At 41.1% G+C, this 212,356-nt stretch overlaps 19 protein-coding genes and 3 long non-coding RNA genes across 41 annotated transcripts; 11 read left to right on the top strand and 11 right to left on the bottom strand.

Moving 5' to 3' along the window:
- Window positions 1-9,118: 9,118 nt before the first annotated feature.
- pfkfb3 (6-phosphofructo-2-kinase/fructose-2,6-biphosphatase 3) lies at window positions 9,119-17,123 on the bottom strand. 3 transcript variants are annotated; one of them, XM_077543214.1, is made up of 15 exons: window positions 16,848-17,123; window positions 15,469-15,597; window positions 15,303-15,399; window positions 15,157-15,223; window positions 15,010-15,084; window positions 14,876-14,932; window positions 14,674-14,798; window positions 14,327-14,534; window positions 14,101-14,247; window positions 13,926-14,030; window positions 12,858-12,987; window positions 12,639-12,766; window positions 12,379-12,567; window positions 12,188-12,210; window positions 9,119-10,185 (listed from the first exon to the last, which is right to left on the bottom strand). In XM_077543214.1, the coding sequence occupies exons 1-15, from the start codon at window positions 16,924-16,926 to the stop codon at window positions 10,179-10,181; spliced, it is 1,566 nt and encodes a 521-aa protein (XP_077399340.1). In that variant the 5' UTR covers window positions 16,927-17,123; the 3' UTR covers window positions 9,119-10,178. The 3 variants fall into 3 exon arrangements, with proteins under 3 accessions (XP_077399340.1, XP_077399341.1, XP_077399339.1); XM_077543215.1 differs by having other exon boundaries at window positions 9,119-11,639; XM_077543213.1 differs by lacking the exon at window positions 12,188-12,210.
- A 1,363-nt stretch (window positions 17,124-18,486) lies between these two features.
- On the bottom strand, window positions 18,487-24,732 carry rbm17 (RNA binding motif protein 17). Of its 2 annotated transcripts, none has more exons than XM_077543218.1 (13): window positions 24,611-24,732; window positions 22,989-23,120; window positions 22,778-22,894; window positions 22,549-22,715; window positions 22,334-22,446; window positions 22,152-22,202; window positions 20,693-20,831; window positions 20,464-20,615; window positions 20,318-20,362; window positions 19,879-19,952; window positions 19,682-19,780; window positions 19,537-19,609; window positions 18,487-18,724 (listed from the first exon to the last, which is right to left on the bottom strand). In XM_077543218.1, exons 2-13 carry the CDS (start codon window positions 23,109-23,111, stop codon window positions 18,627-18,629), a joined length of 1,251 nt encoding a protein of 416 aa, XP_077399344.1. In that variant the 5' UTR covers window positions 23,112-23,120; window positions 24,611-24,732; the 3' UTR covers window positions 18,487-18,626. The 2 variants fall into 2 exon arrangements, with proteins under 2 accessions (XP_077399344.1, XP_077399342.1); XM_077543216.1 differs by lacking the exon at window positions 24,611-24,732 and adding an exon at window positions 23,927-24,079.
- il15ra (interleukin 15 receptor subunit alpha) lies at window positions 24,337-32,804 on the top strand. Of its 5 annotated transcripts, none has more exons than XM_077543220.1 (6): window positions 24,337-24,736; window positions 25,944-26,144; window positions 26,239-26,283; window positions 26,586-26,639; window positions 27,626-27,710; window positions 28,070-32,804. In XM_077543220.1, exons 1-6 carry the CDS (start codon window positions 24,658-24,660, stop codon window positions 28,143-28,145), a joined length of 540 nt encoding a protein of 179 aa, XP_077399346.1. In that variant the 5' UTR covers window positions 24,337-24,657; the 3' UTR covers window positions 28,146-32,804. The 5 variants fall into 5 exon arrangements, with proteins under 5 accessions (XP_077399346.1, XP_077399349.1, XP_077399348.1 ...); XM_077543219.1 differs by having other exon boundaries at window positions 24,340-24,736; window positions 26,236-26,283; XM_077543223.1 differs by lacking the exon at window positions 27,626-27,710 and having other exon boundaries at window positions 26,236-26,283.
- A 515-nt stretch (window positions 32,805-33,319) lies between these two features.
- On the bottom strand, window positions 33,320-45,145 carry fbxo18 (F-box DNA helicase 1). 2 transcript variants are annotated; one of them, XM_077543212.1, is made up of 21 exons: window positions 44,893-45,145; window positions 44,674-44,817; window positions 43,919-44,292; window positions 43,118-43,254; window positions 42,895-43,042; window positions 42,637-42,818; window positions 41,493-41,567; window positions 41,180-41,271; window positions 40,934-41,102; window positions 40,643-40,856; window positions 40,293-40,380; window positions 40,133-40,228; window positions 39,905-40,041; window positions 39,641-39,737; window positions 39,405-39,571; window positions 36,960-37,032; window positions 36,685-36,879; window positions 36,483-36,611; window positions 36,248-36,354; window positions 36,037-36,171; window positions 33,320-35,879 (listed from the first exon to the last, which is right to left on the bottom strand). In XM_077543212.1, exons 1-21 carry the CDS (start codon window positions 44,909-44,911, stop codon window positions 35,718-35,720), a joined length of 2,940 nt encoding a protein of 979 aa, XP_077399338.1. In that variant the 5' UTR covers window positions 44,912-45,145; the 3' UTR covers window positions 33,320-35,717. The 2 variants fall into 2 exon arrangements, with proteins under 2 accessions (XP_077399338.1, XP_077399337.1); XM_077543211.1 differs by having other exon boundaries at window positions 44,671-44,817.
- Window positions 42,417-43,057, top strand: LOC144034465 (uncharacterized). Its single transcript, XR_013288222.1, has 3 exons — window positions 42,417-42,596; window positions 42,678-42,837; window positions 42,907-43,057. It is a non-coding gene; the product is annotated as an uncharacterized LOC144034465 (long non-coding RNA).
- A 540-nt stretch (window positions 45,146-45,685) lies between the features above and the next one.
- On the bottom strand, window positions 45,686-48,480 carry nudt5 (nudix (nucleoside diphosphate linked moiety X)-type motif 5). Its single transcript, XM_077543752.1, is given in 9 exon segments — window positions 45,686-46,457; window positions 46,724-46,777; window positions 47,105-47,236; window positions 47,325-47,420; window positions 47,539-47,646; window positions 47,743-47,795; window positions 47,880-47,947; window positions 48,102-48,166; window positions 48,367-48,480. Coding segments are annotated over 8 exon segments (678 nt in total). The 5' UTR covers window positions 48,159-48,166; window positions 48,367-48,480; the 3' UTR covers window positions 45,686-46,347.
- A 412-nt stretch (window positions 48,481-48,892) lies between these two features.
- On the top strand, window positions 48,893-53,655 carry cdc123 (cell division cycle 123 homolog (S. cerevisiae)). 2 transcript variants are annotated; one of them, XM_077543751.1, is made up of 13 exons: window positions 48,893-49,164; window positions 49,343-49,414; window positions 49,519-49,579; window positions 49,799-49,831; window positions 49,911-50,006; window positions 50,091-50,197; window positions 50,279-50,330; window positions 50,429-50,504; window positions 51,690-51,812; window positions 51,893-51,921; window positions 52,009-52,113; window positions 52,179-52,316; window positions 53,213-53,655. In XM_077543751.1, the coding sequence occupies exons 1-13, from the start codon at window positions 49,052-49,054 to the stop codon at window positions 53,255-53,257; spliced, it is 1,050 nt and encodes a 349-aa protein (XP_077399877.1). In that variant the 5' UTR covers window positions 48,893-49,051; the 3' UTR covers window positions 53,258-53,655. The 2 variants fall into 2 exon arrangements, with proteins under 2 accessions (XP_077399877.1, XP_077399876.1); XM_077543750.1 differs by having other exon boundaries at window positions 48,896-49,164; window positions 53,210-53,655.
- Window positions 53,656-53,803: 148 nt separating this feature from the next.
- Window positions 53,804-84,318, top strand: camk1da (calcium/calmodulin-dependent protein kinase 1Da). The gene is made up of 11 exons (XM_077543749.1): window positions 53,804-56,261; window positions 70,667-70,798; window positions 72,278-72,352; window positions 75,984-76,122; window positions 76,406-76,532; window positions 78,072-78,147; window positions 81,422-81,534; window positions 81,665-81,743; window positions 81,877-81,964; window positions 82,070-82,295; window positions 83,209-84,318. The coding sequence occupies exons 1-11, from the start codon at window positions 56,164-56,166 to the stop codon at window positions 83,331-83,333; spliced, it is 1,278 nt and encodes a 425-aa protein (XP_077399875.1). The 5' UTR covers window positions 53,804-56,163; the 3' UTR covers window positions 83,334-84,318.
- A 4,878-nt stretch (window positions 84,319-89,196) lies between these two features.
- On the bottom strand, window positions 89,197-94,667 carry ccdc3a (coiled-coil domain containing 3a). 2 transcript variants are annotated; one of them, XR_013288283.1, is made up of 4 exons: window positions 92,660-94,667; window positions 92,221-92,398; window positions 90,074-90,476; window positions 89,197-89,995 (listed from the first exon to the last, which is right to left on the bottom strand). XR_013288283.1 is itself a non-coding variant. In XM_077543822.1 (3 exons), exons 1-3 carry the CDS (start codon window positions 93,064-93,066, stop codon window positions 90,171-90,173), a joined length of 891 nt encoding a protein of 296 aa, XP_077399948.1. In that variant the 5' UTR covers window positions 93,067-94,397; the 3' UTR covers window positions 89,197-90,170. The 2 variants fall into 2 exon arrangements, 1 of the variants encoding a protein (XP_077399948.1); XM_077543822.1 differs by having other exon boundaries at window positions 89,197-90,476; window positions 92,660-94,397.
- Window positions 94,473-102,191, top strand: optn (optineurin). 2 transcript variants are annotated; one of them, XM_077543819.1, is made up of 13 exons: window positions 94,473-94,736; window positions 95,800-95,932; window positions 96,005-96,213; window positions 96,336-96,497; window positions 96,855-97,033; window positions 98,103-98,199; window positions 98,320-98,429; window positions 98,508-98,657; window positions 98,738-98,822; window positions 99,806-99,964; window positions 100,578-100,720; window positions 101,045-101,118; window positions 101,207-102,191. In XM_077543819.1, the coding sequence occupies exons 2-13, from the start codon at window positions 95,809-95,811 to the stop codon at window positions 101,317-101,319; spliced, it is 1,605 nt and encodes a 534-aa protein (XP_077399945.1). In that variant the 5' UTR covers window positions 94,473-94,736; window positions 95,800-95,808; the 3' UTR covers window positions 101,320-102,191. The 2 variants fall into 2 exon arrangements, with proteins under 2 accessions (XP_077399945.1, XP_077399944.1); XM_077543818.1 differs by lacking the exon at window positions 94,473-94,736 and adding an exon at window positions 94,785-94,936.
- LOC144034776 (calcium-responsive transcription factor-like) lies at window positions 102,019-104,249 on the bottom strand. Its single transcript, XM_077543820.1, has 4 exons — window positions 104,137-104,249; window positions 102,807-103,794; window positions 102,487-102,746; window positions 102,019-102,154 (listed from the first exon to the last, which is right to left on the bottom strand). Exons 2-4 carry the CDS (start codon window positions 103,791-103,793, stop codon window positions 102,121-102,123), a joined length of 1,281 nt encoding a protein of 426 aa, XP_077399946.1. The 5' UTR covers window position 103,794; window positions 104,137-104,249; the 3' UTR covers window positions 102,019-102,120.
- Window positions 104,250-104,501: 252 nt separating this feature from the next.
- mcm10 (minichromosome maintenance 10 replication initiation factor) lies at window positions 104,502-112,130 on the top strand. Of its 2 annotated transcripts, XM_077543817.1 has the most exons (18): window positions 104,502-104,675; window positions 104,857-104,898; window positions 105,250-105,513; window positions 105,612-105,812; window positions 105,966-106,106; window positions 106,183-106,381; window positions 106,464-106,629; window positions 106,714-106,881; window positions 107,088-107,204; window positions 108,028-108,218; window positions 108,294-108,388; window positions 108,539-108,646; window positions 108,716-109,174; window positions 110,321-110,448; window positions 111,063-111,176; window positions 111,301-111,446; window positions 111,677-111,719; window positions 111,949-112,130. In XM_077543817.1, the coding sequence occupies exons 2-18, from the start codon at window positions 104,892-104,894 to the stop codon at window positions 112,030-112,032; spliced, it is 2,631 nt and encodes an 876-aa protein (XP_077399943.1). In that variant the 5' UTR covers window positions 104,502-104,675; window positions 104,857-104,891; the 3' UTR covers window positions 112,033-112,130. The 2 variants fall into 2 exon arrangements, with proteins under 2 accessions (XP_077399943.1, XP_077399942.1); XM_077543816.1 differs by having other exon boundaries at window positions 108,539-109,174.
- Window positions 112,131-112,136: 6 nt separating this feature from the next.
- Window positions 112,137-115,604, bottom strand: ucmaa (upper zone of growth plate and cartilage matrix associated a). Of its 2 annotated transcripts, none has more exons than XM_077543824.1 (5): window positions 115,447-115,604; window positions 114,212-114,262; window positions 114,047-114,139; window positions 113,643-113,741; window positions 112,137-112,269 (listed from the first exon to the last, which is right to left on the bottom strand). In XM_077543824.1, exons 1-5 carry the CDS (start codon window positions 115,502-115,504, stop codon window positions 112,241-112,243), a joined length of 330 nt encoding a protein of 109 aa, XP_077399950.1. In that variant the 5' UTR covers window positions 115,505-115,604; the 3' UTR covers window positions 112,137-112,240. The 2 variants fall into 2 exon arrangements, with proteins under 2 accessions (XP_077399950.1, XP_077399949.1); XM_077543823.1 differs by lacking the exon at window positions 112,137-112,269 and adding an exon at window positions 113,060-113,232.
- A 146-nt stretch (window positions 115,605-115,750) lies between these two features.
- phyh (phytanoyl-CoA 2-hydroxylase) lies at window positions 115,751-119,260 on the bottom strand. Its single transcript, XM_077543821.1, has 9 exons — window positions 119,085-119,260; window positions 118,484-118,533; window positions 118,253-118,363; window positions 117,999-118,167; window positions 117,839-117,920; window positions 117,581-117,762; window positions 117,305-117,454; window positions 117,011-117,145; window positions 115,751-116,276 (listed from the first exon to the last, which is right to left on the bottom strand). Exons 1-9 carry the CDS (start codon window positions 119,148-119,150, stop codon window positions 116,223-116,225), a joined length of 999 nt encoding a protein of 332 aa, XP_077399947.1. The 5' UTR covers window positions 119,151-119,260; the 3' UTR covers window positions 115,751-116,222.
- A 668-nt stretch (window positions 119,261-119,928) lies between these two features.
- On the top strand, window positions 119,929-152,283 carry cdk17 (cyclin dependent kinase 17). Of its 2 annotated transcripts, none has more exons than XM_077543587.1 (17): window positions 119,929-120,248; window positions 131,698-131,842; window positions 136,396-136,560; window positions 142,494-142,627; window positions 143,942-144,067; window positions 145,415-145,471; window positions 145,573-145,687; window positions 145,879-145,973; window positions 146,061-146,123; window positions 146,238-146,361; window positions 147,081-147,201; window positions 147,299-147,396; window positions 147,486-147,591; window positions 147,942-147,984; window positions 148,566-148,656; window positions 149,262-149,339; window positions 149,422-152,283. In XM_077543587.1, exons 2-17 carry the CDS (start codon window positions 131,716-131,718, stop codon window positions 149,460-149,462), a joined length of 1,584 nt encoding a protein of 527 aa, XP_077399713.1. In that variant the 5' UTR covers window positions 119,929-120,248; window positions 131,698-131,715; the 3' UTR covers window positions 149,463-152,283. The 2 variants fall into 2 exon arrangements, with proteins under 2 accessions (XP_077399713.1, XP_077399714.1); XM_077543588.1 differs by lacking the exon at window positions 119,929-120,248 and adding an exon at window positions 129,340-130,058.
- Window positions 152,237-158,605, bottom strand: elk3 (ETS transcription factor ELK3). 2 transcript variants are annotated; one of them, XM_077543589.1, is made up of 5 exons: window positions 158,363-158,605; window positions 154,253-154,471; window positions 153,620-154,177; window positions 152,841-152,960; window positions 152,237-152,767 (listed from the first exon to the last, which is right to left on the bottom strand). In XM_077543589.1, the coding sequence occupies exons 2-5, from the start codon at window positions 154,457-154,459 to the stop codon at window positions 152,675-152,677; spliced, it is 978 nt and encodes a 325-aa protein (XP_077399715.1). In that variant the 5' UTR covers window positions 154,460-154,471; window positions 158,363-158,605; the 3' UTR covers window positions 152,237-152,674. The 2 variants fall into 2 exon arrangements, with proteins under 2 accessions (XP_077399715.1, XP_077399716.1); XM_077543590.1 differs by lacking the exon at window positions 158,363-158,605 and having other exon boundaries at window positions 154,253-155,617.
- LOC144034661 (uncharacterized) lies at window positions 152,815-153,698 on the top strand. Its single transcript, XR_013288261.1, has 4 exons — window positions 152,815-152,992; window positions 153,092-153,198; window positions 153,300-153,453; window positions 153,557-153,698. It is a non-coding gene; the product is annotated as an uncharacterized LOC144034661 (long non-coding RNA).
- A 1,662-nt stretch (window positions 158,606-160,267) lies between the features above and the next one.
- On the top strand, window positions 160,268-161,474 carry LOC144034695 (uncharacterized). Its single transcript, XR_013288267.1, has 2 exons — window positions 160,268-160,606; window positions 160,859-161,474. It is a non-coding gene; the product is annotated as an uncharacterized LOC144034695 (long non-coding RNA).
- A 175-nt stretch (window positions 161,475-161,649) lies between these two features.
- On the top strand, window positions 161,650-167,683 carry LOC144034693 (uncharacterized). 2 transcript variants are annotated; one of them, XM_077543643.1, is made up of 2 exons: window positions 161,650-161,814; window positions 164,923-167,683. In XM_077543643.1, exon 2 carries the CDS (start codon window positions 165,408-165,410, stop codon window positions 167,412-167,414), a length of 2,007 nt encoding a protein of 668 aa, XP_077399769.1. In that variant the 5' UTR covers window positions 161,650-161,814; window positions 164,923-165,407; the 3' UTR covers window positions 167,415-167,683. The 2 variants fall into 2 exon arrangements, with proteins under 2 accessions (XP_077399769.1, XP_077399768.1); XM_077543642.1 differs by having other exon boundaries at window positions 161,688-161,814; window positions 164,918-167,683.
- A 1,489-nt stretch (window positions 167,684-169,172) lies between these two features.
- LOC144034692 (diacylglycerol kinase delta) lies at window positions 169,173-195,433 on the bottom strand. 2 transcript variants are annotated; one of them, XM_077543640.1, is made up of 32 exons: window positions 195,378-195,433; window positions 190,722-190,936; window positions 190,207-190,354; window positions 189,619-189,723; window positions 181,817-181,927; window positions 181,665-181,745; window positions 181,486-181,590; window positions 179,888-180,020; window positions 179,719-179,825; window positions 179,506-179,631; window positions 179,116-179,218; window positions 178,886-179,045; window positions 178,698-178,806; window positions 177,745-177,884; window positions 177,552-177,639; window positions 177,382-177,473; window positions 177,208-177,307; window positions 176,342-176,407; window positions 176,095-176,266; window positions 175,910-176,017; window positions 174,949-175,033; window positions 174,765-174,872; window positions 174,576-174,672; window positions 174,394-174,501; window positions 174,202-174,315; window positions 173,956-174,090; window positions 173,588-173,751; window positions 173,395-173,500; window positions 172,325-172,414; window positions 172,132-172,245; window positions 171,945-172,053; window positions 169,173-170,724 (listed from the first exon to the last, which is right to left on the bottom strand). In XM_077543640.1, the coding sequence occupies exons 1-32, from the start codon at window positions 195,396-195,398 to the stop codon at window positions 170,672-170,674; spliced, it is 3,573 nt and encodes a 1,190-aa protein (XP_077399766.1). In that variant the 5' UTR covers window positions 195,399-195,433; the 3' UTR covers window positions 169,173-170,671. The 2 variants fall into 2 exon arrangements, with proteins under 2 accessions (XP_077399766.1, XP_077399767.1); XM_077543641.1 differs by lacking the exons at window positions 189,619-189,723; window positions 190,207-190,354; window positions 190,722-190,936; window positions 195,378-195,433 and adding an exon at window positions 182,426-182,782.
- A 1,880-nt stretch (window positions 195,434-197,313) lies between these two features.
- gpr185b (G protein-coupled receptor 185 b) lies at window positions 197,314-201,126 on the top strand. 2 transcript variants are annotated; one of them, XM_077543645.1, is made up of 2 exons: window positions 197,314-197,597; window positions 198,356-201,126. In XM_077543645.1, the coding sequence occupies exons 1-2, from the start codon at window positions 197,591-197,593 to the stop codon at window positions 199,423-199,425; spliced, it is 1,077 nt and encodes a 358-aa protein (XP_077399771.1). In that variant the 5' UTR covers window positions 197,314-197,590; the 3' UTR covers window positions 199,426-201,126. The 2 variants fall into 2 exon arrangements, with proteins under 2 accessions (XP_077399771.1, XP_077399770.1); XM_077543644.1 differs by lacking the exon at window positions 197,314-197,597 and adding an exon at window positions 197,937-198,165.
- A 2,258-nt stretch (window positions 201,127-203,384) lies between these two features.
- Window positions 203,385-211,927, bottom strand: LOC144035479 (actin-binding protein WASF3). 2 transcript variants are annotated; one of them, XM_077545201.1, is made up of 11 exons: window positions 211,718-211,927; window positions 210,084-210,217; window positions 209,511-209,645; window positions 208,431-208,584; window positions 208,242-208,359; window positions 207,792-207,860; window positions 207,454-207,501; window positions 207,220-207,353; window positions 205,821-206,105; window positions 205,338-205,756; window positions 203,385-205,228 (listed from the first exon to the last, which is right to left on the bottom strand). In XM_077545201.1, the coding sequence occupies exons 2-11, from the start codon at window positions 210,214-210,216 to the stop codon at window positions 205,071-205,073; spliced, it is 1,653 nt and encodes a 550-aa protein (XP_077401327.1). In that variant the 5' UTR covers window position 210,217; window positions 211,718-211,927; the 3' UTR covers window positions 203,385-205,070. The 2 variants fall into 2 exon arrangements, with proteins under 2 accessions (XP_077401327.1, XP_077401328.1); XM_077545202.1 differs by lacking the exon at window positions 207,792-207,860.
- Window positions 211,928-212,356: the final 429 nt, after the last annotated feature.

Here is a 212,356-nt window from a genome sequence, read left to right on the forward strand (position 1 = left end):
AAAAGATTCTTAAAAAATTAGGGGCGTCAGCCAATTACAACTTTTAATTGTAATTAATCGCATGTCTTCACTAGTTATTTTTATTATTTAAAAAAAGAAATGATTAAAAAATTAGGGGTGTCAGGCGATTAAAATTTGTAATCGTAATCTATCGCATGACTTCACAAGTTAGTTAACTCACGATTAATCACAAATTTTATATCTGTTCTAAATGTACAATAAAACAAAATTTCTAGGTTTTCATACTCTTGTTAACAAAAGTGGGGGGGAAACGAATAGAAATAGTTCAAATGAATTTTTGACGTCTATAGCCGTCAATGGCATCTCACTTGATTACATGGAGGTCACTGAGAGTCCGAGCTACAATAAAACTTTATTCATCTAATTCCCTAATCGTGGCATGACCTTGAGGGATAATTACTGAACCGACTGTTATGATTTGATACTTGCGGTTACAACAGGACATAAATGACACACAGTCAGTGTGTTATATGACTATATTGCTCTGCGCATAACATTGACTCATCATAATCCTCAAAATTCATTCATCAATTCAAGTCATCAAAGTCAATTTAGTGCTGAATTTCCTAGAATATGGCAAGTTCAATGTCATTTGGAATGTACGCTTAATTGGCAGTAATACAAAAAAAAGTTGTTGTTTTTTTTACCTTTTCAGCATATATCCAGAAGAGGGCGCAATTTCCTTTTATATTAATTGGGGGCACTAAAGTGGAACGCAGGAGTTTCCTTCCCTTCCCGTCACGTGAGTGTCTGACTCATTCATACTGTACGTGTTTGTAGTAAAAGTGAGTCACCTTTAAAATATTCACAAGCATGTATTATTTTCACGGAAAACTAGTATGAAATCACATGACAGGAGGCTTGCAGTGCAGATTATAAATGGGCACGACGATCTCAGCACTAGACACTCAGACTAAGAGATTAACCAGAATGCTCTGCAGATTCACACGCAGACAACCACTGGGTCACGGCTAGCGTGCACTTCCTGACCTCTGCGGTGCTCCTAATCTGTAGGTTGGGTGGACACATACTTTAGTCGTGGTGAATGAGTTGAAAGAAAAAAAGAAAAAGAGGTGGCAGATGTTGTGCTGTGTCACAGTACATCCTGCTGTGCATTCGCTATATCATCTCAACTGGTCGGGATCAAAAAGTGGGTCGCGGAGAGATAGTAAAAATTGGGTAGATCTGTAAACAAATACAGTGCAGCTCAACATCTGACTACAGATGTCCTGGCTATGTTTAAAAATATGATCTACTCATGTTTTGAAAGGCTGTTTTTTGAATAAACAATAGTTTTGCTTCATCATTTCTATTAAATCAGGTGGTTAGTTGGTAGTAATAGGAAAATGCCCCTACCATATGCTTAAACTCATTTGCAAATGACTTATCACGTTGAAAGTATCACATGTTAAATAGACAAGAAAGAGCCATATTTGCTTACATATTTGCTCCAAGCGATTACTCGATTATTAAAATAGGTTGTTTATTAATTTGGTAAATCGATTAATTTTGACAGCTCTAGTTACTACAAACAGGCTGTTTCCCCTCTGATTTAACTCATTTTTATCATCGTTGTGGACCTTTTAAACTAACAAGTATCTCTTTGTTTTAGTGACTCCAGTTCTGAAAAGCAACAGTTGTGTTTACAGTATAATTTCCCAGCTGTCAAGTGAAGAAGTACACTTTGGCGTAAGCCGAGATGTTTACCCGCAACACCAGGAACTCTGCCACATTCAGTTCTGTGAGTGTCATCACATCATAATTCACCGTAGCCGAGAATATTGCAACGCTTTTGTGAAGCAATCGCATTTTTTTGCTCCTCTGACGTGAGTAGCGTGGAAAGAGTGGAGGTCAAGTCTGGTGTCGGGCCATTGTGGTGTCAAAATGTGACTGATTCAGTTCAACAAATCATTTGAGTGCTTTAAACAACGCGCCACAGCAGGAAGCCATTTTGGGTCGTTTTCTGTTCACCTCAACTGCAAACTTTTGGACGGCATTCTTTTCATAGTATCATCAGATCTTCTCCTAAATCTATATTTTTGTCATATTTTGATTTCTGCTAGCAGTCCTATACCATGGAAGCTGCTAGGCAAGGGCCCCGTGAAAATGCATTGTCATATCTAACGCAAGAAGTCCATTCTACTTAACATTACACCTGCCGTACCAAAAGGCCAAATTTCGCTGATCCTGTTTTTAAACACCAAGCAATCCAAATATCCAAATTGAGCCTTGCGGTTAAGACGTTGGGCAGCGGGACTGCGTGTTCCTGAGCGCTTTCGTAAGCTCATTAGTCGACAGCCTGCAGAGTAAACAGCGAGACACTGTTTGTACACAGAGCAAACAGGTGACACAATTGGCCCCGCGCTTGATTTGGACCGATGACATAAGCCTTGCTCCTCTGCCAACCTGATTCACCCCGCCGTCCCGCCGCAGCCAGGCTGCTTGTATTTATAGAAAGTGCTTCGGGGTCGACTAGTGGGGAACTGTTTGATTATCCTCATGGACAGTGTTTCTCAACCTTTATTGAGCCAAGGCGCTTACTCGGCATTGGAAAAATTGCACTACCAAGCAAAAATTTTACTAAAAGTACACTGAACTGATGCTGCTGATCTCATCACAATTTACTCACAAACGTATTTAACCACCTTCAAAACGTTCTCGAAAATACTTGTGAGTACATTCGAATGTACTTGTGGGCTAAATGCTACAAACATAGCATCATTTTTCCCGTAATGCCACATGGTATTACTTACACAAGTCAATACAGACGCTCCCCTACTTACGAACATTCGAGTTCCGAACAACGGTACATACGAACATGTCTGCGCGTACAGTATGTCGAAAAATGTTCGGAAAGAGATGCTGTAAGTTAGATTTTGTATTGCGCGTAGTGCTTCTTTCCGCCGCTAATACCGACGATTGGCGCTGTGAGAGCTCATTGGAGGCTGAGCAACGTGTCGAGGAGGAGGAGGAAGAAACGCCGGTCCCCATGAAGCAGGAAATAACTTTTGAAGCCGATTCCAGCGACGACGAAGAATCTCTCATGATATAAAATCCCCCTCTTCCTCCTCCTCCATCATCTCCTTAAGCATCGAGTACATCTTCCAAAAGTAAGTTAAACTTCATTTTATTTATCTTATTACGTACATGTACATACTGTGTGTGTCTCTCGCTCTCTCTCTCTCTAACATACGTAGTACAGTACAGTACTGTACGTATTCTCTCCATTTTATTAAAAGTTTTTTTCAGTACAAACCAATGCAGGTTACTTGTACAAGCCTTAAACATACTTATATAAACCTTCAATATACTTATATAGGCTTTAAACATAAATTATAATACAAAATATAGCACTGAAGCAACTTACGAACAAATTCACCTTACGAACGATCGTCCGGAACGTAACTCGTTCGTAAGGTGGGGAGCGTCTGTACTCTGTGTGTAACGTGGGTACAAAATCCAGCCTATTGTGGGGTGTACACTCTTGACTCTCTATGATCTCTGGCACGTTCTGCCGCGTTCAGTCATGTGACGGCATGTACCACTAAGAGCCGCCGGTGGGCAGGAGTGCGGAAGTAACCAGGGAACGCGAGGTGGAATGTTTGTTGCTGCTCGATCTGTTTTTTTTTTATAAAGTTTCCGTCTTGAATATTACTGCATTATAAGAAAAAAAAACTAAATTATGCGCTAGACAATAATGATATATCATAAAAGTTACTAATGAACATTTTTTTACTTCATTTTCAAACATATTGCTATAATGTGTCCCAAATGCTTAAAAAAGTGTTTGTTTTTCCACTTGTGCATTCAAGTCACACCCGTGGCATTATGGGAAAATATGCTATGTTTGTAGCATTTAGCCAAATGTACATTTGAACATGCTCACGAATGTTCGAATGTACTCGACAGTCAAAAATATTTACGCCACATTGGCAGTTCCACGCTTTCATACTTTTATGCAAAAATGGGTTAAATATTTTGGCCCAGCAGATTGCGTTGAAGATGCGATTGGGGCGGACTGAATAGCTAAATCTGGTCGTTATATTTGGCAGAAAATTTTATGTAACATTCTTAGAAAATGACCTCATCAGTATAAGTAGTTTTTTTTCTAACCCCTTGTTTGACCTAAATCTTTGCCCAACGTGCGAGGTCAAATTCTCCATTGGATGGGTTACTTTTGAACCAGCAGTTTTAAAAGTGTACCATTCTGTCACAACACGATTAGCAAAAATGGTTGTTTGTACTGGCTGCCATTACAGTAATAGATGACTTTTGAAGGGATACTCGTTGAGCCATTTTCAGCAATAAAAAGTTCATATTTTTGTCTAGAATTAATTTGATCACTTTGAAGAAAAAAGCATGTGAAAAAAGTTCCCCAAAGTACAGAAACATTTAAGGTCTTTTCCCTCGGCCAATATTCGAACCTTCTGCAAAGGTCAGTGGAAATAAAGTTTTTGTATAATCCGCTTTTAGTTACACACTTACAAAAGAGTGAGTGGCACAATAGCAGCACAATCAGTGAACTTTCAGTGCCCTGACAAAACATTACCCTGTCCCAGTGTGTGCACAATGGAGCCAAATTCAATTCATTCCAGTGTTTTTCCCTCTTGTTCACATTGTCCTGTCCCAACTACAACCCTTGTTTGTTTTTGTGACATCAAAGGCTTTATTGCTACTGATGATCCCTAGCCACGAGGAAGTGGTGCAACTTTCCATTGTCCCTCTTATCACTTGTTGGGAAAGCTCTGTTAAAGGTGACTTCCAAGCAAAGTAGTAATATTTGTAAGTATTCTTCCATTAACTCATTCCATCCCAGCCATTTTCACTTAAGCAACCCCCTTTGGCTGTTCTACTGGATTTTGACTATGCAAGCCCACAGAATATTGTGTTCTATTGCTATAAAAGCATGGACCCTACCCAAAAGAAAGATTAGAGTCTCTTCTTTCATCGGGAAAAAAAAAGTATATTTCTATCTGTTTCTGTTTTGCAGCAATTAGCATTAGAATATAGCAATAATATAAGTTTCATCATTATTCATAAATTTGTCTAGAACTGTGGGGAAATAAGCTTGTTTGCAACATGGCCGTGGTTGATGTCTTATACTCTGCTGCCACCTGCTGGCCGTTTTTGTAATAACTACCATTGCTTCAACCGTTTTGTGCAGTTCAGAGGCTGCATCAAAGCCGTCTGTATGTTCTAGCATTAAAAAAAAAAAATCTGGAAAAAACATAAAAATATGTCTTTGGGACACTTAAAACATTTAAAATAGAACGTATTTATACGTTTTGGGAGCAAATGGGTTAACAAGGAAACTCCTTAAATGGATTGTAGCATAGGTTTTATTCCTAAAAAGAACCACATGAACTTGTGTGGCATGTTTCGTTTTTTAAATATTTTCAACAAATGTTTTAAGATGTTAACAGCTTTTGAAATCTATTCGAATTTTCATTCGCATGTGAACATGAACACCCTTTTTGTGAGCACTTGCTACATTCACACTTTCTTTCCCGCGTTAAAGGAAGTGTCATCATGTTGTTGTTCAGAACGTTGGGCCTTTTGTTTTGGTTTCTTCCCTCGACTCTGTCTCGCTCGTGTTCCCTATTTTAAACGTACGTGAGCGTCCGCATGTGAGGTTGTTTATTCCCAGTGAGGGAAGGATGGAGGTTCAAGTGGATTTCATTTAGCATGTCCACTTTTCTCTCTCCTCCTTTACCTTCTCATTTCCTCGTCCCCTTCATCCTCCTCCCCATCCTGATGTTAGCGTGTCCACAACGCCGACCTATCTTATTAGTCAATTAACTTTGTGAGGATTTAGGAAGAGTCAGGACAGCGATATAACAGGAAGTAAGCTGCTGTTGTCTAATTAACTCATTCACTGCCATTGACGATTATAGACGTCAAATATTCATTTTAACTATTTCTCTTAGTTTAACTTTTTTTTCCCCACTTTTGTTAACAAGAATATGAAAAAGGATCATTTTTTATTGTACATTTAGAACAGATATACAAAATTGTGATTAATCATGAGTTAACTCGTGAAGTCATGTAATTAATTCAGATTTTTTTTAAATAATTGCCCGACGCTCCTAATTTTTAATAATCTTTCCTTTTTTTTTAATTACGTCAGGCGATTACATATTTTAATTGTAATTAATCACATGACTTCAATAGTTAACTCACATTTAATCATACATTTTATATCTGTTCTAAATGTACAATAAAAAAAACTTTTCTAGGTTTTCATACTCTTGTTAACAAAAGTAGGGGAAAAAATGTTAAACTAATAGAAATAGTTCAAATGAATTTTTGACGTCAATAGCCGTCAATGGCAGTAAATGACTTAATAATGTGAAGGCAGCTCTAATGCACTTGGACACCTTCCTCATTGTCTTTCTTTTTCATTCCAGTGACTGTATTGATTGCCAAGTGTCCCTCAGCAAAGTCACTATAGTGCACACTACATTCCATATGACTGCAGCATTTGCAATTTCCTTAACGTATAGCACATAAACAACCAGAGTCAGGAGAATGGCAAGTTGACACACAACAATAAAGATGACTCACATGCAGGGTGACTCATCAAGACGAGCTTTTGTGCCTTTTGTGTCAGTGGCATAACTGTGCAGCGGAATGCCATCAAAGGGTCTTTTATTTCAGAGGCGGTGTAATCGGGGATATTTAATCCGCTCCACTCTGTCCATGAAGGACTTATCCTCGCCATTCACAGGAAAATCTCTCCATCAATAGCCTGTGCACACAAAGAACGAGCAATTTCACCCTTTTGCATGAAGAATGGAGGTAATGGTGTTGCAAAACTGAACATATACAAACATAGTACGTATGTTAAGCATACTATAAGTAAATACACTTAACACCTTGTTTTCAGTAGTGGACTTTTTTTTTGTTGGACTTTTTTTTTTTTTTTAAGGTTAGCGCACACATCCATATAATAACGTCGTAAAATTGCGAAAATTGTGCATACCGACATTGCTGAAATCGCGGGTATCGCTGTTTACTCATGTGACTTTATGTATTTGAAATAGGTCAAAAGAGTTCATTCATGTGTGTGTGTTTGTGTGCAAGTGGACAAGATGACTTCAGGCTCGCCAGGGTCACGTGCACGGCTAATAAGGAAGAGCTTACGAGACGAAAGAGGCCAAGCAACTGAGTCATGATAAAGGACAGCAAGACTTGATCGAGGCTACTAAAGTTTGCAAAATGCCGTCGTCGTTTTTTGGCAAAATGCAGATGGATGTTTGAGGTGTGGAACCCTGCGGGACATCTTTATGACTTGAACCCTCAAAAAGATTGAGAACACCGGGCCACTTCGTCAGCGCGGCATTAAGGCTGCTATTTGTGGAGTGGCTGGCTTAGCGCCGCTCGCTAACGCCGGCTCCACGTTTTGCTATTCAAATGCCTGACGCAGCAGCTTCTCTGTGAAAGCAACAGCAATGTGTGCCACAAAACATAGACTGCACATCCATCACATAAGGCAGATGGACAACAAATGTTGCAGAATAATGAAAAACATAAACAAAGTAAAATACTATATGAAAATATTGTTTATAAAAAAGGCTTGCAAGTCTGTAGAGGAAAAAAATATGTCATAATTTCGCTAACTAACTTTAGCATGGCTACACAAGTTTGTTTTTGTTTTGTTTTTTCATTTCTGCAGCACAAAAAAAAACACTTGTGAAATACTGGAGGCAATAGAAATGCTGTCATGTGGTGAGAAATGAGCCGCAGTAGTGATGTCACCAGTAGTGAAATGTGTACGTGTGTGCGTGTGATGGAGGAGCCCGGGTGGGAGGGGGAAACGGAACCTGATGGCAGTCACGTAGATATTCAATGTAACCAGGGAGATGCCACATTTGCCTGCATGATGTTGTGCTGTCTCCCTTTAGGTGTTGAGTGATTGGGATGAAGACAGAAATCAAATGAAAATTCTCAGCCAAGTTATATTTATATTAGTGCTGTCAAAGTTAAAGCGTTAATTGGTTAAATAATCACAAAAAATTATCGCATTAATCATGAATTAATACAGATTAATCGCACTATTAATTAATTTTTTTATTAATTTTGACAGTGGATGGCGATGTTTAAGGTTGTGTTTGAGCAATAAACATAATTTCATGCATTAAAGTAAAGCATTTAATCAATGTTTGCGTATCACATTTAGAATATTTGTTCATGTCAAATTATCAGGGTATTTTTTTTCCATTTTAAATTATGCAAATAATTAACTGATTAAGAAAAGAGGAGGATGAGCATGTGCAGTGGATCAAAAAAATCTTGAAGACGTCCTCATGACATTAAATGTCAACAGAATTAACACACAACCGGTGCTCTTCAAATTTGGCGGGGAAAAAATGTTGATTTAAAAAAAAGCCTTTTTTATTAGGCGATTAATCGTGATTAATCAATTTAAATGATATATATAAAATATGAATATCATTTTTTTGTTGTTGCAGTAATAGACCGATAGTTTTATAAGGTTTTTCTTTTTCTTTTTTTTGGGGAGGGCTGATACCCATTCTGAGTATTAGTCGTCAAGGAGACCGATAACTAATATTTCGAGCCAATATTCATTTGCCATAACAGAGAAAATATTAACGTTAGAATGGAGAGAAAAAAATGCCATTAAGCATGCTTGTTAAAACGTTTCAAATGTTCCACTTGTTGAAGGATTTTTAATATAATATAAATTGTATAATAAAATAAATAAATAAAAGGTTCCCTGAGGTTAACAAAGTTAAATTGATCCTGTAGCCTTCAGATCTGTAAAAAAAGAAAAAGAAAAAAAGAAGCCAATTATCAGCTACGATAATCAACCCGGTCGATGATCGGCCTATCCCTATTTTCTAGTATTAGATAATCCACACTCTGAAATTGTAATACAGTAAACCATAATGGAGAAAGTTTTTATCTTCCACACTGATGTAACTTCACTGCAACATCCTGAATTGCACCAATCATTTTATCAACACACACGGTCAAAGGTGGGTGACTCACCAAGTGTGGGAATGAGTGTGTTGTGGACACTATGTGAGCAGGCACCATAAAAGCTATTCGCAATAGAAAGGACATTGACAAAGTGTACTTTTAGTAGTTTTATTGGTCCAACAGATGCAAAATTAAGTATGCCATTTCCTGCATTAGAGCCCATCTGTGTGTCAAAAACTACATACAAATAAATAAGAAACATAATAAAACAGTAACAAAAAATAAACACTTCAAGTATATTGTACTAACATGCCAACAAAATATGCGAGAAGCAGTTTTTCTCTACACAAACCCTGCTTGCTCTCTAAGTCCCACCATTAGTACAAAAACATAAAATGACACATTTTCATTCAAATTCTCCCAAGAAAGTCAGCAGTCTTTCATCCATCTCAACTTTCCGGTGCTCATATTTACAAACATATTATTAACAGCACGCTTTGTTATCAGAAAAATAGAAGTGCTTACAATTACAAACGCCAAAGATTAAAACATTTCCCCAACAGCGGCAAGACCCTGTTTCATTCGACGTGTTTAGTAGTAACGAGCTAAATGAACACTATGAAGAGATACTCATCTGAATATGTGACGATATGACATGTCGTGAAAAACGTAACCGGAGAAAGTAATAGGCTTGCAAAACAAGCGCTACAGGCACTCTACGGCGAACGAGCCATCGCCCTCCGTTCAAGTGAAGCAGCTTGTATTGAAGCACATTCAAGACACTGACACAACAATTCAATATCCAAATGTGCAAAATAATTCAACACTTTGGCTCCGCCTTTACACCCACGTGAAAAAACGTGAAAAATTCCAGTGTAAAATAAATACAATCCAATAAAAGTCTCCAGTGTGAACTATAGCGAGACTGAATAGATGAGTCACAATTTGCTTACAAATTCGCAAGTCCCAGTAGAAATATCTTGAAGGAAGGCATGAAAGTGAAGATGAGTTTTGCTTTGAAATGACATCTTTGGATAGAAAAAAAGACAGAAATCAAAATAAAGTGGGGATGGGGAAGATGATGTCATCGTTTCGATTTGAAAAGGCTTTTTGTAGAAGAACTTTCATTGTGTCGAAGTTTTGAGTGAAAGGGCGCCGGATGGAGCGTCATTGCATTGCTGCTTCGTGACCGGCAGGGCGCCAGGAGTGTCTCCTCAGGTTCTGCGAACACACACACACAAACAAACACGACGCCAATGTTAACACTCAAGTTCACCCTCCATATAATGTTTGGTAAATGCATAGCAACGAGACAAACGGCTGTGTACGCACAAAACCGTCGCGTGTCACTAATGCCTACAAACTACAAGTTACATCATCTGCCGGTATTTTTACACGGTGTCAACACTTTGAACGAGTGAGCTGACCCCCTCATATTCCTCGGGTAATTGTGAATGGAGGGGACTTGCATGCCCTCGCAGCAACAGCACTTAATGAGTGGCTCCTTGTTTTGCTTAATTGTGCATCTTAGAGACGACACCATGGTATTTTAAGCCCTTCCACAGTTAACCATAGACATATAATGATGAAATCTTACCTTTGACACAATCGCGATGTAATTTATTCTGAAATATGAGTTATTTCGGTGGCTATTTGTCTTACCCGGAAGTCAAACGCTCGTTTCAGTAAAACCCCGCCCCTCCCCTGTGGCTGCCGCGCCCCTCTCATGACGTCATCCGAGCTTGCGGCTTCGCGCAACGCCCACGAAAAATACAGATCTCTGCTTTTGGTCACGCAAGCCATCCATTTTTGAATAAACATTTGAAACAAAATCGTGGAAGAGGAGGAGAGCAGAGAGTTGAGAGGAAAGAAGGAGGAGAAGGAAAATAAAAAAGAAGCACCAAACACACAAGCCCTATTGCTTATGTGGCGAGCTCACTATCCACTACAGTCTACACCATCCATTCATTCAAATTTATCAGCGCAAATGTTTTACTAGTAGTTTACACCAGTGTTAGCCAATGGATTTTAAGACAGCCAATTGCCATTTCATTGCACTTTGACGTTGCAAATGTGAAGAATAATGAATTGCTTTGAATTCATTTGGACACAATGTTTATTGATAAAGGCTACTTTTGTCATTATCCCATGGAGGGAGGTCTCAGAGAAAGTGGGCGTGCGTTTAGTGCGGAGGTGGGGCCGCACGCAATGACGTCAAACCGTGCCAACGGCTCGTTTTCTCAGGTTGGGAGGGGCTGGTGCTTGGAGAGCAGAATAACCTAGAATTTTTCATACAGGGGCAAATGGAGGAAAACACAACTTTGGTCATGTTTTTGGTGAGGAATTAGCATTTTGGCGTGGCTAAAAGCGCCAAAAAGTTGATTTTTCATGTTGCAGTCCCTTTAAGTGTTGAAATATGCATAAAACTACTTATCTAGGGTTGAATCGCACTAGCCTAGCATGGACAAAAATCTAGGCTATACAACAAACAGACTTTGAGGTGAACTCGATGCAGTTTTCACATCTTTAATACTTTTAGCGTACTGTGAAATCATCTTTTAGCTAATGTAGCAGCTCTGGGGAGAGGTGGGGGTGGGGCTAAGAATCAACATCAAAGCTAACTGCTTTGAAAGACTACCAGCGAAACCACTTCCAGGTAGTGGCGGATGCTTCGTCTTTTTAAACACACAAAATAAACCCAATACCAAGATGAGCGGGGAGTTAGCGCATCTGACTTCGACAAGAGCGTTGCAAAAGTGACAACATTGATGAGCATGAGAAGAACATGATGTCTAAACTTTCACTGCCAGGAAGCAGCTCTCCACTTTCATTAACGTCAGTGAAAGTAATGGTTGATAGCGTAAGAAATACAGCAATTCGACAAGTGAAAGAGAAATGGGTCTTTTAGTGTAAAACAACTCATAAACATTGGTCAGATCCTATACTTGGGTGCTTTTGTATAAAACAACCCAGAAAATTGGGTCAAATTGACCCATAAAGTGTATCGGTCCATTTTTGATCCATAATTGGGCTACTTTTGACTCAACAATTTCTAGAGTGAAGGAAGTCCCAGCTCCTAAAATTCGCAATTTAGTCTGAGTTGAGTCAAATCATGCAACATGAGTCCTCCACCTCTGTGTACAGTATTCATAATGCATACTTGTCATAAAGTCAATCAACATTTTTGCAATCAATCACACTAAGTAGCCATATGAATACTTACAGGCAAACTTTGCCCAGCCAGTGCTGCAAAGGTGCAGAGCAGGAGAAGGCAGCACAGGAAAAGAGGATGTGTCATAAGTAAGTGAGAAAACATGCAATCTACTTGCAACTACATATAACCTGATATGATGTTAAAAACTGACATGTGACCGTGACTGATTTGTGCGTGTGTGTGTGTTTATTGGGACCGACCTGGCTGGCCAGTGTTAGCGGAAGGTGCGACGGGCTGCAGAGTGCCAACGAAGCCACCGAATGGGGGAGCTCCTGGATGGGAGCCTCATCCAAGTCGTCGATGCGAGGTTTCTTGATGTTTGTCTCCGGGCTGGTCAGAGGCGTCACGCTGTTCCTCCGGATCAAGCTTCCGGGACACCTCTTCACCTCCTGTGCACAATCACAATTATACATAATGTTCAATGGTAATACTGATCAGTCAGTACTTGATGAGGCCTTACCTCTGGTCTGTCTCTGTGAGTGTTCACAGCTTCCACATTCAAAGAGATGGACTCGACTTTGCACCCGTAGGCCACAGGGGTGAGCTTCAGCACAGTATGAAGGGGACACTTCAGGTAGGGCATCTCATCTGCAAGATTGAAAAACACATTCATGGTGATGCCACATGCCAGATGATGATGATGATGATGATGAGGTAACTATGTAGGTGGTGTGCCCACCTGCGCTTTTATCCAGGAAGTAAGCCAGGAGGCAGCGCATGACGGCCTGGTGGCAGATGACCAGCACGTTCTCCTGACGCTCCAACTCCATGATGACCGGCTCCACCCTCTGGACCAGGTCCTGGTAGGACTATAGTCAACACAATTTTCATTGAATCTCATCTCAGGTTATGCAAGCAGTGAGTGTAGATTTAGTTTAGTTTTAGCTTCTTCTTTTTTAGCTTAGTGTAAAATAGTTGTGCAGGAGGGAAAAGGTGGGAGATTAATGCATTTCTATTATATTGTATACACTCTGAAAACAGTTGGGTCAAAAATAACCCAAATTGGGACAAAAAGGAACCGATCCAACATTTTGGGTTACATGCTGTATTCAATTAACCCAAAAAGTGAAGTAATAAAATGATTTTTTGGGGGGTGGCTTTGCCACTGGTGTGTGAATGGCTGAATGTGAGGCTATGTAAAGCGCTTTGGGCAATACATATAGCTAAAAAAGCGCTATAAATAGCAGTTCATTCCATTAATTTGACCCAACTTTTTGGGTTAAGTGAATAACATAGAAACAGCCCCAAAAAATTGGGTTGTTTGTAGGTTATTAATTTTTAAATTGACCCAACTTTTTGGATTAAAAAGTTGGTTGGGATCATTTTTGACCCAGTTCAATTGGGTTATTCAATTAACCCAAAAAGTTGGGTGAAATGAATAACCCACAAACAACCCCAAAAAATTGGGTCGCTTTGTGGGTTATTGATTTTATTTGTCCCAACTTTTTGGGTTAAATAGCTCAAAAATTGGGTCGGAACTGTCGGATTATTATTATTTTTACTTTATTCAATTGGGTTATTTAATTAACCCAAAAAGCTGGGTCAAATGAATAACTCACAAAGCAACCCCCCAGCAATTGAGTTGCTTTTTGGTTTATTCATTTTTGGGGTTGTTTTGTGGGTTATTTATTTGACCCAACTTTTTGGGTTAAATAACAAAAGAAAGTTGGGTCGGTCCATTCTAGACCCATTTTGTGTTATTTTTGCCCCAACTGTTTTTAGAGTGTATGAGTACGTGGAGGCGTACCTCTCCAGCAGGGTAGCGGTAGTAATATTTATCCTCATCCCTCAAGGCAAACTCCTCAGGGAATTTCTCCTTAATCTCATCGTACGTCATCTCCTCACACACACCCTAAAAGTTCAAAGTAGAATATTTGCGCAGGGCAAAGAGGAAAAAAAAAAATCCAGAGAGTGACACCCACTGCGTCAATTTCATTGAGGGCCTTCCACTGTTCGTACGGGACCCCCAGGTGCTCGGCTGTCTGGATGCTGCAGCACAACTGGCTGGTCCAGACCTTCAAATCCTTCAGCTGCTGCTCCCTTACGAATCCAGTCAAGGCGGTAGAAAACTACAATGGAGAGCGCACAACATTCAGCGCCTGATTTCTACTAACGTGGCACTCGATCTTCAGACCCCGCCCCATTAACCTGTCTGCCCCTCGGTGATAGGCCGGCGTCGCCCCCCAGCCGCCCCTCCAGGTTGTCTGTGCTTTCTCCGTGTCGACACAGGTAGATGGTGCGCGGCTGGACGTGGATGTTCATCAGGTAGTAGACGATCTTGCTCTGGGTGTGATCCTGGATGCGGTTGACCAGGAAGCGGCGGCCCACGTCTATCACCTTGATGAAGGAGAGGTCCCTGCAGGTAGAGAATCGGATTAACTTGACTTTTTCATATTGTTTGAGAAATAAATACGCGCCAAGGTACTTTGAAGTGAAAATAGCGATAAAGTATATCGTGTTGATGATGAGGACTGAGTGGATATCCCGATTCTTGCCTGTCGTATTGATCAGGGTTCAGAGGCTGGTAGCTGGCTTTGTAACATTCGATCCGCCTTTGGAAATCCAACATGGCATCCGTTTTGTTGCAATCTTTGTAATCTGGACAGGAAACCTTCACTTCCTGGAAGAAGGTCAGAGAAAAAAAAAATCCCCAAATGATCAGTGAGTGATCAGTTGCATGTGAGGTTTGTAACTCACCATGATATTTGATGCAATGACGCTCGGGTCATCACAGACGGACTCGATGAAAAAGATCTGGAAAGAAAAAGAGCAAATGTGGTCGCTGTAACGCCGAACCCACGAGCGACGCGGTTGCCATAGTGACCACATACCCTGAAGCCATTCTCGACACCAAACTGAAGGATGAGCCCTCGCCTGGCCCTCGTCGTGTTGGTCGCGTCGAACACCTGCCGTAGAAATGCCGTCTTAGTCTGTTTTCTCGGTTGGATTTAACCGCTGATGCATGATGGGAAATTTACCGCAACTTGGCCTCCCTCGTCTTGCAAGTAGGACTTGACGTCCCTCAAGGCTGCTAAGGCACATTGTCTGAAGGACAAAAACGGTTGTTAGTTGTTTTTTATCATTAACCCTCTATATTGTATTTTACACGTGCGTGTCCACTTACTCCCTGATCTTGACGGCACACTCGTTGTCCGACTTAAAGAAATCATAGGAGCTGTAGTTTTTGACCGCCTCCCTGCGGTACTCCCCCACGTTGAAGACTGCGGGCGGCAAACGTAATTGTGAGAAGACACTTTACGGCACTTTTAATCCATCGGCGGCGCGCATACCTTTGGTGGGCATGCCGATCCAGTTGAGGTAGCGTGTGAGTTTCTTGGACATGTACGTCTTGCCCCGAGCCGGCAGCCCCACCATCACGATGACGGTAGGGGGGTTGGCGATGTGGGGGGCGCCGCCCGCTGTAGGGACAACGTTCTGATTTAAATGCAACGACATTGAACCGAGCATTGGATTTACATTACACCAATGACCCACTTTTTTCCACGGCACCCGGGCATGAATTGTTTCCACTTGCCCTGCAACCAATATGTTACGCTTACTCAGCATTTCTTTATGTCACATAAAATCAACTTCAAGTTCTACCGTCACCGTAATCTTGTTTCCATAACACTCAAACCACATGACCGGAAAAAAAGAGATTAAGGCCGGTAATTGACAGTCAGACATCGTCAGTGGCTCTGTCTCACCTTTTACATGAACACCACCTATATTTGTGTTGCTTTGTGCATAAAATATCTTAAATTATTTATATGTATTTTGCACATGATAGAAAAAGGAAATAACAATGTTATTATTCAACACAAGTTTTTTTTCCTACTCTTCTGCAATTTACTTGAGCAGTGGCAAAAATGCAAAGCCTCTTATGGGGAAAATTAAAAAATTTTGGGCGAAAATAAATAAATAAATTTGTGAATGTGAAAGAGAACTCCACCAATCGAGAATTATAATGCTTCATTCCTTCTTTTCTAATGTCGAGTTGCACAGGTGAGGCAAGACTGGATTGACCACACAATTGCCTTCCACCGGGCGTCTTTCTCGGTATACAGGACAACGTGGAAATGATCCCGTGCTTGTCATCTGAGTCACTTTTTGGAAAAATAGTCACTATAGAAGCTTTTGAAGATTCGCCAAATATAGGCAACACTGACTCTACTTTTTTAGAGTAGCCTACTGTGTTGCAAAGACACGCTTTGAGCATAGGAGGCTGTTTAAAAAGAATACCCCCCCCCCCCTCCGTACCACCTTATTCCCACATCAGTGTCGCGCCATATACACGCGTTGCCCACCGACCAATAAAAGGCCGTTTCTTTAGCAGCATCCCACGCCGGGTTGCGGCGCAATGCGGTTGCCATGGCGACCTGTGTCTAGTCACGCACCGGTCGAGGCGTGCCGCGCATGCCTTTGTAGGACAAGTGCACTCAGCTACCGCGCTTTTGCCACTTACAACCAACCCACAATCACAGTTAGTAGACGTAAATTATAATTGTAGATAAAATAAGAACAGTTCAAATCAACGCATATTCTCTCAAATGGGGGGCGGTGTCGTCGACAATGGAGCTTGAGAGCACAGTACACCACAGAGGTCATAGAACGATATACACTACTCATTTTAAAATACATGTATTATATCAATAATAACGTATTTTACCTCTACGGGGTGCTGGCTTATCATCTTTGGTAGGCACCCAGATCTTTTGGATCCTGTTCTGGGTTAGCTCTCTGGGCATTCCTTGAAGACTTGGGGAAAGTCGCACACGATCAGTGGGAAGCACTGCGATTCAAACGCACCACCACCAAATTAGAAAATATATTTAAAAAAAAAAATCTTTCTTTTTTCTTTTTTTTTGCCTGAGCAAGAAAAACGATCGAGCCCGGCTGAGTGTCGGCTGAGTGTTGAGTAGAACTAATCTGCCGGTCTGCGGCGTACATCCGCTATTTAACCCCGCCCGGTGGCGCGGCAACGTGACTGGGATGACGACACATTGCCTCAACATCATTCGGGGAGGACTTGGCCCTAGCGGCACTACCTAGTGGTCACTTATAATCATTACTCCTAGAACATGAGTAGTGCAAAAATATATTTTTTAGTATGACGAGGGCAGTCGGCTACCATAAATGTTTCTCATGAATCACTTAATTGGTAGAGTAATGCAAATAGCAATAAATAAAAGATAATTATTTGAATAAAGTGGCAATATTTAAATATAACTTTCTATTAGGGAATGTTTGAGTCACGAATAATGAAGTCTCATTTTAAAACAATAATAATGATAGTAAGAATGTTCCCTATCACACCTGTTGTCATGTAATCATGCCCTTCTCTATTTTTAGTTATTTTCTCCCTGCCTTTTAGGATTCTTGAGTAAAACATGTAGATTGGCACTTGTTTACTGCTCAGGCTTGTACCACTTAGTCATAGTGGATGTAGTTACAAAAATACCAGTTCTGTACAAGCCTCAGGAAACAAGATCTCTCCTGGTGTAAACATATTTTTATTCATTACAAATTAAAGACATATGAACTCAGGAGAAGTTCACTGCCAGCTAAAAACTATTGTAACGTTTCTGTGTGTTTTCACATATCTTACTAGACTTTGCTACGTTGTATTAAGTCAAAATATGAGTTGCTCATCCTAAATTAAGTGACCCTAGTTTAAGATATGAATTATGACCTCTTCATCCAGTCTCATGTCTCACAGGTTGGTATGTGGGTCAGTTTAAAAGCAGCCAATCGCAAAACAGCCATGGGCCACACACGTTCACAACACGTTCTAACACGGCAGTTCAAAACAAACCTGCTATTTATGCCAACATTTATGATGTGTAGTCAGTGATTATCTTTTTTTACGTGTACTGAAAGTGAGCCAGGTGGATGATTGTGGCTCATTTATTTGGCACGTTTGTCAGCTCAGATGTACCCCACAGAAAAGTGTTGGTAAATTTTTCAATCAGGTTTGTGATTTATTAATTTTTTTTATCTGGAAAGAGCAAATGACTTAAAGAATAAAGCGTCCCAAACGGGATACTTCTCATTTCTCCATCCAATTTGTTTCTGAATTAAAAGGTACTCTGGTGGGATTCCTTCTCCCTGACGTCTTGCCACACAAAACCCCCAGAGGCCCCCAGCACTTACATAAGTTCTGAATGAGGCTGAGGCTCTGTTCCATAATGCACTTGGGGGGGGGACAAAGTTAAAATTCTCTGCCCCTTGGAGACGCTAGTGCGGCAGGGAAAAGAAGGTTTCTTGGAAAGAGTGTACTACTATTGCAAGACAAAACAAAAGAAAAATGAATTTCAACCCTTTATTCTTTAGAGGAAAAGGTATTTCTCATCTCCACATGACAACAAAAACCTACACATAATTCATACAAAAAACAAGAAAATTTGAAAGGGGTGTATGTACATGACAGGAAATGACGGCCTCATGACTACTCGCCCAGGTTAAAAACACGAAATTTGTCTTGATCGTAGAAGCAGGCCTTGACGACCCGTCCGCCGAAATAACGTCCGTTCAGATCCACCACAGCTGCGGAAAACAGAAGGCAACGGTCAAACCTCGTCAAGGTAAATCAAACAACGCTTTAAATCAGCCATTTGCAAACAATTTGCTGTGAGAAAATTATCGAATTTCACTTTACGGGTCTGGAAGTTCTCATTTATTGATGAAAAATAATACATCTTTTGTCATCTATCTATGCCAGAAATATATAGTGCATTACTTTGATTGCAGAAGACAACATTCAGATGCGTATACACCTTTTACCATTTATATAATAGAATATTGATTTATAGCCTGTTTGAACTAAGATTATAATGAAATGCAACTCAAATGTGCTTAGGCAGTGCTTCTAAGTACCACTAGAGGGAGCCTGCATACCACTACACTTTTGAGAGTCGCTGCTTTCATGTCAGCTATCATACAAAATCGACATTTACATACTTTGACAAGATTCAAAAAGCTCTCTTTCTAAATCTATTAGCTACCTCAACTGTTCTAAAGATACATCATTATAAGTAAGAATTATGATTGGAGGTTGTTGTTTTTTTTTGCCCGCCCTGCTTCGCCAGTGTTGTGATGTAAGACCGATTCTGTTTCGGTCCCGCTGGGAGACTGGACTGGGTTGCTGGGCCACATCTGATATAACACCACAGGGAGCCCAGTCTCACCTGGTTTCTGATCTGGGCCAACCCAATTACAAAGCAACACACTTCACCCCACGATAATAGAGCAGTTATACAACGGTAGTAGGAAAATCATGCAATTAGATAATCAAATGAATGTGATCTCATAGCTGCAATTCATCTCAAGTATTAGATAAGGCTCAATGAGATCCGAACCTTTGATAGCTGACTCCACTCTTTCAAACTCCAGAAATATTCGGACAGCTTCATCATCGGGTACTTCGGCAATCTGGAAAGAGCGTGTTGAGTCGGGGTTAACATTAAGACTGCATTCAGGCCGATTTGACCTTTTGCCGCTCACCTCGAAAATGACACATTTAATCACTTTGCCGTATTTCTCGCACTCTTCTTTGGTCTCCCCTTCCAAGTCCTCGTCCACCTCTCCTCGGCCCACCATGTTCTAAAACGCAGGGGCCGAAAGGTTCAACGCTCACAAAACCCAACAAATGAGTCCACCTCAATGTTTGGTCGTGAAATTTCGTAACGTGACAAACGTACCCTCAGCAGGACCACTTTGGTGGGGGTTTTGAGGATCTCTGTGAGCGGGTTAGCGTCAGACTTCTTGGAATCCGCTGCAGTGGAGAAAACATTTAGCAACAACTCCATGGTGCAACCAAAAGGTTTGTAACAAAGAAAAAAAAAGATGTGTTGTATCAAACTGTATTGTTAGAGTGCAGGCATGTAACGCAATACAGCTATAATTTAATCTGGAGAAATTTCTATGGAGTTCGTGCGATGTGTGTTGTAATACTTTTCCCCCCTCTCTAAAGAAAAACATCACACAAAAGCACCACTGTAGTGTATATGGGGGTCAGCTTACACTTGAAATCTCGAGAGAATAAATATTTAAGCAACGAGGATAGGCACAAAAAAAAGTGCAGTCAATTGTATTTATTTTAATTTATGTGTGTGTGTCTATTGTACAGGGTGGTCTAACCTGCTCCTCCGGAAGTCTCAGGGGCAACTGGCAGCGGGGCCCCTGCTACTCAGGACGACACAATACAAAGTAGATGCATTCAAAAAAATAGTCAAACGCACATGAAAAAGTATCACAGCATCAAAATCCTTCATGGATCGCCTTACGTTTTTCCGCCGCGTCCCCGATGATAATCTTGCCTCCTCTTTTGCTCGTCTTCTCCACAGACAGCGCCGTGCTGAGCCCCTGTTCGTGCTTGCCGAGACCCTGACCCTCTTTGAAGCCGTACTTCTGCATGATTTTGTGTGCCACCGTACCTCTGCAGGAACAGGTACGTTTGCATTAGGTGGACGAACGCTGTCTTAGAAATGCAGAAAGTTAAGGCGTCTCGCTCACCCCATGTTAGCCAGGAAGGAACTGGTTGGTCCGGGCGGGGAACGCGGACGGTCCGAGTCCTCGTACATGGGCGGGGGGATGGCGGCCTTTGAGCCTCTGGTAGGACGACCTTCATCCTCGTATGGGAATGCCGATGAGCCTTGTGCATGTAAATCAGGGATGGGAAACTTAAATGATGTCGTGGGCTAAACTTTTTCATCAGTGCTACTTGGGGAGCCACAAAGGGACGTGCACTTCCAAACCAGATGTATGACAAAAATTACATTTTAAATATGGACTAAATACATGCTGAACCGCACACCAACATTAAGTGTACAAACTCATTTTGTTAATTTATTTTATATATATATATATATATATATATATATATATATATATATATATATATATATATATATATATATATATATATATATATATATATATATATATAAACTCATTTATTTCACAAAATCAACTCACTTAAAATGTTAATATCATTGGAGGTACTATGTTTGTACTGCAAGTTAATACAAAGTTAAAAACTATCATTTGTCTTAAGATGTGAGCTAGTGTGAGATGGTAGTCTTCTAAGAGTCTTTTCCAAATCTTCAGGGGATAGAAACCAGGGTGACTCGTGAATAATGAAAATGTGCATAAAATTGATGGCTATTGAAATGCTTTGGCGGCTGATAAAAAGCCCCCCCCCCACCCCACACACACACACACACACACAAACACCCCAAAAATATATATATTTTTAAATAAAAAATAAAAAAAATAAAAATAAAATAACATTTAAAAAAGATGATAAACCTCCAATATTTTTCCACCTCAAAAAATTGGCTTTCTTATCCTTTAAATGAACAAGTATTCATTGCATTGGAGGAAAAATGTTTAATTCAAACAAATTTCTCCTTGATACTGACAATTCCCCCCTCTGGTGGACAAACTGAGCTATTACGTTCAGAATCAGATTTATGTTAAAAGGAACCCCGACGGTCAAGACAAGTTTGCTCTATAATATTGCTCATAGTTATCTTGGCAACAACCAAATAAATAATATAGAGCAAACTTGTCATTACAATTGGGGTTCCTTTTAACAGGTTGCAAGTGAACATTATGATGTGATGTCTTAGTGATTTTTCAAAATTATTTATGAACCATGTTATCTATTAGAGGCCATACAGGACATAATTTAAGATTACCTCTGACTCATACACACGCAACTGAAACGCACACACACTTTTGCACACAATTTGTTGAAATGCATACATAATCACACTGAAATGTACTTAGACATACTGAAATACTCATAACATTGAAATAAGTATTTCAGTAGTGTGTGTAAGAACTACTCATTTTTTTCACTTTAATACACTACTGAGACATTCTCTCTCATGCACACATAACCGAAATGCACAGATATCGGATGTGTGAGAGTCTTTCAGAAGTGAACGTGACGGCCCATCATACTCACCATCTCTGTCCACAAGTGATGAAGGCGGAGCAATGGCAGCACCACCCATACCTAAGAAAACAGACACACACAAATGAACAGTCATTCTACTAGATTTCCACACAAATACACCGTTAAGTAAGTATTTTATAGATTTGTTTTGGTTATATAGATGATAGAAGACAAGCCACAAAAATGCTCACTTCGTTTTCGTCGCTCCTTCTCATAATCTTCCTCCTCCTCAGAATCCTCCTCTGCTGTTGGGAATCTTGAGAAGCCGCTTGGGGCTCCTCCTTCATGTCTGTCTTTCCTTTTCCTGGTGGGGAAAGGGTTGAAATAGGTGTTAGTGATAAAACCACCACCAAAAAAAAAACTTGTGAATACATTTTATATCTTCACAAGATATGATTTGGTATACTTTTCTCTGTCCTCAATCTCCTTCTGGCGCTCCTGCTCCCTCTGCCGCTGTCTATCCTCCCTGTGCCGCTTCATCACCTTCTCATAGTCGTTGGGAAACATGGGGTCGTACTCATCGGCGAGCGGGATCAGCACATCTCCGGAGGAGAAGCCGATGGGTGCGGCCTCCTGTGATATTTATTGTAGGTTCAATGGGGATGCTTACCAATTAAATAAAATGTGATGCAGACCTTGAGCCCAACAGCGACATGAGGAGGAGGGTCTGGGATTTGTCTGTCTTCGCTGGGACCTCCTCGCTTTAGATCAATGACAGGAGCTAAAACGGTAGTCTGCTTCGTCCGATGGGTCTGCACACAAGAACGTATTTAGCAACACAGTCATAAATACCAGTGGTACCTGAGCCTCATTTTAGACTACACCAACGGATGTGCTTATTCGTACCTTGGCTTGGGTCAGAGCTGCTTTCTTCACTTTAAGTTGGGATTGCAGCAGCTTGAAGTTTTTGGACCATCCTTCGGTCTTGGTGTCACTCGCACCCACGCCGAGGTCATCATACAGCGACATTACGGTTACCTGCAAAAAAAAGAGAAGAAGTTTGATTTCAGTCTATTTGGACCCGGTTTATTATAGTTTGGGAATTTTTCATTTTAATTAGTTTTTATTTTGTTTTGAGTTTTTAAATTTTGTTAGTTTTAATTAGTTTCAAGGTGGTTCTGTTAGTTTTTATTAGTTTCAGTTATTTCATAAATGCTTATTTTTAGTTAGTTTCAGTATTAGTTAAAAAGAAAAAAAGTGCGCAATATTTAAAAAACACCATGGGGGGTGGGGGGGGGGGGTTGACAACGTCAACTGAAGGTGCTTTTCTATTAGCTGCTGCTAGATGATGGCACTTTTGTGTGGCACACTTTCAAATGTCCTTATTCCGGTTAATATCAAAATAAAACTACTTAAAATCACATTTAAAATCATCCCCAAAGGCTCACGCATTAAATTTATTACCAAAGACTAAAACGAAAGACATTTTTGCTATAATTATAGTTAGTTATAGTTAGTAATGTAAACATAAAATGTAGTTTCAGTTAGTTTTCGTTTTTTAAAAAGCATTTTCGTTTTTATTGTATTTTGTAACGATTTTTTTATTGATTTGGAAACAATTTTCTCAAAGCGGATCCTATACATATTACACAAGTGGTCGCCAATAGCTAACTGGTCAGGGTTGTAATGAAGCGGATTACCTTTTGTTGCCACACAATTTCAGTGATTTGAAACCTAACAGGCCATGAGAAATTAGCTAAACATAGCATGCTAGAGTGGCTGGTCACTGCCATGCAGCTGATATAGAATACAAAATCATAGTTCGTAATGAATGTTAAACTCACCAGTTTTAGAGTTATGCTGATATGAATTGGATGAAATTGTTTATTTTAGCTGCACATTGAACAAAAAGCCATGTTCTAGCAGAACGGAAGCAAAAACCTTACTGAGAGCGACAGTCAACGACACGTCGTGACGTTTTGTTGTTGTAATTTTGTTGTTGCTTTTTCTACTTGTCGCGCCACCTAGCGCCCGGATGACTCCAAGATGATGTTAGTATTGTGCTACATTCGGGGAAAGTGGGAAGTCGGATTTCTTTATACAATGAAGTGAGCACGGAACTCGTACGTCCGAGTTGCGAAGTCGGGAAAAAAGGAGCCCGACGTGACTCAACATTGGCGAGCCCCATGGAGACTGAAAACAGACAGTGATTGGCAAAACGTAATATACACGACTTTAAACAGATATTAATTTATTTATTTATGTACTGATACTTTAATTAGTTATTTATTTGCAATAGGCTCACGTAACACAATATAATTTGGAATGACTGCGTTAACCAGAACAACAAACAATTTATCGCATTCAGCCATCTTTGTTGTTTACGTTTGCCTCGAACACTTTGAGGTCGGAAGTGGGAGAATCCAAGTCGGATATTTCCAACTTCCCACCTTCCTCGAATGCAGCATTAGGAGGATCTGCACTTTCGTGGTTGAGTAAAAGTGAAAGTTAATAGGATGGGTTCTTACTGGCAGCCAAACTCGGTTGTGATTTCCCGTCGAACTGGAGCTGTCAGATGGCTCTGGGATCACGTTTGCTAGCAGTTTGTGTCTCGATGGCGTGTGTGCTGAGCGCGGCGCGTTGCTCCGACGGCGGTAAGCGCCCAAAAACTCGCGAAGCTCCCACTTTTTTCTATCGTTTTATTTTTAGAAGTTTATTTGTACGTACTGTATTTTATTTATTAGGCTACTATGGGTCTTGCCTATTCATAGATTGTTGCTGTCTAAACGGAGTAGCCAATAACAAACACGTACAAGTACTCACTTTGTACTCAAGTAGACTACACGTGCTTTTTAAAATAATAATATAACAAATAAAGGACCCGTTGTAGAAGTAGCAAATTAACTTAAAAATCTAAGCGCAAGTGTGAAATACATTTTTAGAATCAGAATGCCTTTATTGTCATTGTGAATAAATTAATAAATACAACGAAATTAGAGCGCCGCTCAATTAAAGCCAATGTTTTGTCTGTTTGATTGTTGTTTGCTGTTTGATTTTTTACCATAATTAATCAATACGGCTTTTGATAGTGATGAAATATGCATGGAAACGCAAAAAAAAAGAAAATAAGACCAAAAACAGCAACAATTAGTGATACACTGAGATGTTTTTTATTTTTATTTTTATTTTATCCAGAGACAGATAATCGACATTTGGAGTTTATTTTTATTTGTGGTAAAAGTGATAATGGTTACAAAATTTTGAGTAATACTAAGGAAAAGTACTTTTGTAATACACTTAAATGCAAAATTAAAATGAAACTGATTAATCGATTGTCTAATCGATAGATTATATTCGATAGTGACAGCACTAATGGATAGCTGAATTTGGAATGCTGGAACCTGTAGCCAACAAGATCAAACAAAGCCAGGAATGGGGAATATGTTGCTTTACCAAATCTTTTGCAGAGACAAGAAACACAAAAAAACAAGCCTATTTTGACAACGCAAGCAGTACAAAGTACATGTAACTGTTTTTGAATGTAGGGAGTAAATAAGTAAGTAAAATAAAGTTTTGCGTTGCATCTTTTCTAACTGTGCGTGTGCTGCCTGCTTGTACTGCAACGATAATGCCATTATTCTTGCATTTGTTTTCTTAGCATACCTTGTTTAACACGCTCAAAACTCAAATTATATAATTTTCTTTTAGTTTTCTCAGTTTCCCGTTTTCTTGACTACCAATTTTAGTGCATTGTTGCTTTTCCCCCCCCCCCCCCCCCCCATCTTCCTGGTTAGGTTGCTGGTTTATTCATAATTCCTCCCAGTATGTTTGATTATCCTAAAGTGTGCAAATTAATTTCAGGCCAAAGTGAATGTCCGTGCTCGGGAATCCCTCGGTGGCCTCGGACCGAGCCTCCGCCGCAAGACTGCCACCAGCTGAACAGGACGTTCCGCTACACCTGCATCAAAGGTTACGTGAGGACGGCCGGCACGTCCAACCTCATCAAGTGCAACCCCGGCACCTCACGGTGGTCCAATCCCCATCCCACATTCGAATGTAAACGTAAGTCTTTACACTTTGTCTTTGAATGTGAATAGCTCATGTGGGTGTTGAAGTCACGCGATCCACGAAACAAAAATGATTGTGTTTCCAGCAGACCCCAGAGGAGGTGCCGCACACGCATCCAACAGCACCGACGCAGGTATTGTACACATGCTGCCAATGGACTATATGCCACGGAGGAGGCGGGACTCCCGACTTCCGGGTTTTCACCCATCAATTTTGTTTCCGGCGTGTGGGCCGCGTCCCAGTACTTGCGCTTCCGCCAGATAGCCGAGATGCTCTCCCACCGATGAGCGGGAGCGTGCGGTTGAGGGGCGCAGGAATGGGGGTGCGAGTGTTGGAACGCGGCCAGCAGTGGCCGGAAACGGCGCTGATGTGTAAAACCCATACATGTTGCCCTGTGACTTTAGTTTGATGACTTTCAACGTGTCCATACTGTAGACGCTGTCACCACGAGTGACGCTTCGCTTTCACAAAGCAGCTCTTTCACGAGTGGTGAGTTTGCTCTCTATTATTGTTCTAGATTCCAAGTTGTTAATTGCCAGCAGTTGGCATTCTGTTGTTGGGAATGTCTCGCTCAAGAAATTGCATTCTGCGATTAATCGGCCGTCGATTGTAATCGGCCGATTATTGCCCTTTAAACATCAGCTAAAACAATTGGCCATTTGGGTCAAATGAGCCATTATTTTCCCTTTAACGTTATCATCGGAAAAAAACAAAGTTTCCGACGCTGTGAAAGTACCCTGAATGCACCATTTTGTTTGCGTAGCATTAGCAACTAGCAAATGTGTAGCATATGTTATTCTGTTGCCCCTCAAGCATCCTTTAAGCTGTTTAATGAGATCCCAGTTGGAGTTAAATGTAAAACTAAACACAAAACTTGAAGAATTACATCTACTATATATTTAAATACAAAACATGCTTTGTTTTAAAAACATCGCTAGCCTAGCGCCAATGCTAAAAGCGAAGGGAGGATCCCATTCAAATGCTAGGAGGAAGTTAGCATCGACTTTGGGAGTGTTTTCCCTTCAAATAACGAATATTCACACACAAATGCTGTGGGAACACAAACCCACAGATAAGATAACACTATACAAAAGCACAGGTTCTTCCCAATGTGTGAAAAACTAGTTATTTTAATACAATTCAATCGCAATGCTCTTTTGTATTAATTTTAAGTGTGTGCACCATGGATGCATTAAATTAATTTTATGCATCGGTATTTTTTTCTGCCAACAATCGTTATTGGCATCGGCCTCAAAAAATGCATATCTGTCGGGCCCTACTGGCATTGCCAGGCAAGCAGCTTTTCAATTTAAAATTGTGAATAACTGCTTGTGGCTAATTGGTCTTCTCATGCCTCATAAAGTGTCGTTAATGCTCGCAAGCCGAAGAAGCTGAGCGTGCTTGTCATATTGTAGGTTTACTGTAACTGGTTGGAGGTCATTTTTTCCCCCCTAATAAGTCGTTGTCTCCGGCAGGATCTGGAATCTTCACAATCACAATCGTCTGTAGCATCTTGGGAGCCGTTGTGCTCATCGGATTTGGCCTCCTCCTTTGTAAAATGTAAGCCAAAAGAGTAAAGCATTGTACACTGTTGACGACAAAATGGCGTTGTCCCACTCACTGCGGATCACTTTTTTCCCCCAAATTTTGCTCTTACATCTATTTGTCATTTGCAATTTTTTTTTTCTGCTGAAAAATGATTCATTCGAACGTTCTTTGAACTATTACTCACACAACAGCTCGGTATTTAAATGTTAGAACAAGGCTGTAATGACAAAATGTTTGGGGGGGGGGGGGGCAAAGCCCTATTTTTATGATTCTCTTTGGATGCCTTGCAGTTGCCATTAAGGGGGGAACAGTTGTTACTCTTGCCTGTTGCGAAATATCCAATAGCGTCATCCTTCCTTTTGCTTCTTCAGGAGGTGCAAGCCAGCCAGCCGTCCGTTGCAGACAGCAGCAGAAGGCCTTCCTCTGAACGAAGCCACGTCACGTTGAAAAGCAGGTAGTAAACAAGTGTTGAGTAAAACGTGAAAAGTTAGCACATACAAAAAGAAGGCGGCAGCCGCGACCGTCTCGTCTCTTTGTACCGTGAATGTAAATTGGGTCCGAAGTGTCGACGGCTTGGCTAAAACTTGCAGTGAGAAAGCACCGATAAGAAGATATTTCCTCATGCTTCTCACCCAACTGCAGCCTATAAAGACCCACGTAGTCACTCCGCAAGCTGTGAGCAACCGGGTCACATTCCCAACACATTTAAGTGTTATGTCACTAAATATTTACTGAAAGTTGTCAGTTGTGATGCAACAGTGTTGCAAGCACTCCTTTTTTTTTTTTTAAAGTCTGTTTAAACACGTTTTTACATACATTGGTGCCTTGAGATAAAGATTGAATTTGTTCCCTGACCGCTCTCAAAACACTCACATCGCAAATCATCGTTTGCCGTTGACATGAATGGAAAAGTTATTAATCCGTTGACACTGAACTGAAAGGAACTATCTGGTGTTTGTGAACAACACCTAGCGAGGCTTTCATTTCCATCATACATTTTTTTAGGGAATTTTTATAGATATAAAAAAAACATTTGATACTATAGATCATTCTATACTAATGAATACATTATAAAGATATGGCATAAGAGGTTTGGCATATAAATGGATGGAAAGTTATTTAGATAATAGATATCAGTACTTACAGTTTAACAATATACAATCAAAACACTTGAAGATTACTCATGGAGTCGCCCAAGGGTCTGTGCTAGGCCCCAAATGATTTATATTGTATATAAATGATATCTGTTGTGTCTCAAAAATGTCTTATCCGCCGATGACACAACTCTCTACTGTTCAGGAGAGAACCTGAAGCAGCTTCTGACTACTGTGGACAATGAACTAAACACATTTAAAAAAAAAAAAATAAATAAATAAATTGCTTTGATGTGAACAAATTATCACTAAACTTAAATAAAACAAAGCTTATAGTTTTTGGCACTAGACAAAACACACAACAGGTCAAAATGATGGTAAATTCAATAGAAAGAGTGTATGAAAATACATTTCTTGGAGTACTTATTGATGAAAAATTATGTTGGAAGTCACACAGATAATGTCAAAAGGAAAATGTCAAAAATTATAGGGATACGCTCTAAAACTAAGGATGTCCTAAATAAGAAACCATTATACACATTATATTGTTCATTATTATTACCATATCTGACCTATTGTGTGGAAATCTAGGGAAACGCATATAAAACAAATACCAATCCTGTTTTCAAACTGCAAAAAAAGAGCCATAAGAATTATAAATCGATCAAAATATACACAACCAACTCATTCTTTATCTATTAAAACAAATACAATGAAATTCTACGACTTCGTTGAATTTAAAATAGGTACAAATAATGTATAAAGTACACACACAATCTACTCTGCCACAGTACTCAGAAGCTGTTTGAAATTAGAGCGAGTCCTTATAACATAAGGGGTGTCTACCCAAAAAATTAAAACAAGAACAAATACTAAGCAAAGGTGTGTTTCTGTAAAAGCTGTTCATTTGTGGAAGGATTTTGGAACTGACCTGAAAAGATGTCAGTCACTTGCTGAATTAAAAAAAATTGTTTAAAAACAAAGTATTTTTTTTTTTTTACTGCATCAGTCATGAGCTGTTAAAAATGTATATATGCTGTAATTTGTTTGGATGTATCGGTATGGGTATAAAGAAAATTGTATATGTGAGTATGAGGATATGATTTATAAATGTATTACAGTATATGTCTATGAATTGTGCGGGCAAATGTGGGCATGTTAAAGTGCCCTTGTATATATGATTAGGTTTATACATTTCCTTTTGTTGAAATACATGACCTTATCATTTTATCAACATAAAACGAATAAGGGGTAGGACTAGATACGTTTTTTGGACATAACTCTTTTCTTTCTTCCTATTCTTGTTTTCTGTTTTTTTCTACAATTTATATTTTAGACTTGTAATGTGTTTTCTTTGTGGTTATATGTTTTTTTTTTTTTTTTAACATCAAGTTTGAAAAGGCTACAGCAACAATGGAGGCTCAACCTCAACCAGTTATGCTATTTTGGAACGACTTGAAACAAAGGCTCATTTGGATGGACACAGATTCCAATGTGGAGATTTGTTGAAGTGAAGTTGGTTGAATTTGGAGCGCTCTTTGGACAGTTCTATCAGCTGACTAGATTTATTAAAGAGCTATCACAACAAATCAGGTCAGATGGTGTCAATGATCAACAGTTGCTTTGACACAAAGGCTGATGTGGTCAGAAACTATCCGTGTGAAGCTGACGCGGCAGCCCTGTTGCCGAAAGCCAAGATCAATGTCGAAGCACTGGAACGAACGGCAAGCTACACACGGAGTAGCCGTATCGATACAGTAAGCGGAGTGCAGGAGTTACGTCGTTTCGACTTTACGGCGCCCGTGCCTCGTCCCTCGTCCATAGCATCTTCTTTTTCGTCAAATTTCCACAGTAATTACACCGTTTTAAAGTTATTTAAAGTCATTTAAAGTTGTGTTGTTGTTACCTCCAGCAACGGACGTCTACCGAGCAGGCCTGCTCGCCATCGGGCGCATCACATGTCCGTGTTTAAGTTTGAATTAGCTCCGCTATGCCGTCAGTCAGCAATGAATGTCCGTGCGGAAACACGAAATATTGGTCCCGGCTTTTCCGGGTCGTGAAAGATATTATAACATTTTTAATACCTAATTTCATATATCAACTATTGTTACACATTATGAACATTCCAATTCTTTATATTTGTCGAAATATTTCGTGTCCTGTGCAGAGCAGATGGTGTTGATTTCGGTATAATCTGACCTAAACTGGGTCATACTATTTAGTCTAAAAAAGTTCCTTCTCAGCGCTTTGTGCGAAAACACATTTCGGTCTTGAAAACAAAATTTGCTTTGAAATAACACACACACACACTCTTTACTTTCTTCATCAGTCACGGCCACCGTAAATTTGGTTCAACTTGTTTGTGAGATTTTGCTATGGGAAAATCCTTCAACTATATAACACATTCTGTCTCAAAAACATCCACCTGACCTTGTTTACGCCATCTGCTCACGGAAAAGTACCAGAGAGTATGTTTAGTCTACAAATGAAAAGGAGGAGGTCTTTTTAACTATAAGAAGCTATTGTACACGTAGAAGAGCACATTTGACGCTCTGAAATCCCACGTTTTTTAAGTGATGTAATCGGAAGCTGTTATCTGTCCAGAGATTCTCTGTTTTTTATTAAATCATTTTTGCAAAGGTGTATTTTTCTTGCATTAAACCTATCTTCAATTTTGGAACACGCAAAGAAAACAAAATTCCTTTATTCCTCCTTCAGTCGCGCAAATATGTTTTGTTTTTTTTTGGATTACTGTACAAAGTTTTTTTTATGTAAATATCGACTTTAATGGTGAAATCCGACTTAAGTCGAAATTCGTAGGAACGGAACTCGGTCGTAACTCGAGGAACGAACTAAGGAGTAGAACAGAAATGACTTAACAGTGAACACGCTATGCTTACAGCAAAAAAAAAAAAGGGAAAAATTTGAAATTGGCAACTAGATTTGAATCTGAAAAGGAAACTCTTCAAGAGACTTACTTGTCTACTCACACATGTAAACAGGTTATTCTGAATCTTTCAGAAACCAGAATTTTGACCATAACCTGAATATTGACGGCATGTAAATATAGTCTGCGACAGCCAGTATTGACAGTTTTTAAAACCATAGTAAACCATCAAACCGGGTAATCGGCCCATGCCTGCCTGTGAGTATTGCGATTTTATGTATGTATGGTCAAATATGTGTTGCAACCCAATAGATGCAATTCATTAGCACTCTATGCAATTTCACATTAGGTGTTAGCACTACCATAAAGTGAGCGGACAGAAAGGCTAAGGTATGTGGTTGTTTTAAATACCTGCTTACTAATCCCTTCTCCCCCAAAACAAAACAAATCACCTGAACAACGGCTCATTTCTCGGAAAACTCATATGTTGAGTCACTTGTATCTTAAGGCACCACTGTATTGAATTGTACCGAATTCTCTTTGTGACCCTGATGGTTATTTCCCCCAACCTCTAAACCTGATCATTCTAAAATGAATTCCTGGTGTTGTTTCAAAAAACTTTTCATCAGTTTTTTTTTCTTGAACTAGTAGCCATGTAGCAGTCCATCACTGTGCACTTTTCATAGGCACATGTATATTTTTTTATACATTGTTTTATTACTTCAAAATGCCGCTCAATATGCTTGTACTTTTTGTAACTTGATACTAGTCTACGCCAGTGCAAACTACACCCATAATAAACATGCGATAAATTCTTCTGGAATATCTACATTGTTATCTTTGTTTCGGCTCTGAGAGGTTTTTCCTGTCCAGATGTTATCTGACGATGGATGTCCCAGTGGAATGCATTATAATCAACAATTTATGCAACACGTCTGGACAGAATTCCCTCTCATAAGTAGATATTTTATTCATCCTGTGAGGAAAATTAAGTGGTGCTTTTAGAGCAGCTGCATTCTGTCACTGTATTAGTATTGTATCGGTAGGAATTTACATCACTGATCTGTATATTTTCATAGACTGTACAATTTTGTTATAGAAAATAAACAATTTTTCCAATTTTGACATTGTCTTGTTTGTTTGTAGGGTCATATAATCCTTGTCTTTTACAACTTATTTCACATTAAATAATCAGATGAATACCAATTTAAAAAAGTTTACCTCATGACGTGGTCTATTTGAGACGGCGCAAAAGGGGGGTGACCCTAGAAAACTTTTTGTTGTAATAGAATCAACTAATTGCACATCCACTACTGTAGGTGGCAGTGGCGCTACGATTGAAAGTGCACAAGGAGTATTAGCTCCTCGGCAGAGGCGTACTTAAAGCATGATGCTATTTATAATCGCAGCAGAGAGTTGGGTGGGCGCAAAATATTTTCTTCCTCCTTGTGTGTGTGGGGGGGGTAACAAAAAAAAATGTGTATCGTAGTGGCTACTCAAGATCACACCCACAATGTGGTCTCGACCAATCAAGAGGTAGGAGTGAGGAGGGATCGTTTTTCCAGCTACTGGACAGTAATGACCATACAGTGTACCTAATAAAGTGGCCCTAGGGACCACAATCATGACATCACAACTGATCAGGAGGTGGTGGTGATTTTCCCATTTATTGAAGTGACCATCCCAGGCCACACCCACAATGGCATCTCGACCAATAATCAGTTGGAGGTAGTGAAGAAAGTGGTAATTGTAAATAAGAACACTTTTTTTTTTTAATTATTATTGTTTATGTACACCCGGCAGTTCCAACCAATCAGTTTGTTGCTGCCATCTTGTGGCAGCTTGGTGTATGGAAACACAAAAATAAAACGATGCGTTTACTGTTTTGTATATAGTGGTACCTTGGCTCACGAACTTAATTGGTTCCCACAGAGAGTATGTGAGCCGAAAAGTTTGTCTTCCAAACAAGTATTTCCCATAGGAAACCATTGAAATGAGAATAATCCGTTCCCAGGTCCCCATAAAACACAATTTTCTACTAAAAAAGCCTTAAAACTACACAAAATATACCTTATTTTATGTATAATAAATGTGCTATTGTATTGTAATTAAAGAAATACACTGTACTGTATAATAAAGTGTTTTTATTTGCAAAACTTGCAACTTGCCTTTGTGATGGTACAGTAGTTGAAGGCTTGATGGAATGGAGTTGGAGGAGGAGGGAGGGAGGGAGTTACTGTTTGGAAGGAGAGTGCTCCGGTGTGGCTTCTCTTCTTTGCTTCTTAGGAGACTCTTTATCCTTGTTGCTGACTAAAAACCTCTTAATTGACACCTGTTGCTTTCTGAGTTGTAAGGTCTTACGAAACTGAGGCATCACATTATCATTCATCATGTTGATGATTCTCATAGCCAGTCTTTTCTGAATGGTACTGTTCGATAAAAGCCTGCACATCACTCCACTTAGTTAACATGGTCTTGATGCTCTCACTTGATGCTGCAGCCATCTCCTCCTCCTCGTCCTCACATGACAACTCCTGAATGGCTTCCTTCTGCTTGTCCTCTTGAAGGCGAATCAAATCCTGTGTTGAGGACCTCATTATGAACTTCCAGGTTGCCTCTTGATGATATCCGAGTGAAGTTGCCGTGCTTTCTCGGCGATAATACCCGGGACGCTAAGTCACACAAACGCACACCTCGTTCGTGTTTTTCGATGATCTCCTTCTTCTGCTCGACCGTAATTTTCTTTAATGTCTTCTTAGGCTTAACACTAGCCTGTGGTGGGGTCTTTTTCGGTTCCATGATAGCAAAAGTACACTCCAAAATGGTCCATAATGTCTACCAAACACAAACCACGTCCGCACTGAAAGAAAGGGGGTGACGAACTGGGACGCCGTGAGCGTGCGTCAGCTTCTCGTGATTTCTCGTGTCGCGTTATTTGGTTCGTCCGCCGAAAACTAGTTCGTCAGCTAAGACTATATGCTCGCGAATTTAATGTTCGTGAGGCGAAAAGTTCGTGAGCTGAAGCGTTCGTGAGCCGAGGTACCACTAAATGACTGTACAGACGCTCCCCAACTTACGAACGAGTTACGTTCCGAGCGATCGTTCGTAAGGTGAATTTGTTCGTAAGTTGCTTCAGTGCTATATTTTGTATTATAATTTATGTTTAAAGAGAATACGTACAGTACGGTACTACGTATGTTAGAGAGAGAGAGCGAGAGACACACACAGTATGTACATGTACGTAATAAGATAAATAAAATGAAGTTTAACTTACTTTTGGAAGATGTACTCGATGCTTAAGGATTTGATGGAGGAGGAGGAAGAGGAGGATTTTATATCATGAGAGGTTCTTCGTCGTCGTTGGAATGGCCTTCAAAAGTTACTTCCTCCTCCGTAACTTCAATGTAGGAAGAAGTTGAGGGTCGCGGAGAAGAAGATGAGGGTTGATGAGTATCTTCCTTGGAGGATTTACTAGAAACTGGCCGAAAGAAGCGATCTAACTACGATTGCACAGTTTTCTTCTTTTTTCATCATAAATGATGCGGTAGCACTGTATGGCATCATTCAATTGATTTGCAACCTTTGTGCAACGTTCAATATTTGGGTCTTGCTGCTCGAAGAGTGCGATGGCTTTATCTATGAGCGACCCTCCTCCTCGACACGTTGCTGAGCCTCCAATGCTGGGTGAGCTCTCACAACGCCAAGCGTCGGTATTAGCGGCGGAAAGAAGCACTACAGTACTCGGAAAAAGGTGCGCAATAAAAAATCTAACTTACAGCATCTCTTTCCGAACATTTTTTGACATGCGCGCATGCACGCAGACATGTTCGTATGTACCGTTGTTCGTAACTCGAATGTTCGTAAGTAGGGGAGCGTCTGTACTTTTTTTCTCCTTTCAGTCATTTCACATCAGACTATTCAATCCCAAGTTTTTTTCTTTTCTCCAAACCAGGAGCTTTGTGTAAAACTTTCTCTCCACTGACAACCCAACAGCAAAGGTGCTTCCTTTAAAATGAATACCCAACCAGTGCGTTCCAATCAGAACGGTGCCTGGAAAATGACGTGCAATAAATGCTGGTCGAAGCGCTCTGGAACTTCAGCCATGGAGAGCACGTCGTCAGTCATGAGGTAAGCGATGGGGCCCAAGCGAGTCCAAACGCACCTCTCGCAAAGTGTGCCCTCGTTAGACAGGCCAGTTGTCTGGATGGAGTCAAAAGGTAGACATAAAAATCACACCTAAATAAATGTTTGAAAACAAACTCAACTGTATTTAGGCAGTTATTCTTTTTTTTGTCTGCAGCTCCATACACAAAGGTTGGGAAAACCCAGTTTTTGAAAAGTTGCTGAACATCCTCACATATGTCATCTGTCTTTTGCACATCATGAAAGCAGCACCGGGCGTGATGCAGTTGGGACAGTCGGAAATGAGGCACGGTGGCGTCTCGCCAGCTTTCATCGGGGCGCTGGGGATCACTGGCTTCAAGAAGTATTCCTGTTGATGATAAGGTAAATACATGACTTTTACATCAACTGTGTGTAGCATGTGCGAGCGTGTGATCATGTCCTACGCCAGTCTGGCTGATGATGCGGCGGATGCTCCTAGTGATGATCAGCGTTGTTTTAGCGCGTGTAACCGCCACATAGAGCAGGTTCCATTCATCGTGGGGGATTTTAGCTAAGAATTAGAAATAGGATCAAAAGTCAAATACGGTGGTACCTTGAGCTACAATTTGTATTTGTTTTGTGATTCAAAGAGGAAAAAAAAAAAAAAAACATTTTTAATGCAAAAACGCAAACACTCACAAAAAGAAAAGTCGTCGACAAAGTGGTGCATGTTGTGTCTGGAGTAGGGAACGTTGACAAAGTCGTCACTGACCATCACAATTTCAAATTCCAGGCCTTTAGCTTTGTGGACGGTACCAAGTATGAAGTCTTTAAAGGAATTAGAAAACATTCATGAACTTTAATGGAGTTTTTTTCTCTCCTAATATTCAAAAGTGCAAACCTGCTTTTCCAGCATTGTCCTCAGAGTGCCTCCTCAGACGCTTCACCAGATCGGGGATGCGATTTTTGTATTTGGCTACAATCGTGAGCTTAGCGTCCAGGTCGCGGTCTAAGGTATGATGGGCGTAGCTCTTCAGGGCCTCAATGGAGTTTTGTTTGATCTTTGCAAACGATGCAATCAGGTGGTCCCTGATCACTGATAAGGAGAACGACAATCATTTCAAAGTGATTCCTTAGCTAGTGAGAAGTGAGCAAAATGGTGTGCGTGAGACTCACGTTTGCGATTTTCTTTGTCTTCCATTAGGTACCAAATGTCCTTGATCTTATTCAAACCAATGTTGTCCACACCCTGTGAAGTGAAAAACATCCACTGTCAACATGTCAGTGTTTTGTTTTTTTGTTTTAAATGTATTTGACACTTTCTGGGCAGTTTTTTTTATTTATTTCTGCTATAGCTCAGTGCATGACAAGGGTGGGCAAAGTATGGCTGGTGGACCACAAATGGAAAGCACTATTCTTTAATCTGGCCCAAGAGCTGCATTTAGGCACCCCCCCCCCAAAAAAAAAAATGTGGTTAATTAAAAAGTATTTATTCATTTTATATGTATGTTTAATTCATTTTATTAACAATAGATTGCCACATTGTAAGTAATGTTTGTCAAATAAACAATTTTGTACATGCATGTAATGTGTTAATTAGGATAAAGTAATGAAAATAATTATTTTATTAAAATTAACTATTTTATATAAAATACCGAAATATTAGTAAATATACTGTACTTTTGTGTTATTAAATAACTGACTAATTTATTACAATTATATAATTTTAATAAAATATTTTATTAAAATATACATTTTTACATAAAATAAAAAATGTACTTATTTTATTAACGACAAGGTAGTTTATACATTTTACATCCACATTTAACTCTTTGACTGCCAGACGTTTTCAGAAACAGGATGTCGCCAGTGCCAGACGATTTAAGCATTTTGACTGATCTTTCAAGGTCCACAGAAAATGTTGTGTTTGGACTATGGAAACACACATACTACTAATGAAAGATTGAACTCTCATCTTTCATCAGAAAAAAAAAGTTTGTTTCTACCTTATTCCGTTCTTCAGTAATCAACAATAGAAAATGGTTAGTTTCACCGAAATGCTCTGTTTTGAAACAAAAAGCGGAGAAAAGCTTTTTGTGAAACAATGTTATTTCATGCACTCTAGTGAATTCTACACTTCTTTTTGTCCATGAATGATGCCACAAACACTTAAATAGTGCTTTACTTCTGTAAAACGCTATCACCAACAATGAAAAAGTGTTTTTTGGTTGCAAAATACGTTTATTTCCATTCAACAGTGTAACAATTTGACAAAACAATTTCGCAAACTATTTACAAATGTGTGCAACTGTGGTACTATTTACAATTATGTGGATGTTTCAAATACAGTTTTTCTTTTTGTAACGCTCCCATGCGTGCAAGGAGACGCAGCAGGATTTGCACAACAGATTAGTTTCACTTGCGATGGCTCCTTCCGCGTGCAGACGTTACACTTTCTTGACGGCCTTTTTTTCCGGGGAATAGCAAGTAGCAGACTGTACCCACTCCTCCGATGAATATGCATTGGACTCGGGGCACTCTTCGTCGTCCGATTGAACGTCCGCCTGAGCGTGCTCGGTTGTGCTCCGCGTTTTCCGGTGTTAGCATCGCTAGCCCGTGAACCTTTATGACGTCGTCATAGCCGCCGCGTCAGCGCTTCCAACTTCGGCGTCAACCTCGGAGTCACCATCATCATCATCGATGATGATCATCGTCGTCATCAATGTGCTCTTTAGCGTTGGTCGATGCTTTTCGTCTTTGAAAAAAACTGCTCGAGCGTGAGCTGCTTGCAACCGGTCGCCATGTTCTCTTCCCTTCCCCAGCCATTGTCCCCTCTAGCTCCGCCTCACGTCTTCTACTGACGCCTACCCAATCTTGTCAAAAGAGAGTCATTGCTGCCATCTAGGGGCCAAAAATAGTCATTAGGCTAACTAGATCTGCTTGAAACTTTCACCGCAGCTGGCCAAGGCTTTCCTCCACCCATTCCCCCCCCCCCCAAAAAAATTAAATAAATAAATAAATAAATAAAAAATTGGAGAACGTCTTTTAACGTCCTTGGCGGCCCTCCGTAGGTTTTTACTAAACGTCATTTAACGTTTTTGGCAGTCAAAGAGTTAAGTTGTTTTTTTAAAAACAAATTTATTGCAAATAAAATGGAACAAAACAGTGCACTACATTATAGTAGCACTTTCATATAAACATTTTTAACAATTATATTAAACATTTGGTAACTTAATTACCGGTATGAGTAAATTACTTCAAAATGACAATAGATTTTTAAAATCATGCTTAACTTTTTTTAAAATAGAATTTATGATGAATACACATTTCATCCATTACTGTACTTTGACCTCATATAAAAATGACCTGTCCATTTTGAAAATCCAAAGTTTGTGCCTAAGGACAACACAAATTTCCTTAAAACCCGAAGTCCGGGATGTTGAGTGGTCCTTATTGAGGCATTTTAATTCAATGCTTTCTTCTTCCTGTATTATATAAATGCCTGTATCATCCATCATAGCTTTACTGCAAAAAAAAGTAAATCAAATAATATTCAATCGGGAAGGTTTTAATGTTGGAAAAAATAATCGGACGAATGGAGTGTGTAGCCAAGAGACTCACGCCTACGAAGTGGATGCTGCACTCCGTGTTGGCCTCAATCAGCCGCACGGCTTCGCTGAACACGCCAAAATTGCACCTGAACAAGATAGCAGTGTTTCCTTTGCTGGGGCTCTTGCCGTTGGTCACATCCTGTTGGGCCTGGGCCGATTTCCCATCAAACACACTCCCTACGAAACGTGGAAGGGAACAGGTTAACGTATGTTGGAGAGAAGATTGTTTTAGCTTTCGCTGTTTACCTTTCTGCCTTCCTCCAACTAGAATTTTGTGGACTTGCTTGCACACTGTCAGGATGCTGGCACCCACGTAGGCGATCTCAGCGCCAAAGCGGAAACTCTGAACAATAAAAGAAGACTTAGAGTGGCATGAAAAAGTGTTCACCCCTTTCCCGATTTATCGTGCATCAACATTTAGAATCTCACCAATACAACCCAACACAATTTCTAAAGGGTGATTTTTATTTTTTATAAAAAGGGAGAGAAAAAGCCAAAACCTGTGCAAACCTGTGTTAGGTAGTAGATGTGTGTATGCTCTACAGTCTGCAATGCATTAATGGCACCTCTGAAGGTGTAAATTTGCTGGTGGGGATCTCCGACCAGAATTTTGCCGCATCTCTGTATCAATAGCACGTCCATGATGGCTAAGGAAGACAGCAGGAGAGAAAGTGAATGAGAGCAACACCAACAACAATGAACAAAAGGGCAGAATTAACGCAAGACTGAGGAACGCACTCGGAGTGCAATCCTGGGCTTCGTCGATGAAAATGACATCATATTGGTCGGACAGGCGGACCTTTGGCTTTTGCAGCTGCCATAACTTTAGGTAACCTGTAGGAGAAAATACAAGCTTTTAAAATGTTCGTATCGCTCGCATAATAAGTCGCTGAGTTACCATCGTGAGTCATGTTATATCCTTTTACGTCCGTCTCATTGAGGTCCTTCATTTTCATCCAAATGTCCCGTGCATCTCGGACATACAACTACAGATACAAAAGGATGAGTTTGAACGTGTGTGTGTTTTTAACAGCTGTTTAAATGATATAACTGTAGGGTATTGAAATCATACATTTTGGTTCAAATGCAGGAAATAGTCATTCTGTACGGGATTTTCATTCGAATGGGCTGCTTGGCTGCTGGTAATCATTACTTTTTTTCTTAAAAAAAAAAAGCTGAACTCTTTCAACCTATAGCGGGTGTGTCTTGCTATCTTAACTAGCTTACAGAGTTTTGTGCTGCACTCACCTGTTTGTCATCTTCGTTTATGGACGTCTTGAGGCCTTGAAGACTCACTTGTGCGCTTGGCACATGGCTTACGTTGATGGTTTCGTCAACCGAAGCCATGAAGCTGTTGAGGGTCATGGCTACCACTTTGGCCTTGGCGTACCCGCCTCGGCCTTCGGGGAGGACCGTGTTGATGGAAAATGAACTCAGATTAAAGGTGAGCTTCTTTTGGTATCTGGGTCACAGAAAAAAAAGAGATGTCAATATCTGAAGTGCGTATGAGTTGGACATTTTATTGTGCACGCTTCTCACAATTTGCCAATGTCTCTATAAGCCAGCGAGTGGACAGTTTTGCAGTCCACGTTCGGCGGGAAACGTTGCAAAGCCTCGCGAGCCACCGACTTATTGAAGGCGACGTACAAGAAGCGGAGGTGCAGCCGCTGCGCTGCGTACTTGATCAGCGTGGTCGTTTTCCCCGTACCTTCAATGCAAAAGGTATGCGAGCTGGCAGCGGATTTGGATTGTTCTCCAAATGTTGAGTGTGAATTTTCACCGTACCTGCAAAAGCAACAATCTTCACCAAGTGGTCTTTCTGAATGTCGTGGCTGAGGATGTGCAGCTGTTCGGAGGTCATCTTCATGCGCGAGCCACTGGCGGGAACACAAAAAGATGCCAGATCATTTCTTGACCGCTAAGGGACGTTTAGTTTGCATATCCAAATCACAAAGCTTAAAAGGAAACATGGTCAATAAGATATTCAGTCAGTCTCGCAATTGCTTAATTGAGGACTCATTGCAAACTATTTGGCCAATAATTCATAGCCGTATGATGTATAAGAAGAACATGTTAAAATGTAAAGTGATGATCTCACCTGTCTTCTGAGGAGCTAACAGAAAAGGGGCCGTTCTCCCTCAGATGAAGAACATAATAGATGTTGTAATGCAACCTGGAATAGAAAGCCAACCCAATTTTTTTTTAAAGGAAATATATTTGACCTTTTTTCCCCACAATTTAAAAGTTACCAGGTATTAATAAAATATATTTACTGTACTACTTTCTATACCCCCCCACTGCCCCAAAAAAATTGAATCAATAGTAAACCCAAAATATTTGTATGCAAACAATTAAAAAGTCAATTGTCCATAATACTGTATGCACCCGATTAAGATGGAAAAAAGATTCCCGATAAATAGATTCGGCAGCAGGCCTCACCTCCAGTGTTGTCACGATACCCAAATTTTGACTTTGATACTATAACTGCATAAAATACCTCGATACCGGTACTGAAACGGTACCTCGACAAAACTCTACAACATCAGCAAAAGCAGCAAAATTCAAACTTGACAAAAGAACTTCAAATAATTTTTTTATTATTATTAATTCAAAATATTGGTATGTATACATGTTAATTTATGCGCATACTGTATATATTTATGTTTATCTGTATGTGCTTGCACATTGCATGCCATATTTTTGAAGTACTGTATTTGACTGCATTTGATGTCATCCATTTTGAATATTGGCAATACAGTGGCACTCAATGTAACGTTGCTTGAGTGTGCGTGCATGTCTCTGCTCTTCTCCATTTCGCTCCCAATTAGTCGAATGCTTAATCAATTACTACAAACTGGGAAGAAAATAATTCACACTCCACTTATTTTTAAGGGAAATGTCAGAAATGCATCACAACCTGTTTCCGTTGCTGTCAGTCGTCTGAGCTTTTTCTATGCAGTACTGTGATTTCCTACTGTGTGCCTGTTCATTGAACGCACCTTGAGTCCACTGCAAGAATGATTGCTGCTTTTTGCTTTTTTTAACATTTGCTCTTGTTACAAAACGTTTCTAAAACTGAAAATTGAAAACCACACGTGTGTTCTTCATGTGTTTGCCGGGCTTTCTCGTATTTATTTATTTTTCTAAGTACCGGCACCAAGAAAAAATGATACCGAGCCGTTTTTGACGCCAAAACATCAAGGTACGGTACTGGTACCGGTATCCTGTGCAACACTACTCACCTCTCGCTAATTTTAATTTTGTGCCTCACGACCCCGAGCAGCACCATTGCCATGTGACTGAGGTACTCGGTGACGGCGCTGTACGACATGCAGTCGTTTAGCAACGTCACCAAAGCCTGCACGTCGTCGACGCTCTCACTGAGGAGTAATATCACCGCCATGGCTGCAAACGGGTTGGGGCCCTTCGGGGATCAAACACATGTAAGGCTTGGAGACAACGCGCGTACTATAGAAATTGTGCGAGTGTGTAAACTGAACCTCGATTTCCAGATTTTGGCACTTGGGAACATTCCGAATGCATAATCTGATGGAGGCTTCCGCATGAAGAAAAAAGCGATGTTTCTTCACACACTCCAGAACCGCCGTCGGATTCACCCTCTCGCCGAACTTATGCTGCGCCATTAAACTGTTCTCGAACAAAGAGCCTCTGTTGATGTTTGGAAAGCAGGCCACACACACCCTATTTAGCAGAATCACTTACACAACGAGGTTTCGGATGCCGTGCTGATACATTTTTGGCTTTATGATGCCGCTGCTGAGCAATGAGGAGGTGACCTCCACCAAGGTGGCCTCTTCCTGCATCATGTAGCGATAGTACCGTTTCTTGAAGGGCATAAACTGAAGAAGAAGAAAAAAAACAATCCTTTATATGGTGCACAGACTGTAAGTTGAAAAGGCTGGTCAAAAGGTAGGTCTACTTTTTAGGATAGTGCAATAAGAGGAAGGTAGCATGGAAGGAAAGCCGATATGGAAGGTTAGCATGGAAGGAAGGATGCAAGGAAGAGTCTTTCGGAATGCCAAACATCAGTCGTTAAGACGCAGAGAGGCCTCTGTCCTTCAGGTGTGTAACCAACATCATTTTACAAATTAATAGAATATTAATGAGGGAGTTTCCACCCAACAACTTGACGGACTTGTACTGCATTCCAAAAGTGTAAATCCACATTGGAGCCTAAATAGTTGACTTCCCACATCAAAATTAGGAAGAAAAGTTCTTTTTTTTTTTTTTAAGAAAGGGATGAAGTAAGGATCAAAAAGAAAAAAAGGGAGGACATAAAGATGGTATGGATGGAGAAAAAAGTGAGGGATGAAAGGAGGGAGAAAGATCAAAGGGCAGGAGGGATGACAGATGAACAAAGGGAGGAATAAAGGATGATTACTTTTTTTTTTACCAAATAAAACCATAAATGCAATAAAATTTAAAATGGAGTGCACTTTTTATCTACTCCATACGCCAACTTTTGTCCCACCCAGTTCAGCTGAAGGCTTTGTGGTATGTCACCTTGTCATCCTCAATCATGTTGCGCCAGCGATGGCACACAAGTCCAGCGCTCCGGTACATATCGCGAGCAGGTAGGAGGCCGAGGACCTGCCTGAGCACCTCCTCCGGGAGGTCGTCAATACAACCCTGAGGCTGCAGCAGGTCCTTGCTGCAGCCCAGGAGGCCGTAGGCAGCATCTGGCAGGGCCTCCACCTCTGACTCCTCGTGCACCAACTTCTCACTGCAGTCAAACTCGTCTTTAAACATGTCGGCCGTAACTCCCTCTAAGTAGTCAATGTCCTTGTTTTCAGGCTCCTCCTCAAGGTCGAAGGGAAACGAGTCTTCATCGTCCTCACCCAAATTGACCGCGTCTTCTGCTTCGCCATTGAGACCATCTATGCATGTGGAGAAACAGTTTTCCGCATTGAAGGTGACGCATCAGAAATGTTTCTCCTCCCAACCCTTTTCACCGTTATGCCATAACAGTCTTTGATAAAGGTTGATGTTAAATGTTCATTTATACACTTCATTAATCATTTCTATTTATTTCACACAATGTATGTATGTTAACAAACTTTCTGGAACAGATTAATCACGAGAACCGAGATTCTCTATATTGATTCAAGACGTTAATACCTGCATGTTGGTGATTCTGAGATGAGTGACTAAAAATGTGTCACCTCGTTTTCATGATTTATTTTTCTTTTAGACGTGCCTGTAAGTATACAAGAACTGGAGATATTGAAAAAAGGGTGTAAATGTAATGTAATCACCACATTTCCGTCTCTTGGTAGTCCTTGGATTCAGACTGGAAGCGCTGCTCCGGCTACTGGTTAAGTTTTGGGGGTTGGTGAGGGCTTCAAAACCCGCTTCACTTTTTTCTAGATCGTCCGCATTTAAATGCCTCCTCTTGGCCCTCCCTTAGAATAAATTCATAACAAATTAAAAACAAAACCGTAATAACAATAGCCATTCGACTTGGGTTGGGGACATACCTTTTACGGCCACTTCCATATTATTTTCTTGTGTTCAGCATGTAAGGTACCTGTATTTGACTGGGCTCCTTCACCCAAACGTCAACATTTGGTGCTAAAACTATTGAAAGTTGGGAGCTAAAGGTTTGCATTCGCTTACAACACAAACTTTAACTGAGTCGCTCACTTGCTTCAAGTATTTAACTCTAAATACTTGTTGGTAAAATGCTTTCGCACTGAGTTAATTTCAAGATCAAACGAAGAGTTGTTTAGGCGGAAATGACATCGTGGAGGCGATTGGGAGCTTTTGTTTTTGCTTTGATACATGTTAGTGCCTCCATGTGGAGGGAAGGTGTAACAATTCTATCGGTGTGTTGATTCAAATTATATATTGTTCGTAATTTCGTTTTATTGGAAATAAAACAAATACTCGTATTATTATAATTGGTTGGCCAATTAAATAAGCGAAAATATACATTTAACATTTTTAAATTTTAAAGAGTTAAATTGGGTTATATATTGAAAATAAAACGCACAAGTAAAATAATTTAGATTTGTTACAATCACACACTGTAACTGTATTTTAAAACGAAATAACATAAAAAAAGAAAAGAGAAAAAAAAGATATTTAAAATTAATCATTAAAATTACACATTTTTAGACATCAATAAGTCCGGAATATAAAATTGACAAACTTTTTGGGAACATTTTCTTCCAAGCAATTTATATTTATATTGACATTAACATAGTTAAACATGCTCTTGGATTGTATACTGTATACCTATATATTTTCTAATAAAAGATTCACACAAGATCACACGGGTAGTAACACATTTATTAATTTGTCAGAAAATTCTAGTGCCTGGACTAAGTACAGCATCAATATTGGAATGATGGCCTCAAAACAAGGCAGGAGGCACAGCATGGATTGCTTAGCAGTATTTTTTTTGTCCTTACAGTAGAGTTGAAATAGAGAGAATGAAACCCCAGATACATGTAAACGTTAATAGATTAACTAACATAATTGTAATATTAGATTAAAAACAAACTGCGTTAACCACACAGCAATGAAGCATCCACTAAAATTTGGAAACCGGCCCACAAAACCAGCCCCTCAAAAAGCTTTTACCAATTAGTTTTCAACAGTGTTTGACATACATGTCCTACTAAGTTAGTACCAATATGTTAGCGCATGTTAATTAATGCATTACAGTCACAAAACATAACTTGGCACATTACTAGAATGTTGTAAAACCTGAAACATGATCTTGACCATATTTCCTATGGATGTGACTATGAAATTAGACACACAGACATGATATGTGGGATCCAAACAATGACACCTAAAAAAATTGTTGTAGGCTTATTTGGACTTGGAATGTCACCTTGGAAAATTGAAAATCATCGCATCATGTAATTTAAAATGGTCTTAATCGTTCGGTTCGATGTAAAAATACTATTTCAGCCCCTGTTGTTTCACTGCTTGAGCACGGGGAGCTCCCTCGGCTTGAAAAATGCCTGCACCATCCCCATGGCGAAAATGTAAACCTTGGCATCCACCACAATGTCTTCTTTCTTCAGGAGCTCTACAGAATGAAACACAGTCAAAGGCTTATTAAACAATTTATTTGAGATGTAGAGTACACAAGTCAGTAGCGAAAATCCGCAAATAATCGATGCCACCATCACCAAATTATCTAGAGATGCCACAGGGTAGCGCCAAAGCAATACTTTTACATTAGACATGGCTTTGGCTTAAGTATAAAAACAGCAAATAGAAAAAATAGACAAAGTATTCCGTAAATAGGTGAATTCACAAGTAGCCAGTACACAAGAACCATAAAGATCTTACCATCTATTTTCGTCTGAAATTCATCAAGAGGTAAAAGGATGACTTCCACAAATTCTGGAAAAAAGGCCAATGTTATCTAATTCATTTAGTGGGAGCATTATTTTTGAAAATATATCAGACTCAACTTACCCCCATCACCTGAAGAGAAACACAAAAGAAAAAATAGTTTTATACAGTTTGTTTGACAGTTTTAGTCATATCAACTTAAGTTGCATTCAGGTGATTCTGGAGCCAGAAAATAAAAGTTGAATTTTGGATACGTTTTAGGACCTTCAGATATCGTGTTGTTGTTTTGTCTAGCCTGTGCTTTGGAATTGGACAGCTCTGTGGTCATGTGTGCTGCATTATTAAGTGTCACATGCAAAGCGTGTGTGTTCAAACATGAAAACAAAACTTCTCACTCTCCCTCACCCAGCTGCTGTGTCGGGTTGATGTTCTCCATTTCATCACCATTGATGTTGACCATGACAATCTGGGTGGTGCAGTTGGACAGGCCGGGGTCCAAGCAAGTCACTGGATTAAACAACAACAAAATGTGTTTCCAGAGCACAGAATTTGTACCCCACCAAGTTCGCCAAAGTTTGTGAATATGAAACAACACCTGGCGTCACTCCGACAACTTCGCCTTTGTAGCCCGTTTCTTCCTTTAGCTCTCTCAGTGCCGCCGTTGCGGCGCTCTCACCCTCATCGATCAAACCTGAGCAGAGACACAAATACAACTTCACAACTATTCAACTTCTATTTAACACTTGTACTGTTCAGGTCAACGTGTTTTGACATTTGACAGCAATATTTTTTTTGAAAGGTTTCCTCACCTGCAGGAAACTCCAGAGTGAAGCATCCCAACGGTGGACGAAACTGCTTCACCATCACCACGCAGTCTCTGTGCAGCGTCCTCTTCAGCAGCGCGATGATGCCTACACCTGCAGACACATCTTGTTCAAGAAGGAATTCTATCCACTGGGTTTTAAACAAAAGGCTTGAGAACCCGATGTGACCGGTGCTGTGGTAAAAAGTACCATCTGCATCTGTGTTGGTTTGCCTAGTTGTCCTCCTCACAGTCTCCCAGATCCTGGTAGACAAAAAAACAAAACAGGGACATGACTACAAGACATGATTGATTCTTTATGTCGTGGCACAAAAAAATATATCATACCTGGTGCTTCCAGTAGGGTCTACATATGTGGTCTTCTCCAGCGTCACCCATCTCCCTGATGCTACGAGCTGTGACAAAAAGACAAGTTTGTCCCCTATATTTTTCGAGTGATCCGAAACGCAACTGATGCGTTTACGTCCCAATGCACGTACATTATCTTCAGAAAGATCTGACCCACTCATGGGATGTGACCACTCATTAACAATTCGTAATAAAACATACCTCTTCTTTCACGACGTGTGGCGCGGTCGTTTCTTTGGAATCCTCAGTGTGGTTCATTGTATTTTCTGAAAAATGAACAATTCAAGCCACCATTTCGATTAAGCCGTTGGATCTTTCTGTTCAGGAGTTATATTCAGGAGAATAACATTGTTGCGTCGACATATACTGGTATATCTAAGCTTTACGCAGAAAAACAAGTTAACGGCGTGTCAATTTCTAACTTTGAACAGTTATGTGAATTTGGAAGTGTGTAAATTTGACTCACGTGAAAACACCAACCGAGCCGAAGAAGACAATGACGTAGTTGAGTGCTCGCTCTGTTAGTACTTCCGGGTACCCCAAACGCCACCCGAATCTCAAACAAGTATCCAGTCTGGTCAAATCATTTGATTCAATAATTTGATGTTTAAATAATTATTATTTTTTATGTGTCTGTGTCGTCAAAGTAAAAAAAAAAAATCGCAATTGGTTTTGTGTTTTTTGAAGCTGAGATAGAATACCGGAGACATTCTACAAAAAAAGATTATTGTGTTGTCCCTCGTGAATGTCTACTAAAACAACATCTAAATTATTCACCCGAAACATTTTATTGATACATTAATTGTCCACATAGGTAACCTTTATGACCAAGTCTTTAATCACTGTTATTTCACTGCAAAACTCAACCGTGGAGTTAGGATATTGATTTTTGACTCAATGTGACGGAAGGGACACACTAACTATGCCTCATCTTAATCGAGGGAACGTTTCTGAAGATATGTGTTACACTAAAAAAGCTCCCCGGTTCAATTCAAAACATTCCTTGTTATTGCAATTTAGTAGTCGTTTTTTTTAAATACCAGAATTGTTAAACACATAAATATTACCTAATATAATAGGAGTTAACTCATCATTTGCTTTATAATGACAAAGGAAAAAATGTACACTACTCAAGAAGTGTTCGGAAGATAATGACTGACGGACGTTATTTCGCTACGGGAAATTGCAGCATGAAGAAGGAGCAAGTTGCTCATTGTCAGTTTTCCGTTTGGTATCCGATATTCAAGCAACATACAATTAAAAGGTAACAAGCTTTTTTATGTGTGTAAATATAACTTTATTTCTGCCATCTTTTTTTCTTGACTATAGCCAACTATAACATAATCTCCGGTCACCATGTTTAGTGTTGCTACTGTGCCATCTTGCTTCCACTTCTTTAATTCTTGTTAGTTATGTCCCTCATTGTGTATTTATTTTTGCAGTCTCATCCTTCCATTGCCTCAAAATGTAACAGATTACTTACTGGACGATGGGACACTGGTAGTCTCTGGGAGGTATGTGAAGCAACACACACCTAAAGCAAAACGGATTTGTTTATTCTAATAAATTGACTGTTTTTCCCCCCCCACACACACACACACACACGCACACACACAAGTGACCACATAACACAGCAGACTCACATTAACAACGATTCGGATGCTGAGGAAGATATTCAGGTAAGGGAAACTGACATTTAAAATGTATTAATTATGATAATAGAAATTCAAGTCACTGTTGCCAATTCAGCCATTTGGTCACTAATTTTAGGGACTGTTCTGGCAACTCTGATTATAAATCCAAAGTGCCCAGCTCTACTACAATGTCTAGCACCAGTGGATTTGTGATGTTTTGACATAGCAGCCTTGTAACATTTCCTTTCCTCCACACTCCTATAGTGGTCAGATGATGAAACAACCACCACAGTCACAGTAAGCAACTAAAACTTAATTTACACACATTTTTATGATGAAAATTGCACAACTTCATCCCTATTTGTGTGTCCACCAGGCTCCCGAATTCCCAGAATTCACAGCCAAGGTGCTGGAGGCGGTAAATTCTCTGGGTGGTCGTGTTTTTCCCAAACTCAACTGGAGTGCTCCAAGTGTAAGAACAAAACAACATTATATTGAAGACATAAGTGTAAAAAAAAAAGTGGCTGTCAGTTGTAATATTGTGTGTCCATTTTAGGACGCTAACTGGATTGCGCTGAACAGCTCCCTTCAGTGCCAGAGTCTGAGCGAAATATTTCTCCTCTTCAAAAGCTCTGACTTCATCACCCGTGACCTCACGCAGCCGTAAGCACAAGCATTAGCTTTTATAGAAGACCTATAAAGCTGAAAGTTTTTTTTGTCTTTATCATTCTCATTTGTGCACAGATTCCTTCACTGCAATGACCAGGATTCCCCTGATCCTGTTATCAATTATGAGGTATTAAAAAAGTAGTATGGTGGAATGAAATGAAGTGGAGTGTGCTTTTTTTCTTTTCTTTTTAATGTTCTGTGTTTTCTCTTCTCTCCTCTCCTTAGCTGATCCTGAGAAAGTGGAGCGAGCTGATCCCTGGCGGAGAGTTCCGCTGTTTTGTTAAGGAGAATAAACTAATTGGTACGACCAGTTGCATGCTTCCTCTCGCAGCATTATACATTTGTCATAGTTATCATTAGGGGTGTGAATTGCCTAGTACCAGGCGATTCAATTCGTATCACGATTCATAGGTCACGATTCGATTTGAAACCGATTAATCCCGATTTGAATCTATAAATTGATTATCACGATTTTTTTTTTTAACTCAAATTTAGAAAATACTAATCAGTAAACTTGTACATGTACACTGCATTTAACAAACAGGTTGCAGTCTGTTTCATATTTGAACAGCACTGAAATAAAATATTAAGGCTTAATGTTCCATTAATATAACATTCTTCCATGCTTAATGTGTGAATCCTAACCCTAAGTAAGACGTTTTGTTGAATATTTCCAGAACAAATTGATGTTTAAAAATCGATTCGGTCGCATATCAAATTGATTCGAGAATTGCGTGCTGTAATATCGCGATATATTACCGAATCGATTTTTTCTAACACCCCTAGTTATCATGCATACTGTACCTTTTATGTTGTTTTTCTACTAAACACATGAGATTATAGACCAATTCCTCCCCTCTCAATCTGTGATAACACGAAAAGTAATTTATAAAGTGTCTTGTATTTAAAAGAACATTTCAAAGTTCGACATGGCTAAAAGGAGCAAAACCTAAATAAACAATAAGATCTAAAAAAGGACAAGAAAATCTATTATTAAAAAAAACACTAGAATATATGACAGACCAATAGGTGGCGCCATAAGACCTTAAATTAAAGCCATTAATTTTCCACCCTGGACTACATATTTCCTATTGTTAAGTTGTATTTATCTAATTTTGCCTGTGGATGAATAGTCAAAATATATGTTACACGTGTATGTTTTGTAATTTTTGTGATGTAATTTTGTATGTGGGCTATTTGGCCAATCAGTTTGAGTAGAAAAATGTGTTTGCGGGGGCATGTCCCTAACACAGCTGTTTCTTTATTTTATATATATATATATATATATATATATATATATATATATGCACATATTTTATGTATTTTTGCTTGTGGATGAACATATAGTATTTATTTCATATAAAATTTTGCATGTGGATAAACTGCCAAAAACCACAGAGAAAAAAATGTTAGTAGATTTCATATCATGTTTAATGTGTTAGTATAGACATTAATTAGTTACTTCTTTGTTTCTATGCGTTGCCAGCAATCAGCCAAAGAGACTACACTCAGTATTATCCGCACATCTTGAAGCAGGAGGACCCCATCGTTCATGCCATCCACCACTTTTTTAGCCAGCACATCCAGTATAACTTCTTGGATGAGGACTGTGAGTTTCTATTTTTTGCCTCATCAACTTTTGATATCGAGAATTTGTGAACTGTATTGACTTGTGTATCTATTTTACAGTTGTGTTGGATGTCTACAGGGATAGCCAGGTAAACACGAGACATTTGTGATAACATAAGACAAAAAACAGTCTCATGCTGTTGTTTTCCCCCATTTATTGTCTGACCATTTGCAAGGGGAGGGTGTGGCTCATTGATCTGAACCCATTCGGCGAGGTCACTGACTCCCTTCTGTTCAGCTGGGAGGAGCTGACGTCCGGTGGGGAAATCGCCCAGCGGCAGGTTAGACACGGGACACTTGTACCGTGATCCCCATCGCCATACAAACGCGCTGACGTGTGTTGCAGGACGGGCCGGCTTTCCGCTACACCACCAGCGAGGTGACGGTGCAGCCCAGTCCTTGCTTGAGCTACCGAATCCCACGGGACTTTGTGGACCTCTCCGCTGGGGAGGACGCTTACAAGCTCATCGACTTCCTCAAGCTGGTGAGTGGATTTACCGAAAGAGAGCAGCACACTCAACATCATGTTATCACAGATTGCATTTTACAGACAGGTCATTTAATCACCTGTAATCATGGAGAGAGAGAGAGAGAGAGAAAAAATCACATGCATCCTGACTTGTACTTGCACGCTCTGTTCAGACCAATATGGGCACCTTGTTTCTCCATCCAAACTTGTTCAAGTGGAATAAAAAAAATAAAAACTACAGGCGAAATGCTCAAATTCAACCCTTTATTTATAATTTAAACAAAATAAAAGGGGATAGGAGAAAGTATAGTGTTAGTTATGCAAATAGGATCAAATTAAGTTAAATGTACTTTTTTAAAGAAGGAAATGTTTATTTTAAACATTTTATTTTTGGGAGGGAAAAAAATCACTTCAGAACACGCTGGCAGAGTTCTCACACCCCCTCACACCTGCACATCTAGTTTTTAGCCATTGTCATCTTTAGATGAGAATGTATAGGTAAATATTGCATTTTTATAGAGTAAATGTCCAGCTTTATTCTTTTATTTTTGCATACATTTTGGGACAGAGTTGGTGGATTGAAAAATTACGTGTTTTTTTAAGGAAACTTAGATTACTGTTAAAAATAAAAATAAAAATCACAGTTGTTGTACCCCTGTATACAGTATATCCATCATATTCATCACCAAGGAATAAAAAAAAAAATGCATTTGGCGCACCCCCTGTATATAACCAATAAAGGTATCATGCCTATTTAAATGACGATGTGTCTTTAATAATTTAATAATTTAATTTTGTCATAGAAACATTCATATTCAACCTTTTCTTTTCTTTTTCTTTTTTTAAAAACAACGCACACTCAACACCTCAGTGATGTCTTGACTAAATGACCGTCTCTAACCCAACAGCAGAAAAGCCAACAGGAGGACGAAGAGGATGAGGAGGCGCCTCAATGACTTTCATGTACCCTCCATAAAATGACTCGACAACCTCCCCCCATCTTGTGTCCTGAAGCAATCTATGTGGAGATTCACATGTGACAAAAGAGAATTAGTAGGATTACGGTACATAATGTCATGTTTTTGTTTTTCTAATGCACAGACCCAGCATGAGTGCACCAATGTGTTCTAAGTCTTTAACAAAGTTCTTTATTTAACATTAAGCTCTCACACAGTCACCTTTAATGCTTCTTTGCCGCCGTCCTCCCGTTCGTCCCGGCCAATTTAGTCTGAGCACTCCTGACACACTCATTGCCTCTATCCCCCCCACCCCTTTACGTCTGCTGTTTTCCCATCATGCATCTCTGTAGACCACGGCCCTACGGAACCCCATTAAACTTCTTGTCATATATCGACTGAGCTGTCACGTCTGGTGGATGCCGCCAAACTAGCACATTAGGAATTGATTGTGCTTTTACGTAACAACTCCAATTACGCCACAAGCTAAATGAGCTCCAAGCGGCCCTCTTTAATTTGTGTTGTGTAGTGTGTGTGCGCGAATGTGTAGTCCCCCAACCTCGCTTCCACCCCCCCCCCCCCCCCAGCTGGATTGAAATAGCAATTACAGGAGTGTAGAAAAATCTGACGAGGTGGGAGTTATAGTTAAAGATCCAGAGTGTGGAAAATGCTGCAGGTTTATCATCGTTATGGGCTGCAGGCAAACATACGGCCGCAATGTCGCACTTGGTTCGTACTGAATTTGTTTGATTAGTGATATGAGCATTCATAACACAATCATTAGATCAAGTACATAAATGAATTGTCCAAGGGAACAAAAGGCAAAACAAATTGTCTTTTGTGATAACAGGGAGGGACCAGTTTAATGACTTAAAAGCTGAAACAAAAACAGCGTATATATTTAACTCTTTGACTGCCAAAAACGTTAAATAACGTTTAGTAAAATCCTATGGAGGAGTGCCAAAGACGTTAAAAGACGTTTGTTTCAAAACAGGTGAAACTCACCATTTTCTATTGTTGATTACTGAAAAACGTAATAAGGTAGAAACAAACTTTTTTTTCTGATGAAAGATGAGAGTCCAATCTTTCATTTGGTAGTATGTGTGTTTCCATAATCCAAACACATAATTTTCTATGGACCTTGAAAGATCAGTCAAAATGCTTAAAATCGGCTGGCACCCACGGCATCCCTTTTCTGAAAACGTCTGGCAGTCAAAGAGTTAAGTACTAAAGCAATGCAAAGACTTCCCAGGTTGAATTTCGCTTCTCCCCAAGCTTGTTTCTCAGCCGAGATGTATCACTTTAACGCAGAGGTGACAGAATCACCATGAAAACACAGTCCAGTGTGTCTCATCATCAAGGGTGAGTACCTTTACTCTATTTTAATTTTGTTCTCCAGTGGTTAGCATCTATGTTCACTTTTATGACACAAGGTGAAAATGTGACTTTAAAAGCAAGCTTCACAATGCCAACACGGCACAATTTGCTGACTCAAAAGTGGAAACAGGAGGGGGAGGGGGGTGAAGAGCCAGAGGTGTTTTCCTTGGCTTCAACTGAGAAAGGGCTGCAGTGCTTTGCAGCCAGAATACTCATGAGCAGCCAGGACTGCGCCTCACCCCCACTACTATCTTCACTGCCTGTGTCCATGCAAGTATTAAGGCCAGTGTGTGTTGTTGTCGTCGTACAGCCCGAGATGACCTCTACAGCTGTCAGACTGAGGATGAGAGCTCCCCCCACCCTCAGTGTGCGAACAGTAATGTAGTAATCTAGTTGGGACTATGCTGACGCAAATGACAGGAGGAATATTGTTTGCTGTTTTATTGTGCTGCATTGCTAAAACTGGAAAGGCGCTAACAGCTTTTCAATTAATCTCCAGGTGACAGCATTTCTCCCATCAAGTTTGACAGAGGCGCTGAGGCAAATACAGGAAAATGCAGGGACTTCCTTTCAAAATAAAAGTCAGACGAAAAACTGATCACGACTTACTGTCTCATGTCTATTTTAAGTCAAATTTTATTGTCAATGGCACATTTAATTTTAAGAACAAATGGGCAAGGTCATTTGTAGATGATGAATTAAGTTAAAATGTGTAAAATAATATATGCATCAATGACTTTTATTGATATTGTTTCACACAAAGTCCCTGCGCTCTGAGGAATTACAGGTCAAGTTTCAGCATTAAAATTGATTTTAGATTGACCAGTGTGTGATAAATTAAGGAAAATGGTGGTCTGTGAAGCCGCATTTCGTAAAGTACAGTGATTGAAAAGCCATGTGGAATTTCTCTGAACAGTGAAAATGTAAAATACAAATATAATGATTAAAAGGAAATCACATTGATGTTTTGGAAGGGGAAAAAAAACAAGTGTAAAACAATTTTTCTTTTTTATGCTTTCATTGTTGTCTGAAACTGGTTAAGATTGAGCTAAGCATCCGTTTATTCATGTTAGACATGCCATGTACACATTGTGAAAAAATGTGTAGTTGATAATTTGATAGAGGTACTTGTTAACGTACTGTGTGTATGGAAAACGAACAGTAAGTAAAGATTACCACGTTTCAAGTTGATAATTACAAACTCCTCTGTGTTCTTATTTTAAAGGTCACAACAGGAAGTGGATGTACATCCGGATATTTGACAGCCTGCTGGGGACAAGAGGAGGCGGGAGAGGGAGGGAGGGAGGTAGAGAGAGAGAGCAAAGAAGAGGAGGAGGGAGAGAAGAGGAGCAGGGCCAGGGACACGGCAACTTGCTGGAGGACTCACATGGTCCTGCCGCAGCTGAGCTCTCACTACCGGGACAGCGCTCACAAAACTCGGAACCATCACCCTTTGTTGTTTTCATTTGTATTCTTTTTTTGTGCCCACATCCCTCCTTCCCCCACCCCCCGCGGTATTGAGCAACACCATGGCCCGGGAGAACGGAGACACCAGCGGGGGGGAGACGTGGAAGAAGCAGGTCGACGACATCAAGAAGATGTTTGATTTGAAGGAAGTCCTCGGGACGTGAGTACAACCAACTTTGACCGCCCTTGGCATTCCACGAGCATCCATGCTAGTGTCCAAACAAAGTGACTTTGCGGTGACATCATTTTACTTTAGCACTGGACCGTCAAATACTGTCATTTGGGATAATGATCTACAGTTGCGGAGGCTTGACAGGTGTAATTAATTACTGTCACAGTCCAATTAACATCATTGCAGTAATCGCTCATTTACATGACAATAATATTTTCTGTAATTTTATGGAAATCATAGAAGGGGTGCGACCAAAAGCTAACATGATTCTGATATTAATATTTCTGTTTTTGGTTACTAATTTGGATGATGATTAAAATTCATTGTGTGTTACATGGTAATGTATTATACCTAGGAAGTGGAATATTATGTGTTTAGTTTGGTGTTTGTCCTAAAAATGTATAGTTAATATTATTTAGGTTTTATTATAGACGGATATAGATATGTATTTTACAGTACTGTATTGTGCAAATGTCTTAGGCCACCATTACGTTTTTTGCTTTAGTGATACCTTATTGATCATATGGGATGAATTATTAGCACCGGTAAATAAAAACAATTCATAGAGCTATGCATTTGTGTTTGTTTATCCTTCTGTCTTTGTTCGCAGGCTACTTTCTTGTTAATGGCAAATGGGTAACAGAAATGATTCTTGAGGTTCAACAGTTCGAGTGCTATATTATATTGAACACCGACTTTACAACTCATGCTGACAACTGTGGACAAGGCCCGTAAAACAAAGCCAATGGTGGCCTAAGACATTTGCACAATAACACATAGGTCAGCACAATGGTAGAGTGGTTAGTTAGTACGTCTGGCTCACAGTTCAAAGGTTCGATGTTCTTTAAACCTCCCCAAAACTCTCATGTTAGGTAAACAGAAGATCCTCAATTTTTCCAAGCATTATACAAAATGGGTGGACAGAGGGGAAACAACATCTATTAATATCCATAATATTAATTGCATATCATTCATTCTTGGGAATGTAATAGTTGTTGACATATTTTGAACATTTTATTTGTCGGTGAATGCGTTGTATAGTATTCTTAATGACAAAATTCACTCATGCACACTCATGCAACTGTGTTTATTTTATTGAAAAAGAAGCTCTACTGTTAGGCTTTTTAAAAATGTGTGCATTAAATACCTCTTATTTTGTGTGTGCTGTTACCATCATCTTTTGCCACTTTTGGGCACATTTCTCAGTAATCCCTGTGGGAGGGATTCTTGTTGATGACAGCAACGTTTTAACAAACTGAAGAAAGACGCTCTCTCAGCGCCAGCGACAGTTTTTTTGTCGCGCTTACACATTTTTTTCCCACTTGGATTGACACTTGACACGTGTTTTGAGAGGAATGTTTTCTCCTCTTTTTCCTCTGCTTCCGTTTTTCCTGCCGCCAGACTCCTCATAATCCAGTCAGTCAGTCGCAGTCTTTTTTCCTGCGACGAGTTTGGACGGCAGCCTGGAGACGCAGCAGGAGGGGAACATGGACGTACGGGTAGGATGCAGATTGGGATTAACAGTGTCGGGATTTAGAGGGACTACAACCTGAATAGAAGACGAAGACTTGGGCAAATTTTGTAATGAGTTCAAACGGACACCAGGTTACAGTACACTTTAGACATATTGTTGAGCTAATGCAGAATAGAACATGGCCCAGAGTCCAAATCACCTCTGCTGTAGCCACACATTAAGCAAAAAGTGCTGCTAGTTTTGATGAGTGATTTTTGATTAGCAACAGAAATTAGCAGTTTTCCAAAGGTGGTGGTTAATTGGATAGCCAGACATAACAAATAACTATGACAATTCATTGTGACCAGCAGCTTGTGCTGGTGTTGGCGCATTATTTGATGAGCATTTCCTGTCAATTAAACAAGACAGGATGTGATGTCACCCATTTTATCCCATCCTGCTTGACTCCCCACTGGGTCGCACTGCCCTTGGCATAATGACTGCGTGTGTGCATCTCCAGTGAAGTCTGCCATGGGATCATTTGTTTTCTAGTTTCTAACAGCAAGGTTATTAATTATAAATAAGTTAAAAAAAAATACCTGAAATTTAAAATTGAAAAGCCTTTTTGTAAATTAATTAAAATAAAATGTAGTGTTTAAAAAAAGATGAATTAAACTCTCATATTATTCAAATTTTCCACATGCTAAAATAGTTCTCAAATGTGTAAAAGAAATGTCTAAATGAATATTATATTATGAATAACACAAATGTGCACATTTAGGCCACTTAGCGGTCGCAACGTGCAAGCCGCCTCGTCGATACCACTTAGCTGCCGGTTACCATCACAAAGTTACGTCAACTCTGTGGCGATTTGCCTGTCACGGACGGCTAAATAACCACCGCGGATTGTATCTTGGCATAACAATACGCGACCAATATTATCCAACCACCGTTTGCTTTATCATATCTGACCTCAAGTCAGAACAACCTCCACACGACAAATGTAGCTCCCACTTTAATACAGTATAAGGTATGATATGGCACGTCTCTAATTGAAAGGATAGGAAGGAACTCCGATCCATTATGTTTTAACGAGTTGCAAATCCAGCTCTGAACAGGCTTTCACTAACAAAACAGTCCTTCGAGGAATGCTGTCTGTGGGTACACGTCATTCAAAAAGAAAATTAATACACTGTCTCCTCAAAGACTCGGACGAAGGAAGCAACCAGTTCTTCTTGATCGTTGTTTTTGCCCGTTTTTTGCTCATTTTAGAAAGGAGGAGAAAGCTAAAGACGTTGCGGACAGACTTTTTTCATACTTGGTTGGATTGTAGACAGGCCGGGGATGCACATTATTGATAGAAAACCCCAATCAAGTGCATTTTCATACTATGAGACCTTTAAACTAACATAATTAGAGCAAAAATGTCCTTCGTTTTCATCTTTGTCAATTGATTTCATGCATGAGCTTTTGGGATTGATTGCAAATGTTTTTAGTTTAGTATTGCTGTACAGAAAATTCAGTTTTAGCAGTTGTTTGGGAATTGTAGTTTACTTCTTTATCTCACAATAGTTATTGTGACCTTTTTTTTTAAATCATGCACTCAACTCTTTAAAAAAAAAAAAATAATAAAAATAATAAAAACAAAAGTGAAAGGAGGCATTTTGTGGGGGGGGGAAAGACAACTAACAAACCTGCTCTAAGGACAATTTAAAACTAACTGAATTTGAAAAACAAAAATCAACACCAAATCTAAAAACCGTGGTAACCATAATGATTTTTTTTTTAAACTATTCTAGTGAGGATGATCGATACAGAAAATGGATGGATGGATATCTTACGCACTGTGGTACATTTGTGTGCTTGCATGACTTTAATGGGGTGTGGTCTAGCGAGTGACATCAGCAGATTGGAGTCAGTCAAGTTGGCTAATTGCATTTAATACTTTTGCCCCATTCCTTAAACATCTGAAAGTGTGTTTACTGCTGTAGTGCTTCTTCTCCCATTTAACGAGTCGAGAGTGGCGGTACCACTATATTAGCTTCTTCTTTGTAATATGTTTGTTTGCATGAGACTCTTTTTGGGTGTCATCTTACCCTCGTGGGTGTGTATGCCGCTGTCCTTTGCTCCTCAATAATTCAATACTTGGGTTCTTGTTTTTTGTGTCTCACCTGCACCGCTCAGCAGGAGGCGTGAGAGGAGGACAGAGGTCTAAAAAAAAGAATGCGCAGGTTGGCTAGGTTTTCCTACTATTTTCCATGTAACAGGTGCAGCCAAATGTCAGCGGATAACAAGGAAAGAGCAGGAAAATGAAAGAGGAAAGACAAAGTGGAATGTGCGATAGCGCTGATGGTGATGCATTGTGGGAATGTTATCGTGCCACCCAGGGCACGCTGCCCTTAATTGATGCTCTAATTCCCATCTACTGGCTCTGTTCCCACCTCTCTTTCTGGGACTGCAGAGTACCCACCCACACCCACACTGCCTCTAGGTCTAGCTCTTTTCATATGCTTGTTTTGGAAAATAACAATCATGGATTAACACGGCTAAAATCCGACCGTCGACAGCTGCTTGTCTCTAAAAACACCTTGATGCTCACGGCACTGGATTGTTTTTTGACTAAATGTGAACATTTAGGAAATGCATCATGTCATTGTGGCGGCCGTGGCTCAGAGTGTAGAGACGGTCGTTCAGTAACCAGAAGGTCGGCTGTTCGATTCCCGAGTCATGTGCCGTTGTGTCCTTGGGCACTCACACTGGTGTATGGAAGGTGCGAATATTTGGTGGTGGTCGGAGGGGCCGTAGGCGCACACTGGCAGCCACACTTCCGTCAACCTGCCCCAGGGCAGCTGTGGCTACTTAATTAGCTTACCGCCGCCACAGTGTAAATGTGTGAGCGCACAAATAATGCAACCACTGTGAAGCATCTTTGAGTGTCCAAAAAAGCTCTCTATAAATCTAATGCATTATTATTATTATCAATGAGATGTCCCCATGATGATACAAACACGTGTGTGTGTGTGTGTGTGTGTGTGTGTACTTGTACATACCACATTGTGAGGACCAAGATACTTCTTTAACCAACAGATTGAGGACATTTTTATGAAGTGAGGACATTTTGGCTGGCCCTCACAACTCAAGACCTCTTTTTGAGGGTCAAGACTTGGTTTTAGAGTTAAGGGTTTGAATTGGGTTATGGTTGAGGTTAGGGTAAGGAATAGGGGTAGGCAATCTTTTTGATGGTTAGGGGAAGGGGCTAGGAAATGCATTATGTCTATGGATGTCCTCACAATTACATAAGTAAGTGTGTGTGTGCGCGCAGTAATACTCACGTTCACACGCGTATGTGTGTGTGTGACATGCGTCTGCGCGCGCTTTAGTGGTCAAAGTGACAATTATGACAAAATGTGTTTTGTTTTTTATCATAATTTGATTTGCTTATTGCACACTATTGCTTTTATTGTCCATAGAGGGCATAACAAATAAATAAATACATAAAAACTATAGCTAGGTTTGATGCACCTGAACATTTTGAGTGGTTGAAGGTAAATGGCTAAAATACCGTGAGAGGGGTGGGGTTGTGCGGTTTTCCCCCCGGATGATGTTAAAAAAGCATCAGAGCATCAGTGTGACTTTGCCCTCTTGGAACATGCCACTTCATACACATTACACCTACCAGCTGTCGAGACCTCACTCAGAACTAAATGTGTTGAAGGCAAGATTACTGTTTTGCATGCACGCAGGTCGGCGTTCTGAGGGTCTCGCTTCGCAGATTGACACGTGCGTCCCAGCGCTTTAATAACCATAAACTAAAGTCCATTATCGGATGGCGCCACTATTTTAAGCCTCTGAGCAATCACATCCAGCTCGTAATGGCCTTCCAGCTAAAAGCTTGCAGACAACTCTGGGCCGAGGTTGGTTAAGAACACTTTGTGTTTTTTCAACAAACAAAAAAAACGTTTTTCAACAAACTGAACGCGTTTTTCACTCATATAGTCATCAGTACCTTTTAAAATGGGGCAAAAAGTGACGCGACAGAAACGGGACTTTGGTCTTTGGGGTTTTCCCATCGCAGGTTCATTACTTGAGCCCCGCTGCTTTGTTTCACAGCAAAGTGATAATAGAATATCCGAGAATGTGAAGAACAAGGTCTACTTTCTTATCCTCACACTAGTACAAAAGATTATATGCGGTTATAATGAACATAACTTTTTATCTGGGCAAAGGCATACATTCTTCTAAGAATCACATCTGATTCTCAACTGGCACAACTTGTTCTCTTCTCCTGCTGTGTCACTTCAGGAGACAATACAACAACAAAAAAAAACGTCCAGGCTGAAGGTTTCGTCCATCCATCTTCCCTCAGGCACAGATAAAGGACATGAAATTTGATTGAGATTGCATCGCTGTGTTGGCTGTAGGAGCAACTGTTTAGATTTGGTTTCAATGATGTTGCACAATCTCACGGCGTCTTGATGATATCGGCTGTTCTTGAGGGAAATCAGAGCTGCGGTTTTCATGGTGCAGTATTTCACTTTCTTGTGGAACCGAGATAACGACTTATCGGTTAGCTTTTCTTAAGTGAAAAGATGTGTGGAATTTAAGTAAACCATATAGCCCAATTCCAGTTTCTCAAACTTATCATACTTAGTATAAGCAGAATAACGTAATAATTTATTCCAATTCCAAGCGTATTTTACTGCCAAAGCTATGCAGTTTTCTATCGGCTGGTGTAATTCCAGCCTTTCTACAGTAGAATTTTATTCCCTGCTCCAAAGGACTGTAATTGTGTGCCTGCTATCAGTAAGTCAGCATGCAGGTACTTGTCTGTTTTTGTCTCTTGTGAGATAAAGATGCATCATCCTTTGTTGTTTAGTTGGCAGAAAACACTGGCCGTGTAGATGCGGTGTGAATGTGAATGTGTTTTTTTCCCCCTCAAGCATTGCACGCTACGTGTCCTAGAACAGTCAAATTAACACAAAGCGGCTACTGTATGTTTGTTTCACAAAATTACATTGAAGTCAGATTTTTTGTTTGTTTCCAAGTTGACTGAGGAGCAAATTTCAATCTTTCAAAGTGACCTGACATGATGAAGATCAGAGCAAAGTTTTCATTCAATTACTTTTCAATTTATAAAAAGTTTTTTTTTTTTTTTTTTAATTTAGAAATCCACCTGCGGGAAAGAGCTGAGCAGGAGAAACACAAATGCACTAACAATTCCATTCCTGCTATTTCCTCACCTCTACTTGCTAATTTTTTTTAGATCACACCACTGAGATAAGTACGATGATGTACTAGGGCCATGTATCAATATTTGTTGTTTTTATATTTGCGACATTCTAAAGTGTCAAATTTGCGAGGGAAAAAAACTCACATTACATTATAAAGTGGCAAATTTGTGAGTTTTTTTTGTCCAAATATTTAGTCCTGGGGATTGCTGTTGTAACAGCCTCGCCGGCATTTCCCATACAATTATGAATGATGGCCACTTTTAATTTAGGCGGTGTAGTTTCACGGCTTGCTGCCACACACTTTGTCTTGTGGACAGGCAATTTAAGGAAGACTACACACATACATTGAAGGATTTAGGGGCACTCTCACATACGCATACTTTAAATATAGGCACACATGCGATACTCTGCTAAGACCCGCACTGCGGTGTGACACACTGACTCTTTGGAACGTAGGGTATACATTCTGTATTATGTGTGACAGAAAAAACACATAATTCAAAATAATTTATTTTAACATCAGAATTGTCACCTTTCAGTGCCCATGCAAGACTCTTCCAAACCTTTCTGTGCATTGATCTTACTTTGGCGACTCTGTCTGCCCCCGGCCTTCCTGCCTCGTTGTTCTACCGCAAATCCCCTCAGTCTTCTGCCTTCCGCCATCTTCAAACTATCTGGACTTTGAAGCTAACTGAAGTTAAATAGAGCATACAACAATACTCGGGCATAGATTATCTCTGCTGTGTGGGAACAAGTTGCCAACAAGTTGCCATATTCGATGTTAGCGATGATCATCGAGCCAAGATGCATGTTGACGTTTGGGCTGGAATACTCATGTAACACTTGTTGTATTATGTGTGTGAAATGGTGCAATCTGATTGGAATTTTTACACTGGTTGGTATATCAAAGCATAAGCAAGTATGAGCGTGTTCGATTCTGCTGTAAGCAATGCGACACAATCACTTCTATCTTGATTGTAACCTACATTGAGAGTAGGAGTTGCATATTGTGGTCTGTTTTTGAAATGAAAGGGACGTGCAGTGTAGCAGCTTGTCGTTTGTTTGACCAGTCTGCTGTGGTTTGCTTCCAAATCTCAGACTCTGCATGGGTCTTTTGCAGTTTGATAACATTTGTTGCATCTGCTAATGGAGCCAACATTCTCGCATAGGGCAGATTGTTTTACATACATCCCAGGACCAGACACAGATTGAATCCCAAAAGCCCTTTGTGCCATTAAGTAAGATTTCAAATCACTTATTCTTTTGTAAATGGTGATATGGATATTTCTATTAAACTCCACCCTGCAGTGTCAATTACGATTATGTGGTCAAAGATGGTGTTGATGATTAAAAACGGGCTCTCCTCAGATTGAATCAGAACCGGCAGTGTGTTATTACTCCCAGGGAAACCTGTGTGACCGACATTGTCAATTCTTTTCGTGTCAATGTGGCTTTCTCAACGCTACAGGTCGTCTCATTATGGTCGGGCCACATCTGGTCATCATCACAGGAATTGTCAATTCCCACATGTCTAGACATGCCTTGTTTTGATCTTCACATTATACTGCATTTTAAATTGGCTTTAATCGCAAATTTAAAAACAACAAGAAGCATTTAAAGCCACAAAGAGGCTCTTTTAATGAAAAATCTTAATTCTAAAATGACACAATTTACACTTGCATGATGATAAATGTAAACACAAGGGAAGCCTCCTAACACCCTGTGGCGGTTCGGGTTGTTGCCATGGCAAATTCACACGCGACTGCGTTTGGCTATGTGTGATACAAACACATAATGCAGACAATGAGCACCATCGTTCTTTCATGCAGTCGGCTCACTTTTCCATCAATGAACGCTGAGCTGTGCCATGATCTGATTGGTTTCTAAGCAGTTTGAGGCACTAGGGAATACAAATGATATCTCTTTTGATCTGGCAATTACTTGAACAACTTGTTTAATGAGATTGCCATATTTTCTCAACTGTGCTTTTCTTCTTGTTTGTCGCTAGCTGTCCAATGCATCGTTCATCCATTTCATATATCCTCGACACGCGGTGGCCTGCCAGGATTCTGCCATGCGTGCGTGGTCCTTGTTTTTCTGTTAATGTTTAATTTTGTCCCACAGAGCTCCGCATGCATGTTCCATCTGCTGCGACATTTGCTGGTAAGAGTCGAGCCCGTTCTGGCCGCCCCATATGGGCAATGGCTCCAATTACGCACTTTGAGACCACCTCTCTGCCAATTGTGCAGATTTGTTTTAGAATTACTCAGAAGCGAGTGCAGGCATTTTCTTTCGGCAAGTTCTGTCGTCTTCATCTCTTGCCATTGGAGCCACAGTGAGCATACAGACTATAATTGGCTCTTAATTGCTGCCGTGGCAACAGTGCTATTTAAGCCTATGAGCTGTGTGAATGTGCCTATAGTGCAAAAAGGAGGAAAAGCGACACGGGGCTGTTTACTCTCTTTCCCTCATTTCACTTTCCATGTGAATGTTTTTACTAATGGAGTGTGTGTGTGTGTGTGTGTGTGTGTGTGTGTGAGTGTGTAAGACGTGTTTGTTGTCTTCTTTTTATGCCCCATTGCCGCTGTAATAGAATCTTCACCCATCACGCCAAGCCTCCTGTTGCCATAGTGATTCAGCAAAGCATTTTTTCCACATGTGGTTGAAACCCCACAACAAACCCTTAAAAGGGTTCTAAATAGAGTTGCAAGATGAAAAAAACAAACATTTTGACAGTCAATTGTTGGGCTCATATTGACAAACACATCACAGGTATGGTCTTGGGATGTGGGAGGAAACCACAGAAGATGTCCGCCAGACGATAACACATTTAATGCACCTACAAGCAAAACTATAATTGTATGAACTTGTATCCGAATGTGTCCAATTGTGTATTAAATGATTTAATCTGTTGGCTTTGCATCGCTGTAGAATTGTATCTTTGATTCTACAGTAATGATGCAATGCTGATTGCGCTGACTGAATTGTGGTAGATCAGTAAGAAATGATAAGGTTTCCGTGTACTCAAATAGTTGCGTCCTTGTTTTGCCGGCACTCATCCTGCCTTGCATCACATTCATGAAAGGGTGAGCACGTCAGCATTTCAATGAGCGTAATGTAACTGCTGCATAATGGAACAATAGCCTTTATTTGACTTGAAAATATTCATTGAAAATATAAAAGCAACGTCATCCTCTCCCTGCGCACAAAGCCTCGTTTCATTCTTCTCATCTCTCCGCCTCATTCATCCACTCCATCTTTGCGCACGTGTGTGTGTCTGTGTCATCAAGACAATGCAACACAGTTGAAGCATTTTACATTGTATTCACATGAAATCAAAGGAGCATGTGTGTGCGCATGCCAATGACGTCAGTAGCGTGTTATCTCCGGCTGTGTCCTGTCTTTATTGAGCCCTTTGCGCGCATGTGCGTGCGTTGGCATATGTGTGTCCATTCAGAGGCAACTGCCACCTCTTTGATTAAACTCCCTTCGGCATGTGTTTTTTCTTCATCCATTCATTCGAGTTCAAAATTCCGTGTTGCTTGAACACATTGAAATGACCAGCACCGCTCATATTGTTACATAATTTAACTGGTTGCTAACATGCAAGTGTGCAAATCCCCCAAAGAAAGAAATTGTCTGAGAGATTTTGTTCAAATAAAGTGAAACTCATGACCTGAGGAAGTAATATTACTAGCCGTGTAACAACGAGAAAAAAAGATGAGTTGTGGGTTTTTGTACACAGCAGTGCGCAACCACACACTTGCTTTTCAAAGGCATCCTCTGAGCTTTGTTGTAGCATGAAGAGATTACACGCTTACCTGTGATCTGGGAGTCGATTTTCAGATATGTAGCAGTCTTTTTTTCTTTTTTTTTCAATTAATAATAATCGAGCTGAGGTTGTTAGGATCAAGTACTCCGATGTACCAAAATGCTCTTGCGCTCATTTTGAGGACAAAGGGTTGGTCAGTGCAATCAAATAACACAATGTGCAGCTTGTTCAGCTATTATTTAACTTATTTTTTGTGGCTATGTCAAACTTCCACCATCATAAAAATGGCAATAGTTAAAGGATTGTTTTAATGTACTTAACTAGCTGACATTTGTTTCTGTAAGAAGTTGATGAGTGCACATTTCCAGGTGACTGTATTGTCAGTCATCCTTTTTAAAACGAGAGGCAGCTGTCAGTCTCCATGTTAAATGTGTCACCTTGTCCTTCTATTTGAGTGCCTCCCTAGCGAGCGCTCTCGTTTGCCGAACGCACACTAACTGCACATACACACACGGAAGGAGGTAGTGGAGCTGAACCGACACAATTACACCAGTTCAAATGAGAGGAAATGCGGTTGTCGTTGCTGCAGGGACCACCGACGCGCACCGTGGTTGAGCCGCCAGCTCGCCGTTCCAATCAATCACTCCCATAAGGCCTTTGGGGTTGGGGCGAGGTTATTTTATGGATGATATTTTCTTGCTCTTGTGGTCGTAACGGTGCTGCACGTGTGTGTTTATGAGTTTGTGTTTTACGGCTGCGCGCTATCTACATTTTTAGTGCATCCTTTCTCTCTCTCTTCTGACCTTTTTCCGCATTACACTGAGCTTGACATTTTATTCAATGAGCGTTCTCATCAATCCAGGGCAAATTATATTAGGAGCATTTCTATGGATCAGCTCTTATCCTTACCCATGGTTACAGACATAGGGATATAGTGGAGACTCGGCTTCTTTCTCTCATTCTGAGTAATAGTAGTTGTTCTTTACAGAGGATAAAGAATAAATGCCTGCGAGTATTGTCATGCTGTCTGTCACACTGGTTGTGGGTTGTGTTCAAAGTCATTGCTTAAAGGATAAGAACTCAAAGCCACTCAAGTCAAGCCAAGTCATCTTTATTTATATAGCGCTTTCAAACAGCCTTAGCTGTCACAAAGCGCCTTACAAAAACAGTTGAGGAACAAACCCACAACTTTGAAGGACAGCCAATCGACTCCCTGAGCCATGCAGCTCCTACTGTGGGTTAACATATCACTCGTGTCAGCTGGAATCTTCGTAACTCCAAGACCAAAAACCTTTTGGATATAAGCAAAGAGTAGGCGTGGCATAGCTCAGGAGTAGTAGAGTGGCAGTCTTCCGAACTAAAGGTTGTGAGTTTGTTCCTCAACCCTTGCATAACTTTTTTTTTTTAATAAATTAGTAAAATTTAGTCAAAAGCTCTCCTTGCAATCCTTAGAATTTCTGAGTGAAAAATCTTTAATAACAGGTTTTTTTTTCATGGGATAGGCAAACTCTCTTGTACACACTAAAATACTTTGAATAAAATTTACTCTTCCTTATTTACTCTCTTCCGAGTGTAAATTTTACTCTGTACCACAATTATAACTCTGTTTAGAGTAAAAATTACTCTGCAGAATTTACTACATGCTAATTGTTAGCCTATGGAGTTTTCCATGTATGTTGGCATTAAGGCTGTCGCTTTAAACACACTGTGTAATTATCTTTGTATGCACGTGCTGTAAAACGTCCCTTTGTGTCTTTATAATAGATGCTCATTTATGCGTGGGCCAGTGGCTTGAATATATGAAAAGCCTCAAGTACACCCATGTGCAGCTACAGCACAAACACTACATCCCACGCACTTGTTTTGTCTGGATTTGACGTCACCAACAACCACAACAACAACCGTTATCGGTGCGGGCAGGTGTTGCTTTCCCATGTGTGTGCGCGGTTGACAGACAGTCCCAGTGCAAGGCCCATTATCAGGGGCAACCGGCAGCATGATCACATGAGGTGAGAAGCAAAGAGGCAAGGGAAGGAGCGAGAAGAGGAGGTGAAGGTGACATGAGAACGAGGTAGCGTGAGAAAAACATCGAGAGGCAAGCCGGGCAAGAAACCTTCTGTTTTCCTTCTCTCTGTATGTGAGTGTGTATGTACTTTTATTTTTTTTATATGTATAGAAAAGAGATGCAACATGTAGAAAAGAGGAGGCTTTTCAGATTCTGGGCTTTTTTAGGCACATACACTAATGAGCGACGAGCAAACAACACATACCAGTATTTTCACTCCCAAATGACTCAATGACTGAATGAGATGTCACAAGTATGAGTTTGTTAAACCATTTAGTCAAAGTCAAACTGAACACAAATGTATTCATAGGTGTTTCTATGTGAGTTTTGGGCTGGATTTTTCTTGTTTTGGCACACACATTATTTAGAAAAAAAAAACTTGACAATTAGTGTTGTTCCGATACTGTTTTTGGGCCCCCGATACCCAGTTTCCCAGTATCGGCCGATACCCAGTTTCCCAGTATCGGCCGATACCTAGTTATTATTTTTTTCCAACATAAAAAAGCTGCCCGGTCATTGGTTCATAGCATTTAAGGACAAATAGGATATTTTGGCTTGGCATGCAATGAACCCGTCACACATCAGTGAATGTCGTGCACAAGCAAGACACAAGATGCTGCATCCAAAGTCCTTTATTAGCGTAGGAAATAATGGTATCGGCATTGTACTGGTTAGTACTTGCCGATGCCGATACCACTGTTTTAATACAGTATTGGTATCGGAACAACACTAGTAAAAAACAATGTCTTTGTCTCTGATCAATAGACGTGCTCCATTTTCGATAGAATATTTATTTGTTAGAGATTCTTAGAGAGTTAGTTAAAATCTGCTTGTTATTATTAATATCCTATTGATTAATCGAGGAATCAGATAATAACAGACTTTGAATTATTAAACAACCAAATGTGCAAGGGAGTTGTAAGAATATTTTTTTTTGCCCACTTGAATTTGACATCCTCACTTTCCAACCTATATAAGTACAGTATGTGTGCCTTTTAAAAGGTGCGACCTGGCCTGGTGAGTGATGTGGGAGTCAGTGAATGACAGTGTAGAGTTGGCTGTTGTGAGCTCAGGTTAGCGGCTGAATGTCAACAGGCTAACAATTAGCATGTGGAAAAATTATTAAGTATGACTTCAATCCAATGGACACTGTGCAACTATGGATTATTATTTTTTTAGGTTTGAATTCATACAATTCAAACAAACATTTATTCTGCTGTACCTGTACACAGAAAGTGATGCTGAAAGACAAACGTGTTGATGAAGATAACTGTTGAATATTGAAGAGTTAAGGATGGGAAGATGTTTAGCATTTTGGCAAATTGTTGACGCTAAAGGCCGCTGTGTTGATCCTGGTAGATGATCTCACGATGGGCTCATCTTCATTCATCACGCTGCTTGTTTTTCTGACACGGCACACACTTCCCCGAACACGCATGCAAAAATGTTTGAATTTGAATTTCAGTTAATTTGCCTTTAATATTTGTGTCATGGATATTTTAACTTTGCATCAGTGGAAGAATGCCTCCAGTGAATCAGTAATTAAAATGCTAATTTCCCTCTTTAGAAGCGGTTCCACTCACTTTGTTCCTCCGGCCCAGTTAAAGAAGTTTTGAGAGCTGTGCTCAATCATAGCGGTAACCACGACGACACTTTCTGTAAACCAATTCAAATTGCATACAGTTCTACTCAGCCACAAAATGAGATACACTTGCGCAAATAATAAACCTTATCATCGCTGTGCCTTTACAAAGGAAATAGTTTTTTTTTTGTTATTGTCTTGTATCCAACTAGACACAGTTGACATTTTGGTTCCTTATTTAAGCGACATGAGAAAATCCTGAATTTCGATCTCTGTCTGTGTCTTTTCAGAGGAGCCTTTTCCGAGGTGGTCCTGGCCCAGGAGAAGCTGACTAGTCGGATGTTTGCGGTGAAGTGCATCCCGAAAAAGGCTCTGAAGGGGAAAGAGAGCAGCATTGAGAACGAGATTGCCGTGTTGAGGAAGTGAGAGCAGTGCCACTCACTCACACACACAAACACACACACACACACTGGTGTGAGCCATCTATTTCATGGTTACTGGGGCAACTATGCATCTCTATCTCTCTCTCTTTGCCATGCATCATGAGCCCCTCAATAAGCCACCCCCAGGTCATGATCCAAATCCCATCTCGCGCACACTGTATCTTCCAATAGTCAAATTTGTCACCACTAAAACATCTATCAACTAGAATGGATTGACACTGCTTTGTGAAAGCTTATGAATTCATATTTCATCCTTCTTATTGAACATTATGAAATGACATCAGTCTTTTATGTGGAAATGTTTTCTTTGTTTCTGTTACAACGCTTCTGTGACAAATACTGGGACAGCTGATGCTTGTCGTATATTTGCTGATACTTTTTCAAATGATGTGAACATCAACGTTGTCTTTCATTTAATTGGCTCCATTTTTCGAGCCATGTAGATGTCAATTCGCTAATGCAGTGCTTCCTAATCTTCATGGAACCCAAAAGAGAGAGATTCAAACCCAACCACTCAACCACCCTACATACATTATTTGTGACAAAATAATGAGCAATGAACTTTGGCAAATTTCTTGGAGCACACTGGTTGCGAATTACTGCACGTATGGTTCAAATGCATTATTTTGCTGGCTACTGCTCATTTTTGAATGCATCAAAGGTAATATATTGTATCTCATTAGATTGTACAGGGCTGCAGCTACACATAATAGAGCACCCTTTGTAAAAAAAAAAAAAATAAAATAAAAAAAGAGATCACAAATCAACTCATACGGGAACAAACGACTCGTTCCCGATTCACAGTTACAAAACAGAATTGCATGATTGAAAACGGCTTGATGGTGTGAAGCTGTAGCATCTGCGAAGGGCTCTTTTGCAAGCACTCTGCCATTATCCCTCACTAGTCCTTAAAGACACACACTCACATTATCGCAGTCTAACCTGTACACCTTTGTGTGCACGCGTCTACTACCAATGAGTCACATCACGGCACTCTGCTTTATCGCCGGCTTGCCAACGCAGCGCTCATGCACTCATAATGACGCTTATATCCTCACCTGGGCACCTACTGGGAATGCCTTTGAGTGGAAAGGACAGACCTGCGGGGATTTATGGCTGCTCCCAAAGCAACCTCCCCACACCTAATCAGTTGCGTTCAAGGTATTAGGATAATGCATGCACACACTTGCATAGGGAGAGACTTCTGCCCTCACTATAGAGAAATCAGGAAAGAAGTGACTTGAGCTAGAGAGGTAAATGGAGGGTGAAAAAAAGATGTCAAGGAAGCCACTCTGTCCAAATAGCTTTACATTATTTAGTCTTAAGTCCATTAATGCAGCAGAATCGTAATGGCAAACCTTATTGCCTCATTTAGTTGCATTAGTGCGTGACTGAATTTGATTAAAGATGCGGCCCAGCTCTGCAATAACACATTTAACTCTTGGTTTGTCTTTACAGGATTAAGCATGAAAATATTGTGGCACTGGAGGACATCTACGAGAGTCCGGATCACCTCTATCTCATTATGCAACTGTGAGTCGAACTGGTGAAATATTTGCAATTATAACTGATAAACAGCTATAGAACAAGTCCTAAATGGCTGCATTTCATATAGCAAAATGGGCTTGTACATGGTTCACCCATAGGCGGCCTACTGACCTCCTCTCGGGGCTTATATAAGAGGAAACGCTGGTCTGGCAACGTTCAGTCAAGTTCAGTGGAAGTGATGGTGGAGGATTACACAACCGTGGCGCTATTTGTGGCTCCATGTCAATAGATTAGTGCTCATGTTTGGGGCTTCTTGATTGCGATGATCAAAATACAGGAGGCAAGATATTTGATTTGAAATGGAAATTGCGTAAAAGATGAAAATCGTTTATATAAAAGGCTTCATTATTGTGTTATGTCTCTTGGGTAAATCCACAATCATTTATTACGACCTTGTGATTTGACAAATTACGCCCAGCAGTTGCTTTGTTTAACAATTCATTGCCCATATTCAAATATTAATGTTAGTTAATTTCTTATGGCATTGATTCATTTTGCATTATTTTTTACCCCCTCCCGACATTGCTTGCAGTAAATACTGTATCTGGCAAAGGTAAAACAGGATGCTCTTAATTTAAATCCCTCTGTTGGCCAGACTACACTGAGTTTCCTGTTGTCATCAATAAGCCAATTAACAAAACACTTGTGTTTGCTGCCCGCCTCTCCCAGCAATCCTCCCAATAGACTTTAACCCCATTAGGTTTGACATCTTGTTGGCGAAAAAGTTTAGATTACGTCCTCTGGAACAGTTTTGAGCTTTCCATTATCCACAGTTTCTGTTGTCACTCGGCCTTTTGAAAGCAAAAGAGAGTGAAATGGTTTCAGATGAGCCGAGACGTTCCTTTGGGAAGACCCAACCGCTTCTTTGTCCACATGCACCTCTATCAGCATTTCTCTCCTTTATGTCTCCGTCTGCCTCCGTCTCCTTTTGTCCTTCCTCTCTTTCGCCATCCCTTCACACCTCATTTCCATCACCATCACCTTTTGCCCTCCACCTGCTCACATGGAGTTCAGTTTGCTTCTTCTTTTTTTTTTCCACCCTTCCTCCCTCCAGCAAGGCCATTTGCCAGGTCAGTGCACACCACTGACCATGTTTACAAGGTCAAAGGTAGCATCTGAAATGTAACCGCTAAAATAAATTGTGAATTTAAGCACGGACTTACTAACTTGCAAATAGAACCCTTCATATTAACACATACTTCCCGTTTGAGACGCTTGCAGCTTTCACTGCACGTCTTTGCTCGAGCAGAAAGAAAAAAAGAAAAAAAAAATTGAGTTAGTCCAAATCCCATTTGTTGAGGCTTTTCGTGCCGCAGGCTGCACTCTGCTATAACACCAAAACAACCAGCATAAAGCATTTGTGTCATAGTTTCAGACTGACAGAAAACGGTCTTATTCAAGCCAACGTACTGTACACTAAAGGAATACAAGCCCTTTGAAAGCACATTAAACGCAATAGCAAGTTTTAGTTAGACTCACTTGGTTGTGAATTACAATTATTTTAATCAAAAATGTTGTTTTTCATTGGTGTGTATTATTTAAACAAGATACATTTTTGTGTTCACATTGATACATTTTATTTTGTGAGGGTATTTTTCTGCCGTATTACATGCCAAAATAAAAGGAAACTATACTGCTCTTAGTGTAGTCGTTTAAATTAGTGTGGCTAAAGTTGAAGCTTGCATAACAGTGCTCTTCTCACCTAATTTGTTTGAAATTGAGTCGGGAAGGAGGAGTCGTTTTGTTTTTACAGTGAGTCGTAGCGTGGCAGATCAATGCCGTATGACAGCGTTTGCTTTGTTTCCGACTCAGCTTATGTAAGCACCGACACCGCGGGGAAGGCAATCAGTCCTTGCTGCTATGAAAATCGATGACATCGAGTGCAGGGAAACTACTGATGTTTTTATGTGTGACAAATTACATCTTTGTAAAGGACAAATTGTTTACAAAGTAGTAGAGTAAGTTGTTGCGACACAGAAGCTGAACAAGCTAACTACTTTATCATCAACATAGTAAATTATGTCTAATAGTATTTATATTACTTGTTTGACAACATTTACACACATTTCTGGCAATGATGTCACCGCATGACTTCCAAGCACTTCCTAAGTGTTAAATCCGATTGCCCCAAATGTAAACATTTACTGCTCATAGCCCCCAGGCGTCATATTTGCAGGATATCTGGGTTAGCATCAGCTGTGATGTGCCAATGTTGTAGTTTGCTGTTTTCTGCATTTTGGGGCATTTTGTGACAGCATTCTCTAACATTTTGACACTTTATTGTTCTTAATCAGTCAGACAATGGATGCATTCAAGCAGATGGGAGTTACGAATACTTCTTTGGAAAAGTGACACGTTGACAGCATTCAATTGGTAGCTTAGCAGAAGGTTGAAAAATTTGTTAAAAACAAAATGCCACTATAGATGAGGGATTTGTTGAATGATTATACTTATTACAATATTGGGCATTCACTTTCTCTGTAACGGGTTACCCTCTAAACATCTTTATCTTTCACAAATTAAGTCTTTAATACAATTAGTGCACTTATAGTAGAAGATCAAACAAGTCCTCCCCAGGATTTATAATTGCCATACATTACCGCCTCACGTTTGCTGAGGTGCTAGTACAATATTTTGTTAACATTGAATGTGATGTGCTCTGCTTGGGTCACTGTTCGCAACACTGAAATTCCTTTTGAAATGACTTCCCATTCTGCTTCTGCCGATAAATAAGAAATATTCTTTCAAAGTGAGCGGAATCGCAAGCAGCCTCTGACCACAGTCCCCATTGTGTGCACACAAAAACATAAAAAAGAAATTTCTGATGAGAAAAATCCAACAGTAAAAGCAATTTCTCTTCTTTGTTGGAACACAACTAGAAAAAAAGACAATGGAGGTTTTTCCCTTCCTTGTCTATGTGATGAAAACTTTCGACTTCTCTTGAAATTGCTCACTTCATTGTACAATAGATACTTTAACACTGTGCCAACTTTGTAATATTTGCTGTCTAGTGTGTCAGAATTATTTAGTAGTTGCAGGGGATCCCCCCCCCCCCCACGCCACAGTTTATTATAATAATAAATCATCTATAAAACTGTAATCAGATTTTCACTTTATGAGATTGAATTGTCCAGCAGGGGGAGCTGCTTGCCTGCTGATACCGACTTAGTGTGAACTCTAGTCCTGTTTAGTTGAACACAAAGCTATTATTCTCTTGTATGAATGGCAACAGTAGGATACACAGGTTAATTGTGTTAAAGGTGTCTTCTACCATTAAGTGAAAGAACATTTAATTGCTCTGCTTGCAATTACATGTTGCTGGCATAGATGGATGGTCAAAGATACATAATTTGTAGTAAATAAATAATGATTTTGGACTAATTAAGTGAAATTGGACATTTCATGTCGTTTGGATGTTACAAATAAAATTGCCCTATTTGGTTATTTCTTGAGGGGTTTGTGGCATCTTAGCAATGGTAAGGAAATAAAATGCACCACATTTGGTCCACGTGCACAAACATTTTACCTGATCTTGTGTATTATTATCAGATGCTTTTCCAGTGTGTACACTGTGCATATATGCTGATAGTCATCGATACACACTTAAATTGTGCAGGGTGTCCGGCGGTGAGCTGTTTGACAGAATTGTGGAAAAAGGCTTCTACACCGAGAAAGATGCGAGCACGCTCATCCGACAAGTCCTGGATGCTGTGAACTATCTGCACAATCTGGGAATCGTGCACCGAGACCTCAAGGTAGGCAGCACGCGCATAAACACGCTCTATCGCTTGCTCTCACCTCTTAAATGCGTTTTGTTTTTAGATTTAGTGCTGCAATAATGGCAGTGGCTTTTCACAATGCAATAGTGCACTGCGGGGTCAGTGTGGTGCGTGCTGCCGACTTAGTAGTCACACGAAGCTCAATCTGACCAGATGCGTCTTTAATTCCCATTACTTAACCAGCTGTGATTTTGTTTTTAACTAAAAAAAAAATACACTTGGTCAATCAATATCTTCTTGGTCTGTCTTTCTCCTGTAGCCGGAGAACCTGCTGTATTTTAATCCCCATGATGGTTCGAAGATCATGATCAGCGACTTTGGTCTTTCCAAGATGGAGGGCAGCGGCAATGTCATGTCTACTGCCTGCGGCACACCAGGTTATGTCGGTAGGTTACAGTGTCCATAAGTTTTGGCAGTGCATGTATTGTGGATGCTCAAGTGTCAATGTAAATTTTTCTTGGGATGGTCACGTTTCCCCAGCACACATGAACAATTCAATGAGCGCATGTTGTGTCCGTCTGACACCAGGCAGCTTTATGCAGGTTGGGTCATCGATGTTTTGTGTGCGTGTGTGCGCGTGCCTGCGTGTGCGCGCGCGAACTCATAATATTAATCAGCCACTGTAACAGACTCGTCCTCCTCACTTCCCCATTCAGTCAACATCAAGAGTTTGTGTGTGTGTATTTACGTCTGTTGTAACAAAAGACAGATGTTCAACACACTTGTCCACACAAACAATTGCAACTTGTTGACACGCAATTTCAAGTCTCTTTTTTCATTTAAATTTCTACCAGTTCACAACATGTTATTTAATTTGCGCATACACAAAGCCTACTTACCCTCTATTTAACTTATTAAACTTACACACACACACAAAACTTGGTCACATGCATCTAATAATGCAACAGTCAATAAACCAAAAACCCACCAGGCCAGATCTTAATGATAAAGAGCAAAGTGCAAAATATTTGCGTCATTGCCAAGCTAATGTTTTGGAGATCCTGTTTCCTCCGGTAACATAATCTCATCTCATTACTGTGCAAATGAGGTCCTTAATGCTCAATTTAGAGTGCCCTTAATAAGCATTGAGAATAGTGTGCTTCACTTCACACCACAAGGATCTATACAAGTACCATTGTTTAACATAGTCCGGTATTATTATAGCATGGAAGAGGATTTAAATATAGCGCATTTGTATAGAGTACATAAATGTAATAATCCCTGTGCTAATCTTATTCTAAAATACAGAGAACCAGACATAATGAACCTCACATGTTGGAATCGCGCAAAAGCAGCAGACATTCACAACATCACAATGACTCATGGTCTTACTATAAACAAGTACTCTCTGATTCAGTACATGTGTACAAGCGGTATATTTTGACCCATGTTTATTTTTTATTTTTTTATGTAGCGGATATTAAAAAGTTCCCCCACCCCTGTTCAAAAGACTGTTTTTTGTGATTAAAAAAAAGAGCCCAAGCTAAATCATTTCAAAACTTTTTCCACCCTTCTTTTGACTTTTATGTCCACATTTTGGATGTCAAATAAATGTCTACGTAGCCTTGTATGTGTGAGGTCAAAGTTATTCTAAAACGTGTTTCCTCATCCAGGGCTTGTTCAAGAGATGTGTTTCTCATTCGAAATAGCAGGTCTCTCTGTGTTCGCAACACTTGGGGACAATGATTTTTCTCGTCAGGTTTTATCGGACAGATACCATACCTTTCCCACCATTACATAGTGTGCAGCCTTTTAAAAACAGCTGAAGTTTCACAGAAAAAAAAAACCTCCCACTCCTACTTTAACATCTCCCTCAAGCACTGGCTTTAATGGTACATAAACAAGCACAAAGCTCCTGTAAAAGGGACTTATCGTAATTAAGAAGCTTTAGTTGCCAAAAGCTTACTCTTGTCTGTCTGTTTTAGCGCCAGAAGTTCTTGCCCAGAAGCCCTACAGCAAGGCAGTGGACTGCTGGTCCATTGGAGTGATCGCATATATTCTGTAAGTCATACATTTCTACAAACAGTCATACAAACGCTATGGAAAGTAGTTATTTGTACAACATCTTTACTCTTCATTCTATACGGACCGTGGTTGAGAGTAAGCTTCATGTTGAGTCAAACAGGTGTTCTCGGTGCCCATAATTAGCATAATGGACCATTTATTTTCATCAACTGTGCTGCGGAAAATGTCCAATTTCACTTCACTGGTGTGAAAACTTTTAGCTATCAACTGCAAATAATGTGTCTTTGTTCATCTTTTTATGTCAATGATGTACAGTGAACTGCTCCACTAGGTACAATTAACTAAACGGTTGCCTTTCATACTACAAAATGGTAGCCTTAAAGCTGCAATATGAAACTTTTTTTCCCCCAAACATAACTTTACAATAAGCTTTTTATTTTACCATTTATGACTGAAATGCCTTCTTATTAGTAGATTAACACCTTAGCTGTTCACAATGGGCACTCCTGCAAGCCTCTGGCCAATAGTTTTCAGACTGGATTCGGGTTCGAATTTATCGCACCCTGTCTGTGGATAGTGTGTATGTGAAGAACGGAATGTACAGTTACATTTTTCCTCAGCAGGTGGCAGTAGAGATTCGAAATGGAATATTCTACATTCAGTCGTTTTAAATTTGAAATAATTACTATCTCACTTTTTTGACTAATCCACTTAAAGTATGTGTTGAAACTCAACTTTGTGTTTATCGATAAGTAGCATGAAAATGTCATTAAATGCCACTCTGTCCAATCACGTTTATTAGCTGATGTGCGTGCTGGGTGCACTGATGATGAGGAGGATGGTAATGTTGCTAGGCGCCGTCATCAGAACCAGATGCGGCTCTATGCGATGCCCTTATATGGAAATGGAGCCAGACATATTGTTCTGCTTGTTTTGTATTGTGCTTGACCCTTCCCTCGCCAATTCACCTCTGATTTCCTCACACACACACTCATGCAGGTGTTTGCGTATGTTACTGAAAAAAAATGTGAACTTAAGTGTCCTGTGGTTCCTTTCACCTTTTGTGGCATTTGTTTGCTTTCGGCCCCAATTACAGATTTCACTATCTGTAATCCTTCAGAGATGTGTGTTATGTCTACATCGAGACCCCACTGTTGTCCGTCCGTGTGTTCGCCGCTCGACTAGGGTTCAGAGGTCAGAAGGTCGAGGTCAGCAGCAGGTTAATGGGACGAAGAGTGTGAGAGATGGCCTCAAAGGACACACACACAGATTTGTGAAGTGCTTGTGAGTGCGTGTGTCGGTGCTCAAAGAGAAAGAGCGGCTCCCCGCTGACAATTTGCACAATTAGTCTGGCGATTTAGACCTTGTTAGCTTTTAGCTGCTGCTCAGGTGGAAAGATCACATCAGGTAATCAGCCATGATAATCACCCGGGATTTTGTGGCCGCATTGTCTTGGATCGTTGGTGGGCGACAGCCAAACATTACGTGATAAAGAAAAGAAATAAGACAGCAAAACATCTTTCCTTCTTTTCTACTTCTTGGTGTGCACATTTTGAAAGCTTTCAGTCAGCTTGACATGACCATTCGGAGTTTATCACCTTAGGAGAAAGCAAAAACACAAATCATGGAAAGTCTTTTTCCCTCGCAGCAGGCAGCACCTTGACTCCTGTCTCCTTCATATTATTTTCTTGCGTGTGTGTGTGTGTGTGTGTGTGTATCGATGGGGAACGGCATTTTAATGAGTCTTTAGGAAAATCTCAGTGCATCCAGAACTTTAGTAATGAGGTGCAGATGATGTTTTGTTGGATCGGCATTAATTACAATGGGAGATTGAGGCCATTTGTCTTCAACACTCCAAATCTCATGTCAGCTTGATGGCAAGGGTGCAAGTGCTGTGAAATCACTCCAAAAAGAGCGCTGTAAAAATGATGAGACAAAGTTTATTTTGCAATTAAATGAATGGTCTGTATTAAATAGGCCTGAACAGTATTGCACAGAATCTAATTGTGTCCCCCCCCTCACAATTTTGATTGCATTTTAATATGTGATCATTTTTTTAAGGTCCTTTTGTCATGTATTTTTTTTTAACAAATGCAAACAAAAAATTCATCTGTATTACAATAAACAATATCAGATTTATTATAAATAACTGTTTTGTTTAGGTTTACACAAACAAACAAAAAGGCAATTGGATTAATATGAAAGACTTGAGTTGTTAAGATAAACACTTTGACTTGCAGTCTTTTAACTCTTTTACTGCCAAACGTTATCCAAAAAACAATGCCAGTTGATTTCGAGCATTTTAGCTCATCTTCCAAGGCAAACTGAATATTGTGTACTTGGACTACACTCACAAACATGCTGAAAGAAAGAAAAAGTATGTTTCTACCTTATTTCGTTCTTTACTAATCACCGTTTGGAAATAGGTAATTGGAGTGACATTGAGCGAAAATGGAAAAGATAAGGAGAAAAAAAGCTTTTTTGTTTTCACTGGAACTTACTAAGAGTCCAGCGGCATGCTACGCGCTGTAGCTTCTTGCTAGCTATCCCGCTAGCCTACAACCATAATGTGAGTTACACCTTCCAAACAAATCTTCCTCCCACCAATTCACTATTCAAACATCATACACAACATATACACGGCTAAATTTGTGACTGGGATTAAAGTTCATTTTGCAGTTGATGTCACACATCGTCATCCTCATTGGATGACTATCTATCTGTATCTATCTGTCTGTCTGACTATCTATCTATCTATCTATCTATCTAACTGTGAGGTGTGGTTGCTTTCAGAGACAGTTCGGAAACAGCATATAACCTTCAATCAATGAATAGCCTGCGTGCTTTTTAATTACACAAGGATTTTTGCTATTTGTAGGCTGCCCGGGTCCCTATCACCCGCAAATAGCAGGGACACATTGTATAGAATATATATTGTGGTGATATTTATTTGTATTTTGTCTTCATGAGCATATTCAATATCGGAGTAATCTAAAAGTAATCCAGTTACATTACTTTAATATTATGGTACTTGGATTACGCTACTATTTACATTTTTCGGCAGGTAACTTGTAACTGTAATGGATTACATTTTAAAAGTAACCCTCCCAGCCCTGTATGCAATAAAACAGCACAATCTGGCGTCCCATCATTCATTTAGCAACGTTCGGAATATTTCCTTCCCTGGCGCTAAATTAACCTAATGGAAGTACTCAATTTAAATGATGTCAGATTAAAGTGTAATCACATTTACGCGTTGATGAATTCTAAATTGAAAGAACGAGTGAATGACAAAGCTTCCTGTCCTCAGGTTGTGTGGGTATCCTCCCTTTTACGACGAGAATGACTCCAAGCTGTTTGAACAAATCCTCAAAGCCGACTACGAGTTTGACGCACCGTACTGGGACGACATATCCAACTCTGGTGAGCCTTCCTTCGCATCTCTTCTTGCTTACAATATACTTATAGGCATGCAAAGAATGAATTGTGACTGATAAGTGAATAAAAAAAACATCATGTAACATTACATTACAAATGTAATAATATTTTCCAGCCAAGGATTTCATTAGCAACCTAATGGAAAAAGATCCAGCCAATCGGTTCACCTGCGAACAGGCTCTCCGACATCCCTGGTGAGCAACACACGCTTAGCACACGCACACACGCAGAGTGATACAAGCAAAGGCAGGCTGACATAAAGACATCAAATCAATGGAGATATTGATTCAGTCATGAGTGCCAACAAACTTTGCGCTTGTGTGCCAGGATCGCCGGGGATACAGCTCTGTGCAAGAACATCCACGAGTCTGTCAGCCGGCAAATTAGGAAAAACTTTGCCAAGAGCAAATGGAGGGTAAACTGGTTTCCCGCAGTCACTTCAGATTATTTAGTGCGACTCCATCAGTGATTGTTTGCGCTGGTGAAGATGGATCACATGTTCCTTCTCTGCCCTCTCCAGCAAGCCTTCAATGCCACGGTGGTGGTTCGCCACATGAGGCGGCTGCAGCTTGGCAGCAGCATGGGGAGCAGCGTGGACGCTTCCAACCCCCCCGCCAGGCCGAGCCAGAAGCTGGCGCAGGGTCCGAGCCAGACGGACCGGAACAGGCCGGCTTCCAGCCAGAGCGCCGGCTCAGCCGCGAGCCAGACTTCAGCTTTTGACAACGTAGCAGCGCCACGCAAGGAATGTGAGTAGCACGTAACCAACGCCAGTGGCGCATTTCAACCATTTTCAACATTGATTGAACACTGATTTACCACATAAACAATTTCAATCTACACTTGTAGCCCTTACTATCGCTAAAAAAACAATTCTTGTTAACTGGAAAAATAAACAAACTCTGAATATCGACCAATGGTCTAACCTCCTCATAAATCACATTTTAATGGAAAAAATATCTGCCTCAAATAAAAACCAAATATCAAAATTTATAGAAACATGGTCTACGTATATAGAATTTTTTAACCTAATTCTGGTTACTTAATTCTGTCTGTTAGCGAGAGCCACCACATCGTGATAACTTACATTGATGTTTCTGCATTTGGCAATTTATTATTATATTATATTATTAGTATGGGATTTTTTTTAATGGGCTTTAGGTGAACTGATGAATACACACACGCTCGCACGCACGCACGCACACACACACACACACGCATATACACATACTCACCCACATACAAAAAAAAAGTATATATATATATATATATGTGTGTATATGCATATATATATGTATATGTATTTAAAAAAAAAAGAAAAAAAACATTTATTAAAAATTTTTTAATTGATTTGTTGTTTTTTAAAAAAAAAAAAAAAAAAAAAGGAGAGCAATGATGATGTCAAATCGAATGAACAATACTGAGCTCTTCTGTAAAAAAAAAAAAAAAAAAGAAAATATACAAATTTATGAATGGCATCATAACACATTTGTGCCGCTTTAATCCTTGGCATTGATGTTACATTTAGCTATTGAGTGTTATTTATGAATTTAATTAAATGCCACGTGCATTTAGAACACAGGCACTTATTTTAAGCCATGATTGTACTACTAAATTCAACTGTGACAAATTGTGCCCATTCGTCTGACTTGGCTCCTGCAGGTGTCCCCACGCCAGCCACTCCCTGCAGCCTGGCCTCCGCGGCCGCTTCTCCCGCGGCGGGGGCCGAGCTGAGCCGACCACACCCCTCGGCGGGGCCCGCCCCCGTGCTCGCGGAGACCAAGTGACGCCAGGTGTCGCGTGGGACCAGCTGGGAGGCCACGGCGCTGTGAGACCAGCTGGGAGGCCACGGCGCTGTGAGGTGGATGCACGCAAGGAGATGAAGGAGAGAAGGAGAGGAAGAGGATGGCCCCTTAACTTTTTCACACGTGTCCCACCACCCCCACCACCATCGTGTCCTCTTCCTCTTCCTCTTCCTCCCCCTCAGCTGGTTCCTTGCCCTGCTCCGAGAAGAGCAGAGGACCTTTGTTTGTAATCACACAGCACCACAGCCAATCACCAATCTGCCCCCCCCCACACACACACACCCATTGCCGGGATCCATGACATCACTGACTCTGGCAGAGTTTGTTTGTGAGCTGCCTGGCGCTGAATGACATGAATCAATGTCAACTTCCCTCCTCAATATCATCTCTCCTTCAACAATGTAATTGACTTTACGTTTGTTTATTTCTGTTCAACTTGGGATTGACTGGCAACTGGAATGTTTTTCTGTCTTCATTTAAAGGTGGTATGTGTGCTTTTTTTTAAAAGGCCGTCATTGTCAAATTCGCAGGATTTCTCTAAACAAAAGACCACAATCAAGATCGGTCGCCACTACCTCATGCTAATTACCAGCTTTCGAGTCAAAAAAGCTTCTCCCTAAATGGAGTCCACTTGGTTTCCCATAATCCACTGCTGGCTTTGTGTGCTTCATCCTGGCATCCCTGCTTATTTGCTTTGACTGGTATTTCATTCACATTTGAAACGCTACAGATAGCACCTTTTGAGATCTTTTTCTTGTGGGCTTGTCCGTGCTGTGTGTGTTTGCGATTCAAGAAGTGCTTTTAAAGTACCATATGACTGTTGAGAGAGGGAAAAATATGAGTTAGTGCTTTCTCTATTTTGCACAGTGAAAGTCCAGATATGTTCTCCAACGCAGATTTAACGCAACCCACTGATGTTTATCAGACAGGAAGAAGAGATTGTATTAAACATTGTACTTCGTTATTATACCTGTGTTGCTTTAATCATTTTCTGAATGTTGCCCTTGAGTGGATTCATAAAAGGTCAATATGGAACACTCAGAAATGTACTCTACATGGACAAAAGTGTTGAACCCTAAAAAAATTCTAAAAACTAAACAAAAGCCAAGCATTTATGAAAAAATAGAAATGGATAAAAATGAGCAAAAAATTTGAACTAACTGGATTTAAAGGGGAAGCCACGTCAAAAAAAATTGGGGGGAGAATCTGTTCTTATTCTTATTAATATTACAAGTGTGGAATATGAATGAAGCATAAAAAAAGAGCCCTTTATATTCACCTCAGGTGGTGGCCATTTTGCAACGTCACTGCAAGTGGCAAAATGGCCGCCCCTAAGATGAATAAATACAGGTGGATTTTGCTGCTTAATTCATTTTCCCCATAGACACAATATTAATCAGAATGAATTATTATTTTAATTATTGTAAAGAAATTTTTTGGCTGGCCCTCTCTTTTCATAAACAAAGTCCACACCACTCCATATTTTCTTCTATTTCACTTCCCATTGATGTGACTCAGATGTGTCCCAATACTTTGGTCCGTTTTACGTACATATTGGGCATGTTTGTAAGGACACTCCTGTTTTCCCCACACAATTTCCTCAATATTCGTTTTGCCTTGGGATTGTCCAAATTTGAAAAAGCCTTGCTGCTGTTTGTTGCCGCTCTCTATCAAAGCCATGATGTCGTCGTGCGCCGTCAAGCTGCACCCAGTTCGGTCGTGCTCAGGGAAAACGGCAGCTGTACCATGTGCTGGCGACCCACCGCTTTTTTTGTTTCACTTTCACTCCTAAAGCTTGTTTGCATAGTTTGGCCCCATTGGCTCTTTTCTTTTTCTTTTTTTTTTTTGTAATAATTATGGCAGCCCACTGCAGTTACAAACAGTGTTTTTGCTGCTAGGCAGATTAGTTTTAAAGGAGAAGCTAACCCAAAAGTTGTTTTAATAAGTTCTAAGAATAACATTCTGATAAATATTACATTTATGGAATATGAGTTAAGCAGCAAAATCCCCCTGTGTGTATCCATCTCAGGGGGCGGCCATTTTGACACTTGCTGTTGACTGAAAATGGACATCACAGTTGCCCAAGGCTCAGGCAACGACCAATCACAGCTGAGCTTTTGAATGTGGTGCGACCAACTCAGAAAACAGGTGAGCCGTGATTGGTTGTTGCCTTGAGCGCCTGTGAAGTCGTTTCGAGTCGACAGCAAGTGGCAAAATGGCCGTTCTCTGAGATGGGAAAAAATGCTGTGTTTACACTAACGGGGGCGCATAGAACATATTATTGTAAAGATCATTTTTGGGTTGATTTCTCTTTTAACCCCTGGGCGTTATTTTATTTTGAAATGGCTTGGTCAGAACCAACAAAAAGCCAAAATTTGGTCAAATAACGCCCAGGGGTTAATCATATTGTGCTAAGCTAGACTTGTGGTTAAACAGATGTAATGCTGCATTCAAGACTGCTGGAAAGTTGGAAATACTGACTTTCCAACTTTCCATTTAAAACCATTTTTTTTAGTACTCTGCATTCCATTTTTGTTGTTGTTGATTGTGTCAGTGGCGATAATGGCGGCACAAGCACAGCAGCACAATGTCGGCGCACTCTCACACATATCAGATTGTCATTGGATGCTATCCCTTTATCGTGAATATGTAGCCAAAGACCAGAGCGAAGAATATGATGTGAATTCACACTTGAGGCTCGGCAGAATTAGACGAGAAAGTTAGGATACTTTGATACATTTTGTATAATTTGATATGGTCGTTATTGTTAGTTGCAATCTGCTGCCGAATGTTTAAATATGACCGTCAATCCATTTTGAATGGACAACACACTGCAAAAGGTGTAATGTTTTGTCTCCTGTCGGTTGTGTTCTGCCGGTGACATGCTTTGTGAGCTTTTAATCGCTGTAAGTATTTATGCACATGTTATTTCAAAGCCACCGCATGGAGGACAAACTGTATATTCCCTGAACCGACGTTGTCCTGTGTACCTTCCCCGTTATTTTAGCGTGTCTTTAGATGCATGTTGTCTTAGTGAACTGTCTTGACAAAGTCTGTGTATTTTTTATTTATTTATTCAAATGTGAGTGTGTCAAAGTATCAGTTGAATCTCCAGAGTTTATTCTTCTCCAAACATGAGCACCGTTTTTAGAGTTCCGTGTTTTACTCAGAGGAAACTAAGCGTCATAAAAATAAAAAAATAAAGATATAAAGGGCTTAATCGGATAAATCATGATAACCCTGTATGCTGTACATATTGAGATTGATTGCTATGCATTTTAAAAATTCAGTTGCAGTATTTTTTTTTTTTCACGAAAAGTATATTCATGGGAATCTTGTACAGGAAGGAAGATAAATCTATATTAATTCTCAACCATTGTTGACCATTTCAATAATGTGATTGATGAATGTGCTGAACTGCGGGCAGATGCTTAATGATCGTAAACCTCTGGGCTTCTGTGTCTTTACTTTGTAAATGTTAAAGATGATTGTGTGCATAGATTGTGAATATAAATGAATTGTTTTCAAGATATTTACAAATGTTTTGCTGTTCTGGCTTGAGGGAATGGATGAGCGATTGCGTGTGCACTTCCGGGTCTTGATTGTGTTGTCTTTGGAATGTTCCGACATGGGGGAATAAAAGACCATTTCAGTGTCAGTGAACAACATTTAATGATCTCAGGCTTACGTTTTTGCCATTTTTCAAGGAAGAAATCCAAAGCTGTGACAACTCTGAAACACACTGTTACGGAATTCAAGTGGCTGTCATTGACTTCAAAGTATCATGTCAGTAAATGTGTTGTGTAAAAATGAACCGATTCTAGCACCTGAACTTTTTTGGGGTCACAGAATGGAGTTTCAGTTCTACAAACGAATCTATGTTGTGAACGTGTCATTAGTTTTGACTGCTAAGGGTCTGCAAATGTTCGATTTGGTGCAATCGCATCCTTTCAATCGAAACCAATTTTCCAATTCAAATTGGGTTTTATTCCATCCACAGTACCGTATCACGACTCATCCATTTTTTTCTAAGCCATCATTTTTGGGGCGAGTTCAGTGTACTTTAAATGGGAAAACTATCTTGTGAATGCTTGAATGACACCAGAAATGTTTACAATGTGTTAAAAAAAAGTGTGTTTTAATAAGTTGGTTTGCCTTATTGGTTTAGCTAAAAAGGAACCCCGACTGCCATGACAAGTTTGCGCTATATTATTTATTTATGATTGATTTAAAGAAACGACATTCAAAATTGTCATTATAATCGGGGTTCCTTTCCAAATAATTTGATCATTTTCTTCAAGAACCAAAATAAATATGTAACTTAACATACCCCGACTTAGGCCTGAATCCGAAGGCCTCGTTTGTAAGACTGCAACTCTTAGCGCCGTGCTTGTAATCGTGACCCAGTGTCTCCCCTCTCAGCCTTGCGTGTTGACCCTCGCCCATCTGGTGCCCCCCCGTCACGCTCAACAACTTCTCGTAACGGGCACCGCCTACCGCTCTGATGCTTCTGACTTTGTATGTCCATGGGGCTTGTATATCGGATGCCTTCGACAATCATGTGCACATATCAGAGTTACCATGACGACACAGGCTGGAATGTCTTTTGTTCTTTTTTTCCTGGAATAAATCCTCAATGATCACTAAAAACATCTGTTTGTTGTTTTTGTATTGTTTTGTTTTTTTGTATGCATCTTCACACCTACTTTTACTACCTGTTTGATACTGTTCTAATTGTGTTTTTTTTTTGTTTTTTTTTACCAGCTCCGTGCATTGGCAATAAGGCCAAGTTTACCATCACAATTGCTGAATAGAGCGTATAAGGTATTTGGTGTAAAACAGATGTTGAGCAGACAAAAGACAGATGCTGCAAACTCTCAAGGCAATTGTTACCTTTATTGGCTCAAGTTGGAATTGTGGATTGGAAGCCTGCAAACACACTGTTTGCAGATGGTGCTTAGTATAAATTCTTGACTAATTGCAGTTTGAATATTTTGCTTACACTTAAAAGAACTGTTTTTGAAAAGTTCAGTAGGAGTTCATGTTCAATTCCTTTTTTGATTCATTGTAAACTGATAGTTTTGAAATTTAAAAATGCCGTAAAGGCTGAAATTTGCATCATGTTTGCTGCCTATTCATTTATTAGCTGACTTTAAAAGTGAATTTCACTGCAAACTTACCTGTGGGAATTTTTTGACATCCCGCCATATGTTTTCTCTATCTTCTAAACCTAATCCTCAATTGTTACGGTGCTTCCGATGGCTTCATATGTCGGTGAATGATTTACAAATCTTGCAGATTTTTTTTATTTATTTTTGCCTGCAGGTTACGCTTGGAAAAAAAAGGAAGACGATCCCCTTTCCCTCCAGGGTGTTTGCGATGCGGAGGTGACGTGTTTTCCCTGCATTACAAATGTCCTCGGCCGGAGCAGGATTTTCAGTCAATGTTTCAGTTCACTGCATAATGCATGATTATTTCCACCCCGGCTTTCGGTTATAACACTCAAATCGCTCGCTCTCCATCCAAGCCGAATTAGAAGGAATATTTCAGTGATGGCCTGCTGTTCTTGTCCCCTCACAAACACATTCCATTCACTTGATGAAGCAGACATGCACACCAGTCCTCTCCCCAGATACTCCACACATTAGAGCGTATCGTCTGACCTACAATTCCCTTCACACGTGCGGGGCGCCTAATAATGTAGGGCTAATCAAATTAGCGCTAGAGCTAAGCATTTTTAAGTGTTTTTTTTTCTTTCTAAAACTACTGTTTTAGTAGCCTATATTTACTATATAGTAGCATGTAGAGCACTTTTTGTAACAAAATTCTAAAGTCACGACCACAGTGTTAGTCCATATGCGATTTTATAGTATCAAAAAAAATTCACATTCCATCCAGCTTATTTTTCACTAGTCAAAATCGGAATGAAAACATCATGATATGTTGCAGCCAATGAGATTGCTGGACCAACTGACAAAAGATTTCATTCGGCGAGACATTGGTTATAAAAAAAAAAGGTCAAACATTCTATGAGCAGGGTTGATTGGAATCATACATAAGAGCATTTTGAATACCTTTAAATGCCAGCAAAGCCCGTTGATTGTAAACTTCCCATAATATGACGTCAAATACAATATTTGCAGAAGTGCATGTTGCAACTAGGAGCTTGATTTGTGCTCTTTCCACTCTTAGACAATCAGGCGCAGGCTGTTTATGGCGAAACGCAGGCAGTGACACAAACCTGGTTTCCCACCCAGACTGTGAAATTGTGCCGTAAAATTCTAAGTGACTGTTTACACAGAACCTCAAGTCAACCGCATTCCAAGCTGACCCACTCACCCGTCTGGTTGGACTCGAGATGCACGAGGAAGGCCTTGACACTGCAACTCCATCGGAAAGAGGCGGGCACAACTACTTTTCATTCTTTTTCAGGACGTCTGTTTTTGTGATTTTTGGGTTGAGACCAACTTTGTGTTATTGTAATCCAGTCTACCTACAACAACTTATATTTTTCTTCCTTGCAATTGTATTGAGTCCCATCATTTGCGTTTCTTTTTGCTGCACTGCTTCCAAAGGATGATTTTTTTTTTTTTTGGTCCAATCAGATTCGTGTTGCCATGCCAATCTAATCTGCCCAGGATGTGCTGCCAAGTAGAACATTTTGGTCATAAAATTAGTAATTGCCCGCCATTTTAGGGTATTTTGATATTTTCAAAACCCACCTCAGACCATAAAGAAGCTCTATGAGTTTTTTTGTCCATCAAGACCGCCCAGCAGTCTCTCACAGTCCACTTCGACAAGCAGATTGACTTGCTCCTTTCAGAGTTGCATTCTCTGACGCAGGGCCGAGCCGGCGTATCTCCCCGGCGGAGGTTCTTCCTGTGTGATGGTGTTGAGGTGATGGCCGGTTTGGCGCTCGGCCGCCTTGAGCCTCGCCAGCAGGTCCTGCGCCTCCTGCTCGGCCTTGCGGGCGGCTTTGCGGGCGTTCCTCAGGGAGCGCTTCACCTTGCGGACGCGCCCCTTCAGCTGCTTGTTCCTGCGCTCGGCGGCGGCCAGGCGCTCCCGCAGCTGGCGGCCTCGCTCCTCCTCGTCGAACAGCGCCGCCTGCACGGACGAGCACAGCAGCTGGAGGGGGGAAGAAGGTGAGCATGTTATCATTCGTCTGTATTAATTAAAAAACTAAAAAGCACAACGAACAGCCCCCCCCAAAAAAAGCCCCCCAGCCAGACTAACTATACTGATTGATAAATAATTGAACTGAAACATTTTATGCAAAATTTAATTGTTCGATTTTCTTACACGGTCTTTCTTATAGGGTCCTAAGAAGGCGCTCTGCGGGATACCCAAAACATGCACACACGCACATCTGTCAAAACATCCGTGTATTACCTGCCAGCTGTTAAAGCATCATCTGTAAAAACAGCGTTTAAAGGCACACATGCACTGCAAAAGTACAACATTCAATTTCAAGAAGCTGTGACACGTCTTCTCTAACATCATCCGTGTAAAAATTAAAAAAAAGACGGAACATTTTAAACGACTAGTCTTTAAATCTACATTGATCGGATCTTCAGTGTGCACTGAAGTAATGACTTTTAATAAAGTAGCTGGAAATGCACCTACTTATTCATCCTGGCCTGAAGTGTAAAGTGTAAAATCCCTTATCTACTTTTTGGCGGATCGACTACCTTTCAAGCTTCTCAATGTCCACATAAAATATTTATCACAGTCATAAAACATTTTTCTAGCTTGAGAACTCCCCGCAAAGTCCGTAAACAGTTAAATGTTAATGTGCTGATTAAGGACTATTGTTGCAAATTAGCTCTGACTTTTCCATTATTGCTTTCTCGTGCATATGAAATGACGTGCCTTAAAGGGATTGGGAAAACAGTGGCTTATCTTTCAGGAGGAAGATTACATCTAACAAAAGCTTAATGAAGGGTTTTGAAAGTGGAGGGAAACTCTTGTGTGACCTTCAGGGGGTGTCTGTTTCCCACGGGGGTGGAACAACAACACCCCCACAAACAAATTTAAGGGGCTCAATTATGTCTTGAAAGCTTCAAGAGTCAACAGGGGGGATGAAGAAGCTTTCTACATTTTGGAAACTGCATGCCAAGAGGGGATGAAAATTCTAGTTCTCCGAAAAGGGCCTTCATAAATTCCCCGGGAACAAGCTTTTGTTTCTCCATGTTTCTTTTTTCCCCCTCCATGATAGAATAAACTGCACTTGCGCATCCTATACAGTAGGTGGCAGTGGCACTCTCATTGTCACATAGTAGGAGGCGTTTTTGTTTTCTTTAAGGTTAAGGATATATTGTTACACAGGGATGTACTTACATCAATTTTATAGAGAAACAATGCTATTATAGTTGTGTTGGAGAGTTGCGGGGGCACAAAATATTTTCTTCAACAGAAAATAAGCGTGGTACTATTTTCAACTGATCAATAAAGAAGCAAAGGTTGCTATAGCAACAAACCACACAAAATGACATATGCAAGTACAGGAGCGGAGTTGGGGGTGGGGGGGGGGCGGGGCATTCACCCCACAGCAAGTAAAACAATTCTTTATTTTTAACGTGTCTTGATATGTTTTTCCGAACTGACCATTAACGCACCATGAACAGCCTGCAGACAACCAATCAGAAAGCAGATGACAGGTGACAAAATGTTGAGCTAACTTATTAGCCTTGCGAGAGGCAAAAAACAAACACAAAAAAAAACCTGCATGGATGTTTCCAAACAAGTTATTTATGCCAAATTTGAAGTTTGTAAACTTGCTTGTTTACTATTCTCATTCTAGAAACAACCCCAATCCTTAGTTTCTCTTGATCAATTGGTCCCCACATCACTGAAACATTTCACGCCCTACCCTGCTGTCTTCCGCAGTGTCCCACTCGGGGCTGAAGGAGTGGAACGGCTGGCTCCCCTGAGTGCAGTTGGAGAACTGGAAGAGGCTGGAGAAGGTGCGCCGGTTCTCTGGCGTGTCGGGGAAGATGGCATCCTGTAAGTTGACTCCGTGGGGCAGGATGTTGTAGTTCTCATCCATCCTGGGGGAGATATTGTGAAAGGATGTCCGGTGGGATACATGAAATCATCAAGCATGTCATGTTGATAGTGGAAGCAGTGTACATCATTATTGAATTTACAAGTTCCTTATTAATCACGTCTCACGTCACAAATACTTTGGTTGAGTAGAAAATAATTCCTTAAGATCGTGACTCATGAGGGGCTGCTTTGAAGAATTTTTCGGCACTCAAAACCTTTGACAACACTCCATGCAAACACAAATGCATGACGTTGGAGAATACCTGAGGAAGAAGAAATAGGAATAGTTCTCCATCACCGTGTGAGACTGACAGGAGAGGTAGCCCAGGCCGGTGAAATTGAGCCGGGACCCCGCCGGGACCTCCAGCATGCTCCCCCAGGCTTGATCGCACAGCAGCTCCACCTCCGCCGAGTACAGCAGGCCTTCCTCGGCACCCTCGTACCCGTAACCGAATCCGACGGGCAGCGAGTTGTACAAGCTGTGGACCCCACCGCCCAGGGGCTCCCGGTAGATGGCTAGAACTCGCGCGTACACTATAATCTCGGCCAGCTCCGCGCGGCATCCCTCGCTCAGTGGCCTCCACTCGGACGGCAGCTGACAGCCATGCGTCAAATTGTCCCGGTGCGTAAAGATACCAAGCAGTGCAAGGAGAATAACCGTGAAAGTCATCACGGACCCTGGACTGATCCAATTGCAATTCGATTTACAATTTGACAATAACAAACACCAAAAGTCGCAATCTTAAATTGCTCAGCTCCATAAATTAGAAAAGTTGCATCGAAAGTGCAATGAACCTGCCCCTTTACTGCAAAAGTTTGCCAGCACTATTCCAAAGCGTTCTTCACGTCTCCTCCTTCAAGAGCTCTGCAGGGAGCCCCTGTGCTGCATTTAAGGACTCCTGGAAAAGTAGGTTAAGTGATTTACAGTATTGTGCGCGGATTGGTGCGTTCGTTCAGTGACAACTATTCCACATTTGAATAACTCACTAAACTTTTCTATGCAAGGTTCCATATTGATTGATTATATCCATCCACTCCATTATCGGAACCGATTATATATTTTTAACTATACAGAATAAGCCAAAAGTAGAAATGCACTTTTTTATTTATTTTTTATTATTATTTTTTAATCATTCTATTAGGCCTAATCAAAATGTCCTCACATTACGTTTCAAGAACACAACTCCAAAGTAATTCCTATCTAGAACATTTTATATAAAAAATTCCAAGGTGGGCTCTTTTAAGTTCTGGTAGTCAAAATAGGGCAGGTGTTAGGGTTTCAAAATGGAGGTTCTGATTGACTCCCACCTTTTATCTCTTTTCCTTCCTATCTGGCTTTCTTCCTGATTTAATTAAATAAGTTATTTTAAAAAAGTGTATACGGTAGCTACTTTTGGCCAGCGACTGTGTATTATTACTATACTCACTTGAAATGAGTATCTATCTCCAAGACCTATATTAATTAACCTTGTATTTGGCTTGAAATGTGTTGCAGTTCAGTGTACAACACTGCCCTCTGGTGGATTTTAAATTGAATATCAACATGGTTGGATAAAGGCTGCCATTTATTTCAATGTGTTTTTAAATTACCCTCTTGGGGAATCTTGACACAATATGCAGTGGGTTAAATTAAAGTTTTAAGCGGGCCTGGTTGAACATTTTACATTCTGTATCACATACAGAATTGTACTAGACATATCCACAGCTAGTATACATACAAGGAACCCTTACGACGTTGTTCCGTTTTAATGACAGCGACTGTATCCGAATTTGTACGTCGTCTATCACTAACCGACGCTAACGTAATAGAAGGCATCTTTTGGTAAACATATTAAATATTTGCGCGAATAGTTCATAGCGCGGCGTTAGGGATTGTCGTAAAGCGAGGAGCCACTGTATGGGGTAGATGCCACGGACTTCCGACTTCCGGGTTTTAGACATCAACGCCGTATCCGGCCACTGCTGGCCGCGGTCCAACACTTGCACCCCCACCCCCGCGCCTCCCAACCGCGAGCTCTCCCTCATGACGGGAGGGCGTCTCGGCTATCTGAAATGCTTCGGACACTGAGACAGACACTACACTCTCCCAGTCTCGCACTTATCGACGGAGTACTGAGACGTTGCCCACACGTCGCAAACCAGAAACGGAAACAAAGTTAATGCGTGAAAACCCGGAAGTCGGAAATCCCGCATCCTCCGTGGCATATAGTCCATTAAATTTGTCAATGCAGTTGGCAGCTTCTTTGTCAAGGAAATAGTTCAGCAAGTACACGTTGCTTATAACAGGGAAGCCAGACAAAGCCGTTTTCAGAATAAAGGGCTCCGGTGTTCTCACTCCAGGTTCGTTGATCTGTTTTTATCTTATTTTGAAGTCTCAAACCAGAAGTTGTTTGCTTTCAGCATTGAACTTGGTAGTTAACCCAGAACCAGAAGCAGACATTGCAAGGATCAAAATAATCCAACTCTTCTCTAACCTCAGGCTCAAGTGTTGATTACTTGTGTTCGAAACGTCCGAAATTGCGTTCTGGGTCACACTGGAGGTCAGTTTTAAGTTCATTTAATGTTTTGTTGTGACGCAGTTCGACCGAAATGTGTTGAAGTGACTGGTACATTTAAAAGCGAAGTTGGCTTGTCGTTTATTATGGAACGAAACAGAAAGTAGATGGATAATGTTGTAGTACATGGTTCGTCCAAAACTATGGGAATTCACTCCTCACCGCAATGAAAACAACTCATATTGAAAAGTAGTACAGTAAGAATTACTGATGAAGCTAAACACAGTGGCATTTTAAATCTAAACACGCACATCAAAACGTCTCAGAGTAAATACGACATGAATTTATTACAACATAAAACTGCCACTGTGGATGTGCTTTATTTACTCTTAAAACACTTTTCAAGGCAGCAACTGCTCAAATTTGTTACGTGGACCTCCGGACATGTGGCCTGCTGACGAGTTAATACCATTTTCAAAGAGCCTAGTTTCCTTGTTGCAGCATGCCCTGAAATCCTGAGTCACGTCAGGCTTTGTAATTACAATTCCCACAATACCCTGTGATCAATTAATAAACTCAACTACCACAGTGGGAAATGCAAAACCCCAAAAATACTATTAAAAAAGCAATTCCACTTCAAACCAGTATAACTATCTACCTCTATTACCTATTACAGTATCACTTGAAAGGCTCGCAAACTCAAAGGAATTTTCAAATTTTGCGACTTTATCATACATTATATCACACAATATTGTGATATGATGTTTGTTTACTTTGAAATTAACTGGCTGTCAATCCCTTCGCTACCCTAATTCCAACACTTAAAAAAAAATAAAAAATAAATTATATATATATATATATATATATATATACTGTATATATTATAAAGACAACATTGTCTTATTTAGTCTCTCAGAATGATGGCATCAGGTGGTCCCTTAATGAATGGGGACATCGCTCGCCCCCCCACTTTGGTGGTAACACCCGAGGAGGCTTTACTCCAGATGAAGGTTCTTATCCAGGAAAATCGCAACCTGAAAGGTGAGAGAAAGTTGTGGGCTCGCTATTGTTAACTTATTATTGGTAAACCATTAACTTCACCTGCTCTTACAGAGGCTCTGCGTCAGACCAACCTGACGATGAAAGAGCGTTTTGAGGAGCTGTCCTTGTGGCGCGAGAAGCAGCGAGTGGAGCATATCTTCCTGGAGAACAAGCTTGGGGAGGCCCGGGTCCAAGTGGACGTACTGGCTGTTGAAAACCAAGAAATGAGTCAGAAACTGGCGCAGGCATCAAAGTCAGTCGGGGCTTTGGATGGCTCACAGGTGAGTGAACAGGCTCTCCTTTCCCACATGTGAGGGCATTACATTTAGTAGTTCTGCTGTACAAAATGAAAAAAATGCTTAAACCGCAGATTAACAAGGAGCATTCAACATGTCATTTCCAGGTCGCGACTTCTAGTCACAGCGCCGAAATGGACGCCCTGCGTGCTCAGGTGAGCCGACTGCAGGCCGAGAAGAACGACCTGGTGGCTCTCAACTCTGAGTTGCAGCTGAAGGCCAACCAGAACTCCCGTGAGGACTCCTTCATCGAGATCATCAATATGTCTGTGAGGAGAAAAAAAAAACCCTGAAGGCACCTTAGCCATGTTTAATATTCAAGCTGTGATCCATATTATAGTTTTTTCTCAATGTCAGAGCAATAACTGAGTTGCTTTTGATATAAGATTATAAAATAAGATATAATATATATGATGATGACAAGTTAGAATTTTCAAGATTTGAATATCAATGGAGGTTTGGAATTTTGAATGTTCAAATGTTCAAGAAAATACCACATTGTTGTCAAAAAAAAAAAATCATAAATTAATATTTCTTTAGGTCTTAAACGTTAGGCACCCTGAATCAGGGTTCGGGCATATCCTGCTAATTTTTGTCTTTTTTCTTTTCATCAACTGCCTTTTCAGGACGAAGGCGGCGTCAGCATGAAGGGCGCCTGCGAGAGTAGCAAACGTCCCGACGCGAACATGATGGCGTCCCGTCTGGACAGCGAGGAGGTGACCGTCAGCCACCTGCTGCAGTCCCTCAGGAACGAGACCCAGCGAGCCGAGCGGCTGCAGGCTGAGCTGCAAGCTACCATTGACATGTAAAGCGCTCGGCGTTGTTTCCAGCATTTTTTCATTTTATAAACTGTGTCCCATTAACCACCAACGAATCTTCACATTGGACTATAGCTATGCTACGCGTATTTTTCATAAGTTTCTGAGTTTTTTTTCTTGCAAATCTGCCACTTTATAAACTATAGCAAAATATATATAAACATCATTGACGTTACATTTTAAAAGTTTTTTTTTTTTTTTTTGCAATTTATAACATCAATAAAACACTTTTTTGTTTTAATGAAAAATAGGGCTGAGCAATTAATCTAAATTCAATTACAATTTCAATTAATACACTCTACAATTACTTTTAAAATAAAAAAGGTGCAAATATATAAATGTAAGCAACTCAAAATTAGAATAATAATAAAATATTATTATTCTAATTTTGAGTTGTTTACATTTATATATTTGCACCTTTTTTATTTTAAAATGACGAATAAATCTTGTCTGGTCCAAAAGGAACTTGCATAATTGTAGTGTTTCAAAGAAATATATTTGTCTTAATATTTTTCACATGTTTAAACATGTTCTTTGTTTTGTCCCAAAAAACAAATGATTGTCTAATCGTGATTGCCATCATTACCAAATTAATCATAATTAATATTTTCTTCATAATCGAGCAGCTCTAATGAAAAATCTTGCAACAAATTTTCATTTAACTTACTAATGTATAGAAAATAATTTCATACAGTATATCAATAATTTCATATAAGCCAAAGTCATTTTTTTCAGATTTTTCTGAAAACACAAAACAATTGAACCAATTGCATCATGAGATGATTTATGCAAAAAAAAAAAAATTTAGCAAAAAAAGGACTTTGGCAATTACGATATTTAAAAATAAGGTAGGTGATAGATAGGAAACTAAAAAAATCCCAAATAGCTGAATTTGTGAATGCCATGGGCAGTATGTGGGTGTTCACTATATATTGTAACATTCAATATTTGTTCATTGGTATTTTAAAATTTTTTTAAATCACGGTGTTTCCACATTTTGACCTTCTGGTGCGGACCATCTTCCAGTGTCCTCAATGTTTTTTGCACTCTTATCAGGACAAGAGCAATGGAGGAAAGAAGAAGTCTGCATGTTGCCGCAACAACACAGACCAGCATGACAGAAGAGATCAGAGACAATGTGGAGGAGGACCAGGTACTTACTGTATGTTTGTGTGTGTGAGTAAATTCCCGCAACATACCTGATCAATTCTCACAACACAATGGTTGCGAATCACTTCTCTAAACTGTCTGGAATGTTTGTCTTGCGTTCCAGATGGCATCCGAGTTCCTCAAATCGCAGATGATGACAGTGTTTAAAGAGATGCAGCAGGCCCAGAGCAAGCTGGACGAAGCAGAAGGCATGAAGAAGAACCTGCAGGACCGGTTTGTTGGCAAATGCCTTTAACGAAAGCTCACGTTTAGTCGGGATGGCACTACAGCGCTGCAACTTGGCTCTCCTAGATGTCGCGAGTTGGAGAACGACGTGGCCACTCTGAAGGCCCTGCTGGAAGATACACAGGCAGTCAAATTGGAGAACGAACAGCTGAAGCTGCAGCTCAACAGCATGCAAGCAGAGAGTTTAATCGTGCAGATGAAGGCTGGGGAGGAGAGGTCTGTGAACGCACGTATTCGCGCACAGGGATTCTGCATGTTATTGCAATCAGACTTAACAAATGCTGTGCTCATCTCAGGAGCAACCTCGCCCAGCTGAAGGACGCCTACACCAAATTGTTTGATGACTACAATGAGCTCCATGAAGAGAGGAACAGGAGAGAGGTATGAATGTAAAACATTTTTCACTGGTTTCCCCCATTAAGTAAAAGCATTCCGAGACATTGGGGCCTCTCATAAGCATTTAACTCATTCTCTGCCATAAATTCATTTTAAAAAAGGTAATTAAAAATTAGGGGCAGCAGGCAATACATTTTTTTATTGTAATTAATCGCATGACTTCACTAGTTAACTCACGATTAATCACAAATTTTATATTTGTTCTAAATGTACAATAATTTTTTTTTTCATATTCTTATTAACAAAAGTGGAAAAAATGTTCAACTAATATAAATAGTTCAAATTAATTTTTGACGTTTATAGCCGTCAATGGCATCTAAAATCCAGTTGGAGGTTTAAAATGATCGATTCTGGTCTTGCATACACGGCAACATTTCTATTTTCATCCATTTCCTATATACCCTTTGTCCTCATTACGATCCCGGGGTATGCTGGAGCCTATCCCAGAGCATCTACACTCGCATTCACTGTAATGGATAGATAGTTAAGAGTCTGCACTTAACCTAACATGCTTGTTTTTAGAATGTCGGGTGAAGCACAGATTATAATTTTTTTGTGTAGAATCAAATAAGATTAGTCAATTTGTATCTGATAAAGACTACAAGTTAACATTTTAACTATAAGTTAAGTTTAACACAACACCTTCCCACAATTGTAGTCTAAGATAATTAAATAATCGCTAAAATCACTTTTTTTTTGTTTTGTTACATTCTCATTGATTAGCACGTTGCTACCAGCTGAAGCCATCAAATTATGTACCCCCACTCCCCCGACAACATATAAAGCTTTAATCTTTCACAAAAGCTTCCCAAACTCTTATTTCCATGGTCCAACAGCTATGAATTTTTTTGTACAAAACAGGCCCAATCAAACAGTTTTTGTTGTTGTCTGAAAAACAGTACAGATGAGTCTTAGGGCAACTACATTTGCGGGGGTTATTAATCATTCAGTCACCCTTGGTGCTGCAGGCTGTGCTGGTGGAAAGAAAGGTAGTGGACGATCTTCAAGGTCAGCTGAGCGCCGCCGAGAAGGCCTTGGCCACCAAGCAGGAGAACATCGACAGCCTGAAGCAGGAGATTTTCGAGAAGGAGAAGGAGCTGGAGACCATCTCTGTTTTGGAGGCACAGGTTGGTGCTCATGCCTTAATGAAACTTTTTTTTTTTGGGGCATTATAAAACTATTGGAAATAAGAAAATGAGCATGTTTTTTAATGTAATTTTCCGTAAAACACAAATTACTAGTAGTAAAAGTTTTTTTTTATTGGATTAACTAATTGGCTAATTTATTTAAAGTTAATTATCAATATTGTAATAAAAATAATATGTAACATTAATATTAATTAATCTGTATTTTCAATAAAATTATTTATAAAAAATATAAATGATCATTTTAAAATGCCATAATGTTTGTGTATGAAATGTTAATGTGGCATTTTAATATTATTATAAAATTGGCATTTTGAGTAAAATAATCACAATGACATAAAAAATGCTGATAAACTATTAAAAAAAAACGGAAATAAATGGCTAGAGAATTAGAATTAAATTACAAATAAAAAATTTAAAACATGAGAATTATTATTTTATTATACCACATTTTTCTTTTGACCAGACTAATCTTGAATAAAAATCAAACGTGGCTCAAGACACAAACGTTTGCCCAGCCCCACTCTTCAGTATGATACTGAGTAACAAAGTGGAGTTTATGTGTTTGAAATCTGGTGTTTGCCCCTCTCCGCAGGCCCAAGTCTACTGCTCTGATTTCTACGCGGAGAGGGCGGCGAGGGAGAAACTGCACGAGGAGAGGGAGCGTCTGGCTGTTCAGATGGAGTACGTGAAGAAGCAGAACAACCATCTGCAGGAGCAGATCAACTCAATGAGCCGGTATGCCCAAAGACCGAAACACAGCAGCAGAACTGTAGCTAGCAGTCAATGAATGGAAAATGGCTACAAACAGGAAATTAAATGACCTCTCAAGTGTTGTCAGGTAACTTGATGAACCAAATATGTGTTTTAATGGCCACAGAGGAGTACGCAAGAAGCAAAACTGTCATAGCTTATCACGAGTGTCCCTTTTGCTGAAAATAATTCCTTGTTGAGGAATATGCATCTCAGATATGCTCAGGATTCATCTGTTCATTGCTGCCTCCCACTAAAGGCAACGTTACGTTTCCTCACCTCTCTGGAATTTTCTGTGCGCGTCCACAGGCAGAGTTTGAGTGACATGCAAAGGAGACATGTGGCAAATCCAAACACACAAGGTGCAGCTTTTGTTTCAAGAGGTATGTTTTTATTTATTGGTCACGGTGATGCTTAAAAGCAACATTCTGGGAGAAGCTACTGTCCACTCAGCAGTTTTCTGTCTTGCAGGCACTGACTGGCGGAATCAGGGCGGTATTCCTGATCACATCTGTCCAAAGTGCGACGAAATGCTGCCAGATCTCGATTCCCTGCAGATCCACATCATGGACTGTATCAACTAGCCCCTCGTCACTCGTGATTAATAGTATTAGATGTATTCGCACTTTAATCTGAGTCTTCCTCTGGTTGTACCTACACTCCTGTGATGAGATTATAAATTTGTTTCATATGCAAGAGTTAATATACTTTTTGTTTAAATCATTCACTGCCATTGACGGCTATAGACGTCAAAGATGTATGTGAACTATTTCTATTAGTTGAACATTTTTTCCACTTTTGTTAACAAGAGTATGAAAACCTAGAAAAAAATGATTGTATATTTAGAACAGATATAAAATTTGTGAAGTCAAAATGTAATCCCCAGACGCTCCTAATTCTTAATAATCTTTTCTTCTTTCTTTAAAAAAAAATAAATAAATAAAAATTAAAGAAAAAAAAAGATTATTAAAAATTAGGGGCGTCAGGCGATTAAATTTTTTAATCATAATTAATTGCACGACTTCACTAGTTAACCAATCAATTGATTTCCTAAATTTTTAAAGGAAAAAAAGACAATAAAAAAATTCCAAGTTAAGCAAAAAAATGAAAGGGGACAAACTTGTTTTCTAGATTTTCATACTCTTAACTAAAGTGGGAAAAAATGTTAAACTAATAGAAGTAGTTAGAATGAATTTTTGACGTCTATATGAATGAGTTAATGTCATTTCACAGTTTGTGTGAGTCAAGACAAGCTGAGAAACATTAAGACACTTGGGGCTTTTGTATTGGGTATTTTTTCTCAGAGATGTGTCATCTGGCACATATTACAAGCAGATATTTAATTTTAGGAAGCTCAAACCTTGACAACTTGTTTGCCCGGCACACTACTCTTGCAGGAAGTAAGTTGACTGCATTGTTCTGTAAATTTAAATAAATAAATGTAATCAGGTCACAATGTTTCATTATGATTAATGAGAGCATGTCAGTGCATTTCAAAATGATTTAATCTTGTCCTAACTTGCTATTCCAGCGAAACTATTTGTGACACAATGGCAATCATAACCAAATGATAACAAAAACATATTTCTACATTCCCGTCAATGTTTTTCTGGATTTGAGGTTTACTTCAACAGAGTGCGCTCATCGGTCACAAAAATAAAATAAAATATATATATACAGTATACATCAAAATAAACATTCAAATCCAGTAGTCGTAAGACAGTTAATTTTAGTCTTGTAGTGTCACGTACATGCACAATTGATTATCCACTGTTGACATCGTTGCCTGTGAAAAAGCGGACGTCTCTGTGCTGCTCTCTTTCTGCTTTGGCGTGTGTCTCTGCTCTGCTAGGTTAGCAACAAACTGATCGTGGAGAGTCTTGATGGCCGCCTTGAGCTCAGCCAGCGGGACAGTGTCATTGCAATCGTTGGATGACATCCACATGGCGTTGAGTTCCTCGTGCAGCTCCATTCTTGCTTTCCAGACAGCTTCATCTCCGTAGCTTGTCAACTGTAAAACAAAAAATGCATTAAATTGAATCGCACGCACAATTCAGCTCATTTAACTTACTGTCAACGATTGATGAGGATCTTGGTTATATGATGTGTCAAGTAAGAGAGTTGTAGGCGTGATGTCATCAGTTTTCTGCCCATTTACAGCTTGCTGTTTCACTTTGGCTTTATAGACATGATTGGCTATGTCCTTAAGCGTGGGATAATATGCCCGGTGCTGCTCATCTGGTGCTACTACATCAGACATTTTGGTTTGAACGTTGTGCCTGAGGACTGCCTGCACGTCCCTCGTGGCGGTGATGCCCTCTTCAACAAGCTGCTCGATCCACTGGATGATCTGCGGATGGAGCGGCTGGGCTTCAGTTTGGCCGCACGCCAAGTGTTCGGTGTGCGCTCGCTGGAGAGGGATGCTGATGTAAAACCGGCTCTCCATAGTCACTTCCTTCCCTGCCTCCAAGTCCTGCAGCAGCCTCTCTTTGGCTTTGGTTTGCCAAATTGTCACACACTTCTTCACCGTCACAACGTACTCGGGCAACCTGCAGATGTGCCAAACTGATATTTTTGCTTGGCATCCTTTCTTTTTGGTGACGCCAGTGGAAAGTCTCTTTTTGGGCATCTTCTGTAGTGCGCAGGATACCGTCCTTTCATAATCGCTTCTCATATTCTCATCAGAATGTGTTGTTTCGATATCGCTCTTTCTTCTATGTTCCCTTTTAGGTCCATACTGGCACTCCAGCGTCTTCATGCCACCGTATGTGAAGGGAACGCCATCGTCTGTGATGCGTGGGCTGATGGTCCTGCAGAAGGCGAAAGAGCGAGTGCAGAACTTCTTATTCTTACATTTGAGCGGATCAAACTGCAATGACGAGGAGCGGCGGGTGCAGAATGTCGTTTTAGTAGCTCTTCTGTACAGTTCCAGGATATTGTCTACACTTGACTCAGTAGTCACAAAGCCGTGGATGTAGTCCCCATCTTTGCTGTAGTCCTGAAGAAAATCCTGCCATTTGACAACACTAAGAACCGGATCGTCATCGCCTTCCTCCATACTGTGAAGACAAATTCCAGTTTCACGTTAATTCTCAATATTTTACCATCTTTAACCTGTTATTGACTTTACACGCCCCTTAATCTCATGGTGAATGCGGCAAAGAGGTGAAGAACAAGCTGCCCCAAGCTTGTTGGGGCAGGTGGATGAAAGTCAGGGGTGTTATGTGACAGAAGAGTCCCTGGTTGGATGAAGGGGAAAGTTTACAAGAAAGTGATGAGGCAGGCAATGATGTACAGATTGGAAAATGAAAAGATTGACACGCTGTGGCGACCCCTAACGGGGCAAGACGAAATGAAAGATTATACATTTCTCTTAATACTGCATTAAAGTTATTTCTTACCCATATAATTCCTTGTGAACAGTAACACCGCCCTCCAAAAATTATGTCAATTCCGATTATATAGGGAAACATGAACGCAAAACATGAAGCTTTTTCTACTCTGCAGGACCTCTGTAATAGGGTCCGCCTACTTTGGTGTCAGAAAATCTGCCGCTCTTTGCGTTTAAGATAAAAAAAAAATTGTGCCATTAAAATGCTTATCCTCCCTCCCATTCACTTAGTGTGTTTTATTTTGTAGTTAAAAAATTGCCTTTACTAATAAGTAAATCCAAAGTAAATACGTTTTACACTCAGGCACATATGAGACACCTATAAGGGATTTTAACAACACAGCGGGGTCCTCTGTTTAGCGCCAGTTTGGATTTTTCTCCCTCGCTTTGGGGAGGATAGCAGCTAAAAGATGCTGTGTTAAACGAATAAATACAGTACTCATATTTATTCGTATTAATGATCAAATCGTAAAATATCGAAACTAAATACATTTGAATTCTTTTTTATTCAATAGAAGACACGCAACGTGTAAATTTGGCCCTTTGCTGGTAAGTCTTTTACTCCATAACGGTCAGAGCAGCTGGATTTAGTGTACTGACTGTATTGTGACTTTCAAAGTAGTATTCGCGACTCTTAATGATGGTTTTAAAATGTGTTCTATCCTATACTGCACTTGAAGCGTTGACTGCCATTTACACTGATGTGATGAGTGTCTGTGTCATTCTGTAGCTTGGCAGCTGTACCCAGGTCGACTCTGCTCTATAATGGATTGTAAGTAGTTTTTATTTTATTTGTATTTTTTCATGACTTATTCCACGTTCCAAAGACCTACATGTCAGGTTTACTGAAAACTCTAAATTGTCCATAGGTGTGACCGTGAGTGAGAAATGTTTGAAGACTATAATTGTCTATAGGTGTAAGTGAGCAGTGTTGTATGTCAATGTCCTGCGATTGGCTGGCGATCAGTCCAGGTTGTACCTCACCTTTCACCAAAAATCAGATGGGATAGGCTCCAGCTCACCTTTAACCCTAATGAAGACAAGTGGCATAGAAAATAGATGTATAACACCTCAACAGTGTGTTGAGCAGTAATTAATTTACAGTACATTACTCTCTGTTCAGGTGAAGACGATCTGGACATTTTGGCAGCCCTAATGGCAGAGAATGAGGGCTGTAGAGAGGAGCTGCAGCAGGTAGATGACATGGATAGCCTGTTTGACAATGACGGCACGGACGAATATGACGAAAGACGACATGTGGAGCCGGAGGAAGACTTGTCGGAGCTTTTTGGAGATGTAGATGATATTGAAAAAGAAGAGCAAGTGGCTAAGGAAAGTAAAAGCAAAGCCAGTGACAGTCTTAACAGGTCTCAAGAGGAGCTACAAGGTTTGTATCTGTGCTGTTGCTCACGGGACACACTTTAGGTTGACGTTTTATTGATTCATAACATAGTTATTCATAACATTTCCTTCCATCCTGTTCAGAGGAGTTGAGGCAGATGCAGGAGAAAATGCAGACATTGCAGAGGCAGCTAGAGGCAAGCCAGGGTGCTTCCTGCTCCTCATCCTCGGTGAAATCATCAGAGAACTCACCCGCTCTGAAGCCGTCACCTGCCAGCCAGGCCGCTGCCAAGCGTATCCCCGTGAAGCCAGCTGCTGTGACACAAAATATAAGCAATCAGTCAGGTAAAAAAGATTCACAGTCACAGAAGGAGATTACAAAATGTGCTAATATAGTGCTCACCCGCTCTGTCACAGTTCATCGTCATACTTGCTTACTGTAATGCCCTCACGTGAGAAAGGAGTCATGCATAACAGTCTGTTTCATTTTATTATCAGGGACATCATCGTCCAATTCAGCCAGAGCAGGAAGTCAGAAGGTGCAGGAGTCCTGTGATTTTATCTCCGAGCTGAGCAACGCTGACTCTTTTAAACGCAAACCCAGAATGGCACACCAAAACAAACACAGCACTTCACCAGGTAAATGCATCACATGATTGAACATCCCATCGTTGGAGTGTCTCATTCATCTGCATATTTTTTTTTTTAATATCAGAAGCCAGAGTACCATTGGTAGAGATTAAGATGGGAAGCTCCTTCCTGCCCGTGGAAAGAACAAGCAAGCCGGCCACTTCTCAGCGCCCATCTACAAGCTTTCAAAGCAGACTCCGCTCGACTTCTTCAGTGGGACCGCCTAAACTGGACTCTTTTCCTAAAGATGTGGCTATGGAGAAATACTCCGGATTGCGGCTCAGGTCAGGATTTAGTGTGTATGTGTTTTTTTTTGTTCTCAGGGAAGTGTGCGTTATAAAATCTGATGTTTTGTGTATGTTTCAGAAAGCCGCTTGTTTCATCCAGCGATATGGACCGCAAGATGGCCGACCGCCGCCTGATCCGCCTGTCACAGGTGCCGGAGCGCCTGCAACGCGAGAAGCTGGAGGACAGCGACTGGGTGACGTTTGGTGTGCTGGTCAGCAAGGCAACACCGCAAAGCAGCAACAGTGTAAATATCTGCCGCCACTTCCCTGAGATTAGATCCAATGATGTGTTCTCAATATTTTATCTTGTGACATCTCTGTCTATGAAGGGTAAAACATTTAGCATCTGGAAGTTGAACGACCTCCACAATCTGGATGTGTTTGTGTCGCTCTTGCTATTCGGCGATGTCCACAAGGAGCACTGGAAGACTGAAACGGGCACTGTAATCGGAATCCTCAACCCCAACTCCATGAAACAAAAAGACGGATATGACGGGGTGAGCACATGGCAAACTTGAATAAAATGGCCATAGTAGGGTTTATTTCTTATCAAGGCTTCATTTATTTCCATATAGCAATCAAGTTATGTTCCTTGTCACCTCCGTACCATTTGACTCGAGGCAGTTTGTTGATGTTTTACATTTTAGAGAATTGTCATGATGACATTTTGAAATGAAAAAAGCTTGTATATTGTGACATGCAGGTCAGTTTGACAGTGGATCACCCACAGAAGGTGTTGCTGATGGGTGAAGCTCAAGATTACAGCACATGCAAAGCCATGAAGAAAAATGGAGACCCCTGCTCTCAGCTTGTTAACATGGTAATACTGTCAATTACTGGCCCTAATATATGAAAGAAAGGCTGACAAGATAATGACCAGTTCTGCTCATTAGTAATCAGACCCAGGTCCTATAATATTTATTGCAATCTTTTTGACAACCCCCCCCCCCCCGAAAATTAGTTATATAAAAATTCATTATTAATTTTTAAATAATTAAATAATTGCTAGTAGATTGATTCGTTTTAATTGGTAAAATACACATATTTGTAATCCTACTAATATATGTTTTGTTTCCATAAATAAAATGGTTAATTTTAGTGATGTAACCTGTAAATAATATAACTAGAAATTTAAATACATTATTTTTATTGTTAAAATCAGCTATTTCACATATACATTTAAGAATGTTTTATTTATGTAATAAATTAATTGTATAATCATTTGTAAATAAATTAACGGAATATTTTATTATTAAAATACACAATTTTAACCATGAATTCAAAATGTATTGATTTATTTTAATACATAATTGGTAGGTCAATTGTTAAATTAATTTTAAATAATGACAAAAAGGAGAATGAATTGAAAATAATTTGCAAATTGTATTTATTTTCTATTATTGTATTTATATTTTAATTATATTTATTTGAGGATCCTTTGTACAGCACTGATTTGCATAAATGAACTATTTTACATGAATATTTAACATATTTACTGGTAAATCTTTTGATTAATTCATAATTACAATAACGATAAATATTACAATAGAAAATATAGTGAATTATTGTATTTTTCAAATCAGCTATGACATAGGAAATTCTTTTGAGCTAATGTCCATTTGCATGCTTTTTCCTGTGTTCAGTATGAGTGCCAGTACTGCCAATATCACGTCAAGGCCCAGTACACGAAGATGAGCTCTAAGAGGTCGGAGCTGCAGTCGTCGTTCTCTGGAAAGGCGCCCAACAAGGTGAAGGGCGTCAGTCTCCGGGAGCGCATCTGTCAGGACGGCTTCCATTACGGCGGCGTCTCGTCGGCCGCCTGTGCAGCGTCACTGTGAGTCCAACGACGGCTTCTGCTCGCAAGTGACATTTGGAGACATTTCCCTAAGTACGTCCAAATGTGTTGCAGAACTGCATCCAAACCCAAAAAAACAGGACAGACAACTTTGGACAAGCTCTTTGTGAAAGGTTCCGCTCGTCACATCCTTCAGGCTAAAATGCTTGGTAAGGTCGGCTGCAGCTTCAATAATGCATACGGTCAAAAGACACTTCATTCAATCTTTTGTACACCAACTATGGGAACATTTAAACATTTGTAAATAAAAATAAAGCAAAGTGGAACTGTAATGTTGAGAAACCGTTTCTTTTTTGTAGCAATGAAGTCTGGTGAAGTTTCAAATTGTTCCAATGAATTCAAGAGTTTGATGTCAGTGCCGTCACCGGGAGCTCTGCAGCTAAAGAAGCACCTGACAAAGCCACCAGGTACGCAACCTAGACAAATGCGTCTCATCATGTGGACTCAATCCACTGACTTTTTGTCTTCTCCGTCAGACTCCAAAGACCCACAGGGAGCTCCTTTTCAGTCCATCTCAGCGTCAGACCTTCTAAAGCAGCAGAAACAGAAGCAGAGGGAGTTCCTGCTGAACCGCCAACGTAGGGTGGTGGGCAACCAGGCGGCCGAGGTGCCAAAGTCAACCGCGTCCTCGTTACTGGCATCCCCCAAAGCAGCTCCCGGCGTCCCCAAGACCACCCAAAGCCCCGCGATGCCGCAAACCCCCACGCTGGGCCGAGGCTTCTCAAAGGGCGAGGACGTCCTCTTCTTCGACGCCAGCCCGCCTCTCGTGCCGGCCGCCGCCCTGAGCCTGTCCGCTGGCAAGCGAGCAGCTCTGAAGAAGCTGAAAGCGAAGGGGATGGCGCTGGAGAAGGAAGACCCCAACGCTGTCAAGAGGAAGAGGACGAGCAGCAGCGAAATCAGCGCCCGTGTAGAGAAGAGTCTCACCTCACCCGACGGTATCCACACTACAATGAAACCCTTTTTCACTTTAAATTACACAATAATAATAAAAGTTACCTTTTTAAAAAAAAAAAAAATTCAATTTAAACATTGGTGCACTCGGTATTATTGTAGCTATCAATCACACAAAAAATTATTTCTCCAATGGGATTAATTATCACTGAATTAATACATTACAGTGATCCTCTGTTTCATATGGAACTTCCATTATGTATGGTAAATGGTACTTAATTTATATATGTAATAAAATAAAATAAAATATATTTATAAAAAAAATTTTTTTCATGGAAATTAAAATTGTACACACGTTTTTTTATGTAGTGCAGTGAATTTTTTTTGTTAGAATTAAAAATGATACCCACAAAGCATTAAACAGTAAACCCCTGTTTTAATTTTAATTAACATTTATAATCAAAATAAAATTACAAAAAAAAAAAAAATCCCAGATCCAATTACATACTTAGATACAATGGAATCCCTATTTTAAAGTTAACCACAAAAATGTTTTAATTGATTGTTTATATATATTTAAAAATATATATATATATTTAAACTTACAGTAAAATATATGTATCTATATATTTTACAGTAAAATATATCTATATATTTTACAGTAAAATATATCTATATATTTTACAGTATTAAATATATCTATATATTTTACAGTATTAAATATATATATATATTTTACTGTAAGTTAAAAAAAATAATATATATTTTTTTTACTGTAAGTAAAAAAAAACAACTTACTGTCCATGATGTAGGCAGACTACAAGTAGGAAGTTGTAAATTGTTTTACCACGCTTCAAGCACATTCAAATTTTCAAAATGTACTCCAACGTATTCAAACAAACTAAAGTATTCCTTAGCGCCTCACTCTCTCGCTCACGTAGAGGCAAAATGCTATTTTTTTGATATTTTAACAAGCACGGAGCAACATCACATACAAACAGAATACAACAATACTTGCAGCCATATACTGGATTCTCTGTGCTGTGTGGGAACAACGAGTTTAATTGGGGACCGTCTCTGCCTCTTCTTTCTCCCAGCAGACGTCAGTTATGCCTGGCATATTGCTACACTATATTATATTGTTAACACTGTGTGTTTAATATCCTCCATGCTTTAATTGTCCTCCGTAGCCGAGTCTGGGGATGCTGATGTTGAGCCGGCTGAGAAGAAAAAGCGAGATGAACTTAGCTACATTCAGTCGGAGGAGTTTCAAAAGATCCTCAACGCCAAATCTCTCCATGGCGCCGCCCTACAGGCGGTACGACGCACTCAACACGTCCACAAACGTTACACGCCGAGGTTTATTGCATGAATGCATTCAAACAACAAAACAGTCGAGTGAATGAGGGAATTCAACAAAAAAGTTCCTCATTTTTTACATTCCAACTTCAAATTGTTCAGCTCATTCAGGACATCTTGGGAACTATTTTTCACGTTCCCAAAATGTCTTTTTGTCACATTTTAATGCATTTTACATATTTATACCCACCTTCCATATTTTTGACCGATTTAAACTTTTAACTGTTCACCTTATTCAATACATGCTAATGCTATTCAAAAATGAAAAGATACATTTACACTGCAATTTTTGACTGACAGGATCAAACTTTTAGGAGATTTCTCAACTTCTCACATTTTACTAATAACATTCCACAATTAAGACCTATTTTACATATTTACCTCCTTTGACTGATTCAAACCATTCCGACTTCAAGTCTCACATTCTTGCATTTTAGCAATGCAACTATTTCCACAGCATTTTCCGTTTAGCCCAAAGCTCTTCAGCATTCACACAATTTCTACACAAATTGCTTTCTCCGGTTGTTCTGTGGTTTGTCTAACTTCAACATTTATTTTTGCTGGCCCTCCCAGGCTGAGTATCAGCTGCAAGAGCAATACTTTGACCAACTGGTGAAGAAGGAGCAGATGGAGGAGAAAATGAAAGGCATCCGGGAAATGAAGTGCCGTGCTGTTTCCTGTAAAAAGGTATTTTCCGTTTTGACCTCTATGTTGTGATAAGTGAATAAATACCTAAAAAAAAAAGGCGGCCAGCATCTTCCTGGCTTGACCAAGGCTGTGCTTCATGAGTTCTTGTTTCCTTGCCGTGTAGTGTGACTACACGTATTTTAAGCCGGCGGATCGCTGCGTGGGCGAGAATCACCCTCTTCACTGGCACGACGCCGTCAAACGTTTCTTCAAGTGTCCTTGCGGACAGAGAGCCATCGCCCTTGACCGGCTGCCGCACAAACACTGCAGGTAGGACGCAATGTAAATTTTTTTGGTGACTTCCATAGTCACCAAAAAAATTATTTCCTTGAAATTAATCAGTTTAAATTTTGCCAACATGTCAATTGTGGTGACTTATTTTATTTTTTTTGCCCGGTGGTATGTGCAGTTTTAAATAGAAAAGAGTTTTGAATGCTGGAAGGAGGTGTGATGCTCGAAATATGCTAATATTTTCACTTTCCATTTGTTTTCCTTTCCAGTAATTGCGGTCTGTTTAAGTGGCAGCGTGATGGAATGCTGAAGGTAAAATTTCTTCCTGGTTCATTCGAACCCTTCATTATCTAAAGGCATCCAATACAAGCTGTGCAATCCAGCCTTTATGAAGATGGTGATCTTCAGACCGTGAAGTCAGCATCATTATTCAAGTTATCGCTTGTTTGGGATGTCTGCAGATTATGTCGGTGTTCTTTCCGTCTGCATTTGGGAGAAAGCCGAAATGAAATTGCCTTTTCTTATCCCCCCCCCCCCGTAGGAGAAAACAGGACCAAAGATTGGCGGAGAGCTTCTGAAGCCACGAGGGGAAGAGCATGGAAGGTTCCTCAACAGTGCAATGTAGAACCAGTTTTTTTTGTTTTTATTAATAGTAATGTTTTTCAGTAAGTGATCATGTAGTCAAACATGCGATTTGTGAGAAATTAAAAGGAATCATTTACATTTCCATGACACATCAGTTCTGTCCATATTGCATACATCACTGGAAGGAAAATCTCTAAATATGGGAAGATATTAAATAATAGTCTGCATCTTACTTGATTATTTGACTTTTAGGGTGTTCCTTGGAATATTGTTTTCCCTGTGAGACAGAAACACAGAAGGAAATACTTGACTATGATTTTGTCATAATAGAGACCAAGAATTTAGCAGCTGGCCTGAGAGGATCTCCTCATGTGAAATCTTAGAATTTGGAAGAACATCTATTTAAGGTTGCTAATTCGTTAAATGTTGTCATCTTTCAGTTGGCTATTTAAGAACTGTTAAGTTAACCACTTTTCCCTCTACAAGCATATGAAATAAAAAAAAAAACAAAAAAAAACACATCTCTAATCTAATCCTCTCCAGGTGTTGGGGCTCACGCCAACCTTGAAGTCTCAGGTGGTATCTCAGCACTTTTTAATGGACATCAGTTTATAGCAATTACAGAGAGCTCTTTGGCATTTCTCCCCCGAGTTTTCCGATCTGGAAATGATTCCAGCCTGATGACTTGTGCAGCTCACCTCCTCTTCGCTTTTTATTCCATCCCACCCTGCCTTCCATTTGAATATTCCAAATTCCTGACAGTTGCTGTGGTGTGGTAAAGACATCAGCGGTGCAAACTATCCAGGAAACTCATCTTTGTGAGGCTGCCAATAAATTAAAAGTCCATTGAAGCCGCCGCCGCCGCTTTCCCTCTCGGAAAATCAAGTTCAATATGAATAAAGATTTAACTAGTTGTTACAAATGCCTCCGGGTAACAATAATAGTAACCTTTTATTACGCTCGTACGTGCATGGAAAAAGGCGGTTCAAACAAGAATGCTTTACATTGTGATTCCTTTATTATTTTTTTAAGTGTACAATGTAAAAAAGAAAAATAATAATGGACAATGCTGATGCTTGATTTTTTTTCTTCTATTTAGGACATTTGAAGCTATATTTAAAATATACGGTCCACTTTAGCTTTGAACACACTTAGTGAAACCAGTGATATCGAGGGTAAAGCCCATCGTAGTGGTACTCTCGAACCTGCTCGTGTTTCTCCCTCGTCCTTTCCCGTTGCTCTGTGCAGTTAAAAGGGGGAAAGTCATTCAAATTAGTCAAACGTACTGACAAGATTTCATCAAATGAACTGATATCGCAATTAATTTTGAAAAAAGGAAGGCCGGATTTAAAAAAAAATATGGTACAAGGACGATGATGCTTATTTTGTATTAAATGTATTAGAAACTATTGTACTTTTTTAAAGCAATATTTAGACTCCATGAAGTGTATTATGCTTTTGTAAAGTAGGACTTGGACGATTTTGAAAAATAATCCATCCATCCATTTTCCAATATTTTCTCATTATTTTTCCAAGACACGACATCAGTTTTATTATATGTACAGTAAATGTTTGGTCTTATAGGTTCCAAATTGTACTGCCATGATGGGAGTCTCTCAGGATCCATAAAATGTGTGACTGAGCGTTTACCGGTACGATCCTCTTCGGCGTAGTTCTCATACTCGTTGCGTTTCTCCTCGTTGTGCTCTCTCCGGCGCTCCGAGTTTGCCCGATGCACCCTCTGCTCAGCTGGGAACACATGGCGACCAAGCGTGTTGTATGTCATTGGCATTATAGTGCTCCACACTATCCCGTGACTCCTTCTGCTTGTGTGTGTGTGTGATGAATATTCAAGGGGGCTTCTGTTGCATGACACAATACTTGATTGACTTAGCAGCCATCGCTGATATTTTTGACTACCTATCATCCTCGCTGTCCTGTTTTCACCTCAAGGTCTGCTGGCTTCCAACATGACCTCAATACACCATACTGGATATAACTAATATTTTGCTTCTCCTGTTTTGTAGCAAGTGTCCCTGGATGGTACGACTCACCTAGCTGCTCGTAGTATCTCACTGAGCGGCGACTGCGGCGTTTGAAAAAGGTAGTAGCATCCGTCTCAGGCATGAACACGGGTCGCCTGGCCTCTGAGGGGTCAGAGTTCAGCACTTGAATGTTAGCCACAGTTGCGTGTCAGGATTATGTGATGCGAGTATCACCTTTGACGTCTGCAGGTTTCGGGTTGGCCGCACTTTCACCGACACTGGAAACTAAAAAAGAAATATTGTATACTCTGTATATTCATAAGTAAATAATGTATTTTTGTTCATCTATCTACAGTATTGCTTTCTAATGTATGTGCCTTGGCTCAGTTTAAGGCAGGGATGTGATTTTTCCGCTAATTCGCGGAATTCCGCTTTTTTTATCTCCAAAAATAAAAATTTAAAATTTCCGTTTTTTTTTTTTTTTTTTTGTAGTTCATTGTGTATGCACATGACTCCGACAGATAACATCTTCTGCTATAACAAAGACATTTGTGGTATGTTCTAATATGAGTTACTTTTTTATTTGGTCATGGTACAATTATTTGTTCATGAAATTTGAACTCTTCAACATTATTTATGTGTTAACTTAGTAATCACATTAGTTAGATATGATGATATTCTCAGTGATAGTTTTTAAAAGCAAAGGCAGTCCAATGTTTTTGAATGTGACTGATTTTGAGTTGACTAAAACTGCCATTTTATATGGGATAGTTTAATATACATTGAACATTTATGCTGTTGTTTTGTCTATTTCCTTGTCATGTGAGTGCATTGAAAGTACTAAAAAACACGGAAAACCCATGAGTTCCGCCTTGTCCCCCCACCAGGGCACTGCCCTGGACCTAGCTGGGTGCCGGCGGCCCCCAGACCCCCGGCTTTTCAGATAATTTCACTTTGGTCAAATCACATCCCTGGGTTAAGGTTGCATTGCACTTTGTTTTTATTTTGTCTTATTAGATTTGAAGTTAACCAGAAGAAGCTGCTTCATGTAATCAGTTCATGTCTTTAGATGTGGTGAAGCAGCATGTGGCTCAACGATAGCTAGTTAAGCTGCGAGAACTTTGTACAACAGTGATATCGGACAGAAAGTCTTTTTAACCCTGCAGAGCAAAATGTGATTTAAATTTCATTAATTAATTTAATATTTAAAAATTTTTTTTTAATTTATTTATTAATTAATTTTAAATTATCGGTAAAACTGAGCCTCAGAGGATGAAGAATGAATTGACCTTTTGAACTATGCTTGCTTATAAATACTCCATATTCGCATCAAGCCTGAAACACAAAAAGACACCTTGAGAGTAAGATTTTTTTTTCTTCCCAAATATATTTTGTCAGCCGCTCTGAATTCTCAACTGAATGATCTTGTTCCCACACCAACAAACAACCCACTCACAGAGGGTACTTACAAGTGAGGATGAGGAGGGTGGTGAGGCAAGCCAGAGCGAAGACTGGACTTGGAGACATCTTGGAGAGCAGCTACAGACTGCCGACAGAACTTCACAGCACTTCGTTTCACTCCGATGTGTGCACAAAAAGTAAGAAGAGCGGACGAGGCGAGGGAGGAAGAGTGGGAGGAGACAAAGTAAGTGAGGAGGGAGTGGAAATTACTAAAATGAAGAACTGGGTGCAATTTTAGCAGAGCTAGTATCTTTTGAGGCAGCTCTGTAAAATATGAATTATGTTGAAATTAAACAACGCAAATGACAATGATTCAAGCAGCAATTCCATAGTTTATTACTAATTAAAACATTATTCTTGGTAAAAACAGTTAGTATACATTCATCACATAAAAAGTGTCCCTTAAATCCAGTTGTAAGGCAGTTTGATTACAACGATTGGTTTCAAGTAATATATTTTCCCACTTGCATATTGTCTTTTTTTTCCCTCCCAGAAGCAACATACCACCGACCATCTTTTTCAAACCCGTAAGTGCACAAATTATAACTTTTTATGTGCTCTAAAAGGACAGAACCAAAGTGTGCTATTTAGTGCTACGGCAAGCCAAAATTGACACTGCAGTCTGTAATTATTGAATTATTTGTGGAAGATTATTTGACAAAGAAAATAAATGATTTTATCTTCATCCATTAGCCTTTAAGCTCAGTGATTAAAGTCAAGTGAACGCATCCCGTTGCTTCTTATATTATCCCAATTTTCCTCAGTTGTCTTTTGTCAGCTCGTCTTATAGCACGCATCTCTCGCCCTGCACCAGGCGGCCTCGGAAAGCCCATGTGTCCTGCAGGGGGAGACAAATTAGTTGTCATTAAAAAAAAAAAAATGCTTCCAGTACTATATTTACACACAATATTGTAGCCATAAATTACGGAAGCGTATTGCATTTAGTTGAAAAAAAAAGTCTTTTTCTGACAATTATTTGGGGGGAGCTTTGTTTTTTTGAGTATGTTTTTCTGTTTTATTGAATATTTTTTCCCTATTTTTTTTTAGCATTTTTTTCCAATTAAAAAAATTTTATTTTCCTGTTTTTCAGAATTTTTTTCTTCCTCTTTTTCGGAGTAATTTTTCACTGTTTTATAAAATAATTATTTTTCTGTTTTTCTGAATTTTTTTTTTAAAAGGGTTTTCACTCAGAGATTAGAGAACAAACCACAATACAGTATACACATTCATTCCTTTATTGAGAGCCAGTAAGTAAACATGACCATCTTATTGCATATGGAGGCATGCGGGAAAGTGTCCGCTTCCGCTATTAGCGAGTCTGCAACAAGTCACTTGACGTTAAGAGGTAAAAAAAAATACTTAAAATAATATATATATATCCCCCCCGCCTGTTTTTTAAAATATTTTTTCCCCGTTTTTTATAAATATCAAAAAACAAAGCTCCCCCAAAAAATTTGTACGAAAAACAGGAGGGTTTTTTTTTTTTCCAAGTGAATGCAATACACTTCCGTAATAAATCAATCCATGTCTGGTACTATTTTCAGAACAGTGTAACAGAAATGATGGAATTACCTGGAAGGTGATATCGACAACCCCAGGATACTTTCTGGATGCGAGCTCCTTCACTTCATTCTCAATATTTTCCTGCGTGGTTCCTTTCACGTCGATGTAATAACAGTCGGAACTGGCGTAGTGACAGGAGATGGCCTGAAAAACAGGAATGTAATAAGAGCACAGGCACCAAAATCCACGTCCAGGAATTAGAGATTTACAATGTAATAAATGTGGTTGTCCGGCCCACTTGACCTTTTTCAGGGTATTAGTTGTCAGGACTTGAGAGGAAATGCATTCTGAGCAGTGAAGTACCTTACGGAATCCTTGCGTTTGATTCATTCCAGAACCGTGGATCAGCAACGGGTGGAAGAAGACCGTGTCCCCCTTCTCCATCTCCAGATGCACCCTGGGGTGTTGCGGGTTGTAGTCGCGCACGCCGTGGTACATCTTGTTCACTCCACCCTAAACATTGTGTCAGTTAGGAAATTCACTCGTTTCCTTCCATCCATCCTACTTCCTCTTGCATCTTTTCCTCATTTCCTTCCTTCAAGAAATGTATTTACAAAACCCGCTTTTGGCCCACCTTACCTCCCACTCTGGGTAGTCGTGCTCCTTGAGCGTGCCCGTGTGCGTTCCCGGCAGGACCACCAGGCATCCGTTCTGCCTGTTCACCCGCTCCAACGCCGTCCAGGAGCAGACAATCCGGTCAGCTGGTCGGAACGGGAAGTAATGCAGATCCTGATGCATCGGGTGGCGGGATGTTTTCTTTCCTGCAAACACAGACCCCCAAATGAGCCTTTTTGTAACCCCCCCATTGCGGTTGTAACTTCAGCAGCATCCTGATACCTGCATCGGGAGGCTTGTTGATGAGCATGGTGTGCATAGCCATGATGTTCGGTCCAGTGAAGCAACCCACATACTTCAGGATCTGATGAGGCAGAATTAAGGTCAGCTTTAACTTCTTGGTTACTGTTAGAGGTGCAGTGTTAAAGAATGCGGTTCTTACCTGTGGTAAGGTGCAGTACCGGAAAAGTTCGGGATCCTCCTGGAAGTCTTGGAGTTTGGTGACGGCTTTCTGATCTGGAACAAACTCGGACTTGGCGATGGCGATGTCTCTCATTACCACCAGACCGGGAACGTTGACTTCCTTTTGACAAATGCGTTCAAACTCTTTCCTGAGGACAGAAATACCGTACGTAGGTAATTAACTCCATGTCGTGCATAATTTTGATTCCTGACGTTTAAGTTGCAATCGGTCACCTGAACAAGTCGATGTCCTCATCAGCCACAAGATTCCTGACAACGAAGAACCCATTTTGCTCATAGAAGAGCCGCTCTTCTGGCTTCAGCAGGTCATTGTCGAGCGTGTATCTGACAAAGTAAAGCAATGAGAATAGATTTGATCAGTTGCTGAGTGACAAAGCTGTCATGTATAAAGTGTACAAATGATGAGAAATGGACTCCCAGCTAAATCAAAAGGTGCTTCCTTACCTCAGGTTGTGGGGGTGATGGGTGGAGGTTGGAGCCGATGTCGGTTTTGCCTGGTGGAGCTCGTGTTAAGGATGATAGCAAACATATTAACTTTTCATGTAACTTTTTTTGAACGGTGCATCAAGTGATGGAGGATCGTTCTGTATTTTTCCCATGATGCATTTGGACATCACTGTTGCAGATCAGACGCACCTGTCTTGTTGCAACACACAGCACAGCAACAAAATGTTTTGTTGGTCAAACGTTGCAACGGGTGTTTATCTAATACCCTACTTGAGACTAGAATAACAAACTAAAACATAAACCCGTACAAAAAACATTTGACTTTGCAATAAAGCGTTGAGTTGGCTGGTAAGCTAGTACTACTGCGTGCATAGCTCTGGCACTTGTCGGGATAAATTGATAATTATGTTTAATTATGCAGTAAAAATAAATAAGAAATATCGTTACGCGCAACCGTTAAACGGTCATCCAGGTGGCCTAGTTGTCTCCGGTGGGACCCCGGCCTGTGCTGCCTACGCAGTCCGCCGCTCGGTGCACAGCTCTCGGCTACAAGATGGTGGTCGTCACCCGGTTGTAAAGATCCAACAAATTAGGATACGACCACAGCGGAGGACCGATCGAAATGTCCGATCATCAATTTGAGCCTTTCCGCTGCTCGCGACATTGTTCGGCCCGTGAAAAGGCGCTGTTGGCCCGTCACTTTTGGACAATCGCCAGCAACATTATGGATGTAGGTCAAAGAGCAAAGTAACGAAACACGTCATGTTTTTTTGGGTGTGAAAGTACTCTTTATATTTCAACAAAATGAAATATCGCACATTTACAAACAGTTATAGCAATATTATTTACATCGCATCTTCATTAATTGAACCGAATTCTACCAATGGTCTGCGAAACTGTATTAGAGTATAATTTACTGTAGTGTTTCCATTTTTCCACAAGAGGGCGCCCTATTATCAACAACTGAAGACTGCTTGCGTTTGACAATTTGTTTATTAAATTGTCAGTGTTCAGGTGATTGCATGCTATGGGGGATCATTAGTCCTCATGTGAAAATCGCGAAACTGTTTGTGGATCTGAAAAACACATGTGAACATTTTAATTTGTGTGAATATTTTTGAGACAAATCTCTCCCCATATAGTCGTGGAAATGATCCAATAATACTAAACTGTCTAATTGAGATTTATACGTAACATAATAGGTTAGTCACAGTCTTTGTCAAATGGAAATAGAAAACCAACAAAAGGGTCGGTTACTGTATGTAATACTTGTGTATTTTGTTACATTTTAATATAACAAAAATAATTCATTAAAAGCGAAGGTTTCACGATCGCGATAAACCATGGACTTTTATTCTCTCCTAGTCCTAACTAACCGGACGCTGTTGTACTTTTTATTTTTTACTCAAACAGGAAGTTGCTTTAGTATTGTGTACAGCATGATGGCAACCAGCTTGATTGCACCCCTCCCGTCCCCACAGTCGGTTGTGGAACTGGAGAGATCCTTCTCTAGACTCTTTAATCTGCTCCCGCAGCAACAAAAACAGCATTTTGGAGGGGTTCGCTCAGTCACTCTTTGCCTCGTCCCTTCTTTGCGTTTCTGAAGGCGTTGTTTCATTTCTTTACCAGAACGATTGGAACCGGAACCGAGCGGGAGCTGTGTTTTTCGGTCTACTTCTGTGGGCGGATACAGCGGAGGAGGGCATCCGGGCCTTGCAGCTCCGGAGGGTCCGCTTGAAACCACGGAATTCACCGTTTACAGGTAAAACTCTCTTAAAATACGACTGTGGCAACTGTCAGTACTGTCTTATAATGGAGTCCGTGACGTTTCAGTCAATTCGGCTGCAAAGACTAGAGCAGTAGTGGTTTGTGGTGACTAAAATGTCAACACGAGGAATTTGAGAAGCCACATTGAATATGCTGTTTTGACATTTGACAAATGCCTTCCGTTTTGCCCCCAGGGTGCGTAACTCGTTGTGTGATGTGAAAATATTTAAGTTCGTTTACATAATGTGTGCCATTACTCTGCCGTTCGGTTACTGCGTGTATCACAAAATGTAGGAATTCCACTTTTAAGTGGTTTAAGTCTAACTTATTAAGTTGAGTATCCTTTTATCAACACATATTTTTGTCGGATTTCGAAAATCAGTGACTTATTTTCAACACCAATGCTTTATTACTGCACATGCATTTAAAAAAAAAAAAGATGCAGCTTCTGCCTTTTTCTTGCATACTTATGATGCATGTTTTTCATGAGTTGCACCTGCTCCCACTTCATCTTCATCTGCAAAACTGACGGATGCATGTCTCAGTAGTGCCGTTTGACCCCAATTTGCTTCCAACCTATTAATTTGTCTACATGTGTCTAAACCAGTGTGTGTTCTGACCCACATCCGCATGTATGCTGCTGTTGGCTATTGAGGGTAGCACACCCCCAGAGGACAAAGTCATTACCATGACGTCCCCCTACCAGTCCATTGTTCAGCCATATAGAAGTACTTGTATTGATCTGCATGTTGCATACAGAACTATACAGTAGGAATATAGCTCAGACACATCACGCACAGACAGACCCATGTCTCTTATGAAATTGATGGATGACAGTCAAGCGTCTCTCCCAATTACGCTTTCAGGTTTGAAAATGTAGTGTGCCACGTGACGGAACTCCATCGGGTGTTTTGACCTATTTCATTACTATTTGTATAAATGGTTGATTGCAATATTTGGCCATGTATTTAAAGTTACAATCCACTAAACCAGGGGCAGGGAACCCTGGTCCTCGAGAGCCACTGTCCTGCCAGTCTTCCATGTCTCCCTCCACCAACACAGCTGATTTGATCATTATCAGGCTTCTACAGAGCTTGCTAATAAGCTGATAATGAGTCAACTGTGTTTGAGGAGGGAGACATGGAAAACAGACAGGACAGTGGCTCTCGAGGACCAGGGTTCCCTGCCCCTGGTTTAGTGGATTGTAACTTTAAATACATGGCCAAATATTGCAATCAACCATTTATACAAATAGTAATGAAATAGGTCAAAACACCCGATGGAGTTCCTGCTCTAAACTTTCACATATTAGGGTGGGCCTATTTGTCAAGAAGAACATGTCTACCAGCCCACAGCAGAGTACATAATCTGTTTATATCTTTTCCTAGGACTGGAAATATTTTACGGAAACATTCCACTAAATTTTAGTTGTTGAAGTGTTTATTTTTAATTTTTTTTATATATATATAACTTTGAAATAAACTTAAACCTTATATGTCCTACATGTTAATTTTACTCTCTTGTCACGCTATTATAACCAAGGTTATGTCATGTTTATTCTAAGTTGGGCCCTCACATAACCAAGTTGAGTGGAATGCTTCCAAATCTTTTTTTTTTTTTTATAAAGTCCTCTCCTCTGAGATTTATACCAAACACAAACATCATGTAATATCAAAAAAATACGGTTTTTAAATGCACGAATGACAAGTTGCGAAAAGTGGGCCGTAAGTTCCCGACCCCTGTTCTAACACGCTAACAAATTCTCCTTTTAGAAGCATCATTAGTTTTGATTGACACTTTGGTAAAGTTATTAATTTAACAATTATAGTCATAATTCCTTTTGTTTGAATGCCAAAATATTTTGGTTACTTTATTATAATGCTCATTTTAATTTCCACTCGCGTCACTGGCATTGTTTTTTTTTGTTCCCCACAAAATGTATTGTTTTGTTCTCAAGTAGTCATTCATTCATTCATATTACTGATCAATATAAGTGTTGAAAATGGCTTGCTCTCTTTGACAATGCAGAGTTAATGTCCCAATATACATACGTTTCACCTCACAGTGAGCTGTAATGTAATTTTACACCATCTTAACCGCAATAATCATCCTATCCCAGCTGATTTTGGGCGAGAGGCAGCATACCACCCTAGACTGGTCGCCAACATTCAAACGCACATCAACACTTACGCACAGTCGAGAATACTCTATTAGCCTAATGTGCATATGTTTGGAAAGTGGGTGGAAGGCAAAGTATAGTTATAATAAGCAAACATTAAACAGAGCATCATTATGAATTAATAATAATCATTTTATATTTAAAAACGCACCACAAAAGTTGTCATGTGTTGCGTAAGGCGTCAACATTTCCCACAATGCTTTGCTGCAGCGCAAACTGTTTGCTTTATGATCAGCCACTAAAACACTGTTGCTATTGACAACCGCTCCGGCTCTCTGGTTTTCCCTCTCTTTCTCCCTCGTTTACATAACGTTGAAATATTCCTTTTTGTGTGCACTCATCAAGATTTCGTCCGATAGTCTTACTGTTTTTGAGTACAGTAGTTTGTGTTGCAACTTCAGGATGAATACAATCCGAGGGGGTTGATGCGTGATTTGCGCTACAAAAATGATTAGCGATGCCAGGAATGTCGAGCGGTGTGAGTTTATTTTATTGGTCTTCCTGTCTGTGTATGTGTGTGTACCGCATCAGACTGATGTGACACAGGCACTTAATGATAGAGTGCGTGCGCTTGTCATCCTCCATGAGTGTGGCTGGATGTCAGAAGGGATGTTCGGTCTTGTAGTATGCGTATGCGTTAACTTGTCTCGCACGCATTCCACGTCTGCATTCTCATGGCGCTTTTCCAGATGTGTGTGCGTTGTGGGTTGAGACGGGAGAGGGAGATTGGCTCATAATCTGGGGATTAAAGAGTGGCATTTGTTGGAGCGGCATCAGACGGGGATTTCACACACATGCTCGGGTCACATCAGTGTATAAACAAGCCGTTGCTCATTCATGATGAAATAACATCAGATGGAATGAAAGCGCCCCCTCCATTTGCACATTAAAGCGGGGCAGGTGTTTCGGTGCAGACAGGAAGCAGTTTGACAAATTGGCACAAATGACATCCCTTGAGTGCTTGGGGGAGGTAAACGTGAAGTAGCTGTCAAGCATGCAAAAGTACAAGATTTTTGTACTCTAATTCTGCTCTATATGTAAAAATGGCGTTCCCTTATCTTAATCTCCATCAGGTAGCTTTAATTATCTTAATTTTTCCTAGTCGATTCATCATCGCCTGTCAGTTAGGCCAGCAAATTTCAGGCAAAACAAAGAAAGTGGACAAAATATACATATTTCAGTATCACTTCATTCAAATGTCGCTAGAAATAACTTTCTTAATTTTCACTGTGTAACCGTGAAAGTGGTTCATGATTGCCTTGACGAAGGCCTCCCCCAGTTTGAGTTGCGGTAAAACAGCCCCAAAAAATGATGCTGTCACGAATCATGCTTCACTGTAGGTATGGCGTTCTTTTGGTGATGAGCAGTGTTTTGTTTTCACCAAACATACCTTTTTATGACCATTCAATTCAATTTTGGTTTTCATTGGATTATAACAAAATGTGGGCAATATGTTATGTTTTTAACATTAACATTTCCTTGGTGTTCCTATGTGGGGAAAAGAGCCATTTTGCCCAGCAGAAAAATGCGGGTCTGAAGGGTTAACTGAAAGGCGAAGTCAGACACATTTGTGCCTAAATACTCCCATTCTCTGATCATGTGCTTATTGACTTGTCAATAAAAACTCAACTAAAAAGCAAGCAGGAAGAGAGCTCCAGTGCTGTTTGCCTGCAGGATATACTGTGGCAAGCATCAAATAACACAATCGAGTCACACCTGTAAAGTGCCCCCCCCCCCCCGTGAATGTAACAGTTCCATTAAGTATCCTCACTCTGTGTGACATTTGCGTATCCAAATGAACAACCGGTGTCATCTTCTTCACACAGTTTATGGGGAGAAGAAAGTCCTCAGTACAGTTTTTAACTCATTTACTGCCATCGACGGCTATAGACGTCAAAAATTAATTTGAACCATTTCTATTAGTTTAACATTTTCCCACTTTTGTTAACAAGAGTATGAATACCTAGAATTTTTTTTTTATTGTATTAGAACAGATGTAAAATCTGTGATTAATCGTGAGTTAACTAGTGCAGTCATGCGATTAATTACGATTAAAAATTGATGCCCCTAATTTTTAATAATCTTTTCAAAAAACAAAAAGAAGATGAAAAAAAAGATTATTACAAATTAAAAATAAACAAATAAAAGAAAAGATGATTAAAAATTAGGGGCACAGGCGATTAAAATTTGGAATCGTAATTAATTGCATGTCTTCACTAGTTAACTCACGATTAATCACACATTTTTATATCTGTTCTAAATTTACAAAAAAAAATCTAGTCTTTCATACTCTTAACTAAAATGGAAAACTGGAAATAGTTCAAATTCATTTTTGACATCTATTGCTGTCAATGGCAGTGAATGAGTTAAATATCATTTTTATCATTCCCAGTAGATGTCAAAGGAAACCCACTGTACTGTAATCTCACAGCTAATGTGAAGCTGGGAATAGCAACAGGAAGGTTGTCTTATCATCTCTCTTCTTTTTTTTTTTTACATAAGCATTGCAGAACTCAGATGAGGATTGGTGCGTATCCTGCTTAGGTACAATGTAACGAGATGCCAAGGTCTTCATGGGAACCTGGCTTGGCCCGAGGACAGGAAAGTGCTCATTGGAGCGAATCACCTAACATGGGGCCCTTACGGACCTAGCACCTGTTCCTCGGGCCCTCGGTGGCGAGTGGAGACATTTGGAACTCTGTTGGCAGGTTACACCTTGGAATCCAAGTGATCGTAGACAAAGGTTGGTGCCAGTAGCAGCCTGGTAAATACCCCAACGAATTGTTGTAAATGTCACCGGAGCAACATCTTCTTTTCATGCAGCTCTTTTATGTAAAGTGAGTCGGTACAGTCGTTGAGTCCAGCAACTCTGTCAACACCAGAATGGAAGCAAGGCTTTTACCGGATTGCAGCAATAGCCTTCCAGTCCACTGCATAACAGCAAAACCAGTGCACGCAGTGTACACATCACGCGGGATGATGTCGGGAGCTTGTTGTCAAAGACACGCGCTGTCAATGTTCATGCGTCACCTCTGCGCTCCACATCATTTGTTCACTGCGTCAGTACAGACAAAAACTGCACAATGTGGGCAAACGGGCTATTTTTAGCTACTGTAGCGCGGCTTCCTATCAGTGGTATAATGCGACAGCGCAGAGGTTGATTGCTCAGCGCTTGTCATGATTGGCCGCTTTCACGCGCACCTTCGCCCGCTTAAGTGTCGGTCGAGATCGCATTGTTTGCGAGCGCCTCGCCGAGATGGGCCGCCCGTGTGTTTGCGGATTGATAACGACGCAGACTTGATCCACTGATTTGAAGGCTCATCCTTTGTAATTGAAGATTAGCGTGTCCTGCCTTTGTCATGACCTCAAAGACCGCAAACACTTTATTGCACTCAGACGTGAGAATCCGTCTTGTTTTGTGTCCCGAAGGCTGTCATGTGGGGTGAGAATGGCTCACCACGTGCTGTGTTTACATTTGTATGCCACAGGCAGGCTTGGAAATCTATAAATAACATGTTGCCTCCTCCATCTTTTATCTTGATTCCTTCCTTCCACATGATCAGTCTCCACTTTTTGCCATGCTTGTCCTGTGTTTCTCTGTCTCTTATTTTTGGCTGCCCCTTTTCAGATCATCTGCTTTTGTAGTGAATTGGAGGGACGTCTAAACTTTATTGATCCTTGAGGTGGCATTATATAAGGTCACCCCCCTTCCCCCACACACAAACTCATTCACTGCCATTGACGGCTATAGACGTCAAAAATTCATTTTAACTATTTCTATTAGTTTAACTTTTTTTCACTTTTGTTAACAATAGTATGAGAACTTAGGGAAAAAACATGATTGTACATTTAGAGCAGATATAAAATTTGTGATTAATGGTGGGTGAAGTAGTGCAGTCATGCGATTAATTAAAATTAAAAAATGTAATCGCCTGACGCCCCTAATTTTTAATAATCTTTTCTTTTTTAAATTACATTTTTTTATTGTAATTAATCGCTTGACTTCACTAGTCAACTCATGATTAATCACACATTTTTATATCTGTTCAAAATGTACAATAATTTTTTATCTAGGTTTTCATACTCGTGTTAACAAAAATGGGGGGGAAATTATACTAATATTTCAAATGAATTTTTGACGTCAAAAATTCATTTTAACTATTTCTATTAGTTTAACTTTTTTTCACTTTTGTTAACAATAGTAAGAGAACTTAGGGAAAAAACATGATTGTTCATTTAGAACAGATATAAAATTTGTGATTAATGGTGGGTGAAGTAGTGAAGTCATGCGATTAATTAAAATTAAAAAATGTAATCGCCTGAAGCCCCTAATTTTTAATAATCTTTTCTTTTTTAAATTACATTTTTTTTATTGTAATTAATCGCTTGACTTCACTAGTCAACTCATGATTAATCACACATTTTTTATATCTGTTCAAAATGTACAATAATTTTTTTTCTAGGTTTTCATACTCGTGTTAACAAAAATGGGGGGGAAATTATACTAATATTTCAAATGAATTTTTGACGTCTATAACCGTCAATGGCAGTCAATGAGTTAATTTTCATTCTTCTTTCTATGACTATTAACATTACAGCCCTTTGTGCTGTTGCTCACAAGAACTCAGCGGAGCCCCTGTGGGCCAGTCATGCTGAAGCTCCCTTTTTTTTTTGGGCTTCTCTTGGGCAAACAAAAGGGTCTTTGAGCCGAGAGCACCCACCGCACCGGGCAGCAGTACTGATGCTGTTTGTATGCGTCCTCATGGCTACACAAACACATACTTGTGACTGCACTGTTGGCACTGAATGCCTTTGAAACACTTCTGATCAACACAAAAGAAAATATTCATGGATGGAAAAAAAAAAAAAGGCTGTCGACTGACCACAAGGTTAAATTGCAACGAAATGAATCAATGATGCTGCCACAGTTGCGCGAGTTCGCGATACCAGTCTGAGGGATCGGTGCACTTTTGTTGACTTTAGGGAGGTGGCACTCATTGGGCTCCTGCACTTTCAAGTTTTTGTAATGTTTTATATTGTATAGATAACTAATGATTTAGTGGAAGCTCCCTGGTGTCTTGTGCTCCCCTGTGATCTTTTTTAAAAAAATCTAAATATGATTGACGATGTAGTCGGTGCGCGGCGGGCCCGGGGGCATTGCTAACCCTCCCGTCATCATGTGTGGTTAAGTCAAAAACTCGGCACCTGTGTTAGGTCACATTTCAACTAACAGCGTTATCAGCTACCCTTTAGCTTTTGATTTGAAATAAATTGCGCGTTTGTAGCCTGGGATGCCTCCATTTGTTTCTTTTTCGTTGTTGTATTTTTTTCCATTTTCAATCGTACAAACAAGAAAAATCAATAAAAGCCGGCAGTGGTTTGAAGTTCCAATTTCGATGTATTCATTAATGTTGGTTCAGGTTTACTTTGTCAAAGAACCCTCTCTTCAAGGCTTCGCCATCTTCCACTATGGCCTTCAGTTGTTCTCCTGCGTCAGAACGGGCCAGACGGACCTGTTTGACGGGCTTCTTTCTCCTTTAAGTTTCATTATGCTTCTCTGAGTGTTTCCTCAAGTCGCTAATGCATCGTCTTTCTTTGAGCGCCACAAGATGCAGCATCCAATTCACATACGCCATCGTTGGCCATTTGAGGGATTTGGTGTGATGCATTATTTTCTGCTTAACTCATTTACTGCCATAAATTCATAAAATAAATAAATAAATAGATTATTAAAAATTAAAGGCAAGAGGTGATTCAAATTTTCAATTGTAAATAATTGCATGACTTCACTAGTTAACTCACGATTAATTAACACATTTTACATCTGTTCTAAATGTACAATAAAAAAATTCTAGGTTTTCATACTCTTGTTAACAAAAGTGGGGAAAAAATGTTAAACTAATAGAAATAGTTCAAATGAATTTTTGACGTTTATAGCCGTCAATAGCAGTGAATGAATAAAAAAAAGAAAAGATTATGAATAATTCGGGGCGTCAGGCGATTAAAGATTTTAATCGTAATTAAATCGCATGACTTCACTTGTTAACTCGCGATTAATCACACATTTCATATCTGTTCTAAATGTACAATAAAAAAATTCTAGGTTTTCATACTCTTGTTAACAAAAGTGGGGAAAAAATGTTAAACTAATAGAAATAGTTCAAATGAATTTTTGACGTTTATAGCCGTCAATGGCAGTGAATGAGTTAAAATAGCTTTTAGTTCCCACTTGGGAATTTCTTTTTTCTCTCCTTATTTTTCTCTTCTTCTCTGTGATAGACCGATAATAGGTGTGTTTCGAACTCCTTGATGCTCAGTTGAGCATGTTGGCTTGGAATTGACTTGCATTGAAAATTCAAACTATGGCAAAAATCCTCATTCAAGCCATTTAAATTATTCACCCCTGGTTTCTCAATCTCTCAGCCTTCGTTAAATGACGTGGAAGGGTTCTTTATTGTTTTGGGGTACTGTCTGTACTCGTGCCATCCGGAAGCCCGTGTGACGTCATGGTAAAAAGGCCCAATAGAAAGTCTGTTTATTGGACAAGTATTTCTAGCCATTGATTGATGCTAATTTGGCGCTTCGGGATGTTAAATTATGGGCAGCTTCACACTAAATTACATGGTAACGAAGGAGCGCTGCTCTTGCCTGTTATTTTCTCACAAGCTTCAGAAAGCAGAAACGGGTGAAGAAGCTACCCAAAGTCAAGTCTTGGTTTGGCCTGTCGTATTCTCTCATGCCCACCAATAATGCGTTTGGGTAAGAAGAAGTGTTTTTCCACCGCCGCAGCCCCCGTCCCTCCCCACTCGCTCTTTCACCAAGCGGTACTGTACATGCCTGCAGTCACTCGGGCGATTTCATGGCCCTCTAGCAAACACAGAGACGCCATTATGTCTCCTTTCTCTCTCTTCTTCCCTCCCTTCCTTTTCACACTCTCCGACTGACTTTAATGTCACATTCGTCTCCTTTGTGATATCCTCCGAAATGAGATGGAAGAAAAGAGGGAACGGGAAAGGAGGCGGCAAGAGGGGGTTTTGACGATGGAGGTGTGTGTAATTATTAGTCTCCAGTAATTAAGCCTGCAGGTCTTGATGGCTTTCCCTGTGAAGTGTACGTTGACTAGCCATTATGCCCCATGGGATGCTTCCAGGAGGGGGCAGTGGGATTGATGTTTTTTTGTTTTTTCCCTGCGCAGAATGTGGGTCAAAAATGCAGGATTTGCTGATGATGAAAGAGAGGCAGTCGAGGGGGCTCGGTATTCCCTCTATATCAAGAAGTTGCCAGATTTCTATGCCAGATTTTACATTCGATCACATACACTTCCATCACAGGCATCAGATGCTGCGCACACACACACACACGTCACAAGTCTTTGTTTTGCGGCGGAGATCAAACCCAGCTCTGTTACGCTCCTTTGTATGCGGGACAAAGACTACTTATCTGTTTGTGCGACTGAATTCATTTTAAATTGCATCAGCATTTTTTCAACACAATTTTCATCCGCGTTACATTGGTTTTTTTTTTCCCTTCAATGCACTTGTGACGGTCCATGTGTGCCAGGTCATCAGATCTGTATGATGGCACAGCCACCAGAGTTGGCGTGACACACTTCCTCTTCAAAAAAAAGTAGGATAATCACACGCGTGTGCTGCAGCAGCGGTCTCAATTGGGCTGTATTATGTTTAATGTACATGTTTAAAATGTACCGCAGTGAGGATGATCATCTAAATTTTTGAAGGGATTTTTCGTGTTTTGACGCAAATGTATCTCTGACGTGTCAGTTTGTTTGTTTTTTGTTGTTGTTGTTGTTTTTGCTTCAGTTATGTGGAAGTTCCGGATATACTGAGACCAGAATAGAGCTGTCAAAAGTTGAATTGAGTAATCGACAAGTAATACAATATCAAATTAATCGACAACTATTTTAATAATCGAGTAATCATTTTGGGCCATTTTTTCATTTATCTTCTGATTTCAGCATATCAGCACTTCTGTAGTAATTGTTCACTGATTTCTCTAGTCATTAGTGGAAGTGTGTTTTAATCAAAATAAGACATTTGCAGACATATTTTTAGTACAACATCAATCGCCAGTTGATAAACAGTAATCAGGGGAAAAAATGCTTTTGTAATTTGTTTTAATGCAAAATTCATATGAATCAGATTATTCGATTAATCAATACTTAAATCGATTCTAAGAATATTTGATAGTGATAGCACTAGACCAGAAAGATCTTTTACTCCTCTCTACCGTAATGTATTACTTAAAAAAAATGAAACAAGACAACCTGTTTAACTATGTCAGTGTGTAATTTCTGCCATAAGAATCTTTAGCCAAGGTAAACTAAACGAGTGACCCTTTCCTGAGCTGAAATGAGCTGTGATAGGCTGCCATCTTAATCTGAGTTCCGTTTAAACATTGCCTAAAAAGAAAGAAATTGTAACGAGTTACTACGAAGCAAAAATAAAAGAACCCAACATGTGGTTTTGGTTGCTATGGAGCTTTGAATAGAATCTTTTCCGTAACCTAGTTGGTGTTTTTTTTTTTTTTTTTTAAATGGGACCAACTACAGCTGACTGTGGGCTTTACAGACGCTTTTGCAGCATCTGCGAAGGTCGTCCATAATCGGACGGATGGTTGACTGTGCGAACCCCACAATGATTAATCACTCGCGCCGTGCCCCGACACGGATGACAAACCGCTGAAGGGATGTGTCATGAGTGGGAGCTGTCGGCGGGAAGAAGGAAGGAAGGTCAGCTTGATTGGTCGCTAAGTGTCAGCCGGGACGGGTGGGACATTTTTGCGTCTGTTTCCTCCCCCCCTCCCTATCTCTTTACTTGCTGGGGCGTCGACACAGCAGCACAATGAGCACGGGGCAGCTCGAGGACGATTGAGCAAGGTGTTTCCTGCAGCCGCCGCTGCGTCAACACCCGTCTGGATCAACAGTCCCAACCAACGCATGATGACGTCCTCTTCTCCTCCTCCATTTAGTCTAATCTTCCCTGGTTTCAAAGTGAAACTAGCTTGACTCAAATCTGTGATAGTCATCTTTTATTCATGCTTTGTTCATGGTTTATGCATGTCTGCTCACGCATTTGTAGAGCGGATTAATATAGGATTAAAAGGAGCCTTACTTCATTCATGAGGCTGGTCATAGCAGAGGAGGGATTGCCTGGAATCCCCCCCCCGCTGCTCTCAAACACCAGCGCTTGTCAAATGTGGCTTTTGGTGTGAATGTTGACCGCGTGCTTGCGTGCGTGTCTCGCAGGCCGCGCACCGCCCCGCCATGGAGAAGATGAAGAGGATTAAGAAGCGTCTGTCGTTAACGCTGCGCTCAAGTCAGACCATCGACGAGTCGCTGTCTGAGCTGGCCGAGCAGATGACCATCGAGGACGGCGGCACCAAGGACAGCGGTTTGTATTTGTCAGTTGTGACAACTTGGGGCTATATATTTAACGGTAATAATATTCCATAATATATCAATAACATATTTTTATTTATTTTTCATGCATTTTTTAGATTTTCTGTCTTTCGATCAAATTTCTGACATTTTTGGCCATTTTAAATTTTCTGCCTCTTCTTTTTTGGGAAATTTTATTGCTATTTTTTTGCCATTTTTTCTGCCTTTTTTGCCATCAATCTCTGACATTTTTGACAATTTTGTGATCAATATATGGTAATTTTCATTATTTCTTTTTTTGTTTGTTTTTGGCCATTTTATGGGTACTTTTTGAACATTTTCTTTCCTCATTCACTCGCAGCCATTTTCACTGAAGCAACCCCCTTCGCTCCTGGCTGTTTTACTGGATTTTGACTGATTTTGCAAGGCCCACAGAATATTGTGTTCTATTGCTATAAAAGCATGGGACCTACCAAAAGAAATATTAGAGTTTCTTCTTTCATCAGGAATTTTTTTTATTTCTATCTGTATCCGTTTTGCAGCATATATAGCCAAGTTTGATCATCATTCACACATCTGCTTAGAACTGTGGGTAAATCAGCTTATTTTCAACATGGCCCTGGTTGATCTCTTCTACTCTGCTGCTACCTGCTGGCCGTTTTTGTAATAACTACCATTTCTTCAGCCTTTTTATGCATTTGAGAGTCAAAGCCTTCTGTGTGCTCTAGCATAAAATACATTTAAAAAAAAATACATTTTTGGGAAGTTTATACAGTTTATCAGCAAAAAAAATTGATTTAGTGTTGAGTTACCCTTTAAATCAATTATCTGACTTTTTGGCAATTTTGTGGACATTTTATGGTACTGTTAAACGGTTGCTTTTCTGTTGGCAGCCTTTTTTATTTAGTTCTCTGACATTTTTAGCAATTTCATGGAAATATGGTAATTTTCTGCTTTTCTTTTTTTGTGTGGACATTTTATGGTCACTTTTTGGACATTTGTAGTTTTTTTATTTCATCTACCTTTCGTCTCTCTTTTTCTGACAACTTAAAAATTTGGACTCTGACATTGCAACTTTTTTTTGTCACTTAGATAATTGTTTTATCAAAGGGATTACATTGTGGAATTTTAAGCCCTTCCACAGTTAACTACTCAACTTTATTTATTAAAACAACGGCAGCTGAATACAAAGTGCTGTACAGTGAACATAACATAATAGATTGACAGTTGAAATAAAATCATGAAACCTAACCGAGTAAAATAAATAAATAAGCACTAAAAGAGCTGAGTCTCATGCCGTGTTAAAGGCCATAGAATAAAAATAGGTTTTAAGACGAGTTTTAAAAGTGGACAGTGATGGGGCTTGTCTAATGCTAAAAGGCCGACTATTCCAAAGTTATTAAAGTTAAAGTGTATAAAGTATAAAGTTAAAGTTATATTAGTTATTTTGCTGGCTATTTTTCTAACAAGGAAGTAAAACGCCCGGTTCAGTAAAACCCCGCCTCTCGCTGTGTGGTAGCCACGCCCCCTCTCGTCCGAAGGAGCGCTGTGTGGCCACGCAAGACCGGCCAGCTGTTGTAGTACAACCGCGTCTTCTTTACATGTGGAAATTGGATGGATGTTCAATTCTTCAATAAACATTAGAAACAAAACGGCTCCTTTGCCGCAAGAAATCGTAGTGGAGGAGGAGGGGAGAAGAGGAAAGAAAGAAAGAAAAGAATGGGAAAAAAGAGTGGGTCACGAACCAGAGATCTGCTGCTAACAGGGCGAGCGCACTAACCACTACACCATTCGTTCAGTTAGAACCCTTTCTGGGATTTTAAGACGGCCAATTGTCATTGCACTTTGGTATTGCAAATGTGGAGGATTCATTTGGACAGAGTCTCAGAGAAAGTGGGCGTGGCTTTAGTCCGGAGAGGGGGGAGGATCTGCACCTAATAACGTCAAAAAGTTCCAACAGCTCGTTTTCTCAGGTTGGGAGGGGCTGGTGCTTGGAGAGCAGAGTGACCTATAATTTCTCATCGAGGGGCGAATGGAGGAAATCACCACTTTGGTGAGGAATCAGCATTTTAACAGGACGAAAGAAAAGTTGACTTTTCACGTTGCTGTCCCTTTTACACCTTTCCGTTGTAAACAAGCAAAATGCCCGATTTGTACAAATATTGGCAACTTTTTAAATGTATTGTTGAATCGTGGTTCTTACAGCGTATGTTAAGTTTTCCACTTTAAATATTATTTCAGTTGTGGCTATCTACTCATCCTCAATGGATATCTTACCCCAGTTCTTTAGTTTGATGTTTGGTTTCAGCAATGAAAAATATGTATCCCTTTTAAAAAATTGTATTAAGAGGCTGAGTTTGAGTGCTTCTACATGACCGGTCTTTGAGACTATAAATGTACCAAGCACGGTTCTAATAAAAGACGCACTTCAGGTTCTTCCATCTATTAGTCAGCAAATACCTTGAAGAGTTATTAACTCTTTGACTGCCAGACGTTTTCAGAAAAGGGATGCCGTGGGTGCCAGCCGATTTAAGCATTTTTGACTGATCTTTCAAGGTCCACAGAAAATTATGTGTTTGGACTATGGAAACACACATACTACCAAATGAAAGATTGGACTCTCATCTTTCATCAGAAAAAAAAGTTTGTATCTACCTCATTCAGTTTTTCAGTAATCAACAATAGAAAATGGTTAGTTTCACCTCTGTTTTGAAAAAAACATCTTTTAACGTCTTTGGCACTCCTCCATAGGATTTTACTAAACGTTATTTAACGTTTTTGGCAGTCAAAGAGTTAAATCTCTATACAGTGTACACGTCCATCTGCAGACATTTTATAGCCATCGAGATAAAAGTGCTTTTAGCAACTTGCCCGCTCTCACGGGTCTTTAAATTATTAAACAGCGCCGATGAGGCGGCGTGAATGAAAACATTTGTGTGTGTCGGCGGCGACGGGGATGAAGAGCTCTTCATCAACGTTATGTAACACGAGTAAGAGCACGGGGCACACACACATTTGCATAAACACACACTCAGCTCTTTTAGCGAGAAGGTCAGTGGGGGAACCGGTCAGCTTAGAGTAGTTAAGACTTATTAGTTGACAGTCTGATGAGCACACCTGGAAAGCTTAGCTGTTGAGCATAAGAGTATTAAGATATGTATAGTATTTGTTTCTTATTTCTCAACTGTTGTTGTTGTACTGAAATACGTTCTTGGTGTGAAATCTGGATTGGTATCGTTAAGACAGGTTAATTGTACCTTTTGTGTTATCTATTCTATCGACCGATACCAAAGTTGTTGTTTTTTTTTCTCAACATGAAAAAGCTGTCCTGCCATTGGTTCAGAGCATTCAAGGGCCAATAGGATATCTTAGCTCGGCATGCAGTGAACATGTCACACATCAGTGAATATCGTGCATGAGCAAGACACAAGATGCTGCATCCAAAGTCCTATATTAGCGTCAGAATTAATGGTATCGGTATGTTACTTGTTAGTACTCGCCGATACTGATACCACAGTTCGGGGCCTCTGCCGATACCAGTATCGGTATCGGAGCAACACTAATTCTAGTGAAATTGTTTTATATTAGCTGCTCAATGTTGCCGGCATAGATCAACAAAAATGTATTATTTCTAGTAAATTAATAATTACATTTGGACCAATTAAATGAAATCTGCTCCCTACTAATTGAGCAATGCAATTAACTCATTCATTGCCATTGACGGCTATAGACGTCAAAAATTCATTTGAACTATTTCTATTAGTTTAACATTTTTCCCCACTTTTGTTAACAAGATTATGAAAACCTAGAATTTTTTTTTCTTGTACATTAAGAACAGATGTAAAATTTGTGATTAATCGTGGGTTCATTAGTGAAGTCATGCGATTAATTGCAATTAAAAACATTTAATCGCCTGACGCCCCTAATTTTGAATAATCTTTTCTTTTTTTTCCTAATTGCTTCAGGTGATTAACATTTTTAATTGTAATTAATCACATGACTTTAATAGTTCTAGGTTTTCATACTTTTGTTAACAAAAGTGGGAAAAAATGTTAAACTAATAGAAATAGTTCAAATGAATTTTTGACGTCTATAGCCGTCAACGGCAGTGAATGAGTTAAAAACAAAAATCAATAAAAAGGCTTCCTTGTGTTAGTGCATTTTCTTTTCAAATCCAATAAATTATATCAGCTGTTAAGAGAGTCGATTCATGTCGACACTTCCCTTGTCTTGCCTCTGTTACATAACATTGTGTTCAGTTCGGCACCACAGCTGCGACTCCAACCGCCGCAACCGCAATTGACACATGATTGGCAGGAGCTCGGCAAAATAAAGTGACACGCGCATCCGTCTTTCGCACATTCTGTCTGTTGATATGTGCAACATCACGTAAGCAAGCCGTGCGCTTCCTGTTGTCTTCTGACACTCTGCAAGATAGTAACCGAAAGCACTGCGACTTTGTCTTAAGTCTTAGATATGTTTGTCAGTTTAGTAATCGCGCTGTGTATTTCTAATGAACTCTGCAAGTGTGATGCAAGAGTTGAAACAGTCCTTGTTCTCTTTCAGAGCCCTTCATGAGGAATGGCCGCCCGCCTACCTCCCACAGCATGCACTCCTTCCTGCACCAGTACACGGGCTCCTTCAAGAAGCCGCCGCTGCGCCGGCCGCACAGCGTCATCGGCGGCACGCTGGGCTCCTTCATGTCCATACCGCGCAACGGCAGTCGCTTGGGTGAGGGCACCAACACTTTTAGGGAACCCCCCCCGTAAATACAAACTCACACACATAAAGGGAAGTGAATATCTGGGGAACAGTTGGCATTTGGTGACAAACAGGAAAAGTGTCCGGGCTGTGAGATTTCCGTCCTCCCTTCCCTGATCTGTGTGTGCGTCCCACCTTTGCCCTTGAGACAAAAGTGACGGCATTTCCTGTAAATTGACTCACGACTGATGTGTGGCATCATGTCAAATCGTGAGAGGTGTGGGAAGTGACTCATCGAGGCGGCATGTCGCTGCTGACGATTCTCTAAAACCATCAGTCACATTTTATTTTTCAAAATGATGATTTTTTTTTATCACTTTGGGATTGTTGTGTAATAATGTGGAATCAATTTCTGTCTGTTTAATTGATAAGCTAATAAGTAGAATACGGTGATAGTTTAACAAAAATATTCAATAGATGCAGCCACTAGTATGGGATGTACAGTGAGGAAAATAAGTATTTCACCCCCTGGTGATTTTGTGAGTTTGACCCTTTACAAAGAAAGGAACGGTCTATAATTTTCATGGTAGGTTCATCTTAACAGTGAGAGACAGAATATTAAAAAAATCCCAGGAAATCACATTATATTAATTTTAAACATTTATTTGTCTTTTATTGAGGAAAATAAGTATTTCACCCCCTACCAACCAGCAAGAATTCTGGCTCCCACAGACCGGTCATGTGACCAGGAGGCACACACATTAGTCCTCTTACTTAATTGGTATTCCTAATTACGTTCCCGTTACCTGTATAAAAACACACCTGTTCACAGAATCAATCAATGCATCAGATTCCAACCTCTCCACAATGGGCAAGACCAAAGAGCTGTCTAAGGACGTCAGGGACAAGATTGTAGACCTGCACAAGGCTGGAATGGGCTACAAGACCATTAGCAAGCAGCTGGGTGAAAAGGAGTCAACTGTTGGTGCGATAGTTAGAAAATGGAAGACACACCAATTGACCATCAATCTCCCTCGGTCTGGTGCTCCACGCAAGATCTCACCTCGTGGAGTGAACCGGATCATGAAAAAGGTGAGGAAACAACCCAGAACTACACGGCAGGAGCTTGTTGATGATATCAAGGCAGCTGGGACCACAGTCACCAAGATGACCATTGGTAACACACTACGCCGTAATGGATTGAAATCCTGTAGTGCCCGCAAGGTCCCCCTGCTCAAGAAGGCACATGTACAGGCCCGTCTGAAGTTTGCCAATGAGCACCTGGATGATTCAGAGGAGGCTTGGGAGAAAGTGCTGTGGTCAGATGAGACTAAAATCGAGCTCTTTGGCATCAACTCGACTCGCCGTGTTTGGAGGGCGAAAAAAGCTGACTTTGACCCCAAGAACACCATCCCCACCGTCAAGCATGGTGGTGGAAACATTATGTTTTGGGGCTGTTTCTCTGCTAAGGGTACAGGACGACTTCACCGGATCGAGGGGAGGATGAATGGGGCCATGTACCGGGAAATCTTGGGTGAGAACCTCCTTCCCTCAGCCAGGATATTGAAAATGGGTCGTGGATGGGTGTTTCAGCATGACAATGACCCAAAACATACAGCAAAGGCAACAAAGGAGTGGCTCAAGAAGAAGCACATTAAGGTTATGGAGTGGCCTAGTCAGTCTCCAGACCTTAATCCTATAGAGAACTTGTGGAGGGAGCTGAAGCTTCGAGTTGCCAAGCAACAGCCTCGAAATCTTCAGGATTTGGAGAGGATCTGCAAAGAGGAGTGGGCCACAATCCCTCCTGGGATCTGCGCAAACTTGGTGACCAACTACAAGAAACGTCTGACCGCTGTGCTTGCCAACAAGGGTTTCTCCACCAAGTACTGAGTCATGTTTTGCTAGGGGGTGAAATACTTATTTTCCTCAATAAAAGACAAATAAATGTTTAAAATTAATATAATGTGATTTCCTGGGATTTTTTTTAATATTCTGTCTCTCACTGTTAAGATGAACCTACCATGAAAATTATAGACCGTTCCTTTCTTTGTAAAGGGTCAAACTCTCAAAATCACCAGGGGGTGAAATACTTATTTTCCTCAGTATATATGTAAATAATAAAATAATAATTAGCACTTTTTACATGTTATTGTTCAGAATAAACCATAATGAATTATATTGAATTAACTCATTTGCTCCCAAAAAACGTATAAATATGTTCTATATTAAATGTTTTAAGTGTCCCAATGACGTATTTTATGTTGTTTTTTTTTTAATGCTAGAGCAATCAGAAGGCTTTTATGCAGCCTCCCAACTACAGAGAACAGTTGAGGAATTGGCCAAGTAGAAGAGATCAACCAGGGCCATGTTGAAGCTCATTTACCCACAGTTCTAAACAGATTTGTGAATAATGATGAAACTTAGCTCTATTCTAATGCTAATTGCTGCAAAACGGAAACAGATAGAAATATCCTTTTTTTCCCCTGATGAATGAAGAGACTCTAAACTTTCTTTTGGTAGGTTCCATGTTTTTATCGCATACAATATTCTGTGGGCCTTGCAAAATCAGTCAAAATCCAGTAAAACAGCCGAGAGCAAAGGGGGTTGCTTCAGTGAATTATTGATTTAAAAAAAAAAAAAAACATACCAAAATGTTTCCATGTGATTATTTACCATCAGAAATTAACAAATTATTAATATTTTTTAAAATGCATATTGTTTAATTGACCAGTTTTTTAGAAGGAAATAATTGGCAGTGCAGCAAATATTACAGGACTCTTGATTATGTAAGATTGGACATGATTATGATTGATTATATAGATTGGAAAAACTGACTAGGCCAGATTTTGCCCAGTTCTGAAAATTGCATTCATTCCCAAGCTCTATTTCTAAGTTACATCCACCAATTGGACATTTTACACTGTATTGTATTTTGCTCTTTGAACTTCCTTTCATTTTATTAGTGAACAAGTGCAAGTCAGATTTGTAAATCATACCTTGAAGGTAGAAAGGCAATCCGTCTCTCTCCACTGATCCGTGCAAGAAGTCATTCACACCCGTTTGAAATCACACAGGATTTGCTTATCAGTGCTTTGATAAACATCACTCTTTAAATATGTGCAACCAGGCGGGTTGATGCTATTATGTTTGTGTATGGCTGATAGACCTACTGGGCCTCGCTCTGGACCCTGGCCCAGATGGCGGAATGCGGATGACAAAACAGGGCAGTTATGTAGGACAAAAGCGGTACTATAATAATAAGAATGCAATATTGGTGGGAGATTTGAATGGAGGTTTTGTGGTGTTGGTGCAGGTTTGTTTGCCTACGAATGGGTACATGAATAATGTGCTCACAAGCAATATGAAACAGCAGGAGGTGATGGAGACGTGCAAATGAGGATGCGAAAGCATAAGGGAGGGTGAAAGCGAAAGTGGGGCACGTGGAGGAGATATTCGAGTGCCCTGAGGAGATGAAGAGGATGTTAGAAAGTGAGAGAAAGAAGTGAAAGAAAGGTTATTTTAGAAGTGAGGCAATGCGTGTCGCAGAATTGGGGCAAGATCTGTCGTCGGCTTTTCTTGTTCAGGAAATGAGAAGGAACAAAATGCTAGAAATGGGTTTTGCACCTTTTGTTATGTGTGGGGACTGTGTATAATGTACGTCATACAAATAAAATAAACCATCCCAGCACTCACTAGATCGCACTTGTCCACGTCTTGTGGAATTCCTGCTTGTCTTTGCGTTATCTCCCCGCACCTTTTCATTTGAATGTTGGACGAGCCCTTTAATTAGCACCTCCAGTTGTGTATTGACGATTTAGCGCGGCTGGCCTGGATGAAAACGCACTTGTTTTAGACTATTTTCTAGGAAATCTTATTGCGCTGTAATTTAGAAACCGGTTCACCCACAATTTAATTTGCATGCTAATTTTAGCTTGTCCCGCTGCATAGAATGTTTTGTACAGCCGAGGGCATCATCTCATTTGGGTGTTTGCGGATTTTGCATCCGGCATTCTTCCTTTCCTCTGCTTATTTATGTATGTTTAATGGTTTTACAGTGACATTATCACATTATGTAACAACTACTGAATTTCATGTCATTTTAGACTATGGCCAATGGCAACAGATCACCTGTAGAAAAAACATTTCGACCAGCCCTGGAAACCCTTAATGCCATTTGAGCTTCTAAAAGTGGAACAGCATTCCCTATAATCTGAGAAGTCCCTGTTTTTTAACAGCTTAAGTGCTCAAAAGTAAAACAACATAACGGAAATGGTTTCCTGGATAAATCCTACTCCTAATTTAGTTTTTATTTATCGGAATTAACACATTTTGAAAGAAATCCTCTCTTTATTCGAGGGAACAGACTCACTCCATTGTGTTTTGAGGGAATGGGTGTGCATGTGCTTCGGGCATCATTGCCCGCGTTCACGCTCAGCTCTGCAAGCTGTGGTCGTTTTACAGCACTGGGAGATGTGGTAAAGTGTTTATTTATACTCGAGCCTCGGGAGTTACAGGGGCCTGAGAGGAGGCCAACCTATACACAATGATGTTGATGGATTTTTATAACAAATTAATTTGAATAAACTAGCAGTGTGCATTGAAAAAAAGTTTAGCCCCATTTTAGGATTTATTGTCAAGGAAACCAGCATTGATTTTAGGTTCTTCTTCAAACAGACTAACAAAGAAACATTCTAATAAATCACATTTATCACTCAATGATTGGGCAAGACACTTTAGTTTGCCCTCAACTATAAATCTTCTTGCCAGATGCCCCAATAATTTTGTCCTTATAAAAAACAACAACTATTGACTGTTAAAATGATTCAATTTTGAGTTGAATATCTTCAAGAGCTACCTTTTCTTATATGCTGCTAAGCAGCTAATGCTGATTAAAATGAAACGACTCCGTTGGCATTATTAACTCATTTGCTCCCCAAAACGTATAAATACGTTCTATTTTAAATATTGCCATGCTCCCAAAATACTTTTTTTTATGCTAGGGCATACAGAAAGCTTTAATGCAGCCTCAACAGAAGAGAACAGTTGAAGCAAAGGTAGTTATTTTAAAAACGGCCAGCAGGTGGCAGCAGAGTATAAGAGATCAACCATGTAGCAAAAAGGCTTTTCCCCCACTGTTTTAAACTGATTTGTGAATAATGATGAAACTTAGTTATATTCTAATGCTAATTGCTGCAAAACTAAAACAGATAGAAATATACTCTTTTTCCCCTGATGAAACACTCTAAAAACAGTTGGGTCAAAAATAACCCATCTATGGGTCAAAAATGGACCGATCCTCTACTTAGGTTGATTTGGCTTTGAGTCAAGAAATGGGTCGTTCAGCGTAAAACAACTCGTAAATATTGGTCAGATACTTTACTTGGGTCTAAAAAAAAAAAGGGTAATTTTGCATAAAACAACACAGAAAGTTGGGTCAAATTGACCAATAAAGTGGACCGGTCCATTTTTGATCCATAATTGGGTTACTTTTGACCCAGCTGTTTTTAGAGTAAAGAAAAGACTCTAATCTTTCTTTTGGTAGGTTTTCTGTTTTTATAACAATAGAACACAATATTCTGTGGGCCTTGCAAAATTTGTCAAAATCCAGTAAAACAGCCGGGAGCGAAGGGGGTTGCTTGAGCGAAAATGGCTGGGAGTGAATGAGTTAATGTGGGTAAAACATAACCATTTGTTCTGCGGGTTGTTTAGAAGAGGAACCCGAAATCTCGCTCCTTCATTGGAACCAGTGCACATAATTGCTGCTTGGCAGTGAGCCCAGTGCATTGTGGTTGTTGAGGGATTTCGACTTTATGAGCAAAAATTAATCACACTGCCACTTTGTCTGCCTCGATTAAAAAAAAATCCACTTAATTATTACTTAACCCGCATACGGAACACATTTGGAGGAGACAAATTAGCTCATTTGTGCATTTATGTAATACAGGTTGCGTGTTCCGTTTCAGACATCGTGCACGAGAACCTTAAGATGGGTTCCGACGGGGAGAGCGACCAAGCATCGGGGACGTCGTCGGACGAGGTCCAGTCCCCAACGGGTGTCTGTCTGAGGAACCGAGTCCACCGGAGAATCTCCATGGAGGTAATGTGTGCACAGCACAGCAACATCACATCTCCTCACCACGTCTCCTTGTCATTGCCGCCTCCGCCCTCGGCTTTATGGGAGATCTTGTCTGGGAGGAGGAGGAGAAGGAGGAGGTGGTGGGGGTGGTTCACTTTGCCTTCTAATGGCTTCTGCCTGTCTGGGTGTCATGATACCAACATCAGCAGTGCTCCTTAAGGGGGAAAAGTGCTAAATAAGTGCAACAAGTATTGCAGGACTTTTGATTATGGCACTGCATTCTTTGCCCATCATCGCTGATACAAATGAAAACAAAAAATGAATATGTTCTGTCATTGGAATAATGGATTGTATCCAGATATTCCATCTCCAATAAATTATCTTAATGCACCATAAATGATGAAGTGGGTGTTTTTCACCTAGTGGGTTGTGCATGAATTTGGAAGCCTTCTGCCCCCTACTGGATAAAAATGTTGTTGTTTTTATTGTGGAGGTGTGAATTTGACAACAACGGTAATGTACTAGGACATGCTGCATGTGACTCAGCAGTCTATATGATGTAATGCATTCAGATCCTTCTCGTGAGGGCGCAAGGGGAGGAGCCGTTGTCCACATTGCAAGTTGTCAAAATAATCCCGTATCTGTTTTTTAGGGTGAAATAATAGCGTCTTTGTTGCGGTGTCTTTACATAATTCTATTTGAAAGGGCCTTTTGTTTGAAAAGAAGCAGCACAATTACATAATACAGTTCGTACCTTGCATGTTGAGTAATAAAAATAAGATAAACAGCTGCTCGAATCGGAGCTGCAGAGCTCATTTTTGCATCGTGGATAAACGTTAAAGCCCGTGCAATATTACCTCATTTCTATTTTTATACACCTCACTCCTGTTTAGCCACATCAGTCCGCATTTTGTCAAGATTAGAGCTCTTTTCCTCCCAGAATAGATCACATCATTCACACAAAAGAGTAGAGCTGCAGTCACATGAGATGTGCAGGTGTACCTAATTTTGTGTCCAGCTAATATTTATATAACTGCTGCCTCCACTGTGAATACATATGGCCTATCCACATCCATGTGGAGCAGAAGACACAATTGTACCCTGTAAGACCTGATCTGTTTTGTCTCGCTGGCATGGGAAGAGATGAGAGTGAGTTATTTTTGCCGCCGTCTTTATGAGTGCGTGGGCGGACTGCTTTTGTCTTGTGGATAACATAACGTTCTCTTCCTGTGTCATAGTTGCATATAATGGTGGACAAGGGAGGATTAAATGTCACGTTGTAAAAATATATTTGAGGGGGAAATGCATTAACATGTGTGCGGGTTTGTGTTGAAGGACCTGAACAAACGCTTGTCGCTGCCAGCTGACATCCGAATTCCCGACGGCTACTTGGAGAAGCTGCAGCTCACCAGCCCGCCCTTCGACCAGCCGCTCAGCCGCCGCTCGCGTCGAGCGTCGCTGGTGCGTATCTGCGTGTGCCACTTTTATAGCCCCGCAGCACTCGCTGCACTGGGAGAGCAGCCTGTGCCAGTTGCCATGACAACCGACCCAGCGGGAGCCCGAGCTGTACCGATCTGCCGACACCAGCGCTTGTATTGTTTTTGAGTAGGGCAATGATGATTGTGATCACATGTCCGAAATTTGACATGAAGCTGTTCAGTTCATGCTTGATGGTTTATTTGCAAGGGGGTGAGCAAATTTAAGGTCATTTTCGTAAGTTTTTTTTTTTTAACTAATTAAATTGTGTTATGTATTATGTAAAATATGCAAGATAGCTTCCACTATTTAATGAAACACTATTTTATTTACAATACATAGTTTGATAAGTTATTTAAATAAAATTAAAAAAATAATTCGATTTTTAAAATGAATACCTCAAGTCAAGTCATTTGTTTTGTAGATGAGGTTTAAATAATAACAAAAAAGAATTAAATTATATATGTAAAATTTGCTAAATAGCTTCCACAAGATAATGAAACACCACTTATTTACAATACATTTAAATTATACAAATATTTAATTTTAAATCACTATAAAAAAAATCTTTTGATTTTTAAAATGAACTTCTCAAGTCACACACCAAGTCATTTTTTAAATAATAATAAAACAATTAAATAATAACAAAATAATTAAATTGTGTATGTAAAATATTCAAAATAGTTTTCACATTTTAACAGTTTGATAAGTTATTTAATATTAAATAAAACATTTACATTATTATAAAACATTCTAAATCACTATGTAAAATTTATTATTTTACCATTTTTATTATCCTCACTATAATTATTATTTACGATAAATAAATTAACCAATTATTAGATTATTTTTTTTCATTAAATCTGTAAAATTGTTCATTTTCCTTTTTTCTGCCTTATTTCTGACTAATATAAAGTTTTGCCGTTTATTTAACTATTATTTCTAATAAATCCAATGGACATGGAACAATGTTAAATAATTAATAATTTTAAAAACAATTAAATTAATAAATAATTTACCAATATACTTTTTTATTGTCTAATTAATACAAAACAATGCATTTTAATTATTTTGTCAGTATTTTTATCTTTGTCTATTCTTTTATAATTGACAACTCATTGAACTGAACTGTTTAATAAGTTTAATTAAAACTAATAATATATACGTTTTAACTAACCTTTTTTGGGGGAGGGTGAACAAATGAATTCAACAAATATAAGAGGATTCTTGATAACGATCAAGAATGTTTGCCCTGTAATCCTTAGATTCATTAATAAATAAGTGAAATACAATAACTGTATAATTGTAATTGTCTGTCTGATCTTTTCTTAGTCGGAGATTGGTTTTGGGAAGTTGGAGACCTACATTAAGCTAGACAAACTGGGAGAGGTGAGGAAAGCTACAACTTCAAGAGCATTTTTTTGGAACTATTGAAGTAAACTTATTCTGTGGAAACCCAATGCGCTCGCCAACTCTTCATTCCCTTGCAGGGAACGTACGCAACCGTTTTCAAAGGACGCAGCAAGCTGACCGACAACCTGGTGGCCCTGAAAGAGATCCGGTTGGAGCATGAGGAGGGGGCACCATGTACAGCCATTAGAGAAGGTGAGTCCTTTTTTTTTTTTTTTTTACTACAAGAGAAACGACTGATGAAGAATATGGTTTGTAATCTGAATTTGACCTGCTACTTAAATCTTAAATAAAGTGAATATCATCTGGACTGAAAAGTCCAATTGCAATGAAGTTGCGTGTTCATAACTGTCAGGCTGGTTTAATAGAAGTGTTCATTTGTGTAGTATCGTTACTGAAGGACTTGAAACACGCCAACATTGTGACGCTGCACGACATCGTCCACACCGACAAGAGCCTCACGCTCGTGTTCGAGTACCTGGTAAGTGAAGTGAACTTGGCCTTGTTCACTGGGGGGTGAATTCAAAAGAAGTCATCTAACACAACGCCATGCTTGTGTCTTCTGTAGGATAAGGATCTGAAGCAGTACATGGATGACTGCGGAAACATAATGAGCATGCACAATGTGAAGGTTCGGATACAGTTTTGCCGTTGTGCTTTCATTCCCATCCAAATTCTTCCAGCTCCTCTTTTCTGAGCACAGAAGACAAACGACTAATGACGTGAAATCTCTTTTTTACTGCAGGTGTTCTTGTTCCAGATTTTGCGCGGGCTGTCGTATTGTCACAAGAGGAAAGTTCTCCACAGGGACCTGAAGCCACAGAACCTCCTCATCAACGAGAAGGGAGAGCTCAAGCTGGCTGATTTTGGTGAGAGGAGTGCCAACATTTCACGCGGTTTCTCTTTATGGGTGATAATTCAATTACAAAAAAAAAAAAGTCCAAGAGGACAAAAATAATGTCTGCACCTCACATATACTTTTAATTATTTTCACCATTCTCATCCATATATCAGGCTTAATTTTGCATTCATGATTATTTGGTCTTTTCACCATAATATAATATACATACAATATACTAATTAAAACTCGCTAAAACAGCATTGTGGTGTGATTTTATGATGCTTTATGACCTTTATGATATTGGAGAATACGATAAAACAAAAATAAAGACTGGATGAATCCAAAAAGGATTCACAATCTAGCATTACAGTTGATTTAAAATGATTGTACTTGTGTAATATAACTCATACATTTTCGCAATTTTTTTTCAGAAACACATTTTGATGTTATTGCAATTTTTTTTTTTCTATCTTGAAAATGTCAGAAAGAAAGTCAATCCATTATTCCATTGTAGTTTCCTAGTCCTAACCACCTCGTTGTAATGGCCAGCACTTTAATCTGAAATGTTTATCATTAGAGGAAAGATTTCTTGGTGGCAGAGGCCACTATATAGAGAAGCAAAAGGAAGTGGAGCCTCTGTGGGAATAGTTGTCACATAAGTTCATAGACCTAAAATAAGAAAAAAAAAGAGCACATTTTGTTGCAGCTACTTTTCATGATCCAAATTTAATTTCATGTGATCACCAGGTCTGGCAAGGGCCAAATCAGTCCCGACTAAAACATACTCCAATGAAGTAGTGACCCTTTGGTACCGACCTCCCGACGTTCTGCTGGGGTCCTCAGAGTATTCAACACAGATCGACATGTGGTAAAACCCTTATTTCTATAAAATAAAAAATAAAAATAAAAAAATCATCTCACTTTGCCTTCCCATTCAAATCTTAACTCCGATTGTTGCTTTCCAGGGGCGTCGGCTGTATATTTTACGAGATGGCTGCGGGTCGGCCACTTTTCCCCGGCTCCACGGTGGAGGACGAGCTCCACCTCATCTTCAGGTTACTCGGTGAGCCCGTTGGCCAAGGGGGGGGGGGGGGCCCGTTAAAGACAAACTTGCTCGCCTGTGCTGACCCATCTGCGCCCGTGTGATTGCAGGCACGCCGACGGAGGAAAACTGGCCGGGAATATACTCCATCGAAGAGTTCAAATCTTACAACTTCCCGAAGTATAAACCTCAGCCGTTCATCAACCACGCTCCCAGGTATTCAATTGTGTCTTTCTGTCAAGTGAAAGATATTTTCTCCACTTTAACCTGTTTATGGTATGGCTAGTTCTGCTTAAAAAAAATCTCCACATGTACATTATGTTTTTAAATACACACACACCCGCATTTAACAACAAATGGCAACTCCAAAAGCAAATACAGACCTTGAGTAATAATGGGCTATCTTTGTGCACGTGCATGCATGTGTGGCAAGACAGGAAATCCTGTGGAACATTGTGAAGGCAGCTGTCCGCTTCCTTCCTCCAGCAAGTCTGCGACTTCCCATCAACCTTTGCTGCAGACGGCCATTAACCTGTTGTTGTCCACGTTTCTTTTGTCTCTTTCAGGCTGGATGGCGAAGGGATCGAGCTGCTGCTGGCTTTCCTCAGAGTGAGTCTTAACTTCCCCCACACACACACACCACAATTACAAATTCAAAATGAGCCCAACTTTTAAAGTGGAAATCAACCTCAAACATTTCTTGACAATAATACGTTATATGTGACCTCACCAGTCTAAACATCACATCCTGAATAATATTACATTTGTAGAATATGAGTTATGAAGCAAAATCTAGTTGTTTTGATCAATATCAGGAGGCGGCCATTTTGCCACTTGCTGTCGACTGAAGATGACATCACAGTTGCTCAGGGCACGCAACAACCAATCGGAGCTCAGCTTTTCTGAAAATGAGCTGTGATTGGTTGTTACCAAAGACCTCAGCAACTGTGATGTCATTTTACTCGACAGCAAGTGGCAAAATGGCCGCCCCCTGAGATGGATAAAAACAGCTGGATTTTGCTGCTTAACTCATATTCCACTAACACAATATTAACCAGAATACCATATTTAGACTAGAATAGAACATATTATTGTCTAAAAAAAATTAATAATTGGGGGTTGACTTCCCCTTTAAATGGAGTTGCTAAAGAAAAGTGTCGTCGTTGAACGCATGTTGGTCTGCTTCACAGTACGAATCCAAGAAGAGGATCTCAGCTGACGACGCGATGAAACATTCCTACTTCAGGCATCTTGGGATGAGAGTACACACCTTGCATGAGAGTGAGCACACACACATCTGAAGAACAGTCAACCCCCATTTTGAACAGAGTTCCTGTGGATCCTTTGTCTTAAAAGGCATTGAATCCATCAATCTAAAAACAAGGCCATAATTGGCAATTTTAAAGCAATTTTTCCAAGTCCTAAAAAAATAAGTAGGACTATATAATTGTAAATAGTCTCAAATCTAAAAAATAAATTAACTTTATTAAAAAATAACAGATTTACCGAATGACTTGTGGTAATATATCGCCATCACGGGGGAGGAACCAACAAAACAGTGATGTGGTTTTAGTCGGTTAACTGATGCGCCTACAATGGCGGCCATGTTGGGAGGGACGTTCCTATCAAAGGCATTTTGATATTGAAATTGAAGTCAGAACTTGTTTATTGCTCGACCGATTTAAATTATTTTGTCCATCAGTGCAAATCATTGTGCGAGAGGCGGGTAATAATTTGAATTCTAAGAACTCTTGCTTGCACTTCCCTCCTGGTTTTCTGACTTTGCATCTCCTAGCTTAGTGTCGATGTTGGCACACAGCTCAATAGCTCCACGGGACCGCCAACACAAAAATGTTGTTGAGACTGACGAGCCGCTCTTGTTTCAGGTGTGTCCATATTCACATTGAAGGAGGTGCAGCTGCAGAGAGACCCCGGCTACAGGAACTCCTCGTACCCGGAGTCAGGTGACTTTATTTGCCTTGCCGATTTGTTGGAGGAAATGTCTGTCACTTTGGGATTTGTTTTGAATCCTTCCCTTACTTCCAGGCAACGGCAAGATCAACCGGAGGCAGAGCATGCTCTTCTAGAGTTGCGTCAAGAGGAAGGATACCTTCATCATCACCCTCTACCTGACCAGCCTCTCTCGCATGAAACCGTGTCGACCCCCCCCCCCCCTCTTTTTTCTCTTTTACCCACACGCACTCACATTCACATGCACACGCTCCTCTTGAGTATGGTTAACTGTTCAATTGGTGTGTTTATTTATTTCCAGACATGAGAGGTAGGAGTTGTTTGCTGCTAAAGTACTACTGTATGTATTTAACACACCCTGTTTATGTGTGAGCGAGTGTGTGTACGTGTGTGTGTGACGTGAAGCCGATCCTCCGTGCACAGTTGAGCAGTCTGTAAAGATTGCTGTTTTTTCTTTCTCAACTCCTGATTTATTTTGTTTGGAATTCCGCGTTCAAGCTGTGATTCAAGTTGTTGGAGACCACTTGCTTCGTTTATTTCAATATAAACGTGTTTATTATTTATTTCATTTTTTTATTGACCAACTATACAACATGTCAAGGTCTTAATTTGGGAAATTGGTGGGAGGGTCCTTTTTTTTAGTGGTAGAGACGGATCAAATTGGAACATTTGGGATCAAAATTTGGAGCATTAAGGCCACACTGAAAAAGAAAAGAAAATATCTTAAGGTTGTAAGAAAAGAGCTACAATGCTATGACAATAACTTATTTTGAAGGGAAAAAAACGAGTGGATTTGAAAACTCCAGCACAAACATAAATTCAGGTATAGTTAATATATTTTTGGCAAAATACGATGACTTTATTATTGTAACATTCCAACTTTTTTGTCTATTCTAGCAAAATTCCAGCTTTCCACTTCACGTTGCAACTTTATTCTTAAAATTAAATTTTTTCTCAAAATATTGCAACTTTATTTTTGTATAATTGTAACTTTTATTCTCTTAATATTGCTTTATTCTCATTTCATTACTACTTTATTGTCTATATAATGTAAGACGTGTTCCTTATAATTTTGCGATTTAACAGATCAAAAGTGACAGGATTTTATTCTTACAACATTCCACCTTTTTTCTTCAATGTTGCAACTTTATCCTTGAAAGATGAACTATATTTTGTTGTAATATGGCTTAATTCTCTCAGAATGGTGATTTTGTTTTCTTTCTGAAAACATTTTGACTTCATTGTTGTAAAATAACTTTTTTTTTTTTACTACTACTTTCTTGTACCATTCCATTATATTTCCTCATAATGTTATGACTTTATACTCAAAAGTTAACCTTTCAACTTTACTTAAAATTCTGGCTCTTTTCTCACATAATGAAGACTTGATATTCTTTTCTTCTCATACATGTATGTCTTTTTTTTTCTTGTCATATTCCTTTTCTTTTCAGTGTGGCCCCAATACTCCTTTGCCAAAGCACAGTATTGTTTGACAAACATGCAGGACGCTTGGAAGAGGGCAAAGTGGCTTCAGGATTATTTTTTTCCTTTTCTCACACTCAGTGCAGTCGTTTTGTTTAACCTGCACTTTTTGTATACATATATTGGCTGGCATTGGCCGAGTTTACCCAACAGTATTAAGATGTGCTCTCCACGTCTGTGACCTTTGAACTCTCACGTGAACCTCCAGTCTACAGCGGGCCGTGGCATAAGAGGGCGTGGTGCAGCGGGGCTTCTCCACACCCCAACCCAATGTTGTAGTTAATGGACATTTGTGTAGAAGTCACATTTTGAGTCAACGTGCGTGTACTGACAGGCTCCTCAATTCTCGGCACGCACTCTGAAGTGTGCTTTGCATTCCCGCAGTACATCATCCAGCAAATACAGGAGATATTGATCTAGAAGTGACCAATTCATAGACTCCCAGTAGCAGAGTGTAAAAGATGCAATGGCCCCCGGGAATGTATTGAAAAGGTGTGAGTTGTCTGTAAAAGTTTTACATACTGAACCGAGTACATGAAAAGTGCAGTAACGACTACTACAACTTGTTGTTTGCAGCTAATGGTGTCCTAATCCTGTAAGCACACTGTATTTGTCTTTAACAGGTAGATAAAAATGTATGAAATTGTTATCATGGCGAAGTAAACCTATTTTTTCTACAAATACGTTGTAAATCTGATGTCGTATTATAGCCATGAGTCATGACACAAATAATGTTTAAGTGTTATGTTCACTTTGGGAGCAAGGGGACATTATGTTAATGGTCATCACCATGAACTTGTATTTTAAAAAAAGAAGAAAAGATACTGTCACTATTAACTGCAAACTTTGATGGTGTCTGTATATTTTTTGAAATGAATCGCAGTAACGTGCATGACAGGAGATTTCTACCGCGGCTTAGTTTATCAATGTGCAACTTTTCAAAAACGTGCGAATGTCCTGACTTTCATGTGAACACGTCCGAGAGAGAGAGAGAGTGTGTGTGTGTGTGTGTGTACAACAACAATGTGCGCCTGCTGCATGCAAGGCCTGCTGTGTTTGTGAAACCACACTGAGAGCTGCCTGTGAACAGTTGCTGTGTGTGACTCTTTCTACTGGAATTATTTATTTCTCATAACCATCGCAAAGTAAATTGAATCTGTTTCATATAACAAGCCTGTGTTTGTTCTGTCTGGATTGCATTGCAACAGAGTGGTGTTCCTAATATTTTGGCAGCTCTCTGTATTGTATGATATACATTACAACATCATTTTGACTAAAAAAAAAAGGTCTTAAGAAGTCAAAATGTATGCGCTTATTGAACACTAGAGGTCATCAGAAATCAAATGACATTGATTTAAACAAAATTACTTCAGTTCGTCAGTATGCGCATACAGGTAAGAAGACAAACTGAGAAAACACACTTTATTTTCTATAAAATAATCATTTAAGAAAAAAACAGTTAATAAGCATTTGTACATCATGGCAAATAGATGGAATCATAGAAGGCACAACAGACGAAACCACCTTTACCTTTAAAGGTGGTTCATTCGAAATAAAACAAAAATGATTATCATCACGCAATAGCGTTTTTTTTTATCTACATCTTTGAGCACCCTGAAGATAAGCATGTAATGTTCATTGTTTAAAAAAGGAATTAGTGCAGGAAAAACAATTCACAATTTTTAACACAAATTGCTGTCCTTTCCAGTTTCCTCAAAATTCTTCTGTGACATGTAAAATACAATTGATTGTCTGCCCTTTCCCCCCATTAAAATATAAAAGGAAAGTTTAAGAGTTCCATTATTTAAAGGCTGGCTTATTAGCCCAGGTTGGCCCGTGGTGTCCATTAACAGGACTTGTGGGAGGAGATCAGCAAAGGAGAAGGAATGTCCACACTGTGCCAAGGCAATGGAATGGCTCCATTCAGCAAGGTTGGAAACTGCATAAGGAGACAATAGCGAGTAAATATATAAATTTGTTGATCCAAATCAACGTGTCGGTGTGCATGTAACCTGGAAGGTGGCGTGGCTCTGCAGCTGGGCCGGGCTTGGAGGTCCCACTGGACTTAAATTGGACCAGAAGTGGATGTTGGACAGCAGCGGATTGGGGGTGAGCAGTAGACCTGATGGCGTCTACAAAGACACACAAAAGCAAAGCCAAGAGGGTAAATATGTCAAGATGGAAACCTCCTGTTTACTTTGGCATCAAGTACAGACGGTTATTATGCAGTATTAGTAAGCCTGTCATTGCTTGCACTGCTTAGTGAGACCAGCAGAGGGCGTAGTGATTGGCGCACGGCTGATTTTCACACCAAAATAGGACAGCCGAAGAAGACGAAACATGACATAAACAGAAAGCGCGCCAAGTTTGGTAAGTTGTGAATGTAGCAATGGCACAATATGATAAATATTTTCAACTACTTGACTCGCTGACTAGGGAATTTTCTGTATTCTTTCTATGTTTATCTCCAGAACAAGTAATTACGCTGCAACTTTTTTGCCTTGTTTTGTCCAAAAAGGAGCTCAATACTAGCAAAACTACTAGCCTTTTTCTCGCCAAAGCACAAAATGGCGAGTCATGCTACAATAGTGACGTCTTGGCGTCAGTGCCTGTGCCTGGTTACCGGTAAGTCCATCGAAAGTGTGGTTTTGTTGCCAGTAAACTTTCTAGAACATATGGCATCACTTATAAACCTCCTCCCCTCTCCCATTTCCTCCCCGACTGCAAGTTTCCTACTAGCACATGCTTCACAGTTCCTGTGCTGAGAAATGTGTTCCACACCGTTTTGTACCTGTGCAGTAAGGAAAGCTGGGGTCAAGGACCCGGAGGGAAGGGCTGGACTTTTCATGGCGATGGAGACGAGATCACTTCCCGTTACAAGAAGGGATGGGGATGAAATTTCCAGGTTTTGGGGTTTCCTGAATTTGGAACGCTCTCGTTCCCTCTGACCCGATGACAGGTTTAAAGGCACATCACCCTGTTCGGAATCATCAGTCACAGTGCGCACAGGACCCTGTGGCGAGGAAGAGTGCGCCGGGGAGTTTTCAGTCACGGGAGGGAGGGAGGAATGGCCACGGTTGGTGACGAACCGGATGACTGTGGAGCTGTCGTCATGGCGATCGTATCTAGATTCTGCCTTGATTGAGTGGGGCCTTTCTAGGGTGTGATGTAGGGAGCTGGCATGGAAGTACCGGTGCGTCTCATCTTCGTCCTCAGCCTCCGACGCCATACCTCTGCAGTCTTCAGTCCTCCTGCCGGCCTCCACAGCAGCCGGATCCATCTTCAGAATGTCGGGAAATAACACAAACTTGTACACAAACTTCTGCCCAATCACCTTCTTGATGATATTCTGAAAAAGTAACAGGGGTTTGGCATTTATAACTTTTCACATCCTCACACACACAAAAAAAAACACTTGGCTTACTTTGTCGTAGTAGTAGCGCAGGGCCCGGCTCAGCTTGTCGTAGTTCATGTTGTTCTTGTTCTTTCGCAGGCCCCACAGCTTGGCCACCTCCTCCGACTTGAGCAGCTTGAACTCGCCGTCGTCCGACGTCCAGCAGATGAGATGTTTGTGACTTTGGTCAAGCAACAGCTGCAGGAGGAACTGCCACAGTGTGCTTGAGCTCTCCATGATGTTGGTGATCTGCGAGGACCAACCATTGGTAACACCACAAAACCATCTGATACATTATAGTTTACGTTCATATGCTGTTAATGTGACTAACCACATTGGACATTTTTTAAATATATTTATTTATATATATTAAATCTGACTGGCAAAAAGAGATACATTTAAAAGGAACGCTGACTGTCATGACAAGTGTGCTCTATATTATTTAGTTACTAACATAACTATGAGATAGATTTTTCAAAAATAATTTCCATTTTTTATACATTTAGCGTTCCTGAAGAAACAACATGCGATCGCGAGAGTCACCCTCCCCCACCGCCGTGCTCTCATCACTCGCCAGACACGTTCAAGAGTTTTGATCGTCCCTTTAGGAACTTAAGTGAGGCTTACCTTGCTTTCTTTATAGGCGTTTCGCATTGCTCGGCAGAGAGCCAGCCGCCATTCTACGTCACTACGCACTGAATGCGTTGCGACGTAAATAACAATGGTGGCGTATGTCCAAATTATTTTTTTACAAAATGTATTAACTCTTTGACTGCCATGGACGTTAAAAAGACGTCAAGTAAAAACCTACGGAGGGCCGCCAATGACGTTAAAAGACGTCATCCAATTTTTCCCAAAAAATTTTTTTGAAACGGGTGAAGGAAAGCCTTGGTCAGCTGCTGTGAAAGTTTCAAGCAGATCTAGTTAGCCTAATGACTATTTTTGGCCCCTAGATGGCAGCAATGACTCTCTTTTGACAAGATTGGGTAGGCGTCAGTAGAAGACGTGAGGCGGAGCTAGAGGGAACAATGGCTGGGGAAGGGAAGAAAACATGGCGACCGGTTGCAAGCAGCTCACGGTCGAGCAGTTTTTTTCAAAGACGAAAAGCATCGACCAACGCTGAAGAGCACATTGATGACGACGATGATCATCATCGATGATGATGATGGTGACTCCGAGGTTGGAAGCGTTGACGCGGCAGTAGAAGACGTGAGGCGGAGCTAGATGGCTGAAGAAGCGAACAATGGCGACCGGTTGCAAGCAGCTCACACTTGGGAATTTTTTTCAAAGACGAAAGGCATCGACCAACGCTAAAGAGCACATTGATGACGACGATGATCATCATCGATGATGATGATGGTGACTCCGAGGTTGACGCTGAAGTTGCAAGCGTTGACGCGGCGGCTATGACGACGTCATAAAGGTTCACCGGCTAGCGATGCTAACACCGGAAAACGCGGAGCACAACCGAGCACACTCAGGCGGACGTTCAATCGGACGACGAAGAGTGCCCCGAGTCCAATGCATATTCATCAGAGGAGTGGGTACAGTCTGCTACTTGCTATTCCCCGGAAAAAAAGGCCGTCAAGAAAGTGTAACGTCTGCACGCGAAACGGACAATCGAAGTGAAACGTATCTGTTGTGCAAATCCTGCTCCCTCTCCTTGCACGCAGGGGAGTGTTACAAAAAGAAAAACTGTATTTGAAACATCCACATAATTGTAAGTAGTACCACAGTTGCACACATTTGTAAATAGTTTGCGAAATTGTTTTGTCAAATTGTTACACTGTTGAATGGAATTAAACATATTTTGCAACCAAAAAACACTTTTTCATTGTTGGTGATAGCGTTTTACAGAAGTAAAGCACTATTTAGGTGTTTGTGGCATCATTCATGCACAAAAAGAAGTGTACAATTCACTAGAGCGCATGAAATAACATCGTTTCACAAAAAGCTCTTTTTCTCCGCTTTTTGTTTCAAAACAGAGCATCTCGGTGAAAGTAACCATTTTCTATTGTTGATTACTGAAGAACGGAATAAGGTAGAAACAAACTTTTTTTTCTGATGAAAGATGAGAGTTCAATCTTTCATTTGGTTGTTTCCATAGTCCAAACACAACATTTTCTGTGGACCTTGAAAGATCAGTTAAAATGCTTAAATCGGCTGGCACTGGCGACATCCCGTTTCTGAAAACGTCTGGCAGTCAAAGAGTTAAACTGGAAGTCATTTTTGAAAAATCTATCTCATTGTTATGTTAGTAACAACCACATAAATAATATAGAGCAAACTTGTCATGGCGGTCGGGGTTCCATTTAAAACTTCCGGGAACTATTTATTTAAATTTTCAGTGAATTTTATAAAAGATGCTGCTGACCATGGGGACTCTCTGCACATTTTGTTTTTGTTTTCATTAAACCAAAGAAAAGTGCAAGTTTTACATTTTCGTTGTTTTGAAATTTGGAAAACTTTATTTATTGTAGGAAATTATGGGGTGCTATTTGCATTACTAGTTTTAGATTTTAACTTTTTTTTTAACACATGTTGATGACCCTGTGAGCTCCTTGGAGTTTTGGTTAGAATTTTACAACAAACATGTATGCTGTCTAAGATTTAAAAAAAAACAACTAACATTCTGTAAATCTGAAGCGTTCAATAAACATATGCTTAAAGGCATTTCAACAAAGATAGTTAGAGTTCGTATTCTTTTATGTCAGTATTTTCTGTAAATTAATATCAGCTCCTAACATTTGCTATGTGCCTCCGTGACTACTAATAATCTATATTGGTTATGAAAAAAACAACTATTGGTATATCTAAAGTACATTCACATGGATGATGGATCAATAGTGAAAAAACTCATCCAACCATTTGCTAGAGTGCTTACAAATAAAAATTTATGCCTCACTGCTAGTAAGTACTTTCTGTACAATGCAGAGTAATTAGAGATTGCTGTAAAACAGTAATACAAATACAATGCATTCTTATACTAATTGTAAAAACAATAAATGTTCACATCCTGTTATTGCTAGTATGAATACTACGTGCACTTGTCTCCATGGTGATAAAGCCGGACACGGCCTCTGGCCTTGTCTAACTGGCTAGTTTAGCTGACTTGTCTTAGTGTTTACTCGCCTTTCTCGTCAGTGCACAAACCTCCCGGCTCCTTGACTAGCCTTGACTACGACAGTCATTCAAGATTAGCCTTAATTACGCCATTACAACCTCATCCAATTTGCAGCCTTGACTTTCTCACAATAAAAACGGAAACACCCATAGCAACCAAAGTAGCCGCCAGGCGAGGTGTGGCTCAGTATTGCCACCAAGTCGTCATTAATTTGTCGTCCCGTGCTTTTTCCTGTTTGCTTTCTGTGTCAAGTGACGGAGGAACTGCAACTTTGTGTGCGGCCTGAAAACGAGCACTTCCTGTCATTCAGGGGCGTTTTTCACAGATTTAAGGCCGTGCCTCTGAGGAAGGTCGGACTTCCTGTCACCAGGAAACACACACACACATGCATATAATGCATTTCTGTATTGATTCATGTCAGTATAGGGTTTTGCTTCTGATTTGTAGGCTTTTCAGAATAAAAGAGGTCCTGTTCACCAGTTGAATGCCAAAAGCTCCTACAAGTTTTTGAGTCACAGGAAGTTTACGAGGCCTCACGTGATGCATAATTAAGATCATCCTACACACGAACGCACACACACTCACCAAATAAAAAGCCACATTTTTCTATTGAGTCAATGGTGCTTTGGAAGTATACTACTGTATACTGTACATACGGACAGTTTTTGATGTGACTCATTTGATTAGACTGCAAGGTCCAGATGAACCAAAACCTACAAGTAACTTTTTAAACCAGCTATGCATTTCTCACTTTTTTTCCATCCACTAGACGTTTTATATATATATATATATATATATATATATATATATATATATGCAATTGTGAATACCTCAAAGACAGGGAAATGTGTTTATGCCCAACATTTACTCACGTTTAATGCATTGGCGTCATTTCAAATGTGAAACGCCATATTCGATCTTGATTAAAAACAACTTTTAAATAAGTTTTTTTTTTTACCCCCCCTTTTTCTTTTTCTAGCTATGACACACCAGAATTAGAAAGAACACGCGCCTACCCTTGTTTACGGCACGGTTGATCCTCTTCTTTCGGTCCGTCCAGATGCGCGCAAAGTTAATGCAAGCTGTGTGTCTTGTGTTGTGGCTCCATGCCGCTGTGCGCGAAAACGAACCCACTGCTCTGCTCTTTGCTTTGCTTACCACAGAGCAGGAAGTCGGGACGCGCAGACGGACATCGGGCGCACTTCCTCTGGCGCATTATTCCCGTCTGCGTAAACGCGGGCACGCACGCACACACCCAAGCGAAGCTTACACACACTGGACGCCACTCAGCGAACTGACGTCATACTTTTTGCTTCCTGCTCACCGGGATGGGTTCCTGTTACACACGCACAACGCATACATACACCGTTTGCCTTCCTGTAACACGGAAAAACAGCGCCAATTTATTAAACGCTGTAAATGGTCTTGTTTGTGAAGGTATTATTTGATTACTATATTAAGTGTAATCTTTGCGTGTTCAAAAATAATTGGAAAATGAGATCTGATGAAGAAGCCTTCGTTATAAAGAATTTATTTTAAGAGCTCTTAAAAGACACAAGAGTACATGCTTACATTCCAAAGGTGATGTTAAGCCTCGAGTGTGTCAATATGAAAATACACAGTTGTTTTATAGATGAAAAAAGCATACTCCTCCTCTGAGGCTGGACAAAGGGTTAGTAATTATAATAGACAGACAAGTGATTTACTGACATGTTTACTCCAGTTCCGTCCAAAGCCGGAAATATATGATTAGACAGGTACTACCATGCGACCTAGACTCCCTCAGACCCACAGTGTTATCTTCCATGAGAACTTGAGAACTTGCCCCCCATGTGCATTCCTATCTCACCAGCTGGAAGGGAGTGAAAAGTGTTATTCATTACAATACAGTTATAAGTCCAATATATTTCACACAAACATTATCACAGTTATATGGCATCTATATACTATAAGTAAATTCATAAACAGTAAAAATATGCATAGAAAATGTTAAATGTCTTCATTTGCAATTAAAGGAAATAAAACATTTCGTTCAACAAATTGACTTTGACCTGTTAATTTTACAGTACAGTAGAGTGGGAAGAGCATTTATTGTCGACTTGGATTTTGACTATAGGCAAAGCCTAATGTGGCAAAACTGCACTAGTTGAAATCTGCACTCTACCAGTACGACTAGTGAATTGCTGGATGTAAAAATATGTTACTAGTGGGAGCACACATTTGTCAGTTACCTAGTGCCCAGTTTTGCCTCAAAAGCCTCATGTAGTTGTCCTAGTATAAAGGCTGTATTTCCAGTGAGGACAATAGCATACTATGACATGTGTAAGCTAGATTTAAAACCATGTACAAATATCCTTTATAAGAACGTGACACGTGATTAATGCCCTAATACAGCACTGTAGTTTAAGGTAGGAATGTTTACTAGTTCATCAAAAGTGGTAGTGTGCAGAATTGTCTTACTAGTGACACTAATGCACTAGTGACTTTGAAATGGATATCGAATATACTGTAAACACCTTTATCAATTTTATTAATTGCATACTTAGGTCAGACGTCACACTAGTAGTGGGAAAAATATTCACTAGTAAGACACAGTCGTTCCACTAGTTGTTTCAACATTTTCCCAAAATTTAATTGCAGCATTTATTGTTTATAGACTTAAGTACTGGAAAAAACAACAACTTGACTTTTGTGTGTTTTTCCCCCTCGCTGCATGTGTGACTACTACTTTTGTTTTGTTGTCTTGCTTCCTGTTCTGCAGGGGTTTCGGCAGCACTAGTTTGACCTGAAATGATTGCGCCCTCTGCTGTTTATTAAGAGCAGTTCAATGAAATGTCCACTTCCGGTTTCGAGCTTGAGTTGCGTTCATAGGACTTTGAAACTATGAAATTCAATGCTTTCATCTTGCGCATACTCGCGTACATTTGACGTTTCCGCATATAACATGCAAATACAAAAATACTAATGCACCCGTGTTTACGAGGGGCGTTCTTGTACAAAATAGGACCATGGAAAATTTGAATTCCATCCTCCCTGTCTAAATCGACAGATTCCGACTTTTTACTGTCATTTGAAAGCACCATTTTGCGACAGGCAAATAAATATGGGCCTGGCACCACTCGAGAGAGATGAAGACCTCGCAAAATCCAAAGAAACCACCGTGTCTTTGCCTAAACACTCTTACTGGTTCGACTTTTGGCTCTTCGTCGCCTTTGACGTCGTGTTTTTCCTCATTATATATTTCCTAGTACCCTAATGTGGTAAGTTTGTGGCCTTCCAAGTCAGTGGGCGTCTACGGAAGTGGCTAAACTACCTCGTATGTTTTGAGACAAAACTGATAAATGTCAAGAATAATATTACTGTACTCTTAACAGCTACTACAAGTAACTGCTTTCAAACTTCTAATTTGAAAGAGGAGCCAAAACGTTTCCTTGAATATGTTGAGTATTTTGATATTGCCATTTTATTCTTTCTCTTCGTTGTTTGACTGCATTATTTGTTTCTTTTCCCAGGCTGACCATAATGGGAGTGTGAAGACTGAACTGGCATTTACAGGTCCTGATCAGCCTTATGGAAATGCTAACTCAAGATTTCGACTGAATTCAGTACAAGCTAATTCAACATGTTAATTTACCAAATTCAATCACAAAAAAAAGTGCCTTTTTCTTAGCACATTTGTTTTCATGACACACCGTCCATATCTTCACTGTGTTTGTCACTTTTGGAGGACTATAACTGATGGCTGATGGCTGCATATCTCATTTGTGATGATGAAAACAAATATGTGTTCTTTTTCAACTCACATTGTCACTAAGATGCTATTTAAAATGTTACAATCCTAAATGTTAAAGGTGGAAAAGATCTCAGTGTTTATGTGAACATGGTGTTAAGTGTTGAAGTAGGTGTGTTTTGCGTTAACATTTTGACTTTATAACCTGCTGAACAAACAACCATCCAAAAACAAATAAACCTCGTGTCTACGGATACTTTTACTAGTGATGACGTCATTGGGCGAGCCAGTGCGGGGTTAGTAGTGCCCGACAACAGCACAAGCTTGCAGCCTTGCACAATGTAATGCAAAGACATTGGAGAGATTTGCACATGGTGAAATAAATCACTTAAAATGTCTGCTTTGTTGGAATTCTTTGTTATACACATGTTGTTTTGGGGTCTAACTGTTCTCCAAATACATAAGTGTGTGTGTGAGTGTTTTTAATCAGCAAATTCAGCATTAACTTTGTGGACTTTGTATTTTGTTGCCTCATTAAATTCAGTCCATTGACTTCTCGTAGTTTACGGGGCAGCCCTGACACCTTCAACATGGCGTATGCGTTGGCGTATCACAGCAACATTCCAACCTGCTCCAGGAGGAGCCTCCAGCGGGTAGTTGTCTACGGTCTTCACTCGGAGGATGTATGTGGACACACATTTTTTACACGTTGGGGGAAAAGAGCTGGACGTCTTTTGCGTGAGTATTTTAAAATTCAAACTTTAACGGTCTCTATGTGCCATTAGTTAAACAACCTATAGCATATTTGTGCCCATTGTTGTTAGCGATGCCACTGGGAGGGACGCTATTTTTAAGATAGGGTAGCTCGTTCGCTTAAATCTTTGGCTGTGTTCGAAATCATTCCCTCATTCCATTACCCGTAATTATTAGAATTTTATATAGTGCATTATGCATAATCAAATGATTAATAGTTTTGAAACAGTCCGCGGTCGCGCTATTAATGACGTAATTGCTGTCGCACAATAATGATGTTTTCCCCCTGCCTCAGAAATTATTTTTAATGAACAAGGTAAAGGATGTGTCTTTTAAAATTATTCATCGTTGTTTTCCTGTGAAATCCTTTTTTGTTAGATTTGGTTATGATATGAATCTGAACTGCTCCTTCTGTGGCTCCCATTCAGAGACGCTTGTGCATCTGTTTTGGAAATGTACATATGCTCGCAAGCTATGGCAAGACATTTGCAAATTTATTTTGGACAATATCTTTTGTAATTTGGAGCTTTCCTTACCGAATGTTTTGTTTGGATTTTTAAACTATGACAATTCATTTGAAAAATAATATTATTTGATTAATCTTTTAATTTATCTTGCTAAGTTTTATATTCATAAATGTAAATGTGTAAAGTCGAAACCTTTAATTTTTTTTCCTTCTGTTTTTGAAAGAGATGGATGTATATTTACAGTCCATCTCTACTTCCACAAATAAGAAGGCTATCACGACCTTAATTTTGTGTTCTCATTTTGGTGTTTTAAATATTTCTTAGTTTAAGACCCCTGGCATATATTGGCATATATATATATACAGTGAGGAAAATAAGTATTTCACCCCCTGGTGATTTTGTGAGTTTGACCCTTTACAAAGAAAGGAACGGTCTATAATTTTCATGGTAGGTTCATCTTAACAGTGAGAGACAGAATATTAAAAAAAATCCCAGGAAATCACATTATATTAATTTTAAACATTTATTTGTCTTTTATTGAGGAAAATAAGTATTTCACCCCCTACCAACCAGCAAGAATTCTGGCTCCCACAGACCCAGGGACAAGATTATAGACCTGCACAAGGCTGGAATGGGCTACAAGACCATTAGCAAGCAGCTGGGTGAAAAGGAGTCAACTGTTGGTGCGATAGTTAGAAAATGGAAGACACACCAATTGACCATCAATCTCCCTCGGTCTGGTGCTCCACGCAAGATCTCACCTCGTGGAGTGAACCGGATCATGAGAAAGGTGAGGAAACAACCCAGAACTACACGGCAGGAGCTTGTTGATGATATCAAGGCAGCTGGGACCACAGTCACCAAGATGACCATTGGTAACACACTACGCCGTAATGGATTGAAATCCTGTAGTGCCCGCAAGGTCCCCCTGCTCAAGAAGGCACATGTACAGGCCCGTCTGAAGTTTGCCAATGAGCACCTGGATGATTCAGAGGAGGCTTGGGAGAAAGTGCTGTGGTCAGATGAGACTAAAATCGAGCTCTTTGGCATCAACTCGACTCGCCGTGTTTGGAGGGCGAAAAAAGCTGACTTTGACCCCAAGAACACCATCCCCACCGTCAAGCATGGTGGTGGAAACATTATGTTTTGGGGCTGTTTCTCTGCTAAGGGTACAGGACGACTTCACCGGATCGAGGGGAGGATGAATGGGGCCATGTACCGGGAAATCTTGGGTGAGAACCTCCTTCCCTCAGCCAGGATATTGAAAATGGGTCGTGGATGGGTGTTTCAGCATGACAATGACCCAAAACATACAGCAAAGGCAACAAAGGAGTGGCTCAAGAAGAAGCACATTAAGGTTATGGAGTGGCCTAGTCAGTCTCCAGACCTTAATCCTATAGAGAACTTGTGGAGGGAGCTGAAGCTTCGAGTTGCCAAGCAACAGCCTCGAAATCTTCAGGATTTGGAGAGGATCTGCAAAGAGGAGTGGGCCACAATCCCTCCTGGGATCTGCGCAAACTTGGTGACCAACTACAAGAAACGTCTGACCGCTGTGCTTGCCAACAAGGGTTTCTCCACCAAGTACTGAGTCATGTTTTGCTAGGGGGTGAAATACTTATTTTCCTCAATAAAAGACAAATAAATGTTTAAAATTAATATAATGTGATTTCCTGGGATTTTTTTTAATATTCTGTCTCTCACTGTTAAGATGAACCTACCATGAAAATTATAGACCGTTCCTTTCTTTGTAAAGGGTCAAACTCACAAAATCACCAGGGGGTGAAATACTTATTTTCCTCACTGTATATATATATATATATATATATATATATATATATATATATATATATATATATATATATATATATATATTCAATCTTAAAGTATCCTGCTTTTATATTCTTAGGTTTAGGTTTACAATTTTAGTCCATAATTTTTTTAAATTTTTATTTCATTGACATCTTTAATATTTTCTTTCCAATGTTTCGATGTCAACCGTCCATTTATCAAAATATACACCAACTTGTATTATGATTTAGAATATTTTTTAAGAGTATTATATAACTTTATTGAACAATTGTAAACGGACAATTTCCCGATCACATCTGGTATTGAAACCGGTGTCGGCACCAGTAATATATTACAACCTATGTGTGCGTGTGTGTAGATGGATATAGTATAGATATAGAAAAAGCGATCAGTGTGACCGTGTCCATATTGTGTATCCACTGTCTCTTATCAATCGTATATTATGCGACACAATTCTATTAACTGTATTGCGAGATCTGTTGCTTCTCTCATGACCATCTGTTTAACTACACACAAAACACACTAGGGATTTAAACAAGTAGTTCTTATACTTTTATGTAAAGTACAATAAATAAAAGTAATAAAGTAGGCCTGAGTGTTAAAACGGAGAGGTTAATTTAAAAAATAAATAAAAATAAAGTATATTAGTATATGCCACGGTGGCATCATAGTTTGACATTAACATTGACATGACATTAACAACGGTTAAATAGAGTGAACGAAACCCTTGAGACTTAAATACAATTATACAACTGAACACTAGAGGGATAGTTTAATTCTATTCTTCTTAATCCAACTGTGCTTCTTTACAGAGTAGATGATAAGTTGCAGACATGACATCAAAAAGAAGTTGCTGCCCGGAGCAGCGGGACTTAGGACAAGGAAATCCGCGAGAAAACGATTTGCCCTGAGATGAAACCCACCAACACGGAAGACGTGCGAGTTAAAATGACCGAATGCTGGCGCCGACCGAGTTCCTCAACGCCTGTGCAAGATGAACAACACGTTGGATCAAAGAAAAATGCATCACAATTGTGGAGTCAAGGGCATTTGAAAGAACATACCTGCTGAAGTACAGAAATCAAACTCACTTCCCATTTTTCCCTTCTGCCTTTCCCAATCTATTTTGAGCCATAGTGTTTTATACTAGAAAAAAAAAGCAGACAAAAATGTTACAAAAAGAGGATGTTGTAATTATGTACCGTAGGCGAGCTAGTTGAAAAGCATTTATTTATGCTGCCTGGAATAGTCAGTTGATTTTTCCCGCCATCAAACTAAGGCTTGATTTTGAGCATAACCAACATGTCTACACCCAAATTGTACAGCCAGAAATACAGAAAGGATTGGGAGTCAGTACCTGAATTTAAAGGGTGGCTGAAGCCAGTAATTGGGGATGTCCGTAGGGCGTACTGCGCATACTGCAAATCAGATATGCTCGCAAAAGTCTACGACATCAAAAAACATTCTGTCACAGCGAAGCATATCATTCGATCCAAACCATACAACAGCGCCGATGGCGTGTCTCCGTTACCGCAGTTGGTTAAGAAAACGCTTGACTGTCAAAGCGCCGAGGCGATTATGGCGATGGCCTTTGCGGAGCATTGTTCGCTACTAGCCTGCGAGCATTTAGCAATGGCTTGCAAAGTTGCCTTTTCTGATTCTGTGGCAGCAACAAACTTCCAAATGCAGCGCGACAAGTGCGCAGAAATAATCAACGGCGTCCTGGCGCCTTACTTTCTGAAAAAGATCATATCTGATGTGGGGAATGAAAAGTTTAGCCTCCTTTTGGATGAGTCCTCTGATGTGCGTGTCTTGAAATATTTGGGCGTGGTGATTCGGTATTTCAGCACCAAAAAAGGAACAGTTGTGTCCACATTCCTCGGGATGATTGAATTGGAGGCGTGTGATCCCAAGTCAATCGCAAAGGCACTAATCGAATTTCTTGACAAATGTAATATTAAAAAAGAGAATCTGCATGGAATCGGTGCTGATAATGCGCCAGTGATGACTGCAGTGCACCAAATTTTAAAGGAGAAATGCGCATCGGACAATTTGGTATTCATCGGCTGCATTTGTCATTCTTTACAATTAGCTGTGAGTGCGGCATCCAAAGAAAACATCCCTACGCAAGTTGAGTACTTAATCAGGGAGACCTACAACTGGTTTTCCATTTCCAAACGGAGGGACGTGTACAAAGAGGTGTACGCAAACATTAATTGTGGCCAGAAACCCCTTCAGATTACCAAAGTGTCTTCTACGCTTTGGCTATCCATCGAACCTGTGGTCAACCGAATATTAAGCCATTGGGAAGAACTGAAAGTCCACTTTGAGTTGACCAAGGCTAGCGAGCGTTGCTACTCGGCGGATGTCCTTCACGCCGCGTATATGAACAAGAGCAACTACGCCTACCTGACATTGTTGAAATCCGTCCTGTCCGACGTTCAGGTTGCTGTGAATTCTTTCGAGGGAGAGCAAACGGATCCCGTCAAGCTTTTGGACAACCTGGTCCACCTCTTAACGTCAATTTGCACGAAAGTCGTCAACCCCACGGCAACGATTGATATCCTCAAGGACGCCATTGAAGGACATCTCAGCCCCTCGCCGTACCTCGGGTACCTTTTCGAGAGCACGCTGTCCCAACTCAGTCTCGCGCCAGATGAAGAAAAAGACATTCGGAGACGGTGCGTCAAGTTCATCGTAGCTTTAAGCGAAGAGCTGCAATCCAGACTTCCAGACAACCTTGAAGCCTTGCGAAACATGGCCTTGTTCGGTGTTGAGGAAACCCTGCTCAAGCATCGTGAAGGCACCGCTGAAGTGATCCAAGTAGCTGAGCTACTTGGGTACGAGCCGGGAACGATTGTCAAAATAGTTTCCCAATGGAGAAACATCCATCTTGTGAAGTGGGACTCGACTGAAACCACAATCCAGTTCTGGAGCCAAGTCAAGAACTACACGGACTCAACCGGCGCAAATCCATTTCAAGAACTGTGCAATGCTGCACTCGCTGCCCTCTCCTTGCCACACTCAAATGCAGAGGTCGCACGGCTCTTCAGCCGAATGGGCGTGGCCAAGTCAAAGTTGAGAAACGGAATGTCGCTGCGCACCCTCAACTCCGTACTCCTGGTGCGGTACGGACTGAAGCTGGCTGGTGAAACTTGTTATCAGCATGAACTGCCAACTGAGGTCCTGCAGTTTGGCCCCGCGGCAACGTACGACGTCAAAGACGCTCTGTCCTCTTCTGACGATTCCAGAAAAACGGCCGTGCAGTTGGACAATGAAGAGCTAGAAGATTTCCTTGCCAGTCTATGACTGGTCGTTATGACATGCAATTAGTCAACGTTGTGAAACTTGAAATGTTTTATTATGCAACAAGAAAATATAGAGTATAAAAATATCTGATCATGAAAAAATGGTGTTTATTACTTTAGCAAATAAAAACATGTGATGATAAACTCATCCAAATAATTTGCTGCGATGGCCAGTCAAGTTGAGGGACTGTCGTTGAGGCTTCCCTATAGGCAGTAATCACGTCAAAGGCATTGTTGTACTGGGTCATACAGGGTCATTTTTTGAAAAATAAACCTACCATACTAATAATTTTTTACAAACATTTTTACAGGCTTGGGGAGTAACGGAATACATGTACCGCCGTTACGTAATCAGATTGCAATTTTTTTTTAACTGTATTCCATTTAAATTACAGGAAAAGACAAGTAATCAGATAACAGGTACATTTATTAAAAATGGGGATTACTTCGAGGGATTACAATTTCTACAAAGAGAGAGAGGGCGAGAGAGAGCGTGCACGTGCACGCCCACAAGAGTGGGACCTTTGCTACATGTGGGAGAGGTGGGATCGAACCAACTGACTAGTCGTGTCCTCCACACGCGATCAGTTTGAAAAAGCTTCACGGACGGGAGGAGGAAATGGCGACCGGTATTCACTGGAATTTACTCGGAGCCAAAGTTTGACCTTAGAGTTCAGCGGCATGCTACGCGCTTTAGCTTCTTGCTAGCTAGCCCGCTGGCCTACAACCATAATGTGAGTTACACCTTCCAAACAAATCTTCATCCCACCAATTCACTATTTAAACATCATACGCAACATATACACGGCTATACTTGTGACTGGGATAAAATGTGGTTGCTTCCAGTGACAGTTCGAAAACAGCATATGGCCTTCAATTAATCAATCAATCAATCAATAGCCTGCATGCTTTTTAATTACACAAGGATTTTTGTTATTTGTAGGATACCCGGGTCCCCATCACCCGCAAATAGCAGGGGCACATTGTATAGAATATATATTGTGGTGATATTTATTTTTATTTTGTCTTCATGAGCATACTCAATATTGGAGTAATCCAGTTTCATTACTTTACTATTATGTTACTTGGATTACGTTACTAACTACATTTTTTAGCAGGTAATTTGTAACTGTAATGGATTACATTTTAAAAGTAACCCTCCCAACCCTGCATTTATACATAGTTATGTTTTTAATGCCTTCCCATACAAGGGCATATTTTTTAGATGCCAAAAGCATGGTTATTTATTTATTTATTTTATTTTATTTTTTTTAAATAAAAGCCTGAATTCAATGAACAATATAACCCGAGCATTATAGTCCATTTAAACATATAACTTAAATTCCTGTCTAGTATTTACAAATTTAAGATCATTGTAAGTCACTGCACAGGACAACAATTATGAAGGGCCAGCCCACATATTCACTTAATATATTATTTTCGGTTTCCCAATAGACTTAACATATGAATGGACTGTCAAATATGCGACTGACTCGCTGTCGTGAGAGGTGAAGCCACCGGAAGTGCCTTGGCGGCCATTTTACGTTGCCACAAATTACGTCCAAAATGCATTTGACGCAGGCTGTCATACAATAGTACAGCAGGGGGCAGTGTTGTCTTCGGGAAAGAGGCAAAGCCAGGGGTCGGCTTTGTGGTGCCAGGGGACAACATGGAGATGGCGAAGATCAAGTGCGGCAATCATCTTTATCGAAACACATTTGTCAGTCAGACAAGTTGCAAGCAGCAGCAGACGCATCCGTTTTGTTCGCACACATTTTTTTTAATTTCCAAAGCTTGTTTTTGTTACACGCGCCGCACACTACAGCACACGACAGAACTGGCACCGCGAAGACATTCGCGCACACGCCCGGCATTGCAGGATGATCCTAACTCCCATTAAATCACATTAAACATTCATTTATAAAAAATTAAATATGCATAAGCTCTCGTTTTAAGACCATTACACACGTTGCATTCATATGTTCAAAACAATTTGATAATACAATTTCAAAAAGTTACAATTATTGTACACAAACATCTCTTCATTAAATCAGTGATTCATGAGTCCACTTAAGCTTTGGCTTCAAAATTCAAATGGTCGACATGGTTACCATGGTTACATGTTGGACCGGCTCGCCAGCGGACAGGAGTAGGAGGAACACGGATCACGTCATCAACGGCCATGCGTTCACGTGTGTTTACTAACACGCTTAATAGTTAAACATAAATAATGTTATTTTTCACCTAATTTTACACACACACGCGCGCGCACACACACACACACACACACGCAGACTCATATTTCCCCCCATGAAGTAGTCTGTAAAGTGCAAGGCAAGACACAGTAAACTTGAAATAAACGCCACATTGCACGCATGCACGCGCGCCCTTACAATGGCCGGAGTTTGTCGCTCTACATTGCACAACACCACAAAAGCCTCTAAAGGCAAAAAGGCGGCAGCACATTAGAGATGCAGTAGCAGCATCCTACCACAGCAGAGTGAACGCTAAGCTAGCATGTTCCTGATCAATTAATACCCGCGCAGTATGATTTTGTACGCCCCTCACAACAAGCATCTATTTATCTTAAACACGCTTACGCAAATTTTTATTTGACTGTTTGGCTTACTTGACTTCATGTTTTCTGCACCGGAAGGCAGCAAAGCCACAAGATTTGGAAACCACTGGCAAAGCGAAGGCTCAGTACATTGGTGCGATACATCTACAATCAACTGTTTGTTCGTCACCCTGTGACTTCTTGAGTACCTGCTGAGGCCACGACAAGCAAAACAATCTAAGTACCACTTGAGAAGGAAACCTTGGATGTGCACATGAATGTTATGATTATCATCAGTAGTTCTTTACAGATCAACACGTAAAATACATTCAGTATGTTTTTTTGTCTTTTCTCTTCACTCTCCAACATGTAAGATTTTCCTGCAAATCGTCTTCGTTTGCAACAAAGCGTCCCCAAAAGTCCCACTTCAATGTGATGCTCAGCGGGTCTGGAAAAGATGGCTGCACTCGGCATGCAAGCGACGTGTAAACACTGTGTTTCGGACAAAACGACACATTCGTTGTAGGCTCTTTCGATAGCACAGGCTAGGAGACCCTTCCAAAAACAAATGTACAGCAGGGAAACGCAAGACGGAGAACTCATCCTTGAGCGATGGCTCTCAGTCAGGCCAGCAGGCGTCGGCGGGCAGGAGGAAGGCCTTCCGCCACCCGTGATGGTCAAGGTGACACCGGAAAAGATCGTCAGTTTCCCGAAGATTCGGCTTCAGGGGTCGCGCACTTGACGTCCAATGTTCCTAAGGCAGAGCAACTCAAATGAAATAGAAGCTCCAAATGTGTGCTCGCTCATGCATAACCACAATGTATCCCGCTGGGTGTATATGTAATGTAGGAACATGTGCAAAAATGTACCAGAAAAGTTTTTTCACAAAACAGTTCATCTGCAATCATTGCTCTCAATTTAAGGGCCATGTTTCATCAGTAATGCCGGTAAAAGCATTACTCAATAATAGAAGCCATCTTGAGTATTCTAATCTAGTAGACTTTCATGACCAAACAAAGTTGGCAAATTAGAAAAATGTACAATATCACATTCATCTTTACGGGGGATGGCATCAGTTTTTTTTTATACATTAAAACAATTATTCATGTTTACTCTAAAAAAAAAAAAATATATATATATATATATATATATATATATATACTGTATATATATATATATATATATATACTGTATATATATATATTTATTAATTAAAAAAAAAAACTTAAACATTACTGTTAAAAATGCACTTCCAATAAAGACTTGGCAAAACCAGTTGTCAATTTTGTGTTAAGCGGAAGTGTCGGCATCTGCTGAAAATAAGTAATTAAGCAACTGGTAATCTAACTAATCAGTAATTAGTAAAGTAACGTCTTAGGACCGCCCCCTCATTTGAATAACATTTCATGACTCATTTCGCGTTGACAGCATCTTTGCAGCATGAAATAAGTATAAGAGCAGTGTTTTATTTATTGATATTTAATCATATATGTATATATATATATATATATATATATATATATATATATATATATATATATATATATATATATATATATATATATATAATGTTTTTATTTCCATGTATATTATTATTTTGGCATTTTTAGTCCTCCATACAATGTGAAAGGCAGGGAGATTTTTTTGTTTTGTTTTTAAATTAACTCACTGTGTATGCCACTTTGTGTAGAAAAAAAAAATCATATATGACACAATGACATCTAATTATGTTAATAAACGCTCATGTCCTGGGCACAAGGGTCGTATCGGACTAGTGAATAAAAACCTTGACCAATATGGAATGCGGAACAGAACGCTGTGTGAAAGTCGCTCTAAGCAGATAGTGACACATCTGCAGATTTTACCTCACGAGCACACTAGAGGGCAGCAAAGTAGCGTGCTCAAAACCAAGAGCCTAGCTTCAAGTGTTTGCCCGCCAGATGATTTTGTGTGGCTTGTGTCGGTTGTTCTAACCTGAGAGCGAGCTGTTGGACTTCTGCTTGTGGAGCTTGTCCCTCTCCCTCTTCACCTTCGGCATGATCTTGAGCTTCATGCTGCTCTTACCGCTGGGACGCACGGAGTCCTGTGCGCACACACACGAATCACACGTGTCAGAACGCCCCGCATGGCCGCCCGCACCATAATGTGCCGCGGCCTTTACCCCCTCAGCACAGTGCATCAGTGGACAGATCCAGTGGATGTCGACCAGCTTGTGGAGCTCAGCGCTCAGGTTGTTCAGGGTTAAGCGGAGCTCCGCCTCCTCAGGGGACTCGAACTGAAGAGGAAGAGACACGGACGGTGTGTCACAGGCCAGATGGCAAAAGGTGGCAGCAGCAAGTGGTGAGAAAGGTTACCAGATGTTGTCCGTCCAGAAGCATGGTCGTCTCTGCCTGCAGAACTTTGCTGCTGTTGACGATTTCCACGGCCGTGCTGCGACTCAGGAACTGAAAACAAACAATCATCATTTGATTTACAGCAACATCATTTTGTTACAAATAGTGTTAATTTCGTTAACGAAAACTAAACAAAAATATTTTTGTCAGCACACTTTTTTCACCGGACGAAAACTAGATTAAAACACTAATAACAATAACTGTGACTAAATCAGTATGCATTTTCATCGTTAACATATAAATATGATTTTGTAGAATCCTATTTTTGCTAACACACAGTGACCCCCCCCCCCCCCCTCTTTCAAATCTGCAGCAAACAAGTGCAACATGCACAAACAGTGGGACAGACAGGAGGTAGATTCATGGTGAAAGGTTAATAAAAAAAAGAAGAAAAAAAAGTTAAATAGTTATAACAAAACATTAATTCAATGGCTGTAAAATTCCAACAATAACATTAATCCGACCGCTAACTAATGCTGGCTAATTTACTAGCTTGTAGCATGTAGCCATAGTAGCCACTTGTTATACTGTAATTGTGTGTCAAGCTGTTTTTCATCAAAAAGATGAGAAGATTTTATGTCAAATAGTTTTAACATCCAAAATGTTCAACATTATCTGCTGACAAAAACTATATACATAAAAAAATGATTGTCCTGACTAAAACGTTGACAGTTAACTAGATGAATAAAATTTTGTTTTCTTGGGACTAAAATAAAGACTAAAATGCTAGATTTATAGTTGACTTAAAAAAAAACGGGATGAGGTAGAAACTAACAAGCGTGTTCGAAACTAGACTAAAACTGAGACTAAATTTAAAAAATGGCGGATAAAAGTCACGCTAGTTACAAATGAAGTCACTACATCCGGATGCATTCAAAAATGTCATGTTGCGATGTCATCTATGTTTCTGGCATCATCGACCTCTTGTTAGGGTTGACACGTACATCTCATGTTCAAATGTGCATTGCGTGGGTCCAACGGGCCATCTGTCGACCCGTCTGGACACATCCGCCTCCGCCTGGCATCCCTACCTCAGGGCTGGACAGCTTGGCCTCAGTCAGCACCACGGCGCTGGCGTTGACAGCATGCGCCAGCTCTTGCTCCACCAGCTTGTGGGTCTTGGCGGTCTCGCGGATCCTGGCGGGGAGGAAGACAGGAGGGGATGAGGATTGTTCTGCCGGGTGTCATGAGAAGAGACAAAAAAAAAGCACCCGGGTGACTGACTTGATGATGAGCGTGTCGGCCACGATGCCCAGTTGCTGCACCTGAGCGCACTCCTCCTCCGTCAGGTACTCCATGGACTGCTGCGAGTTGAGGCGGGGCCTGCTGGCGCGGTCGCTGTCGATTTTTAATTTGTCCTCCCACGACTTGAGCGTGCTCTCGAACGCCTGGGCCGCGCGTAGCAACGCCGACCGACAGCAATAGACCGTGAGGATATTTCAAAAGGACATGTGAGGAGGTGGTTCAGCTGGGACAGAGATGACCTCAGTTAGGTGAGGACAAGGACAATCAAAAGAAGTCACTCTCGGGGGAAACGATCCTCCCGACTCGCAGCAAAAATGGCAACATGCGCCCCGCGGGGTTCAACGTACCCTGTCCCTGGTCAGCATCTGCGCTCGATTCTTGTGGAGTATCTCGACGATTCCCGGCGGTTGGATCCAGGCCTCGCCGTCCACTTGCACGGGGACGCCCTCATCGCCCAGGATGGTGATCTTCACCTGGCGGCACTGAGCACAACATAGACGACGCCAGCAAAGACATTAGGAGGATAATCGGCAAGACTTGATCGACAAGTCTCACAACAAGGCCCCTCAACTCAATTCATTTACGCATGTAACCTGCGCAATCCGGTGGCGCTGCAAGTTGATGACTCGGGACATGGCCATCTGCATGCTGCCAAACACGGCCACTACCTCCAGCTTCTTGTCGTCAAAAGACGGAGCGCCGAAGTTCTGCAACGAGAGCATCGAGACAAAGAGTTACCGAAGACGATCCTCCGTTTTGAACATCGCGCGCCCAAATGTGCTCACGTTGTCCTCCTTGGTGCCCCCCCAGAAGTTGATGCCGCCGGCGTAGCTGGGAATGTTGAGCACCGCCAAGCCCTGGAGGATCGGCAGAGGAACGGCCGCGCCGTCGCACTAAACAGACATTGTTTTTGTTTCATGAAGCAGAAGTGGAATTTGGTCAAATTGTGTTCGTGTATGCTTCAAACCTCAAGCTGAACCCTCTGTTCCAAGTTTTTGTAGGTCTTCTGGACCAGTTCTTTAGTCCCCAGAACTCCGTACCACATCATGTTCTTCGTACGACTGCTGCAGGACATCAACACACAAAAACAGTGACAAAGTGCCTGACGAGTTTTTGAAACTATCAGCGTATTCTTTTTTTTTTTTTTTTTACCTACCTGCACTTTTTAGGATGCTCGTCGCGCTTGTTGTTGAACTCCAGCGAGATCTTGGCATCTAGACCGATGCCAAAGTAGTTGTTCATCACACACTTCTCCAAGCATTGTCTGTAGGCAAGCGGAGATGCTTAGTGAGGACAATCAAGCGCCACGGCGAGCGGACGGCGAGCGGATGGGCGCTTACACCGAGTCCTCGTTGAAGTTGACCGTGTGGAGGCTCGCTGGTTTCTCCAGAACGATTGACGAGGACGGACTTAAACTTCTGTAGCCTGGACAGAAGATGCTTGGGTAAGAAAAACAAACACTAACTGTTTACCTTTATATGTAAAACAGTCAAATAAGAAATGTTGAAGTCCCTGTAAAATGAATTATACACATTTTACATAATTGCTGAAAACATGCGCAATTGTGGCATGAAGCTAGCTAGCTAGCTAGCTACGCTTACACCCCAAAACAACAACAAGACTCCTGTAGTAGCCTTTGTGACATGTCCTCATGAATAAACACCAGACTAGACCCAAAGTAATGGGACATTTATACAATGGGACATTTATATAATGGCAACTTCAGAACTGTTGCCCCAAAGGAACCGCAAAATACTGCAAACAGTAGTTTGCCAATAAAAACCAAACAAAACAAAGAATTATGTTATATATTAAAGTATTTCGTACATCACTTCCTGAGCGTTCAAATAAAGTCCTAAACTCTCTGGACAGCCCAGAATTTTAGCTCACTGGTAGCGCTCTGTGCTCACAAACTGGATAGGTCGTCACAGCACGGGTTCGATCCCAGCGATCGCAGGAGCAAAAAAGGTTGGGCTTAGAACCTTGTCATTATTTATTTATTTGTCAAGTAAAAAGATAAGTTATGTTTTTTGTTTTGTTTTCTACATTTTTTTGTTTCATACAAAGGAGGCACCCGTTCAAATAGTTATAACGTGAGGCAACTTTGAATAAACTTTCAGTATCATTTATTTACGTATCTTGTGGCCCGTCCAAGTGTCTTCTTTTTTATGAATCAAAATACGTTTAGCGAGTTGCTCACAATTGTTTCTTACAATGTAAACAAACGTGCAACAAAGCAGCTAATCACAAAACTGAAGAAGTTCATTTGTGGTGCATTCAAACAAATGGATTTTGCTTTACATGTGCGCGTCTCCGCATCCTTGAGTTCCTCGCTGTTTTCCCGCTTGATGGAAGATGATGATGACCACATGCTGTGGTCCTGAGTGTGTCGGTTCTGCTCATCCACCACTGCAAAAATGACACGAGTGAGCGGGCCGCACCCTCCCGCACCCTCCCGCACCCCCGAGAACCAACATCTCTTTTACCTTTCTCGGCCTGTTCGATGATCTGCCTTAGTGCCTTTTTCAGGCTGTTTGCCCGCAGCATCAGCTGCTCCCTGTAGCGGTACGTTTGGGTGTCGGAGCTCACGTCACTTCCATCTTTATCCGGGCCCGAGTCACCACCTTCCGGGCTGGACAGAGAACCCGCTGGAACAACCTGGAAAAAAAATAGGGAATGATTTTTTTCCCCCCCTTGACTAAAGACAGCACTTGGAGTTGCTCATCCTGTTACCTGAGCTTCAGCTTCCTCACTCAAAGCTTTGACCAGGGAATCCAGCTTCTCATTTAGCAAAGCACACTGGGAGAAAAGAGAATATTCGTCTTTAACTCATTCACTGCCATTGACGGCTATAGACGTCAAAAATTCATTTGAACTATTTTTATTAGTAAAACATTTTTCCCACTTTTGTCAACAAGAGTTCAAAAACCTAGATTTTTTAAAATTGTATTAGAACAGATATAAAAAATTGGGATTAATCATGAGTTAACTAGTGAAGTCATGCGATTAATCACGTTTTACGATTTTTAATAATCATATTATATATAATATATATATATTATATTATATTATATATATATATATATATATATATATATATAATAATAAATAATCTTTTCATTGAAAAAAAAGCTTATTAAACATTTTTCGTAAATTAAGGGCATCAGGCGATTAAAATTTGTAATCGTAATTAATCGCATGACTTCACTAGTTAACTCACAATTAATCACAAATTTTACATCTGTTCTAATTTTTTTTACATCTGTTTTCATACTCTTGTTAACAAAAGTGGGGGGAAAAATGATAAATAGAAATAGTTCAAAGGAATTTTTGACGTCTATAGCCGTCAATGGCAGCGAATGAGTTAATTAGTCTTTTTTTTAGCCTTTCATTTTTGTGAGAAATCCAGGTCCGTCAAGGTTCATCAAAGTTGGATGAAGACAAAAATTCGCGATTATCTTTCCATAAGAGTAAACGCCGTAGCCGCAAACATTGCAATATTCTGCTATAGTGCGTACTCGTGACAGGAAGTGACATCATGGCTGAGCTTCCAACAAAACACATACTATTTATGGATGTTCTAGATGTCATTGTCTAACCTTCTTTGCCATGGCATCCGCTTCCTCCTTGTTCTCCGTGGCTCTCTCATACGCCTTGCCCACCTCTGCCACAAACTCGTTCACCGTCCCGTAAAGGAACCTGTCCAGAGAGGAGGGATGGAGTTAAGTGGTCATGTGACACCGTCAGTGCAAGCTGCTGCATTAGACGCATACTTTGCGGAGGAAATGACATCACTATGCCTGTCCGAGTCCAAGATCTTGGCCAGGTGGGACGCCACCGAGTCGGCATACTGAGTGATGTGAACCTGAAAAAAGTCACGGACGTACACGAGGTGATGATTAAGATGATGGCGATGTCGCTGATCAACACCAATTACACTCACCTGCAGGGGAGAATCGAGGGTGTCGTCTTCCTTCGCCGATGGTGCGCCTTTTGAGGTGGGAGGGACCTCGTAGGTCATCACGCTCCACCTGATCACATGCACACACGGGTCAAATATAAGAGGAAAGTTGGCCATGTCATGTCCTGAGTGCCTCGTTATTGCAATCAATGGAATGGAAGCAAGCAGCGCTTACCGGTCCAGCATTTTTGTGGTGGCCCTCTCCAATTTCTCTAAGATCTGCAGCAGCTGGGCATCGTCATCACAGAGGCCTCCCCAGCCTAGAACGCGGGCCAGGTCGTTCCCGGTGCCCAGAGGGAGCACACCCAGCTGGCACTGCCAAAAACAAAACAAGATAAATAAATGGGGGGAAAAACACAAGATAGTCTGAAGATTGAAGAATGGAAATTTTCAATGGCAAGTGACTAATATATGTTTTTGTTAAATAGTAGTGCTCTATTTCTTTGTTTTGAAACATAGCAAGCTGATATCTTGGCTATCTGCTTTTTTAGCCCCCAGAATTGGACCCCAAAATACAAATTAGTGTATCTAAAAAAAACAAAAAAACATCCAAAAACATTGCGTATTAGCAGATGCTAGCTAGCGCTAAGCTAAACTAGTATTTTCGTATGTTGTCTTCCTTGTAAACATCAACTGACATCGCTTAGCAATTAAATTAAAACATACACGACATGCAAGAAGCTATTGTTTGCATAGATTCAACGACTATGCCAGTCCTAAAATCCAAAAGGTAACTTTTGGTTTATATTCTACCATTCAACCCAATCCAATCCACTTTATTTCTATGGCACATTTTATAAACGAGCGTTTCCAAAGTGCTACACATTGAGATCCGTATACATACAATCTAGTAAAACAAACCATATATAAAAAAAAAAACAGTCAATAAAATACTAAAATACAATAAGTTAAATAACAAATAAATGCATGAAAAAAATAATTAATTCAAGTCCTTCTGGTATACATTTTTAAATTGTACTAAATAATGAGGATGTTTCTCAGTATGATATATTTACAACAAACTCACACATTCTTATTTAGTAGCTAAGCTTAGTAGCTTTCTTTTAAAGCAAAATGTATTTTAATGACAGTATATACACTCACTTCCCACCATCTCTTGTCTCTCACCTGCTTGTGGAGGTTGAGTTTGTCCAGCTCCGAAAGCACCCAGCCCACGCTGCCGTCGCCCCCGCACACCAAGATACGGAACGTCACAAACTTTTGAAATAGGCGCAGGCTGGAACGCAAAACAAGGGCACGGTTAGGAAAACGCTACGTTGGGCACGGATGGCGGGGCCGGCCGGGCCTACCCCTACCCGAGCTCTGGCCCCCCATTCATCAGGTCAAAGACTTGGGCCGGGTTGAGGAGCTGCTTGAACTTGCGCAGGAACTTGACACCCTGATTGTCCCCACTTTTGGAGTTAACCAGGACCAGGAGAGGACTGGAGCAAGACGCCGACGTGGCCTTCCAGAAGCCTAAGATGACGTATGAAGAAAGCGTTGGCCAAGGGAGACATTGTGTATGTGTGTGTGTGAGACCTCTTACCGTCAGAGTCAATGCTGTTAAGTGCTGTAGGAGGGATGATGGACACCCTACACTGGCCCAGGGGACACACTTTGCCCATTTGTTCTTTGCAGCTGCTGTGGACCTTATGTGTGGACACACAAATACACCAATACAGCCTTCACAAATGCAACCAATGACACTTCACTAACCTAAAAAAATATCAGTATGGTTTTTTTTTTGGTCTTTGTGTGGATCAGTGTGTCCAATCAAACCACTCATCATCGACGCACGCCTTGTTAAGTGCAAGCGTGGGATGGCGTTCATACCGCATAGTACGTTCTCTCATTCTATTACGGATTCCTTTTCCACAAGTATTTTGGATTTCGCAACAGGAAAAGGAGAGATGACGTAACCTCAAGTAGCTCTTACAATGGCCTTGCACCAGAGGCAGCGCCAGTCCTGCAGCCGCCGCACGCTGCCGCAGTTCTTGTCACACACCACGCACTTGGCGCTGACGGGCAGGTTGCCTTCCAGCCACTGGTGGGGCATGGACACCTGGGGGGGAAAAAATACCACCGCCTTGTAAACATTTGATCACATTCATATGTAGCAGACACATAAAAAACAAAAAAACAAACACACCCCATCTTCATCTTCAATGATGTCGTTGCCGATCGAGACCAGCGTGGTCCACTTGCAGTTGTTGGTGGAGCGGACGGCGCAGCGCTTGTGAGCTTTAAACTTGCACACTTTGGGAAGACGGTCAAAGTGTGTTAGCTTCCCTGTAAAAAGTGCGTGTGGGTGCGTGTACCTTCGCAAGAAAGGCCATGGGAGGTAACGCCCGGCAGAGCCTCCCTGCAGACATTGCAGAAGGTGGGGCGGGCGTGCGAGCAGGCGTACCAGTTGTGCATCCCCGAAAAATGCTCCATGTTGAACTGGCTGGCCTGTATATTGAGAAAGCCGTCACTAAAGTTCATCCAAGCACACCATTGAAAGAATCAGGGAACAGAAAAAAACCTTCTGCAAACCTAAACCACTACGTTTAAATGCAGTCAATATTCAGGTTAAAGTAGAAGAATTAGGAAAATCTGCTTCCACAATAACATCATTATATCGTATTTATACATTTTTTTAGTGCTGTCAAAGTTAAAGCGTTACCTGATTAATTAATCACAAAAAATTATTGCGTAAATCATGAATTAACGCAGATTAATTTCACTATTAATTTTGACCACAGATGGTAGCACACTAAGCACAGGTTGCGTTTGAGCAATAAATATAATTACATGCATTAAAATAAAGCATTTAATAAATGTTTGCGTATCACATTTAGAATATTTGTTCATGTCAAAATATTGGGGTCATTTTTTTTCCATTTTTAAAATATGCAAGTAATTAACTGATTAGAAAAAGTGTAGGATGAGCGTGTGCAGTGGATCAAAAAATGTTGAAGTCGTCCTCATAAAATTAAATGTCAAAAGAATTAACACATAACCGGTGCTTTTCAAATTTGGCGGGAATTTTTTGGGATAAAAAAGCCTTTTTTATTAAGCGATTAATCGTGATTAATCAACATTTTAAGATGTGATTAATCTGATTAAAAATGTAATCGTTTGACAGCTCTAATGAATTTTTTGGGATAAAAAAGCCTTTTTTATTAAGCGATTAATTGTGATTAATCAACATTTTAAGATGTGATTAGTCTGATTAAAAATTTTATCGTTTGACAGGTCTAATGTTTTTGTTTTTAATGCTAGAGCATACAGAAGGCTTTGATGCAGCCTCTCAACTGCACAAAACGGCCAGCAGGTGACAGCAAAGTATAAGAGATCAACCGGGGCCATTTTGAAAACAAGCTGATTTACCCACAATTTAAAGCAGATTTGTGAATAATGATGAAACTTATCTATATTCTAATGCTATTTGCTGCAAAACGGAAACAGATATATAAAAATATACTTTTTTTTCCTGGTGAAAGAAGAGACTCTAATCTTTCTTTTGGGTACATTTAATGTTTTAATAGAACACAATATTCTGTGGGCCCCGCAAAATCAGTCAAAATCCAGTAAAACAGCCGGGAGTGAAGGGGATTGCTTCAGTGAAAATGGCTAGGAGTGAATGAGTTAATAGTTATCATGTCCGCTTTTAACTTTCTATAGTCAATAAAAGACATTATATTCATGTCATCACACCAGACGCACGGACTTATATACAGGCTGTGGCATTTGAATAATAACGTAATAACGCCGCGTAGAAATCAATGTATTGAAGTTAGACTTTGAGTTAGACCAAGTATTTGAGTTAGAAAAGGGGTAACCCAGGGGTCTCCTTCGGGTTTTTGCGCATGGCAAATATTCGGGTTTTCAAGGCACACTCGACTAAGGTGGGCAAGAACCCTCCCGTACTCACCTCATAGATTTCCCACTTCTGAACAGATCTGAGGGCCCCGATCCAATCTTCCATTTCTTTCCTGTTCTCCGCACAAAGCATCAATTTGCGAAACGGAGTGATAACCTGAGAAAGATGACAACGACGTTAACAGCAGCATCATTTAGCTATAAAAGGTGCTGTGGCGCCCGCTCACTCACTGTGAAGCTGTTGTTGACGTTCTTGGTGCCGGTTTCGGCCACGCTGGCATCTGACAAGTCGACCTCATCAAAAATAAGAGACTAAAAAAAAAAAGACCACCAATGATTTGTTACTACTTTGTTATTCCTCTGTAACTGATGGACTTTGTTACCTTGCAGTCCTTGGCATAGTAGAGCGTCCTCCCTCGGAGCTTGAAGTAGCGGCGCTTCCATCTTTGGAAGGAGCTGGTCTGCTTCAACAGGATTCCCTCTTTCACACTCTTCTGCGCACACAAATAGAAGGGAAAACAAAACAAGTGACGAGCTTGATTTCCTCGTCCAACCCAACAAAGCGGATGGCAAACTCTTCTGTCCTGTTTGTTTGTCTTTGGCAACACAACATGGCAAAGTCGTTTCTGTGTCAGATTACTCTAAAAACTCCAGCACGGATGGCAGTTAGCAGAGGCGAGTTTCAGTGTTGGGTGTGATTGTTGGATACTCGCGTTAATGAAGGTGTGTGTGTGTGTGTGTGGGGGGGGGGGGGGGGGGGGGGTCCAAAGTACTGTCATTGAGAAAGTAACAAAGTTGTGAGTTGAGCACTGGAGGCTATCTCGTGGAATTCCCTTTTATGGCTGCTTGGACTTTGTTCCAATGCAGCACACGTCCAAAGTGAACCACCAGAGCTGACAACCAAACAAAGTAAAGACCCAAGATGCCTCTCTCAAAAGATCCATTTGAACTGGGCTGGCAGTCAATCTCGTCCTTTCTACTGTCACACTGACCTCTTGCACAACGTGGCTCCCTTGGCAGTTTTGGACCAAATTGTCTTCCTGTGGGTCCTTTTGGCTCAGCTGCTCATCCTCGCCGAGCCGTCCCCCCTTGTGTCGGAACCACACAGGAGCCACGCAGCACCCGATCGCTGAGCACAGGGCCGGCATCGGCAGGCGACACGTGGCATGAATCTTAGCCGGCTAACTTGTTTTGTTTTTCACATTGCCAAAAAAAAAAAAAAAAAGCAAAAAAGGGCAGGCGACACTAATGTAGCTAATAATAGCCCTCAGACTGGACCAGCCCGCAACTCACTTGCCACACCAGCAGCGCCTCAAGCAATACCAGGTCACTTCCTGCATCCCACACCTTGTTAGTTGATGACACCTCCTCAGGTGTGCAGGAAGGTCCGCCCACTTCTGGTATCTACGCATGTTTACTATCAGTGCCGGTTATGCAGGTTCCACTAGTAATATTTATAGCCACAAGGAAATAGGCTTGTTCCTACCTGAACTACACACACACACCACTCCCCTCCGGTGTGTGCGTGTAACTTTGTGTGCACTCGTCGTTCTGGTTTTATAGGCTGCAACTCACTTTTCCACTTCCCTCAAAAAAAACAATCCAAAAGTAAGTTATTTTATACTAAAAATGAAAACCTTTTACATAGGTTGATGCAGCTGTGTTAGCATGTCGGCCACATATGCACACAAGATGTGTTTTCAAAAAAGGGACGATATAAGTTTCGGACAACAAATGGTGTACATAAAGTGCTATAAACTCCATTTACCATTAGGGTTTAATTGCATTTTTCAGACTATGACGTGTTTTTTGGCAAAAGTACAATTAGTAACCCATTTGAATGGATTCGGGACGCATTTGGGTAACAAGTCCCAGGCACAAATAATTACTAGGGGTGTCAAAATTAGTGCGTTCATTTTGAGTTAATTTAAAGTTCCTTTAACGACACGTCCACGTCAAAATTTAGCATTAATAAATGTCATAATAATGCAGATATTTGTGGGGACTGGGGTCAAGTTGTATTTTAAAATTAAAAACAAAATGTGCAGAATTGCAGAAGTTACTTCATGTTAAAGATTCGGCAGCTCTTAATATGAAAAGAAAAATGCACTGAACTGTTACCAAGGTCTTTCAAACGCAATTATGCCATCTAGTGGCAGAAAAATTACCTCAACACAAATCAATATCACACTTTTTACAGTACAGTACATCTTTTTAATTTTAACTCAATTTTATTAATTATTATGACATTACTATATCAATGACTAAAAGATGCAGCCATATTTCTATTAGTTTATTTTTTTTCCTACTTTTATGTTAACAAGAATATGAAAACTCATTGTACATTTAGAACAGATATAAAATGAGCGATTAATTGTGAGTTAACTATTGAAGTCATGTGATTAATTGCAATTAAAAAAATGTAATCGCCTGACACCCCTAATAATTAAATATGTAGTAATTTGAAATCATCTCATAACAATAGGAGCTTTTGTACAAATCTCATAAATAACTGCTGGTTATTTTGTTCAGTGGCTTCTTATTCATAAAAAGCAGGGCCAGACACCGGCACCCTGTGACCTTTTCACACACACTCTGTCATGTTTTTCCAGTCGCACCAGACCGGGACGTGGCACGGGCACTTGTGCGTGTTGCCCAGCGTGGGGCCGAGAGAGAAAGAACAAATATTTGGGAGGCTTGAAATAGACACGCCTCACATCGGGCATCATGCTCAAACATGTAGCTCTGACCGCTAGCACTGAGACGCAGTTAAAACAAGGCGTGGGAGGACTTCGCACCAAGGCGACCACATCCTGTCTCATGCACCCCCGTGCATTTATTTATAGACACACTAACACACACACAGCACACATGACTTGTACAGGAAAAGAAACGGATAAGTGTGTGAGCACACACTTACGTTTTTTACTGTTAATGCAAATCCGTACTATCATCCCCTTTTTGGGATTCCGCCTGTAGGGTTTGTGCGAGAAAGGACACATAATCTCCTGCTAGTGACAGGGGGAGGGGGAGGGGGCTCGTCGGAGCATACGGACAAAATCTGGTTCTGGTGCGCCGCTGAATAATCCCCCGCACGCACACACAGGAAAAGGAAAAGTGATGACAACCGCTGGTGTCTAATGTCCTAGTGTGATTAGCGTGCTATTATTGATGGTGACATGAATGGCGTTTGGGAATATTTCTATCAAAACCTGTCACTGCATTTCTGACCTCATGGAAATGTTAGACATGCATACTATTGAATCAATTTGGACACAATGAACAATTAGCCATGAAGCTGATAAAATTCATATCTGCACAGTCTGGCCAGGCCCAGGATTAAAGGCACCATGAGTAATTTGAATTGGTGCCTCCCAACTCCGAATATTTGATAAACACAGGTCTCGCATGGAAGGATGTGGTCGCCCGTTCGGTGGACTGCAAGCGCTTCGCGACTGCAAGAGATTTGCGCATGTGGCGGCCTTGTTACCCAGATTGCACATTTGAAAAGAAAACGAGTGTGTTGGCTACGCCATAGCGTGTCTGCAATATCACTGGGATTACAATTCAATTCTATACGGTAGACGTTTTTCATATACAAGCTGTCCAAAATCTAAACTATTCAAATAAACATCAACATCAAAGCGAGATTGATGGCTGGTGTGCATTTTTGAGACCCTAAACATGAACAAAGACTCACCAAACTTTGTACACGCATTGGCCTCACCAGAAAATTTGATATTTTAAAGTTTTCGTACCCGAGTTCAAGAAAATGGGTCTGTAGTGCCCCCTACAGAGGTTTAGTGGAGGTTTGACCTAGGGCTATGAAAATTGGGAGGCATGTGTAACACCCTCAGACGTACAAAAACGTCTTTGGTAACCATACCCTAGAATACACAGAAAGTAAGCTATGAGTGTTTGAATGTGCAACTTTGGCCCCTTTTTGCACATTTACAGGGGTCATTCGTGAAACTTTATACTCATGATAAGTCTGGCAAAATATTTGTATTTTACAGGGTTATTGTGCTTTTTTTTTTTTTTAATTGGCTCACCCCCTAGAATTTTTTCACAAGGCACGCCGGTTGGAAGTATAATCTACGAATATTGGAAGTCAAGACCTACAAAAAATCTTTAGCAGCCATATGCTAAATGTATTAGAAAGACTGCCATTTTGCATTTATTTTGGAATTGTGCACCAGTTTTGGCTTCTTTTTTTTGTATAGAAGTCATATTTTAACCAGAGCTGTCAAACGATTACATTTTTTAAATCAGATTAATCACATTTTAGAGTTTTGATTAATCACGATTAATCGCTTAACAAAAAAGCCTTTTTTTAATCAACATTTTTTCCCCGCCAAATTTGAAGAACACCGGTTATGTGATCATTCTTTTGACATTTAATGTTATGAGGATGTCTTCAACATGTTTTGATCCACTGCACACGCTCATCCTCCTCTTTTTCTAATCAGTTAATTACTTGCATAACTTAAAATGGAAGAAAAATGACTCGAAAATTTTGACATGAACAAATATTCTAAATGTGATATGCAAATATTTATTAAATGCTTTACTTTAATGCATGTAATTATGTTTATTGCTCAAACGCAACCTGTGCTACCTTAAACGTAGCCATCCGCTGTCACGCTAAAGGATAATCTTAGGTCAAAATTAATAGTGTGATTAATCTGTGTTAATATATGATTAATGGGACAATTTTGTGTGATTAATTAATCAGTTAGCGGTTTAACTTTGACAACACTAATTTTAACAAACTCCAACTTCAGAATTTAGCCGTCTTCAAACTGTTTTTCATCTAAATGTCTTTTTTGCCGTGCGCTGTTGCCGTGGCGATGCAGTGCAGGGAAAAAAATGATGCTGTTATTGACTCATGAAAGTTTACAAACACAAAAGGCATGGCAAAACATGTATATGTTAAAGGGCTGCTGCATCTGGTATTGATCTCAGATCTGAAACATTAAAGTGTGGAAACTACAAAATAAATAAATAAAGAATTTGAGAATACCTTTTAACAGCACTGTAGTGCTGTAGCTCATATTACAAACAAAGTGTGCGTGTCAAAGTTGGGCTGTCAGTCTCCATTAGGTATCAAAGAGGAGATGGAGACAGATCGATACGTGCACGCACACACGCGGCAGTTATTGATGACACGCATTCGGATGGCTACAAAAACACAAGCGCACAAGTCAGGCCAAAGCTCATCAGTGATGACACAAACACACAACTGAGTGCACGCGTGGCGTGCTCCTCCCTTGTCATTAGCGCACTTTCAAAGCGAGTGCCACTAGTTTGACACCGGCACCGAAGATAGCTCATTAACTGTATTTTTGTCTCACATTAATGGCCTGTTACAAGCGGAGGTCTTACGGGAGGAGAAATGACAGCGCGTGACGGAGAGGGAAAAGACAAAAAAAGGAGTGAGAGTGACGCTCGGGGGTGCAAGGAGAGAACAAGGGGAGAATCAAAAGGGATGTCGCAGCAGCAGAGGGACAAGACAGGAACAAGATAAGGACGTGAAGGACAAGAAGAGGACAAGAAGGAGCATGAGCAGAACACGGTGGGCTGAAGGCAGAAAACAGAAAACAAAGTGATGACAAGAAAAGTCAACTGAAATCATTCAAACATTTTGCTTGACATCATCTGTCTCGGATCCCTTCACATTGAGCGGCCATTTTAGTCCACTTGAAGTCTCCACAATACTTTCTACTCCAAGAACATCAACCACCTCCAGCCTTTTGACCCCCCCGTCCCCTCAACCCTCACTATCGACCCCGGCGTTGCACTGCGACGCTATCGCATCCAGCCAGGGGCATAAATCAAAGCAGGCGCACAAAAAGACACACGGGCACGTCGACAATCCCACACACTGGTGTGTGCGCTTCTTTCGCCAACCCACACACACACACACCTATAACTCATCTTGGCTACAGTCGACACCCACACACACAGTGAGTGGTACGCTGCTGTGCAAGGCGAGCGAAATGCGCATAAAAGTGAACAAATGTGATGAGGCCAAAGCATCTCTGGTAAAGTTAACACTTTCTTGACGTATTTATAGCAGCATGGAGAACTTCCTTGGAACTTTGTAACACAAAAAGTAACAGATAGCGACGGAGAATTTTGGAAGGTCATTTGGAGTTCATTTAGCGCAAAGCATTTGTCTCATTCTCTCATAGCATGTCAAATAAGGTTTCTGGGGAAAAAGGTAAGGATTTCTGGAGGTTTTTGGAACAGTTCCGTAAAATGCTTCTGAGCTCCACCGGACGCAAGGCAATTATACATATAGTATGCAACCAAATATAGTCCCCTCCAAAAGTATTGGAACGGTACGGAGCCCCTCTGGTGCCAGGGTATGATTTTTTTTTTGTGTGCTAATCTGTTCCCACAGTTTAGCAATCTGCTCCCAGTTTACTAATATGTACCCACAGTTTACTAATCTGTACCCACAGTTTAGCAATCTGTTCCTACAGTTTAGTAATCTGTACCCACATTTTACTCATCTGTACCCACAGTTTACTAATATGTACCCACAGTTTAGCAATCTGTACCCACAGTTTAGCAATCTGTTTCCACAGTTTACTAATCTGTTCCCACAGTTTACTCATTTGTACCCACAGTTTACTAATCTGTACCCACAGTTTAGCAATCTGTACCCACATTTTTCTAATCTGTACCCACAGTTTACTAATCTGTACCCACAGATTAGTAATCTGTACCCACAGTTTAGCAATCTGTTCCCACAGTTTAACAATCTGTACCCACAGTTTAGCAATTTGTTCCCACAGTTTACTAATTTGTACCCACAGATTAGTAATCTGTACCCACAGTTTAGCAATCTGTTCCCACAGTTTAGCAATCTGTACCCACAGTTAAGCAATCTGTTCCCACAGTTTACTAATTTGTACCCACAGTTTACTAATCTGTACCCACAGTTTAGCAATCTGTTCCCACAGTTTAATCATCTGTTAAATGCTAAACTGTGGGTACAGATTAGCAAAAAAAAAGAAAATACGTTTTTTCACACCCTGGCACCAGAGGGGCTCCGTAAACGGCAAGGTCAAGTGCCTTTGCTTTTGTTGTATGCTGAAGACATTTAGGTTAGAATTCAAAAGATTCCATATTTTATTTCATGGTATTTACATTGCATCTAAAAGTGTTAACCAAGGCAGGACTAACGTGGAAAGCGACATCATGAAGGGACGTATCTGTTTGCATGTGTGGGACATAAAAAAAGGCCAAAAGCACACCTACGCTACGAATGCGAAACACACGAAGGAAAAGTGTGAAACCTTACGTAATGGAGCCTGGAGCTCGCAAGAGCAAAACTTGGAGCAGAGGCGGAAGAGGAGGAGGAGGCACTTTTTTTTTCCCTTAGACATGGGTAGACTAAGAGTATTAATCAAGATCATCCGTCCAAAATTAGTTTGCCGTAAGGCTGCAAGGTCACGTCAAGGTTAGCGCGGAAACGACCTGACATTCGGTGCCAAGAGTCTCCGCCGCTGCCGATTAAATGAACGCTCACGCGAGGAGGGAGCATTTTTCACTAGAGCCACCTAAGATCTCATCTTTGAGGAGTATCACAACTTCTGTGAGGCGACAGGGGCGAGGGTGTCACGGCGTGGAGAAATTAGCACATCTCTAACAAGTGGCGCACACTAACGAGTGCGCCAACAGGCGGGCGACATAATGAGCGGAGGCACGAGGACGAGGTCGAGGACGTGTTACGAGGCAAACAAACCGTTATGGCATCAATCCCATAGAGGGCGACTCTCTTCATCAAGATCATGTGACATCACTAGCATGTACGTCCCAGAAAGATCTCCCATCAGCCCGCAGCACACAGTCACCATTATGCGAGGCTTTTGCCATGACAACAGGCAGTGGAATCCTGCGTCTCTGATCTGAATGTGATTTACGGTGAACGCTTGGTAGCGGCGATAGATAATGATCTGGACTTGACACAATGACATTAAGCTCGCCTGAGTGTAGCGGATCGAACGGTGCTTCGCTTCTTAATAATTCATGTGAAAAGAGTTTAGGTCATGCTTTACAGTAAAACCTGTCCAAGGGAGCAATCACGATATCAGCTGGAGGAAACTTGGCCACGTGTCAGACAACGGAACGAGTCTGACTTTTTTAAAGTGTTCCTAACATAAAGCACGCCTACCTTGGCTCGGATCTGGCCTGAAGTGGACACTTTGCGGATGAGCTTCTGCGAGGTCTCCTCCTGCTCGCCGTCGCTGTCCGAGGACTCGTCTCCGGCATCCCCGGCCTGTGGAACCACAAGAAAGCGCCAATGACAGGCGGCCATTTTGGCTCTCAGTACCATGAACTATTTTGACCCCAGCACAAACCACATTTCATTTTCTGTTTCTATTTATTTTTGTTTTGTTTTTCAGTCAAATTGGGTTAGGGTAACCTGGAAACGTAAGTAAAGGTTCAATACATAAATAAAAAATGGTTTATCCTGTCAATAGGCTTGAAGAACACTTTTGGAAAGCAACATAAGGCAATTTCAACCTTCATCATGCATCACACAGAGAGCTGTTTCCTATATTTACTATATCACACTCAAAGCACAGAACTGAAAAACAATCACCCACCAAAATTAGCAACACCACGTAAAATGAATATCTCTCTAGAAGCTTCATTCTAAAGTAAGCGTTACAATCTTAGGCATCCCTGGCAAAGCAGTCGTTGAGTTTCCAGCTTTCTCAAAGTGTCCCTTTAAATCCAAGTCTTAAACGGAACTTACAAGAGGTGTCCTCTCGGCTTCCGTTTGGGCCAACTCGCTCAGCTCGGCCACGTACAGAACGTTGGGGTTCAGTTTGGAAGCCATGGTGGATGGGGCTTGGAAAGATGTTGGGATGGGGTCCGCTTGGTCAATCTCGATCCGGCACCAGCTGCAGAAGAGGTGATGAAATCAAGCATCAATTGCTTTCTCCCTGCATCTCGCTTTTACACACACACCCACACACACAAACCTTTTACAGTACAGCAAGTTCTTCCTTTGTTTATCAACAGGATGGCGACATGTATGGTGGTGGTGGTGGTGATTGTGATGATGGTGATGATGATGGTCAAAGACGGGAGGAAAATGACGCTCGTTGCAATGTAGCCTGGCACGTCCGCGAGCGCGTTCGATCCCCCATCATCCCGCCCTGCACGTCGAAGGCAAGCGGCTCGTTTAGGTGGCAGAAAAAAAAGCCGCTTCGGGAGGCACCTTGACTTCGACAACACACCGCGAAACCAAGGGCACATTCGGCTTACCTTCCGCCGGCCTGCCGCGCGCGCGTGCGCGCGCTCGTTGGCCGGTTCCGAGTTGTCGCCGCCGGGCCCTCTCCTCTTCCTCCGCTGGCGCTCGGCTTCGCAGCCGCGGTGCTGCTCGCGGTGTCAGTAACGAGTCGGATCAGAAAGGAAGAGGGAGGCGGGAAGGAAGGAAGAGAGGGAGACGGAGAGAGGGAGAGAAGGAGACTACAGCGAAGCTGCAGGGCGGAGGAGGAAGAGGATCGAGAGACAGATTAGAAAGCCTCAGTTGTTGCGGTTCCGAGGTTAAACTGTTGAGCGCGCGCACGCGCACAGCAATCAGATGCAAATGCACGGGAAGGATGTGCAGCGAGCAATTATTACTGACGCTCCTTTGGTGACGTGAGGCGAGGTGCATGACTGCTTAGGCACTGACTCTGGGGCTGGATTGAATATAAAAGTAAATATTAAATATAAATAGATATATATTTTTAAATCATTAATTATTTGGTCTTTCCTTTGAGTGTAATATATTATGAAAGGCACAAATCTGATATCATAACTGCATGTCTGATGTTTCTAACAAATCAATCCGTGTCAAAAATTGTAAATAATTCGACGAGTTAAAATTAAAGTTGGCTACTAGGTCTGCACGTTCTCAACAAGCCGAGACTCCATCTAGTGGTCATACATCTCTATGGGAACTTGGGAAGAGCGGCGTGCTTTTACGCATTTAATCAATGAGCTCAGCACTGCCACCTGCCGGCAGCGGCACGGTACTTTCTGGGCTCCACCGAAAGACACATTCATGAAATATATTAGCTTGCTGAACGCATATGCAGTACAAGTGTGATAATTTAACACGTATAGTGGCGATATAAAGAGAAATAGCAATTTTTCTTTACAAATATGGTGATGATTGTTGGTAAAGATGCACATGTTGTACTTCCCGCTTGAAATAAACACCAGTACAGCTAATTATGTCATGTTGAGTTAGCCTCCATTCTGCATGTAGTCACCGCATTAAATTTTGAGTTACACACACACACACACACACACACACACACCCACACTGTGCTCAGGTGACAGCGTTCCTGCATTCTACTCCATCCTGTGGTTGCCCTTAACAACAAAAAGATGACGCAAGCAGCGCGAGGAGGTCCGTCCGTCCGTCTTCTTCCGCTTATCCGGGGTCGGGTCGCGGGGGCAGCAGCTTTAGCAGGGAAGCCCAGACTTCCCTCTCCCCAGCCACTTCAGCCAGCTCATCCGACGGGACCCCAAGGCGTTCCCAGGACAGCCGAGAGACATAGTCTCTCCAGCGTGTCCTGGGTCGTCCCCGGGGCCTCCTGCCGGTAGGACATGCCCGGAACACCTCCCCAGGGAGGCGTCCAGGAGGCATCCGAACCAGATGCCCGAGCCACCTCAACTGGTTCCTCTCAACGTGGAGGAGCAGCGACTCGACGCTGAGTCCCTCTCGGATGACCGAGCTTCTCACCCTATCTCTAAGGGAGAGCCCGGCTACCCTGCGGAGGAAACTCATTTCGGCCGCTTGTATCCGGGATCTTGTTCTTTCGGTCACGACCCACAGCTCGTGACCATAGGTGAGGGTAGGAACGTAGATCGACCGGTAAATCGAGAGCTTCGCCTTTCGGCTCAGCTCCTTCTTCACCACAACGGACCGATACAGCGTCCGCATCACTGCAGACGCTGCACCGATCCGCCTGTCGATCTCCCGCTCTAACCTACCCTCACTCGTGAACAAGACCCCAAGATACTTGAACTCCTCCACTTGGGGCAGGACCTCCTCCCCGACCCGGAGAGGGCACTCCACCCTTTTCCGACTGAGGACCATGGTCTCGGATTTGGAGGTGCTGATCCTCATCCCAACCGCTTCACACTCGGCTGCGAACCGCTCCAGCGAGAGCTGGAGGTCACGGCTTGAAGAAGCCAACAGCATCACATCATCTGCAAAAAGCAGAGATGCAATGCTGAGGCCACCAAACCGGACCCCCTCAACGCCTCGGCTACGCCTAGAAATTCTGTCCATAAAAGTTATGAACAGAATCGGTGACAAAGGGCAACCTTGGCGGAGTCCCCTCCGTGAGTCATCACCTTATCGTGGTGGAGGGGTTTGCGTGTCCCAATGAGCCTGGGAGCTATGTTGTCCGGGGCTTCATGCCCCTGGTAGGGCCACCCAAGGCAAACAGGTCCTAGGTGAGGGACCAGACAAAGCATGGCTCAAACGACCCCAATGATGAGTACAAACATTGGATTTTCGTTTCCCTTGCCCGGACGCGGGTCACCGGGGCCCCCCTCTGGAGCTAGGCCTGGAGGTGGGGCTCGAAGGCGAGCGTCTGGTGGCCGGGCCTATACCCATGGGGACCGGCCGGGCACAGCCCGAAAAGGCAACGTGGGTCCCCCTTCGGCCGAGGAGGTGATTATGATTTTCACAGCATTCCAAGTTTTCCTCTTTTGGTGCAGAGCTAGCGAAATAATGAACACATCTGTTTTCATCAAACTGGGAGGGAAATGACAGCATCATCATTATAACTGTACACGCTGTGTGCTGTTGCACATCCACGTATTCATTATCCTTTATTTTTCAACTTGCAAATAGTGTGTCCATTTTCGCAGCTGCTTTTCTATGTATAACGACTCGCATCAGTAAATGCTTAGAAAACTTGTACTGAATCAAAAACATGCTGCTGAATAAAAACATGTGATCCCCATAGTTCTTAACACTGCTAACTAACAATGAATGATCATTATAATTCTGGCTGATCAGGGCCAATTCTAAGATCAGAGGTTTAGGGGCAGTGAGCTCCCAAGGCTATGCATTGGGTACGTGGGCCTTCAATGGGGGCTAACCCAAGTGAATCCACCTCTTATTGTCACCACTGTCACAATAACATCCTTATGAAAATCAACACACCTATTAAAAATAAAACATAGCAGCAGGTACACCTTGAAGGGAGTGTCATGTTCAACCAAGGTGTGTGCTCTAATTAGCATCGCATGTCTTCAAACTTGTAGTCAGTCAGTCCGCCTATTTAAAGCATCAAGTGCTCTTGGAAGAAAATGAAAGACAAGCATGTTAATAAAAGTAAAGCAGCTTGATGTTCCTGTTACTACAGTTTCACGTTTTCCCACGTGGGTGTAGTTGAAATTCCATGAGCCAGCACTACTGATAGCATACACTAAATAAGGAGCATAGCATCGAGTGACCTCTGAACGTACATCTTGAAAGGTCATTTATGGGCCACAGGGTACAAGGGCTCATCTATCAGCTAATTAGCATCTTGGTGATAGATAAGAAGATGAAGGGATGCAGTAACAGACCTCATTTGCATCCCCCCCATGTGGTTCTATGCTGCCACCTAGTGCTGCCTCCCATCACTCCGCTCAGCGTGGACAAGTTTGAAAAGGGCACCAATGGAGAGAGAGGGAACGACTGAGATCAATTATTAAGAGGAGTAACGCCTTTTCCCTTTTGATCAGAAAGGCACGCTAATGGCTGTTAACGCTAATGAGGCAGAGGTCAGGCTGCTGGCTAGATAGCGTGCTTGTCCTTTGGACTTATTTAGCCACAGTCTGCGAGTCGATCACATGGAAGTGCTGCAAACGAGGAGGGAAAAGGACGCCCACTCCCATGTCATCTCTTCAAGCTATGAATGCCGCAGTGAGATGTCCGGATGGTCAACATTTGAGTCATCTGTTTGTAGCGGCCATGTTGATCCACACGTCAGCACTTGATGGAATCCAAGAGGACAAGTCAATAACAATAACGCACACACGCGGGCAGAGTGGGAAAAACAAAGAGGCTGCTGTGTGCTGGACTGGTCAGCATATTGGTTGCCATGCCAACACGAGATTGAACAGCAAACAGGTGAGAGCATTGGCTTTTACAAACAACAGCCGCTGTTGTTGAGAAGCAACTCACACAAAACAAGTCTTCCGGCAGGTTCCAAACAATGGACCTGGAAGAACTGGGGAACTAACACGGCACCTTGTTTGGTCACGTCCAAAAATGGAAGACAAAATCAAAGCTTCTGTATCCTCTTCCAGCCACTAACACCGTTGCGCCTTCCATCTTGCACCAAACTAAGGGCTTGAGTCACCTCCATGGCAACGACTGCCGGTCTCGTCATGTGACATGGAAGTCAGCCACGCAAACACACAAAATGAGTCCAGTCTCGCAACTCTAACAACTTCAAATCACATCAACAACAGGCAGACTTTGTCAGCAAATTGGATAAGACGCACATACTTGTACGTACATACTTCAGACAAAACATTGGAACAGCCCTTGGTAGGGAATTCCTTCAGTCACATTGCTCTCAACACACATTGACACCTGTTTGTCTCACCAAGAAATGAGGAAATGTGAGTGCTGTTTTTGTTTGGACTCACGAGCCGTTCATGAGTTGGAAGCTTCAAACGTTCGCAATACTCAGATGAGAAAAAGAACCTTCAAAAATCCTATGTGATGCTGAAGACAAAAAGAAATACATGAAAGAACAAAGGGTTATACATCATCACAGCCAATAATGTTCCCAGCATGACAGCATGTAACTCTGCCCCCTAGTGGCTCTGAGCAGGATGACAAGCCAGTCCAAATGAAAAGCGAACAATTACGAATAGAAGTTGGCCAACAATCTCGCCTCAGCGCCTCCCTCTTACCTTTTCACAGAGACCTTTCATCAAACAAACTACGGCTCCCCGCGGTCACGCTAACGAACACGCCACACCTCTCGACTAAGAGCCGGCGGGGCCAGGAGAGTGCTTGGTGTTTGTGGCACCCTGTAAAGAACGAGGAATGAGTCGTTGCTGCAAGTGTCAAAAATTCAGAGCAGTGATACGGCACTTTCTCTTTATCTAAAGTAAAGTCCAGGTGGCGTTCTTTGGCAACTGGGAAAGGGGGGGGGGGAAATCAACCATCCACACAAAAATCTGACCTTGTCGTATAAATGTATTAATGTGTCAAGCAGGCCATTACATTATATGTTATATACACTGACTGCCTACACAGCAAAGCGCTCTACCTTGAGTGTTAAATTGACCACACCCTAATTTTCAGTGAAGGAGAAACTTTCCAATTTTCCAGCGGGCTATTGACATTTCAATAGGTATACATCCAGTTGTTGTTGTTAGGGTGGCGTGCCTCAGTGGAAGAGTGGTCGTCTCCCGACCCTGAGCTCGTGGGTTTAATCCCAGGCCAGTGTGACTATGTCAAAGTATCCTCGAGCAAGATACTGAACCCGCAGTTGCTCCTGATGCCTTGTCATCAAGTAGTCAAAAGTGCTTTGAGGACCTTGTAAGGAGGAAAAATGCTATATGAAGTGAAGTACCATTTACCAGAGTAAAGTGTAGCTTGAGTTAAGTTTTTAACACTGACACTAGTGCACTACACTAATAAGTGTAACACCAGAGTTTTAAGTGGAGTTTGGCAGAATTAAATGATTAACACTGACACTAGTGTAGAGTACTTTCAACACTATTTAGTGTTTACCAGTGTCGATTTTTAACACTATACAGTGTTGGAGTAACACTGGTAAAGTGTGAAAAAAGTTACATTTTGAAAAAAATGTCAGATTTACACCCATGGGTGTGGACACATAAACACTTTTCTAGTGTTAGATTTAACACTCTTAGTGTTAATCTAACACTGGCAATTTTGTTGTGTACCAAGAGTGTCACCAACTTACAATAATTTCATAGCAATAATTTCATACACAACTAGAAACAACACAACACAGTAAGTAGTGCGCCGGAAATGGTGTGACTAGGTTTCAAAATAAAAGCATTTAAAAGAAGTGCAGTGTTTGCTTCTTTAATCTTTCTATCTGAACAACGTTTACTAAATCTGCCTTGTTAATAATAAAATGTCTCATGTTATGTATTGGTCCCTTTTGTCATTTTACCCATTTTAACTATTTATATTCTCATATTGTTCAAATAAACACTGACAAACCACCCAATGATGAGAATATTTAAAAACAAAACCCTCCGCACTCATTCACTGCCATTGACGGCTTTATAAGTCAAAAATCAATTTTAACTTTGTGGGCAATGAATGACTTCAAATACAGTGCCACCACAGTGTGCATGACGTCAAACAAAATGATGACGATTCATGACAAAAATGATTGTCAAAAGCGGACCTTTCCAATGCTTCCAAAATGTTTTGTTTTGTTATATTCACATCCCATGTTGGCATTTCGTGAATCCAAAAGTATTTTTGAACTAATTGCGGCCCGACTAATTTGTTGAAGACTACTGACTCATGCTTTGCTGAAAACGTTCCTGCATCAAAGTTGGGGTTCGTGTGAGCGCTGCAGCGACCTTTAGGAAAGGTCATCAGGCCCAGATGATGCAATGTTTCAACGGTGGCGACATTTCTAGGATCGGGGATTTCCCAGTAACCTTCTTTGTGACGACCTGGTGCATACCATGAAATATTCCCATCATCATCATCAAGATCGTGCCCAAACTACGCCAATGAGGACACTCACTCTCTCACTCTCGTTCTCTTCACCCCGCCTGGCATGATTCAAGATGACGCCGGTGGCTCAGGAGGAGACTTTGGTGACGTCACGTGTGCGGAGGAGGGAGGATGTGCATGCGACGTGAAGACGGCAGCCGACTAACCATGCCAGCCAAGCGCCCGTGCAGGCGCGTGATGCTAACTGCCTAGGAAAAGAGGGAGAAGAAGAAAAAGAGAAGGAGGGGAAGAAGAAAGAGGAGGAGGAGGAGGAGGAGGGGGAGAGAACATCGTTGCTTTCCTGCAGGGAACGACAACAAGACGGCGAGCAGGTCATTTTCTCCCGCCCCCCTCTTCAGTGTGACGTGCTCCCCATTCACTCGTACTCCCGCTCACGCTTTGCTGCAGCTGAATGACAGGTGATTTCTTCTTCTTTGATTAGCATGCATGAAGTCCGCCGCTTTGCTGGGGGTGGGTGGCAAGTCTGGAAGCCCATTTTACATTTATTTTTTATTTTTTATTTTTCCGCAGTGATGTGCACCCCGCAGCTGATGGGGTGGTAGTGGTGGTGGGGGGTGGGGAGGGGGTGTTGGGGGGTCTTTGTCGGCCGTGGTGACCTTCCCAGAATCACACGGAGGGGGAGGAGGAGCAGGCGGGGCTGTAGCTGGTAGCCGTTTTTTTTTGCTTTGCTTTTTTTGTGAATGGAGCTTCAGATAGTTTTGGGCTCACTGAGCTAAAATTAGCAGGATTTTTTTTAATTCCCAGACTGCATCATCATCATCATCATCATCATCATCATTATCAGACAATGATGGTGATGTAGAAGCGGTTCTATAAATTGCACACACGCACAGCTCCAGCATCGCGCCTGCCCCAGAACGTCATGCACCAATTTTAGAGGCGCTCTAAAAATAGCATTTGTTGATAATGCATGGGACTTATTCCTCAGGATGAGGAGCAGAAGCTGTCGGACGGAAGCCTTTGTAGGTATGTTGATTTGATGCATGGAGAATGATTTGCATGTGCCGGTTTTAGTGAGGATGAGGATGGGGATGGGACCAGCTGACTCCCCTCCGCATCCCTCGCTGCATTTTGGGGCTTGTTCCTCCTCGTTCCAATCCTGGCGCGCTTTTGGTGTCAGCGTTACAAGCTTCCATCCTTCCTTTTGCTTTTCCAGCCATGACCCTGTCGCTGGCGGCGGCGGCGGCGGCCATGAGCGGCTTTAACTCCTCCTCCCCCCTGGACACCGCTGACCCGTCCACATCCTCGTCCACATCATCGCCGTCGTGGTCGTGGGGTTTCTCGGAGGAGCCGTCCAACTCTTCCACGGAACCGGCGGTGCGGATGAGCCCCGAGTTCCGGCCGGCTGTCCTGGAGGTGAGTCCGTGGGACGTGGTGCTGTGCGTGACGGGGACGCTCATCTCCTGCGAGAACGCGCTGGTCATCGCCGTGCTTTTCTACACGCCCACGCTGAGGGCACCCACATTCATCCTGATCGGCTCGCTGGCGGCCGCCGATCTCCTGGCTGGCCTGGGCCTTATTCTGAACTTCATCTTCACCTACTTGGCAGACGGCTCGCCGGAGCCGGTCAGCCTCCTGTCGGCGGGATTGTTGCTCTCGGCCTTCTCGGCGTCCGTCCTCAACATCCTGGCCATCACGGTGGACCGCTACCTGTCGCTATACAACGCGCTGACCTACCACACTGAACGGACGATGACCTTCACCTACGTGATGGTGCTCTTCATCTGGCTGTCGTGCGTGACACTGGGTCTGCTGCCGGCGCTGGGCTGGAACTGTCTGCGGGACGAGTCAGCGTGCAGCGTCTGCAGGCCGGTCACCAAAAGCAACGCCGTGGCGCTCGCCGTCGCCTTCCTGCTGGTCTTCGGTCTCATGATGCAGCTCTACCTGCAGATATGCAAGATCGCCTTCCGCCACGCGCAGCAGATCGCCGTGCAGCACCAGTTCCTGGCCATCTCAACCACTAAGGGCGTCTCCACGTTGTCGGCCATCTTGTGTGCCTTCGGGGCGTGCTGGCTGCCGTTTGCCATGTACTCCATCGTGGCCGACTCCACCTACCCGGCTGTCTACACCTACGCCGCGGCGCTGCCTGCCACGTGCTGCTCCGTCATCAACCCCGTCATTTACGCCTTCCGAAACCCGGACATCCAGAAGTCACTGTGGATGGCCTGCTGCGGCTGCGTCCCGTCTAACCTCTCGCTCAGACCGCGGGCCTCCAGCGACGTGTAGTCTGGGGAGGTGGAACCTAGCGGCAGGAACTGCGACCCCACGGCGGGAGATGAGAGCCTCTTTGAGGCCCCTGGGTGCTTCTCAGGAGTAGCATCCTTTGAAGGTCAGGGGGAAATGATGACGGAGGAGGCCATCGGGTGGAGGCTTCAAGTGTGGAATCATCTGATAGCTCCATTAAGTTCCATCTTTGAAGCACATTTAGACAATTTCCACTAAAAGCAACAACCGCACAAACCAAAGGAAAAGAAAGCGAGAGAGTGATGGAATCTGTCTGACGTCAATGTATCAGTTTCCGCCTGCGTGAGGGAAGCTTTTTGACTTCAGCATCGAGGATGGCGTTATGGCCGGTGAGGGGCTGGCAGGGTGCGGGGAGCTCTTTTCCTTCAGCATGTCTCAAGATTCGATCAAAGCCTCTTTTGTCAACGTCCAATTTAGAGGAAATGATGTGATGTGAACGGTCCCTTGCAAGCACATCCACTCTACGGACTCCAGTAAAGTTTGACTCCTGAGTTTGAGCTGGGATCGGCTTTCACAGAGCCATAAAGATTTGTGTTTTGCCAACGCTCGCAGACGTTGCGTGTTTTGCAGAGAAGACATTAACAGGTTCTGGTTTTCTGTCGTCACACAAACATCCCGCGCTGTTGCTTGCGTGACAACAGAAAACACATTGAAAGCTTTCTACCAAAATCGAAAATGTTCTTATAACTTGCACACATCTTTTACGACCACTTCTTCAGTGTCTTCTTTTGGCTCTTGTTTAACATTTGCAATAATCAGTCAGAGAACTAAGCGGAGGGAGGTACGTACAATTCATAACCAGCAATGCTACAGGACAATTGTGCAACATTTGATTTTTCCACTGAAATGACATCAACAATAAGTGGCACAAAACATCAAATGTTAGAAGTCAGTCAAGAAAGCAAACTTACCTGTTGACACGCTGCTGCCACTATGAAGGAAAATCCAGTGGTTTTGGATTCAGTGAATCGCACCCTTTCAATAGACCTTGATTCCAGAGAGGCAAACTGACCATCAGCGATGACACTTTAGCTTGACTGTCCGAGGCTGGGGATGCTAGCAAGTACGACAGAACAAGCGTGGTTACGCTATCTTACTGAAAGCAAGTATGACAGAATTAGCTTACTGGAGATGCTAGCAAGAGCAGTCACAGTTTACTGGAGATGCTAGCAAGTGTGACTGGACTTGGCTTACTGGAGATGCTAGCAAGCATGGTCACACTTAGGTTACTGCAGATGCTAGCAAGTATGACTGGATTTAATTAACTGGACATTAGCAAGTATGACAGAGTTAGCTTAACGGAGATGTTAACAAGTATGACAGACTCATCTTAACATTACATTAGAAATGTTCACTGTACCTTTTTCGGTGGAGAACTGCACTGAACTCACGGCTATTTCAATTCCAAATCGAACGCCTTGTTTCCCGTCCCTTTAATGAGCGAGCTAACAAACTTTACAAACTAGTCTATGACAATTGCGTCAATGATAACTTGCTTATTTGTCGTTCACTTCAAACAATGAAGCCAACTTTGTAGTGCGTACATGAAGTAGCTGGTTTACTGAAGTAGTCCATTTGTCATAATCACTCCATTATTAGCTATTGTTCAAGGTAGTTTGGTGCCAGTAGACTGCATTGATGGATGAAATATTCAGTTAGCTACAAATGTCTCCTCCAAAACAACAGCTTTTTTTTTCCCAGGGTGGGGGGTGGGGGGGGGCTCATGCTCTTGGGAAGGTGGTGGCAATTTAATCACGCACGTCATGTAAAATATCATTTGTCGGGTTTATTGATATTAGAATTAATCACCGTCATCTATGAATACTAAACTATTCCGTCACGAAGTCCTGCAGGTAAGAGTGGAGTGACGTACCACTCACTGTGTACTCACACTGCCAATTGGAATGAATCATCCCCTCACCGAATATCACTGCAAACACACACGCGCGCATATTGATGGGATCAAAGTTGGCTTTGTGATCTCAACAACTACTTGTGTTATTTTTCTTATGCAACACTGTACAGAAATGTCTATTTTTGTAATGTTCGATTAGGGCACGAGTTCGGGGACACGTTGGCTATATTGTTCTTCCTGTTCACATTGGGACATTTTTCTGTTTGATTGTGGGACAAATGATGCGTCAGGAAAAAAGGGCCATAATTCCCACCTTGCTAGTGTCTTATTTTGATTTGTACGTGTCATTTGGACAAAGCACTTGACCTCGGTGCCATCCATCGTTTGCTGCGCGTATGCACGGAATGTCTTGCACACAGCGAACACGGTGTTGGCGGTCTGACATTTAAGACAGACACCCCCTTTCCTAAACATACTTCCTCTTCCCACCCATTTCTATCTGCTGAATGCATCTTTCCTTCCCTGCGCCTGCTTCGTTCCATCTTGCAGGAGGCAAGTCGGTCAGACTGCCTCTAAAAATAGTTTGGCTGAAAGGAGATAAGAATGCAGTTGAGGGGAGGAAAAGATCTTTTTTTGGGAACATTTCTTCCTCATTTACTCCCATTTAACTCTTTGACTGCCAGACGTTTTCAGAAAAGGGATGCCGTGGGTGCCAGCCGATTTAAGCATTTTGACTGATCTTTCAAGGTCCACAGAAAATGATGTGTTTGGACTATGGAAACACACATACTACTAAATGAAAGATTGGACTCTCATCTTTCATCAGAAAAAAAAGTTTGTTTCTACCTTATTCCGTTTTTCAGTAATCAACAATAGAAAATGGTTAGTTTCACTTCTATTTTGAAACAAACGTCTTTTAACGTCTTTGGCACTCCTCCCTAGGATTTTACTAAACGTTATTTAACGTTTTTGGCAGTCAAAGAGTTAAGAGTTATTTTCTGAATGTTGTCTGTCCTTTTTGGGGTAGATTCACAAGGCTTTCAAAATATTGAGGTTCAGGGCACCAGGGCAAGAAGTTGCCAGTCGGACTTGAACCCGAGCGCAATTCGGGAAGTCTCAGATACAGGATTAATCAAGAAAAACCACGACAGAGCTAATATTTGGACCGAGTATGGCCTTCATTGACAAATATTATTTTAGCTATCCATGTTGAGTGTTTGTGTGAATGCGTGAGAGTGCGTGTTAACAGCATCAGGATGAGAAAAAAAACGCACTTTATATGAGGGACACTTGTTGCACTTGTATGTCGAATGTAGAACCTCCAAGAGAAACGTTTATTTTTTATTATTGTACATAACAAAAAAAAAAACATCTGACAGTAAAACCCTCAATGGAAACGATAAAAAAAAAGGGGGAAATAAAAAGAAGTCAAGATGGTGTGTGTTTCTTATTTGCAATGTCATTGCGCAAGCCATCCATGTAACATGACTGGGAGCGAGGCGACAACCAAAAAGAACCCCTCAGGAAGACGCGCGCAGCAGGTGAAATCGGACGCGCGCACGGGCAGGTAGACACGGAGGAAGAGCGCCGCCGGGTGGTCGCAGGCGGCTTCGCAATGACACGCCTCGGCCGCTCGACATCACGACGTAAGGTCTCTTTCCCGCCACCACCATCTGCTGCAGGATGCGTCAAGTCACACTACATGAGAGTAAACGACTTTATGCTAAATCATTAACGAGCATCTGGTCGTGGCAAGCGCGTACGCGCAAATTAAATGTCAAGGTTGCTAACGATGTGCACTTCATTTACCAAATGGAGTCCAGTAGTGGGTGTCGGAGTAGCTATTTCTGAGGGCCATCTTGGCAATCGAATATTTTCTTACTCAAGTGCATTCAAGGGGCTCATTTCGCAGCGCCGTCACGTGATCACGAAGGACCTGGAGGTTGGTACCATGACGTCATTTTGGTCCCCTCTCGGGAAGTTTGATGCGGACTGGAGTTTTGGATTGACCTTGACTAGTTTTGCACTTTTCATGATTCCTTTCACTAGAATTGAGTAAAATAAAACAATGCACAAAGTAAAGACATCACGTTGAGGATTTATTGTCTATATAGTTGCATGCATACTTGCTTACAGCAAATTTCTTTAAATGAATAAGAATCATCTTACTGCAGCATCCCCCGGATGTCAACCCAATAGAATCACACAGCGACAAGACCGAAAACCTGACTTTCGTCAACTATGTGAACCTGTGAAACGTTTTCTTGGGAATACAGAAAACTATTTAGCTCAAACAGAACCACTCAACCGTCCATTCAATTCACACATCTTTAAGTTTGGTCCTTTTCAAGAACTCTGTGCCATAATTTATTAACAGCAATCTATCATCACATTTGGAGTTTAAAAGAAGCACACCTGCAAGTTATTTGACTGTTTTTCAAAGCACAATGTTTCATTTTTGGTCTAAAAACAACAATCCTGAAATAATACTACAGTAAATCAAAGCAGATGACTCACAGCAGCGTATTTCAACAAAACAGTCAAGCCAGAGCTATAAGTGATAACGCCGTTTACTACATATGTATTTGAGAGCGCAAACGTCAAGCTTTCGAAGCGCTCATCGTGGGCTCAGCGTGTACAAGTGTCGAAGCCTGACTTCGCACGGCACACGTTCACAGCCTTGGATTGAGCACAAGAGGCCAAATAGTGATTTAAACCATTTAAAATTTGATCTGAGCTCACTGTTGTGGTTGCTAATGGAAGGCTTGATAAGCATGTTGTCACACTTTGGAATTCATTAAAATCTTGGTCACTTTGAATCAAAACGTAAATGTTTGTTTTTATAGCTTTCAATACAGAGTTAATAGTTCATCTAGTTCATCTGACTTGGTGGTAGTTTGGGCCTCCGGTCACATTAACACAAGTGCTCGCTTGAACTTGTTATTCGAACAACAAAAAAGACAAAACAGCTTACAACAAAGTCACTGTACAATTGTTCATGTTGTTTACAGTAATAAACTCCAACCGCCAGGGGGCGCTCAAGTCAAACTGATGGCGGTGAGGCAGCAAATGGTTTCCGCCAAATGGCCGCTTTGCTACTCAACAAATGTTGGCATGCGGGAGTGGCATTATGTCACCGACGGTCAAAACTTGGTGAAAAGTTAGTTACACGTAAATAGAAGAAAAGTGCTCATATGCTTTTCTTGACCTGTTTGGCACCAACCTGTCATCTTGCTGTCAATTCCAACTTGGATGAAGGCAAACAATTGTTTTTTTCCATTTGTTTTGTTGTCAGGTGGACATTTTTGAAAAAAACTGTTGTGGAATAAATTGTAACCAAAGGTTTGGGCCACTTTCATGATTACCATGAAAACACATTGTCCTATAGAGTACCTACTTTATCGTTCTAAAGTCTAGGGAACAAGAAATGTCCTGACTTTTTAAATAACAATGAAAATATGTATAGTGACACCCATTTAAATGCACTGGGGAAAAAAGTTTTTTAAACCTCCAAATATCTTTTTAAAAAAAACTGGTAATCATTTATTATGTTTTATAGGAGAAATAAAAATGATTGAGCCCAGTTAAAATGAATTTTGGACTTATATAGTCATCAATGGCAGTGAATGAGTTAATATTATCTTAATTGAAAATAACAAGCAGTGCTTTTCTCTCCCTCACAAAAAATTAGCTGAAACTTTAGAACGGTTCATATTTTAAGTGAAAACCTGTCAGCAACATGTGCGGCCCCTCACTGAAGCAAAAGGGATTCTTAGTCGGACCACTCGTTCTCATCCAGCTCGGAGTCGTCGTCGGACTCGCTGTACTCCACGGCGATGCGTCGAGACAAGATGGTGGCCACGTCGTTGCCGACCGGCTCGCGCTTGGCTTCTTGCTCCCTCTGCTCTTGCACCTTTCTCAGCTGGATACCTGCAGCAAAAAAAGGAAGGACAAAATCAAACAAACTCCAGGAAACAAACGGCCCACCGTCGTCAATATCTGTCGCCTCAAAAGTTTTTGGCATTTGATGTAAGAGCACCTCTACGTATGGCAGCCAGCAGGTCGGAGCGGGCGTCGCTCATGGGGATCATGCCCAGCACGGCGCCCTTCCTGGCGGCGGGCGCGGCATCCGCCACCACCTGACCCACAGCAGCGCGTGTTGGCGAGGGATGCGCCTGGTGACCTGCACAACCTCCTGGCGGAGGGGGCGGTGGGGCGGCTGGCGGCGCCCCGGAAGGGGGGTGGGCGGGAGAGGGAACATAGTTGACAGGGGGCGGAGGAGGAGAGGGCGAATAGGGACGGGAGAGGGCGGAGGAGGTGGGGAGCACTGCCGAGGCTGCGCCGGTGGGCGGGCCCGGTGTGTGGTCGAAGGCGGTCTGGGCGGAGGGGATGGTTGGGGGAGGTGGCGGGGGCGCGGGTGGGATGTAGTACTCTGGAATCGTAGAGGGCTGACCGACGCTGTTGGGGGAAAGAAAGCCATTTCAGAGGTTAGGCATCGGGCACGAGCGGTGAGCGGACATACCCGTGGCCGGCGCGGTAATCCTTGATGGACGGCTGCCTGGGCCCGTTGACAGTCGAATCGCCGGCGGCCTGGTTGGCCTGACCCGAAGGGGTGCGGCCCAGGGAGGCGGCGTGGCGCCCAGCCGCGCCCACCGCTCCCGTGGGCTGGTTGGCCGGCCTGAGCCCCCGATCCAGTGACTGGGTCTGGGCGGCCGCGCTTGAGTGGTCCTTGGCGTGGCGGTCTGAGGCGGAGGCCTGGCTCGAGGGGTGGCTGGGACTGGCGGGGTACGAGTCGGACGCTGCGGACCTGATGGGGACAAGGTTATTTTAGTTAACCCTATAAAGCCTGAGCCATTAAATATATGAGAAAATTCAGATTCTTTGTAAATAGAGTATTTATTGGTCCGTTTGAAAAAAAAAATTTTTTCCACATATGCCTTTTAATTTGTGTCATATTTGATACATCCAGTCATAATGCTTTGAATTCGTACAACTGTCAAAAATTTTATAATAAACAGACATATCAAACATGTTAGCATTTCCAAAAATCTGAAAGAACATTTCAATAAGTATTCGTAGGTGTCTCTCCTGTCTAAATTGGGGTGATCTTGCAAGGTCGCTGGAAAAGCCATCAGCTGAGTGATACTGCCCTCTAATGGATTTTCCGTGCAATGCATGTGTCAGATCATATACGTCAGGGTTTTAAAGGGAAAAGAATTATACTCATGAAATAGAGGGCTTAAAATGGCCTATAATATGATACGTTTGGCGTTATAAGATTAACAAAAACTAACAAAAAGAGTAAAACTAAAATAATTTTAAAAAAAAATCATTAACAAAATAAAATAAAAACGAAAATGCTTTAAAAAAATGAAAACTAACTGAAACAACATTTGCTATAAATATAGCAAAAATGTCCTTCGTTCTAGTCTTTGGCAATTAATTTAATACACGAGCCTTTGGGGATTATTTTAAATGTGATTTTAAGTACTGTATATTTTGATATTAACCGGAATAAAGACGTTTGAAAGTGTGTCACACAGAAGTGACATCATCTAGCAGCAGCCAATAGAAAAGCAAACCTTCAGATGACATCGCTCCTCGGCAACAATTTTGCGTGCTTGACATTTGGCTCCAATGGTTCGACTCGCCATTCATTCATTTAACTCAGCCGAAATGCAACGCTAGTTAAGAAATGCATTACTTTTTTCATTTTAAACTAAATAAAATTAGGCATTTAAAAAAATAATTAAACAGAACCACCTTGAAAACTAATTAAAACTAAATTCAAGAGAAAAAAAACTCAAAATGAAATAAAAACTAACTATAATGAAAATTCCAAAACTAATAACCCTGGATCGGGAACGGGGTCAGGTAGAGGCGAAGTGGCAAAAAAAAGGGCGGCGTTTTCGACGGGGTACCTGCTATCGGGCGACAGGGAGCCCTCGGGAGACGTGCCGTGGTAGGGCGAGGGTGTGAGCCTGGCGTCAGGTCGGAACTCCTTATCGTAGGCCAGCACGTTCCACTCCTGACGGCGGTTACGAGCCTTGCGCACCTTGGAGAGAGAGAGAGATAAAGAGTGACAGGGATGATAATCGTCATGGCGATGCCGCCTCCGACACGTGCGGGTTTTCGGGGTTCTCTTCCTCACTGACCTTTTTCACTTCTCGACCCGGGTCGTCCACCTGCCTCTGTTGCTCCTGCTATAAAAAAACAAAACAAAAACGCAGCCATTTTATTATGTGCTACCGTTTAAAAGCTGGGGGAGGGTCCTGTTGTCAGGTCTACACACGCATGCCCGCACAAAATTATCAAAATAATTGTCACTTACTGAAGCAGGTTAACAATGCAAACCAACAGAGCACAAAGCTTGATGAGTGTGTGCGTGCTTGGACCATACTTCCTCAGTCACGTCTGTGTGTGTATATGTGTGTGCGTGTTGGCGGGGTGAGGGGGGATTAGGAGGTGAGGTTAGGGCTCAGGGTTGTCTTACAGAGATGGACAGGGGGCTCCTGGGTGGGGCCTGTCTGGAGTGGGGCCTGTCGGGATGGGCCGGACAGCCCTATGGAAAGACGGGAGACACAAGCTGCTGCGTTAGAATGAGAAGACGGCGGGAGGGTTGGAGGGTGTTAGGGGTAGGCCCTTTTAGGAAACGAGGAGTCGTGAGTGCCAAAAAGACGGAATGCCGGCGGAGATGTGAGAAAATGAAGAAACGTGGACAAAGGTGAGCAGAAGCTTGCGGCGGAAGCTGGTCAGGATTGTGGCAGTGGCCAAATGACAATGAAGATGACTCAAGCACACGAGGGCCATCTTCTGCTTTTGTCGCCGCCTGACCAAATTCTGCCAAACGAGAGCAGCGGAAAAGGAAAAAAACGGGCAAACTATCCAATCCAACGTGGCCGCACGCACCTGCGCGGATTTGAACCAACCGTCCGGCGCTCACCTTCTGCCGCCTCTTCTCCTTGCGCTTGTCCTCGGTGGCCTGCAGCATCTTCTCCTTCCACAGGTTGAAGAAGTACGATGAGTCCGTGTAGAACTTGAGTGCGTCCTTCTTGTCGTCCCTGGACGGAGACAGACGCATGAGGAAGAACGCCGCTCATGTATGTGGTGTATAGTGGTGATGTGCGCTGACCTGTAGGGGCTGAGGATATTGAGCGGTGGAGGTTTGTCGCAGCGACGGTACATCTCTACCACCGGGTTGGGCACCGACGTCCTGGACACCACCTGCTGGTCTTGGATGGTACTGCTCTTGAAGGCCTTGCGCATGTTGATGTCCTGCAAGGACACTGAAGGACGACAACACCAAAAACCAATGACTGACAATCCCAACATGTCATGAGCGCATAAAAGCTGGTGCCAACACTAGTTAGGTATCAAAACAGGTTTTGGGTGTAACTAACCCTAACCCAAATTCAGGTGTACACTCGAAAAACAGTTGGGTTAAGAATAACCCAAATTGGGTCAAGAAGGACCAACCCAACTTTTTAGTTATTTAACCCAAAAATTTGGGTCGAATTTTTATTAATAACCCACAAAACAACCAAATTTTTGGGTTAGTTGAATAACCCAATTGAATTGGGTCAAAAATGAACCAACCCAATTTTTAGCCCATTAGGTTGGATTAAATGAATAACCCCAAAAATCTACCCAATTTTGGGTTGTTTTGTGGGTTCTTCATTTAACCCAACTTTCTAGGTTAGTTGAAAAACCTAATTGAATTTGGTCAAAAATAAACAAACCCAACTTTTTGAGGTATTCAGCCCTTTAGGTTGGATTAAATGAATAACCCAAAAAATCTACCCAATTTTGGGGTATTTCGTGGGTTGTTCATTTGACCCAACTTTCTAGGTTAGTTAAAAAAAACTAATTGAATTTGGTGAAAAATTAACCAACCCAACTTTTTGAGATATTTAGCCCCAAAACACTGGGTCAAATTAAATTAATAACCCACAAATCAACCTAACCCGCGTTGTTTTGTGAGTATGTAAATAAATAAATAAAAAGCTGTCTATCCCTTTTTAACCCAATTTGGATTAATTTTGACCCAACTGTTTTAAGAGAGTACTTATGTATTTCAGAATGACTTTTTTACTTAGTCAAAGAGTTGAATTAGTACAGTACACATAGCTGGACTCAACTGAAGTACAGAGTAGGAGTGGAAAAACAGAGAAATTTGGAGTCATGATGGACCACACACAAGGCGTACACACACCTTCCTCCACCGTGGAGTCCAGCTGAGTGACTTTGACGGCGAGTTGGTCGACGCGCTCCTGCAGGCCGCTCATCCTCACGTAGAAACTGTTTGCTTCATTGAACAGCTCCCCGAAAATGTCCTCCGCGTGGCGACCTGCGCACGCGCGCACGCACGCACGCGCAGGTATTTTATTTTGATTCAGAGCGTAGCCGTTAAGTAACAAACAGTTATGTAAAACTTCATTGCCAAAAAAATATTGATTCAAAGACAGTAACGAGATCAATCTTAAAATAAAATGACATAAGCTAATGCACAGCGTAGGAGAGACACTAAGCGAAGCAGCGTGCTAAATGGAAGAGAGTCAAAGTAAACTTCCTTCTTCACAAAAATAATGAAGTCAAAGTCGGTTGCATTCAAACTTCCACTTCCTGTTTACCTTCCATTGTTCGGTATTGCAACGTCAAATACATGATTTTTGGAAATAAACACTGGTTTGAAATTTTGCTTAATGATTTGAATTAAAATATTTCCAGAAGCCTGCTGTATTCTTCCGAGCAATTTTGTCAAAAGAGACGTTTGTCATATACTCACTGAGGCCTCCAAGCTGCTTGATGATGGCGGCGAGCGTGCTGTTGGTGACGCACTCCAACTCGCTGGTCACGCCGTGCGGCAGCGCACCGCGGCACAGGTGCCTCGGCTCGATGCTCCTCTTCACCAGCGGCATGCTGAACACGCACACAAATATTGTATATACAGTACAGTGTATTATAGGATTGACTATTGATTAAAAAACAATAGTCTATATAGATAGATGGAGGGTCCTATGCAAAATGTAATTTGGGAGATCGGGCCGGCTCAGATCCTGATGAGTGGGAAGGAATGAGGTGATGGGGACTGAGCGTTGCCATGGCAACGTGTCCGTTTGAAACTAGCAAAGGGAAACAAGGGACACAGGACGGATGGATTGTTGACAACTTGACACCATTTACACCCGGCTTCTTCTTCATCACCATTATCATCATCATCATCATCATCATCATCATGCGTGCTGTTCCTGACTTTTCTTAAGCCAAGACAGACATTCGACATTCAAAAAAAAATTCACAGCACACCAAAAACAAATGTCACCAAATGTATGAAAAGTAAAACAATGCTGATCTCGTCTTAATTTCAACAGAATAGATAATTTAGAAAAGCTAACTGGACTCAAGTGATACTGCTCAAAAGGAAGAAGCAGTCATGTTCACTTGGTCTCCTGATGTGCCCAGTAAACAGGTCAGCCAAAGCGACGATGGCGGCAGCCTCCTGCCCCCCGGCTAGCGCCGCCCCCGGCCCCTGACAATTGAATGTGTTGATCTCAGCGCGGCTGCAACAAGTCATCCGGCAAAAAAAGTGTCAGTGAGCTCGGGGGGCCCAATGAGGTCAGTCTGGGGGGGGGGGGGGGCAAGGTGGGTCAACTGGTGCGAATGTACGAGTGGGGGGCAGACGGGTGACTGAGTGATTGTGACAAGCTCTCGCCTTTTCCCACCTCAAGTTGGCACCAGCGAGCGCCTGTGCCAAATTCTATCTCTTTCTGACACAATTTTGCGACGTAAGCACCAGAGGAATCTCTGCAGACTACAAATGTGCATGAGAAAGATGGAAAACAACTCCAATCTTTCATGCAAGCGTTGCTTGAAGATCCTCAAGCGCAGACAAGTCGCCCGCAACATGACTGACACGCAGCAGCATATCTTGCTGTTACCGTGGCAACCAGAACGTCCGAGAGGTGGGGGGGGGGGGGGGGGGGGGGAGAGTGTGGGGGTGAGAGAGAGGGAGGGAGAGATGGATAGAGGTGGGTGGGTGGTGCATGGATTGGTGCCTTGCTCGAAGGCATCTGAGGCAAGCAGGTCGCACATGCGACATACACGATAATACACTCGTTTACGTGCACGTGGTGAGCACGCACGCGCGCTTGTGTCTTGTTTGGAGCGAGCTTTGTGCTCATCTCGTTGTCGCGCGCACGTCCTTGCATGTCAGTGCAGTGAAGACGAACACGCGCTTGGAGGTCGGAGTGCATTCGACGACGGCCTCGCGTAAATACACGTAAATGGGGGAGAGGGGTGGGTGTGAATGGGGTGGGGTGGATCGTCGGGGCCTTTGCGGATGAAGAAGCGCGTCTGCGTGCGAGTACGCGCGGGGCCTCATCGTCTGTGCGTGTGCGCGCTCCCGTTTAAGAGACTTACCTGGCCGACTGGCTTCTCGCTAGCTGCTGCTTCCTTCTCGAGCCTTGCGACGATTCCGCTCGTCTCCTCCACTCAGTTGACGGCGTCCATGTTTTGGGGGAAACAGCGAATGGAAGTGCGGACGGATGGAGGATCGACTGCCGCTGGTCTGCTCGTGTGTGGTTTCCACGGCAGCGACGTTGACGTGACAAGCATCAAGCTCACCTGCGTTCAACCACACACAACTTCCAGGAGATTTCAAAATAAAATAGGCTGCAGAAATATTGAAATATTTAACTATATTGTGCATTTCAACACTGCAGATTGTATTTTATTTCATTATTGTATTAATATAATGACTGTCAATATTAGACTTGCCACATTACCAACATGAAACATCGTAATTCTTTTTTTAAGATGTTAATTTATTTTAGGTCCTCTCAATGCTATTTTTTCGTACTTGAACGGGTTTTTTTTCTTCAAAATGATCATGAATATACGTGCGACGACTGGAGTCGCCGTCCATCCTTCTGTCAAAAAAACCTTTGAGAAACCTTTGAGATTTTATAAATGTAAAATGCGTTGCAAATAAAATCTATTATTATTATTATCATTATTATTATTATTATTATTATTGTTGTTGTTGTTGTAGTTGTTATT

The sequence above is a fragment of the Vanacampus margaritifer genome, chromosome 15 (assembly GCF_051991255.1).
Source record: "Vanacampus margaritifer isolate UIUO_Vmar chromosome 15, RoL_Vmar_1.0, whole genome shotgun sequence".
In the NCBI taxonomy this organism is placed as follows: Eukaryota; Metazoa; Chordata; class Actinopteri; order Syngnathiformes; family Syngnathidae; genus Vanacampus; species Vanacampus margaritifer.

Excerpts from the sequence above, each read along its gene's own strand:
- mcm10 (XM_077543816.1), top strand. Across the intron at positions 111,177-111,300 it reads GTGCTGTTTCCTGTAAAAAG|TGTGACTACACGTATTTTAA; the intron begins GTATTTTCCGTT and ends CTTGCCGTGTAG. Across the intron at positions 111,447-111,676 it reads CTGCCGCACAAACACTGCAG|TAATTGCGGTCTGTTTAAGT; the intron begins GTAGGACGCAAT and ends TTTCCTTTCCAG.
- ccdc3a (XM_077543822.1), bottom strand. The coding sequence starts at position 93,066 with ATGACTTTCACGGTTATTCTCCTTGCACTGCTTGGTATCTTTACGCAC. Across the intron at positions 92,399-92,659 it reads TCCTATTTCTTCTTCCTCAG|GATGGATGAGAACTACAACA; the intron begins GTATTCTCCAAC and ends TATCTCCCCCAG. Across the intron at positions 90,477-92,220 it reads ACACTGCGGAAGACAGCAGG|CTGCTGTGCTCGTCCGTGCA; the intron begins GTAGGGCGTGAA and ends TCCCCCCTCCAG.
- ucmaa (XM_077543823.1), bottom strand. The coding sequence starts at position 115,504 with ATGTCTCCAAGTCCAGTCTTCGCTCTGGCTTGCCTCACCACCCTCCTC. Across the intron at positions 114,263-115,446 it reads CACCCTCCTCATCCTCACTT|TTTCCAGTGTCGGTGAAAGT; the intron begins GTAAGTACCCTC and ends TTTCTTTTTTAG. Across the intron at positions 113,742-114,046 it reads GAGATACTACGAGCAGCTAG|CTGAGCAGAGGGTGCATCGG; the intron begins GTGAGTCGTACC and ends ATGTGTTCCCAG.
- phyh (XM_077543821.1), bottom strand. The coding sequence starts at position 119,150 with ATGTCGCGAGCAGCGGAAAGGCTCAAATTGATGATCGGACATTTCGAT. Across the intron at positions 118,168-118,252 it reads GAGGACATCGACTTGTTCAG|GAAAGAGTTTGAACGCATTT; the intron begins GTGACCGATTGC and ends TTCTGTCCTCAG. Across the intron at positions 117,455-117,580 it reads ACGACTACCCAGAGTGGGAG|GGTGGAGTGAACAAGATGTA; the intron begins GTAAGGTGGGCC and ends CACAATGTTTAG.
- optn (XM_077543819.1), top strand. The coding sequence starts at position 95,809 with ATGATGGCATCAGGTGGTCCCTTAATGAATGGGGACATCGCTCGCCCC. Across the intron at positions 96,498-96,854 it reads TCGAGATCATCAATATGTCT|GACGAAGGCGGCGTCAGCAT; the intron begins GTGAGGAGAAAA and ends CTGCCTTTTCAG. Across the intron at positions 98,200-98,319 it reads ACAATGTGGAGGAGGACCAG|ATGGCATCCGAGTTCCTCAA; the intron begins GTACTTACTGTA and ends CTTGCGTTCCAG.
- fbxo18 (XM_077543211.1), bottom strand. Across the intron at positions 40,042-40,132 it reads AGCCCAGGATTGCACTCCGA|CCATCATGGACGTGCTATTG; the intron begins GTGCGTTCCTCA and ends TGTCTTCCTTAG. Across the intron at positions 36,880-36,959 it reads AGACAAAGAAAATCGCAAAC|TGATCAGGGACCACCTGATT; the intron begins GTGAGTCTCACG and ends TCTCCTTATCAG.
- cdk17 (XM_077543587.1), top strand. The coding sequence starts at position 131,716 with ATGGAGAAGATGAAGAGGATTAAGAAGCGTCTGTCGTTAACGCTGCGC. Across the intron at positions 136,561-142,493 it reads GCGCAACGGCAGTCGCTTGG|ACATCGTGCACGAGAACCTT; the intron begins GTGAGGGCACCA and ends GTTCCGTTTCAG. Across the intron at positions 147,592-147,941 it reads TTCATCAACCACGCTCCCAG|GCTGGATGGCGAAGGGATCG; the intron begins GTATTCAATTGT and ends TGTCTCTTTCAG.
- pfkfb3 (XM_077543215.1), bottom strand. The coding sequence starts at position 16,926 with ATGCCCAGAGAGCTAACCCAGAACAGGATCCAAAAGATCTGGGTGCCT. Across the intron at positions 12,988-13,925 it reads ACCGCTACCCTGCTGGAGAG|TCCTACCAGGACCTGGTCCA; the intron begins GTACGCCTCCAC and ends TGTTGACTATAG. Across the intron at positions 12,767-12,857 it reads CTTCCTGGATAAAAGCGCAG|ATGAGATGCCCTACCTGAAG; the intron begins GTGGGCACACCA and ends TCAATCTTGCAG.
- LOC144034692 (XM_077543640.1), bottom strand. The coding sequence starts at position 195,398 with ATGAAAGGTCTCTGTGAAAAG. Across the intron at positions 181,928-189,618 it reads CAGGCCAGATCCGAGCCAAG|AAGAGTGTGAAAGAGGGAAT; the intron begins GTAGGCGTGCTT and ends TTGTGTGCGCAG. Across the intron at positions 177,885-178,697 it reads AACTCAACCTCCACAAGCAG|TGCCAGCTGGGTGTGCTCCC; the intron begins GTGAGAGACAAG and ends TGTTTTTGGCAG.
- rbm17 (XM_077543218.1), bottom strand. The coding sequence starts at position 23,111 with ATGTCGCTGTATGATGACCTCGGCGTGGGTGCGAGTGACACCAAGACC. Across the intron at positions 22,716-22,777 it reads ATGTCGCTGTTGGGCTCAAG|GAGGCCGCACCCATCGGCTT; the intron begins GTCTGCATCACA and ends TAAATATCACAG. Across the intron at positions 20,363-20,463 it reads CGGGGACGCGGCGGAAAAAC|CAGGGGCCCCGCTGCCAGTT; the intron begins GTAAGGCGATCC and ends CGTCCTGAGTAG.
- gpr185b (XM_077543644.1), top strand. The coding sequence starts at position 198,129 with ATGAGGAGCAGAAGCTGTCGGACGGAAGCCTTTGTAG. Across the intron at positions 198,166-198,355 it reads TCGGACGGAAGCCTTTGTAG|CCATGACCCTGTCGCTGGCG; the intron begins GTATGTTGATTT and ends TTGCTTTTCCAG.
- elk3 (XM_077543589.1), bottom strand. The coding sequence starts at position 154,459 with ATGGAGAGCTCAAGCACACTGTGGCAGTTCCTCCTGCAGCTGTTGCTT. Across the intron at positions 154,178-154,252 it reads TGCGCTACTACTACGACAAA|AATATCATCAAGAAGGTGAT; the intron begins GTAAGCCAAGTG and ends TTACTTTTTCAG. Across the intron at positions 152,961-153,619 it reads CAGCTTTCCTTACTGCACAG|ACGCCATCAGGTCTACTGCT; the intron begins GTACAAAACGGT and ends GTGTCTTTGTAG.
- il15ra (XM_077543219.1), top strand. The coding sequence starts at position 24,658 with ATGGCTCTGGGATCACGTTTGCTAGCAGTTTGTGTCTCGATGGCGTGT. Across the intron at positions 26,145-26,235 it reads TCCCACATTCGAATGTAAAC|CAGACCCCAGAGGAGGTGCC; the intron begins GTAAGTCTTTAC and ends TTGTGTTTCCAG. Across the intron at positions 26,284-26,585 it reads ATCCAACAGCACCGACGCAG|ACGCTGTCACCACGAGTGAC; the intron begins GTATTGTACACA and ends TCCATACTGTAG.
- LOC144034776 (XM_077543820.1), bottom strand. The coding sequence starts at position 103,793 with ATGGAGGAAGGCGATGACGATCCGGTTCTTAGTGTTGTCAAATGGCAG. Across the intron at positions 102,747-102,806 it reads ATCCTCATCAATCGTTGACA|TTGACAAGCTACGGAGATGA; the intron begins GTAAGTTAAATG and ends TTTGTTTTACAG. Across the intron at positions 102,155-102,486 it reads GTGGATAATCAATTGTGCAT|AACAATGCAGTCAACTTACT; the intron begins GTACGTGACACT and ends TTAAATTTACAG.
- LOC144035479 (XM_077545201.1), bottom strand. The coding sequence starts at position 210,216 with ATGCCGCTGGTGAAGAGGAGCATCGAGCCGAGGCACCTGTGCCGCGGT. Across the intron at positions 207,861-208,241 it reads AGGAGAAGAGGCGGCAGAAG|GGCTGTCCGGCCCATCCCGA; the intron begins GTGAGCGCCGGA and ends GTCTTTCCATAG. Across the intron at positions 207,502-207,791 it reads GGAGCCCCCTGTCCATCTCT|CAGGAGCAACAGAGGCAGGT; the intron begins GTAAGACAACCC and ends GTTTTTTTATAG.
- LOC144034693 (XM_077543643.1), top strand. The coding sequence starts at position 165,408 with ATGTCTACACCCAAATTGTACAGCCAGAAATACAGAAAGGATTGGGAG.
- cdc123 (XM_077543750.1), top strand. The coding sequence starts at position 49,052 with ATGACTGACGGACGTTATTTCGCTACGGGAAATTGCAGCATGAAGAAG. Across the intron at positions 50,007-50,090 it reads TCAACTGGAGTGCTCCAAGT|GACGCTAACTGGATTGCGCT; the intron begins GTAAGAACAAAA and ends TGTCCATTTTAG. Across the intron at positions 50,198-50,278 it reads ACCCGTGACCTCACGCAGCC|ATTCCTTCACTGCAATGACC; the intron begins GTAAGCACAAGC and ends ATTTGTGCACAG.
- camk1da (XM_077543749.1), top strand. The coding sequence starts at position 56,164 with ATGGCCCGGGAGAACGGAGACACCAGCGGGGGGGAGACGTGGAAGAAG. Across the intron at positions 72,353-75,983 it reads CTCTATCTCATTATGCAACT|GGTGTCCGGCGGTGAGCTGT; the intron begins GTGAGTCGAACT and ends TAAATTGTGCAG. Across the intron at positions 76,533-78,071 it reads CGGCACACCAGGTTATGTCG|CGCCAGAAGTTCTTGCCCAG; the intron begins GTAGGTTACAGT and ends TGTCTGTTTTAG.